General features: G+C 42.6%; 1 protein-coding gene and 1 long non-coding RNA gene across 2 annotated transcripts; one reads left to right on the top strand and one right to left on the bottom strand.

Annotated features, from left to right (window-relative positions):
* Window positions 1-112,916: 112,916 nt before the first annotated feature.
* LMX1A (LIM homeobox transcription factor 1 alpha) lies at window positions 112,917-267,156 on the bottom strand. Its single transcript, XM_007989701.3, has 8 exons — window positions 266,761-267,156; window positions 264,348-264,534; window positions 160,910-161,142; window positions 124,473-124,645; window positions 121,523-121,600; window positions 119,201-119,270; window positions 117,007-117,177; window positions 112,917-115,184 (listed from the first exon to the last, which is right to left on the bottom strand). The coding sequence occupies exons 1-8, from the start codon at window positions 266,834-266,836 to the stop codon at window positions 115,024-115,026; spliced, it is 1,149 nt and encodes a 382-aa protein (XP_007987892.1). The 5' UTR covers window positions 266,837-267,156; the 3' UTR covers window positions 112,917-115,023.
* LOC140710213 (uncharacterized) lies at window positions 126,800-129,904 on the top strand. Its single transcript, XR_012091148.1, has 3 exons — window positions 126,800-126,985; window positions 127,982-128,104; window positions 129,436-129,904. It is a non-coding gene; the product is annotated as an uncharacterized lncRNA (long non-coding RNA).
* Window positions 267,157-288,358: the final 21,202 nt, after the last annotated feature.

The following is a 288,358-nucleotide window of genomic DNA, read 5'->3' as shown; positions in this document are numbered from 1 at the left end:
AAGGCATGTCACATGCAGAAAGAGGTAACCTGTTCTGTATCACCATGAAATAAACTCATTTAAAAAAATATTCGGCGTGGTGGATCACACCTGTAATCCCAGCACTTTGGGAGTCCGAGGTGGGTGGATCACCTGAGGTCGAGAGTTGGAGACCACCCTGACCAACATGGAGAAACCCCGTCTCTACTAAAAATACAAAATTAGCCAGGCATAGTGATGCATGCCTGTAATCCCAGCTACTCAGGAGGTTGAGGCAAGAAAATCGCTTGAACCTGGGAGGAAGAGGTTGCAGTGAGCCGAGATCATGACATTGCACTCCTGCCTGGGCAGTAAGAGTGAAACTCCATCTCAAATAAATAAATAAATAAATAAATAAATCAGTTAATTAAATTAAAAATAAAAATTCCAAAAGAGAGGATGTGAAGGTTTGGTTAAAAATAAAACATAGCTCTTATTGCTCAGACATGGCAGTAAGGAGTTTTTTATTATTACATAGTTCCAAAGCGTTGTTCCTTTGTGATAAACAATCAAGGAAACCCTCAGGACTACATGGCGTTCTGTGTTCAGGATAACATCAGTACCAAAAGTGAAGCATTCTTCGTGAAAAGCTGATATGGTTTGGCTGCGTCCCCACCCAAATTGCATCCTGAACTGTAGCTCCCATAATGGGATGCAGTAGGTGGTAATTTAATCATGGGGGCGGGTCTTTCCCATGCTGTTCTTGTAATAGTGAATGCGTTTGAATACGTTTTACAAGATCTGATGGTTTTTTAAAGGGGAGTTCCCCTGCACATGCTCTCCTGCCTGCCACCATGTAAGATGCCACTTTCTCCTCCTTTGCCTTTGGCCATGATTGTGAGGCCTCCCTAGCCATGTGGAACTGTGAGTCAATTAAACCTGTTTCCTTTATAAATTACCCAGCCTTGGGTGTATCTTTATTAGCAGCATGATAACAGACTATACAGTAAATTGGTACCAGGAGTGGGCTGTTGTTGTAAAGATACTGAAAAACGTGGACACAATTTTGGAACTGTGTAAGCAGTCAGAGGTTGGAGCAGTTTGGAGGACCCAGAAGAAGACAGGTGAATGTGGAAAAGTTTGGAAATTCCTAGAAACTTGTTGAATGGCTTTGACCAAGATGCTGATAGTGATATGGATAATAAAGTCCAGGCTGAGGTGGTCTCAGATGGAGATGAGGAACTTGTTGGGAACTGGAATAAAGGTCACTATTGCTATGCAAAGAGACTGGTGACATTTGGCCCCTGCCCTAGAGGTCTGTGGAACTTTGAACTTGAGAGATATGATTTAGGGTATCTGGCAAAAGAAATTTCTAAATGGCAAAGTGTTCAAGAGATGGCAGAGCATAAAAGTTCAGAAAATTTGCAGTCTGACAATGTGATAGAAAGTAAAAACCCATTTTCTGAGGAGAAATTCAAGCCAACTGCATACATTTGCATAAGTAATGAGGAGCCAAATGTTAATCACCAAAACAATGAGAAAAATGTCTGTAGAGCATGTCAGAGGTCTCCATGGTAGCCCCTCCTATCACAGGCCCAGAGACCTAGGAGGAAAAAGTGGTTTTGTGAGCCAGGCCCAGTGTCCCCATGCTGTGTGCAGCCTAGGGACTTGGTGCTCTGTGTCCCTGCTGCTCCAGCCATGGCTGAAAGGGGCCAATGTAGAGCTCAGGCCATGGCTTCAGAGAGTGCAATCCTCAAGCCTTGACAACATCCACATGGTGTTGAGCCTGCTAGTGCACAAAAGTCAAGAATTGGGGTTTGGGAACCTCTGCCTAGATTTCAGAGCATGTATGGAAATGCCTAGATGTCCAGGCAGTTGTGCTACAGGAGTGGAGCCCTCATGGAGAACCTCTGCTAGGGCAATGTGGAAGGGAAATGTGGGGTCAGAGTTCCTACCTAGAGTCCCCACTGGGGCACTGCTTAATGGAGTTGTGAGAAGAGGGGTGCTATCTTCCACGCCCCAAAATGGTAGACCCACTGACAGCTTGCACCATGTGCCTGGAAAAGCCACAGACACTCAATACCAGCTCATGAAATCAGCCAAAAGGGTGGCTGTACCCTGCAAAGCCAAAGGGGCAGAGCTGCTCAAGACCATGGGAACCCACTTCTTGCATCAGTGTGACCTGGATGTGAGACATGGGGTCAAAGGAGATAATTTTGGAGCTTTAAGATTTGACTGCCTCACTGGATTTCAGACTTGTCCACAGGGCCTGTAGCTCCTTCATTTTAGCCAATTTCTCCCATTTCAAAAGGGTGTATTTTACCTAATGCCTATACCCCCATTTATCTAGAAAATAACTAAATTGCTTTTGATTTTACAGGCTCATAGGTGGAAGGGACTTGCCTTGTCTCAGAAGAGACTTTGGACTGTGAACTTTTGAGTTAATGCTGAAATGAGTTAAAACTTTGGGGGACTGTTAGGGAGGCATGATTGGTTTTGAAATGTGAGGACATGAGGTTTGGGAGGGGCTAGGGCAGAATGATATGGTTTGGCTGTGTCCTCATCCAAATCTCATCTTAAACTGTAGCTCCCATAATTCCCACATGTTGTGGGAAGTACCTGGTGGGAGGTAATTGAATCATGGGTGCAGGTCTTTCCCGTGCTATTCTCATGTTAGTGAAGAAGTCTCACAAGAGTCAATGGTTTTATAAAGGACAGTTCCCCTGCACATGCTGTTGTCTGCCACCATGTAAGATGTCACTTTGCTCGTCCTTTGCCTTCTGTCATGATTTTGAGGCCTCCCCAGTCATGTAGAACTGTGAGTCAATTAAAGTTCTTTCCTTTACAAATTACCCAGCCGTGGGTATGTCTTTATTAACACCATGAGAACAGACTAATACAGAAGCAATGCTTATGGAAATGTGTATCATCAGCTAATCAGCTCGTCAGCTCCTACTGGGCCCACACTAGTGGATTAGGGCTCTGACCCACCCAGTCCCAATCAGGCTCCTGTCCCTCTTGGCCCTTCCTATTTTACTGGAAACTATTCTCAGCCTTTGGAAGGCCCCATTAAAAACAAAATTTTGGAAATACTTCTTATAATAATCACTTTGCTTAACCACAGTTGCATTTGAGTTCATTTAGGGGCATCTATTCTAAATAAATCACCTAAAAATCACAATTTTTAAAAATACTTCATTTAAAGTTGTTTACTGTGGAGTGATGTCAGTAAGAGGAATAGGAGGAATAGGAGGTTATCCACTTAAATCTCTTGACAACAATGGGAAATCTGCACCCATCCGCAGACAAAAGTCTTCAGGAGCCTTAGGATTCAGGTAGAAAGTTGTGAATCCTTGGTAAAGCCTAAGACCTAAAAAGGCCATTTTGAGAGTGCAGACTAGCACCTAGGTGGCAGACCCACTAGTCATGCATTTGGGCTCAAACCAGAAGACAACCCCATTCCCCAAAAGATTTTGGTTACTGCCTCACTTGGTCTTGAGCCTGCAACCAAAGCCATCTTCCAAGAGGTACAGGAGAAATCAGGCACACTAGTCTCATCCACTTCCTACAATTGGTCCTAGAAGTGGACTTGAAAATTATCCTGTAACTTGTCTGAAACCCTCTCATCTGTTGTCCCAGCTGAATACTTCTTGCACAAGGGTCCAGAGGGAGATTGTCCCTGTTCCACAGCTTGGGAATTACCTGTATGTTTGAGCCTCCCTAACAGGCTTGCCAGCCTCTGTCCCACAGCAGATGCTGAGGGGCTCAGTTTCAGCTTTGGCCCCTCTTGCATCTGCAAGAAACAGCTAGGAGACACATACCTGCCTGGGCCACCAGGGTAGACTTACTGGCATCCATCCCTTCATGGATTTTGAAGGGGCCTAGTCCCAGCTCTAGCCCTTCTCACTGCAGTCAGGGAATTGTCTTGCCTCTGCAGGGAACTGCTGGAAGGCATGCCTGTCTAGGCCAACAGGTCATGCTTCTGGACTCAAGTCCCTAGCCAGCTTTCTTACACAGACTGGGTCCTGTCCATAAGTCTTCCCCAGGTCCATCCAGGCCAAGACACCATACCCACATAAGAACTCTCATGAGACTTACAATAAATTTGGCTTCAGGGGGCCCTGTAATGCTAGAATGTCTGCAATGGCCATGGGATTTCACAATAGTCAGTCTGCTTAGATATCAGGACAGACTCATTAAAGATGAATGGGCAGAGACCAACCCAGACTATGAATACCAGATTAATACATAATTATTTAATGTGCAGACATCAACATGCATCCACATCCATCAAGAACAATCAGGGATTCATAACCTTACCAAATGTACAGAATAAGCATTAGTGACAGATCCTAAAGAGAAGATGTGTGATCTGTAAGACAAGGAATTCAAATTAGCTGTGATAAGGAAGCTCAGCGAACTTCGATAAAATGCAAAGAAACAATATAGAAGTTTACCAGAGAAAATTTAACTAAGAGATTAAAATTTAAAAATCAAACAAAAAATTCAGAAGCTGAGAAATACAAAGAACAAAATGAAATATGCAATAGAGAACATCAACAGTAGAATTAATCAAGCAGAAGAAAGAATTAGTCAGCTCAAAGACATGTTATTTAAAAATACAGAGTCAGAGGCAATAAAAAGAACAGAAATGAAACTTCCAGTTCCAAAATGGTGCTGTAGATGCAAGCTGGCTCCACTGCCCCCCACAGAAAACCAAAAACAAATATAGAGCATTGAGATCATCACCAGCAATATCCCAGAACCCAAATATGAAGATGAGTCTGTTCTTATAGCCACAGAGAAGAAAAAAAAAAAAAAAGGAAACTCTGAAAATGGTGGCAGAATCAGATTTCCATATTCATGACACCCTTCCCCCAAATCTGTGGCACCAAGCACATAGAAAATTTCCCTCAACTCAGTTTCTACACTGGTAAAAATGAGGTCAAGGTGAACAACCAGCTTCCCTACTATCTTGAGTGCCCTAGCAGGAGATCCATCCCTGGCTGAATTCATGGGAAGCAACATAAATGCCTGAAAGGAGAAATATCTCTAAAGACAGCTACAGAAAAAAAGAGTAGGTGGGACTTTCATCCCCAGCCCTGGAAACTGCTCTGTAACTTGGCCAACAGAGATACGAATTCAGAGTGGCTGTTCAGCGGCATCACAATGTAGGAGGTGTTACATTTCACAGGTCCTCTGGGCACAAACCCCTAGTCCACCTTTCCACACTACTAGGATATCACCTTGGATACCCCATTCAGGATTGTGAGTTCTCTGATTAGTTGCTAGAGCTGAGGCAAACCTAGGCTTGAGGCATTATCTAGTGCCTCAAAGGAGGCAAGATCAAGAAAAAAAAATAAGAAATTGAACAGGTAAGCTATAGAAAATCTCTATGCAAATATACCCAACAAAAACCCAAAACAAGTTAGATGGAGAAGACTGTAATAAATAATGAATCATTTAATGCAAAGACAGACATACATTGACAGGAAATAACAGGAAACAGGAAATCATGACCTTCCCAAATGAACAAAGGAAGGAGTCAGTGTCTGACTGGTAGCAATATGTGAGCTCTCTGACCAAAAATTCAAAATAGCAGCTCTTTTTTTTTCTCTTCCAGATGCAGTCTCTCTCTGTCGCCCAGGCTGGAGTGTGGTGGTGTGATCTCGGCTCACTGCAAGCTCCACCTCCTGGGTTCACGCCATTCTCCTGCCTCAGCCTCCCGAGTAGCTGGGACTACAGGCGCTCCCTACCACGCCTGGCTAATTTTTTTTTTATTTTTTATTTTTAGTCCAGATGGGGTTTCACCGTGTTAGCCAGGATGGTCTCCATCTCCTGACCTCGTGATCCACCTGCCTCGGCCTCTCAAAGTGCTGGGATTACAGACGTGAGCCACCACGCCCGGTCAAAAACAGCAGTTTTAAGGAAATTCAGTGATCTCGAAGATAACAAAGAAAATCAATTCAGAAATTTATCAGAGAAATTTAACAAAGAGAATGAAATAATTCAAAAAAAATCAAATAGAAATCTTGAAACTGAGAAATATATTTGCTTAACTGAAAAATTTATTAGAGGCTTTCAACAGCAGAATGGAAAGAACAGTAAAAAAAAAAAAAAAAAAAATCCGTGAACTTGAAGACAGACTATTTGAAATTACACAGTCAGAAGAGAAAAAAGGAATGAAAAAGCATGAAGATCGCCTACAAGATATAGAAAATTACCACAAAAGACTAAGCCTAAGAATTGTTGGTGTTTAAAAGGGAATTGAGCAAGAGCAAGGAGACAGAAATCTTATTCAAATAAATAATAACACAAAACCTTCCAAAACTGGAGATAGACATAAATATACAGGCACAAAAAGGTCAGAGAATACCAAACAGATTTGACCCGAAAAACACTTCTTTGAGGCAGATCATAATCAGACTCTCAAATCAAGGACAAAAAAAAGCTCTAAGCAGGAAGAAAAAAGAAGCAACATGTCAAGGAACTCCAGTTCATCTGACAAGAGACTGTTCAACAAATATCAAATATGCCAGGAGAGAATGGAATGATGTTTTCAAACTGCTAAAAGTAATTGCTATCCAAGAATACTGAACCTAGCAAAGCTGTCCTTCAAATATGAAAGCAAGATAATCTTTCCAAAACAAGCAAAATGAGAAAATTTGCCACAACTAGACCCATCGTATGGGAAATGCTGAAAGGAACTCTTCAATCCAAAAGAAAAAACACTAATATGCAGGCTGGGCACAGTGGCTTATGCTTGTAATCCCAGCACGTTGTGAGGCTGATGTGGGCAGATCACCTGAGGTCAGGAGTTCAATACCAGCCTGCCCAACATGGTGAAACACTGTCTCTACTAAAATACAAAAATTCACCAGGTGTGGTGGTGCATGCCTGTAATCCCAGCTACAGGGGAGACTGAGGCATGAGAATCACTTGAACACAGGAGGCAGAGGTTGCATTGAGCTGAGATCAGGCCATTGCACTCCAGCCTGGGTGATAGAGCAAGACTGTGTCTCAAAAAACAAAGACAAAAACAACAAAAAAACCACACTAACATGCAAAAGGAAAACAAATTTTTTTGTGTGATCTAAGATAAGTGGTTATCTCTTTAAAATAGCTTGTTATATCTATACAACTTTTTTGTAAGCCTCAAGGTAACCACAATGCAAAAGCCTATAATTGATACACTAAAAACAAAAAGCAACAAGTTGAAACATACCACCAAAAAAAAATCACTTAACAACAAAGAAAGACACTAAGAAAGAGAGGAGTTATGAAACAACCTAAAAATGAGTAACAAAATGGCAGTAGAGAGACAACTAATCAATATTAACACAGAATATAAATGGACTGTATTCTCCAATTAAGAGACACAGAGTCGCAAACTGGATTAAACACACACACACACACACACACAGACATACACATACACACACACACACACACACACCAATTATATGCTGCCTATGAGAGACTCACTTCACCTGTAAAGATATGCATAGACCAAAAATGAGGGATGGCAAAAGATATTCCATGAAGATGGAAACCAAAAAGAGTAGAAGTAGCTCTACTTATAATATATAAAATAAACTTTAAGCCAAAAACTATAAAAAGAGACAAAGAAGTCCATTATATAATGATAACTTGGCCAACACAGCAATTTTATACATATATATTATATATATTATATATGTGTGTGTGTATATATATCCAACATTAAAGAACCTAAATATGTAAAGTAAATATTAATATACTTAAAGGGAGAGATAGGCTATACGACAATAAGAGTAGGGGACTTCAACCCCCTACTTTCAGCAATGGACAGATCCTCTAGGCAGAAAATCAACAATGAAACATGAGTTCAACTGTACTCTAGACCAAGTAGACCTAAAAGACATTTACAGAACATTCCATACAACAGCTGGAGGACACACATTCTTCTCAACAACACATGGAACATTCTCTACTACAGATCATGCATTAAACCACAAAACAAGTCTCAACAAAATTTTAAAAATTGAAATTATATCAAGTATATTTTTCAACCACAATAGAATAGAATTAGAAGTCTATAGCAGGAGAAACTTTGGAAAGTGTACAGATACATGGAAATTAAACAGCATGCTTCTGAACAACCAATGGGTCAATAAATAATTTTTTTAAAAATAAAACATTTCTTGAGACAAATGAATATGGAACTACAACACACCAAACCTATGGGATACAGGAAAAGCAGTTATAAGAGAGAAGTTTACAGCAATAAATGCCTACCTCAAAAAAAGGAGAAAGTTCTCAGGTAAACAATCTAATGTTGCATCTTAAGGAACCAGAAAAACAAGTACAAACTAAATCCAATATTAGAAAGAAATAGTAAATCAGAACACAAACAAAATAGAGACAAAATATAAAAGATCAACAAAATAAAGAGTTGATTTTTATTTTTTTATTTTTTTTGGTCCTGATATTTTAATTTTATTATTTATTATTTATTTTTATTTATTTATTTATTTATTTATTTATTTATTATTATTATTATACTTTAAGTTCCAGGGTACATGTGCATAACGTGCAGGTTTGTTACATATGTATACTTGTGCCGTGTTGGTGTGCTGCCCCATCAACTCGTCAGCACCCATCAACTCGTCATTTACAACCCAAATGTCCATCAGTGACAGACTGGATTAAGAAAATGTGGCACATATACACCATGGAATACTATGCAGCCATAAAAAAGGATGAGTTTGTGTCCTTTGTAGGGACATGGATGCAGCTGGAAACCATCATTCTTAACAAACTATCGCAAGAACAGAAAACCAAGCACCGCATGTTCTCACTCATAGGTGGGAACTGAACAATGAGATCACTTGGACTCGGGAAGGGGAACATCACACACCCGGGCCTATCATGGGGAGGGGGAAAGAGGGAGGGATTGCATTGGGAGTTATACCTGATGTAAAAGAGTTGATTTTTAAAAAAGACAAACAAAACAAACTTTCAGTTAGACTTAGGAAAAAAATAGAGATAACCCAAATAAATAATAACGGAGATAAAAAAAGGAGACATTGCTACTTATGCTACAGAAATATAAGGGATCATAAGAGACTATTATGAACAACTGTATACCAACAAGTTGGAAAACTTAGAAGAAATGGATAAATTCTTGGTCATACAATTTAACAATACCAAATTATAAAGAAATAGAAAATCTGAAAAGATCAATAATAAGTGAAGAAATTGAATCAGAAATAAAAAGTCTCCCATCAAGGAAAAGCCCAGGATCTGATGCCATCACTGCTGAATTCCACTAAACATTTAAAGAAGAACAAATATGAATTCTCCTCAAACTATTCCAAAAAACTGAAGGGGAGAGAAATTTCCTGAAATTATTCTTCCAGACCAGCACTACCCTAATTCCAACACCAGAGAAGGACACATCCAAAACCAAGCAAAACAAAACAAAACTATAGGTTAATATCCCTGATAAACATCCATGCAAAAATTCACAAAAATGCATTAGCAAACAGAATTCAACAGTACATTAAAAACATCATTGGCCAGGATCAAGTGAAATTTAATCCAGGGATGTAAGAGTAATTCAACATATATAAACAAATAGATGGAATTCGTCACATTAACAGAATCAAAAACAAAAGCCATATAATCATTTTAATAGATGTAGAGAAACATTCAATAAAATTCAATATCACCTTATGGTAAAAACTCCCAACAAATCATGAATGAATGTATCTCAACACAATAAAGACCTTATATGACAACCCCACACTTAAGACCATACTGAATGAGAAAACATTTAAAGCTCTTCTTCTAAGATCTGGAACAAGACAAAAATGCTCACTTTCACTACTTCTATTCAACATAGTACTGGAGGTCCTAACTCATGGATGTCCAATCTTTTGGCTTCCCTGAGCCACATTGGAAGAAGAAAAATTGTCTTGGGCTACACATAAAAAACACTAACAATAGCTGATGAGCTTTTAAAAATATCACCAAAAAAAGACTCATAATGTTTTAAGAAAGTTTATGAATTTGTGTTGGGCCATATTCAAAGCTGTCCTGGGCCACATCCAGCCCACGGACTGTGGGTTGGACAAGTGTATCCTAGTCAGAGCAATTAGGCAAAAGAAAAAAAGAACAGGCTTTCAAATTGTAAAGAAAAAGTCAAATTGTCCCTGTTTGAAGATGATATTATGTCATATACAGAAAACCCTAAAGACTCCACCAAAAACAACTATCAAAACTTATGAATAAATTCAGTAAAGATGCAGGATACAAAATCGATATTTAAAAAATCAATAGTATTTGTGTATGTTAATAGCAAACTATCCAAAAAAGAAAATCTCATTTACAGTAACTACCAAAAATGCCTAGGAAAAATTTTAACGAAAAAGGTGAAAGATCTATACAAGAAAAACTGTAAAACATTGATGAAAGAAATTGAAGAGGACACAAAAATATGGAAAACTATCCCATTTTCATGCATTAGAAGAATTAATACTGTTAAAATATCCATATTACCCAAAGCAATCTACAGATTCAATGCAATCTCTATAAAAAATATAAAAAATATTCCTTTGCAGAAATAGAAAAAAAAATCCTAAAATTCCTAGAACCACAAAAGACCCTAAATAGCCAAACTGATCTTAAGCAAAAAGAAAAAATGAAGCTGGAGGCATCACCTTATCTGACTTAAAATATATCACAAAGCTATAGTAACTTAAACTGCATGATACTGACATAAAAAAGAAACATAGACCATTGGAACAAAACAGAATCAAAAATAAATCCAAATATTTACATCCAACTGATTTTTGACAAAGGCACTAAATGCACGCATTGGGGAAAGGGCAGTCTTTTCAATAAATGATGCTGGTAAGACTGGATATCCACATGCAGAAGAGTGAAACTAGACCCCATCTCTAACCATACGCAAAAATCAGCTCAATATGGATTAAATACTTAAATTTAAGACCCAAAACTATGAAATTACTAGAAGAAAACATAGGGAAAAATGCTTAATGATATTGGTCTGGGTAAGAATTTTTTAATAAGACCTTAAAAGCCTATGTAACAAAAGCAAAAATAGACAAAATAGTCATCAAACTGCAAAGCCTCTGCATATCAAAATAAACAATCAGTAGAACAAAAAGACAACCTACAGAATGGGATAAAACTCTTGCCAAGTATGCATCTAACAAAAGGTTAAGATCTAAAATACTTAAATACTTTAAACAATTCAATAACAAAAAACAATAATAATACAAATAATTAAATTTTAAAAATGAGTGAAAGACTTGAACAGATATTTCTCAAAAGAAAACATACAAATGGCCAATAAGTATATGAAAAAATTCTCAGCATCACTAATCATCAGGTAAATCAAAACCACAGTGAGAGAGCACCTTGCATTAGTAAGAATGGCTATCATCAAAAAGGCAAAAAATAACAGATGCTGGCAATAATGTAGTAAGTATACACTGTTGGTGGGAATGTAAATTAGCACGGCCATTATAAACAATAGTATGAAGGTTTCTTAAAAAATAAAAATAGAGCTACCATATGATCCAGAAATCCTACTACTGGGCATATATCCCCAAAAATGAAATCAGTATGTTTGAAGAGAGATCTGCACTCCCACATTTGTTGTATCACTATTCATAATAGCCAAGATATAAAATCAAAGTGTCCATCAGTGGATGAATGGGTTTTAAAATGTATTATATGTGAACAATGGAATACTATTCAGCTATAAAAATGAATAAAATCTTGTCACTGATGACATGGATAAACCTGGAAAACATGTTATATTAAGTAAAATAAGCCAAGCACAAGACAAATACCACACTCATATGTGGAATCTAAAAAAAGTTGATTTCAGAGAAGTAGAGAGTAGAATAGTGGTTACCAGAAGTTGGGCAGGGGAGGGTGAAGAAGAGATGGGCAGAGGTTTGTCAATGGGTACAAAGCTACATTTGGATAAATAGAATAAGTTCTGGTGTTCTATTGCATAGTAGTGTGCATACAGTTAACAATAATGCATTGTATATTTCAAAATAGCTAGAAGAGAGAATTTTGAATGTTCTAACCACAAAGAAATAATAAATGTTTGATGTGATGGATATGCTAGTTATCCTGATACAATTATTGCACATTGTATACATATATCAAAACCTCATTCTGAGTCCCATAAATATGTACAATTATTATGTGTCAATTAAAAATAAAATAAAAAGTAAATACAGGTCTGCCTCATTATATTGCACTTTGCTATACAGCACTTTGCACTTCTGCACTTTTGCACTTTTTTATAAATTGAAAGTCTGTGGAAATCCTACCTTGACCAAGTCTTTCAGTACCATTTTTCCAACAGCATATGGTCACTTTGTTTCACATTTTGGTGATTCTTACAATATATCAAACATTTTCATTATTATTATAATCTGTCATTGTGATCTGTGACTGGTGATCTTTGATTTTACTACTGTAATTGTTTTGGTATGCTAAGAACCACTCCCATAGAAGACAGTAAACTTAATTGATAAATGTTATATGTGTTCTGACTGCGTTACTAACCTGCCCCTCCCGTCTCTTCCTTAAGCTTAAGCTTAGTGAGGAGAGCATGTCAAAAACTGAGACAAGACAACAGCCAAGTCTCTTACGACAAACAGCCAAGCTGCGAATGCAAAGAAAAAGTTATTGAAGGAAATTAAAAGTGCTACTCCAGTAAACACATGAACAATAATAAAGTGAAACAGGCTTATTGCTGATATGAAGAATGTTTTAATGGTCTGGATAGATAATTAAACGAGCCACAACTTTCCCTTAAGCCAAAGTCTATTCCATATTAAGACCCTAACTCTTTTTAATTCTATGAAGGCTGAGAGAAGTAAGGAAGCTGCAGAAGAAAGGTTTGAAATTCACAGAAATTGATTCATGAGGTTTAAGGAAAGAAGCTATCTCCATAACACAGAAGTCCAAAGTGAGGGGACAGGTGCTGATGTAGAAGCTGCAACAAGTTATCCAGAAAATCTAGCTAAGATAATTAATCAAGGTGGCTACATTCAACAACAATCTTCAGTGTAGACAAAATCACCTTGTATCAGAAGAAGATGCCGTCTAGGGCTTTCATAGCTAGAAAGAATTCAATGTCTGGCTTCAAAGCTTCCAAGGACAGGCTGACTCTCTTGTTGGGGGCTAATTAATGTACCTGGTAAACTGAAGTTGAAGCCAATGTTTATTTACCATTCAGAAAATCCTATGGCCCCTAAAAATTATGCTACATCTACTTTGTCTAACCTCTATCAATGGAACAAAGCCTGGATGACAGAACATCTGTTTACAGCATGGTTTACTGAATATTTTAATTCCATAATTGAGACCTACTGCTCAGGAAAAAAGGAGATTCCTTTCAAAATGTTATTGCTCATTGACAATGCACATGGTCACCCAAGAGCTCTGATGGAGATGTACAAAGAGATGAATGTCATTTCCATGCCTGGCAACACAACATCCATTTTGCAGTTCACAGTTAGCGTAATTTTGACTTTCAAATCTCATTAGTTAAGAAATACATTTTATAAGATGATAACTAACATGCATAGTGATTCCTCTGATGGATTTGGACAAAGTACATTGAAAACCAAAAGGCGTTCACTATTGTAGATTCCATCAAGAACACGCATGATTCATGGAGGAAGGTTAAAATACCAACATTAACAGAAGTTTGGAAAAACTTGATTTTAATCCTTATAGACGACTTTGAGGGGTTCAAGACTTAAGTAGAGGAAGTAACTGCAGATGTGTAGAAATAGCAAAAGAACTAGAAGTAGAAATGGAGTCTGAAGATGTGAGCGAATTACTGCCATCTCTTGATAAGACTTTAACAGATGAGGAGTTGCTGCTTGTGGATGAACAAAGAAAGTGGTCTCTTGAAATGGAATTTTTTATTGATAAAGATGTTTTAACATTGTTGAAATGACAATAAAGTATTTAGAATGTTCCACAAACTTATTGGATAAAGCAGCAGCAAAGCTTCAGAGGATTCACTTCAACTTTGAAAAAAAAATTCTACCGTGGGTAAAATGCTATCAAACAATGGTATGCTACAGATAAATCTTTTGTGTAAAAGAAAAGACAATTAATGCAGCAAGTTTCATTGTTGTCTTATTTTAGGAAATTCCCATAGCCACCTCAACCTTCAACAACATCACCCTGATCTGTCAACAGGCATCAACATCAAGGCGAGAGCCCCAACCAGCAAAAAGATTACAACTGAAGGCTCAGATGATTGTTAGCATTTTTAAGCAATATTTTAAAATTAAGGTATATACTTTTTAAAAAATATATATACTTTAAGCTCTAGGGTACATGAGCACAACGTGCAGGTTTGTTACATAGGTATACATGTGCCATGTTGGTTTGCTGCACCCATCAACTCGTCATTTACATTAGCTATTTCTCCTAATGCTATCCCTCCCCTATCCCCCACACTGCCCAAGAGGCCCTAGTGTGTGATGTTCGATGTTCCCCTCACTGTGTCCATGTGTTCTCATTGTTCAACTCTCACTTATGAGTGACAACATGTAGTGTTTGGTTTTCTGTCCTTGTGATATTTTGCTGAGAATGATGGTTTCCAGCTTCATCTATGTCCCTGCAAAGGACATGAACTCATCCTTTTTTTTATGGCTGCATAGTATTCCATGGGGGTATATGTGCCACATTTTCTTAATCCAGTCTTATTGATGGACATTTGGGTTGGTTCCAAGTCTTTGCTAGTGTGAATAGTGCCACGATAAACATATATGTGCATGTGTCTTTATGGTAGCATGATTTATAATCCTTTGGGTATATACTCAGTAATGGGATTTCTGGGTCAAATGGTATTTCTAGTTCTAGATCCTTGAGGAATTGCCACACTCTCTTCCACAATGGTTGAACTAATTTACACTCTCACCAGCAGTGTAAAAGTAATTCTATTTCTTCCCATCCTCTCCAGGATCTGTTTCTTGACTTTTTAATGATTGTCATTCTAACTGGTGTGAGATGATATCTCATTGTGGTTTTGATTTGCATTTCTTTGATGACCAGTGATGATGAACATTTTTTCATATGTCCATTGGCTGCATAAATGTCTTCTTTTGATAAGTGTCTGTTCAAATCCTTTGCCCACTTTTTGATGGGGTAGTTTTTTTTTTTTTTTTTTTTTTTTTCCCTTGCAAATTTGTTTAAGTTCTTTGTAGATTCTTGGTATTAGCCCTTTGTCATATGGATAGATTGCAAAGATTTTCTCCCATTCTGTAGGTTGCCTGTTCACTCTGATGATAGCTTCTTTTGTTGTGCAGAAGCCCTTTAGTTTAATTAGATCCCATTTGTATAGTTTGGCTTTTGTTGCCATTGTTTTTGGTGTTTTAATCATGAAGTCTTTGCCCATGCCTGTGTACTGAATGGTATTACCTAGGTTTTCTTCTAGGGTTTTTATGGTTTAGGTTTTACATTTAAGTCTTTAATCCATCTTTAATACATTTTTGTGTAAAGTGTAAGGAAGAGATCCAGTTTCAGCTTTCTACATATGGCTAGCCAGTTTTCCCAGCACCATTTATTAAATAGGGAATCCTTTCCCCATTGCTTATTTTTGTCAGTTTTGACAAAAATCAGATGGTTGTATATGCGTGGTGTTATTTCTGAGGCCTCTGTTCTGTTCCATTGGTCTATATATCTGTTTTGGTACCAGTACCATGCTGTTTTGGTTACTGTAGCCTTGTAGTAAAGTTTGAAGTCAGTTAGCATGATGTCTCCAGCTTTGCCCTTTCTGCTTAGGATTGTCTTGGTTATGTGGGCTCTTTTTTTGGTTCCATATGAACTTGAAAGTACTTTTGTCCAATTCTGTGAAGAAAGTCAGTGGTAACCTGATGGGGATAGCACTGAATCTATAAATTACCTTGGGCAGTATGGCCATTTTCACAATATTGATTCTTTCTATTCATGAGCATGGAATGTTCTTCCATTTGTTCGTGTCCTCCTTTATTTCATTGAGCAGTGATTTGTGTTTCTCCTTGAAGAGGTCTTTCACATCCCTTGTAAGTTTGATTCCTAGGTATTTTATTCTCTTTGTAGTAATTGTGAATGGGATTTCACTCATAATTTGGCTCTCTGTTTGTCTGTTCTTGGTGTATAGGAATGCTCATGATTTTTGCACATTGATTTTGTATCCTGAGACTTTGCTGAAGTTGCTTATCAGCTTAAGGAGATTTTGGGCTGAGACAATGGGGTTTTCTAAATATACAATCATGTTATCTTCAAACAGAGACAATTTAACTTCCTCTTTTCCTAGTTGAATACGCTTTATTTCTTTCTCTTGCCTGATTGCCCTGGCAAGAACTTCTAATATTATGTTTAATAGGAGTGGTGAGAGAGGGCATCCTTGCCTTCTGTCAGTTTTCAAAAGGAATGCTTCCAGTTTTTGCCCATTCAGTATGATACTGACTGTGGGTTTGTCATAAATTGCTCTTATTATTTTGAGATACGTTCCATCAATACCAGCATGAAAGGCTGTTGAATTTTGTCACAGGCCTTTTCTGCATCTATTGAGATAATCATGTGGTTTTTGTCTTGGGTTCTGTTTATGTGATGGATTACATTTATTGATTTGCATATGTTGAACCAGCCTTGCATCCCAAGGATGAAGTCAACTTGATTGTGGTGGATAAGTTGTTTCATGTGCTGGTGGATTCAGTTTGCCAGTATTTTATTGAGGATTTTCGCATTGATGTTCATCAGGGATATTGGCCTAAAATTCTCTTTTTTTCTTGTGTCTCTGCCAGGCTTTGGTATCAGGATGATGCTGGCCTCATAAAATGAGTTAGGAAGGATTCCCTCTTTTTCTATTGATTGGAATAGTTTCAGAAGGAATGGTACCAGCTCCTCTTTGTATCTCTGGTAGAATTCGGCTATGAATCCATCTGGTCCTGGTTTTGGTTGGTAGGATATTAATTTTTGCCTCAATTTCAGAATCTATTATCGGTCTGTTCACAGATTCAACTTCTTCCTGGTTTAGTCTTAGGAGGGTGTATGTGTCTAGAAATGTATCCATTTCTTCTAGATTTTCTAGTTTATTTGTGTAGAGGTGCTTATAATATTCTCTGATGGTAGTTTGTATTTCTGTGGGATCGGTGGTGATATCCCTTTTATTATTTTTTATTGTATCTATTTGATTCTTCTCTCTTTTCTTCTTTATTAGGCTGGCTAGCAGTCTATCAATTTTGCTGATCTTTTCAAAAACCCAGTTCCTGGATTCATTGATTTTTTGAAGGGTTTTTTGTCTCTCTATCTCCTTCAGTTCTGCTCTGATCTTAGTTATTTCTTGTCTTCTGTTAGCTTTTGAATTTGTTTGCTCTTGCTTCTCTAGTTCTTTTAATTGTGATGCTAGGGTGTCAATTTTAGATCTTTCCTGCTCTCTCTTGTGGGCATTTAGTGCTATAAATTTCCCTCTACACACTGCTTTAAATGTGTCCCAGAGATTCTGGTACGTTGTGTCTTTGTTCTCATTGGTTTCAAAGAACACCTTTATTTCTGCCATCATTTCATTATTTACCCAGTACTCATTCAGGAGCAGGTTGCTCAGTTTCCATGTAGTTGTGTGGTTTTGAGTTATTTCTTAGTACTGAGTTCTAATTGGATTGCACTGTGGTTTGAGAGACTGTTTGTTATGATTTCCATTCTTTTGCATTTGCTGAGGAGTGTTTTACTTCTAATTATATGGTCAATTTTAGAATAAGTGTGACGTGGTGCTGAGAAGAATGTATATTCTGTTGATTTGGGGTGGAGAGTTCTGTAGATGTCTATTAGGTCTGCTTGGTCCAGAGCTGAATTCAAGTCCTGGATAACCTTGTTAATTCTGTGTCTCGTTGATCTGTCTAATATTGACAGTGGGGTGTTAAAGTCTCCTATTATTATTGTGTGGGAGTCTAAGCCTCTTTGTAAGTCTCTAAGGACTTGCTTTATGAATCTGGGTGCTCCTGTATTGGGTGCGTATATATTTAGGATAGTTAGCTTTTCCTGATGAATTGATCCCTTTGCCATTATGTAATGGCCTTCTTTGTCTCTTTTGATCTTTGTTGGTTTAAAGTCTGCTTTATCAGAGACTAGCATTGCAACCTCTGCTTTTTTTTTTCTTTCCAGTTGCTTGGTAGATCTTCCTCCGTCCCTTTATTTTGAGCCTGTGTGTGTCTTTGCATGTGAGATGGGTCTCCTGAATACAGCACACTGTCTTGACTCTTTACCTAATTTGCCAGTCTGTGTCTTTTAATTGGAGCATTTAGCCCATTTACATTTAAGGTTAATATTGTTATGTGTGAATTTGATTCTGTCATGATGCTAGCTGGTTTTTTCACCCATTAATTGTTGGGTGAATTTCTTCATAGTGTTGATGGTCTTTACAATTTGGCATGTTTTTTGCAGTGGCTTTTACCGGTTGTTCCTTTCCATGTTTAGTGCTTCCTTCAGGAGCTCTTGTAAGGAAGGCCTACTGGTGACAAAATCTCTTAGCATTTGCTTGTCTGTAAAGGATTTTATTTCTTCTTCACTTATGAAGCTTAGTTTGACTGGATATGAAATTCTGGGTTGAAATTTCTTTTCTTTAAGAATGTTGAATATTGGCCTCCACTCTCTTTTGGCTTATAGGGTTCCTGCCGAGAGATCCACCGTTAGTCTGATGGGTTTCCCTTTGTGGGTGACCCGACCTTTCCCTCTGGCTGCCCTTAATATTTTTTCTTTCAATTCAACCTTGGCAAATCTGACAATTATGTGTCTTGGGGTTGCTTTTCTCGAGGAGTATCTTCATGGTGTTCTCTGTATTTCTTGAATTTGTATGTTGGCCTGCCTTGTTAGGTAGGGGAAGTTCTCCTGGATAATATCCTGAAGAGCGCTTTCTAACTTGGCTCCATTCTCCCCATCACTTTCAGGTTCACCAATCAAACATAGATTTGGTATTTTCACATAGTACCATATTTCTTGGATTCTTTGTTCATTTTGTTTTTACTCTTTTTTCTTTAACCTTATCTTCTCACTTTGTTTCATTAATTTGATCTTCAATCACTAATATTCTTTCTTCTGCCTGATCGAATGAGCTATTGAACCTTGTGTATGCTTCACGAAGTTCTCGTACTGTGGTTTTCAGCTCCATCAGGTCATTTAAGGACTTCTCTACATTGGTTATTCTAGTTAGCCATTTGTGTAACCTTTTTCCAAGGTTTTTAGCTTCCTTGTGATGGGTTAGAACACGCTACTTTAACTTGGAGAAGTCTGTTATTATCGACCTTCTGAAGCCTGCTTCTGTCAACTTGTCAAACGCATTCTCCATCTGGTTTTGTTCCTTTGCTTGCAAGGAGTTGTTTTCCTTTGGAGGAGAGGAAGCATTCTGGATTTTGGAATTTTCAGCCTTTCTGTTCTAGTTTCTCCCCATCTTCGTGGTTTTATCTACCTTTGGTCTTTGATGTCGGTGACCTACGGATGGGGTTTTGGTGTGGATGGTTTTTTTGTTGTTGTTGATGTTGATGCTATTCCTTTCTGTTTGTTAGTTTTCCTTCTAACAGACAGGCACCTCAGCTGCTGGTCTGTTGGAGTTTGCTGGAGGTCCACTCCAGACCCTCTTTGCCTGGGTATCACCAGAGGAGGCTGCAGAACAGCAAATATTGCTGCCTGATCCTTCCTCTGGAAGCTTCATGCCAGAGGGGCACCCACCTGTCTATGAGGTGTCTGTCGGCCCCTACTGGGAGGTGTCTCCCAGTCAAGCTACATGGAGATCAAGAACCCACTTGAGGAGGCAGTCTGTCTGTTATCAGAGCTCAGATGCCATGCTGGGATAATCACTGCTCTCTTCAGAGCTGTCAGGGAGGGACATTAAGTCTGCAGAAGCTGTCTGCTGCCTTTTGTTCAGATACGCCCTGCCCCAGAGGTGGAATCTAGACAGGCAGTAGGCCTTGCTAAGCTGCAGTGGGCTCTGCCCAGTTTGAGCTTCCCTGCAGCTTTGTTTACACTGTGAGCATAGAACTGCAGAGGCCCCTCCCCCTGCCAAGCTCCAGTGTCCCAGGTCGATCTCAGACTGCTGCACTAGCAGCAAGCAAGGCTCCATGGGCGTGGGACCCACTAAGCCAGGCACAGGAGGGGATCTCCTGGTCTGCTGGTTGTGAAGACTATTGGAAAAGCACAATATTTGAGCAGAAGTGTACCACTTCTCCAGGTATAGTCACTCACAGCTTCCCTTGGCTAGGAAAGGGAAATCCCCTGACCCCTTGTGCTTTGTGGGTGAGACAACGCTCTGGCTGCTTCAGCTCACCCTCCATGGCCTGCATCACTGTCCAACCAGTCGCAATGAGATGAACCAGGTTCCTCAGTTGGAAATGCAGAAATCACCCATCTTCTGCATCAATCTCACTGGGAGCTGTAGACCAGAGCTGTTCCTATTTGGCCATCTTGGAAGCAACTCCAACCAAGATTAACTTTTTATGGTGGGAGAAGAAGGGGAAAGGAAGGGGAGAGCTATGAGGGAAGAACCTGAAGTGACCCACGCCAAGGAAACAATTGACTTTTTAGATTGCTATTTTATTTTTTCTTAAATATTGAATAACACATAGTAATATTAGAATTTGGAAAGTATTTCTGAGAATTCAACTTTGTTGGGCCATAAACAAGTCATACACAATGCATACTTAGTATTCTAGAATGGAGAACCTCTGTGAAAGAGTGGAAAATTCTAGGGTCAATTGAAATTATTAACAGAATATGCTCACTTTAGAAAGCCCATTTTGATTATCTGAGTCTCCATAACAACACCAGTGACTTAGACTCAAGGAACATGGGCAAGAGAAAGGTATGTCTACTGCAATCATATGTCACTGAACCCAAGATACCTTAGATTATAAAATACGTCCCAATTTTAGAGATGCTAACATGTGAAAAAAAAATGCATCTTAAAATCAATGAAACAAGGGACTATAAATGTTACTTTTTACTGAGAGTTTATTCTGTATCAAGTATCTGATATATAGTCTTTTTAACATTCACCACATTTTACATGTGCTGCATTCTGGTATTTTTATTTTACACATTAGGATATTAAAGCACAGAGAAATTAAGGAACTTACCTAGCATGTCATATAGCGATTAAGTGCTGGGGCTAGGATTTCAACCAATAGCAATTTGACTTTATCCGTGATGCTATACTGATTCCAGAAATTTTGAAAATACTTTTCCTTAGGTGGAAATAAATAAAAAGTTGCAAATTGTGTGATGATCCTTTATAGATACCCAACTGTATAGCCTGGACCATTAGAGATAGCTCAAGATCACTATTTTGCAACCCCCAGGAACTAATGGATCCAGGCAATAATTATTGAAATAGAGATAACAAGACCTTATGTACCTAGGGGAAATACACAAGACCATCTCTTAATTAGCCTTAACAACAACAACAATATCAAAATCACATCTAAATTTGACCAATTGCCTAGATATGAGCATCCCTACTTTTCTAAGGAAATATACGAGATAGAGTAATATATTACCTAGCACCATGAGAATGAAGACAGAAAAACCTGGACCACAAGAGTATGTATAGGACAAACAGTGTGGTTTCTTCACAAACCAATTGCAAGGGGAAAAATAAGACACAGAGGAGGAACCTATTAAAAAAGATTTAAGAAATGTCAGTCAATCACAATGCATGAACTTTATTTGGATCCTGATTCAAAACAAATTATAAAAAATTATAAGATAATTAGAGAAATGTGAACACTAAATAGCTGATGATATTAAAAAATTATTGTTAACGTTTTAGGTTTGATAATGATATTACAGTTGTTTTTAAAATAGTCTGGTATTTAGAGGTAGTTACTAAAGTATTTGTATAAAAATAATATAATTTGTTTCAAAATAATCTTAGGGTATGGGTAGTGCAGGAAATAGCTGGGGTACAAAATAAAATAAGGTTGGTCATGAATTGATGGCCACATGGGACTTATAATACTATTCTTTTTATTTCTACACAGTATAATTTAAATTTTTTTGGCTACAGAGACCAGTTTTAAATTAAGTCACTTGAGTTGCCCTAGCAACTACTTTCAAAGTCCTCACTCTTCTCTAATTTCTATTGATCTTTGACTTCTCTTCTCCATCTAGTCTCTGTCACCTTAGAACTCCCACTCTTTAACACTGGTTACATATATCATTTTGCCTCTTTAATCTCAAGAACCTCTCAAATAGCCTACCCAGAGATTTTAAAGAGTTCCCTTGAGCTCCTGTAGAGAGATGATAAGTCCTATGGAACAGAAAACTGCCAACCTCACCATCTACCACACACATCAAGAGAATAACATGTCCATCCATGGGTTACCATGTTCAGCCTTCTCACCCAGAACCTGAGCTGGAATCAACCCGCCCCAATCTAGAAATGCTTAATGAATTGATCCTTACAACTAACCTAATTTGATCATCCCATGCTTACTCTGGAAGGGAGGCTCAGCCTAGAACAGGAGTTTACGATTTTTATTCCCACTGACCCCTGGCACGTGCTATAATCAACCTGGTGGGATTTTCTGTCGCTCAGACTAACCCCAGGCCCATACTTCGGCAGGTCGAATATTCTTAAAAAGCCATCATGGATATGTTCTTAGGAAGCTCCTTGTATCAGGTAAGATGGAATTCAGCTGTAAGCAGGGGCTCTCAACCGCAGCACTACTAACATTTTGGGCTGTGTTATTCTTTGTGGTGGAGGTTGTCCCGTGCATTGTTTAACAGTTTTCTTGGCTTCTGTTTACCGGATGCCAGTAGCACCTCTTCAGGTGTTACAACCAAAGGTGTCTCCAGGCATTGCTGTGTGTCTTCTGGGGTAGCTCCCTATTTTAAGCCAGTAACCTGTGAATTACAGAAAATCCAAAACAACTGTGGCTGCAAGAAGGCAGAAATTTATTTTTCCCTCATGTAAATGAAGTCCCAAAACAAGCAGTGTGCCTAGTATGGTGGCTCTAGGACCACCAGTGACTGGGATTCCTTCTTGTTGCCTCTCTATCAGTAACACACGATTTCCTCATTATGGCCCCAAACACTCTAGCTACAACTATAAAGCACAGCTTCCAGCACAGCAAGGAGAAACAGTGAAGAGCCAATGTCCTCTACCTTTAAAGACACTTCCCAGAAGTGACATAGCATGGGTATACTGTGCACCTGAATTAGTCATGTGGTCACACCCGACTACAAGGAAAGCTGAAAAAATGTGTTCTGCATTCTAGGTAGACATGAACCTGGCCAGAGGTTACCATGGAGGAAAGGAAAACCAGACGCTGGGAACTGCTAGTTGTCTCTGCAGCACTAAGACAAGCAGGAACCATGTCTGATTATCCACATAATCCCTCAGTTCCACCTGGCTGTACTGAAGTTGGGAGTATGAATGCATGGAGCCCCCTCCCCTTGCCACCATGGGTTCCACTTGGCCTTTGGCTGACTGTTGATCCACAGCTCCTTCTCTAACCGTCTGGCTCTACCTGCATCCTTTTAAAAATGCTTTCTCTCCTTTTTTATACCATTAACAAAAGTTCACTTTGAAAATATAGATAAAACCAAAGAAAAAAAATAAACATCACCCATATTCACACGAAGTTTAGATCATCGTTGTAAAGTTTCAGACTATATCTGTAATAAGACCGATTGTGTGTTGAGTGGCTACTAAGCACCATATATGATATGATCTCAAGTGTTTTACTTGCACCACCTGATTTAATTCTTATAATAATCCTGTCAGGACGGTTATTGAAGTACAGAAAAAGTAACCCTAGTCTGTACTTCCCCAACAATGCTAAAAAATGGCTAGGCCAGAAGTTGAAGACAGAAAAAGGACTCCAAAGTTCTTGCTGTTAATCCCTTCACTCCATTTTTATGTATCTACATTTATCTGTCTATTACATATGCACATACACATGCACAATGGGGTTATACTGTATTATTTTGCAAGCATTTTCTTTAAACATAACAATATATTATGAACATCTTTCCAAGTCTTTGTATTTTCTTTTCTTTTTATTTTTAGAGATGGTGTATGTTGTCCAGGCTGGTCTCGAACTCCTAGCCTCAAGCTATCCTCTGGCCTTGGCCTCCCAAAGTGCTGGGATTGCAGGTGTGAGCCACTGTACCTAATCTTTATATTTTCTTAAATATAGCTTGGCCTAGCGCTTGAGAGCCTGATTTTTGGAATCAAACAAATTGGGATTGGAGTTCCAGCTTAACTAGAGTCTCAGCAAGATGGCTAACTTTTCAAAGCTTTAGTTTTCTCATCTGTAAAATAGAGCCATAATATTAATTTATAATCATAAAGTCATTAGGAAGATTGCACTGATGTTAAAAAGTGACCCTGTGGATCATGATAATGGTTAATGTTTATTAAGTAGCTTCCAGGTGTCACCAAAAGCACTTCAACATACTAGCCATTATGATTTATCCATGAAGTCATTTTAAATGGCAAATGTCTTCTATTCTATGGAGAGTATCCTGTGCTCTAGTTTACAGTCCTATAACTTATGTCCATGATAAAAGTCAAGGACCTTCCTTAAGTCGTTGGGGTATACTAGATCCTAGATCCTTAAGGCTGCCAGGAAAGCTGCCAGTAATTTCCCTCAAACTCAAAGAGGTAACTGCAAAAATGTCAGTGGCTCACCAGATTAAAGTCCCTTGCAAGAAATGACCTGCCTGATGTGCCAGGTTTCCTTCTTTAGGCTGATGGCCTAATCATGCCTGTGCCCACCTTCAGCCAAGGATCAAATCTCAAGTAGTATCCTTACTGGCAAACAGGCAGATTTTGTGAATTTTCTCTCTTAAAAGTGACTGCTCACACTCTCTGCTATCTTTCAGGCAAAACTCAACTCCCATCCTTTTGGTCATTAACGTGAAGAAATCAGATATCTGAACTTGGCCTTTCCTCTTTTGTAAAGTGGCAACCTTGCCTTATAAGGAGAAAATGCATGAGGGAAAAGATGTAAATGACAGATATTTCGCCAGCTTTAGTGGCAGAGTGCAAGGAACCTTTGAAGGGAAGAGGAGGAATTTGCAAAGAGGAAAAGACCGGGGCTGCAAAAAGAGGAGGACTTTGCGAGGTAGGCAACTTGCCTAGCCTCACGCATTTGCCTGCGGGTCCTACCTACCCTGTGCTCTAGACTGTTTTATCAATTTATTTTGAAATTGCTCGAGAGGAGCTGCAGTTTTGTTTTTGACCACACGATGGAGCCTTTGCCTCTTAAATGGGAAACGTTTGTCCATCTTTCATGGAAAGCCAAAAGGTTAGGGAGGGAAGTCGTCAAGCATTCCATGATCCTTGCTGATCGCTGAGCAGAACCAGAGCTCCACGCTGCCCTCCACGAAGGAGCTGAAATTCGTTGTTTTTGCGTTGTTTTAATACCACCAACCACTAGCCTACCAGCTATTCATTCGTACTGGGTTTTGTTTCCTGGGATATTTTTCCATTCCTTTTTTTCAGATGAACTCCTCTATTTTTTTTTTTTTTTCCTATTTGATTCTAAATTTTAAAGTCTAATTAGGGGAAAAAAGATCTGTCAAAAGAGTCATTTGGAGATTTACTGAGAAACAAGTTGACTGACTGCCCTTTTAAGATTTTACCACGACTTCCTGTCTTTCTGCTCTCAGGAGCGTAAATGCTCTTCAGAACTACCCAGTAACAGAGACATCATGGTGCTTTCACTGACATACACAAACATGCTGCGTGATACACACACACACGCACACACACTTGCAGACACACGCACCTGCAGGCACACATGATCATTCACACACATGTGCATACAGTGCATTCATGTTCATGCTAACACACACGGAACCATACATTCTCTCGCACACACATGCTCATGGCTACACACACTTACACACTTACGCATATACCCACACTCACGCACCTACTCACACATGTGAACACACATGCATGGAATACTCACATCTGTGCTTACTCACCCACAGTCGATATCACACAAATACCCTTATACATACACTTTCACATACACATTCACACATTCACCCACACGTCCTGACCTTCACAGTATGCAAACACACACTCATCACATGCACACGCACACTCACTCACTTACACATACTCTTTCACACGCGGACACACTCTCAAATTCACCCACAGACTTACATGTACTTACATATAGATCTCGAGTAAGAAACTAGAAAGTTGTAAAACATTTTTCTGCTTCCCCAGTAGTACCTAGCACAGTGCTGAACATCAAGTAAAAGCAAAGAAACAAAAACAAAGCACTTGAGATAGCAGGAAGAAAACATTTAACTGACCAGCTCTTTTCTGGATAAATGTATTTTGCAAAAGCAAACATTGGTCCCTTTATTGCTCACCAAAATTTTAAGTTACAAATGTCACAAACTGGAATTTGTGGCATAGCATATATAAAAAAAAGAAGTATCAAAAGTCAAAATATAATGCACACAGGAATGGCTACTTCTCTAAGAAACATGTCCAAGCAAGGCAGGGTGTGACCAATACTTCAAGAGGAGCATAATCATTCCCATTTGACAAGGGAAGACATCAACACCTGGAGAAATTAAATGGCACTTGTCATTAAACTAAAACCTTCTAAGCAGGGAGAATGTCTAACCCATCCCACTTGGTATCTATAATATCAGCAAAATGAATGCCTGCCTGACTCCCTGTTTTCATCTTTCTCCTCCCGCTCTTCTCCCTCTCCCCCTCCCCTCCCTCTCCCCCTCCCTCCTTCTCCTCCTCCTCCTTCTTCTTCCTCCTCTACTTCTCCTCTTCCTCCTCCTCCTTCTTCTTCCTCCTCTTCTTCTCCTCTTCCTCCTCCTCCTCCTTCTTCCTCCTCTTCTTCTCCTCTTCCTCCTCCTCCTCCTTCCTCCTCTTCTTCTCCTCTTCCTCCTCCTCCTCCTCCTTCTTCTCCTCTTCTTCTTCCTTCTCCTCCTCCTCCTCCTCCTCCACCTTCTTCTCTTCTTCTGACAATGTCAGGGTAGTTATCTGTCAGGGCCAGATGCCAAAAAGCATTGCTCTCACACACACTAAGAGTTCGGGCTTAATGTCATAGGCATAAATCAGCCATGAGTCTTCATGTTGGAACAAACAATAACCTAAATCCAAGTGGAAGCATATAACCTGTTCCCAAACTGTGTTTCACATACCTTCAGGCAGCCTCACTTATATTTAGTTTTTGAGTGACCAGGGCGAGCTTTATCTGGAGGAAAGAAAGAGTTGTTGCCTAAGAATAAACTATACAGTGGTTGACCTGTTTCAGCTATTATTTCGAGCATGAATAGAATCAGAGTAGACTTTACCCAATATTTCCACAAAATCAGCAAAAGCAGTTGCCCACAAATAGGAGCACTTGTGTGCTTTGTGGCTAAGCTGGGGCTGGCATGCCTCTTCTTCACCTTCACCCCTTACCCTGTACGGTCTGCAGTGCAATTAACCGATATGAGCCTCTCTCCAGGGGGCCATGAGCTCCTTGAAGGTAAGGATCATGCCTTGTACATGAATCATTCCACACATATCTGTAAGTGCAAAGCTGGCTCCACACACTGTGCTAGGACCTGGAGTGATGGAGATGAGTAACACTGATAGGACCCCTGTGCTCACTCCATAGACAATGCCAGTTCAGTGTCTTGAGTGCTATGATTGGGAACACGCAGGGTGCAGCGGGGGTCACAGGGATGCCACCCACAGTGTACTCCAGACGGTTTCTTGGAGGCCATGAAGTCTAGGTCAAGCCTCAGTCAATTTTGAAAGATGTGTAAGCAGGCATTCTCCTTGGCATTTAGTCAGTGACTTCACCCCTTCCCTACACAGCTGGTGAAGCAACAACAGGATGAAGGGGATTTGCAGAGGCGGCAGGAGGAAATAGGTAAGCCAAGATTGAGAGCCACCTAGTTCCAGGCTCATTTCCACGCAAAGCCTTGAGCATCCCATTAGCTCTCCCCAAACGCCCACCCCAGAGAGAACTCCTTTGGTTGGCGCGCCTCCAATCCCCTGCTCTGTGTCCAGCTCGCTGGCTCCACCAACCTGTCCTACACGTAATGACTTAGGACTTTTAAAAAAGTTTCCTCCTTTTCCATCCTTCCTTTTAACCCCAACAGCTTCAGGGAAAACTTGCCAGAAACAAACTTGCCAGGCCAGCTTCGAGAGGGGGCGGCTGGTGGCCCTGTGCTTCCCAGCCGGCGGTTCTCTCCGCAGGTGCCCGGCCCCTGCTTCCGCGTGCGCCTCGCAGAGCGCAAAGCGCTGTCACGACTCGGTGGCCAAGGTGATTAATTAGCGGCGTGGCCGTGCGGGGGACGCGTGCTGGCCTCCACATCTGCCCCGTGCCAGCAGGGGTCAATATGCGGTGTCACTGCTTTCCCTCTCACTCCCTCCAAAGCCTAATTGGCTGTGACACGCGGGCCAGCTGTTGTGAGAGGTGGAGCGCGGCGGGCGTTTTCCAGGACGGAGGCTGCGGGCAGGTTGACGCGCCTGTGGAGAATGTGTGCTGCTTCCTGCCGGCGACCACGTCTTTGTTCCAAGGCTAGGGCAGGCTGGAGGATCTGGGTACTAGCATCCTGATTCTTTCTCCTGGCTTTCCTCCTGGTCACAGCCAGGAGGTTGGGTATGGAGGAAAGGGGAGAACTTTCAGGGGCACGTAAAGGGGCATCAGGTAGCGCTCCTGTCCCCCGAACAACGAGAAATCTCTCCCTCTCCCCAAATGAAATCGTTGTGCCCCTGTCGATACTGCTACTGTGGAATAAATTCGATCTCATGTCTTTCTGCTTAGGAAAATATGGGCTGGGGTTGGAAAGAGAAGACAGAGTGAGTGGGGTGATTTTGGAAGCTTGGGCATTGGGAGAGTAAGATGCCAGGGCTGAGAGGGGATCTGCACCTCCAGGAATTGGCTTGAGCATAGGAGGGAGAAAGAGTAGTGCTAGGAGCAGATACAGGCCTGGTATTGGTAAAATCGCAAAGAGTTTTTTCCCAGTGTGTGGGAGAAATACGATTTGAGAGGGAATACCCTTTTTACAAAATAGTCTTGCAAAGCTGTTTTAGAATATCTCCCTTCTCAGAACAGAAGTGTCCTGAAAACCACCCTGAGGGTAATATTCTAACAGAATGAGCCATGCGTCTCCGTGGATTGAGGAGAAAGCAAAAGGGAGGGGTCCTAACAATTACTGAGCCCCCACAGCATGCCAGGAAGGGTCCTAAGCACTGCTCTAATATTTGGAGAGGCGCAGATAGGCTCCTTGGTCTCTCCAGGTCCTGCCACTCCGGATTGACCTAGGTGGCCAGTCTGAATGATTGGTTCATTTGTTTAATGTAGTCCACAACTTTTATGGAACCCAGGGGCAGACACTGTGATAGGCACCAAGATGAGGAGCTGGAGGAGTCCACAGGTAAGGCTAGGGAGCAAAACAAGGCAACATGACAACCCAGGGTGGGAAGTGGATGGGAGCGTCAGGGAGGCTTCCTGGGAAGAACATCCTGAGCTGAGTCCTGAGGCTGAGCAGGCATTCATCAGGAATCAGTGGCAGAATTCGGGCATGGGGAGAGGCAAGCTTAGATGTGGGACAGGCACAGATTGTTAGTGCTGGGGGGCACCGTAGCAATCATCTGCTTCCCTCTGCTCAGTCTGGAACCCAGAGAAGGCCAAGAGCTGGGCAGATATGGGCATTTCTCCCCCTTAACTATTTGGACAAAACCTTAAGAGCACCTTCCTTTTAGAGAGCTGGAGGGCTGCTGGGGCCCACAAGTGAGAAGAGGGGATTAGAGAGGGTCTGGAGGTCCCTCAACCAGTAGGACAGTAATAACCTCATTAGGAGGGAGGGGGCTTTGTAGCACAGGTAGCATCAGTTACCACCAATGGCCCTGCAGCTGACTGCATGCTGTCAGCAGTTTGAGCAGCCCATAATTGCCTTTATCACAGAACCTCCTGCCTCACACCTCACTTCTCATTAGCCCCCTGCCGGGCTGCCACCCTGGCAGATGAGGAAGTGCTGTTGTGTCCTCAGTCCAGCTCCACCTCCTGGACCACCGTCCTGCTGCTCCCACCCCTCCCCTACCCAACCAAACAGTTGTCTTGTCCCCTCATTCTTGGTCCTCCAGCCCTTGAATCAGGGAGCTAGAGAGGAAACGGAGAAATTAGCTTCATCCTTGGCTCTCTTATGTGGAAACATTCTGATGTCCTTATTAAACATAAAAGCAACATTCTCCACTATGCTGTCCAACTATAGCAGCGGGCACTCCTTGACTCTTCGTTAAGTGTGGGCTCTTGCTCGCATCACTCAATCAACTCATGTTCGGACCATGCAGGATGGGCAAGGCACCTCGATAGAGAACAAGGGTGCTCCTTCAGACACTTGCAGTCTAACTGGGCGGGGTGATATCACAATGTATGAAGACAAATAATAGCACAGCAATGCAAGAAACATCTTGATGCTGAGTAAGTAGCTCGAGGCACAAGTAGAATGAATTTAAAGGAAATGAGGAGCTAGGGCTTGGCAAATACTTACCTGGCCCACCATATGCTATTGACGAGAGCTACAGGGACGAGTCTGGGTGTGTCCCCCTGACCTCAAGGAGGTCACAGCAGGGAGGTGAAGACTGAGTCCTGTGACATTTAAGGCAAAGTGCACAGTGGGAGCAGGGACATTGGGTGAGGGACAGACCGAGCATGCAGAGAGAGCTGGCAGAGAGGAGCAGGAGTGGTGGTTATGAGTGGAACAGGGTGGGACGGGGCTGTGACAGAGAGGACCTGCCGGGCGCTGCAGACCAGTATGGGCGCAGCACCTGCTCTAAGACGGTTTGGCATAATCTGCGGCCACTCCTTTCATTGTGCTGTTCTTTTCCCATGTACCATGAACAGCGGACTCCAACCTAGGGCTTTGTAGCACAGGCCCAGGCTGCTCAGGGCCTGAGGGGCTCACTGCTACTCCTCATCTCCTCTCTCCCTCCCATGTGGTGGGCACAGTGGGTTTCCTTCATTTTCTACATCAGTCTTGTAAAAAGTTTAAATTTCTCTGCATAATAGATTATCTTTCTCTTAATGTTTGTGGTCCACCTGTTTGTTTTTGGGATTTTTCACACAGAAAGATCCAGGAAGTTTTTTGGAAAGTTAAGGTAAAACAACCGATCACTGTCTAGTTTTAACTATGCATTATCAAGAAATGGGCTTTACTGATTTCCGATCAACTCACTCCTACTCACTCCTACCATTGATACCACTCCCAGAGCAGACTAAATTCTTGAGGTAATGAGCGAAGCAGTAGTTCTAGCATCAGACAGGCAAGTCTTCTTAATTCCTGCAGTTAGGATTCTCATAGCTTTCCTCTGGCTGCCAAGTGCAGAGCCCAGCATTCAGCAAATGTGCTGGTAAAATGGCACCACTTTCTCTGATCCCTCAAGGTCATCCAGTGGAGGTGTGAGGACGGCCAATTAAAGCTGAGTCAGGTGCAAGTTTGTGAGGGAAAAGGTGATAGCTGAGGCTCAGACAGAATTGAGATCTCTACCACCTGTTCAGCATCTCCACCTGCCATGCAGAGCTTTGCTGAGCTGCTGGAGACAGCAGTCTGTCTAGTCTGTCTTGGGACATCTTTTTCTTCACTTCAGTCTTGCTTGCCTCTGAGTTTGGTGTTTGGCTAGCTCTTATAGCCCTCAATGGCAACTTTTCCCAGAATGTGTTTAGTGGAAATCTAGACCCATGAGTCACTTGATTTAAAAATAAATAAATAAATAATAAAATGAATAGTTGGGAGATTTCTGGTTCTATCGTCCTATGTGTTTTGGAATTGTGACCTCTTGCACCCGCCTCTTGGGAATCCACTATGCACATTAGCCTATTCAAGGCTCTGAGAAGTCTTGCAGCTCAGAAAATCTGGTTTTATTTATTGTAGCTGCTTAAATTGATTTCATCACTGAGGCCCCATTTTTACGGAACAACTATTAGCATCTCATAGAACTTGGGTTTTGTAGAATACACTTTGGGTAGAAGTTGCTGGCCTGAAGGATCATCAATAATAGTTCAAGATATACTGATTTACCAGGCTACTCTTGGAAATGCAAAGCCTTCTGGACCCAAAGGAGTAATTCTTTCTTGATAACCAATAGTTAGGCAGATGGCAGCCCCACTCATATTTTTGAAATCATATCATGTGGCTGATCACCTACTCCATACAGTTAACCAACACAGAGAGCTTCAGAGGGGAGTTAAATAGAGGCACTGGGCTTCTCTTCAAAAATAGAAAGCCTGCCTTATTTTGTGACAGAGACAGAAAGTTGAAATTATCTACTCAAGTAAATTGATGATTTTCTCGACAATTTAGGAAAACAAAAATCCATATGCGCGCACACACACACACACAATGACAATCAAAGAAAGATGGGAAAGCCACCTTTATTTTAATCCAAATTTGCTGTCCAGCATATAACTGGTTAGCCAAAGCAAGCACTGTATATGGACACAAGGAGGTAATAAGTAGTTACGAAATAAACAGTGCCCATCATCTCTTTTCCATATCTTCTAAAAACAAAACAAAAAGTGAGGTCAAATTGCAATAAGAGATATTGTTTCATCCATTCTTTACTTTAACAAGCATTTATAAGGTGTCTACTACACTAAGAAGAAAGAGAGAATGTTTAGGTGAATAAGATATCAATCATGCCCTCAAGAAATTAGCAGGTTTGTAGGAGAATTACATGTAGACTCTGAAACTATAATCATAGAATCACTGGGCTTTAAACAGAAGCTTCTTAGAGGCCATACAATTTAAGCCATCGTGTTGACACATGAGAAAACAGAGGCTTAAGGAGACTGCTAAATGCATTTAAGGCCACACGCTGTCTCAGTCACAGGGCTGAAGCTTGCCTTGTCCTCCTGACTCCCACCAAGGCTCCTCCTCCTACTCCATGAAGAGTGTGATAGAGCCCCTAAGAATTGCAACCAAAGTGCTATGGAGGCTTACAGGAGAGGCCCTGAGAAAATAAGACATTTAGGCTGAATCTTTAGAAATATGTAAAATTTTGACAGGTCGGAGGCAGTACTGAGGATGCAAGTGCATTCCAAGAGGATGGAATAGCAAAAAAAAAGTTTAGAAATGAAGAAGTTCAGGGCAGATTTGGATTACAGAAAAACCGTTCAATTCTTGGTCAGATACTTGGTAGAAGGGAAACATCTTATAATGGAATTGACCCTGAAAGATTGGTAGAGCTAAAACCCTCGGCAGCCCAGTCAAACGAAGGACTAGATGAGGTCAGTATGCCATGGTTTGAGCTGTGTGCAGGAGCTGTGGAAGCTGTTGCATTATCAGGCCAAAGCAAGACATGCTGCAGAAGGATAAGGGCAGCTTAGCAGGGAACAGAGGGTGAGATGCTAGTGACTCAGGAGGCGCAGAAGAGGGAAATTGTTGGAGTGCTCAGAAGGAAGCATGTCTAGATGGTGAGTGACATTAATTCAGAGGACTTTTCTGGAGTCAGGAACAGGGGTGATGAAGTTTCCTCTCCACTAAAACTTTTAGTAGCAGGTTCAGTGTCATCAATTCATCTCTCCAAAGTGCTCTAGTTTTGTGCCTGGTAAGAACTGAAATTGAGGAGGGAGGTTTATGAACCCTCAACATGATTTAGCACTTGGGGTAATATAAACCTTGGGAAGAGAATTACCCTCCTGAAGCTTGGCATTATCAGACTATGCAATTAAAAGAAAACTGAGTATTGACCTCACTCTGACAGGGTGTCATCATAATAATGATTTCAGATTCCTTCTCTTTCATTCATATTCTTTCTTTTTAAATTAAGCAGATGCCCATGTATTCATATTTAATTACTGGGAAATTCTTCATCAAGGAAGACCTTGGTGCTCAAACCATGCTTGATCAGTATTTCCATTTGCTAGAGCTTTTTCTTGGCATCTTTTGCAATATTGTTTTGCCTAGCATTGGAGAGATCTATAAGTGGATTTTTCAAATACTCTTTCAAACTGATCACGGAAGTCACCTCATATTTGAATATAGGCAAATAATCTAAGTAAAATGTTTTGATACTTCCAAATATTCAGACACTTGTCATTGTAGAGTCAAGATACTCTACGATATAAGATACTCATATATTTTTACATAGCGAGTGATACAGATAGTCAATAGTATGATGACACAGGCTCAGAACTGGGTCACAGTTTAATTCTTTGGCAAGAAGAAACTCTGATTTGAGTATTCTCTGCAAATTCATTTTTGTGATTCTTGCCATTCCTGCACAATGCTCTTTCATACCAACACACACACTCTCTCCCAAAGAGGTCTTCATCTGAATGCCAGCAAGGCTGTGAAAACACCTCCAATCCCTGTGACCACAGGGTTTACTGCTGTTTCTGAGAGGGGAAGGAGAGCTGAAGGACCCAGCCTTATGTTCAAATCATAAAATCAATAAGCCCTTTCTAACAAATTAACAGGAAATGAAAGGAGGAGGAAAACAAAGAAGGAAAGAAAGAAAGGCAGAGACAAGGAGAAAAGAAGGAGAATGATTCAGGATAAACCCACTCTGTGCTGATACATGCTTTGCAAAATAACAGAGAAACACATAGAAGCCCGGCTGTGCATGTGTATAAAGAAATCACGTGTGTATATCACAGTAGTAATTAAAACCTCTCAGTCAGATGCTATAGAGAGATTAGTTGTCACATTGTATTAAAGGAATCCTTGCCTTATTCCCTAGAAGGGGACAGACTGCCTGCCGTCCTGTCATCTGTTCTTGTGCTAGAGTGACCCTCAGCCAAAATGCCTCGCTGACAGATTCTGTGCACAGAAGAAGCCCTTTGCAACTCGGGACTGTTCTACCACTAAATAAGATAAAAAATGGATCACGTCTACGTGCCCAGACACTCCAACCTTGTGTTCCAACGGTCAACCCAGTTGTCTTCAATGAAGACCGTAAATGCTATGTCAAAACTCTCACTTTCCAGTCTTGCTTTTCAGGAAGGCCAGTTGGGAAATTCAACAGGCAGCCAGGAAAGGGCGGGAGTAAAGTGTTGAAGCGGAAAAAACTTGGTCTGGAATTCAGGGGATAGTTTCTGGTCCTCAGCTCCACCAGGGAATATAAAATCTTAGCTGAGTACCTTGAGTTTCTCATCTATAAACTCATATAATAATATGATAATAATATAATAATGGGGAGATCACCTGGTTCCAAGTCAACCATAATTCTGTTATCCTAACCAAGTCGAACAGATGATACAGTCAATAAGTTGAATGAAGAGAAATGAGGTCTATGGATATTTTTTCCTTACCAAGTAACCTGTTGATTCAGTCAAATATTTTGTCAGCCTACTGAAAGGGAAAAAAAAAACTGGTTTTCTTTATCTGCCCATTTGTTCAGAACTTGAATCAATTCCTTGCCCTCCAAAAAATGTTGATGCAAATTGATTTGACAATGATGATGACCGTGAAGATTTTTTCTTCCTTTAAATTCAAACCTTTCTTTTAGGAGACCTTTGGATGTTAACTACACGATTGTAGAAAATGAACAGTTAAGTGGAATTGCTGAAATGTTAGGTTCACATGACACCACAAGTCTCCATCCACATGGTCCAGTATGAAAGGGGACTGGGCGATTCCGCAGTGACAGATTTGGCCTTGCCTGGTGCGTGTACTTCAGGGTGGGAAGCTGACTCTGATACCACTTATTAACCAAGGCCCATGGCTTTATTTACCCTCTGTGTTCTCACTACTGACTCACCATCTGTAAAAATGTGATGTGAGTTCCCCACAGTCCAAGGTTTGCTCATAAAACTTACGTGTTCAGACACTGGATCCCATCTGATGGTCTAGAGTTGACGAGACTCAATAGCAACAGATTACTATGAGACTGCTGATTGTTCCAAAACATCTGTTCTCCTTTTCTTCCCCAGAATTCAAGTTTTAGCTTGCTACCTAGCCGCTCAATATGGCCATCTGATTAGGTTCTGGCCAATGGAATGTGAGTAGGAGCTATGTGTGGCAGAGCACTCCTAAAAGGGCACTCCTAAAAGGATTGGGCATATGCCCCCCTGGTCCTTCTTAAAAAAATCTTCCCACTGCACTACGGGGTTAAGCACTGGAGAAAATACCTGCGTCCAGAAAGGAATAACACCTTTTAAAGGGATGGACTGCACCAGGCATGGTGGCTCATACCTGTAATCCCAGCACTTTGGGAGGCCGAGGCAGGTGGATCACTTGAGGTCAGGAGTTTGAGACCAGCCTGGCCAATATAGTGAAACCGGGTCTCTACTAAAAAAATACAAAAATTAGCCAGGCACAGTGGTGTGTTCCTGTAGTCCCAGCTACTCGGGAGGCTGAGACATGAGAATCGCTTGAGCCTGGGAGGCGGAGGTTGCGGTGAGCTGGGATTGAGCCATTGCACTCCAGCCAGGGCAGACAGAGTGAGATTCTGTCTCAAAAACAAAAAAAAAGAAGGAAAAAAAAAAAAAAGCAGAGTGCTCTTACCAGCCCTGAACAACGTAATTACCACTGGACTACTTTACGAGAGAAAAATAAATTTCTATCTAATTGAAGTCACTGTGTGTTGGGGTCTGTTTGTTACAGTAAGTTAGACTGTACTGTAACTAATACAATCAGACTGCCATGCTTGCACAAGATTGATGTATAAACCAAATGCCAATTTGTTTGTCATTCCCACCATTATACATTTCCCAAAACAAAAATGTTTAATTCCTTCCACAGGGCATTCTTTTCCTATTCAGGATCCAAGAACAAACTGCATTAGAAGCTCTTTTATCAGATACTGTTAGAATTGATGGTTGGTTGTTAACCTAGACAAATTAGTTAAGGTGAAGAATCATTTTAAAATGATACAAACACATACATATTAAACATGTTTATTTGAAAATATGTGGGAAACTTCCTGAAAATCTCTTGAAAGAGAGAGAGGAGTTGGGCTCTTTATCCTGCTGCGGAATGATTGGAGCTCTGGAAGCTATATTGGACCACAAGGATGACAGTCACTTTCCAGGGAGAGTGGAGCAGAAACTAGGAGGGAACATGAACCCTCTGCAACCTCATGGAACTGTCTGTGAGCCTGGACTTCTGTTCCATGATAGATACTGTGGGCATCAGTTTCTACATTTTATGGAAGGGATGGAGAGTATTGGTCAGTTCAGCACATTGTTCAAGGAGTAATCAATTAACAGTGTTTACAGAGAAATTAGATTCTGGAACAAGCACAAGTTTAGATTAAAGCAAATTATATAGCTCTGCATGATATATCATTCAAGTTACAGAAAGGCTTAATGAATATCTCTATCTTAGAGTATGTCTCTCTTGTGACCAGAATTTTTGTAACCACTGACTATATCATTTCATGTTCTCTCTGTTAGTACTGAAAACTGCTGACAAGTTTTTTAAATTTCTGATTGTTTTTAAAGTCACCATGAGCCCAAAGTATAATGTAAGACAAGTTACTATAAAATTGAATGACTTGCAGTTTAATTGGTCTTCATAGCTACAAATGGTTCTTTTATGTGCTAGCTATAATCATTTCCTTGGCTTCATTAGCAGGGTCCCAAAATTAGCTGAACTAAAATTACTGAAAGAAAATATGCCACCAACCATGCTTGGTTAAGGATAATACCAAGGAGGAGTTTATGTAGCTTACAAAGGTCAAATCAGAAGGGATTTGAAGTTCATTTACAGACCCCTGCATTGCTTCCTAAGGAAAATTCCACCTAAGCTATCCCGAAACATGATATAGAATCATCTTGAAAGACCTGCCATGGAAGTCAGCAAAATGATTAAATGGCTAAAATGAGCGCTTGCTCTGTATTATTCTTTAAAATGATTTAAAATAATATATGAAGCTGTAGTCATGGAAATAATGAAATAATTATAAAAAGATGAGCTCTACTATTCATTTGTTTATCCCTTTATATATTTAGCAGATGTTTATTGAAAGCCTCTGATTTACTGTCCTAAGGGCAGGGTATCTCAGCGCAACTAGCTGACCAACAGAGATGTACGTTCCCTTTCCATGGAATAGAGTTGTTCCCCTACCAGGACTACACATGCAAGCTCTTGTGCATCTCAGTGGCCAGTCTGGCTCATGTCATGTGACTGCAAGTGATGTGTGTTACTTCTAAGCCAAGACTGTTAATACCCATTATGCCTTCTCCACATTCTCTTTCCTTCTACAGTGACCTTCAAGACTCTGTTGAAGATGCTGACATCGCAAGATAGAAAGAACATGGGTCCCTCAGTCATCACTTGCTGCAAAACCTTCCCAAAGAATCAACCAACCAGGAATACCATATTGGATTTTGTATGAACAAGAAAAAATACATTTATTCTGTTAAGCCACTGAGTTTTGGGGTTGTTTTGCTACTGCATTTAACCTACTTTGATTAATACTAGATACATAGAATTGGGGATTATAAATTTCTCATTTATTGCAAGCAACTGATCCCATTATTATGATCTTATTCCATTGTAATGCAACTTTGTTAGAAAATATTGGGAATTTATGAAAACCTCCCTCTGAGTATCTTAAAAGCCTTCTTTATACAACAAAATCTCACGAAAGAATGAGAACAAACCCAAACTAATTGCATTTTGGCAAACATTTCACACATATATTTGCAAGTTAAAATCTCTATAGACAATTGCCTAGTTTACAGAATGGAATGTTGGAAAAGATTGCAAATGAGACCATCGGGTGGATGGACAGTTTTAGTAGGACTATTCTGCAAGGTCTGGAAAATTTACCACTGATCGTTTAACTGTCTATTTATTTTCTCCCACCCATGGCCCCCAGACCTTCAGATATGTGTGATTTATGAAAAGGATACAGTGTCAGGTGAGGTGCATGCAGAACCTGAAGCCGTGGACACCCAACACTCAAAGAATGAGGCTTGGGGTTTGGGTCTTCAGAGTGCCGAGTCATGACCTGCCTACCTCTCTATAGAGCTTCTGACCTGCTTTATCTGACCTAGACTCACAAGCTAGAAGATGAGAACAGCATGGACAGTAAAAGGCAAAATATTTATATGATCTGAAGAGAGACAGAGCATAAGATGAGAGCAGCATGGATTGACAACCGAAATAAAAACTTCACAAAACACTTACCATTACTATGTGCAATGCAGTCAAATATTTTCTAATTCCTTTTGTACAATACTGATTGAAAAGATAAACTCTTTTCACAACCCTCTAATAAATTAGAATTCTCAGTTAGAAAATTGTCTCATCTAAGCATGTGTTATCCGTTCCTTGTTAAAGTTCCATATCTACCGGTCCTCTCCTTAAATAAAACCTGTACTTAAGAAAGGACATGGTCTCAGTTAACTCTGTCATGTGGAGAACTGTAGTAAAATTATTGCCTTCACAAGGAACAGCTGAATTTTTATTGTTTCTTTTCTTTTCTTTTTTTCTTTTCTTTTTTATTTTTATTTTTTTGACAGAGTTTTGTTCTTGTTGCCCAGGCTAGAGTGTATTAGTGTGATCTCGGCTCATTGCAACCTCCACCTCCTGGGTTCAAGTGATTCTCCTGCCTTAGCCTTCTGAGGAGGGGGGATTACAGGCATGTGCCACCACACCTGGCTAATTTTGTATTTTTAGTAGAAATGGTGTTTCACCATGTTGGTCAGGCTAGTCTTGAACTCCTGACCTCAGGTGATCTGCCCTCCTCGGCCTCCCAAAGTGCTGAAATTACAGGCATGAACCACTGTGCCTGGCCTGAATTTTTATTCTTAAAGCTGAAATAAATCTCAGATTTTTTGTATTGCAATAGATGATTTAATAGGCCAGCTCATGAAGGTTAAAGTTCTCGGCATATCTGGTTACAGAGTTGGAGATTAGAACTCAGGTCTCATGGTATGGGAACATTTCCAGTTATTACTCTGCCACCTCTCTAAATGAGTGCCCATATCCTTTCATAATCAATTTTGAGATTAGTAAGATGGGAAGAAAGGATTTTGCAGAGGAATGGTATTGGGTGCCAGGAAACTCTCAAATTGTATTTATTTGTTTATTTATTAATCATCTATTTATTTTGATGATCCGATAAGATACTTCATTGACTAAAAAATTTATTCCTTCATATATTTCTATAGATTACATTTTATTGTGGCAAAACATATAATTTACTATCGTAAGCGTTTTAGGTATACAGTTCAGTGGTATTAAGTACATTCATATTGTGCAACCATCACCACTAGCCACCTCCAGAACTCTTTATCTTGCAAAACTGAAACTGTATACCCACTGAACAGTAACTCTCCATTCTTCCCTCCCATATCCCCTGACAACCACCCCTCTGCTCTCTTTCTCTACCTCAAGTTGTATTTTGGGGTTGTTTTTTACATCTAAACCACCCAGCAAGTAGACACGGAGTGGGCAGGTGGGATGACCGGCTAGCTCCACGTACAGACTCACAGCATACTGATTTTAAATGTCACCCCTTAGCTCGGCAGGTGGCGCTCTCTGACATCAGTTGACTCTGAGGCAGCTCATGGAATTAAGGGAACTGTACGTGCAAGTAAGCTGGAGCTGGTGTGGAAGGTAAGAAAGGGCAGGGAGAAGGTAAACACTGATTGGCGGCTCTGCACTCTGACTTCAGAAGCCACATCCCTGCAGACTGGCAGAGGCAGACAGTGTGACTGACAGCAATAAAGACAAAGCAGCTGGTGCCCCATTAATAATCACAGGCTCCAGGGAATTTGTCCCCCTGCAGATGAGGACAAACGGTGCAGGCTGTCATCAGGGTGTGCTGGGAACACCTTCAGTCACCCTGGAGGCAGGACTTCATGCCCCTCACCTTTTCAACTTGCTTTTCTAGGGGCCTGTGACATTTATTTCCTGACCTCAGGGTGACATCTCATAAAGGCAAAATTATCCTAACCCAGTACCTTCGAAGCTATCAGCATTAATCCATGTAACTCATTACAGTAAATGACAACAGCTATGATGGACAGAGCTGTAGGGGGATGTAGAGTTCTCATCTTGTCCCTGTCCAGTTTGTCCCAAACAAAATACATTTCTATTACACACTTAATCCCTCTTGTCAATGGTAGTCTCGTTTTAGACAGACAATTGAAACAACCTACAAAAGTCACACTACAAACCAGAGAGAACTATTGCCAACAGTAGTGAGGAAAGAGTGATAGCCATGAGCAATCAGCATTACTAGTGGTACTCATTAGAGGTACTTTCAAACCCTAATGAATTGCCAGCATGGATGGCCCTACCCAAGAAACCAGTGTTAAATATTCATAGAGATAACAACTTCTGCCTTAGTTTGGGGTATCAGCCTTAGTTTGGACTCCATACAAAGAAGAGACTCTGAAAGTAGCCAGTTCATAGACTTACCACTCCTTAGAAGTGTTGTGGAGTATGAACTGCCAAAGAATATACTTGTATATCTGGATGATATATACTAAAGACATTTCTATTTGAAGCCAGAAACTTTGGGCACGGTGGTGCACACCTGTAATCCAAACATTTTGGGAGACCAAGGCGGGAGGATTACTTGAGCCAAGGAGTCTGAGACTAGCCTGAGTAACATGATGAGACCATGTCTCTAAAATAAATAAATAACAATAAAATAAAAATTATATGAAGCCAGAACCTTTGGTTCACATTCAGGCTCCTCCTCTCACTAGCTGTTAAAATTGAATAAGATACAAGCTGGGCATGTTTTTGTTGTTGTTTGTAAAATGTATATAATACCAACTGTCTCTGCCTTCTTCATGGAACTGGAAGGATGAAATGAAATACTGTAAATAAAATCATCCTAGGCCATGCACGGTGGCTCATGCCTGTAATCCTAACACTTTGGGAGGCCAAGGCAGGCAGATTGCCTGAGCTCAGGAGTTTGAGACCAGCCTGGGCAATATGGTGAAATCTCAACTCTACTAGAATACAAAAAATTAGCCAAATGTGGCGGTGTGTGCCTGTAGTCCCAGCTACTCGGGAGGCTGAGGCAGGAGAATTGCTTGAACCTGGGATGCAGAGGTTGCAGTGAGCCGAGATCATGCCACTGCTCTCCAGCCTGGGCAACAGAGGGAGACTCTGTCTCCAAAAATAAAAAATAAAAAAATAAATAACCCTAACCACAAATAGTAAAGGCTACAGTGATCCCTGTGTAGAGGCACACGTGGGCACACACACACACACACACACGGAGAGATAGGTAAAGAATTTTTATTTATTTCATTATAAGAATTCTTCAGCAGTGCTTATGAGAACCTCTGTCTGTTCTTCTGCTCTGGGGATACTCGCCACAATTTTATGAAATGATGCAAGTTGCAGAAAATGTAGAGCCATTTGCAGGACTTCGATACATCTGAAATAGAGGATGTATAAGGTAACCACTTTGCAATGTGTGAGTTGAGGGAGAGGGTACATATGATACAAAGTTATACAGAAGGTTTTTCCTGACACATAGAATAGATGCTCTGAATCCCAGAGTTCAATGCAGACCTGGAATCGCACTTGCTAAACTACAACGAAAAATGTCATGTTCTTGCTTGTGATGCCAGTTTTGCTGGCCTGGGTGGTGAAGGCTGTGGAGTCTCTTCTTTCTCATGGGCTTCTGCATTCATGTCTTCTCACGTGCTTCTGGGCAACTGTGATGCTTACACAGGGAGGTGTTTACCAGATATCCGAAGTACGCTTTTTAAAGAGCAAAAAGTAAACCAGCCTAGATCATTTCAACCTGAAAGTTGAAAATAATGTGAGAACAAAGGATCTGTGAGCAAATTACATGGATCTGTGCACACACTTGTCCTCACACATAAAATATACATGTGCATGTATCTTCTGTGATGCCTTTATTTGGGTATATGCCTACTAATACTCCAAATCATGTATCTGTTCCGAATAGTACTTCCCACCACACATTGCTTGTTTTTCTATCTCTCCTACTGTAGGCAGAGTAGTAGGAGGGCCAGAACAATGTCTAATTAATCATTATATTTCCAACAGCTAACAAACTGCTTAGGTTAAGAACTATTAGTGAAATGAATGAAGGACGAATATGGCCACTCTCACCTCTCCCAAAAGAGACTTTTCTAAAGCATTAAAAACACAGTTATTTGTTTTTATGAGAAAATTGGATGAATTGCACAGGCAGTTTGAGCAATTTATTTTGGGGGCAGCTTTAAAAATAAGGGAGATACCTCAGATGATATAAGTGCCATCTTATTAGAAGGAAGCAACATGAATGAAATCCATGGACCGTCTCTGTCAGAATCAACAATGAGATTTTAGAAAATATAGATTCCTGGGCCCAAGACCTAGAGATTTCTGATTTAGTAGATCTTGGGGTGTGGTCCTGGCATTGGTAGTTTTAAAAAGTCCCATAAGTGATTCTAGCAGTTATTAGACTGAGGACCTTAGTCACCTTCAGGGCAAGTTCAGGCTGGGTCTGATTTGAAGATGAATCCTGCTTTGTCTAGATTCAAACCAGAAGAGCCTGCCTGGTGAGAACTCAGGATGAAATGAAGATATTGAGCAGTTGTCTACTTCTTCTGGTTTTAAATACTTGAGATTACAAAGCATGTTTAAGCTTCTGAAGACATCATGAGTTCAGTCTCTCGCCGAGGCTCTTGGTTGAGAAAACTCTCTTCAGAGCCTGGAGCAGATGCTGGGATGGAAGAAAAAATGATAGGATTAGAATTTAAGGTGAAATAAGTGAACGAATGAATGAGAAATAAAGGTCATAGGGAAATTTTAAAGAGGTTAAGGAGCAGATTTTTTTTTTTTTTTTTAGTTTGTTACAGGGAACAAATGAATAACTTATCTGGCACTTAAAGTGTTCCACATCCTAACGTTTTTCCACTGCACCCACTTAGGGAACAGGCTTATTCAAATGTTGCAAAGGAAGACGCTAAGGGATGGTGAGAAGTGACTTAATTTGCGAGCAAACCAAGTAATCTGCTCTTTTCAGTTGCCATTAAGTAATGGTTAGCAGAGAGGGAATCATCTAGACCAAGTTTTAGGCTAATTGGTTCTATATTTATGGTACGGACTCACCAACTTTAGTGAAATATAAGCATTCATTCAGTCAACGTTTATTGGACAATTACCTTGTGAAGATCTCTGCTAGGCAGTCTGGAGATTCAGATATGAATTTTACATGATCCCCGCCTGCCGTAGCCTACTCCATGAAATCAATGCCTTAGAGTTTTATACGTCTTTGGATATTACAAACTTCTTACATCATCTCCTTTCTCCTTTCCTGTATCCTCATTTACCCCTCTTCTTCCTTTACCACCATAACCATATATCTCTGTTCCAGCTACACTGTCTTACTATTCTTGAAACATACTAGAAATGTTCCTGCCTCTAGGCCTTAGCACTGCCTGTTCCCTGTGTTTTAAATGCTCCTCTCCAGATATCTGCATGCCTAACTCCCTCATCTCAAAGTTTTTGTTCAAATGTCACTTTCACAACGAGGCCTACCCTCATTAGTCTATTTAAAATTTCAACCTGCAATGCCCCACAGATATTGCTGATGCCCCTGGCTGTGCTGTTTTTTTCCCCCTTAGCTCTTATATCCTTCTAACATATTGCATAATTTATATATTTATTGTGTTTGCTGTTCATTATTTTCTGTTTCCTAGTAGAATATAAGTCCTTAAAGGTAGAGAGCCATTTCCACCTGGGAGAGGAAGACGTGGCTACGGAAGAGTAGACAGATGCAACATTGCTGGCTTTGTAGATGGAGGAAGGGAACCATGAGCCAAGAAATGTGGGCAGCCTCTAGATGCTGGAAAAGGCAGGAAAATGGCCTTCTAGGGCCACTAGAAGGATTGTAGCCTCTCTACACCTTCCTTTTAGTCCAAGGAGACCCTTATCAGCCTTCTGACCTACAGCACGGTGAAATAATAAATTTGTGCTGTTTAAGCCACTAAATTTGGAGTAAATTTTTAAATAGTAGTAATGGAAACTAATACAGGGTGGAAACCAATGTCCATGTAACTTTCCCCCATTGGCTCTAGATCTGCCTCTGGAGTAACCAAAACACATCTGCTTCCTTCTGCCCCGTGGCAGACATTCAACTATTTGAAAACACATTTCAAATCCTCTGTAAATCTTTAGCTTGCTAGCTAAATGTTGTTAGTGTTTTCTTATGTGACAGTTTTCAGACCTCTCATCATTATAACTATATTTTAGTTCTCACCCTTATCCAGAAGACACTAGTATCCTGAATTAACTCTAGAGTGTAATACAATGTAATACAAGGGAATTGGCCTCTAAAAATACTCTAGATTACCAAGATCTCTGCTAGAGCACAGCTCTCGCCACCAAGCCCACCACTGTGCTACGTGTTAACAGAACCCCACCTGGCTCTGCAGAGGCCTTATTGTGGGGCAGTGGAAAGAGCAGGGCTTTGGAATCAAACTGACCTGACTATGAACTCTGACATTTCCACTTCCTGGCTACATGATCTCAAGAAAATTAATTAGCTTTCTGTCTCTTGAACTCTAACTCATCTGAAAAAAAAATCCTTATAGGTTGTGGGAAAAAAACCCAAAATATTTGAAAATATTTTGCAGAAGGAAGGCATTCATTAAAATATTTTGATTTCTTTTTTCTGTAGTTCTCAACATTATGTTTTCATTCATGCAAATCACATTTGAACTAACTCTTCAGGCGATGATATTGCATCTCAGGCTCATATCAAGTTTACAATTGCCTAAAAGCCTTAGGTTTTTATTTGTTTGCTTGTTTGTTTAAGGGTATGCTCATCAAACCACCTTACCCTATTCTGTACTGAACAGTGAGTGAATTTATGGTATTTTTATCTTGTTAGGTTTAGTTTACTGACTGAGTCCTCCCATACCTTTGGGATTCTAATTTTTTCATTCAGCATATTAGTTAGCAGGGCCAGCTTCAAACCATGAATTTGTCAAATGCTTCATTAAATGCCTGTGATGCCTATTTTGGCATCACTTGCCCTTAATACATTCATGCTGGATCTGAGTCCAAGTGTTCACAAGCCAGCTTCTCAATGACCATGGATCTCAAGATTCCTCAGAAATTACTCAAGATATTTCCAGCCAGCGCATATGCAAGTTCTCTCCTACCCTGAAAGTAGATGGATCCACCCAGGAGACTTGCACACATATAGATCCCCTAGTTTCTCTTTCGTCACCTCTGCCTTTCTCCCGGGTTTAACTTATCTCCCATCAATGTTGATGCTAACCTTTACAGCTGAACAATCCTTCTCCGCAAATAAGCATAGAAGCAAAGCAAGTAATGGAGAGTTCTGTTTTCTCTCTGACTTGTTACCATTTCAATATTGACCTACAGCAGAACTCTTCTTTCACTGTTGTTGTTGTTGTTGTTTTCTTGCTCAAAACCTGTCTGTTGTCATCTGACACCTCTTGGTTTACTTGCAGATTGCCCCCTCCACTCTCAAAGTGGTCAGTGGCATGGTGCCTGTCCATCTTTGTTTATATTCACCTCTCTCCATGTCTTTGGCGTCTGAACTTGCAGACACATTTTCTGGAGACAACCTCGGTCTTTTGTTTATATTCTTTTCCTCTTTCCTACTATATTGGATTTTTTTTTTTGGGGGGGGAACTTCTGGATAAATGAGTCTCCCTTGGTCTTAGTCTGTGGAGTTTTTCCTACCTTTTCTCTAAACTTTTTTTCTGAGTGTTTTGAAATTATGTCTCTAAAATATAAGGGACATATCTAACTCTGCCCTATACTCTTGGGGACTATGAACAGTCAAGTGCTGAAAATATAGAGCTTGAAGAGTTGAGTTTGGTCCTAGCTCTTCAGACATGACATTGAACCGTCATTGCCCACTCCTCATCACTTAGAACAGCAATGGAATCTTCCCCTTTCCTGTAGAGGAAACGGAGGGTTCTCCTTAGCCCCAGAGGGAAGACAGGCCTTGGGGGGAGATGAGTGTGCCTAAAATCCAAATGGTGATGGCTCCTTTTATCTCTTGCAGAATTATTTTCCCTGAAGTCCAGAGAAATCTATTATCTGGTCAAAAACCATTGTCCCCCTCTTTCTCTTTTCTCCGTACTTCCCTATTCAGATGCCATCTGCAGCAGGACACTGAGGTGCAACAAAAACACTGTGGCTAAGATCCTTGGCTCTGGAGGCAGACAGACCTGAGTTTAAATCTCAGACTTTCTGAGCTTTAATTTTTCTCATTTATAAAATGTGATAATGATATAACCTGCCATGGAGTAGTATTGTGAGAATTGAATAAGAATTAAGTGAGATAAGGTTTGTAAACCACTCAACTCAGTGTCTAGGAACTAACAAATGCCAATTAATATCGGTTATTATTACTCACTGGAAATATCTCCCTTCAGTGTAAAGACCCAAGCTTGTATCTAGCCATTCAGTCTGCCTACAAGTCAACTCAGGCCACCATATGGTCCAGGCAAGCCACAATGGAGCATCCAATTATGAAGATTGAATGCTCTATCATGGATTTTTTTCTTCTCATTAATTTTTTGGATTTTTTAATTTTTTCTTTCAAATGCAGTTCTCTTTCAACATTGCCTACAATAAGCTTTAGTGCAGAGATTTGGGGGTGGGGGAGGCACATGGTAAAAAGGAAAAAGAAAAAAAAACCCAGGCAATTGCACACAGTCTTTCCCTGGAAAGCCCAGACTCTGGGGTGGTCAGGACACGTGACTGCCCTCCTCCACCCCTAGAGCTCCAGCTTTGATGGTCAATGCACAGATGGGGAGTCATTCTATTCCCCACATAAAAGAGCTGTCTGGGAGTGGGAGAATGGCTGGGGTTGTCTATACAGGTGTGTGTGTGTGTGTGTGTGTGTGTATGTACATATATATGTATACATATAATTGACTATATTTGAAAATCCTCTCTATGTATAAATATAAAACACTGGTATTCAAACATGACACCAATGGATAACTAAAGTGCCTGGCCTTTAAAGATTCTGGCCTGTGTGCATTTGCAGGAAAAGCTGTTCAACCTGAGTGCCCAGAATGAGGGAGGGGCACTGGGGAAGCAAAACAATGAGGATCCCCTCTGCGGGCAGGTGGTGGGAGGAAAGTGTGTGCTGGCCAAGCAGGGCCAACAAGAGCGTTCGGGCTGCCCAAGTCTTCTTGGTCCCAGGGCTGTCATTAATAGAAGCAAACAAAGAAAGGGACAGAGCACAAAGCGGCAGGTTCTATGGTTTATTTATAGAGATGGCTTCAGATGAAATCTGAGTCTATAAAACATGAAGGCCGGAGCCAACTTGGCTTTTCCATGGAGCTACCGTCAATATACTGGAAAAACTCAGTGAGCCAGGTATTTGGCTCCAATTTCCCAGTTGTCCCTGGGTAGTTTATTGTAGACCCCTGTAAAAAATACCTTCATTTAATCAGTTTACACAGAAACCAGGGAATGGTGAGGGGTGTTTTTGGTTTTTACATCTCAGCACAAGGATGGGTTTGAGAGAAGAAGAATACAGTGGAGGGGGACAGAAAACACAGCTTACCTTTGTCCATCTGTCAGAACTGGCACCCGGTTTTTGGCAATCTTTTGGGAGCCTCTTTGCCTGGGCTGGGTTGACTTGGCCCCGTCCGTTTAAGAATATTTGATTTGATTGCAGAGCAAAATGCTTTTGAAAAGCTGGGCTATTATCCCTGAAATAGAAAAATTAAAAAAATTTGAAAAGCACCTTTGAAGTCAGCTACCCAAATGAAACCTGTGACATCAGAGAGATGGCAGATAAATGGAGGGCAGAACAAGGCAGCCATTGACCGCGAGGCAGGCCAGGCTGATGCCACACTTTACACCCTACCAATATAAGTCAAAGATGAAAGATGCTCTGGGCAGCCCGCCTGACCCCTGGGCCTCTGTTATCTCCAGTTGATTGCACAGTGTTTTGCTCTGAACAATCCCTCACTGTCTACCTGGTGCAGGTGAATCTCAGCAGAACAGGGGCTTGGGTGGCTTGGCCAGGTTGTGGGAATGCCATGCATAGCACAGGGGGCCAGAGGAGGGCTTGCTCGCATGAAGTGCCGTCTTTATTACTTCTCTTATCCCTTGGACGCTGGGGACAGGGCTGCTAAGTGCAAATCAGGGGCAGCAAAAAAGCCCAGGGCATGTATGGTGACAGGCAGCCCTCTCTCCCGTTGGCAGACTATCAGAGACTGAAGACAAGCTCCAGCTGCCACTCTGCCCCCTGAATATTTCCATACAATGTACCAGAACCTTGGACAAACCTGGATCCCTTAATATACAACAACTCATTACTGGACAAATTTAACTGCTAAGGATAGTCTATATCAGTCGTTCTTAAACCTGAGTCTGCATCAGAAATACCACCTGGAGGACTTGCCAAAACCCAGATGGCTGCCTCCCCTATCCCCATGGCAGATTTAGCAAATGTGCATTTCAAACTATCTCCAGGTGATGCTGATGCTGCTGATCCATGGCCTGCACTTTGAGTGGTCTTTAAGGTAAATATCAGACTTACACTCAACCCCGCTGTTACAAAGGAGATTCGCTTGAGTTTAGTGGAGTACACTGGAGTCAGGGGCTATGCTAAGAGCCAGGTACAAAGATGAGTAGTGACAGACTGCAGTGAAACAACTCATTATAATCTAATCTCAGACAAAGTGAGACCAAATAAAGCCCAGTGGTATCAAATAAACCCCTATATTGAGTCATCTTTCCCAAGAAATGTTTGGGGAATAAGCAGGGTGTATATGTATTTTTTTTAAGAGGTAAACTTACCTTTTAGGTATCATCAAGAGTTGGTGAATACATAGTTTAGAAAGAAAATTTGGCAGAGAAATGGTTTACTCTGTTTATAAAAACGGTTTTAGGACAAAAGCAAAATGGCTCTGTACTTCTAGAAGACATGCTGCTGCAGGGTAATCCATGAAACTGAGAACAAGGGAATATGGTGAAGATGAAAGGACAGGGGAAAGAAGTGGAGTCATTGCCAATTGCACAAGTAGGTGACATCACCTCTGCCTTCAGAAAGCTTACAAGAGAAAAGAAAGAGCCAGGCACAGTGGCTCATGCCTGTAATCCCATCACTTTGGGAGGCAGAGGTGGGAGGATCGTTTGAACCCTGGAGTTTGAGACCAGGCTGGGCAACATGGTGAAACCTCTGGCTCTACCAAAAAAAGAAAAAAAAATAGCCGGGCATGGTGGTATGCACCTGTATTACCAGCTACTCAGGAGACTGAGATGGGAGAATTGCTTGAGCCTGGGAGGCAGAAGTTGCAGTGAGCCAAGATTGCACCACTGCACCCTAGACCCTGTTTGAGCAGCCAGACCCTGTTCAAAAAAAAAAAAAAAAAAAAAAAAAAGAGACAGAAAGACACTCTTAAGAAGTTATAGATCATTGACTAGCAATTTCAAAACCACTGTAAAAGATGCTAGAAGACATTAATGATTAAGTGCCATGTGAGTATGTCAGAGTAGGAAAGTAGGGCTGCAGAGGACAGGACAGTCTCTAAAGAGGACTGAGATGAAAACTCACAGTGAAAAATGGGTGGGGATTATATCGTTAGAGAGGAGAAGGGGGCACTGCAAACAAAAGAAAAAGAAAAAAGAAAAGGAGATGAGAATGTATGGAGATATCAATGAGGCAATACATAGTTTATCCTGGATGATCCAGAGTGTTCAAGTCACATAGAGCAAGTTGAGAACAGACTGAGCAACGCGTTAAGGCTGTCCTAAAGTACTTTGACATTATTCTCCAAATTGCAGGAAATCAACTATGCATTTTACTCATTCATTTAGCACATACTGTGGACCAAGAACAAGTATCAGCTGCGAGCTCAAAAATCCGTGAGATTAGTCCTTGCTCTTCAAGCTTTCACTGTCCCGTAGGGAAAGCCCCAGAGAATCAGATAATAACACAAATTAGGAAATTATGTGATGAAATTTGGAACAAGAAAAGTGGAGGCCAGAGGAAGCAGCAGTTGGCTGTCTGTAGAGGCACTAAGGAAAAACTCCACAAAGCTGAACTCCTTGAGCTGGGACTTGAAAAGGGGTGGATAGACTGAATGAAGGCTCTGTGCTGCACTCTGTGGTCATACAGGGCTGCCTCCCACTTCTTCCCTTTCTCAACCATCACGTGTCATGAATGAATGAAGGACTATGGAAAGAAGGAAGGCAGGAAAGGAGGGGGAATGGAAGCAGGGAAAGAAAAAGGAAGGTAAGGAGAAAAGGGGAGAAGGAGAGAAGAAAGAAGAGGAAGAGAAAGTATAGGCTATAGGAGGAGAGGAGGGTGGAAGGACATTCAGAAGAGGTAACAGAGAGCCCTGCAGAGCATTGTCGTGTGCACATGGATGGCAACCCTAGAAATGGCATATATGGAGTGTCCTACACTGCAGCTCTCAGGGAACAGCAGAAAGATATTCTTCCAGAAAAGGATAAAATTTTTAATCTTTTTTGAGTAGACTGTGTATGGCTGAATGTCTGCCTAGTTCATTGCTCAGGAATAAGTTTTTTCCCCTAGGCAAAGAAAGAGGAGGTGATTGGTCCTTGCTCTGACTTGAGGGGCTCTAAAAGTCCCTGCCTCTGTGCTGCCCCACCCTCCTAGGCTGGGATGCTGTGGTTGGCCTGACTTCACCATCTCATAACTGCCATCACTCCTGGGTCAGGAAACAAGCAGGGCTCACTGGCTCCAGGGGACCACAGGTAAGAGGTGCGTATGTCAGTTCAGAAGCTTTGTTGTCCATTCTCCAGAGCACGAGAGTCAGTTTTTATAAGGCAAAAGAGGAGATGCTTTAAAAGATGAGTCCCACAAGAAAATGTATCTTACTAGGAAAGCTAGCCTGGGATCACTCCAGAAATGAAAAAGAGGAAGGCTAATTTTTCAAAGCAACTAAAGTCTCAATGTTGAGTAAACAATTTATTTGGATAACTCATTTGAAAAAAAAAGTGTTCAACTTCTAGAAGATCAATTAATTCTATCCAAGGAGTGTTTACAGTTCAGAAGTAGATTTCAACTTTCTTTTGCCATAAATCTGTCTTTTGCCCTGAGATTTAACAGAGACTGGCCAAGTCAAGCATGGTGGCTCATGCCTATAATCCCAGCACTTTGGGAGGCTGAGGCAGGTGCATCATGAGATCAAGAGATCGAGACCATCCTGGCCAACATGGTGAAACCCCGTCTCTACTTAAAATACAAAACTTGGCCAGGCATGGTGGCGGACACCTGTAGTCCCAGCTACTCGGGAGGCTGAGGCAGGAGAATCACTTGAAATCTGGAAGCGAAGGTTGCAGTGAGCCGAGATCGCGCCGCTGCACTCCAGCCTGGTGGCAGAGCGAGACTCCATCTAAAAAAAGAGAGAGCGCGAGAGATTGACTAACTTGCCATGATCATCTTCCTTTCTTTTTCATATCTTTATTCTTTCCTTCCTTCTTTCTTTCCTTCCTTCCTCCCTCCCGTTCCTCCCTCCTTCCTCCTATTCCATTAAGCATCATTCTTCCATCTCTTACCACCAACTCCTCCCCCTGCCCCGGGTGGAATTCCACTAAGAGGATCTGTGCTGGCCTGGGACTCTGAATTAAGTGGGCTTGGGGGTTATGTGGCTTTAGCACCCACTATAAACAATTTTCCCTGTCAGTCAGTTTCTTCTTATTACAAGAAGGACCTCCAGTATGGCTCCTCCTGTGGTTGGATTCCAGGTCACTGCTGTGCCCTGTGTAATTTAGGAACCTCTTTGATTATACAGGTGAATAGCTCTACTTGTTTCTCCAGCAGATGTTTGGTTGAAGTCCCTTCCCTGTGATTATGACTTTCTTTGGTCGAAAGGAAAGTAACTTGAGAAAGCTGGGTCCAGGAATGAAGAACAGGGAGGCAGTCGCAAGATGAATTTTTGAACTCTCTGGACCACATTTTTGACTATACAATCCCTGAACCAACCTTATTATTAAGTATAATTACCAGCCCCAGGCACAAGCTACAGAGCCCCTACAGAGGTACTGTAGGTACCCCCAAGTTAAGCTACATTTTTTCATGCATGACCATCTTACCAATTGAGGAGTTATGAACCCCTAGGTAATCAATTGGGTCAAGTTGGCTCCAAATGCCAAAAGACATTGATAGGATACTGAGAAATGTAAAATATCCATCATTAGAACTTAAGAGATAAGTGTATCCAGGCCTCACTTAAAAACAATACAGATGTGTTTTAATGCAACATGTTTTTTCCTGAATATTGATTCTTGGAAAATAAAGCTTCTTCCCAATCGCCTGCATCAGCTCCAGACTGATTAATATGATGGTCCTCTCAGGAGGTGGGAATGGGTGTTGGTTTAAGGATAATTAGTCCCTATTTCATATAAACTATACTAATCAGATAAATTATTGGCAATAGATCCCTCTCATCTAATTGCATTAATAGAAAGCACCTGGAGGAGAGCCATGTCAAGGTCCAACAGCTCTGTGAGGTAGATATGATTCTCAATTCCACCTTTCAGGTAAGACAACCAAGATTTAAGAGAGATTGGCTAATTTGCCAAGATAATCTTCAGTTCTTATCTTCCTTCATTTCTTCCTCCTTTCTCTCCTTCCTTCCTTCCTTCCTTCCTTCCTTCCTTCCTTCCTTCCTTCCTCCCTCTCTCCCTCCCTCCCTTCCTTCCTTTCTTTGTTCTTTCCTTCCCTTCTTCCTCCTTTTCTTTATACACTATATGCAAGTCTCTATAAGCACAACAGAGAACAAACAAGACAGAAAGTCCTGGCCCCTATGGAGCTCACATTCCAGTGGCGGGTAAGACAATTTTCTCTACCTAACATGCTACCATAATGCCAGGTAATGAAGAGCTTTGTAAAATAATAATAAATGGGACAAAGTTAGAGAGTGGGGATGGTGGTAAAAGGGCTTTTATTTAATACAGATGCTCAGAGAAGGCCTCTCTAACAAGATGACATTTGAGGAGAGACTTGAATGAAAGACAGGAGAGACAAATGAAAAACGTGCTTGGCAAGTGTGAGGAAGACCAAGAAGGCCACTGTTACTGGAGAAAAGGACAGGAGAGAGAATGATAAGCGATGAGGTTGAAAAAGTAGCCAGGGCACATATGTATAGCGTCTTGGAAGCCACAGTAAATTTGGATTTTAAGTGTGATGAGAATGTATCAGTTGCTGGGGAAGGCTGTCAATGGACAATAGTGGAAGCAGTTGATGGGGGTAGGAGGGCAAGTTGGTGTTTTGAATAGAAAGCCATGCACTAGTCTATGCTTGGGCCAGGGTGGTAATGAGAAAGGTAGTGAAAATTGGGTGGATTCTTGTTATCTCTGAAGCTAGGACCATAGGATTTGTTTCAGGAGACGACGAAGTCTAGACTTTAACCCAGGCAAGTTGGCAACAGCCCCACGTACCCACCCTCTGGCCAACACACCAGACAGTAAGAAGGTTTTAGTCTCACTGCAGCCACCTACTCAGTCCTCCTTTTCCTATTACCCCTGTGCTCTCTGCTGCCACCTAGTGCCCATGTGCTGCCTCTAACTCTTCCCAGCCCTTGCCCTGAGTGGTGTGCCCATCAAATACTTAGGAAGAAAATGTCACTTCTCTGGGCCTCAGTTTCTTCATCTATGAATGTTAGGGCTGGGATACTTGCCCTCTAAAGCATTTTCAATTCTTACTTTCCATGGTCGTGATCTCTTCCCTATGATGTAGGCAGGAAAAAATGTTAAGATTATGGCTACCCTGTAGGAATGTATTTTTTAAATGTTGCCTTGGCAGTTCTTGAGCACCTTGCTCTAGTGCTCAGAAAGAATCAAGGTGCTCTAGAATCATTAGGTCTTGTTGCAAAGTTGAGATTAAACTAATTAACATTTTATAAAATCTAAAATTGAGTACCCTGAAAGATAGGTGGGTTATTCTCCAAAAGATTAAAGAATTCCTGTGTGACCTAGCAATTCCATTCCTAGGTATATATTCAAAAGAATTGAAAATAGGTACTCAAACAGACCTTGGTACACGAATGTTCACAGCAGTACTTTTCAGTGTAGCCGAAAGTTAGAACAATCCAAATGTTCACCAACAGATGAATGGATCAACAAAATGTGGTATGCCCATAAGATGAAATATTACTCTGCCATAAAAAGGAATGAAGTGTTGATAAATGCTACAATGTCGATGGACCTCAAAAACATTATGATAAATTAAAGAAGCCAGACTCACAAGCTGACATATTGTATGATTTTATTTATATGAACTCTCCAGAATAGATAACCCAAAGAGACAGAAAGCAGATTGGTGGTTGCCAGGGACTGAGTAAAGGGTGGAAATGGGAAGTGACTACTCGATAGCTACAGGGTTTCTTTGGGGTAATGAACATATTTTGGAACTTGATAGAGATGCTGGTTGCACAGCAATATGAAAGTATTAAACGCCACTAAAATGTACAACTTAAAATGGTTAATTATGTTATGTGGATTTCACCTCACTAAAAATGTTAATGTAAAGGTAAAAGTGTTAATTCACTTCCTTAGTCTCACTAGCCTCATTTCAAACGCTCAGTAGCTAGCGGCCAACATATTGGGCCCCACAGATGTGGAATATTTACATCATGGTAGAAAGTTCTCTTGGACAGCACTGATTTAGTTGGTCTCTGACACGACCGTGGGGAGGTTGCGGGAGTAGAGGAGGAATGAAGGCATTGGATCGCAGTTCACATCCGTCCCTGCGCTTCATGGAGGCTCCATGTGCACCATGGTATGTACGGTTCTCCCTCCCAGAGCGGGGAGCTTTCTCAGCGCTACTTTCCAACCAAATGCCCACCAGAGGGCACTCTCACACCCCAGAAAACAGAAAACGAAAAGGATGTCAGAGTGCAAGGACTCAACATTTTTAGCATCCAGAGCTAAAGTAGTGGTAATAGAAGTTCGTGGAAAGCAAACACTATATGACAAGTTCCATGTAAACTCTCCCACTCTGACTTGAGAAATTGTTCATTTTGTGGGGGGAAGCTTTCCTTCTTGGCTATATTGGGTCTCAGCCCAATGTAAATTTGATGAGTATGTAGAAAGGTTGCATGTGTACTAAATGCAAATGTACGAGCTAAAGGCTAGAATCCTGTGGCCCAGGGATGAAGTTGTCCATCCTTGCCCTGCAGCTTTGTTTGCTCCTCTTTTCCAAAGCTCTTGCTGACAGCTTGATGGCTGGTGGGCTGTGCTACCATCATGTAACCATGGAAAATTAAAACTCTACAAGCATTGAGTGTGGTAACACTCTAACTAAGGCAGCAAGCCTTTGCTTAAAATGAAATAAAAGAAAAATGTCTGCTTCCAGGGTAGGAAATATACATAAAGCATGATTTTAAAAAAACATTTGAAAATTATTATCTCTTCTGGTGAGCATTCTGGTGAGCCAGTGCGATCATTTATACTTCATTGTTTGAGTTTTTGCATGAATCTTCTCACAAAGCTCTTGTAATCAGAAAGTTAACCAGGATGATAGTTTGGCTCTGGCATTGCTGGCATTTTGCAAATCTAAATGTGAAAAACCAATCTGGCAGTTTTACACTTGAAGAATAACATTGTATAGAACTCAACTATTGCCTCTACCATTTGGCTCTTGCAACACTAAGACATTTTTCCTTCTCAGAATTTGGAAATGTTTTGGGTTAAAAAAATAAACTCACAGTTTTCTAGATCTGGAAGAGCTGTTTCTGCAAACTCTTCGCAACAGGGTATAAATGTAGCCTGCCATTCCAGTGATTGGATGGTTGGTCTCATGGGCAGAAACGGTGGGGGTTCCTCCTTCCCTTTCTTCTCTCCTCTCTCCCTTCCTACTCCTTCTCCCTGTATCTGAGATGGATTTATTAAATTGGGAGCTTTTTTTTTTTTCTGAGACAGGGTCTTGCTCTGTCGCCCAGGCTGGAGTGCAATGGCACGCTCTTGGCTCACTGCAACTTCTGCCTCCCGAGTTCAAGCGATTTTCCTGCCTCAGCCTCTTGAGTAGTTGCGATTACAGGCATGTGCTACCATGCCCCACTAATTTTTGTATTTTTGGTAGAGGGGTTCGCCATGTTGGCCAGGCTGGTCTCGAGTGCCTGACCTCAAGTGATCCACCTGTCTTGGCCTCCCACACTGCTGGGATTAAAGGTGTGAGCTGCTGCGCCCAGCCTGGAGCATTCTTTACTAATTCTCAGCTCTCTGGAAAAAGTGGACAAAACCAGGCTTTGGCCTTGGGTTAATATCTGACAGAGGTGTTACAAAGAGGGAAAATTACTAGCTGTTACTCAGCAGAGTATTTAGAAAGAAGATATCTTAATATTGTCCTTTTATCTAGTGTCTTATCATTGTTTGCAGGTATAAACATTTTATATTCACCTATTTTGTTGATATACATGCTTTTTAGGTTCCTGAAACCCAAAACCAAAATGCCATTTAAATCTCAAAGGACCATCACCTCCTCACTTTCCCTAGGTGACACTAAATATCTTCAGCTCTCAACAGTATTGCATAAAATCAGCAGCATCCAGACCAATAAGCTGAAATGTGATGGGAAGCAGGGAATCACTACCCAACTCATGCCCGTTGGCACAATTTTAATCTATGTTTTAAAACAAAATTTTCAAAAGAGAGAAAAACATATGCAGCATTTACCAAAGAATGTTTCACACACACGCACAAGAAAAAAACAATCTGAGAAGGATTGAGAGGAAAAGTGTACTCGGTGGTCAAATAAATTTGGAAAACACTAAGTGTTCACTTTTTCTCTTGGCCATTCACAATTTATATTAATATGGTAAAGGTCTTGAGAAGCTGCAGGTAGCAGAAGTTATTAATGCTCTACCCAGATCCTTGGAGATCTTTTACAGTTTTTTATGCTCACAACAAGCTTTGGCATTCTTCACAACTTTCTTCAGAGTATTGGCGGATGCACAGAAAGCCTAAAGTACCTGAGAATTCACAGTCCCTCCGGAGGCTCATGGTCAGTGACGACAATGATGGGCAGATGTTGGGAAGCCTAGCCCTTTGCCTTGAAGTAGAACAAACTCTATGAACTACTTCAAGCCCCCAGAGCTTCCTGGGCCTGAGTGTTCACCTGAAACGGCATCCAGTCTTCACTTCTCCCTTCCCTATCCTTTTTCCTACTTCACTGGCTGCTTTTGGGAGCACTTTTTTCATAAGTTCCTTGCCCATTCATCCTCACCTCAAGGTCTGCTTCTGGAGAACCTGACCCACCATGCTACAAGGAACCCCATTCAACTTTGTTTAACTCAGGGTTTTAGTCATGCATTCATTAAACGAGCTTTTACTGAGTTCCTATTGTGTGTCAGTGTGTCCTGAAAGTACTGGACCATGCATGGCTAATCATTAGCCGATTCATCCCACCAAGCGTGAATGGGTGAGTTTTCTCTTCCATGTAACACCTTTCAGATTTTGGGGAAACTAAAATGCCAAGGAATTCACTTTGGGAAATGCCGGCATACGGAATTAGATTGGGCACATGTAAGTCACACTCTCAAACCGTGTTGTACATTCCTCAAGGGAAAACTGTGGGGGGTGCCTTTCTTTGTATCCACATTATCATTGCTCAACCCTGACTTGCACCTTGAATCACATCTCATGTAGTTGTAATGGAACATGCCCTGGACATGGACTCAGAACCCTTGAGTTTTCATTCATCTTCAAGAAGTGAGGGGAAGCTGGAGGAGAGGCAACCTGGTGATTAAGATATGATGCTGGTAAATGTGGGAAGGCTAAAGTCAATTTTGTGGGAGAATACAGTTTTGGCCACCTGGCAATTTTGGAAAAGATTTACAAAAGAGTGTTGTGTAATAATTTCTCCCAAGAAGCTCAAAGTTCATCCCAGATGTGGTGTAATCCATCTCCAAACATCCCTATGAAGCAGAAAGCATTTCAGAAGCTCACAGTGTGATTTTTAAAGTCTGTTTTAATCAGTTCATATAACTTGGCAGTCAACACTTATGTTTGATGTCACATAGGAAAACTACCCAGGTGTTTTGAGGCTGGATTGACTGGGGAAAAACAATCTGAACGTGGAAGCGGAGTCAGGAGATATGCTTTCTGTCCCCACCTTTTCTCTGCCTGCCTTTCTCAACTGAGCACACTTCATAGAAGTCTGATGTGACAGGATTATAGCTAAACCAGGGTCTCTTAAAAACTAAGCTTGGTCAGGGAGAAGCCGCAGAGAGAGGCCTGCTGGCTGCTAAGGTAAGCACAGTGCACACAGTGCCTCTTAATGCCGCCTGAAGCCCAGTATCTGGACTCCATGCTTCATAAAGTAAGAAGGTTAGAAACAAAAAAACCTGTTCCTTATGCTTTTAAGAGAAAGGATTAAGAAAAATTGAATGATCAAATTGTAGGTAAGATGGTATACATGTGCATACCTGCATTCTGGTCATATCTTAAAAGGCTAAAAATGCCTGCCCTAGGTAAATGGAGGAGAGTAAAGACTGACAGCAGGTCTTTGGAGTTGGTGACCAGTTGGAGAACAGCTCCAGCAAAGTAGAAACCTAACTTCCAGGTTAAGGGGTGTGTAGTGGAGGTATGCAAGCCCCCAAGCAACTCCAAATAGGGTGATGTGTGATCAGAGTCAAATGAAGGACACAAACAATCAGAGGGTTAAGGATTCAGAACACGAAAGATGCTATAGAAATGGCAGGGCCATAACAATGTATCAAGAAACATTAAGGCTTACAATGGGCCTGGAGGTAAGTCTGAGGAGCTTGGTTACAGATTTTAAGAGTCTCATCCCAGGGAATTCCCTGCCTATTTACTCTGGAAAGAAGGTGCTCTGAATTTCTAATCTTGACTTTTCTAAGTGAAAACTCCTGGAAACTCTTCCAAGACCTGCACCTTAGACCAATCACCATGGTCTGCTGTTGACTTTCCTATTGTCTGATCTTTGGCCTCATTTGCTGTTCATCCCATATTATCTTTCACTTGCTCATGACCTCTCCTCAGTGGTGGACTTTTATTAGCTGCTAAGGGCTATTTTCCTGCTTCATAGATGGTACCTTCTCATTAAGTCCTTAAACAGTGGAAGGGGCAAGGCTTCTCTCTGGGTCTTCTTTTACAAGGGCACTAATTCCATTCATGAGAGTGGAGCCCTGATGACCGAATCACCTCCCAAAAGCCCTACCTTCTAATGCCGTCACCTTGGGAGGTAGGATTTCAACATATAAATTTTGGGCAAATATAAATACTCAGATCACAACAGCATGTGTGAGGGAGAAGAGACCTGAATCTATGTGTATAGTAATGTCTGGGCACTGACACTGGTATGACCACCTACCACAAGACAAATGTTAAATAGCACAACATCTATAATACTTTGCTAGAAGGCTATGCCACAGAAGGATATAATCCAGGATGAGTGCTGTGACAGAGCTGCAGTTACAGAGCACCCAAACATGATCACACTCTAATCATGACTTCAACACCTTACGGGTAGGGAGCACACACGCTGCAGAGGTCAGACGTATCTTAGTGTAATGGGGGAAGCTTTGCATTAAAAGTTAGGTAGCCTGGGTCCAAGTCCCGACCTTATTCCTTTTTAGTTCCGTAACTTTGAGAAAGGGACTTAAGGTGCCTAACCTTGGGTTTCCTGCAAAATTGAGACAATAAAATTCCTGCCTTGTTTACCTCAAAAGGCTATCATGGAAATTAAATGAGATGATGAATATCAAAGCATGTTGCATACTCTGAAATAGTTTACAAATGAAAGTTCTTGTAATATAATTGATATTTAATTCTTTCCAAAGCAGTGCAAGATGGGGTAAGAATAATGACCATCATAACAGTTAAATTTTTCTCTTTTATCATGATGTTTTTTGTCATTGAAACATCATTTCCAACTACAGAACAGTTATAAGAAAGTACAAAAAAATGCCCATGACATTTACATTTTTCTCTTTTATAATATCTTGATTTTTTATACATCATTTCAAACTATAGGAAAGTTATAAGAAAGTACAAAAATGCCCGTAACAGTTATATTTTTCTCTTTTATAGTATCTTTATATTTTTGTATATCATTTGTAACAGAAGAGTTTTAAGAAAGGGGAAAAAAAAAAAACCCTATAGGTTTGGGAGGCCGAGGAGGGTAGATCACTTGAGGTCAGGAGTTCGAGACCAGTCTGGCCAACATGGTGAAACCCCATCTCTACTAAAAATACAAAAATTAGCTGGGCATGGTGGCAGGTGCCTGTAATCCCAGATACTCGGAGGCTGGGGACTGAGGCAGGAGAATCGCTTGAACCCAAGAGGTGGAGGTGGCAGTGAGCCAAGATCACACCACTGCACTCCATACTGGGCGAAAGAGGGAGACTCTGTCTCAAAACAACAACAACAACAGCAGCAGCAACAAAAAGCCCATCAGTCTTTTATCTGGATGCATCACATCAATTAGTAATGATTTGCCCCATTTGCTTAATCATTTTCTCCCTTGCCCTCTCTCACTGTCTTGCTTTGATTGCATGTATCATGTCCCTTTATCCCTGAATACCTTGGTATATATTTCTCAAGAACAAGAATATTCTCCTCTATCCTCTCAGTACAATTATCAGAATCAGCAAATTTAACATGGATATAATGCTATAATTTAACCCACGGTCCATATTCGAATTTCGCCCCTTCTCTCGAACTGTCCTTTACAGCTATTTTTTCCATTCCAGGATCCAATCAACAATGATACACTTATTACCATGATTTTCTAAACCTCCTTTCACCTGAAACATTTCCTCAGCCTTTCTTTGTCCTTTATGATTTGGGCATTTCTGAGGAGGAAAGGCCGATTGTTTTGTAGAATGTTTCTTATTTGGGGATTGTATGGTGTTTCTTCATGACTAAAATCAGGTTGTGGAACCCGGGCAGAAATGCCACAGAAGAATGCTATGCCCTTCTCAGTGTGTAACAGCGGAGGCATGGCTTGTCGGGTTGTTTCGATACTGGTACAGGCAGCTCTGATCACTTCGTTAAGGTGATGTCCACCATGTTTCTCCACTGCAACGTAATTACTACTTTCCCCTTCGTAGTTAAATATTTGTGGGGAGAAACTTTAACATGATGTAAATATTCTGTTCTTCATAAAGCTCACACCCACTAATTTTAGTATTGATTGGTGATTCTTGGCTGAGTGAAGTCTAATGGTCACAAGTGGTAATTTGTTCACTCCATCCTTTCTTCTACTTTGTAAAGTTAGAATCATAAGGTGGAACTGTTGCTGCAGCCCCATTGATTTATGTATTTATTCATCTATTTAGTTATACCACCACAGACTCATGGATTCTTCTTTTACTCAATACATTTTAATCCATTACTATTATTGCATTTGCTTGGATTCTCAAACATCTCGGATTTGGCTAGTGGGCACCACTTCAATCTGGATCCTCATCATTTTGACACACTTCCATCATTTCTTTGTTAAGCACTTCCTTGCTTTCTGGCACAAAAAGCTGGTCCAGATTTATCTTGTACCTCCTCTGCCCTGTAATTCTCCATTTCTCCGAAGGACTCTAGTCAGGTTCTTTTTGTGCAGAATGGTTTTTAGAAGTCAGGATCTGGGCCTCCAGGCATGTTCATTGCTACTGGGGTATCACTGATTTTAGGCCCTCTCAGTGAACTGATATCATTTTAAAACATTTTCCAATAATGACTGATGAATATATAGATAAACTCATTGTCCCATAACAGCTCATACATTTTTAAACATAATACATACGTATCATGCTAAACATACATATTAAACCTAATATGCAAATAAAGAAAACATGAATTCGTACCGGTACTTCCATTCAAACCAATGTTACCAGTTTATTCTAGCCCTTCCTCTTGCCATATTTGGACCTCCCTTCTCTGACAGTGAAAAACCTGGCTCCCACCTACAACATACTCATTTGCCCAATGCTTGAACACACGCACAGAGTAGTTTCAGAGTTGCTCACCTATACCATTATGAAAAATAAACACTACTTAGCATTCCATATTTGTTTATAGCTCTTTTCTCTTTGGATTGGAGGCATATAGTGAAAATACTATGTTCAAAAGTTACTTTGATTAATTTTATTTCCTTCTTCAATATGACTGTTTTCATATGAAATGCAAATAGATCCAATTGTTTGTATTCAATTTTATGTTTTTTTCAGGATTTTTATTGATTTGAATTTTTTCAGTAGTAAAACATTAACATGCTTCCAAAAGTTAAGATTGTACAAAAAGGTATTTTTAAAGATGTATCCCTCTCCCCTATCTCAATTCCTTGCACCCCATTCCCACCATGCCCTGTAAATAACTGGTTTCACTACTTTTTGGTTTATCCTTCCTGTGGTTCTTTTGGCAAAAATAAGCAGATGCATGTATATTTCCTTATAATAGTTAGTATTGTAATTATTACTGGCTTACAGGAAAGGCGCAATCTGTACACACCACAGAAGTCAATAGGATCAGGTTCCATTTCTTCCTAACTCCGAGGAGCCTGTAGGGGTCAGCAGGGGACACAAAGCCGGCTCTCCAGAGCTGAGTGGATATTACAAGTTCACTGCAGCCTGAACCCACATCCATCAACTGGCTGCTAATCCTTCTTGACAGACATCCCAGAAGAAACTTGATGTGCTAACTAGTTCCAGAGTTTAACGAGTGTGAAAGCCAAGGTTTGTATTTTGGAGGCTGGAAGTAAAGTGATTTATGTCTGCATTTGACTGACCATGAGAAGTCACCAAGAAAGTGGCTGGACTCAGTTGCCTAAATGTTCTTTTTCCTCACAGGAAAAGCTTAACCTTTTAAGATTTCTTCATTTCTTCCCCATAAGTCTGTACTTAGGAGATCCAAGAGCCTCAAGCCTCAAGCCCTTCTTAAGATGCATTTGATATACCACCCCATGCAGGGTGACAATAGCAGGTCTGTCTGCCCGCCTGTCAGTGGGGCCTCTCAGTCCTGCAGGTGAAGAAAAAGGACGGTGGCTTCACCTGAGTGCACCTGTGCTCACCCGAGCAGAGTCAAGAATGTGAACAATTCAAGCATTCTCCAGCCTAGAAACTCAGCTGCGATGACTGAGAGAAGCTGGATGCGCTTTTCTCTTTAGGTATTTCTCCTTTGTCTTCATTACTTTCTTGGCAGAAGGGCGCAGTCAGTGCTGGATGGCAGACGGAAAGCCTCAGATGGCTGTCTTGGCTCAGGCAAGCAGGGCTATAGCAAAGGAGGCAGCTTCAGCTGTTCTGTACAGACGGGAGAAATACGAACCCACCTGGATATAAAGAAAACCCCACCCTAGACTCTGCCAAGTATGGAGAGGAATAGAGCTATCTCTTCCATTGCCAACTCTCAGTGTTTTCTTAAGTCCTTCATACCTTCCCACTTTAGTACACTCAGCTGAGAAGTGTAAAGAGATACTCACCCTTAGGGCTAAGAAAAGATAAATTCTCCTCCTCCTCATTCCAACTGAAATCCTCTTTAGGTTCACAGCAGCCCCCTTGTGCCCCATGAGGCAGAGAATTGGGAATAATGTGTTGATGGATGGTAACATATAGGCGGATACAATAATGTCCCACTACTGTGGTGCTTTTATAGGTTATTGAATTTGGAAGGGCCTTAGAGGTCACCTAACTGACCAGTCTTCTACCTCCCTAGCAATCCCTCTGCAATACCATTGACAGGTGGCCATTCAGTCTCTGTCTGAACACTTTCAGTGATATGGAACTCCACACTGTTGAATAGCAGACTCCTACTCATCCTTCAAGACCCTGATCAAATGTCATCTGCTCTGTGAAGCTTCTCCCAACTCAGCCAGGCAGATCAGTTACTCTGTAATTTGTGATCCCTCAGCACTTTACCCTCACTCCATCAAAACACATTATACTAGAATTTATCTTTTTCATCCATATCTGTCTCTCCCATTGGTCTCTGAGCATTTCAAGGAAGAGAGTCACATATTATTTTCTTTGTATCCTCAACTCTTACTATAATACCTGACACTTAGATGGTGTTCCAATAATGATTGTTGACTATGTAGATGAATGCATTCTCTTAAGACAGCTTACATCATATTTAAACAACTATAATTATTAGAAAATCCATCCTTACATCGAGCCTATGTCTTCTTTCCACACAGTGGTCTTTATTCCGCCATTAGACAAAGGGACAAAAGGACACATCACATATCCACTATGTGCTAGATAGACACTCTGCTTGACAAGTTTATAGCAAGTCCGCTTACACTTTCATTAACTATTCTCCCAATAGTTGCTGTCCTCATGATTCCCACAGACCTCTCCTGTGCAGGCTAACCCTCCATGGTCAGGCCAACAATTTCTCAGCCGAGGTGGTTTTAGGACTCTGGCTTTCCATTCACCCTGGTCTGGATGGGTTTATCATGAAGATCCTAAGGAAACCCGGAATCATGTGTTTAGTTCCACTTGCTGCCCTGGGAATGCAATGTCTGCTGGAATAGTCTATGACAGCTCCTCAGTCTCAGACAGGGCAGATACAAAGGCTTTGGGAAAAGGTGAGCACTTTCCCTAAGTGCCAGCCACAGCACCTCAGCAGGCCAATGTTTTCTGATCTCCCTTCAAGCCAATTTCAAGGGAAGCTTCTGTTCAGCATCCCAGCTTATGAAACACTAAACTTGAGAGCAAAGGGCCATATCCCACCCTCAGAAGATCATTGTCAGTAGTGGCTCATCCTTAGGCCCAGGTTTTCCTTTGTGGATCAATTAACAATACTTAACTTCTAGTCTTGCCTGGACCTATTATCTATTACAGTTTTAGTTATTTTCAAGTAGGACATTTCTCTGCAAATGCTGCTGCCAGGATATGCATATATCCATGTATTTTAGTTTGCCAGATCTCTTTCCTCTGGAGAACACCAAGAATACCAGGGGGAGGTGGAATGAGAGGGCGAACTGATACTGAAAGCAAAGGCACAGATGTCCAAGTCAAACTTCATCACCTGGAGCCAACCCCTCTCTTCACTCTTGCAAAAACACACCCATCCAGCCAAGTGCATTTCTTTCTTTCTTGCCACCTCTAAAGACAAATTTCTGATGATGATATATTTGATTTCAGTCACTGTCTTCACAGCTGAAAGTGTACTGCCCAGTAACTGCGTAACATTCTTTTCAAAGCCCAACGCAGCATTTCCTTCTCATCAGATATCCTATCAGGTTCTTGTTAGCTATAATGTCTTTCAAAACATCCCTGTCCATGTCAGCCTAACCTCAATGCCTTTCTATATGCGAAGTGACCACTTGTGCTTTGGGCCCACCCTGTGTCTTATAGAGGCTTCCATCCCAACAATTGATTGAAATTACTTACTTGTACAACTGTCTCCCACAAAACAGTCTATGACATTCTTGAGGGCAGGAACTTTACTTTGACTTTGGCTTTGTATTTGCAGGATCCAGTATAATCTCTGACATGTAGGATACACTCAGTCAGCACTGATAAACTCCTTTTAACAGTCCAAAAAATGGTGAGTCAATGTTTTTGACCTTATACCTCATGTCAGTGGCTTTGGAATTTGTAAAAAAAAAAAAAAAAAAAAAAAAAATCATCTGGAGAGCTTTTTAGAAATACGCACCACAGATCTGTTGACTCTATTGTATTGGTGGGACCTAGACACTTGCATTTGTAAATAAGTACCCCAGATGATTCTGATGTGGGTGTTCTTCATCACACGTTTTGATAAACAATGATTAACCTGCAGCCTTCTTCCTCACCATGTTCTGGGTTTAGGGTAACTTGCCATTTCATACCCCTGAGATTATTAGCCTGGTAGATGGGTCACACGTTGTAAATGTAATAGGTCTGCCTTTCAGCAAGGCATAAGAGAAAGTCTCTTATGGGGTAGACACAATTAAGTAAATTAATAAATGCTTAGACACTATCAGACAGGATAGGAAAGGCTATGCTGCAGTAACAATCAATCACAAAATCCGAGTGGCTTAATGTAACAAAAGTGTTCTTCTTACCCAATGAACTTGGCAGAGGACTTGGTTTATGTGTAGTCACTCAGAGAGCCAGGCTGGTAGAAGTTCCACTCAACGTTTGCTTCCAGTGTCCCACAGCAGGGAGGAAAGGATGTGGCAAGTCCTGCAATGGTCCCAAGACTTTGTCCTGGAAGTGATATATGCTCTCATTTCATTATGTAAAGCAAGTCCTGTGACCACACCCAAGGAGAGGATAGCACGAATGCTAATGAATAGCAGTAATGACTACCCAAATACTCACATCCAATATGAAACAGAGAAAGGTGTTAGCGAACCTGGCACAAAGTAGATGCTCTGATAAAAATATTTATCAGACAAATAAAATGAGAAAATGTGGCCCTCATGTTGGGAAACAACTGCCACTATCTTTCTGCTTGCAAGACTGGTTATATTGTGTTTTAATATATATTAAAATGTATGTTCTATGTTATTGAGTGGAGGAGCCATAGATTACAGAACAGCTGTTGGTATGTTTATGAACTCATTTAGAAAAAGTTATGGGTGTACACATACACACAAGGCATAGTTATATGTTACATAACAAGAATTAAGTGTCTGAAAAGGTGTTCCACCAAATGTTATTATTGGATTATTTCAATATGATGGGTTTTTAAGTAACTTTTAAAATTTTATTTTTCCTATGTTGTTTGACATACTGTCAGTAAGCATGATAATCAGAAACAAACAAATTCTTTTTTGAGAAAAGAATATATAAATCCTCATTGCAAGGGAATAAAGTAGGCAATACTAATAAAAATATGCATGGCAGAAAATGGAAATAATTAGTCAATGTTCTGAAATAAGAGCAAGTTTACAGGGTGACCTAAGATACAAAGCTGTCTATTGAGGAATATTCTTTGGAGTACATAGAGAAAAATCTGACATGTCCATCATAAAATAAATTGATGCTCCCAGAACAACATGGGCTTGTGAAAAGGACACAGGGGGCAGCTGGAAGAAGCTCCTCATAGCCCAATCTGGAATAATTTGAACATCACAATTAATAATGATAGTAACGGGTTATAACTCATTGCATACAATAAGAATCAGAGAAACTATTGGAGGCTCTTTCACCTTCAGCACTCACTAGTGATGTATTCATGGAGTAAGTTCTCAATCCTCACATTATTTGATTTATCAGCAGCATTCAACAGAGTAGATCCCACCCTCCTCTTTTAGGTATTTTTATTCTGACCTTCCAGAACAAAACACTCTCCTGGCTTTCCTTCCACCTCGTTGGCTCCTTTTTCTCAATCGCCTTTTCTGTTTCTTCCTCCTCTCCTCATACTCAACACTGGAGTCCCACCAGGATTTAGTCCTTGGTCCTCTACCTGCATTCTCTCCACTGGTGATCTCACATAGGCTCATTGCTTTAAATACCACTGATGCGTTGCTAACCCCCCAGTCTGTATCTATCACCCAAGCTGCGCTCCTGTGCAGCAGATTTGCATATCCAACTGGCTACATAACACCTGCAGTTGGACACCCAATGGACATTTCAAATCTAATATGTTCAAAAATGACCACTGGATCTTCCCCAAAAACCCACTTCACCCTCATCCTTCCCCCACTTTAATGAATGTCATCCTTCCAGTCACTGAAGCCAAAACCCTGGAGTCTTCCATGACTCCTCCCCTTCTTTCCTCATCCAGTCTTACAGGAGATTCTGCTGGTTTTGCCTTCAAATATATCCAGAAGCCAGCTATTGTATCATGTTCTTCATTGCTACCACCAGTTATTTCCTCTGCCTGGAATGCTCAGACAACCACAGGTCTAAATCCTTCACCTCTTTAAATTTTTGCTCAAAAGCCATCTTCTTTATAAGGTGTATCTGGACTACTTTGGTTAAAAATGCAATTCAGCCAGACACAGTGGTGCATGCCTGTAATCCCAGCTACTCAGGGAGCTGAGGTGGGAGGCTCACAGAAGCCCAGGAAATCCAAGATTTCCACCTGAATCAGCCCGATATGAGAGCCCACACTCATGACACCATACCCACTTTAACTCCAATCTGTGCAAACACTGCAAAGGTCATGATTTGTCTATGGACACAGAAGAATCAGCAAAAATTAGAACATTTCTTACCTGGTTTTATTTCTAAAAGAGTAGAAGAGGCTATCTAGAATTGCAGGAAAATAGACCTGTAGGAGTGTTTAGAGACCTTAAAAATAAGGAAATCAAGTACCACGTTCCATTATAGACGTTAATGGACTCGCTAAGTTGCATGGTTGGAACTAGACCTAACAGCTGGTTCAGAGCTATTTCCACCTCACCCACCTAAGCCAATGCTTCTTCACATCCTTGGTGTGCCTGTGCAGCCATGCTAGATTACCTCCTCTCAGCTCCCCTTTCCCTCAGGGCAAAGAGCACCAATCTTTTCAATTTTCTTCTAGGGCACTTATCCAAGCCTTTAATCATTTGCACAGACTCTTCTTAAATTTTTTTTAAATCTTTAGTCTCTGAAGCCCAACTATGAAGCAGTTTCATATAAAAGAGTGATTTTTGAATTAGGAAAGGAATAAACATGCATCTGCTAGTGGGCAGCTGTGATGAGGTAAGACAGCATGATCACTGCCTCCCCCAGGTCATCTTGCCTGGTAAGGGTCAGTGGGCATAAGGGCTGGGCCAGCCAGGGGGAGTGGGAGGAAAAATGAAATCTTAATTTCCAAAGAGCCTGGTGGAATAAAGCTGCCTGAAAAAAAAATGTGATCCTTACAAAGATAAGAAGGATAGAGATGATACAATAAAACTACTAACTTGCTGTAAAAACATTTGCCTACTCTGTTTTCTACCCAGTTTCCTCCTGACACGTATTCATAAGTGTTCCCCACCTTTGAATGTGCACTATACACAGAAATACACAATCAGCTGCTATTATTATCCTCATAACATGTTTCAACTCAAGGTATTTGAAAATTGTTCTCAATGCACTGCATTTAGCTGGCCATCCATTCTTGACTGACAGACACATTCACACACATTTGCCCACTATCCCTCCAGCCTTCCTCATCTCACCCCTGGTAGAAAACCACTTGATAATGAAGATGTGGAGTTTGGTTCAACTCTACACCTACACCAAAGAGAAATGGATACAACCATCCAATAGTTAGTAGAAAGGTCCCTGAACTAAAGATCATGAGATGCAAGCTTCATTTGCTCACGTCCTAAAATTTTGTGACCTCAAGCAATCATTCCACCTCCTCAAGTCTCACCTGCTTCTATTGTAAAATAAGGATGATAATAAAACTTTGCCTACCTGAGGGCAGGTGGCTAGGTCAAATAAGACGGTTTCATGAATCTCTCCTTGGTCCACAGTTCATTTACTTAGTCAAAAATATTTACCAAACTCCATATAGGTGCCAGGGATGTTGGGAAATGCATCAGTGAGCAATCCTGATGAAGCCCCATCTGCAAGGTAGGAGGCAGAGCACTAGAAGGAAAAGTGAAGTCAGGAAGGGGATAAAGAGCAATAAAGGGGAGGGATTGCTATTCTATATATATATATATATATATATATATACATACACATACTTTAAGTTCTAGGGTACACGTGCACAACATGCAGGTTTGATACATAGGTATATATGTGCCATGTTGGTTTGCTGCATCCATCAACTCATCATTTACATTAGGTATTTCTCCTAATGCTATTCCTCCCCCAGCCCCACAACCCCCAAAAGGCCCCAGTGTGTGATGTTCCCTTCATTGTGTCTATGTGTTCCCATTGTTCAGTTCCCACCTATGAGTGAGAACATGCAGTGTTTGATTTTCTGTCCCTGTGATAGTTTGCTGAGAATGACAGTTTCCAGCTTCATCCATGTCCCTGCAAAGGACATGAACCCATCCTTTTTTATGGCTGCATAGTATTCTGTGGTGTATGTGTGCCACATTTTCTTAATCCAGTCTTAGTGTTGGACATTTGGGTTGGTTCCAAGTCTTTGCTGTTGTGAATAGTGCCATAGTAAACATATATGTGCATGTGTCTTTATAGTAGCATGATTTATAATCCTTTGGGTATATACCCAGTAATGGGATGGCTGGGTCAAATGGTAATTCTAGTTCTAGATCCTTGAGGAATCGCCACACTGTCTTCCACAATGGTTGAATTAATTTACAATCCCACCAACAGTGTAAAAGCATTTCTATTTCTCCACATCCTCTCCAGCACCTGTTGTTTCCTGACTTTTCAATGATTGCCATACTAATTGGTGTAAGATGGTATCTCATTGCGGTTTTGATTTGCATTTCTCTAATGACCAGTGATCACAAGCATTTTTTCATGTGTCTGTTGGCTGCATAGATGTCTTCTTTTGAGACGTGTCTGTTCATATCATTTGCCCACTTTTTGATGGGGTTGTTTGTTTTTTTCTTGTAAATTTGTTTGAGTTCTTTGTAGATTCTGGATATTAGCCCTTTGTCATATGGGTAGATTGCAAAACTTTTCTCCCCTTCTGTAGGTTGCCTGTTCACTCTGATGGTAGTTTTTTTGCCGTGCAGAAGCTCTTTAGTTTAATTAGTTCCCATTGTCTATTTTGGCTGTTGTTGCCATTGCTTTTGGTGTTTTAGTCATGAAGTCATTGCCCGTGCCTGTGAACACAGCCTATGGGAGTGCTATTCTTAATAAAGTAGTCAGGAAAGGCCCCCCTGATATAAGTTCACTTGAACTATGTGGATACTTTGGAGAAAAGCATTCCAAGAAGTGGGTAGAACAAGTACATACTCTGAGTTTATGAACTCCACTCTGCACATTTTTAAAGAGACAAGAGAGGTCTCCCAAAATCCTGCTTCCTTTAGAAACACTAGCAGCTTGAGGGCCTGGCCAGCTGTGTTGCGGAAAAACCAAAAACTGAGAATTAGGGGAAAGGATAACTTGGTTTTTTTGCTCACCTCTTCCAGGATCAGCTGGAACGTAGCCACCAGTCTGTGGGCAGGGACTTTCCCAGAGCCCAGCTTCAAATGAGCCCTCTCTGTTCTAGCAAGTGTCTCATGAAGAGAGCCCTGGAGACTGCTCCACTATTCCCTTTCAGCTCCTTGGAGGACAACAACCCTTTTACAGCAACTCAGAAAACGTCCCACTAGTTACTCCCATCTTGGTCCTGGGACCACATTCATTTACTGTTGGGCAAATCTGAAGCTTGTGTCCCTAAGTGGCCTTAGCAGGCAGAGCACTTGGTGTGATTGGAAGGAAATAAGGAAATAACAAGCAGAAAAATCGTGCTCCAAAATGCCTTCACAGGCCTGCTTAGAGGAATGTCTACAATGTCCACGATGTCTCACTCTTTTAAAGTAAAACTGAAGTCCCATTCCATTTTTAAAAACGCAAACATGGTACTTTGATGATAACACATTAGAATGTTATCCTGCCTTTAACGCTTGTAGTGGGTTGAATCACAGCTCCTCCCAAAAGACGTCCACATCCTATCCCCAAAACCTGCACATGTGTGACAAGTGCTCTTGTAAGCGAGAAAAGAGGAAAATGCATGCACAGAGCCAAGGTCATGTGAAGATGGAGGCAGAGATTGGAGTAAAGCAATCACAAACCAAGGAGTGCCTGGAGCCACCAGAAGCTGGAAGAGGCAAGAAAAGATCCTTCCCTCGAACCTTCAGAGTCTCAGCCCCTGCCCACATCTCAATGTCAGAATGCTGCCTTCCACACGTGTGAGAGTTATATTTCTGTTGTAAGACACCGAGAGTGTGGCAATGTGTTACAGCAGCCCCAAGAAACTAATACAACACCTTCAAATTTGTTTATTATATTAGCCTCTGCTGCTTTCCTGGAACTCAAAGCTCTGGGGCCTGGTCCCCCTCATGTTTTACAGGGAAGGGAACAGGAGCAGGAGGAAATGTCTGACAGAGGGAGAGTGAAGAGTAAACCCAGGGAGCACACTGATGTGGCAGAGGGGCCACATTAGAACACCATGGGGGACAGGGGAATGTGGGCACTGGGGTGAGTAGGGCAAAGAGGAGAAGGAAAGGCTAGTGACAGGGCATTGGAGGGGTGATGATGGCCAACCCCAGGAACTGCACCCTGGCCTTGATATTCTCGTGGTTTTATGTCACTGCAGGTTCTAGCCCAGGGCTCAGAGAATCAGACTCCTTCCTGGAAAGGGTTCCAGGTCTCCCCAAAGGAGCAGCCAGTCCAACATAACCTCTGCAGAGAAGGCTCTGGGCTAATCAAAAAGGTGGATTAAAAGCTTTCTCAGGTTGCATTTCTCTGAAGTGCAAGCTTGAAGAACCATCTGACTTGTGCTCCAAGGCAAATTCGCTGCTGTTGGCTTCAGATGAAGAAGTCACAGGCAACCCCAACCTGGTTGAGAAGACAGTTTGCCTGTGATTTGTCACACAGAGAATGCTCCAGGGACCGGGAAGAAGTGTCTGAACTAGCAGGCTGGCGCACATCCAACTAGGAGTAGGAACACACACAAATCCCAGGCGGCTGACGGTTAAAATGTCTTGCCTGAATTCCCTTTTTTTTTTTTTTTTTTTTTTTTTGCCGAATTTGATGGCAGTGATCAAGCAGCCTCCTTGGGAAGCACCTTGAGGATACAGAGGGAAAGAAAGCTTCCTTTGGGGTTTCCAAAACACTCCCCTTTCATGCTTGTTTTCACCTAGTCATTGCCTCCCTCCTGGCCTCCGGCACCAGAGCCTGCATCCTGCCTGCCCCAGGTAACCGGAGCCCTGAGTATGCACAAAGCACCACTATACCAGAGCGATGTTATCAGGCAGGCTGGTCTGCTCCACATGGCAAGACAGCGGCTGAGCCAGGGTGGCCGAGCCCAAGCTGAAACAGGACTCCCATGCTGCCGAGTGAGGACAGAGTGGCCTTTGTGTGGGGCAAATCATATTTAGGTCCATTCCTTATTAACATTGCAGTCATCAGAGCATTTTCTTTCCCGACTTCCAGCTCCAAAACCCTGCATAGGATTGTGTAGGATGTGGTTCAGCCCTGGAGTTGACATTGGGTGGAAAGGACGGTGTGACTTTTCTCAGCTTCAATTTTTGGGGTCCATCAGAACACTGAGTGCACAGTCATATATGATGAGCAGCAAGCCTTGTGGCCAGACCACAAAACTTGACAGGAAGCTTGATATAGACTAGAAAAGATCTGGTCATCATAGAGAGAAATCATATCTTTTACAGGAGAGAGAGCCGTTTTGGGAGCCATATAACCCTGGATATATATTTGTACCCTACCATAAACCTGCTGTGTGCCTTTGGGCAAGTCTCTTGACATCTCTGAGCTTCAGTGTTCTCATCTGTAAAATGCAGACAATAGTGCCTACTTGCTAGTGTTGACATGATGATTACAGACAGTAAATGCAGACAAATGAGCACATGGTAGATGCTCAAAAAAATAGTAGCTTTAGTATTAAATGGATTTTCTGTGCCCTCTTCTACCATCAAACTATTGGAATACATCTCAGTAGCCCTATCACATAGGTGAATATACATCTTAAGGTCTTAATAATGTACAGTATAGAATTTGGCCCAAATCAGAAGAAAATCAGCAAATAAACCGATAAGGGTATTCAAAGCCAGACATGTAATACCATAGCCCTTTTAATGATACTAAACCACACCCACGTTTTATGAGCAGCACTACATGTAGAAAGAATACTGCTGCACAAAAGCACGAGAATTTGCTCTTTGAGGTTTCCAATCTCTCACTGGCAACTCCATTGATGGCCCACATTGATTGTGCCCCTCCTTAGGCAAGGTCTGGTAGGGGGGCCTGAAGATGCAACCATTAGGGAACTCAGTTTGGCATGGAGTCAAATAAAGCAGGACAGCAAACTGGCAAAGAGTTCAGCTGGGGAGAATAGACAGCCCCTGTCAATCCTTGCTTGTCACACTCACCAGCTGTGTGATTTGGGGCATGTCATGTTGCCCCTCTAGACCTCAGAGCAAATAGCAAAGCACCTCTCTCACGAGTAGATGCAGTAATGCAAATGGTCTGGAACATAGAGCTCAGGAAATATTTGCTGAACTAGTGACTTGCTGTTGAGAAGTTAAGGTTGGGAAGAAGAAACAGATCAATGAAGGACATAATTGGAGGCAGGAGACGTTTTGTAGCACCCTCTGATCAAGCTGGGTAGGCAGGAGGCAGAAGGCTCCCCCAGATACCTTCCGTGCACTTTGGAGAGGAAGATGAGGCCAGGTCAAAGTCTGAATAAGTAGTGAAGGCACATTACACTGAAGAAAAGGCAATGGAAAGGAGGTGACATGTGTGTATTGCCTGGTATATTCAGGCCAGTGCTAGGGGCTTTACCTATGCTATGGTGTTTAAGTCTTACAACAACCCTATTAACCCTCTTAAACCCATATGGAAAATTGGGAAAACTGAATTGCAGAGATATTAAGCAATACTAACAATTATTGAACATGTATCATGTGCTCTATTGACGATTTTATAATCATTATTTCTTTTAAAGAGCCTAATGGCCCAATAAGTGAGATATTTCCATAAAAATCTAACATAAAGCACATTTAATAACCTGCCTTGGATTTTTCAGTTGATAAAGGAAGAGCCAAGATCCAAAACCAGAGACCATCTGGCAGCAAACGCCAGGTGCTGCAAATCTCTCACCGCGCACTATCCATGAAACCAGTGGTTCTCAATATTTGATGTGCCTCAGAATTACTGCTTGAGCGTTTTGGAATCTCAGATGATCAGATCTATCAGACCTCCTCTAGCACTTACCACATCAGAGCCTCAGTGGTCTGGGCTCCAGTTAGTGTGTTTTGTGAATGTTTCACAGGGCATTTTGCACTTGACAAGTATGGAGAATCACTTCACAAACCGTGAGGAGTTTTTGTGCACTCTGGTTTTCTCATGCTCTGCTGTTGCCGGGCACATTCTGAGGAAAATAGTTCCCACACCTGTGGCCAGGGCAGACTTGCTTTGTCAAGCCCGGAGGCCACCTGGTAAGCATGGGAACTAGCCTAACTCTGGGAGAGGTCGGCTGGGCATCCTAAGCAGCTCACTGCTCCTTTTGTCTTAAGTGTTACTTTCCTTGAAGAAATAACATAGCAAGAAGCAGATGGGGGTTGGGAGGAATCATCCATGACTATTTTTATATGTTCTTCTACAACTTTGCATATTTGTTATTTGATTAAATAACAATATTGTTATTTAGTCAAAATCCTAGGGCAGATATTCCTTTATTCCATTGTTATCACAAGGTATGAATAGTTTCCTGTATTTTAATTTTTCCAGGTCTTTTCATAAGCTTTATAATTCTATGTTTGCACTTGTAAAATATCCCTCTCAGTGGAAAGGCCATAATGTAGTTAACCTTTTTCTCTATTGTTGGGCATGTGGGCTGTTCCTAATTTTTTAGCATTATGGATAATATTGATGTAAATAGCTACCCAGGCAATTTCAATTCTTTTCTTCCTTCCTTTATTTGTCTCTTTCTACCGACCATCGACAACATCTACTTAACATCCACTATCAGCAGGTTCTACGCTAGACACTGGGTAAAAATCTGAAAAGGACCCAGCCCTAGCCTTAAAGAAGTTTATTGTCTGGGCCGGGTGCGATGGCTCACACCTGTAATCCCAGCACTCTGGGAGGCCGAGGCAGGCGGATCACTTGAGGTCAGGAGTTTGAGACCAGCCTGCCCAACATGGTGAAACCCCGACTCTGCTAAAAAAAAAAAAAAAAAAAAAAAAAAAAAATTACAAAAAGTAGCCAGGCGTGGTTGCACAGGCCCGTAGTCCCAGCTACTCAGGAGGCTGACGCAGAAGGATCGCCTGAACCCAGGAGGTGGAGATTGCAGTGAGCCGAGAGCATGCCACTGCACTTCAGCCTTGGCAACAGAGCAAGACTCCATCTCAATTAAAAAAAAATATTATTGTCTAGAGGAAAATAGAGAAAGCAAGAAAATTTTGAAAGTACTTATATTAAAACACAATGAGTCCACTAAAAGATATTTGGTGAAACAAGGAGAGCTGGACAAGAAGGTCAGCACTAACCATTCCGCCTGGGGTGTTGATGGTAACTGGGGCAGGGACAACTTCCCAAAGGAGGGAGCTTTGCAGCCAGGTCCTGGGAGAGCCTATGACAAGGGAAAGTGGACTGAGTGATGGACTCAGATGAGCCTTTAGGCCACCTTTCCCACTCATGTTAGAAGTGATCCTCCTACTGGCAAAGATTGTAGGCCAACAGTTCCAAGTTCTCCGTGAGAAGAGCCTCCGTGTTCCCTTCGCATCACACCTGAACAGAGACTCACCCACCATCTCCTATGGCTGGGTTGAGCCCTTATGGCTGTTTGGATCCCCTTCTTGCTGTGAAGGATCCATGTATGCTTCTATAAAACTTTCTCATGGCTAAAATTCCCTGGGACGTAGCTGGTTAGGACACTTAGAGAATTTCATCCTGCATTAAAGCCCAGCTCAAATCACACCTCCTCAGTCAAACCTTCTTCAACCCCAGCAGACTGTAATAACCCAATGTCTGCACAGTACACGTGGCCAGAGGAGACCCTGGTTGTCTGAGATTCAGTTTATTCACTTTAGAGGAGGTAGAGTTTTTAAAGGGGCTTTTTAAAAGAAAGACAAAATTATAGTACAGATGTGACAGAAAAGGAAATATTTACTTAGAACAAAAGAAAAAGATATTATGAAAATTTAAAAGCTGGCAAGTACAATAAACATCAGATAACTCAGAAAAAATGTGTTTTTATGAATTAACTGCCTAAAACACTTTTTGTATTTTTCTCTACAAAATCATGTACACAAAAAAACATTTTAGCTACATACTATTTTGTGTGCATACATAGTATTTTAACATTTTCTGCCAAAGATAATAAAAATATAATTTATTCTTTCTTTTAGCTTGGTAAGTTAAAATTTGTTTGTTACCATTGAAACTTGGGATGCATAAAATATGTAAACACACACAGATTTATTTCATTTTGTATGACAGCTGCAGGTTTTTCTCTACAAACACAGATATGAAGAATTCTAATGAATTCTCTCTCATGTAATTCCCGTTACACATATCCACATACACACGCACATTCTACATAAGAATGTTTAGTGGGTGTGCATGTTTATATTGCACAATTCTGTATTAAGTATTTTCCTGGCCTGGAAGAAAGTTCCATTTAGATTAAACAAAATCCTCCACATACAATTTGATGTTTGAATGAATTTTCCAAAGACTAGCTTCTGGTTCCATTTATTTCAAATCGTGTTTGTTCTCATGACCTATATACTTAGACATAACATGACCTGTGGCCCTGCTGCATCTTTGTTCCACCCGTGAATTGGAATTCTAGTGGTAGATGTATTCCTGGAAGCCATTTCTGTACCAGCTTGGCTAGCAGTAGCTTAACTATACAAAGAAATTACTGTGAAAAAACACAAATCCCAAAGTAAGTGTAATCCCAGCTCAACTGCCCCTTTAGCAAGTCTCAGAATTGTTCTCAGCTCTTCCAGCACTACTTAGTACCAGGGGAAATGGGATGCAGAGAGGGTCATCGTGGAAAGAAAGTGTCTTCACTGGTTGCTATTTAAATATCTTACTAATGAAAATTGTACAAAATTCCATGCCCACATGAACACATTGCGAGGATCTATCCAAAGGTCGTTAAAATGGAAATAAGTGTCCTGAGATTTAAGCTTCATTGTAACTCTGCTTCTTTATCTTTTTTGGTTGCCCTATTAGATTGTTATTTGCCATTATCCTGCACGGATGTCCCGTCTTTACCGCTTACTATCTATATGATTTGAGTCAAGTCTGTTAAGCTTGCTGAGTTTCTGTTTGAAAATCCGTAACGTGGGAGTAAAATGAGAATGCCGTATCTGTTCCTGGGGCTTTTGGGAGAATGGTGAGAGGTAATGGAAGGTTCTCAGAAGTCAGCAGATAGTCCCCATGCCCATGGTGGATTTGGTGCTGACACAGTGGTGGAGGTTATCCTTCATATGTTCATTGGTTATGACATGGGGACAAGGAATTGAACTGACCTTGGATTTCTCTTAGTCTTGTAGCAAATTTTTAGCAATGCTTATGAGGTGCTTTGTGGTCTGGCCCTGCCTACTTCTTTTAGTCTTGCCTCATCTCTCAACACCCCTACCCCATTCTCCAATACAACCTTTTCCGTTCTAATTACCAAGACATGTGGAATTTCTCCACCATGCAACCTTTCTCTGGCCTCTGAGTTTTTCACATGCTGGTCCTTCTGTCTAGAAGACTTGTATCCCAACACTCCTCCCTTTGCTGATAGTCCTGCAGGATGCAGCTCAGCTGACACTTCCTCCAGGAATTTATGTCTGATGCCCTAGTCTGTACAAGGTGCCCTGCCCCCACAGCCATGTGTCTGCACTGCCTCCTGCTCTTCCTTTTATCACTGCACTTAACGCACTGGATTGTAATTGCCTGTTCACTCATCTGTCTCCCCACCACTAGCCTGTGGGCTCCTTCTGGACTCACAGTACTTAGTACACTGACTGGCAAACACTAGTGTTCAATAACTATTTGACAATTAATACATTCACTGAAAACAGAAAAAGGTCAACTCTCCAGTCCCTTGGTGGTATCTAGAAGAGGCAGCATAAAGGTGGGAAGCCTCTGGGATTGATCTTTAGGCTGTTGGCTAGCTCGAGAGAGGCAAACTTTCTCCTATCAGATGACAGAGGGTGAAATACTCCCTGCCTGAAGGCACCTCTTCAAGAGGCATGAAGACCATTTGCTGAAGTCATTGACCCCAGACCTCAAAGGGCTTGCAGAGGTTGCTGGACTGAATGAAGGAAACTTGTACAGGTCAGGGAGCCTTCCCTGATAACACAGGTCTCCCTGGCTGCCAGGTGACCAGCCACATAAAGGAGTCACAGGTGGCTGTAAGAGGGGTGGAGTTCACTCAGTGGCTAACCCTGGGGCTACTCGGATCAGGAAGAATGACTCTGCACAGGAAGTCTTTCTGTACAGGGGCACAGTAATAGAAGTGAAGGGGAAAAATGGGTCATTAATCAGAAGACAATAGCCTGAGATCAGCCTTCTTTCAACCTCGGAAAACATCTCTAAGGTTCAGAATATGCCCACAAATCAACCTGTCCCATGGAAAAGTGTCTAACCTGTGACTAGATAATGTCCCATTCTCCTCTGCAGTAAGTATAACCAAAGCTGGAAGTTTCTTAGATCTTAGAATTTTTTTTTTTTTTTTGACAGAGTCTTGCTATGTCACCCAGGCTGGAGTGTAGTGGCATGATCTCAGCTCACTGCAACCTCCGCCTCTCGAGTTCAAGTGATTCTCCTGCCTCAGCCTCCCGAGTACCTGGGATTACAGGGGCCCACCACCATGCCCGGCTAATTTTTGTGTTTTTAGTAGAGAAGGGGTTTCACCATGTTGATCAGGCTGGTCTCGAACTCCTGACCTTAAGCAATCCACCTGCCTTGGCCTCCCAGAGTGCTGGGATTATAGGCGTGAGCCACCGTGTCTGGTGGGATATTATTTTTTTTCCTTGAGCGGCAATAGGGAGGCAACTTTACCCACACCTAATTGTCCATTGTGGTCTGAAATTCCACAATTACACATGCATTCCTTCGGCTTAGTATTTTTTTTTCCTATTAGAAGGCAAACATACCTGGCAGCCTGTGCGTTGGACCATATCAGCCGTTTTCACTGTGTATCAGTTTACATAATTCTCTCCTAGCCTCAGTATTTCTTATCTGAGTTGTGGAGTTAAGAGTACTCTGAAGAGAATTTCAAGTCCCAAAATCAACGTCACCTCCTTCTCAGTTTTTCTAAGTGCTTTTCACCCTGCCTCAACTGGTATCCATTTTAAATATCAGCAATCCTGATATTCTTCACCATGGATCCTTCTTTATTTTTTTTCTTTCTCTGCATTTTCTACCTTTCTCCCTCCATTATTTCTCTTCTTTCTTTCAATTTCTTCTGTTTCTCTTTTTATCCCATCAATCCGAAGCCTGAGGGAGTATCCACATGTATGTTGATGGACATTCTTTAACACAGATGCAGTGTGGTATATGAGAGGCAGCACAAAGCCTTCAACGCCAGAAAGGTCTGGCTTTAAATATTGCTTCTATTGTTTAGGAGCCGTGTGACTTTGGATAAGTCACTAGTCTTATTTTTCTCCTTTGGAAATGGGGAATAAACTATATTAAGCCAGCAGGACTTCCTGTGCGAAGGTTGCAGGGAGCTGTGAAGATTAAATACTTCACCAATGTGTTTGGTTTCTGCTAACCCTTTCTCCTTCCCTTTCCATCTCCATCTGGGCCTGGCAGCAGCATCCAGTGAGCCCCATGAGCATTGTTTAGCTCTGTGGAGTGGAGACAATTAATCTCTCTCACAGGCTTGTCTTATTCTTTGTCCTTTTTAGTTTTTCCTGGCTTTAACTTTCTCCTCATAATTGTGTTCTCAATTAAGTTGCAGTGAGTCTGCAACATGGTAGCCTGATCTTGAAAATACAGATGGTGTTTCCCATCAATTTGCCAAAGTTAAATGGAAATCCTGAAACTTTAGAGCAATGCTTCCGAAAAGTGTGATATTCAGCTTAGCTGCATGAGAATCTCTAGAAGTGTTAAAACTGCAGATGCCGGGGCCTTGTCTCAGAGCTCCTAAACAGGATCTCTGGGAACACGGCCTGGAATCTACATGTTTGCCAAGCACTCCAGGTGATTCTCACATACTCCGAGGCTTGAGATCTATTGCTCTACAGGTTAAGCTTAGGACCTAAACTGACTATTGAAAGAAAGGATAGGAATGTTCAGCCTTTATTGACCATTCATAGCAGTAGAATGACCTCTCTTCATTGGCCATCGAGACCTCAGGAAATGACTTGCCTGAATGCTCATAGCTGATTAGTGGTAAAGACAGAAAGAAACCCAGGTTGGAAGCTTCTAGGTCCAGCTCTCTCTCAACTGCCCTCGAACCTTCACTCCAAAGAGTTCCTATCACCTAACAAAGCACTCACCAGAGTCCTATAATCTGCAGGCAGAAGAGTAAAATAAATGTGTGTGTGTGTGTGTGTGTGTGTGACAGAGACAGAGAGATTGCCCTCTCTTCCTTCCTGTGTCCATTACATTTTCCCTTATTTTCAAATTCATCATTGAGCTTAGATGCCTGATATGTTTTTTTTTTTTAAATTCCTGACAATACAGCTTCAAGTGAGTATAATCATAATTAAATTCCATTACAGGGAAGGAATTTAGATGACTAATGGCATTATTTTTTAATCCTGAGATTTGATCTATATGTCCATTTAGGTATCTTTTATGCTTCCTTATAGTTAGGAACTGTTCTATCAAGTTTCATGCTTCCACTTGATAAAAGATTTTTGGACCAAGGTACTCATTTAAAACATTAGCTATTATCTGACACAGAAATGAATTTAATGATGCTTCAGGAAGAGTGTAGCTAAAAGAGCGGTGGTCTGAACATCAGCAGATTTGAGGTTCCAGCCCAAAGAATGAGCTGTGGAACCCTGGGTGAATGACTTACCCTCCCCAGGCTTCAGTTTACTCATTGAAACAATAATATAAAGAAATGTGAGTGTTTCTCAGGCTGCAGAGCCATGTTCCGTGATGTGTTCATTGAGGGCAAATGCTGCAGTTACATCACATCCAGAGCGTCTTGACACATACTCTTATAATAAAGGCTCTGAGCGGTTCTAAAGTCAAGAATCAAGTGTAATTTCTCACAATACAGCTTTCCCCAAGCCCCTTTCACTTTCCATTCAAAAAGTATTTATTGAGTACCTACTTTGTACCAGGCACTGTTTCAGGAGTCAGGATTCAGCAGGCAACAAAACGTAGAAATCTCTTCCTGGAAGGAATTTACATCTAACTGGGGGAGACATACACAAGCAAAATAAAAAATTAAAATATATAGCATGTTAAATGATGAAAAAGTTTGTGAAATACAATTAATTAGGGAAGAATATTGGGCTAAAAGAAAGAGATGAGTGACTAATATTCTTTAAGAATAATTCTTATGAATATCTCTGGACCTGACATTGGGCAAAAATACGACCTGGGAAATCATGTACTAGAATGTGTCTAAAAGACTGTCTATTCCTAAAAGCATCTGCTTCCCTGTGAGTGATCACACCAGGGATCTTGCTGGTAAGCAGGGAGGTAGAGTTTGTCTTTGGCATCAAAACTGGTCATGTAGTCAAATCACTCCCATAATGTCACAAACTAGTATAATTCAGTCCACTCATCCTTTGTTTGCCTCGTGCTAAGGTAGATGCTATTAGGAGACACTATAGTAGAAACCATTGCCCTTGTCCCGAGCAGCTGAGGGTCTTGCTGGATAAAATGACTGAGAAGATAATTCTTGATCAATGTATTCAGTGCAGTGGATGCAGTGAAATCTATTAGAGAATCATGAGGTTCATCATCTAGTGCCCTTCATCCCTAGTAGATGACTTTGCATTGTCACTACCAAACTGGGCCTCAGTTTGCTAGACTTCAAATATACATGGTAGCCTATGACCTCCAAACTTGCTTGTATTGGTGAAATGTTATGTTATCTCTTTGTAAGAGAGAGATTTATTCATTCACTTAACAAACATCTATTGAACTCCCAGTGGTATTTGACCCTGGAGCCAAGATAAATAATCCAAAAATCCTTTTCTGAAAAAAAACTTTTCATTTGGCTCCCATTTGGCTAATGTTTACTGAGCATTTACTATTTGCAAAGAACTAGTCTGAATGCTTTTTATATATAATCACAACCCTTTTATGAGCTGTATTCTAGGAGGCAGAATGACTCCTACAAGATGAGCCTCAGTGACTTTCACCTTTGTATAATATCTGTTGAATGTGGATGGAACCTGTGAATTTTAATGAGATATCACCCTGTGGTTATGTTACATTCACTGGCAAAAGGGATTTTGCAGATGTAATCAAGGTCCCCCTAAACAGTTGGCCTTAAGAAAGAGAGATTATTTTGGGTGAGCCTGATCTATTCAGATGAGACCCTAAAAAGGACTGGGCTCTTCCAGAAAAGACTCACAGCATGAGAGAGATTGGATGGAAGGAGATTCTCCATGGCTGGCTTTGAAGATGGAGAGGACCACACAGTGAGGGATGGTGAACAGCATCAAGGAGCTGAGAGCAACTCCTGGCCAGCAGCCAGTAGTCAGGCAAGGACCTCAGCCCTAGAGCCTCAAGGACTCAAACTCTGCCAACAACCTGAATGATCCTGGATGCAAGTTGTTCCTTAGTAATGCCTCCAGGTGAGAACACCCCCTGGCTGACACCGTGATTGCAGCCTTGTGAGACCCTGAGCAGAGAACCCAGTCAAAACATGCCTAGGTTTCTGACTTGCAGAACTAGGAACTAATAAATGGGTATTGTGTAAGCTTGTGGTGATTTGTTGCACAGCAAGAGAAAACTAGTATCCTCATTGTGTGGACTGGAAAACAGGAATAGGGAGGCAAAGAACTTGAGCAAGATCATATAGCCAGCAAATGCCAGGATCAGGTTTATGAACCTGTCCGGGTTGGTTCCAGAGCCTGTGCTGTTACATCAGCTCTGCCCTTCAGCAGGGAATTGCGTCAGTAATCAAATGTCCGCAGTACAGTTTACCAACTGCAATAACTAACATTGATGGTTTTAAAAAAAGTCGTCTGGGTGCTGTGGCTCACACCTGTAATCCCAGCATTTTGGGAGGCCAAGGTGGGCAGATCACTTGAGGTCAGGAGTTCAACACCAGTCTGGCTAACATGATGAAACTCCATCTCTAAAAACAAAAACAAAAATAAAACAAAAAAAAATGGAGCAATCAATTCTATCAGGGGAATAAATAGGTACTGTCCTTCGCAGAGAGCCCATAGTCAAGCATTTTACAAACTGGTTGTTAAACTGTTGGCAGCTTGACATAGGTAGGAATATTTACCTTGTGAAAAGTGGCAAATGCTACAAATCAGGTTTTGTTGTTTTTGTTTTTGTTTTTGTTTTTGTTTTAAATGAGAGAGAAGATTTGCCAGCATACCACTGGCCCTAATGATTCTTCAGGTAAAGTATATGAAGGTTAACATAGATCAAATATTGTTAGAATTCTGAGAAAAGAAAGATCATTGTGCGACTGGGTCAGTGCAGAACAGCATCATGAAATATAACAGAGTGTGGGAAGAGCCTTTCAAATGCACATTTGTAAAGTGGCCCAGAGGTGGGGAGGAATGTCATGTGTGTGAGCACCTGGAACAGAGGGTCATGCTGGGCACATCATTCTCCATCATGAGATGCTGGCACAGTACCGTGTCAGGACAGCAGAGCATGCTCTGCATAGGAGGAGTTTGGATGGATCCCAGCAACATACCAGATGGGATGGGGGATGGGACACTCACAACTGTCCATCAAGTGTGACCCAGAGGCCCAGGGCACAGTATACTGGAATGGGAAGGTGGGGATCGGGGCCCCATCAGAAAAGAAGAGTGCTAATATGAACCCAGCTTGAAACCAAGTTCGTATCAGCTGGTACTGAACTGGGTGTAGTTACTCAAGGAACAGATGCTTTAACTGGACAATGGAGGCAAGAACTGCCTGAAAGAGTTTGGGTTAGTTTCTGTTCTGAGCCTACTAATGAAAAAAATACAAATTTATCAACATTTAGTTGCATACCATTTCTCAAAGCTCCATTATACAGTGTCAAAACAACTGGTTGAAGTGAAAACATTTAAACCTTTTGCCCAGGTGTGTTGTGCACTGGGTACAATGAAAGTATGTACTGGTATTTTTTGGTGTGCTCTACTGGGCACCCCTTTTGCACTTTTTCATATCCTCTTGGCCTAATGGCTGCAAGAGGTAGTTGACAGTTTTACACAGGTATGACCGACAATCCCACACCTCAGACCTTCATTACTCATCCCTTACCCCTGGCCTTTGCTGTTGACACTGTGGCTTGGACCACCTCAGAAACATACCTGGAACCCTCAGCTGCACAACCCTGAAATGCAAGGGAATTAATACCCCTGTGAGGCAAGACTTTAAGCACTGGTAGACAGGAGTGGTGGGTAAATGCTTCCCCTTTACAACCCTGTGGGTGGTCTTGAGATCCATTTCATGAGGCTTCTCAGCAAGTCTGGTGGACTCCAGCAGTCACCTGTGCTGGGAGCCAGCTCACTCCTCCCATGCTCTGTTCTGCCTCACTCTTGCTCCCTGAAAACTTTCTCATCTCAGTTCCACTTTCTGGGGAACCCACGGTGGGACATGTACTAACTGGTCAAAGGTCAGACCTTAATGACCAATTACCTGCTAGGAACAGTGGTTGCCAAGATGAGAAAGTCTTAGAAGACTTTCTGGGTGAAAAGCTAAATGTAGCAGGTCATTTCTGATCCTCAGATTTTTCCATTCCTCCAACCCATGCCTGTTTGATAAAATTTGAAAAACATGCAGCACACTCACAATAGTGTGCAAGGGATAAACTTCCAAGGTTTTGTGGATTAGATTAACCCAGATATGCATATTGTTTTGGTGAATATAAGAAATGTCTTCTTTGGGGCATACTGGTAACCATGTGCTGAGAGCTGTGGCACCAATATCATTAGAAAGAGAGAAATTGTTACATTATCAATAACTATTCGAAATCTCTGACATTATGCATCTAAATCTAAGAATTACCTGTTTATTTTGGATTCCATTCTATGAGTAATCCATTTTCTTCACTGCTTCAAAAGTGTGCACATTTAAAGTTTAATAACTGCTTTCTTGAAGGGTGCTTTTTATGTTCCCTACCCTATTCTAAGTGCTCTATATGCATGATTCACAACTCCGAGGTAGGTATAGTATTTTTATTATTACCCCTTCCACATATAAGAAATCTGAGGCCCAGAGACATAAAGTAACTTCCTAGAGGCCACACAGCCCAGTAACACTATAAATAAAGCTGAAAGTTAGAACCAGCTGGGGCTGATTCCATAGCCCTTACTCTTAATCCAGTTAACACACTAACTCATGGTTTGATACTGTCATGTTTAGATAAGAAACTAAAAGACTGTGCAGATATGTGGTGGATTGGGAATGCAAAGAAACATCAATGAATAGAGCCTTCTCAGAATTGGATGGACATGATGCCCAATTAATAATTGAAAGTGAGAAAGAAAATCACAGTGCTTCAGTGTTTGATACCCAGATGCTTGATGAACTTTTCATTGAATTCACATTAATCAGTTTGACTTTTTTTTGTTTCTTATTGATTGAACCATCTAAGCTGTATTGATACCAGTCAATGTAGCCTAAAAAATGCATTAAATGATCTAAAAAGTTCATTTATGAATGCTCATAACCAACCTTTTGGCATTTTAACCAACTATTTGTCTTAAATAGGTTGCAGGCATAGACCAGTCACTATGTATAATTTGTCTCAGTTTTCTGTCTAAGCTACTCTAAAATGATTAGTTAATGACAAGAGCAACATAGAACTGAGGAAAAGGGTCCATCATCTTGTGCCTAAATCACATAAATTTCTGCTAGCCTGCTTTTAGAAATTACTATTTTTTTCTTCTTTGAGAAAGACAACATTTAGAATCTTGGTTTCCCAAGCAAATCATGTTCTAATTCTGCAACTGTACTGAAATACCTAGGACCATGGGTATGTAACAAGGTCAAAAGTCAGACATTGAGTCTTTATGAAAAATCAGTATCTTTCCTGTTGTAAGAGTAGGATAACTAAGGATTGCCTAATCTTTTCTTTAAAAAATCTGCCCAAAGAGCTAAAACCCAAAAACCTGTCATTTTCCTTAGTTCTGAGCACCAGCAACATTTGAGCACTGAGGATATCATATCACGGCTCTGATGGGGGAAGAGGCCCCTGGCTGTAATCTTGTTTGCTTTCTATAGCATAAAAGAATGGGACCTGGACTCAGCTACAACATTCTTGACTTGATTGTATGACAACAAATAGACCAACTTAACCTCTCTAAGCATCGCTTGAGGCATTAAGGGGACGGAATGAGATGATATTTGTGGAATCTGTGCAAAAGAGAGATTTCAAGATATACACCCGTGCCCAGCAGAGGATAACACACTATGGTACACAGACTTAATAATGGTCCCAAAGATACCCATGCCCTAACACCTGGAACCTGCGAATGTTACATCATACGGCAAAAGGGACTTTGATTAAGTTAAGGTTCTTGAGATGGGAAGATTATCCTGTATCATCCAGGTGGGTCCTAAAGACAATCATGAGTGTTCTCATAGGACGGAGCAAAAGGCGATTTAACTACAGAAGTAGGAGATGTAACAACGGAAGTGAGGGACTGCAGTGATGTGATGAGCCAAAGAAGCCCAAGGAATGTCAGTAGCCTCCAGAAGGTGGAATGAGGTAAGAAGCAGGCTCTCCCCTGGAGCCTCTGGAAGGAACCATCCCTGTTGACACCTTGATGTTAGCCCTAAGAGACTCATTTCAGACTTCTGACTTCCAGAACTGCAAGAGAACAAACATTTTAAGCCACTAAATTTGTGGTTGTCTTTGACAGCAATGACAAAAGTGACTAAGTTTGAGATTTCATTTCCTGTTTCTGTTTTCATTTTCCTATCTGCCTGCTAAAATGGGATACTCCATTCTCATGTCCTTCTAAATAAGCATCTCATGCCATGCTTCAAAGCAAACCTTCTTGTATTAGTCCGTCTTCACACTGCTATAAAGAACTGCCCAAGACTGGGTAACTTATAAACGAAAGAGGTTTAATTGACTCAGTTCAACACAGGGAAGCCTCATGAAACTGACAATCATGGCAGAAGGCAAAGGAGATGCAAGGCACCTTCTTTGCAAGGTGGCAGGAAGGAGAACTACCAGACAAAGAGGGAAAAGCCCCTTATAAGACCATCGGATCTCATGAGCACTCACTCACTATCGTAAGAACAGCATGGGAGAACCACCCTCATGATTCAATTACTTCCACCTGATCTCCCCCTTGACATGTGGGGATTATGGGGATTATAATTCAAGGTGAGATTTGGGTGGAGATACAAAGCCTAACCATATCACTTCTCCTTGGATATTGTATTGTTTTTCTGAAGAAAGTCATAATTTCACTTAGCACTAACAGTGAATACAAGAATCCAGTCAAATTTCTCTTAGTCAAAAGAAATTCACAACAAGAGTAAAGAGAAAAAACAGTGAAAAAGAATCCTCCAATTCTACCTGTAATACAGTTAGCTGGCCAAACAACCAACCAATTACTCACCTGTTGGTCAACATGTTTGAGCAGTTGGTATATGTGTAGCAGTCACTGTGCAAGCCAATAAAAGGTACACAACTTTTCTGAAGAAGGAACCATGTGGATATGCATGACTTAGTAAAAAAACAGTGAAAAAATGTCTTGCCTCTAACCAATCATGTGATTTTGGGCAAGTTGCAGCCTCTCTGGGTCTTGGTTGTCTCTTCTCTCAAAAGCAGAAGTTACACTGTACATGATGTTTATGCTTTTGAAGTGTCTTTCTTACTATGTAAACCTCCCTGAATAGCCACAACAACACTATAAACAATATTGTTATTTCCATTTCATAGGTGAGGAACCAAGCCTGAAATTGCTTCATCTGCCAAAGTCAGTACTGGTCTGGGTACTGACTTCATGCTTCTCCCACCACATCACAGCACATTATGCCACCCAGTCTCCAAGGTCCACTCACCTCTGTGGCTCTCCCTGCAACTGTCCAAACTGTTTGTTCCCTCTGCCTAGAATGCACTTCCCCAACCTAAGCTTGTTGAAGTTCATCATTAAAGATCCAGTTTAAATACCATCCTCTCGATTGAAATAATTTTTCCTCTGTGCCTTCTCATAGAAACTTGCTTGAATAGTACTTTTATAGTACGTGTTTAAGCCTATTTTGTAAAGAAATATTATGCCTGTGTTTAACTTCCCAACCAGTCTATGAGATGAACAGACAATTCTCCTTGTTTCCTCCCAGCACCAAGTATAGTAGGTCCCACACAGTGTATGCTCATTTTCCACTGAATTAAATGTACAGCTTTGGAACTAGGAGTTAGAGTGCCTGATTTCTAGACCACCAAGTGGCATGACCGCTTATGTGGTGTTATGCTGTTCAGTGCATTCGTGGACTTTGCCAATCCCTCCTTTGACCCTAAGGCCCACATGCTATTGATCTCCTTTGGAGAGGTAGAGGGGTGTGTGTGTGTGTGTGTGTGTGTGTGTGCGCGCGCGCGCGCACGCGCGTGTCCACATGTGTATGAGATGAACAGGTCAGGGGAGAGTCAAGGACACGATATGGAAAATGGGACTATATATACTTATGGGAATGTAAGAGAATATCTAATTAAAGACTTATTTCTGTAATACTCCAATTGTGAAACTAAAAACTTGTTCTTTTTTCTCTAAATGAGTGGTTTTTACAGGGCGAATGTGGTCTCCCTGGACATGAGTGAAATAAAAGCAGGCTTTCTAGCTTCTCACCACTCTAGCCATAGTACCACACACATGGACAGTGGAGAGAAGTGAGAGGTAGGCACGTGTCTTTCCAATAGCTAGAAGATCCCAAGAAACTGGTATATATCTTCCAGTCAAATAAGAAACCCCACGGGGGACTCCAGGTGACATAACAGTAAGGATTAAGTGCATGTCTTATTACCAAGATTTTCCCTCTGGGGACCATGGGGCTCCTTCTTTTGTTGGGACCACTGGATATACTGACAACTCTTATTAATAGTGGGCAGAGCACATCCATTTCTTACAGTGTAGTATACTAGGTAACTCAGACAACCTCCCTGAAAATAATCAAAAAATGGTAGGCAGCTTTTTAAAAAAATCTTGAGATTCTTTCAAGAACATACAGGAAAGTAAGGATGTCCCAGAAGTCTAAACCTGAGCGGTAAATGGGAAGACAGACAAGCAAAGCCCTGAAGCTGGTATTCTCTCTGACAGTATTTGCCTAAGCCAGGTAATTGCAAGTTTTAGATTTCATACTTCATAGGACAGGCAAGCAGGAGAAAGACTAGAAAGTGTGCACATTGATGAGACTAACAGAAGACTCTAAATAAAACTGGAACCCCAAAGGGTTATAGCCTCAGTGAAGAATGAATTAGAAATCTCCCCACCTAGGAAGAGGAAGAAAAGTAATGATTTCAAACTTGGGAGGTGGGTAAAGGAAAAATGCTCCCCTAAAAATTCATAACCATTAGCCAGCTCTCAAAAGTGTCTGAAGTCCAAATTCATTATTATCAGACTTGTCTGAAAAGTCCTAAGTCAAAAATTTAGTTATAAAATGATCCCACGTTGGTAGCGTACCCTGTCACTTGGCAGAAGATTATTCATATCCTCTCTAAAGGTACCCATCTTTAACCCAGGCATAAACTAATTCCCACAGATATATTCTAAGGAGGATCAACTTGGAGTAAGTTTTAAAAAAAAAGTGGCAAAATAGTACAAGAAAACAAGGTACTATGAGTGAGAGCCAGTAGAAACAACAACAGATCAATCAGATTTGTTAAGGCTTCAGTGCTAGAATTATCAGTCACAGGTTATAAAATAAGTATGCTAAATCTGTTTTAAAAATAAAAGTAAGAATTAAAAATGTGAATAAGGAGTAAGAGACTATCAAAACTACCAAGCAAACTTGAAAAAGAGTGAAATAGAATTTCTAGAAATAACATAAAATTGAAAAATTTTAACGGCTTTCATTTCCAGCAGTATGGTGGATTACATACCTGAACTAACCCTCCCATCAACTATAATTCAAAATGAAATGTTAAACTTTTCAATTCTCCTAAATGCATCCATGAGCTGGTAAAAATGTAAAGAAAAGTCAGATCAATATCTAAGTGAAGGAGTGAGCCCAGAATGGTAAGTGGAGACCAACGCAGTTTTGTGAACATGAGCATCAGTTTTCTCAGTTTTTAGGAATTGAGAAACAGTTACACCTTAGGTATTCTAACAGAAGACCTCTGCGTAGAGTGAGGACCCCAGAGAACCACATATTTAACATGAACTAAAATCAATTGTATCAAACTCTGTATTTGCATGGAGGTGGGGGCAATTATCTCCACTAAACATCAGAGCTCAAGCACATGTTCATACTTTGAACCATTTGGATGGTTCAAAAAACCTCAAGTCCAGAACCCAAAATTGTCCCAAGTTGGCACAGGCAAATGCAAATCCACTCCAGAGAAACCCATCTCCATCCTAGGCATTGAATTTTCAAAGATAAGATGCCAAAGAAGAAAGAGCTTTCAGTTAAAAATTATTAAATTAGCATGGAAGCTTGCGCCATGAGTGAAATCCTGCAAAAATAGCAGGCAGAAAAACAAAACTTGCAAATACATTACAAATTAGAATTACCATATGAGAATAAGAAATGAGTAACAAAATTTCAGTAATAGAAACCTGAAAACCCAAGAACAAAAATTGAAAAATAAATTAAGTAGAACTCCTAGATGTCAAAAATAATCCCAAATGGATTTTAGATTTAAATATGAAGGAAAACCTATTTTTATAAACTCAGGGTAGTAAAAAAGTTACTTAAACAGTTACAAAAAGTGTCAACCATAAAAAGATACATTTATATTAAAATTAAGAAATCTTCTGTTCCTTAAATAGAATTAAGAAAGTGAAAAGAAAAGCACAAAATGAGAAAAGATACTTGCAGAATATATAAATAGACAAAGGATTATACCCAGAATAGTTACTATACTACACATATCAATACAAAATAATAGAAAAGACGAATGAAAAACTTGCCCAGGCACTTCACAGAAGAAATAAGAATGGTTGACACGCATATGAAAATTATGTGAATACAAGAACCCAGTCGAGTTTCTATTAGTCAAAAGAAATTCACAACAGGAGTAAAGAGAAAAGACAGTGAAGAAGAATCCTCAAATTCTGCCTATAATAAAGCTAGCTGGCCAAACAACCAACCAATTACTCACCTGTTGGTCAACATGTGTGAGCAGTTGGTATATGTGTAGCAGTCACTGTGCAAGCCAATAAAAGGTACACAACTTTTCTGAAGAAGGAACCATGTGGGTATGCACGACTTACTACAAAGACAGTGAAAAAATGTCTTGCCTCTAACCAATCACATGGTTTTGGGCAAGTTGCAGCCTTTCTGGGTCTTGGTTCTCTCTTCTCTCAAAAGTAGAAGTTACACCGTAGATGATGTTTATACTTTATGAAGTGTCTTTCTTACTATGTGAACCTCCCTGAATACCCACAACACTATAAACAATATTGTTATTTCTGTTTCATAGCTGAGGAGTCAAGCCCAAAGTTGCCTCATCTGCCAAAGTCAGTACTGGTCCGGTTACTGACTTCATGCAATCACATTGCAATCAGAGACATGAAACTTAAAATCACAAGAAATGCTTTCACTATTAGCCAATAGTAAATAAAAACAGCATACTGAATAAGATAAATATAAATTGTAAAATGTAAATGTAAATGGCATGTGATATGGTTTGGCTCTGTGTCCCCACCCAAATCTCATCTTGTAGCTCCCATAATTCCCACATGTTGTGGGAGGGACCTGGTGGGAGATGATTGAATTACGGTGGTTGGGTCTTTCCCATGTGTTCTTGTAATAGTGAATTAAGTCTCATGAGATCTGACAGTATTATGTGGGGAAGTTTTCGCAGGGGATGCACAAGCTCTTTTTGCCTGCCACCATCCACATGAGATGTGACTTGCTCCTCCTTGACTTCCATTATAATTGTGAGGCCTCCCCAGCCATATGGAACTGTGAGTCCAATTAAATCTCTTTCTTTTGTAAATTGCCCAATCTCAGGTATGTCTTTATCAGCAGTGTGAAAACAGACAAATGCAAAAAACTGGTACCAGTAGAGTAGGGTGTTGCTGAAAAGACACCCAAAAATGTGGAAGCAACTACGGAACTGGGTAACAGACAGAGGCTGGAAAAGTTTGCAGGGCTCAGAAGAAGACAGGAAAATGTGGGAAAGTTTGGAACTTCCTAGAAACTTGTTGAATGGCTTTGACAAAATTGCTGATAGTGATATGAACAATAAGGTCCAGGCTGAGGTGGTCTTAGATGGAGATGAGGAATTTTTTGGGAACTGGAGCAAAGGTGACTCTTGCTATGTTTTAACAAAAAGACTGGCAGCATTGTGCCCCTGCCCTAGATATTTGTGGAACTTTGAACTTGAGAGAGATGATTTAAGGTATCTGGTGGAAGAAATTTCTACACAGCAAAGCATTCAAGAGGTGACCTGTGTGCTGTTAAAAGTTTTCAGTTTTAAAAAGGAAACAGAGCATAAAAGTTTGGAAAATTTGCAGCCTGACTTTGTGATAGAAAATAATATCCCATTTTCTGAGGAGAAATTCAAGCCAGGTGCAGAAATTTGCATAAATAACAAGGAGTCAAATGTTCATCCCCAAGATCATGTGGAAACTATCTTCAGGGCATGTCAGAGGTCTTCATGACAGTCTGTTCCATCACAGGCCAGGAGGCCTAAGAGGAAAAAATGTTTTCATGGGCCGGGCCCATGGTTCCCATGCTGTGTGCAGCCTAAGGACTTGGTTCCCTGCGTCCCAGCTGCTCCAGCCGTGACTCAAAGGGGCCAAGGTACAGCTTGGGCTTTGCTTCAGTGGGTGGGTGCCCCATGCCTTAGCAACTTCCACCTGGTGTTGAGCCTGCAGGTGCACAGAAATCAAGAATTGAGGTTTGGGAACCTCCGCCTACATTTCAGAGGATGTATGGAAATGTCTGGATGTCCAGGCAAAAGTTTGCTGCAGAAGCAGTGCCCTTATGGAGAACCTTTGCTAGGGCAGTGTGGAAAGGAAATGTGGGGTCAGTGCCTCCACACAGAGTCCCTACGTGGGTACTGCCTAGTGGAGCTGTGAGAAAAGGGCCACCATCCTCCAGACCCCAAAATGGTAGATCCATCAACAGCTTGCACCATGCACTTGGAAAAGCCCAGACACTCAACACCAGTCCATGAAAGCAACTGGGAGGGAGTCTGTGCCCTGAAAAGCCACAAGGGCAGAGCTGCCCAAGACCATGGGAACCCGCCTCTTGCATCAGCATGACCCAGACATGAGACATGGAGTCAAAGGAGATCATTTTGGAACTTGAAGGTTTGATTGCCCTGCTGGATTTTGTACTTGTAAGGGGCCTGTAACCTCTTTGTTTTGGCCAATTTCTCCCATTTGGAATGGGTGTACCCCCATTGTATCTAGGAAGTAATTAACCTGCTTTTGATTTTATAGGCTCATAGGCAGAATGGACTTCCTTGTCTCAGATAAGACTTTGGACTTGGACCTTTGGGTTTATGCTGAAATGAGTTGAAACTTTGAGGGACTCTTGGGAAGGCATGATTGGTTTTGAAATATGAAGATATGAGATTTGGGAGGGGCCAGGGCAGAATAACATGATTTGACTCTGTGTCCAAACCATATCTCATCTTATAGCTCCCATAATTCCTGCATTGTGGAGAGGACCTGATGGGAGATGACTGAAATATGGGGGCTGATCTTTCCCATGTGTTCTTGTAATAGTAAGTAAGTCTCATGAGATCTGACAATATCATAAGGGGGAGTTTCCCTGCACAAGCTCTCTTTGCCTGCCACCACCCACATCAGATGTGACTTGCTCCACCTTGCCTTCCATCATGATTGTGAGGTCTCCCCAGCCATGTGGAACTGTGAGTGCAATTAAACCTCCTTCTTTTGTAAATTGCCCAGTCTTGAGTATGTCATTATCAGTAGCATGAAAAGAGACTAATACAGCATGTATAGCCACATTGGAAAATATTTTCACATTAGTAAAGTTGAAAATACATATTTTCTATGACTTTGCAATTTCATTTGCATATACTTAAGAGTTTCAAAGTCTTTGGGCTTCACCCGCAGTAAAAACATTTAAAAAAATACATTGTACACTGGGACCGAGAACATGTGTACATTCGCACATGTACTCACTGAGATATGCACTATAGGCACACCATGCAACTGTAAGAGGGACTGTTCACATTGCAGCCACAGCCCTGAAATGTATGTGATATGAAGAGTGAGGGGTGTGTGTGTGTGTGTGTGTGTGTGTACGCACACATGTGAGTGTGGGTATGTTCATAAAGAGATCTAAATATAACTCTAACAAAGGTTTCAGAAAACAGCTCTTGCACTTTAAAAATATGTATTCTTTCTATGTGAGGCATATTCCAATACATTCAAATTTATTTAAATCCATTTTTTAAAATGCTAATCAGGAAGTGACCCATCGTCCACAGTTTGCAAAATGCTCTCACATATGTGCACCAGGAAACATACAAAAATGTTCATGGCAACCTTACTTCATAATAGCCCTGAATCAGAAACAAGCTAAATGTCCATCAGTAGAATGAATAAAAATAGTATGGTCTATTTTTATAGTGCAAAACTCTTCAGCAGTGGAAATGAATAAACTACAGCTACATGTGACTATAGGGATGAAACTCAGGAAGACAAATGCTGAGTGAAAAAAGTCTTAAAAGAATACATATGTAAAATATATACATACAGTATAGTATCATGTTATCTATGATGAATTATTTTTAATATTTAAAGTAAGTTCTAAATGTGATAACATGGCCTGTGCTTAATTTAAAGCCTACTCCCCTCAACTAATTTAGGTCACAAGGAGGTCACTAAGTGGAGATAGTTCTGTGTACACAGCTGTAGATGCATGAGGAACTAGGATTGACAAAAGAAATTTTCTAGTGGTTCCCTCCAATACGAAGAACTTCTGCAAGGTAAACTCCACTACAGGGATGTAGCCTTTCTCCCTATTATATCTTCAGAGTCTACAATGCCTGGCACTTAACATATACTAGAAGGAAGGAAGGAAGGAAGGAAGGAAGGAAGGAAGGAAGGAAGGAAGGAAGGAAGGAAGGAAGGAAGGAAGGAAGGAAGGAAGGGTGGGAGGGAGGGAGGGAGGTCGGTCGATTACGTCCACAGTGTTTACATATTTGAAGCTTTTAAATCCCTATTGCGTAGTCTGCAGAGTCGTAAGTCCTGTGAGTGAGTAAAGGCTCCAAGCATTATAACCTTGAGCAAGTCAACTAAGTGCTGGAAATCTGTTTTCTTGGAATCTAAAGGGGAACATGCCCTATATCAATATGGCAGTGAGGTTCAAGTGCAACAACGCTTGGAAAATGGTTGGTCACCTGTTAAAGTTTTATGCAAATATTGTTTCCCAAATATTTTGGCTCCAAGGTCTTAGACCTTCTTGTAAACAAGTTTCTGGATCATTGACCTCCAGAGGGCCCTGGGGCTGTAAACCCCTCCCACTCCTGCTGGCGATTGCCTGAAACCCCTCAAATGGCAGACAGTCTTTCTCCTGCAATCAGAGATAAGGATACAGAAAGGGTGTTGACAATAAGCTTCACCTGCCTCATGGAGCAGCACAGGTCCTGTGTTGCTGAATGGGTGTGAATGAAGACTGTGATGAGATGAAGATGACCTGCTTACTCAGGGGGCACAGCCGGGTCAGGAATGAAATTGAGAGGTCAAGAAATTGAGAGGGCCCCAGGGGCTAGAGGGCGGGCTGGAATCCAAACCTATTTTTCACCTTAGGAGAAAGGCCTTCCCCTGTGCCACTCACTCAGTCATATCCCGCTCCCCTTACTCCCTACCTTCTCATCAGTTCCCCGCTCCCCACTCCCAGTCTAAAAGGTTGGAGGTTTAGGAATCCTGTCCAATCTGAGCCTTGCTGCACCCAGCAGGCAAGTGGACCACTAGGACAGAGGGACAGAAGAGCCATGCCCATGTCTCAAGTCTTTCCAGCCATGTATCAGAGCCCAGGTCAGAAGAATTTGGGCAGCTCTTCCACGGCCATACCTGCAGGAGAAGCCCACTTGCCGCCAACGGGCCTGCCTGCCATCAACTCCTGAGCAGAGCCTCTGCTGGGAGTTCTAGCACCAACATCCTTCCCTCTACCGCCTAGCACCTGTCCCAGGCCAGCACACGTGCTTCACACCCAAAGGGCCAGGAGTTAGGACACTGCCGAGAGGCTTCTAGGTCAGTGAGACTCAGGTTGCAGAGTGAGTGGCAGCAGCAACAACAGCTGTAGCCAAAAGTCCCCAGGAGTGTGGGATTTAGAGCCATTTGGAGGGTAGAGTCAGTATTGGCCAAACTGAAGGGTCAAAGAGAGGCAATGGTGAGAGATAACAGTAGCAATGATAAAATAATAAGAACCCCATATTACTGTACGATTATATGTGCCAGGTTCTTTACATGCATGGCGTCCTTAATTATTTCAACTGCCTTAGGTGTAGGGACTGATATTATGCCCATTCTACAGAGGCACAAGGAGTTTCACACAGATAATGAGGTACAGAGCTAATCTTACGAACTTGTGGTACCTGACTCCAGAACCCACTGTCCTAACCATTCTTCTCATCTGCCCATTGAGAATAGAAATCTGTTTCTGTGGTTGGGTTTCTGACTTGAGTCCACAGGGCATGTTATAAAGCCAAGGCCACAGCAGCACCAGAATAGTCGGACAGAGTCCTCGAGGATTAGCAGATATTAGTGCTTGTAAGTGCTTGTTGCTGGCTGGGAGCTGGGCATATAAAAGTGAACTAGACAGACCCAGCCCACCCCCTGCCTGCCCAGATAGCCTATGGTATAGCCTGGTGGGAGCTCTGAAAGCCTCTAAGAAGGGTAGAGGCCCCAGACATGGAAGGAGGCTCAGCAGACTTCTTGGAGGAAGTATTACCTAATCTGAAATGTGAAGGATGAGTAAATTAGTCAGGGGAGTGTGCGTGCGTGTGTGTGTGTGTGTGTGTGTGTACATGGGAAGGTAGGGGAGGGGTGAAAGGCGAATAATCTATGCAAATGTCTAGAGGCAGGAGACAGTCTGGCAGGCTGGAGGAAGTGGTGATCTAGGGACTGGAACTTGGAGTGCCAAGGGAAGTGGAGGAAATGGGAAAAGAGAAGCCTTAGCTATTTAAAGCTGGCAGCAGCATTATAAAATTTGCCTTCAGAATGTTCATTGTGGCTTCAGGGTGCACATGAAAACAGAACAGCTTTACCCACTGATCGCCTTGCAGTGGAGGACAGGCAAAAAACACTGTTATTATGAATGCAGGGTAGGGCTTCAAAGGAAGGCCTAGAGAAGGCTCGCAGAGCCTCCTCCTGTACTGACTGACTCATGAAGGCCCTGTAAGCATGCCCCCCAAGGAAACCAGGCATTGTGGCTAGAGGCTTACAGGGCAAGAACCCATGTCTTGCCTTATACTGACCCATGTGCCCCCTAACAGAGGAATCCATGTGGCACACAGGCAGGCACCATGTGGCAGGTCTGACCTAGCCAGGAAGCAAACCCAGGGCAAGTAGCAGCAGAGCTCACCATGTCTTCTGGGGAATACTGCAACCCATCCTTCTGCCTCTGGTCTGTCCTCCTCCAGTCAATCCTCCCCATTGCTGCTGGAGACATCTGGTAAAGATCTGCATAATAGTCTTCAAAGCAGCAACTGGCAAACTTCTGGAGGTTTAAGCGTGATTTAAGACAGTAACACCAAGCTGTGCCTTGTGTCCTTGCATTCTTCACTTTCCACACATTCTTGTTAAAAAAAGTAATCATTTTTACTTAAGAATGCAATAGACGAACCACTAAAAAAAGATTTGTTTTTTTAAATCGCAACCTTAAGAACACGTCTTTTTAATATTTAGCATGTTGACATGAGCAGCATGCACAAAGCACAGAAGTGTGTCAGTTGTGTTCATGCACTTGTATGATTGCTTGAGTGGAGAGAGCTGACTCGCTGTACTTTTCATGGAACACCATTTTTATGTGAAAAAAAAAACTGAGCAACTGTGGTCATGCAGACTTACATAGTTTGTAGACATTTTCTCAAAAATGAGAAAAGTGAGCCTCTTGTTTCAAGAAAAAAAAAAGACCATTTTTGTTATTAGTGATAAAACTTAAGCATTCAAAAAAAAAATTAGAATTTTGGAAGCTTGTATTTGCCTATGAGCATGACAACTCCCCAGTACTAAAAGACTTTTCTGGTGAGCTCAATGGTGACATTAACAGATTTTTAAAAAAATATGATATAACCAATGTGTCATCAATTGGGAAGATCCACCTAACGGTGAACAGTATTTCCAAAAGACCAATGAATAACGTTACAAAAATCAAGCATGGATGAAGAGACCAAAGTGCAAAATTGACCAGTGGATTTTAAAAATAGAACTTAATTTTTTAGGACAGTTTTAGATTTAGAGAAAAATGTGTAAAGATAATACAAAGAGTTCCGACATAACCAACATCCAATTTCCTTACATATTTTATTAGTATGATACATTTGTTACTATTAATAAACCAATATTGATATATTATTATTACCTGAAGCTCGTATTTTATTCAGGTTTCCTTGGTTTTCACCTAATTTCCTCTTTCTGCTCCAGGACCTCTTCTAGGATACAATGTTACCTCTACTTATCACATCTCTTTAGGTTCCTGTCAGTCTCACAATTTCTCAGGCTTTCCTTGTTTTGATGACCTTGACAGTTTTGAGGGGTACTGGTCAGGTATTTTGCAGAAAGTCCCTTAATTTGGATTTTTCTGATTTTTTCTTGTGATTAGATGGGTTATGATATTGGGGATGAAGACCATATAGGTAAAGTGTCATTTTCATTACATCATATCAAGGCTACATACTATCCACGACTGCTGATGTTGACCTCCATCACCTGGCTGAGGTAGTGTTTGTTAGGCTTATCCACTGTGAAGTTACTTTTTCCTCCCTTTTTGTGGTGTACTCTTTGGAAGGAAGTCACTACTACAGCTCACATTTAAGGAGTGGGAAGTTAGGCTCCGCCTACTTGAAGGTGCAGTATGCATATAAATTATTTGGAATTCACACAGAAGATTTATTTTATCTCTCCTATTTATTAATATAATCATTCATTTACATCAATGTGGATTTATGGATATTTTATATTTTAGGCTCTAAGTCAATACTACCTTATTAATTGTATTGCTTAAGTTGTTCGAGCTTTGACAGCTCTTTCAGTTGATTCCTGTGCCCCTGCCTTTGACATATCCACATCGTTGTGAGTTGTGGGGGTGGTGTTTGAACACCTCCTTACTTTCTGGACAACTAGATGCTCCAGGTTTGTCTTGTATATTTCAGGCTCCATTCCCACAAGAATCAGCATTTCTCCCAGGAGCCCCAGTCTCTTTTACATTAGAGACTGATATTAGAAACCAAGATTTAGGAAAGGGGCACTGATGTACTTTAATGTAACAGAGAACATCATTTCACATTCAAATAAATTTTAAGAAACTACAACTTTTCAGTTTGGGGTGTAATATGAAAGAATGATATCCACATAACCTTAAAAAGTGGCTACTAAAATACTACTCCCTACACATACATGTTGTTGCATGTGTATGAAACCAGATTTAACATACCACAGCAGACTGACTGCTGCAGACTGAGAATCTGGCTGTCTTCTACTGAACGAGACATTAAGAAGGTGTGCAAGCATCGAAAACAAATGGAAGTCTAAATTATTTTTTGTTTTAGACAATATAGTTATTTCTTTTAAAATGTGGGATTTATGCCAACCTATAATGAGGTTTTTTTTTTGTTATTTTAAATTGATAAATAAATGTTTTTAAATGTTCTTTGTTTAAATTTCTAAAATGGTAAATCCCAATAGATGCAATGTACATAAAAAGTTCTTTGTGGTCATCAATAATTTTTGAAAGAGTAAGTGGATCTGAGACAAACAGGTTTGAGAGCCACTGGCCTAGCCACACCAGACTCATTGTTGTCTCTCTACACCCTCTCACCTTTCTGGAACCCTTGTCTATCTATAGGATGCCGATGCTTAAGTCTAGAACGCTCTTCCTTTCCTTGTCCCCAGGCCAACTTCCTCTTACCTCCCAAGACACGGCTCAAACGTCTTCTGTGAAGAATGACCTGACTCCCCAGATTTAAGTTTACCCTCACCTGTAATCCCATACTTCTTTCTACAAATTTCTGTTCTGAATACATGTCTTGTAGTGCTTGTAATTATCTGTTCATCTATCTGTATCTTTTTCTCTCTTGAACAAGAGTAAGGACTTGGCTGCTTCATCATTCTACTCTGGCGCAGGGTGCAATGCCAGGCATATATTTGTTGCTCAGGGTACATGTGTTGAAGGAGTAAATAGACAGCTGATCCAGGGACACTCATCCTTTCCAGAGACTGACCAGGCCACTAGGCTGGCCTTATATCTGACTGAATGTTTCTGTTTCCCCTCCTTTACAGGAGCAAAAGTCAGGCGTTTACCTCTTGGACATTTAGTATCATTCAGTAAATATTGTTCAAATGTCTACTACATGTCAGGCACTGTGCTAGGCGCTGGGGGAAAGATGATCATGTGGATGGTACGGTCCAGCATGAAATAACTAGTCACTTTTATGTTTGCCCCTAACCTGCCTTCTGTAGTTAAGAACATCCAGAATCAGTTCATATAGAGCAGTCAGTTGCATCTAAATTTAGCCCTAATCCTGGGACATAAATAGGACAATGCAAATGCAATTATCCAGTGAATTCAGAGAGTGTAGACAGCTACTGTAGGTAATGAAATGTGGGAAATATTTTATGCAGGCTAGTGGTCAGATTTACCCATATTCAACAACTCTTTACCATGATTCTTCTTGAATAATGATGCACAAACTTGACCAAGTCCTTGTTCTCTCACTCTTTTAGCATTTTCTTGTTGGCAGGTATGAGAGTAAAAGGAGAGAAAGAAGAAACGTGAGAGATGATGCAAGAAAGAGAATTCAATTTATGGTACACTTGGCCAGTAAAAGGGAGTTAAATGCTAATAAATTTTAGTTGCAATTGAGCCATCTGATCAGATATTTCAAGCTAAAACTACAACAACTTCCTTTTGGCCACTGACCCAGTGTTTGAAATTATGTGTCCCAGGCTAGGTGAAGTGGCTCATGCCTGTAATCCCAGCACTTTGGGAGACTGAGGTGGGTGGACCACCTGAGGTCAGGAGTTTAAGACAAGCCTGACCAACATGGTGAAATCCTGTTTCTACTAAAAATACAAAAAATTAGCTGGACGTGGTGGCACATGCTTGTAATCCCAGCTACTTGGGAGGCTGAGGCAGGAGAATTGCTTGAACCCAGGAGGCAGAGGTTACAGTGAGCCGAAATTGTGCTATTGCACTCCAGCCTGGTCAACAAGAGTGAAACTCCGCATCTCAAAAAAAAAAAAAAAAAAAAAAAAAAAAAAAAAAAAAGAAACAAATTCTGTGTCCCAAATTGTCTAAATGTGTACAGTCTAACATAGTAGCCACTACCTAAATGTGGCTAGTAGGATATGTTGAAAAACAGTTTAAGGGATATATTGGGTTTAATAATAAATATTATTAAAATTAATATTCATTTCTTTTTATCTTTTTCACACGACTATTGGAAAATTATAAATTACATTGGTGACTGACATCATATTCCTGTTGGATACTGTGGATCCAGCCTCAGCTCGCCATCTTCCATTCAGTTTAGCAGAGTTCTGGTTCCAGTCAGCCCTCTTCTCTATTATCCTGTTCACTTGGCCAAAAACTTCACCATTTAACTGCAAGCCACAGGTCCTCTGCCTGCTTTTGCAAAGCAAGGTAATTAATGTAAGATCACTCGGAGCAAGTTCTTTCCCTCTCCTGATAACATCACGTGGAACTCCTCACCTAAAAGGCAATCTCCAAGCAAATCTCAGGCTGGTTATCAGGCAACATCTGAGGACAAAGAAGAGGTTGTTGATGGACTGTTCCAATTCTTTCAGGAAGGTCAATCCCAATCCATCTGTTCTCCTCTCCTCACCCTCCCGCACCTGAGCAGACTCATTCTCCCTGCAAACCTTTTCACAAAGAAGACCCCTCATCTCTGAGTCTCCCCTGCCTCCTACTCATTAGCAGCTCTGGAATAATGGCAGGCCTGGAGTGGCCTCCTTAGAGAACTCGCTCTGGGGAACTCCCCTCGCCAGGCTGAATCCGGGCACATGCCCGACATCCCATAGGGCTGGTTCACACCCACTTCTGTGTTGTGTTTGTATTTGTGAAAGGAGGACAGGATGTGGCAGGATGTACTCAGTATTCCCTCATTATTTTTCTGTTATACAAGGGAAAGACACAGATAGTTAACATTTATTATTTACTACAAAGAAAACAAGGCTTAGAAAGATTTAGTAACGTGTCCGAATTTATATTATGTTTAAGGAACAGAACCAGGATTGGAATGCAAAGTGCTAGCTCCACGTTTTATGTAGCTAATAGCTAGAGTAGCACCTACTGGATAGAAGAAAAGGGACTTTTTGAGTTGTGTTTGCTTTTTTGCCATGGTCTGTTTACATTTTTTTTATTGATATATTTGCACATTTTTATGGGGAATGTGTGGTGTGTTGTAACATGCATAGAATGCGTGTGTGTAGGGGAATGAAGAGAGGTTGGGTAATGGGTACAAACACATCCAGTTAGTTAGAAGGAGTAAGTTCCAATGTCCAATGACAGAGTAAAGTGACTACAGTTAACAACAATGTACTGTGTATTTCAAAGTAGCTAGAATTGTTTGGCACTGCCGTGTTCCCAGTTACTCAGGTTCAAAATGTCGTTAGCTCTCCCCCTCTCTACTTCCCTTGTCTGATCAGTGATCAAGTCCTGTGACTTTTGCTGCTGAATGATTCCTGAAATGAATACCCTTTTATCCCCATTCCCATTCCCATTCCTGTTGCTCTCCACCAGGGCATTGCTTTGCATCCAGTGTGACTATAATATTTGCCACCACATTCCAGGCAGCTACTGATTTTGCACTTCTATTCTTCATACCAATCTGGCTAGCAGGCATCTTTATGCACATTCACTGATAAGGAAACAATTAGAAAGGGAAAGAAAGTGTGGCACTCAGTGGCAGAATTATACCTTAAGTGTGCACTCTTCCCATGCTAGTTTCCCATCTCAATATCATGAGAAAAGAAATAACTGAAACCATTTTTAAGTTGTGTTGGTTTATCCGTTGGCCAAGTTCTGATGAAAGGTGAAAATTGTAATCCAAAAAAATGTAATCCAAAGTGGCACAGTGGAGAAGGGGGATTAGGAGTGACTTTGTGGGTTTGAAACCTAGTTGTTGCAAATATTTGACTGCTGGAGGTTGTAGTATCCAGTTGGCTGACATGTTGGAACCTAGACTTGCTGGGATTTATACTTAAGTCTCTGTTATACTACTGACTGTATTTTGTTTTGTATTTGTTTGTCTTATAGAGATTGTTAGTCTTATATATTTTGTTAAATGTATATTTAATAATATGCCTTATCTCCTTGCTAATCTCTAAGCTTTCTGAGGCTAGAAGCTGTGTCTTTGTCTTTATCGCATCTTATAGTAGTGCCTACTTCTGGCAGACGCTCAATAAAGATTTGTTGAATTGAATAATTTCTGATGCCCAGTGGGTGAAGTCCAATCTGTTAGGGAGGCCTCTGCCATCCTTCCCAATCAATACAGCCCTAATTTCATAGCCTCATGCCTGTCATTTCTCAACCCCTCCTCCTCATTCTTCCAGTGTTCCGGTCACAGGGGCTGTCTTCCCCATAAACAGTGTGTTTTGCTTATACTCTAATGATTTCCTCTTTCTGGATTGTCCTACTCCACCTTGCATTCCTAGCATTCTCATCTTTCCAGGCCCAGGTTAAATATCACTTCCACCATGATTTTATTCCTAACCCCTTTCCCCTCTGTGCCTCTTTGGGATTCTGCATATACTTTCATTAAAAGCCCAATTCTAACAATTCATTTACAAATATTTTCTCCCCAGCTAGAATGATACTTTGTAAGGTAATTTTCAGAACCTAGGGTGACAGGCAAATGTATAGCCTCTAAAATATTATTTTATCATAGGAGAATTAAATAGAGACAAATGAGTGATGATCAAGATATAGAAAAAAAAGTTTTGATCAGAAATATAATGAAGAAAAGCTGTTTCCCTGTTAAAAAAGGGATTCCTGACTTGATCAGAGGAAGAAGGAGAAACGATGAGAACCTACTCAGGCTTCCTGCTAAGGCTGTCAGAAGACTCAAGAGAAATGATTTCACAGCATGCCCAGGTTTGCAGCAGGACCACAGCAGTTATGCACAAGGACATTGATGGCATTGACTATGGTGAAAGTACCTCAAGGTGATGGCAGAGAGTCAGTAACTGATGAGTCCCTTTCTCTAACTCCACCACCACCTTGGCCTTACCCAAGACCCAAAACTGTAAGTGGCCATGAGGTTGGAGAGGCAAACCCAACCTTGATGAAACTGGACACTAGGTTGCCATATAGAAAATAATTATTTTTTACAAAGCTGTTTCAAAACTAAATTATACTCATAGTGACTGGCGCAGAGATAGTTCTTAAAAAGCTTGTCTTGAATACTGAGTGGACGAATGAATGAATACAGATCGGCCATACAAGTGCAGAACATTTTATGGTGTGCCTAAAGAGCATTCAGTTGTTGGAATTTTAGAAAACAATGCATAACATAAATGCCTTTCCTTCCCAGATTGCAACTAACTGGTAAATACCCAAAGAAATTGGCCAAATTTGGATTTTTTTAAAAATCGGCTTTATTGGTATATCTAAGGGATGAAGCTTAAATCTGTAGCCACAGTCAGGATCCCTAATGCAATCCCTTTGAATGGAATTCTCCCTCAGATTATGTTTCTGCCTCAGTAATCTTCCACATGTATGAACCAAGAACACCCATATGCTGAGTCCAGGTCACAGTAAAACACCAATTACCCATAGGCCCCACAGGACTGAGCCAGGCATGCTTAGCTTCTTCTCCCCAACCATCCATCAGATACTTCATCCTCTTCCCATGAGGAGACGCCAGTTAGGCGTGAGGCGAAAGACCAGGAGTGTTTCTCTAGCAGAACTCATACTGAGTCATGACCTTAGAAGAGTGAAGACTCCTCTCTAAAGTCAATACCCAGCTGGTCATTGGCATGATGTATGACTTGCAACAAATTCAATCCACTTGGCTTCCCAAATACCTTAATCCTCTCCTGATACAATCAAATTGGTCCTCTCCTCAGGCGTGTCTGTCGTTCAAGGTGGAATGGGGTAGGTCGGGTGCTATGGTGTCTCTAAGTTCTTGTTCCTACTTCAGAATAAGAGTAATATTTCAGGCTCTCGTTTCTGCTTTCTCCCCCAGATTATATCAGATGGTTGGAAGAAGCATTCTTCTTATTATAAGAGATGAAAAGAACATTTGAGTCTCCTTAACTCCCATCTCTCCTGGATCCCAGCACACATAACCATTCTCAGACTTTGTTCAAATTATAACACAGAGCCGAAGTTAAGGGAAAATAACTGGCCAGCCAAGGGATTGTGACTTCTAGCCAAACCACCTTGTAAATATGTGTTTGTGTACATACATATGTGTATGCAGGCATATGTGTGCATACAAGCACATGTATACGTATGTGTATATGAATATCATGATCTTTAAACTTGCACTGGTGGCTAGAACTGGGGTGTGTAGGAAACAATGTATAGAATTGCCTGTTCATTCTCCTTTAGGAGGCTGAGTAATTTAATGAAATTCCTCATTGGATGAGGATGCCCAAATAGGGAGACAGAGAAGTTTGTTGAGATGGAGTGGGCAAGGACACAAACTACCTTGATCTCCCTCTCTTTAAGCGACGAGAGGACCCAGCTGTAAGGTCTGTGCTTTTTAGATCGTCTGTGTATTCTAAAGTCACAAGACAATCATTCCATCCTCTATCTGCCTTGCCTCAGTTAATTCCCTTTACCCAAGAATATATTGTCTGAACTTTTCAGTGTTAACTTAGTAGCGTAAGGAAACAAAATGGGCTTAGAGTTCTTCCAAACTGGGTTGGTCTTTGTGTATCAGTTAAGATTAGGTTTGGTTATGAGTCAAAGAAACACAAATAACTGTAACTTAAAACAAAAAATAAGTTTCTCTCTCATATACAGCTGTTTCTCAGTATCTGTAGGAGACTGGTTCCAGGACTCTCTGAGGTTACCAAAATCCATGTATGCTTGATTCCCTTATATAAAATATTATAGTATTTGCATATAACCTCTGTACATCCTCTTGTATACTTTAAATCATCTCTAAATTACTTATAATACCTAACACAATGTAAATGCTATACAGATAGTTGTTATACTATATTGTTTAAAGAACAAGGACAAGAAAAAAGTCTGTCCATGCTCAGTACAGACACATTTTTTTCTAAATATTTTCAATCTGTGATTGTTGTAATCCATGAATGTGGAACCCATGGATAAGACAGGCAGACTGTATATGTAAAACAGAATACAGGACTGGAATGGCAACTTGGCTCCCAGAAGTTCTCAGGAATCCAGGCTTCTTTCTACATTGTTTCACCATGTGTGGCCTCCATTCACGAGATCAACTCATGGCCTGACACAGTTGCTCCGGCTCCAGCCATCACATCTGCACTCCACCCAGGAAGACAGAAGTGACACAGAAGAGGAAAAGAAGAACACTTGACAGCTGTTTTTTAAGGAAGGTACCTAAAAGGTGCCATATGATACTTTTGCTTCTGCCAGCTAAAAATAGAGGGTCTTATTTTAGAGGAGAATAGATTATGAGGAATGACTAGCAGCCTCAGCTGCACCTTGAAACACATTACCTTTTATCTATATTAGGAAATTACTGGTAACATGCTCCTGTCACCAACACCTTCATCATCATCTTCACTCACTGACTCAAATTCCACCATTAGTCAACCCACCACTCCAACCAGAATGGTCTCTGTATACTCACTCATAAATATGCCTCGCAACCTTTCCTCCATACTTTTACCTACACTGGTCCTATTGTTTGGAATGCCCTCCCTCCCCTTCTCTACCTAAATTCTACTCACCTTTGAAGGCTCAGTTCAAGCCCCACCTTCTTGGAAAAGCCTCCTCTTCCCTTCCTTTGTCCCAATAAGAGCTCTCTTTTCTGAACTCCCATAGTTCACATTATCTACACTAGTCATCTGACTCTTGGCATACATAGACATATGTGTTTAGCTCACATGCATGTCTTTCACCTTCAACTAGATTGTAAGCTCCTTGGAGGCAGGAAAACTATCATGACTTCTTTGCACCTTTCAGAGTACCTAGGCATACACAAGTTCCTAAAACTTCTATGTACCTAGCCACTTGGAAGTCAGGGTTGGGGGAATTAGCATAAGATTCATGAGCCAAGAGAAATGAATCAGAAACTCAGCTCTGACCCTAACTAGGTCTGTAACCCTGGGCAAGAAACTTAAGTTCTCTGAGTTTCAGATTTCTCATGTATAAAATACAAGAAGACCTGCGTAACCTAATCCAAACGGCTGTGTTAAGGAATACACACACACACACACACACACACACACACCCGCTTGGCATAAGACAAACACCACACAAATAGTATGTCTGTAGTTTCTGTCCAAGTTTTTTTTGTTGTTGTTTTGTTTTGTTTTGTTTTACTGTAAGCAATAGAAGCCAACAGCTCTTGCTAACTTGAGCAAAATCGTCTTTATTGTAATAGCAGAGCAGATTGCTCACAGAATCAAAGCGTGTCTGGAGTCCAGACCAGTCTTGGAAACAGATGGGGTGCAGGGCAGCTCTGGGGTCCAGGGGGCAAGAACTGTTTGACCAGATTGTCAGGTGCACTGCCAGAAATGAACTACCTCCAAGTTTCCAATGTTGTGCTATTCCATGAGATTCACATTCTGGGAGAGACTGGTTGGCCAACCTTTGGGTATATGCTCCCACTTCTTGGTTACAGCAGACCAGATCACCTTCATAGTCCCACAAGGACTACCTGCGCACAATGGAGGAAGGTCAACTCCCCAAAGGAAATCAGAGTGATGTTATCAAAAGTAGGGTGAATGGATGCTGGGTGGCCAGAAAGCAGTAAATACCCACTACAGGGCTTAATAAACATGTGTTGATTGAGTGACAGTGGCCCATTCCTTTAATTCTGAAGACATTTTGCACTATAAGATAGTATAAGTGATTTCTTTAGACCTTATCAGTGAACACCTTGGAGAGCATCAGTTTATCAGATTCTTTCCACCAATGGCAATTAGAACAAGATCTTACAGAAAAGGGAAACAGAATTACTCCCTGATGGAGGGAGGGCACTGGGAGAGAGAAATAAAATCTCAGCTCTGTCACCACTTGCTCAGAGAAATCTTTTCTGACCTTCCTAGGTCAAGCCTCCCTCCATTCTACTTTCTTACAGCTCTATGCCTTCTCCTTTGTGAATAATACAGTGCAAGTTAAATCTGAGTTTTCAATTAATGGACATTTCTCCCGTAAGTTGTAAACTCTATGAGGGCAGGGCCAATGTCTTTCTGCTCACTTCTGTGTTTCTGTTACATATTCCAGAGCCTGGCATATTCTAAATGCTTAGGAAATATTTATTGAATGGATGACATGAGTGAAGAAATGAATAAGTTCTAAAGGGGCCAGAAAAATTAGGTCAGCTGCACAAGTATCTAGAGTAGGTCCTTCCAACCACAAATCAGGAGCAGGCGCCATCTTTCCCTTCTCAGGCACATGGAGTGGCAGGAAAGAGGTTAAAAGTAGGGCAGATTAACCAATGCACCATCCACCAGGGGCTGGGCCATGCTGCACTCTTCCCCAGAACCCTCCCCTGGAGATGGTGCCCATAAGATGGTGGCAGCAGTCATCCACAGCTGCTGGGAGAGGAAATAAGTTATTCACACTCTGATCTGGGGCATCCCTTCCTTGTTGTGGGCATCTACCCAAGTAGGAGTATTGCTTATGCAGATGCTATGCTCCCCACGTGGCTAATCTGCATGTGTCTCCTGGGACAAAATAATAACAAGCCCTTCCATTTGTATGGCACTTCAAAGTTTATAGAGTTCTGTCCTAATTCTTTTCCTTTTTTTTTCTTTTTTTTTTTTTTTTGGTATGCAGCAACCAACGTATAAGACAGGCAAGTGTCATTGTGATTTTATAGATGAAAAAATGAAGGCTCAGCATCTTGTTAAGGTTATACATCTAGGAAACTTCAAAGCCAGGTAATCTCGTCATCATCCATGTGTAGAAGGCATATACTTTCAGCATAAAAAAATCTCAAGGCCTTCTTTTGAGCCCTAACGATAGCTCTCAACTTGTCACTGAACATAATATTGAAACATGCCAAATAAAGGGATTCAGGGAAACAGTGAAGTTATGATTCAGTTTTAATTCTTGAAGGTACAGTTTTATTCTTGTTAAGTCATATTATTAATAGGTTTCATCCTAGTTTAAATTGATTTAGATGGAGAAAGAAAAGAGAGTGAAAGAGATAGATAGACAAACTTAGATTTCATTTGCAATTCAGTTAAATTTTATTTTGTCTTTGAGTTTGGAACTGACAAATTAACTCCATTTTCTTCCCATTTTTGATTCATTTTAGGTGAACTCAATTTTCTTGAGAGACAGCCTAGGCACAGGTCCTTTGAGGTGTGAAGGCTCAACCTGTGGATCCAGGCTCTCCACTCTGAGCCTAGCCCAAAGGCCTTCCCCATCATGCAGGTCATGAAAAGCAGGTGACAATAGGTGGCTGGGGGAATTTCCTAGGACCTGACTGCTCCTCCTTGGGGGTTAGAGTTCTGAATGTGTTGTCATAATTGGAATTTTATCTGCATGCTTTAAAACAAAACAGCAGACACTCCCCCACAATTCTGTCTCAGGCTCTGGAAGACACGCTGAGATTTGAGGAGGTGAGGTGATGGTGAGAAGTGATGCCTTCTGAGTTCAGGTGAACCAGGATGTGTTCTTCCTTTTCCTCAAATAGGGTCTGAGACTCCCAGCAGCCTTTCATCAATGACCAAACTCCAAGAGCAGGTCTGGCCCGTGGTGCAGCAGCTAACACTCATCTGGTCCTTACTATACTCCCAGCACAGGGCTAAGTGCTTCACACATATTATCTCACCTGTGCTCACAAACCCCCCTGAGGTAGAAACAAGTACCATCCCTGAGGAATCAACTCAGCAAAGTGAAGGAACCTGCCCAGGACCACATAGCTAGTAAGTCCAGGAGCTGGGACTTCAATCTAGACTCATCCACTTCCAGTGGGAAGGGGAAAAGATGAATGGAGATAACTGATCCCCAGTGAAAGCTGGGAAGCCAGGAGCAGAGCCCTCACTGTGCATGAAAGAGAGGTGTGCTTCTAACCCAAACTCCTTCCCAGGTCTTTTACGTGAGTAAAAATATAAATTTCTATTGTGTTTGAGCTATTATAATGTTTAGAGGTTTCTTTGTTGCAGCAGGTAGCATTAGTCCAAGTAGTCCATATAGGCACCTAACCCAGCCTTGTAGGCTTGAGAAGGCCAAGTATGCTGATTCTGAAGGTCAGGTCGTTGCTCACTAGGCAAATATGAGGGGTAAAGGGCTTGTGCCTAGGCTTTCCCAGGAAGCTGGAGTTAGGAACTAAGGTCAGCCCAGTGGAGGCCGGTCTGAGATAAGGCCTCCTCAGTGGGCTCCTCCTGTCAACCTGGCCTTATAATACACATCTATCTCCTTCCAGGCCCTCAGCAAGAGGAAGAGCCAGCTTCTAACATATGGTGAGTGAGCCAGAGGTGGGGGTTGCAAGCTTTGAACAATTGCAAGTGGGGGAGAAAATAGACAAAAAACAATCCCCCCCTGTGAGTATGTCTCCTGGTCTTACATCCATGCTGCTTCCTGACTTCTTTTCTCCATAGTCCTATTTGCCCACCATATATCATATTGAAAATTGTTGATAACTTTGGGAGACTCTGACAGGGAGCCACTGTCTGCTGCCTGGCTCTCCCATCCTGGCTGGGCATCTGCCTTCAGTCCTGCAGGAGAAATCCTTCTCCTGCCCCGTCACTCTGTTCTGATTTCCAAGCAAGTGTTCCCTCATCACATGTCGCAAACTGCTCTGCCCTGAGGGAACTTGATGGTGGTGATGGAAAGCTCCCACTGCCTCCTTCTGTGGGGTCAAGACTGGGGTCTTTGTCCATCTTGGCAAGAAGTTGAAGACCCTTTTCTCCTTATGTTTTGCTGTAGTCATCCTTTCCATTCATTCAAAGCTTTGCCATAAGCTCATCCCCATGGCTTTGTAGACAAAACTCCCATGCCCCCCTGGTTCCCCACCCACCGTCCAATCCCTGAATAAACAACAGCTCATTTGTAAGAGATTTTTAATTTCATCTTGGTATGCCATTAAGGAGTGGAATAAGGATCTCTATTCATTTTCACTCACATAGTATCTGCTACATTCTCCAACTGGTCTTTACCACAGAAACCTGTGGGGCCATACAGCATCTGCATAATTTTCACTCATCAGACTGATTTGGGTTTCTTGGTGGTTTGCATAAATTATAAACAAGAGCACAAAAAATCACACGACATAGACTCTACCATAAGGGGACATGTTCCCTCTGGCCTTGCCAGAGTGATAGGGACGTGTCTCTGTGTTCAAGTCTCCAATGATGTCCCCAGAAGTGAGGCCAAGCCTGTCCTGGCCCCTCCCGGATAGGTCCACAGTGACCCTCTGTCTTCCCCACCAACTCATTCTGGTTTCCCAGGAGGCTTCCTAGCACAGAACGATCCCATCCTAGCACCACAACTGGAGACCAGGGTGTGGAACTGTCTCCATGTACAATGGCTGCTGGGTCTTCTGTGCTGAGGATCAGAAGAGTGAATTGGAAGGAAGAGCCAAGGGTTTCCACCGGACCCTTCTGCCTCTATGAGCTCCATGAGGTTCTTTAGAAACAGACCCTCTAAAACAAGGGGCCCCAAACTTTTTCTGTAAGGGCCAGACAATACAGATAGCAAATATTTCAGGCTTTCCAGGCCACAGACAGCCTGTTATATATTCTTCTTCTCCTTTTTTTTTAAATGACCTCAAAAAAAAAAAAGTAAAAACCATTCTTGGCTGGCAAGCCATAGAAAGCAGGCCTGCAGGCAGCAGTTTGCCCACCCTGCTCTAGAACACCACCAGGCCCTCTTCTATCCCCTCAGCCTTCACCTCCTCCCCACTCCGGGACTCTGGGATCCCTCTGAGCTGCTCTGAGCTGGTGTCTCCTCCAGCACAGGCTTTGCAGAGGGACCTCAGCGGGCAAAACTGCCCTCGGGAGTTCAGGAGCCCTCCTGCTCTGCAACCCTATGTACTCTCCTTTGCCAAGTGAGTGGCCTGGTTGTATCTTAAACAAGTATCAGATATTAGTCTCAGCCCTGCTCATGTGTCCTGGGAATGAATTAAGCCTTGGTGTTTCCCAGTGAGGTAGGTACATACTATTAGCCTCATCCACACTTGCAGATGCTGAAGCTCAAGAGCTGAACCAACCTTCCGAGCACTGCCCAACAACCACTTGTCAGAATTTAAAAGAAAGCCCAGGAGTCTGGGCTTCACATTTTCTCAGAACATGATCAGGGATTATTCTGTCCCACCCCTGCCCAGTGATTCAACCCCAAAGAGAGCAAGAATGCAAGAGAGAACACCGTCAGCCACACGGAATTGCTTTCCAGACCTGAAAGACACTCTGCAAACAGAATGAACCCAAGCATTCAAAACTATGGGGCTAGGTGGAGCAGCCCTCTCTGCCCTGCTGACAAGTCTCGTCAAACTAAAAATAAAGTTTATAAAAGTAAATTATCTCATTTTATAACTTAAGTGCATCAAGCATTTCCTTAAATATAGTTCACACTGAAAATAAAGTTACTTTTGCTGTACAGTTGGTGTCTGTTATAATTAGGAATAAACTTTGAGGGTAAAATATGAAAGGTTACACACTCACACACACATCTATCTGTCTGTCCTTCTGTCTATGGATGAGTAGTTGGATAGACATATGCACCTCTTGACAAGAGCTTCCCCGACATGGTGGGAAGTTGTTAGGAGTCCCTAAGTATCTAGTTTGCATGAGAATGTCTATATTAAAAGTCCCTGTCCTTAATGATAAACACGTCTTCATATCTAACGCTAAGACTCTTATTAGAAACATTAAACTATGCAATCCATAATGTATTCAGTCTTTGGAAATGCTGAGCTACACCATATCATTATACAACAGCATCCCCAACAAAACTCCCTCCCCAACCCACGTCTTCCCTGGCCTCCCTGTCCCAAAGCCAGTGGCCCCTCACAGAATATGGTTGTTCCATATGGGAGCCTAGTCACAGGACTCTAGGGGAAGACTCAAGAGGTGAAGTAAGAATTCTGCATGGAGTACAGGTGGTCAATGGGGTTTCCCACTCTGGACTGCAGAGGCCCAGCTTCTGAGGTTGCTAGGAAACAGTCACCCAGGTTACTGAGGGAGGTGTCGTCGCTATCCAGGTCGTGGAAAAGGGGCTCAGCACCTGAAATGGAGAGGAAACACTGGCATGAGGGTCTGGAAGAGGTGACTCATTTCAGTGTCAGGATATTCAGCTGAATTCAACAAGTGTTGCCTGAGCACACGCCCCATGTGAAACTTTCTACAAAAAGTCTATATTCTCTTTAGGCAGCTCATGTCCAAAGTGCAACAAGTGAAAACAATCTAAACCAGGACATGACAAAGTGCTAAATTGAGTGCAGGATAAGCAAATGTCACGGCGTCTAGACAGGGAGTGTGGGGAGTAGGCAGGACATGTCACCAGAGGCTGGAGAGACAGGGCAGAGCTCCCACAGGACTTGGGCCTAAAAAATGATGCTTGAAGAAGGGATGGTAAAACCAACAAAAAAACAAAACCAAAAAAAAAGCTCTTTGAGTGAGGTTAATGAAAACTCCTGTGATAACATTTATTCTTTCAAACACCAAGGGTCTACTAGCTATCAGGTGTTACCCCAAATTTGTAATGGAAAGGAAGGTTAGGTGCCTACCTTCAACTAATTTACACCTTTCATAGGGAAGCCAGTAGGGCACACAGTGGAACAGCTGAGAAATCACTGCAACCAGGACGTGGAGGCAAAGAATGTTCTGCCTCCACTTCAGGTAAATAAGAGAGGTGAAAACTGGAGTTTATACAACTTGTCATGGGGCTTTAAATACTCATTTTATTAAAGGAATCATCACAGGGATACTTTAAGTAATACAACCTCTGACACTGAAAAGAATTCGCAAAAAAATGTAGTTGCCCTGTTTTCCCACAGCGGTGGAGTAAAGAATGGTACAGATGTGACCTGTGCCTTCTAAGGAAGCCAAGAGGGTGGCTATCACTGAACATTCAATGAATGGGGTCGGCCAGTGAAGGGCTTACCAAGGGCCAAATCTTAATAAATGTTTGCTGAATGTGTGATATGGTAAGGTAGGGGTGATTTTAACAACAGACTTTTTAAAAATAAAAGGCAAGAAATGAGTTGTTTAACAAAATCTGTGATCTGTGGCATGAATCTCTGATACTAATATTTTGAAGGCTTGCTGCATAAAATTATTTTTTAACTGTCAGTGTAATTTATCAGATTACACAGTATAGACCAATGCATTACATACACCACTAACCTTCTCTGTATAAAAATGTAATGCCCTATATTTGGTTGAGGTTTAAGTTAAGCCTTCACTCCAAAGCTCACCCAGCCCCCTACTCTGGGTCCTCAGGCCCCCAGTTTTTGTCCATTAGCTTAAGCAGAAAGCTGGGCAAGTGGGAGAGGCTCAGCTATCCATATATGCAGCATTTAAATCAATGCTTCTTTGGGTGGGGTGGGTATAAGGGAGATACTTTTCACTTTACAAGTCAGTTTATGTTTCAGTAGTTAAATTAGAACACCTATTAGTATCCATAGTAGGATAGTCCAGATAGAAAATTTGTCTTCTGTGCTTTTTATATCTTTTCTTACTTTAGGCAAATGTTTGCTTAATTAAGGCCTTCCGTAGCACTGATACTGCTGACATCTGGCATGAAAGCGCAAGACTTGCAGAATTCAATGACAACAAACAGGTCTACAAGGAGAGCACAACTTCCTATTAAAAACCAACAAACAAGAAGCTTTGAAAACAAGATAAATGGAAGGGTCACTAATGAATATGCATGAAGGTCTTTCTCCTGTAGCCATTGGTTAGGCGATTCTAGCAGTATTTTGTAGGGCACATTATTCTGCTTTGGAGCTTCGGTGAACATCTGGGAACTGCGTAGATGTGTTTAGGAGGGAATGAGAAACCCATACAAGATATGAGAGGGCCCGGGGGGCTTGAGTCCCTCTTACCATAAGGGTGCATGTGGTCTCCAGGCATCTGGGGTGGGGTGAGACCCTGTCGGAAGGGATCTGAGCTGTAGACACTCTGCTCGATGGCCAGGAGCTGCTGTGGGGTGGGCAGAGCCGTGTAGGGGTTCATGATTCCTTCCATCCCAGCACTCCCACCACCATTTGTCTGAGCTGTGGAACAAAGAAGCAGCCAGGTCATTCTCAATGTGCAGCCTGACATGTGACTTCCCTGGGTCCTGATTCCCTCATTTATAAAATAAAATGGGATGAGGTGACATCAGTGGTTCCAGTCTTTGTCCTACCAGAGGCCATCAGGAATCACTTTGGAGGATAGGAATAGGGTAGGGGCTGGGATGTTGAACTTTGAGAACATCCTTGAAATATATCATTTCAACAAAAGGTTGTGATGCTAGCCACATGTTTGGCAGTCACCAGAATAGATGTATCTAAAGATCTTTCTATGATAAACCAGTATGAGCCCATCAGTCAAGTGAGAGTTGTGACCTGTTGACCTCATGGGGCTGATGAGAAGATTCCATAGGACTGTGTGTGCTTTGGAATTATAGCTTGCTATGCTTGTAGATAGAATTTTATAAGAAAAGCAGGATTCACTTCCTGCCTCCACATCTTGCTGAGGTTCTCTGAACATGGGAAGAACAGATATTACTTCCCACCAGCTTCTGCTTTCTTAAGTCTACCTTTGGAGCTTCCTTTAGAATTATGTAAACTAAGTCCCAAGCCATATGAGTTTGTGTTCTCACAATGCTTTGATGCATTCTTCTCCATTTGAACTGCACAGGGGTCCTGTGAGGTAGGACTAGCAGGCATTAGGGCCCTACCCTAGGGATGCACACAGCCTGAGGAACAAGGCAAAGTTGCTCCCACAAAAAGAGCCTTAGGGATGGAGCTGAGGGAAGAATTCAGATCTAACCAGCTTGCTGCTCCACCCTTCCCCACACCCATGCCCTGTTTTATTTCTTCTCTCCCTAACATCTACCTTGTTGTTAACACACTGTTTAGTCTAGAAGGTAAGAAACTAAGGGAACTCTTGGCTGCAAGAGTCAAATTCTGGATTAAGCCTAGACCTGATGCCAAGCACAGGGCAGGGTCCATATGAGGATAAGAGGCTGTGCTGAGGGGCCTGAGAACTAGGATCACATTCCACAGACTTCAAAGTGTGGTCCACAGACTAGCAGCAATGGCACCACCGAAAAGCTTGTTAAAGAGGCATAATCTTGTGGCCCACCCAGACCTTCCTTATGAATTGGAATCTGCACTTTACCAAAATCCCAGGTGATTTATGTGCATATTAAAATGTAAGAAGCCCTGTTTTAAGGTACAAACCATTCAAGGAATTCTGGATAGCTGAGTTGGGGGGTGAGGGGCATAGCCTTTAAGAATGACATTGTTCTAATATAGTATTTCTTGTTTTTTTTTTTCTTTTAACTTCTATGAAGTCTCCCACAGTCTGTACCTCTTCATATCACTAATCCTCATATCACTCTGACTTTTTTAAAAGTACACCTGGGTAGAGATGAGAAGGCAGCATGGCCTGTGGAACACAGTGTTCCAGTTCCAGCCCCCTCCCTTACTGATCTAGGGCCACATTCAATCTTGCAGAGCCTTTGTTTGCTCATCTGTGAGATGGGGATAATAACAACTTCTCCACTCACCTCCAGGAGTGGGTGTTGGAAAAGTCAAGTCAGCATGTATGAGAACACCAATCTATAAAAATAAAACTGTTCAACAAAGGAGGGCATTGTTATTTTACTATCATTATTTTTACTACTTTACATTATTTTGGAAAGAGGCAAGTCACCGAGGCATCTTCTATTAAATCAATTAGCCTGGAAGGAGAACTAAGCAAGATGAGAAACTGAACGTATCTGTGACTCTGCAAGTAGTCCTGACATTCTCCCTGACACTGTGGTGGGATCCAGGCCTGGACGCTGTGGATAAGGTCAGTGCCATCCCCAATCAGCAGTTCTAAGTGTGCGTGCAGTTCAGGCGTCCTCAACCCTCTCACAAGTTCCTCATGGCTCAGTCCTCCCTTGAAGGCCTTATCTCTCCAGCGGGTATGGTCTAGGCTTCACTGAGTCCAGATATGTCATCCAAAGAGCTGGGTAGTGGGAGGCCTCTGGTAGGAACAGCCTGGATTCCAGCCAGAACTGCCTGGGAGGAGGCACCAGCTTACCAGAGCTCAGCCTCTGGGTGTTTTGCTGATCTTGCTGCTGCTGCTGCTGTCGCCTGGCCAGCTTCTTCATCTGATAAGGAGAGGACCACAGGATTAGAAGTCAGGTGACCTGCAGCATGTTCACATGGTAAGGTGGGGGCCTGGAAGCGACGCCTTCCCTGGGAGAGGGCTTGTTGGCAAAGCTCTAGCTCTTACTTAGGAAAGGAGCCGCAGTGGCCAGCCCCGTGTGCTAGAAGCATTGCAGCTGAGAGCTCTTCTACTCCGCAGCAGTACAAAGACAGCTGACTGGGAAGCAGGGGTGCAGCTTGTCTTAGCAGGAACAGGGATTTTCCCTCAGCAAACAAAACTTGCTGCTTGTGGTGTGACCATTTTACATTAGGTAATAAGTGTGTGACTGTGAAATTTGCAGCCCAGCCTAGACGTATGGAACAAGAGGATACTGACAGGTTGTGATTTAGGATCAACCCAGAGGCTGTTCCTTTCCCCCTCCCTGTCTACTGGCCCTTAAGTTTGAGATAAGCCTACCCAGACATTCATGCCTCTTCCAAGGTACCCTGCTAACATGCAAGCTTCCCTGAAGGAATATTTTAACTCAATGTTTCTCAAACTGTGTTCCATAGAGCATTAGGGTTCCATGAGATGTTGACATATACTTTGAGCGTGTGTATGTGTCTGTGTGTAGGAAACACTAGATTTTTCTAAACATTTTCTCTATTGCAAGATTTTTCAGACTTTTAAATGGGCCCCTGTGCTTTATGAATCCATAGACTATAGGGCCTCTGCAACTTATTGCACCATGGAGTCTTTCTTTGGTGGAATAACACATCAATAGCCCTGTTCTGAGGATGTCATTTAGGGAAATACTACCTTAACCAATCATGATCAAATAAAGAGATAACCTGTGATACTGTAAAGTATATATTTGGTTGTCGACCCTGTTTTTTGGCATACGATTCCTAAAATTTTTGGACTCTCCAAAGCGATGCCTATTTGAATGTTAATGACTGACCGCTGTCAGCCGCTAGGTAGCTTCAGAGTGGAGGCTGATAATCAGAAAGACCCGGGTGTGATTAGATGGTTGGAGCATTCAGCCCCACCTCCAAATCTCTGTGGAAAAGGGATGGGCTGAAAGTTAAATTGACCATCAATGGCCAGTGATTTAATTAATCATGCCTACATAATGAAACCTCCATAAAACCCCAAAAGGATGGGGATCGAGAGCTTCCAGACAGCTGAATACATGGAGATTCCTGGAGATTGGACAGGGAGGGCATGGAAGCTTCACACCCTTCTCCCATTTCTCGCCATATGCATCACTTCATTTGCATCCATTGTAATATCCTTAATAATGAAGCAGTAAATATAAGTAAGTATTTCCCTGAGTTCTGTGAGATGCTCTAGCAAATTAATCAAACCCAAGGAGTGGGGTCACGGGAATCCCAATTTATAGCTAGCTGATCCGAAGCACAGGTAAAACAACCTGGAGTTTGCAATTGGCATTTGAAGGGGAGGGCAGTCTTGTGGGACCGAACCCTCAACCTGTGAAGTCTGACACTATTTCCAGGTAGAGAGTGTCAGAATTAGAGGACACCCAGTTGGTATCCACTGCACAATTGATTGCTTGCTTGGCGTATGGAGCATATCTGCACATATTTTGTCACAGAAGCATTCTGCACTGATTGTTGTAGTGTAAGAGCAGAGGAAATATAGAGTTTGTTTTTTCCTCATATCATCCACTAAAGATCAGGGCTCTTGAGAAACAGTCCACAGGATACATGTATTTTTAGAGATAGGAAGATGAGTGAGTAAAAGGTCTAAAACTAAAACCATGATGAGGGAATATAGAGCTTCATTGGATCCAGAGGACAGTATGATGGCTTGGGCCTATATTAGTGAGGGCTGGGCCCTGGGAGAAGTAAGAAAAGGCACTCATTCTACCCTGTCATAACATTGTCTTGGACCAGTCATATGCATGCTACTTTTAAAACAACTCTGGTATTTGCATTAAATAAATATGAATTAAGGAACATGCTTTTACCAAAAGACACAGAAAGACATTTATTCATACAGATGGCTGGCCAAATTCACAGTCATGGCCACTAGGAAAATACAAGCAATTTCACTAAAATGAATGCCTTCTCTCTCCCCTTCTGCAGGGCTGCTGTGGCCAAAATAACTATTGATAACAGAATTTTTGAATCAAGAGAACTACTCTATCCAATGAGCTAAGGTGAGAAAATCTGGCAGCAAGTACAATGTTCTACTGTGATTATTTCAGGAAACCAGCAACACGGGGACAGATAAAAGTAAGAAAAAGGTTACCTTCGCTCTCTGGTTCTGGAACCACACCTGGACAACACGAACACTCAGTCCTGTCTCTGCAGCCAGAGTTTCTCTCACCTTGGAAAAATTGAATATGAGAAATGTAGGCACATTGGCATCTCAGGGTAGGAGGTAGAACGTCTTTTATATAATACATGAGGAGGCCAAAAGACTGTATCCGCTCTAGGAGCTGGATAGTTTTTAATGTTGAGCATAAACACAAACACGAGAACATTGCTTCCCTTCAGGTAGAGAGAAAGTCCTTCACCAGGTAAAGAAACAAAAGAATAATTATTAATTTACATGTGCATTCCCAAGAGGCGTTTCTGGATTTCTCTTGCTCTGGAAATTAGGCCTTCAAGTGGTTTAGACATTAGTCTATTGTTGTGCTTTAGCTATAAGCCATGCATATGCATTGACCTACTTCAGGAGATCTGAGAGTGAAAATCACTTTGGAAAAACAAATGGCTCTCTCTTGCTCTCCTCTCTTGCCTAAATTCATTGACCTTAAATTTTGTTTTTTTCCCTCATGTCTCTATGTAACTTTGGGTGTTTCACAAATATCCATATTGACTGCTACCCCGAGTGAGCCCTGCCCAAAGAGAATAAGATGAGAGCCATCTAGAATCCGGCAGAGCCAGGTAGACAACTCTGAGGCCAGCATGTGTGCCAGGGCTGTGGCGGAGACAGCACAACTGGGATCCAGATAATAAAGAGATACATGGAAACATCTGCCCACCATACAGGCACACAGTGAGGTCTGGCAAGGTGTCGAGAAGAGAAAGGGCAAGAAGCACAGATTTTCAGAGGGGACCTGAGAGACACTGCCCTCTCTTGATTAGATCCTGGGGAGGAGATGGGATTGAAAGAGCTCCTTGAATAAATGTGTGAGTAGAGCAAACTGAGGCCTTGAGAAATACTTCCCCTTTATCATGCCACTTGGGGCAAGGCTTAGAAGTGGAATGATTAGAACAGGTTTTTGCAGCACATCCTTCTGCTAAGCCAACTAAAATAGGAGTGTACTCAGGGGCCCACCTCCACCTGCTGAAACCGTATCCATTTCTCAGAGGCCCAGCTCAAAAGCCACCTGTTCCACAAAGCCTTGCCTGATTGCCTAGACCAAAGTGACCTTTCCCTTCCCTTGCTTCCTGGCTTCCCCTCTGTTATGGTCCTCAGAGCCCCCTCTCTGGTGTTACAGTAATGTGTACACGCATCTCCTTCTTGCTGGTTACCTGGAAGCTGCCCGGGACAAGGACCCAGCACAAAGCCATACATGGGCTGGGAGTTTAGTATACACGGAAGAAGTAAATAAGTGAGGAAGATTATAATTTGTCCTGGTGCAAGCCCAATTTGGGGGCATTTCACTTTCTACCATACCTCTCTCGGAGCATAAGGAGCTGAAAGGGCAGAAAAAGTGAGTCTGCAACTGAATCTTTGCGAAGGTCAGAAGTTGTGATAGGCTAGATTATTGCTCAATAAATATCTATCCTTCCCTCCCCTGCTCTGTGGTGGGTGTGTGCTTCACCACTGCACCTATGCTGGGCTAAGCCCATGCCTTGCTTTGGCCTGTAGGAGGTGATGTGTCTGATATCCAGCAAGAGGTTTTCGATGGGCTTCCCACTTTGACTTGGCCTCTTGCCTCCTGCCATCCTCATGAGAACAACATGCCCAGGAGAGGGCTGCTCTTTCAGCCTGGACCCTCCAATGACAGACAGGTGGAGCAGGCTGGAACCTGCACCCCACTGGGCCACAGCCAATGCACAGTCCAAGAAGGGAAAATAGATGTTTGTTGGGAGCCATGACGACTTTTTGTTTGTTTGTTTGTTTTATCACAGACAAAGCTGACTCATACAGAAAAGGATGCAGGAAAAATAATGCTAACATTTTTTCAAAATATATTTCCTTTTTGAATTTCAGTAAAGAATACCCTGTTTTCTTTATTTTTATCATGTAAAAGATAGTACTCAGTATATGACAGGCAGTCGATAAACAATAAGTACTCAATAAATGGGCGCTGCTATTTATGGCAGAAACTGCTAATTGTCCGTAATATCTATTCTTTCTTCCTCCTATGAGTAATTGAATCACTAAGTTTAGCAAGGCTCTTGGTCACCCAGACAGACTCATTTCCCAACTTTTCCTGCAGGAAGTGTGGCCACAGGACTACATTTTGGCCAAAACATATGAGGAGAAATGATTTGAGCAACATATGAGAAGAAATGATTTTAAGGATACATCCTTAAAAAGCAGGGTGCTTGCCCTCCATTTGCTCTTTCTCTACCTGGTGACCAGAAACATGGTGACAACTGGAGCAGTCGCATGAACCCAGAAGATGGATAACAGAGCCACCCATGAGCCTTGCCTTGCTCACCTCTGGACTGGGACAGAAGAGAATAAACTGCTGTCTCATTAAACCACTGTATTTTTTTACATGAATGTTCATAGCAGTCCTATTTGAAACAGTCCCAAACTAGATACAACCCCAAACACCCATCAACAGGTACATGGACAAACCAACCATGGCACACCTCTGTAGTGGAATGCTGAAATAGGAATGAATCAATCCCCAAATCACCACACCAAGTGGAAAAAGTCGGACTCAAAAAAGAGTACATACTGCAAGCCACTGTGTTGTTATAGTCTCTGTTTTACAGCATCTGGGTCTACACCACAATGGGCACCTATCATTATTACTGTTCCCATTGTGCTCCATGAAATGAAAGGTGGAGTTGGTGTGCATGCCTGAAAGCTTGGGGAGAGTCTATCACATCCTGGCCACAGCTTAGTGATCTCTGGAGTCTCCAACACGGCTTGAGCCACCTGTGCAGGCTCTGTCTAAACAGCCTTCCTCACCACTCTGACTCCCAATGTCCACTGAGATCCCAGAGGGGTCTGAGTGCACACAGAGAAGTAGGGCCCAGCTCCTTTTCCTCCCTGCTCCCTCCTATACCTTCCTGCAGGGCTTGGAGGATACTTCAAATGAGGCCTTGAATGCTCGCCTCTGTTGAGTTGTCAAGATGGTTCTCGGACGTTTGGGGCGCTTATGGTCCTTGCCTTCCTCAGCAGTTCCTTTCCCTGCCCCGTGGGCTGACTTGCAAAGGCTTTCTTCATCATCACTTTTACCTAAAAGAAGCAAAAGACAATGTTGTCAGTCCCTGAAAGCCAGTTCCTGGAGCTGTATGTTATTCCATAGCAAGTCCTCCAGGACCACATTTCCAGGATGCCTTTATGTATGAGAGCAATAACCTATGTGGTATTGATTTGAAAGTTTCCAGGAAGAGGCTAAGAAAAATACTTCTAAAACCCAGAGACAGGTAGCAGAAAGTCCACCATTACACCTCAGGCTTTATCACAGCATCATATCCTGGCTCCACATTTACTAGCTGTGTGGCCTTGGGCAATGATATGGTTTGGCTCTGGGTCCCCAGAGTTGTCATCGCCACGTGTTGAGGGAGGGACATAGTGGGAGGTGATTGGATCATGGGGGCGCTTTCCCCTATGCTGATCTTGTGATAGTGAGTAAGTTCTCACACGATCTGATGGTTTAAAAGTGTGTGGCTTCTTTTGCACTCTTTCTCTCCTGCTTTGCCATGGTAAGACATGCCTTCTTCCCCTTCACTTTCTGCCATGATTGAAAGTTCCCTGAGGCTTCCCCAGCCATGCAGAACTGTGAGTCAATTAAGTTTTTTTTCTTTATAAATTACCCAGTCTCAGGTACGTCTTTATGGCAGTGTGCAAATGGACTAATACAGGCAAGTTACTTAACTCTCTACAACTAAACGTACTCTTCTGCAAAATAGTGATATATACGAGAATCTACTTCATTGGGGTTGCTGTGAGGATTAAATGAGTTTATACTAATACGGTACTGAGTGCCCTAAATGCCAATGAGCCTTGACATATAATAAGTGCTCAATGAGTGTTGATGATTAATATTATTTCTTAGACATCATTTTTCAAGACTAGACCTAGAGACTATGTCTGAAACTCTAGTTACTGCCAAGTGGTAGAAAATACTACTATTAAAAAGGCCATAGAGAAAAGCATTAGATCATCTGCCAGTACAGGTAATTCAGAACAGACAGATAACACTGATAACTAGTCAACATTGCTTTTCTGTAAAGTAAGTAACTCTCTAGTGTTAAAGTAATTGTCTAACTATTTGAAATACTTCAACTCTATAAGCGGTGAACAACACGAGGGTTAACTCTGAAGGGAAATAAAACCTCTAGTATATGTCACTTTTTTTTCCAAGCTACCTCTTACATTCCACAGACATCACACTCCTGAGAAAGTGCTTCTAGGGTCTGGGACATACCTGTGTAAGAGAGACTTCTTTTTACTTTTGGCATTAAAAGCCGTAGGCAGGCCAGGTGTGGTGGCTCTTGCCTATAAACCTAACACTTTGGGAGGCCGGGGTGGGTGGATTGCCTGAGCTCAGGAGTTTGAGACCAGCCTGGGCAAAGCTCTGTCTCTACTAAAAATACAAAAAATTAGCTGGATGTGGTGGCGGGCGCCTGTAATCCCAGCTACTTGGGAGGCTGATCCAGGAGAATCGCTTGAATCCGGGAGGCGGAGGTTGCAGCGAGCCAAGATCACGCCACTGTACTCCAGCCTGGGTGACAGAGCAAGACTGTCTCTGAAACAAAATAATAATAATAAAAGCCATAGGCAATTCTATGCCCAAATGATCTAACAAGAACCTAATTTTTCTCTGGGTTCTCACAGAGCTCAACTACCCTCTTTTCTCCAGTGAACATCTTTGCCTCAATGGCTTTCCCCTGTGCCAGTCCCTTCTGGCCACTTCAAGAAAGCAAAGATGAAAGGACCCACTGTGTGTGAGCTACACATCCTTTCTCTTTCCTCCTGCCCTCCTCTGTGAGGGGTGCTCATGGGCATATGCTGTTTTAGTGTAGATATTAGCCAAGTTCTCATTTTTGGCTCTGCCAGATCCAAAAAACTTATTTAATCTGAAAGGACAGTGGCTGCTTCTTTCCATGAACATTTGAACAAACAAGGTTGAACATGAAAGGAACACTAAATTGTGAGTTCCTTGAGGACACGGCCCTTTCAACATAATTGAAAAGTGACTGATACAGGCAGACCTAGGTTTCCATCCCAGTTCTGACCCCATGCTGTATAAGTATGGCCCTGTGCAAGTTATGTCATGTTCCTGAGCCTTGGTTTCCATATCTACATAGCGACAACAATAATCCCACACAGTGGGTGTCACAGAAGTAGGGTTGTTGTGTGTAAAGCAACTAACACAGTCCTGGCACCCAGGCAGCCCTTAATAGACGGTATGAAAAGGGTGTCTTTTCCTTCTGCCTCACCACTCTCAATAGTACAAATAAAAGCCACCACAAGATTAAAGAAGAAAGTTAAAGCAAGAATCCTCATGACAAGGGGTGGCTACTCTGGCATCTTAAAGTCTGAGGTTGCTGTTTTCCAGGGGGTGATGTGGTAAGCTGATCTCAGATATAATCTTGGTGTGATTATAAAATCTTTCTAGAAGGTTTTCAGAATGGCAAGGAAAAGACAAGCACTTAAGAACTAAGAGCCTCAGGAAAATAAGAAGATCCCACAAGAGGATAAAAGGTAGAAAAAAGAAAGCTACTGACTGCACAGATTTGCCCTTGCTAGACCCTACTGATCCTACTGCTCAGAGGCACCCCAAACTTTGGTGTTTAGTGAGGCCAGCAATTCTCTCTGGTGGTGGACTCCCAGGGGTAAAAACGATGCTCCTCTAGCATTAGTGATGACTTCAGTGACATTTCTGAGGAAATGGAGCTAATGCCCCAGCCCAGGGATCATGCAGATCTCCTTCAAGGTAGGCAAGAAAAGAAGCTGAGTCTGCAGGCCGGGTTCACAAAAGAGAGTTGGGAAATCCCCAGTATAGAATATATTTTAAAATGCAATTGAATTGTCTCCAGAAACCTCATGCCTCATACCAGTCTTTTCAATAAAACAGTGCTTGCATTGATCCTTTTACAGTCATTCCACACGTAGTTTGATGCAAATGTATGTTGATAAGCTGGATAACATAACTAATGAAAACGTAAAGTCTAAACTAATGACAATGGTTCATTTATATTGATACCATCCAGGACAGCAATGTGACATGGTATCTACAATGGTGTCTTTAGCGTTATATAAACTCAGGCTGAAATTCTAGCTCTGCCAGTTACTGTGTTTGATTCTGAACACGTTATCAAGACTCAATTTTCTCATCAGAGAAAGTAACAGTGTTGTTGGAATTACATGGGATGATATATGTAAAGGATTTAGCACCATTCAGAAATAATTGGCATTTAATAAATAATAATCATCATTATTATTTCAGCATAAAAGACATATTCTTAGTTCTGACATATGTTGTCAGTTAATTACAGTCTCAGATCAGTGGCAAGTCTCAGTTAAGGTTTTACACTACAGGTGTTCAATTCTCTCTCTTTGCAGCTATGACCCTAGCCAACATGTAGAGCTGGTTTTGTGGACTCTGCCTGCGTGCCTGTGAGAAGGGAGAGCAACAGAGGGAGGGGGAGTTGGAGTTGGTTGAAGAAGGAAGGTGCAATTTCTGAAGTTTGTTCAGAGCCCCAGAGGCAGGATGGCTAAGGGGTCCTCCTTACTGCTGTTGCTGTACTCAGCCTTGCCTGGGACATATGTACATCCCCAAAGAACTGCTGTGCCATTGTGAACCAACAGAGAAGAGAGGGGAAGAGAACACCTCCTAGGTTAGCCATTGGGGTCTATTTTTGGGGGACGTGGTGAGCACCACAGGTGGCTGCTCCTTCCCTCTCTCCACATCCCCGCAAGAAAAGAGAAAAACATATATGTTTTCAAAACGAGAAGAGAAGGGGAAAGGTGAGAAGGATTGGTTCCAGGACCCCTGCATATACTCAGGTGCATACTCAAACCTGTGCATACACAAGTCCCACAGTTGGTCCTGCCTAACCTGGCTATAGGAAAGGTGGGTCTCCCACAGTGCATATATGCGGGTTTCACAGCCCTTGAATACTGTCTGCATTTGGTCAAAAAAAGAAAAATACACATATAAGTGGACCTGCACAGTTCAAACCCATGTTGCTCAGGGTTAACGGTAGCAGCAGTAGTGGTGGTTTGTCTCTGGAGTGTTTCTCTTGCTTTTGTGGTGCATTTTCTTTCTTTGAGTCCTCCTTCCTGTTATTTGATATCTCTTCTGTCCCTTTACACCTTCCATTTTGCTTTCTAAGAAGCACTTCATGCTCTAGACCAGGAGTCTACAGACATTTCCTGAAAATGCCAGAGAGTAAATATTTTAGTCTTTGCATGCCTCACAGTCTCTGTTGCAACTACTCAACTCTGCAATTATAGCACAGAAACAACCACAGACAATATGAATGGGCACGGCTGTGTTCCAACAAAACTGTATTTCAAAAACAGGCATCAGGCCAGATTTGGCCTGCATACTGTAGTTTGCTAACCCCTGCCCTAGACCTCTCCTGACCTCTTGTTCTCCATCAAAACTTACACATCCTGTGTCCTGTTCTTCCAGCTCTGACTCTGGAGTCAGGAAGCACTGCTCATGGTTAGCATGGTTTGATGTGTTCTCTCCCACAATCAATAACATATATGCATTTAATAAGAAATGCCACTACCCAACAGTCACCAATGTGGAATTTGGGGCATCCTGGCACATCTGAGCCAGAGAGATTCTGAAGATAGAGGAACACAGGAAGCTTTTGGCACCTCTCAAAGTACAGACAGATGCCACAACCCAGCCGCCAACAGGAATCTGGACCCTTGTTAACCATCACCCAGCTTCCATCTACTGTGTTGTAAATATTATGGGTATAATGGTGCCTTTTGACTCTCCTGGGGAGTTTCCAAGCTGCTCTTGGGGTACTCACTGAGGCTTTTGTTTTCTCTTTCAGCAGGGGCAGACCTGCCTGACTCGGATCTCAGTTTCTCCATGAAAATATGCAGTGCCTAAAATTTACACTGATCAATTTGTTCACGAGAAAGGACATTTCTAAAAGAGCCAGGAGATTGCCCCCAGAACCAAGAGGAGTACTGGAGAGCAGAAGATGAAGAAAAACCTTTAAACAGCAGAGCAGTGAAGTGGAGGGAGAGGCGGCCCCTCTCCTTTGCCAGAGACTCCCACTCCCAGATGCAGGCCAGAGCGATCCCTCATAATTTAAGCTGACACCCCTCAGCGGAGATGAAAGGAACACCACTCGCTGCTCTCCAACAACAAATGTCAGCATCCCTGGAGGCCATTTAGACACAAACGCAGCATAAATCTGACTCCTAGTGGGGAAGTCCAGAGATTAAGTCTCCACGCACAGCCTACCAGAGTGAAATGAATTTGCTTGGCACAAAGTTTGAACATGTTTCTCAGGGCCTTTCTTTCCCCTTTCTTTAAAAAAAAAAAAATCTGGAATGGTTCAGGGCTGTTTTTTCCCCCTTGCTGTTCCTCCCACTCGTTTATGACATAAGCAATGGCAGATGAAAGACCCAGCCATGGTTTATGGCTCAGAGACGGAGCTGTACTACCTGTGGGGCCTCAGAGATTCATTTCAGGTTGTTGGAAAAATCCCAACGGCCCATAAACAGGGCAAGAGATATCTGAGTTTGGCCTAGGAGGCGAGGGTGAGGGAGGGGATGACAGACCTTCATGCTAGGGCAGGGAGAGGCAGGAACGGGCCTCAGATGCTTCCCCAGTGATGAGCCTCATAAATGTCTTTTAGACAGGGGGAGTAGAGGAAGGGTCTGGGATTTGTTGTGAGTGGAGGGAGGAGGGAAAGAAGGGAGGAATTTATGAAGACAGGATATATAGGAAGCGATTCAGTCCCTGACCTGCACTATAGGACTAGAATTCCATTCTCCCTGAGAATAGCAGCGGTCAGCTCTCAATGCAATGAACTCAAAGCAGCATTTAAAATCCAAGAGGCAAAAAGTGCAGTTCTCTAGAAAAGCAAAGTCCATGTAGCTACTGTTTTGAAACTGTCTGACACATCGTTCTTCAAGGAAGTTTCAACTCAGACCAAAAACAATTTCTGGTAAAAGATTTGACTTGGAGCTCTTTCATTTAGTCTTACACTCAGTAAGCATTTATTACCGGCTCATGTGTGGAGCACTGCACAGGGACAATCCTAGGATCCAGGGATGATGAAGATTCAGCCTCTAGTCTCACAGAGATATGTGATTAGTAGAGGAGAAAGACCCAGCACCAAAATAATAACTGCACAGAGTAGTTAAGAGAGGGGACTAGGGAAAGGTTCACAGTGCAGGTGTCATCTGAGCTGAAAACGAATGACACAAATGGTGACCAGCAGTTGCCAGGGGGAAAAGGGGAGACAGGGCACTTTATGCCAAGGGCACAAAATACCTAGTGACATGGAAATAAGACATTGACCTGGAATGGAGGCTCCTCAAATATGAATGTTCCTGGCATTCCACTACACGTTCAACACTGTTCTGACCACTGTGAGGGGATAAAGAAGAAGAACCCCTTGCTCTTAAGGAACATAAAACTGAGTTAGAGTGAGTTGGCATGTAAAATATAATAAAGTATATAAAAGTGTATGTGGTTAAGTTTTTCAGGCATAGTAAAAACTGGAGGAAAAAAAGTGTGAGCATTTAGAAAAGAGGAGTATCAATTAGCCAGAGAAGTTAACGAATGAAGAAGGCTTCCAGGTAAGGAAGGAGAGGATTTAGAAAGCCCAATGGGAGGAAGGAGGTGTTACAAAGGACAGGAAGGAAAGAGAGAAGGTGTGTGCAGAGACGAGTGTGGGCCCTATGGGGCCTCAGGCAGCCTTTCATGGCATGGAAGGTCTTATTGGAACACTCCACCTAACCGAGGAATAAACATAGCCTCAAAGAGGTGCAGGAACCAGTCTCAACAGACACAGGGCATAGGTGGCAGGGTCAGGTGTCATGCAAGGTTTGTCTACTTCCAAGACGAGGCCCAGAGGCACCCCTGCAGGGAGAAAAGGAACAGGCTGTTTAGCCAGCATATCAGACACAGTAAGCAACTGACAGTCACCTCTACATGCCCCGGGCCAAGTGTGCTGAAAATCAAATGCTTTGTCTCCCATTAATTACTAATAACCACTAAAGATTACTCTTCCTATGGGAAGGTATGTGGAGTGGTGGAAAGTAACTTTGGCTGTAAAATAGGAGACCTCCTAGTCCCAATTTTGCTACTAAGCTGTGTGACCTTGGATAAAATTCCTCATGTCTCTGAGATGCAATTTCTACATCTATGAGATGAATTAAAAATTCCTTATGTTTACCTAATACTTGACATGGCATCACTTTATAATTGCATTGTTTCACTGTTTCTACCATAACCCTATGAGGCAGGAAATGCCTTGTTATCAGTTTTTTACAGATGAGCAAACTGAGGCCCAAGAAGAAAGTAAGGTGATCTTTTGCCCAAGGACACACAGCTGGGATGCTCTTTCTTCAACCCCTATCTCTCCCTGCCTTCTTGACTTGCCTCACGGGTTGTTGTAAAGATCCAAGGATATGTGGTGCTTGCAAAATATCAGGTGCTGTCTAACTACAGGCAGCATTATTGTTATTAAAGAGTGAGGAAAGAAAGAAGGTTTTCTGGAGGGGGTGAAAAGTTGACCCTGAGCTCCTGCTGGAAAAACCATTCTTTTCAGTACAAAAGGGGCAGAGTTTATTTTAAATTCCCATATCTCCCCAGGCCCTCCCGTCTCCCCCACTACACCCCCCAACTATCCTGCCCTGCCACTGCAATCCCCACCAGGGCGAATGCAAGGAAAATCTCCAAGCACAGTGCACTAAGCACTCCAGGAGCAGAGCAGACAGAAACCAAGCTGCATGCCGGAGTCAGGCCGTAGGTAAAGTGTCCCAAGAAAGACACCTTTGTTCAAAGATGTCCACTGCAGATGGGGGTTTCTGTGCCAGGCAGGGGGAGGGGCCGGGCAGGTCAGAGGCAGGGCATTCCAGCTCAGACGTCCAGGCAGGCCCCAAAGGGGAGCTGTGTGTCTCCACTCTGAGTGCTGGCAGCCGGCCACAGCCTGGATGCCTCTCCCTTTGCTTTCCTCAGCTGGCTGGTGCTCATGAAGGGAGACCTTGTGCTTGGGAGGTATTCAGGAAAACAGGATAGTATTGGGACTGATTGGTAGAATTACTGTGGATTTGCATCAGTTTCAGGACTTTTCGCATTTGGATAGATCTTAAGCTAACACCTACCTTAGCTCAGTCTCCCCTCTACACACACACACACACACACACACACACACACACACACACAAACACAAACGCGCGCGCTCTCTCTCTCCATCATTCCCTCTCTGAATTTTTCCATCTCTTTCTCTCTCCTATCTAATAAAAACATGGCCACATGTAGTCCAAACTGATAAGCATGGGTGTATACTGCATGTACCTACACATAGATTTGTCAGACACTGCAAATACTGGCAACTGAAATATCAGAAGATTCCTCCCCACCAACATCACTGTATTCAAATCAAGCCTGGGTAAATATACTAACTGAAACCATAACTTGTTTTGTTTTGATTTGGCAGGCCTCCAGGAAGGAGACTGTAGAGCTCATAACAAGTTGATTCAGATGTTTGGGGCTCAGAGCTCAGTCTAGATAAAGCTCATTAATCCAGCTTCCCTATGGTTCACTAGGCTTGGAGTATTATGTGCATGACATTGTATTAGGTTCAAATGAATAAGGTTTGAGTGTGTTTGTCCTAATTTGGGAAGTAACTTAAGTGGATCGAATACCATCTCTCTTTGGAGTAGTCCAATTTTCTATATTAATTACTAGTCTTTTGAAGGATAAATTATCTGAGAAAATTAAATTGTTTCTAGGCAAGGGTTGGAAGACAAAGGATTAATTATCTCTCCAAATTGAAAAAGCCCAAACAACAATCCTGTAAGTGGCTAGGAAGGTGGGTAAGTTGACTAACACTCAAAATGTTCTCATTGCAAAAGTGAGTCCTCGTTTGTCAAATTTACTGTGGTCTTAAACATAGAGAGAGGTTGCCTGAATGACCACAGCTGATCAGACTGCTTGAGCCCTTTGCTGAGAGACTGTGGTTCCTGAACAGGCCCTATGTTGGTTTGGAGAGGAAAGCAGAGACCCATACCCAGCCGGATCTATGCCTTCAGACTCCAGTCCATTCCATAAACCACTGACAGGCTATCTGAAAGAGCAAGGTAAAACAGGGTCAGATACCTAACCTTTGTTCTTACCTCCACTACTCACCAACTGTGTGACCTAAGGCAAATGACCTTAACTTGCCTAGGACTGGGAGGAGGTTTGGGAGGAAATGGAGATTCACTGCTAAGGAATACAGAGTTTCTTTTGGTGGTGGGGTAGGGGGTGATGAAAAATGCTCTAAAATTGACTGTGATGGTTGTACAACTCCAAATACACTAAACACTACTAAATTGTACACTTCAAGAAAAAAAAAAAAATGACCGAACCTCTCTAAGCCCTACTTTTCTATTTGTAAAATCAGAAGAATAAAGACCTGTCAAGCCACCCTGATAGGACTGTTATGAACACAATACAGATACAGCAGATAAATGCACTTTGAAAAAAGTTGTAATAAAAGTATAAGATATTTCAAATATTTTTATTATGACTCTTGGCTGTTCATGAACTTACCACATGTCCCTACTGGCTAAGAAACTCAAATTCCTCATATGGAAAATTCCATCATTCAACAACTCCAGCTTCAGTGTGCCTACTATGTGTAGCCACTCTTTTAGACCCAGAATAAGGAGGAATGGACAAGATCAAGACAGCCTCTGCCTTAGAAGATGGTGAGTAAAGAAAAACAGAAAAGAAAACAGAGCAATGGGATAAAGAATGACTGAGAGAGTAAGAAAGAAAGAACTTCTTAAGTTCACAGTTCTGTGATAACAGGGAGGTCCAAATCTATCTGCTCCTTGCAGTCTCCCTCAGCTCCTGTCCATGGTAATTTCTTCCCTTTCTAAATACCCAGAACACGTGTTTGTCTATCTCAAATACTTTACTCAAGCATATTCAAACAAGGAGACAATTTTGTATGTTGTCTTACATTATTCTCCAACCATTTTAGTGGACAACAGTATCATAAGTTCTAAGTATAAACTTTTTTAAAACAACTAGTGTACTACACCAATATAAAGATTCTGTTTTGGCCTACTTCTGGAGGCACTATAACAGAGTGATTAAGAGAGACGCTTTGGACTCAAATATTTTGCTCTGTCATTTACTAGCTAGTGGTCTTGGCCAATGATATGGTTTGGATCTGTGTCCCACCCAAATCTCATGTTGAACTGTAATCCTCAATGTTGAAGGCAGGGCCTGGTAGGAAGTGATTGGATCATGGGGGCAGTTTCTCATGGTTTAACACCATCCCCCTTGGTGTTGTCATGATGATAGTGAGTCCTTATGAGATCAGGTTGCTTAAATGTGTGTGGCACCTCTTTCCTCTTTCTCTTGCTTCTGCTCCACCATGTAAGATGCCTGGATCCCCATTCACCTTCCTCTATGATTGCAAGTTTCCTGAGACTTCCCCAGAAGCCAAGCAGATGTCTCCATGCTTCCTGTACAGCCTCTAGAACCATAAGCCAATCAAAACTCTTTTCTTTGTAAATTTCAGTCTCCAGTATGTCTTTATAGCCACGCAAGAACAGACTAATACAGCAAAAGTTCCCTCTGCATTAAGTCTAGGCAGCCCCATCTATAAAACGGGATTGTTGAAAGCCCTTACCCAACAAGATAGTTACAGGAACTGAAGGGGGAACAGTGTTTATGGTACCTAGTCAATTGTAAGAAATTAACAAATGCTGGCTAATTTTCATCAGCATTTTAAGTTTGTGTATCTTCTATATAATTAGAATAAGCTTCCAGAAAACAGAGGTCAAGTCTGAATCATCTTTGTATCCTCCACAACACAACAACATACTGAGTACTTGGGAGATTAATAATTAGCTGTTGAATATCTTGTATTTCAGTTAATACAGAAGGAACAGAAATAAGCCAAAGGTCACACTGGCAATGCATTGCACAAACAAATGCACTGTAGAGTTCTGCCTTTCCATTTTTTTCACAAATCAATTCACCAGTGCCAACCAGTAACTTTCAGTCGCTATAGAAATTATTAGCTACCTCCATAGTTAGGGTTCACCTGGGATGAAATTTATTTCCTTTGAACTACAATCTTAATCTCTTTCACATTGATATTGATGCTACCAACGGTCCACCTTCTCATTAGTACCCATCCAGTTATGTTTCAATAGGAAGACAGGAGAGCAGGTCATGAAAAAGAGAAATCCCAAATTATGCTAATTAGGGATAGAGAGGAGGGAGACTGAAGAAAATAAAATGCAAACAGGGCAGAGAAGGTGAACAGCACTGTGGAGCACATAAAATCGGCAATTTGTCATTCAGCCAGTCCTCATGTGACTGCAACACATAGTCTCCAAGGATAGCTTAGGGGAAGGAGGGGAGCACTTGGTCAGGAGGCCCTCAGCCCTGGCAGACTGGGCTGCTTCACAGCTGAGAAATCTTGGACAGACCTTCCCATAGCCATGCTTCGTCATGGGTGGGAATACAAGATTAAGTGAGGAAAGCATAAATATTGTTTGCAAGGAAAGCTTGCTCTAGACTGCTATAAACTGATCATAATTGTATGCAGTGAACTCCACTACAACCATTCAGAAATTATTTATGGTTATTTCCTTTAGGTGAAATTGAGTGTCTCAAGACTATCTTAATGTTGATGAAATCATTGCTGACAGTACCATCACAAACACTTTGTGTAATTAGTTAGCCTTGAATTTCTAACACTAAAAACTCTTCAATACTGTCATTACTTATAAAAGACAGAGTTTATTGTTGAAATAGGGGTTAGAGGAAAAACACTGTTACTCTGAAGCTAAGACCGCTGTAATTACAGTCTGGACTCTAGGGCCATGGTTTTCAAAACGAGCATGTCCCTGAATCACCTGGTGGGCTGGTGAAAACACCAGTTGCTGATACAGTGGGTCTGGGATGGGGTCCACGACTTTCTCTTTCTACCCATTTCCCAGGTGATGCTGCTGCTGCTGCTGCTGCTGGTCCAGGAACCACACCTTTAGAATCACAGATCCAGAATGTTTCTCCCTCTCTCTTTCCCCACTCCTACACTCCCACCCCTGCAGGCACACACAAGAAGGTTGGGTAAGAGCTTCTGAAGAGATGTGAGCAAACACAGCACATTCTTACTTTCAGTCAACAGAGTCTTCATGCCTTTTCAACTATTTCAACCAGCTCTTGAGAGTGATTCCTGCTAGTTTCGATAATTGTGGGAGAATGGAAATTTTTTTACAACCATCTTTTCCTCTTTAAAAATAATGGTATGACTGGAGGAAAAAGTGAGGATGAGTATAAGGTAACCTAAGATGGGCAGGCACAGGACTGGTCCTTGTTGTGCATCACTGGGAAGTACACCACCAAGCACAAGGTCAGGCCTCTCTCCTCTCTATCAGTGTGATAGCTGTTAAGCACCAGAGCCATGGACAGCTAAGTGGGTAAGCAGGCAGTGAGCCCCGGAATCTGCATCACGATTCGTCTCTCCTTTACCTTCATGCTCAAGGTGCTGTCTTCCACCTCTATTCCCTATCATCTATTCCTGGACTGAGGCAAAGTGCTGAACAGCCCTTCTGTTTGCAAGACTGGTGAATTCAAAGTCATGCATCTCTCACAAAGCACAAATGTCATCCAATGTGTGGGCTTAGCTCAGTGTCCTAGATCAAGTCTTTCAATGAGTCCTCCCTCACAGTCAGCTGTTTCACCTCCATCAGTGCCAGTGAGAGCTAGAGCAAGAGATTATCAGGAAGCATGGCAAACGAGAAAAAACTTGCCATTGTGGATGCAGCTGAGCTTCAGGAATCATAGGTGGCTGATGAGCTATGACAGCAGCTGGTAAAGAGGTGCTGAGCTTAACCTTGCTGTCAGGTTCTAAGTTAACATTGCTTCTTTTTGTATCAAATGCCTTGATCTATATAATGGATGTGCATCTGAGAAGTTGTACATAGACCAAACTTCTGTAAGGTCGAATTTTATTTTCCCAGTGAAGGAGTTCTTAGTTACATAGATGCTTTATCTTCAGGGATAAATATTTTTTAGTATGCAGAGGATCCTCATACTTCCATCATCACGTATTCATCTAAACATATTTGTTGTGCAAAGTGCTTAATATACATCTGTGAACAAGGCAGAGTCCCTGTCTTCACCACAGTCTGGTAGAGGAGAAGAAAGATTAACAGGTCTTTACAAGACAAGCTAAGAAGTATTTTGGTAAAGTATAAGATACTGAAGGAATACAGTGGAGGGGCATCTAATGTGGTCTCAGGGGATCAGGGCAGGCTTCCTCAAGAAGGCTTGCAGAAAGAGAATGGATTTAAATTTAAATAAATTTAAAATAAAGGACAAAGAAAAATATTCTAGCACAAGAGAGCAGACAGGAGCATGGACAGTGAAGGAGGGGTTAGCAGAGCTGACAAAGCAGAGACTTGTGTTTCAGTTTTTAAGACACAGAGCCAGCCAGGCATGGTGGCTCACGCCTACAATCCCAGCACTTTGGGAGGCTGAGGTGGGTTGATTGCTTGAGCTCAAGAGTTTAAGACCAGCCTAGGCAACATGGTGAAACCCCATCTCTACTAAAAACAATACAAAAATTAGCTGGGTATGTTGGCACACACCTGTAATCCCAGCTACTTGGGTGGCTAAGGCAGGAGAATCACCTGAACCCAGGAAGTGGAGGCTGCAGTGAGCCAAGATTGAGCCACTGCACTCCAGCCTGGGCAACAGAGTAAGGCCCTGTCTCAACAATACATACATACATACATACATACATACATTCATACATACAATGCAGAGCCAACAAAGGGAAATTGTTAAGAGCGGTCTAGAGCTTTGAGTCAAAGAAACCCGGAATTCAATGCTGGCTCTTTTGGGAAAAAATTACTTATTTCCCCCAAATTTCAGCTTCTTGTACTGAGCACCACAGTATCCATTCAAGAAATTCAAATTATTAATATTTTTCATCACAACTAAGTAATATTATATACCCTATGCAAAAGGGTCTTATTAATATGAGCAATGACCAAAAAGTCTTGGTTTTAGTTTTTTTAAAACAAAAGGAAGGAAATTGAAAAATAAAACTCTAGTCACTAGCTAGGGAGATAGTCACACAAGCAGATAATTACAATATCATCTGAAGAGATTCCTTCATTCACGCATTTGGCAAACATTTACTTACTTCACATAATGTTGTAGTGACTGTCGTTCTAGGTTCTGGGAATACAGTAGTGAATATAACAGACAGGACCTCTTACTCTTGTGGAACTTGCCTTTATTTGGAGAAGGTATATTAAAGAAGTAAAGCATGATCTATGTCATTTTAGAATCTAAATAAAATGTAAACAGGGAAGAGTGATAAGCATAGATTGAAAACAGTGACTGATGGATAAGTCAGTAGTGACGGATGTTACTTTGGAGAGAACAGTGCTATAGTTCAGACAGCACCTGCTGCAGCTCCTCCATGGTGCCAGCTCATACCTAACAGGCCCACTGCAGCTCCCGCTTCTGCCAGATGCCTGCAGCAGTTACATCATTTCCTCACTCTGTCCCTCAGCTTGCAGGTAGTAGCAGCTTTCTTTTGTTGCTAATTTGTAGATTGTCTCCCCTGGTCTGTTTGCATCTCAACAACCTCATCAGCCATCTAATCACTTCTCTGTATTAAACTCTTTCTGCTCTAAAAGTCAACAGTTGTGTCTTCTCTCCAGGCTGGCCCCTGGATGATTTAGTTCTTCAGGGTGTCAAAGGATTTCACAGGTTGGGCAACAGTCTCTTCACTTGCCAGGTAAGCACCTCCACACACTTGATTTCACTAGCCATATTGAAAACTAAGTTAGCTCAAATCATCTTCTCACTTCCTTTACTATCTTCCTTGGACCTGGCTTTGTAAGGCTTATCCTAGAGTAGCAGTTAGGTAATGAGACATGGCAAACATTCACCCCAGGATTTAGACTTTAGGTCCAGAATTCACTGGAAATTAGTACTAAAGTTCTACAAGCAGTCAGCACCATGGCCAGATCCAAGAGGCCACAGGCAAAAACCAGAGGCCAGAAAGGACTTTAAAGGAAACTTACTCCAGAGACCAAAGAGAGGAACTGGATACTTTATTATCTTTGCTTGTAGAGCCACTCTTCAATTTGTGTCCACTATCTGTACTTCTGTGTCATATATAGACCAAACAATTAAAGAGACAGGTTTTTCCACATGTTGCATCACCTCCAGGAATAGTTAAAATAGAAACGATCTCTGCAGCCTATCCTGAAAGTGATCTATCAGATTTCATCAAATATCAGCTGCCTTTAATTTATAAAATATGTCATTATTTTGTGGACCACCAAAAAAGGAAAAAAAAAATGTGGCCATTTAAACTTTGATACAATGCTTTCTCACCATATCAACTGTGAATCAGATCTCAATTTTGGACACATTAAAACACAACCCAAGAAAAGTGTCTTAGAACATGACACACAGCATCACCTCTGCTTAAGGTATTCAAGTCCTCTTAACCAGAGAAACTGCTTAAGGGACTGCTCATCTAGTAAACCCCAAGATTCAGGACCTTGGGGAGAGCATGCACTTACGGAAGCTAGAGATGGCCCCCGCTGTCATTTCTATTATTAGTCCCAACTCCTTCACATGTTCCCAACTATCTCTTTGGCCATGTTTATGATCCCAAATGAGGCAGCACAAGAGCCGCGCAGTGGGTGGGAGGAAGCCTGATACTAAACCTGCTTCTACCAGTTACTACAACATGGCCTTGAACAAGGCACTTAACCTCAATTTTCTCAGCTATGAAATGAGGGAGTTGTGATAAATGATGTCTTAGATTCCTTTCAACACAATCATCTATGTTTACAAATGAAAGGAGAAAATATTAACAAATCTGCTGTGTGGTTATGATCACTGAACTGAACACTGGTTCTCAATCAGGAGTAATTTTTTTTTTTTTTTTTTGGTCTCTCAGGGATATGTGTAAATGTATGAGGGCTCTTTTCTTCTGGTTGTTAGTGGAGGGAGGCCATAGATGCAATACAGCAACTTGCCTCACCAAAAATGCCAATAATACTTAAATTGCGAAATGCAGACTAAGACTGTTATGGACTGAAGGTTTGTGTGCCCCTGAAATTCATAGGTTGAAATCCTAAGCTCTAATGTGATTGTTTTAAAAGGTTAGGCTTTTGGAGGTAATTAGGTCATAACGGGGGAACCCTCGTGAATGCTTTCAGTGACCTTTTAAAGGAACTCCAGAGATCATTCTTATTCTCTTTTTGCCACTTGAGGATACAAGGAAAAGTCAGCAATCTGCAACCCAGAAGAGGGTTCTCTCCAGAACCCAACAATGTTTGGACTCTGACATCAAACTTTCAGCGACAAGAACTCTGAGAAATAAATTTCTGTTGTTTATAAACCACCCGGTTTATGGCATTTTGTTATTGCAGCCTGAGCAGACAAAACAGGAATCTTCTGAGAAGGTGTTTATGATGATGAACAGAAACATATCTCTCAGTTTGTGTTCTTTTTGCATAAAGATTTCTGTCTAATATAATTTTATTATAGTAGTTTAACATGGATAGCTCTACGAGCTGTCACTTAGGCAATGCCCAAGGAAACTCCCCAGTTTGCTATCTAGATGGTAATCTGTGTCTTAATATTCTCCTATGAACATCTCAAGTTTCATTTTTCCTGGTGGCAGGAACAGCCCTACATATTGGACAATAACTTCATCTCTGGGCTGAGGTAAGTGGAACCAACAGGTTTCCACTGCCATGCCACATTGCTCACAAATCGCTACATGAATGTGGATGTCTGACTTAACCTCCAGCTGCCCCTTGCTGCAATATGCTGCAAAACAGCACAGGGTCTGAGAATAAAGAAACTTGGAGAGCATCTAGACCAATAATTTCACATTCACATTTCCTCAGATAGGAAACTGAGTCACAGATAGGGAAAGGAGCTTATCCAAGATCATATGCCTACTTAATAGTCCCCAAATCTAGGATTCAAGGCTCTTGGCTCAGGTCCAGTGCTCCTTCCCCATTCCAAGTGTCTGTCACAGGTGGCAAGAGGAGAAAGTCCCAGCAGTTCCGATTCAGTGTCCTGCGGAGCAGACTGGAAAACTCTTGCCCACTGCCCAGGGAATGGGGTGTGATCACTAACCCCATGCACTCAACTCAGAAGGTGGAGCACTAATACTCTGAACATTTGTTGATAAAAAAAATTTCCTAAAGTAAATTATTCCACCTTCCTAGTTCACTAACTAGACCTTGTAGAAACAATTAGTCTTTTTTTAGTGATGGTTCTCAATCTTTTGATGAGTCATGAGAAGCACTGTCTTAACAAAGCAATTGCTTTATACAGCTGCACATGTAGAAAGTATAAGACACTGGGCTGATTAGGACTACCTCTGGAAAATACTTCTTCGAAGGTGTTGTTTAAAATAAATCTTAGAAATTGGCTCAGTTTCTTTTTTTATTATTTTTATTTTTGGAGACAGGGTCGCAACTCTATCACCCAGGCTGGAGTGCAGTGGTGCCATCATAGCTCATGGCAGCCTCGAACTCCTACACTCAACCATCCTACACCCTCAGCCTCCTGAGTAGCTAAGACTAATTAGCCTGCATGCACCACCATGCCAGGCTAATTTTATTTTTTGTAGAGAGAGGGTCTCACTTTGTTGCCCAGGTTGGTCTGGAACTCTTGGCTTCAAGTGACCTTCCAGCCTCAGCCACCCAAAGAGCTGGGATTGCAGATGTGAGCCAATACACTCAACTTTATTTTCTGATTAATTCTTTCTTTGTACTAGAAGAGAGTTTTAAATTATGTATTCTGCTTAATTGAGAACTCTAGTTAACGTGGTACCCATGAACCTGTGTTTGGTGCAAAATTATAGTCGTTGTTATTTTATCTGACTAATTCTTTCTGTCCTATGTAAACTGATTTAACAGACTTTTATTTTTACCTGTTCTAAATAATCTAAATTCTAAAGCTTATAATTTGAGTATTCTAACATTTAAAACACTCACAGGCAAGTTTATCTCAACTTTTTGGAATTTAATGATTACAAATCTGCTATTCCTGGGAATTTGCCTGCACGGACTATCCAAATGCATTGAGAGCACACAGGGACTGAAACCAGTGTGTCTTATGCACCTGGCAAGGTACTCTTGAGAGCATTCTATCAGACAAGAAAAGGGAAAACTCTTTTTCTGCTTTCCCACAAGGACATGCCATGGTCCTTGGGTATACCCAAGGTCAAAGAAAGTGAAGTACCGGGTTGGGGATTAGCTCTGTGAAACCAGCCTCAAGGTCCACAGAGTAGGGAAGGCTGGGGATACATCCCTGTGATGGAACAGCAAAGGGCTCCAGACTAGGGTATGGAGAAGCTCTGGGGAACCTTGCCATTTTGAAGGAGATCTGCATCCCTGTCCTGAGTCCTTTCCTTTGGAGGTTACTGCGTCTGGGCTTGAAGACCCAGAGTTCATCAAAGAGAGGGAGGCATTTTCCATTCCTTTTCTCAAACTTTGCAAAAGTACCAGAAAATGCCAGTGCATGGTTTTACCAGCCTCTAAAAGGGAAAACCAAGGCTCAATGGATCTCCCTTACATGTAATATGGAGTAGGCATACAGCATTCTGGAGAGCCATGAGATACTAGGCAAAGAGGGAAGTAGAGGAAGGTGAACACTTCCATATTTTTTTTTAAGAGGAAGAGACTTCTGGCATCATTACCTGGTCTGCTTTCAGGAAAGCACACTTATGTGAAGATGAGGAGCTTCTCATGTTGTAGCTGGTCATTTAAGAAGAAAATAAAAATTCAATATAAACTGACTACCTCATACACACAGAACCAAACCAATTCTTGGGGAAAGTGATAGAACTAATGTCACATTCCCTTTGGCACATTCCACTTGGCAGATATTTTGTCTGGAGTCCTTTGTCCCTCCTTCAAGAACCAAAATTCCCTCTGGTCACACCCCAGCTGTTAGATTAGGAAAAGCTAGCTGTGACTCCTTTCATCACTGTCAAGCAGCCTAATGTGTAGCTTCCCAACCATATGAAAAGGGCACTTTGGTGAGTCAGGAAGATGTCCTTGGAGTGTCTCCACTTCTTGGATTTCCTCACTCTCCTTAGATGGTGTAGGAATAGGATGTTGAACGGACCAGCAGAAGTATCAATACTTATGTAAAATAATGAATTCCCTTTATTGCACCCTTACTTTGTTCCCAACAATCCCCACCACAAACACTTCATACATACATATATATGTATATATATATATAGTCCCTTCCAAGCCTCATAAGTTTGTTTTCCCAAAGCCATGAAGACTCAGACAATTGCATCCATGGAGACACTGGTTTAAAACTACCCAGTTTTGGCTGGGCACGGTGGCTCATGCCTATAATCCAAGCACTATGGAAGGCTAAGGTGAATGGATTCCTTGAGCCTTGGAGTTCAAGACCAGTCTGGGCAACACAGGGAGACCCAGCATCTAAAAATTTTAAAAATTAGCCAGACATGGTGGTACACAACTGTGGTGCCAGCTATTCAGGAGTATGAGGTAGGAGAATCACATGAGCCCAAGAGGTTGAGACTGCAGAGAGAAGTGATTGTGCCACTGCACTCTAGCCTGGGTGACAGAGCAAGAACGTCTCAAAAAAAAAAAAAGAAAAAGAAAAACTACCCAGTTTTAAACCCTCAGCTTCTCTGTGATTCCCAAATCCACATCGGACCTCCGCTTTAAATCCCAGATCTATGCGTTCAACTGCCCACCAAATGTCCACAGTCACATGGTCCAAAAAAAAACCTTCAAAGTCAGCATGTCCCACCTGAATTTTATCTAGATCCCTGGTTCTTTTCTGAACATTCTATCTCTTCTTTTAACAAGACTATTCATAACATTTAGAACTCTCAATCATCCTCAACTTCAACCACCCTTCCTGTATTTCACAGTCATTTAGGTTCTAGAATTTAAGCTCCCTGATGGGCAGGTGCTTTGCCTGTTTTGTTCATCGTTTTGCCCACAGCACGTAGAATGATGCCCGACACATTAGTAGGGATTCGCTAAGTATTGAAGGCATAAATGAATGAATAAATTCTCTGAAACCCCTCTCTAAGGTCTGCCTTGGTTCAAACCTTCATCTCTCACTTGGAACACTGCAATAGTCTCCTGACCAACTTCCCTGCCTGCAATGTTATCCCAACTCCAATCCATCCTCGCTACTTCTCTTTTGAAAAAACAGAATAACATCACAATCCTGTTTACAAACTTCTGATCTGACTTCCCACAACCATCAGAGTATATTCAAATAAGATACACAAAATCCTTCACATTTTGGCATTAATCTTACTGCTCACCCACAGCAGGATCTCAGTGCTCCAGAGCAATCCTACAATTCAGTCCTTCCTCTCATGCCTGGATACAACCCTACTCTGCAACTCAGTACAGGCTAAGTTGCATTTTCTAACAACATACTCATTTTCATTTCATTGCCTGCGAATTACCTACTCTGCCAGGTCCTAGTTACAGTTTCATACCCATTGTGAAGCCTTTTCCAAATAGTCCCAAGTACTTTGCCCGAATACACATATACGCACCCCAAGAGGAATGATAGCACCAGTCTCTATGATCTCATAGCACTTTATATCTCTACTATAATATTAATGTATATTTTATTTTATTATAATTATTTTGTTATAGGAGTTTCTTATCCCCTGAGGAATCTGAGGGTCTGGAAAAGAGAGGTGGTTTCCATTCCTCTTGTAATCACTAGTATCTAACCCAGAGTCTGACAGATATAGACAGGCTTTCAAAATGTTTGCTGAACTGGCCTCAATTTAATTTAGTTAACATCAATCAGAGAGCAACGAATAAACAAACAGCCATGGACTTAGTGAGACTAATTCTCTGAGGTCTTCACCGCCAAGGCCAAACTAAAAACTAAAGTAATTACTTGGGTAGATGATTCATGAAAGAAGGAAAACCATTTGCATTTGAATGATCTGGTGAGGATTTTCTGCTTATTGATGTTTCTGGAATTTTTCAGATAATGGCTTCAATTCTTTGATTCTTTCATGGTATAGAGAGTAGGCCAGAAAGTTAATCTAACAATCACTCTCCCATCTGAAACCAGGCAACTTTCAACCAGTCCTGTTGAACAGCAAACATCCATAGAAACCAAGTTTTTTGAATGTCATAATGTGGAGGTCGAAGGGCCTGCAATGTTCAGATTCAGCACTCTAAAGAGCTCCTAAAGAATGCCAGGAGGTGTTCAGCTGCTTTCCTGATATTTAAATCACCTTGCATCTGGCCACCATTTATTTATGCCCTTAGATTTCTGAAGGTTGGGGTATGAAGGACAGACAGAGCGTAGGGGGCGATGCAGTCGATAGTATCTGTAGCACAGTACCCAGAAGACGCGGGAGCAAAGACCAAACCAGGAGTCAGCTCAGCCCAAAGGAAAGCAGAGTTCAGGTAGCGACGGTGTCTTGTGCGTTTCTTCCCTAGTGCACGTGCGTGCGATGACGGCTGGAGGCACAAGCGAAAGAGGGAAGGCAATCTCGGTCTCCAAAAAATCCAGGCGACTCTCCCTTTCAGCACAAGCGCTCACACGTGCGCCCACGCGGACACACACAAACTCACACACACTCACACTCACATACAAATAAATCCCCAGCACCTGCCTCGGAAAGCCCTCTCTCGCAGGCTGGCCCGAAGGCGCGGCTCCGCCAGCGGAGAGCCGTTGGATTTACCGTGGCATTACTTTTAATTAACTCTGCGGCGCGGCGCGGGGAGCGCAGGGTGGGCCCTAATCCCGGGCCCGCCTGACGTCACCTGGGAACGCGCGGCGGCGCGGGGCGGCGCGGACCCGGGACGACCTCGCCGCGACCCGGCCGCGCCTCCGCCGGCGCGGGGCTTTGCTCCGCGGGAATTAAAGGAAGGAGAAATGTTAGTACACTTTTAATTGGAAACCGAGTTCTTCTTTCAGAGCGGCTTGTTTACTCAGGATTGGGCATTAGAACTCAGGGGAGGCTCTAATTGAAGTGACGGCTTTGGAGATTATGGGGAACATATGGCCCTACCGCCGGGCTCTTTATCTGCATTTTCTCATAAAACTGCCGTCCGTGTGTGTTTCTGCGCCTGGCCTCTTGCATTTCTAAGGGGCCTTTGAAGAGAGGGCCGAATGCGCGCGGGGGCTTCAGGCACTTTGCGCTCCGCGGCGGGTCCCGCAGCCCGGCCCGAGCCGGCCCGAAGCTTCGCTCCGGACTAGACTGGCACCGACGCCGCCCCCAGCCTGAGCGCTGAGAGGGAAAACGAGAGCTAGAAAGGAAAGAAATCGGACTGGTGACTGCCTGGCAGGGGTGTAATTCAAACTGTTGTGAGCAGCCGGCAGGAGGGAGTTGCCAAGGTAACGGGAGATTCCCACCCGCCGCCCTTTCGCTAAGGCCCAGGAGAGGGAAGCCTCAGCGTGCTGGGTTGGGGCCAAGCCCGCGCACATAGGATACTGGGAACACGAGTGTCTTGGGACAGAATTACATTTCTTTTTCCCTATCATAAATCAATCAAAGAAATATCAATCGTACAGGCTTGCAGACTCCACGACCAATCACCACACTGTGGGTTCTCTCACCCCCACCCCTGCCAGATTCTCGCCATATCTAGAGATGCCGGGTCAAATACAGGGCACATCGTTAAATTTGCATTTCCAATAAACAATAATTTTTGTATTGCATGGGACACATTTATACAAAAATATTATTCATTGTTTATTCTTACACATGGATTTGTGTTTGCTGCCTCTCACAACCCTAATTACACCTGCTCACTCTAAGCAAAACACTGCTTTCTCTTTTAACTCCAGAGTCTGTGGCCTAGCACCAAGGTTCTGCAACTGAAAGAATGGCTGATTAAGGTATCTCAACTCCATCCCTCTGAGCTTCACCTTCTCCTGGGGCAACGGCTCTCAAGCCTGCTGCACATTAACTCACTTAGAAAGCTTACAAAAAAAAAAAAAAAATCCCAGGCTGCACCCCAGACCATTAAATCGGAAGGTCCATTCCATAGGAGTTCAAAGATTTTTTTGGTTTTTTTTTTGTTGTTTTTGTTTTTGTTTTTTTTTAATACATAAGTAGAACAAGTCTTATAGGGTAAATACTTTGAAGGGAAACTCAAGAATATAATATTGTTTATCCATTTATTCAGTTATTGATGGTTTCCTTCTACAAGAGTGTAGGCTGTGTGAGAGCAGAGATATCATCCCAGCACCTACCACAGGACTGCTACATACTCTGTACTCAAAAGTATTTGCTTGCTAGTCAAACTGCATACACTTCTCTGTGTTCCACATCCCAAACCTAATCCTTGCCCCATGTAAATGCTCAGCAAATTCCTATGGATGGAACAGATGCTGAGTTAGTTCAGTCTTTCCCACCTTCACTGATTCCTAAGAAGGAATGCTTGTACACTGTCTTATTTATTTATTTATTTATTTTTTGAGACACAGCCTCGCTCCGTTGCCCAGGCTGGAGTGCAGTGGCACAATCTCGGCTCACTACAACTTCCGCCTCCAGGTTCACACCATTCTCCTGCCTCAGCCTCCCAAGTAGCTGGGACTACAGGCGCTCTCCACCATGCCCGGCTAATTTTTTTTGTGTATTTTTTTAGTAGAGATGGGGTTTCACTGTGTTAGCCAGGATGGTCTCGATCTCCTGGCCTCATGATCCGCCCTCCTTAGCCTCCCAAGGACACTCTATCTTGAATACCGTCTGGGTCCACTGATCCCACCTAGCACACCCATACCACACAATATGCAAATCCCTGATCAGAATCACAAAAACAGAAACAAAACAAAAACAAAACAAAAAAACCCAAGCGTGCCTCCAGGTACCAGCGTGCAAACCTGGAATTGGACCACTAAGAATCCAGATGGTTCTAAAGTTCCCTAGTTTTCAATATACTTTTACAGCACCAAATAGCAGAGTACCTAGTTTGCCACCAATCCTTAGTAAACTGGACTTTGAGGGTTTTCCTTGGTCACAGAAACCAGGAAACAGGGAAATACTGAAGGTGATTCTTCCATTTGCTCAGTAAACTGTCTAAAGCATCTTCAGATCCAACTTGAAACCTCTTGATGGAAATCTAAAGTTAGTAGGCTTGGCTGGAATGTCAGTGCAAGAAAACCAGTGTCTTCCCTGCACCTCCTCCCCGATCTTTATTACACAATAGAAAGTGAGTCCCTGGTCATTCAGCTCAGATATGAAAGACTGAAGTCATGGGTTGGCTCTGCATGTCCAGAGACTGCACTCCTAAAATTTTCTAGTCATACTGCCCCATCATTGTACCCAAAGAGGACCCAATGTAAAGGTGGATAGAAGCACATTGTCATCATTGCCACTAGAAAAACAAAATCGAGTTCATTTCTCTGAAAAGTACAATTGTAAAAGATGGTAGGACATTACAGGTCAGCTTGTAGAAGAAGCACGTTAGAAGAAGTTTTGATATGTACCAATTTACTTCACTGTCGTGCTTTTATTCATTTAACTGATAGCAGCTGTGGTTTGCACAGCTGATACCTCTCATCTGGACAAAAAGTCAACTGATTTTTCCTGCTACTATCAAATAAGCCACAGGAGCAGAAGAACCAGAAGTTTGTTGAATAATTATAAACATAAAACAAAAAAACAGTAATAGTACCTTACGTGCACTTTTAAAGTACTTCCTTATTCACATAGCACATTGTCTTTAGATCCTTCAAAGCCTCCTATTGCCTTAGAAGAGGTACCCATGAGATGTACAGTGATAGTGATTAGTGATTAGGGAGGAACTGGAGGTTAAAAAACAAGGTGAACTTGTGACTGATTTTGAAAGGGAGTGTAAACTCAATTCAAATCACCTTGTTTCCACTGCTTTAATTATATATGAAAAGGTCCTTCAGTTGGGGTCTCTAAGGTAGTAAGTCCTACTGAGTACCTGGAGCACTGCCATAGCCAGCCAGGAAGAGCTGTCAGTGAAACATGAGAACAAAACATAAGGTTCATTTTCCTATACACATACATTTTAAACGACTAAGCAACACAGCATAGTGTTTAATGATGCAGGTGCTGGAGCTAGACTGCATGTGAATTCTGGTTCTTTCCATCGTTAGCTGTAGGACTGTAAGCAAATTACTAACTTTTCCATGTTCATCTTCCTCCTCTGTAGAATGGGAATGATAACATTGCCTTCCTCATCAATTTGGTGTGCTGAGTAATTCATGTAAAATTAGTTAATTCATGTAAAGTGCATAATTTAAAGTAATGCTTTGTGCACAGTAAGAGCTCAATAATTGTTGACATCATTATCATCATCATCATGCAAAAATCACAATGATCAGTTGCCCATTTGGCCAATTTTATTTTTTACAGAGGTGGAACAGGAGAAATGAATGCACACAGATACACACTATTGCTGATTAAATATGCTATGAAGCAACTGCACTAATATTAACTTATGATTTTATTATTCATTTTAATCAAAATTATTGTGTGAACACATTTTCAAAAATAAAGTACAGTCAGACAATGCATTGTCTGAACCTGTATATTGCCTGTAACTTTTTAAGCACTAAAGATAAACTTTACCCAACTCATAATTATAGCAAGGACCAAACCCCTCTGTTTCAGTATCAAGTGTCCTGACTTGGTAATTGGTAGAATTAAGTTCTTATTCTGGCTTATCCCTGACTCAAGTATCCTGTGTCTTTATTTCTCCCTCTACTTTATGAAGACAAAACAAATACACTAGAAGACAAAAGTTCAGCACCGAAAAGAAATGCTTAGCCTCAAACTAAGAGCAACAAACAATTCTGGTAGTGAATTTTATGGCAGTGATACTGTGTAAGAGACAAATCTGTTGATTTTGAAAACAACCTGAAAGGCTCAGGCAGTTCTAAGTGCTTCTTGCCCATCATCCAGAGATGCCAGATTAATAAATCAGAAAATGTTCATGAAGACCTTTGTACTAGTCATGATATAAATATGTGTACTCTTGATGTCTCCTTAATAACAATAATAAAAATAGACAACAGTTATTACATGTTTACTGTACTCAGGCCACTTCACCAAGCCTTTGGGCCCAGAGATGATATCGTTTGTGCCTTCTGTCTTATTCACAGCACCTGGCACAGTAAATATCATTAAGATATATTTATTGGCTTGACATTTAAGGAATTTATACCAATTCCAAAACCTGAAAATAGGTTTGCAAGTAACTGTGATTTGAAGCAGTGTTTTTCAGACTTCTGGTTATGACCCATGAGTAGCTTATGAAATTACTACAGTGGGCTAAAAATAGAATTTAAAATAAATGGAATAGAAAATATCAGCACATAGGGCAAGCAGCAAGTCAGTCTAAGTGTTGAAACTTATATGCTCACATATAAATGTGTATACTAGCTTATGATAAAAAATGTATTTTTTACTTAGCTGTAGTTAAGATTTTCTGAAAAGTGCTACCATAGAGTATTTTGAAAACATGGCTCTAGAGGAAAATATAAAATATGATTTAAATATGTTTCTTCACAAATATGTTTAGCAGAGTACTTTTAAATACCTACTCAAGATTTTTTTTTTTCTTTTTAAAGTGGCTCACTCTTCTGCTTCTTAAAAAGAAGAATGGCTAGATTGATCTCCAAGCTATGTCCCTTTTCCCATCTGCCAGCTCCTTTCTATCACAAAGCTGGCCCCTGTTCCCCTGACATTAAGATGTTGGCTTTGAGATGTTTTCCTCAATTGTGCTGCTCAGCATTCACTATTCCTCTGCCGTTCTTTGTCTGCAACTAAAACATAGCATTTAGCACAGAGTCTGACAGAGTGTGGGTGTCTGTAAGAAATATTTGTTGAATTAAAGGTTGGTCAGGTGGCCGCCTGGAAGGACATAAATAGATTATGGCATGTAACAGAGTAATGCTAGCAGGCCTACTTAGGAATGGAGTAACTCTGGCTCAGCTGTACACTGCATTCATTAACTGTCAGGTTCAATGTCCTGTCTGGACTCAAAGACTCCAGTTGCAAGAGAAAAGTCAAGTCCACTCCAAAAGCAACTCATTCAAAGATGGGAGACATACCATCACCCTCAGACCAAGAGGCACAGACAGCTCCACCCCTAGAATAACTGTATGCCAGGAAGTGTAATGTTTAGGAATAAGGAAGCACTTAGGTATTTAAAACAGCTCAAATAATGACCAGTGTACGCATCAGTTTTCTGGTCTATTAAAGAAAGGTAGCTACATTTGATAAATCCTTCCCATTCTTGCTTGAGATTTCTATTAAATCTCAGAAATAACTTCAAGACTGTTTTTCCCCCAGTCTTCCGCATTCTTTCCAGGATGCAACAACACTAGCTAGCTAGGATGTTCAAAAACCAGAAAGTGCCTCTGAGACACATAGGCCCTGTGGTATGAATCAGCCCATCTTTACTTTATGCACCCTAGCCACCCAAAATGACAGGCCCTATCTGTACCACCTTGAGGTTCCCAAGGTATGCTATCCATAAGTGCCTAAAACCAAAGAGCAAAGACGGAAGAGGAGATACTTGCAAATGATGGATCTTTGGTGAAATAAGCTTATGACCCATGAGCCATCCATAACTACACTAGCTCCCACACTAGGAGATAATAATGGTAACTGTCATTTATTGGACATTGATCAAGTTTCAAGCCCTTGATTTTCATTACCTCTTTTTGTTCTACAGCAACCCACAAAGGCTGTATTGTAACCCCCTATTTACTGGTTAGGAAATAGAGTCCTGGAGAGGAGAAGTGACTAGCTCAAAGTCACACTGCTTGTGAGTGTAGGGAAAGCATCAAAGACCTGTCTAGCTTTAGATCCCATGCACTACGATATGGAGGATGAGACTTCTTCATAACTCCTGCTGGCCTTTTCTATCTTTCATTGTAAAATTCAGGACCGTGAACTGACAAGGATAATCCCAGAGAAGAGTCAGGCACTTTCCAGAATTTGTGAGTTAACTGCTGCTCCTCTAGTCTAATTTATTGGAGAACAAGAAGATTTCCAAGACAGGGTGGATGAAATACTTTTGAAATGAATTGGAAAAAAACAAAAACAAAACAGTTCCAAGGTTGTAGAAGGAAATTAAGACAAATGTCTAAATACCTGCAGTGGAGAGCATGACTCAGAATAGGAGAAAGAGACATATTACACAATGAGAGTGGCAAGCGAGGCATTTGGATCTTCCAAATCAAAACATCCTATATCCCACGGAAAATTAGGAGGAAGAAGGATTCACAGACTCCAGCAGATGTGAGGAATCTTCTTTTTGGCTTCAGCAAGAAGAAAAGTTACACTGGAAGTTGATGCTTCTTTGCCAAGGACATCAGAGGCCAATATGAATAGGACAAAGTGAATTTATTCACACGATAAGCAAACATTTACTGAGTGCCTATTGCATGCCAGGCACCATGCTAGGGCCAGATGAATGCAGAACACAAGGAGTGAAGCAGTATAAGCCTCACAGAGCAGTTCAGATTGCCCAATAAATGGAGGCCATGGAACTGCTGCATTAATCCAAAACATAAAGCATTCTTTGCAGAAAGGGGCCCTCATGACTGGGACTTCGCAACCAGGCTTCCTCTGGGAAAATCCCTGTACAAAAGCAGAGCACCTAAAAGAGCCCTGCCTTAGCCAAGGAATAAATCCTAGGCATAATCTAAAATGCAAACGGGTCTTCAGGAAGAAAAAATTTTCAATGGTAAATAAAAAAGCAAAAAAAAAAAAAAAAAAAATAGCATTTGGATCCCATGGTGAAAGACACTAAAAGGAAATAAAGATATTGTTTGAGATAGCAAAAATGAAATTCTGACTCAACATTTTTCAGTGATTCCAAAAATGAAGAAAAAAGGAAAGCAATTTAACAAAAACTAATTGGATCCCAGCACTTTGGGAGGCTGAGGCGGATGGATCATGAGGTCAGGAGATCGAGACCATCCTGGCTAACACGGTGAAACCCTGTCTCTACTAAAAATACAAAAAAAAAAAAAAAAATTAGGCAGGCATGGTGGTGGGCACCTGTAGTCCCAGCTACTCGGGAGGCTGAGGCAGGGGAATGGCATGAACCCGGGAGGTGGAGCTTGTAGTGAGCCGAAATCACGCCACTGCACTTCAGCCTGGACAACAGAGCAAGACTCCATCTCAATTAAAACAAACAAACAAACAAAAAACATAAAACAACTAATTGCAGCGTGATGTACTGGATTCAATTCTGGAATGGATAAAGACATTAATGAAAAAAATTTCATGAAATGGAATAATGCCTATAATTTAGTTGAGTGTTATACCAATGTTAATTTCTTAGTTTTGATAAGTGTACCATGGTTATGTAAAATGTTAGCATTACAGGAAGCTGAATGAAGGGTATATGGAAACTTCTGTCCTATTTTGCAACTGTTTTGTAAATTTAAAAAACGTCTTTATTTTTAAAAGTTTTTAAAAACTGCTTCACAGGACACTCTCAGGTGACTTCTGATTTTAAAAGAAAACGTAAAGATAAGAGGGGTAGATAAGTAAGAAATGCAACATGGACCAGCCAGAAGCCATGGTTACCCACAGCCAGGCCCCAAGCCCCTGCCTCCACCCCCAGGTCAAAAAAGCTAATGAAATCACGGGCTACATCAACAGAACATAATATCTATGACAGACAGTAATAACACTGTGTGCTGGTTCAAACCACATAAGGAAAACCGTATCCCCTTCTTGGTTGTACCTCTGAAAAAGATCGTAGATGGAAAACAGAAAGTTTGTAATGAGGGCTAGTTAGAATAATGAGGAAGAACTAGAAAGGAAAAGACAAAACTTAGAAAATATCTTAGCTCTCAGGGAGCATTTCTGTCTTGAACTTGAAGGGCTGCCCCATGTAGAGGAAACACTTACTTTGTGAGTTCCCGAAAGCACAGCCAAGACCATGGTTTGAATTTACATACGGAGATTGATGTTGGAATTCAATGTAACAATTCTGACAACTTACCCTCAGAATTGAAGTCAAGGGCCACTGTGATATTGTGGAATATATATTTGGTCTTCATCCAGTTTCTTGGCAAAAAGCTACTAAAATCCTTGAACACTCCATAGTGATAAGATTATCTTTTGTAGGCTAATGGTAACTGGGAGCCCCTAGGTTATTTCAGGATGGGGGCTGGTCACTGGAAAGACCAAGGCATGATTAGAAGGTTGGGACTTTCAGCCGCAGCCCCTAACCCCTAATCCTTCACCTCTGGGGAGGGGAGAGGGGCTGAAGGTTAAGCTGATCACCAGTGGGTAATGATGTAATCAATCATTGCCTATGTAACAAAACCTCCACAAAAACTCGGAAGGACAAAGTTAGGAAACTTCTGGATAGCTTGAAATGTGGAGGTTCCTGGAGGGGTGCATCCAGAGACAGCATGGAAGCTCTGCACCCCTTCCCCCATACCTTCCCCTATGAATTTCTTCACCTGTCTGTTCATCTGTATCGTTTAAAATATCCTTTGTGGTAAATGAGTAAAAGTAAGTAAAGTGTGAGCTACTCTAGAAAATTTAGTGAACCTGAAGATGAGGTCCTAGGATCCCCAATTTATAGCCAGTGAGTTAGAAATATAGCTGACAACCTACTACTTGTGATTGATTGGCCTCTTAAGTGGTGTGGGGCCTGGCAGTCTTGTGGGATCAAGCTCTTAACCTATGGGATCTGATGTTACCTCTAGGTAGACAGCGTCAGAATTAAATTGAATTAAGGGATACCCAGCTGGTGTCCACTGGAGAATTGCTTGCTATATGGGGAAAACCCCTACACGGCTGGTGTCAGAAGTGTTATGTGGAGTGGAGAGTAGAGAGGAGAAAAAGCAGTTTGGTATTTTTCCCCTCTATCTCTTCAACTCCCCATGATAGGAAGTGCTCAAGTAGAGGCTGGATAAGTATCTGATGTGAACTTGGACTGGATAAACTCCAAAGTGCCTGCCAATCTCAAGAGCCCGTGATTCTCTGGTGAAGGAGAAAACCACTTCTAGAGACTTATATAGAAGTTTGTAAATGTTGAGGGGTCTCTCCTGGAGACCTTGGGCATCCAAGTTGCCCAGTGTCAAAAAAAAAAAAAATCATCTGACTCTGGCTACAAATTCCATTCATCTGCCTGGGAGGCTGCTTCAAGGCCATCAGGAAAGCAGGGACCAGGACAAAAAGGCTTGCTCACACCAGAAAAGGGCACACAGCAGTTGCAGGTGTCCTGAGTTTGGTATCCCATCATGCTTTTGTGTAAGATCAGTCAGCATCACAGAACTATACATTTAAAACATAATAATAATTCCAACTTCTGTTTTAGATGCAGGGCATACATGTGCAGGTTTTTTACATGGGTATACTGCATGATGCTGAGGTATGGGGTACAAGTGATCTGATCACCCAAGTAATAAGCACAGTACCCAAGAGTTAGTTTTTCAACCTTTGCCCCCCTCCCTCCTTCCTCCCTCTAGAATCCTAGATGTAAGCCACCCTAGAGGTCATTGATACAGTCTTCCACCAACTGTAACTAAAATGTTAAGGGACAACCAGTTTATTTCCCATAAAGGCAATCCAGTCTGATCCTTTGTCAGACACAGTTCTACCCTATGTTGAACCAAAATCTGTCATTTCTTCCCCGACATGGGTCAGCAACCTTAGGAGTAACTCTCACATGTTGCTTGGCCTTATTTTTACTTAATACACCGAGTCTCTTTAATTATTTATGATTTAACAAGCTAATTACTCTCCTCAAGTTTCTCTCTGGTTAGTCAATGACCTCCTCAAATGTATCATTTAAAATTAGCCCACATATTCTAAATGTGCTCTGACCAGGGCAAAAAAAAAAAAATACTGAAACTATAGTTACACATTAGGGACACTGTAGTTCTATTAATGCAGCATATGTCTTTTTGGCTCCTGTTGGGTTTATTGCCAACTATAACCCCACGTGGAATTCGCTCAAAACAGGCACCATTTCATACAATTACAATTGAATTTTGGGAGACGATGGTTAGATTTCATCTTGCTGTCTTTGTGCAGTTCTGCTAGCTTGTCAAAATCTTTTTGAACATTGAGAGTATCCACTGCCACACCAGCCTTCCTTGCCAGGTTTGTGTCATCTGTAAACCAAATAAACCTGCCTTCTGTGTCCTCATCCAAGTCATTGATAAAAAGGTTAAAGATATTAGATCAATCATTCACTGAACAAACACTTATCAAACACCTATAATATATATGTATGGTACTCAAGACAGAAACTAGAGGAGGAACTGTATTTGTACTGGGGCAGATCCTAAAGTTGTCTGCTTTCTGTTAACAATGATGTGGACTTCATTCCATGAAGATTTAATTCAACTAATTAGGTACTTCTTGATCGCTTACTCTTCTCTTGACATCATACTAAGCTTTGTTAAAGGAACAAAGGAACCAAAAGCTACAACCCTGTTCTCTAGAAGTTTGTCCTCTCAGTAAAGAGGCAAGCTTTGGCACACAAAAAAATTTATGATACAAGACAAGCAGCATTGATATAATTGACAAAATGAGTAGTCCAGGTAAGATATTTGATTCTGGTTGAGACTTTAATGTCACTTCATTTAAAACTACAAAAATAATTACAGGTTTTTAGAGTTGAAAGGGATAACAGAGGTCTTCTAGAACTACCCTCCCCTCCCACCTCATCAATATTACTTTCAATGAATGGGGAGTGCTGTCTCTTGAGTAGTTTTACTCTTTGTTAGATCTAATAATTAGAATGACATACTAGCATTTCCTGTGTTAAATCAAAAATTACTTCCCTGTACCTTTCTATCTACGGTGTAAACACTCAATAATTTTGTTGAATAATTAAATGAATGAATTATAATTCTGTTCTCTGAAACTGGAAAAAATAGGTCTGATCGAATCATTTGAAGACAATTATGTCCTTATTCAGTCTTGACTTCTCTATCCTAAACATACACAATTCCTTCATTTGATATGCTTTTGAGACCTCCCCATCCCCACATCATTCTTGTCATTCATATTCTGACTCTGTGCCTGGCATAATACAAGCACTCAAGATATGTGTACTGAATGAATAAACCGGAAAGCTCCAATATGTCAATATCAGCCTCAAAGAGAAATTTCCATAACTGAATGTATTGCTGAAAATGTGATCAGAAAGTGAATCTGTTGCAGTTCCCTGGTACTGAGCATTATAATTTTATTAATCTGTAAATGTTGCTTAGATCAGATAAGCTTTTGCTATTGCCTTTTTTTTTTTTTTTTTTTTTTTTGCAGAGGTAGGGGTGTGGAGCCAATCCACTAAGGCCTCTTATTGATTTTGTAGTGAAGTAAAATCTGTAAACCGTTGACACAGGGACTACTGAATAACTTAGTGATTAAGCCTCCAAACAAATGTTTATCAGGAAAGGCTAGACCGCAGCATTTATTTCTATGTGAGAAAGCATATCATATGGCTTTCTATGTGAGAAACCCATATCAAATGAAGGGATTATGTATGTTTAGGATAGAGAAGTCAAGACTGAATAAGGACATAATTGTTGTCTTCAAATGATTCGATCAGACCTATTTTTTCCAGTTTCAGAGAACAGAATTATAATTCATTCATTTAATTATTCAACAAAATTATTGAGTGTTTACACCGTAGATAGAAAGGTACAGGGAAGTAATTTTTGATTTAACACAGGAAATGCTAGTATGTCATTCTAATTATTAGATCTAACAAAGAGTAAAACTACTCAAGAGATAGCACTCCCCATTCATTCAAAGTAATATTGATGAGGTAGGAGGGGAGGGTAGTACACATCTTTCTATGGTCATGCTGGTATTCTGATCACCGTAACACCTAAGCCCTTGGGAAATTAGAAATTCTACAGGATTCTAGGGAGGAAGTCTAAGAGGGTGGACACAGCAAGATACCTGGAGGAAAATGACAGGATAAGTTGACCTTTTAATACCAAGTGGTATACCCATTAGAATGGGCCCAACTGCCCCTGAAGAAGATACTCCATAAGTTGGTGCCAGTGTTCCTGGCAAGGAGAAATTTCCCTTAAATCGAAATAATAAATCCAGGAAAACCTAAGGCCAATAACACCAGTAGAAGTTGGGGCTTTCCTGATGTCAGCTTTCTTAAGGCTGCAAGCAAGGCCAGGCAAGAACCAAAGAGAGCAGAACACGGCTGCTACAAAGATGCTAACACTGTCTAGTGGATGTCAAGCACCCTCATTTATTGAACGCCAGGCTTTTTATATGCATTCTGTCTCATTCTCCAACAATAAACCTGTTAGTAGGTGTGATCATCACCATTTTATAGCTGTGGAGATTGAGGCTTAGAGAGGTTCCAAAATTTGCCCAAAGTCACAGAGATATAGTGATAAAACCTGGCTAAGGCACCCCATCTGTCTGTCTCCAAAGCTTCTGCACTTAAGCACCATGCCATGATGCTTTTTTCTTTTCTTTCTTTCTTTTTTTTTTTTTTTTTGAGACGGAGTCTTGCTCTGTTGCCCAGGCTGGAGTGCAGTGGCCGGATCTCAGCTCACTGCAAGCTCCGCCTCCCAGGTTTACGCCATTCTGCCTCAGCCTCCTGAGTAGCTGGGACTACAGGCGCCCGCCACCTCGCGTGGCTAGTATTTTTTTTTGTATTTTTTAGTAGAGACGGGGTTTCACCATGTTAGCCAGAATGGTCTCGATCTCCTGACCTCGTGATCCGCCCGTCTCGGCCTCCCAAAGTGCTGGGATTACAGGTTTGAGCCACCGCGCCCAGCCTGATGCTTTTTTCTTATGTGTTTATTCACTCTTTAACAAAGAGTTTATCAGGCACCCTCAGTGCTCCATGCCTGTGCTAGGCCTGGGAATACAGTGGTAAATAAGACACACACTGTCCTTCACAGAGTTTATCACTCTGAAAAGAATAAGAAACAACCAAACATGTAACTACAATGAAGTAAATATCCCAGTAGCAGAAGTTAAAGGTAAACTCACCCAGCATGAGGGATTACGAGACCTTCCCGATAAAGTTGCCTTTAGAGGGAAGCTTAAAGGATAAGCTAGCAGGACCAAAGAGAGAGGGAAAGAGGCAGAGAAGGAATAGACTTTTAAGATTTGAGAGTGGGTGAGACACACTGACAGGTGCTAGGGCCTAGTAAGGCTGGAGTGAAGGGTGGGAGTGATCAGAACCTCCCAAACAGGCCAAAGAGATGGATAGAGTGAGGTTACAAGGGGCTTGGAAATGGACTGGAATTGGCAATGGCAAGAACTAGTAAGGTCACATAGATGTTACCTAATTGGATCTCACAGATTCCTATGGATAAGAGGAATGCTGGAGCTGTGTGGACCAACACTCCAAAAAGGCATTTCATGTTGAATGTAGTCAGTGTTAATTTGATGTAATTTGTCTGGCCTTGTGAAGCCTGCCCTGTAAAATCTTTGAACCTCTCCTGTCTTCTCTCTTTCGCCAACCCTCAAGGCAATAAGAGGGAGGGTCAAGTGGCTGATGAGGAGAAAGAACAAAATCATTCTAGTGCCTTTCTTTATGTGACCTGCCAAGCCTTAGATAGATTCCATCTTTCCCACTTGACAAATGAGGAAACAAAAGCTTAGGATTGTGGTAGACTGAATTATTGCTTCCAATCCATCATTCTCTTTAAAAGTATTATGTATCTATACCTGGGCAGGGGTTTGTGGTGCATGGAGTGTATTTCTTCTCCTCTTGACTTTGGATTTGATATTGCCATTTGCTTTGGCCAATGGAATATTAGCAGACATGATGTGTGCAGAAGCTTGAAATGTGCTCTGTGGTTGGGCATGCCTTCTTGCACTTTTACCACTCTCTGAAGATCATGCCCTGCAGCTGCTGCTCCTCAAACCTGGATCCTGGAATGAATGGCACAGAGTATTCCTAAACCTTGTCTACAGCCTGGAGCTAAGCTCAGCTGAGATCAGCAGACTCCAGCTAACTGGAAGCCTGAAGCAAAGTCCAGTTAACTCCAGTTAACCCAGACACGTGTGTGTGTGTGTGTGTGTGTGTGTGTGTGAAGTGTTTATGGTTGTATGCCATGGAATTTGAGGGTAATTTGTTATGCACCATTGTCATGGTAATCGCTGACTGATGAGAGATTACTCTGAGCCTACAAAGAAAGTTCCTGGAATACACAGAACTGCCTTGCCACGGAGCTAGGCTGCCCTGGAGGCTGGCCCTCTAGGGAAGAAACAATGCAGACAGCCACCCAACTCCATTCTACCCACCCCACCGCAGCCCTGCCCGCCGCCTGGCACTCACCTGAGTCTGAGGCTGCTGGGCTCACCAGGCTGAGCAGCTCTCGCTCCTTCTCATAGTCCCCTTTGCAGAGCAGCTGCCCCTCCTTCAGAACAAACTCGTCACCCTTCTGAAGCTGTCGCTCGCAGACACAGCAGCAGAAGCAGCTCAGGTGGTATACACTCTTCTGGGCCCGCATAACAAACTCATTGGGAGCGATGGCCTCGAAGCAGCCCCCACATTTAACAGCAAACAGCCTGGCAGCAGGAAGAAAGGAAGTACATGCACCATGAGTAAAATCTGGCTTGGTCCTGGGTCTCACCTGAAGTCAACAGCAAAAGGAGTTTCAAGAACTGGGATATGAATGTTAGAATGGAATGTACTTTAAATCCAGGTTATTTATTCCCTATGGGTCTCCCCTGAAGTCAACAGCAAAAGGAACTTCAAGAACTAGGATATGAATGTTAGAATGAAATGTATTTTAAATCCAGGTTATTTATTCCTTAAGGAGATTGAATTGAAGCATGCAGTTGAGTCACTCAAAGGCTGAAGAAGGGTGTCTGACTGGATAAAGGAAATGTGGTACATATACACCATGAAATACTATGCAGCCATAAAAAGGAACAAGACCATGTCCTTTTCAGGGACATGATTGGAGCTGGAAGCCATTATCCTCAGCAAACCATTGCAGGAAAAGAAAACCAAATACCGCATGTTCTCACTTATAAGTGGGAGCTGAACAGTGAGAACACATGGATACAGGGAGGGGAAAACACACTCTGGGGCCTGTCAGGGGATGGGGTGGGGGGAGGGAGAGCATTAGGAAAAACAGCTAATGCATACTGGGCTTAATACCGAGGTGATGGGCTGATAAATGCAGCAAACCATCATGGCACATATTTATCTATGTAACAAACCTGCACATGTACCCCAGACCCTAAAATAAAATTAAAGATTAAAAAAAAAAGAAGAGTATCCGAGTTAATGCCCAGAATGTATTTGCTGTGGTTCATGACACAGTGCTTTCAAAGGTTAGTCTACAGACTGGCACCAGGCAGGCTGTTCAGAATCCCTAGGGAAGCTTATTATTTAAATTATTTCAATCAGCAGTAACAATAACAAAATTGTCCAGGCCCACTCCTGTGAGAGTGTAAAAGGATGTGCCCCAGAATGTGAATTCTTAACAAGCTCTTGAGATGTGTAAGAGCTTAGATGTGTAATCCAGTTTTTGAAAAATGGCATCCCAACTTCCCAGCCTGATATTCAATAGATTCAGCCTATCTCTCAAGACTTAACTCTTCTTTCATTTATTTTCAACAAAACAGTTAGAGTATCTACTATATATGCCAAGCCAAAAGCCGTCAGTGCTAGTGATGTGAAGATGAATAAAGGAAAATCCCCCTCAGAATTGAGTTCAGGCCAATGGAAGAGACAGACATATCCAAATAATTCAAGTAGAGGGCTGTGGGAGTACAGAGCGGGAAATAACTAACCTGCAGGGAGTGAGTGGGGGGTGCATTTAGTATGTATTCAATAAATCTAAATCAAACAAAAGACAGGAAGGAAGGCAGGCTGGCAGGCACAAAGGGGTGGGGGGAGGGACATTCCCAGGGGAGGGAACAGCCTGTGTAAAGGCCTGGAGCCATGAACAGGCAAGGATGCCCAGGTTGTAGGGTGCACTCCACCAAGTTAGAGGCAGGTACCTCCAAGAAGGTGGCAGGTGAGGTTAAGTCATGACTCAATCACACAGTAGGGAGCTGGACATCATCTGACCAGCAATCGGGAGTATTGAATGGCTTTTTTTTTTTTTTTTTTTTTTTTGAGACAGCGTCTTGCTTTGTCACCCAAGCTGGAGTGCAGTGGCGTGATCTCGGCTCACTGCAATGTCCGCCTCTTGGGTTCAAGCGATTCTCCTGCCTCAGCCTCCTGAGTAGCTGGGATTACAGGCGCACACCACCACGCCCAGCTAATTTTTGTATTTTTAGTAGAGATGGGGTTTCACCATGTTGGTCAGTCTGGTCTTGAACTCCTGACCTCAAGTGGTGCTCCCACCTCGGCCTCCCAAAGTGCTGGGATTACAGGCATGAGCCACCTCACTAGGCTTGAATGGTTTTTTAACATGGTAATATCCAAGTTCTGGAAAAGGAGCTCCTGGCTATATGAAAAGTGGAAAAGAAACAGAGGTAGCGAGATGAGTGAGCGGCTGAGGAATTATCAGGGTCAGGACTCATGCAGCAGAGGTAAGACAGAAAGAAGGGGGCAGAGCCTACAGCTGGGAGATAGGAAAGCATGGGGCATGGCTCCCAGGCTCCTAGTGGTCAGAGCTGGCAGGTAACGATAATGCAAAGACTCCAATATACAAAATTACTCATTTCCTACCTCTGGGACTGTTTATGTCATTTCCCCGTCCTAGAAATGATGTTTTCCTGTTTAATTTATCTGAACTCAAACCACCCTGCAGGACACAGCAGCTTCCATCTTCTTGAATCCTGCCCTGATCTGTGGCCCCCAGCCTGAAGTGACTGCCCCTCCTTTGAATGATGATACCAGGAACTATCTCTGTGGGTCATTCCACAGTTCTCCAGAGATGTCTCAGAACTACAATATGAAAAGTGGTGGGCACTGGAGGCCTGTGCTCTGCTGCCAGCTCTACACATAACCCTGCAAAATCTTGGGCAGGTTGTTTAGCCTGCCCCTTCATATCTCCTTTTATCTGTCTGTTGTTAAGATGTTAGGCCAGTCTCCTCCAGCTACAAAAATTCTACCAGCAATTGCTGGCTCAAAATATTATCTTACTCTTGCCTTATTATTTTACTTTTCCCATGTTTATAACTTATCTTGTCAACAACTCCTATTTTAAGAACAAGGCCTATGGAATATTTATATACACTCACATATGGTGGGTGCTCAATAAAAGTTGATTTTATTTGACTCGTGGATCTAATTTGTTCACCCTTTCTGAAATAACATAATATATATAAACAGCCTAGCATATGAGCTGACACATAATAGATATCCAATAAAGATGCCTCTCTTCTCTTCCTTGTCGCTCCAGAGAAATAACAATTCAGGGTAACCTATGAGAAAACTAAAATTTGAAGCAGATCCCTCTGTTTCCTTTTTCTTTTTTAAATTGCTTGATGATAACATAATTGCATTTGTCAAAACTTTGGCATAAGCACAGAGACAATATACCCTAAGAATATCTCTGGGATTCATTCACTATAACATTCATTTTACTATTTCCAAAATAAAGAGTTTTTTTTTTCTTTTTTAAAGTAATAGCAAAATAGAGGGGAAAATACTTTCAAAAACGCTCTGTTTATCCCCACATGCCAGAGGGGTCAGTAGATATGGAAAGGTCAGATGGTGTACAGGAGAGAATGTCAAGGGGGCACAGAATGGCCAGAGAGAGCAGATAAAACTCCACACCACTCTCCTCTTTATAAAGCTAGATATGAGCTGACTCAGAGCCTATCCAGGGAGCTGAGGCCACCGTGCTCTGCTGATGAGCCCCACCCTGGCAGGAGCTAAGAAAACATGAACAACTGAAGAGCATTTCATATAGGCAGGCCAACTACCATGATGGCCTAAGCGTTGCCAATTCATTCACTCAAAATCTCATTCATGTACTCATTCAATCATTTATTCATTTCATTCATTCTTTCATTCATTCAGAAGCATCCACTATGCACCCGGCAATATACCACACTCTGTGTCTTTACAGGGAGAGGAGGAAAAGAAACCACCATCCAAACAGCATTCATGTACATAAACAAGTACATACTGAGTGTCTGTTATGTGGTAGGCATTGTTGTAGGCACAAAAGGATACAAGACAGACAAATCCTTGACCTCATGTAGCACACATTCTAGTGGGAGAGACAGTAAACAAACACATAAATGAATAGATAAATCATGTCTAACCTTACGGATTTACCTTTAGGGAACAGAATATAAGAACAATATAAAGCAATGTCCCATGAATATAAAATAGAATGGCATAAAGCTATCGTATATGTAATTATAATATTTAATCACCTCCCAACTCTAAATTGTGCTGGTTTATGATTCTAAGTCAATACATGTGCACTGTGTATTTACCTTGGAAGCTTCCTGGAAGAAGGCAAGAGTTTTGAGGGTGGAATGAAGGGGAAGTTAAGGAGAAGTTCCCAGGGAGGCATTACTCACAGGTTGACACAAAAAAGAGGGCCATTCAAATTCTTTGAGTGAAGGAAGGCAAGGCTTGGAAAAGATGATGAAGCCACCTCTCAGGAAACAGCCTCCTGGGACAGAGGCCAGGCTGCAGGATTGGAAGTGCATGTGCTATCTTACTTTCAACAAAGGCCTTGAAGCACCACACCAGTCCTCCCTGCCCTTGGCCATCAGAAGCACCTCAGAATAACCTATCTCGATATGCCTCTCCTCTGCCTCTCAGTTTCAGCAAGGAAGTGAAACTGGGGGACAGTCCAAGGGGTTGGAATGGCTCGTTTATCACTAACAGTTATGGTAGAGCCTGGAACTCCAGGTTCCAACTGCCCTTCCCCTGCCCTCTTACCCAGTGCAGTTTTTCTCTCTATATCTAAACCTCTGGCACATCAGCCCTTTGACTATTTGCCTTGACTCCCTCTCCCCTATGCTGGATACTGTCATTGGGCAGAAAATCCACCCATTTCATCCCTGGGCCCCAAGTCCCCGGTTGCTGTTTGCCAACCTGAGCAAACTAATCAATGCTTTTCCAGGAGCTGGTCAAAGGCCCTTTGTCCCCAAGCCCTCCTTCTCCTCCCCTTCCCCTGGAATTAACTGTTAAACAGACTCAAGGCAAATGCTCCCAGGGAGTCAACAAGCACTTGAGAAGCTGCAACAGCAGGTGGTAGCATCTGTGCTTGTCTAACTTCCACCCCGCTAATCTCCTCCTCTTTTTCTTGCCTTCTTAATTTCATCCCCCACTCCAAAAATTTCCCCCAAGCTGGAGAAGGGAGGGTTGGAGTGAGCTCAACAAAGAAAGCCCACCATGTTGACTCAGGAGTGGCTAGAGGAAGTGGCAGGAGTTGTCTGGGCTCAAATCCTGAAATGGTCATGGTCACTGGGGATTATAGACCAGGAAGAGCAGGGCAGTCCTGTTTTTTTCTTCTCTCCTTCTGTTTTTCCCTCCCTTTCTGGGTTCAAACCAGATCAACCTCGCCTTACTACCTTGACTCCTATTACCTTCACTAACCCCAGAACAATTCAAGGAGAAAAGGTGCCTGTGGTCCACCACCTGTGTGCCAGATGTGTACGCAGCTGTACGGCTACCGCTGTGGACCCAGCTGCCGACTGTACACCTCCCACAAGTTGTTTTCTCTAAGGCTCAGACAAGCAGAGAAAAGGGTTTGTTCAGAAGTCCAGGTCATAATTAAAACACAGCTTGTCTCTTCCTAATGCTCTGGATGGCATCCCCCATGGTTACTTCCCCCACTGAATGCTAATGAGACCTCACTGTGGGTTCATAGCCTGGCAGCCTGGCTGTGCCCTGGCCAGCTGGACAAGGCTTCCAGAGATGTCCAGCTCATCAAGGCATACATAACACCACCCAGCTTTCCTTGATGTTATAAATTGTCCTGCCCCTGAAGGCTCTTCAATTGATTCCTTATCTCTTCTTTGCATTTAATTCCCTCACCTGTAAAATGGGAATAACAGTATCTACCTCTTGGAAAAGCATCCAGTGCAGTACTTGTTGCAGAGACTAAGCACTCAGTGCTGTTCTTCCTCTATTGATCACTCTCTGTGGGGAAGGCTCTGGGGATGCCGTGATAAATAAGGCTGTCCCTCTCCTTAGGGAGTTCACATTCTCTGGAAGGCAGCAGACTCTAAATATATGACCTCAGTAGGATGTGTTTGGGATATGCAGAGAGAAATAGCTGGGAATAGCACAAAGGAGAGACCTTCACTTAGCTTAAACTAAAGGTCACAGAATCTTTTGTCTTATACTTTCTCTTCTTTTCCTCTTTCTCCCTGTACCTCCTCTCACTCTCCCTTTTCCACTCACTCTGCCAAGCGGGAAAATAGAGGTTGGCCGATATGCTATTCAATGCCTTGCTGACATCTCTTCTTGTATAGCTGCAAGCTATAAGATGCATAACTTTCAGTTTTGGTGAGAGAGCCTGGGTTCTTAGGCTCTGCCACTTCCAGGCAGCATGACTGGGAGAACACCACTTCATCACTTGCTGCCTCAGTTTTCTTTGATGTAAAAGGTAATAATGATGTCTTCATTTCTGGACTAATGAGGATTAAATGTACATGGAGTACTTTGTGACCTATAAGGTGTAGCACAATTTTTTTGTGCCTTTATCATTTGACCCTTGTGGATTTTTCTTTCTTGCCTCAAACATGGTTGTTACTTAAGAATTTTGTGAGTTCTGGTCGGGTGCGGTGGCTCACGCCTGTAATCCCAGCACTTTGGGAGGCCAAGGCAGGCAGATCACCTGAGGTTGGGAGGTCGAGACCAGCGTGGCCAACATGATGAAACCCCGTCTCTACTAAAAATACAAAATTAGCCAGGCATGGTGGTTCACGCCTGTAATCCCAGCTACTCAGGAGGCTGAGGCAGGAGAATCTCTTGAACCCGGGAGGCGGAGGTTGCGGTGAGCTGAGATCACACCATTGCATTCCAGCCTGGGCAACAAGAGAGAAAGAGCAAAACTCCGTCTCAAAAAAAAAAAAGAGTTAAAGAGTTCCATTCTAAGAGAACACTTCTTCCACAGCATGAGCCCTTCCACTGACTCCTCCCTGCTTTGACATGTGCATGACTGCATCTCCAGAGCATAGTGCTGACCCAGAAGATGAACCAAGGAGACACACTGCTCACGGTGCAGGCAGAACATGCTCCTTACACCAAGCCATGGGCCTCTCACCCTCTCTCCAACATGGGCCAAGATCATCAAACTGAAGCAGTGTTTCTTGTAACCAAACTCAGTCATCCGCCGGGCGCGGTGGCTCAAGCCTGTAATCCCAGCACTTTGGGAGGCCGAGATGGGCGGATCACGAGGTCAGGAGATCGAGACCATCCTGGCTAACACGGTGAAACCCCGTCTCTACTAAAAAAATACAAAAAACTAGCCGGGCGAGGTGGCGGGCGCCTGTAGTCCCAGCTACTCTGGAGGCTGAGGCGGGAGAATGGCGTAAACCCAGGAGGCGGAGCTTGCAGTGAGCAGGGATCACGCCACTGCACTCCAGCCTGGGCGACAGAGTGAGACTCCGTCTCAAAAAAAAAAAAAAAAAAAAAAAAAAAAAAAAAACTCAGTCATCCTGCCCTAGGTGAGGTGTCGGGGAAAGAACACAGGACTTGGAATGAGAAATCTGGGCTCAAAAGTGCTGTCTTTTCCAAGATGCCTCAGAAAAGCCACCATCTTTCCCTGAATCTTGGTTATCTTATCATCCATTTCTCAATGGAAATGTTCTGTTCTAGATCAGAGTTGTCTAGAACTTAGAGGCTGAGGAGGAAGGATGACTCTGTTTCCTAGGTCTCCACACACTTTCAACCAGAGAAACCCACTTCGTTCACATCTAAATTCAGGTCTCCAGATAATGTTTTAACATGCCACTGCCTTGCTATGGCAATTCTTGAACAAAATCTTCTCCAGAAACATATCATTCAAATATATATAAATATAAAACAGCTAAAGCCAAAAGACATGATATCTATTCTATTAATACAAGAGTATCACTGGAAGACAACATTTTGCTCCTAAGGCACATTGGAAACCCACTAGGCTGGATAATTTCTTACTCCCATTTTTATATTTCAAGTTTTTATTACAGGAGTTGAGAAGCCTCCTCTGTAACCAAGGAGACAAGAAGGTTTCAAAAGCAGACATGAAGGGTTGATGCCTGAGAAACTACTAGCAGACAAGTCTATGACAATCAACAAAGAAGCACCGAACTTCGGGATGCAAAGCACACTCCTGTACTGCAGACATTAGTCTCCACACAAGATGACAACCAACCGAGACACTCTAGGGACTCCTGGATTTCGATGCCTGTTGTGTAATCTTAGGAAAATCACCCTACCATTCTGAACACCTGTGTCTTCATTGTTAGAATATATTTCAACTCCAAAAATCATATTTCTGCAAAGGAAGGGGGCTTGTGGAGGACAGGAAAAAAAGAATTACTCTTTATTGAATACCCACTCAGTGCTAGAAAGTGTGATATTCTTTTTATCCATTATCTAACTAAATTTGTGGGATAGGGGTAAATAGAACCATTTTATGAACTCAAAGAGAATCTGACCATATTTCAGTTCTCTCCGTAAGAGAGAGACACTCTGGGATGGTGAACACAGGGGTCCTGTTTTGTATTTCTCTCCCACATGCTCTTTAGCACTGTCTTCATAGGAGAAACATGTAGAAAGATCAAGCAGTTAAGATGGCAGCCTCAGCTCATGAGAGAGTCACAAGACAGGCCCATGGTTTTGTAGAAGGTCCTGAGACTCCACTGCAGACATGTAGGTAGGTGAAAGGCAGGAGTTAAAAAAGAAAGTTGATCCCTTGAGGCTACTCAGCTCGTGGACCCCAAAATACCCAAAGGGATTTCTGAAAGAGGCCTACCCTCTATGGGTGTGGGTTAGGAACAAATAGTGTGTGGGGACACTCTGACCCAACACCACCAGCCAAGAGTCTACTGTGACTCCAAAGAGATTGGGAAACAGGACAAATCTTGCTGGAACCCTATTCCCTGGGGAGCCTGGTAAGTCGGGTCATTCTTTTCAAGATATAGGCAGAAATGTAGCCAATGGGGACAAGGTTGGACCCAGGAAAACCTGAGGAAATCCACCCAGAAAGAGGCTAAGATCTTCATTAACCTCATCCCAAAGTCCTGCAGACCTTAAAGAGAGCTTCTTAAAGCCTCCATACCATAGACAAACAAGTAGAAGGATGGAGGACAAAGCAAATCCATGAAAAACCCTGATGCCAGTTTGAGCCAACTGTAGCGTACTGCGTTTGCCCCACCAAAATAAGAAATCACAGCCATCTGTAGCTTTGGACAGTAGTCTACTACAGATCAGCTGTCTTTCTCCAGGCACCACCGATATGAGTTTTGATAAGATATATGAACCTTCTGGTTTAGAAAGTAAGAGAGGGTTTGGGGCTCTTTAACAAGGCAGGAATCTGTGTATCATTCAGTTTCCACCTCTCCACCAGGGGGCAGCATAGCAGCATTCATTCAGTGCCATGTTGACTTGGTAACTGAGGTCATCCAGGCAGACACAGGGATTGGCCATAAGCCAAAACTGTCTGCTGGAAAATCTGCTGCTGGGAGTCTGGGAGACCATGTGGCTAAACTGAAGGAGAGATGGTGAGAGAAGAGTATTCAAAAGTATTGAGAACCAAAAGCATGGCTTGTGGCCTTAGAAGTAGTGACACAAGCAACCTTGTCAGCTGGCTCAAGGTCTCTGTCCTTGAGGCTGAGCCAACAACACCACAATAAGCAACTGAGCACATGGTCCTGGGGCGGTGGGAAAGTCTGCATGGACAATAGAGTGGCAGGATCTTCTATAGGAGACAGTCTCAAGACTCTGCAGTGGTGAGAAAATGGGAAACAATAAGTGGCTGGCAGAGCCAATCAGGGTCTCTGTCTGCCTGCAGCTCCTGGGGAGCTATAAGGAGGACCATACAATGGGATGAACGAGTGGGAGCGAGAACTGCTAAGTATGATGTCTGCACGTCCCAGAGGCTCCGGGAGGCACTGATCTCACCAAGAAGGGCAGGGTAATGCACATGGTTTTTCATCTATCACAAATGTTGCTGGCAATGGGTGGTTTCTACCTTGAAATGGTAGACTAACTGCTTTTCTTGTTCTCACAAAGTGTCCATTCCAGACTCAGCAAGACATTGTGGGAAGAGGACAGCTTTTGACATCTGATAAAACCTGGATTCAAACCTTGATTAAGAACTTGATCAAGTTACAAACTGTCTTGGAGCCTCAGCTTCTTTATCTCTAAAAATGAGATCATAACAACCTTATAAGATATTTTGGAGATTAAGTAAAATAGTGTATTTTAAGTATCTGACACATACTAGTTGCTCTCGATAAGTGGTACTCATTAACTGCCTTTATTAAAATCAGTTTACCATATCTGCCCATGTAAATATTTATGTAAGATAATTTATTTCAAGACAGTCAACTGAGCCAAAAACAAAACTTTACATGTATCTCAAGGCTCTGTCCCTCATTATTATACCAAATAAAATCAAACTTCAACCAGCCTTTCATATATTACTGGAGAAGACACCAACAAACAAATATGAAAGACCAAACACTTGAGAGGAAACTGAGGGTACATCTCATTCAGGCAGATATGGCTATGGTCTACCCTAACCCAAGGTCAATATTGACACCAGCCACGAGTGTTGACCCACACACAAATTCATTGCCTAACACCCAGCATATGTTCAGGAAGTTGTCAGCTCCATGTTTAGCCAACCAGAGCCAATAGTTGCTATTTGGTTAATGCTGACATTATCTGGCAAATATTTGAAACAGACCCTTTCCCCACATCATTTTGGTTCTCAGATGACTGCTTCTTACAGAGGCTGCTGACTATTGTGTGGACATGTATTGAGACATCCCTATCCTTGCCTTGCTTCCCTGGCTATCTGACTTCCTGTTCACCAAGAGACCAGTCAACCTCTTTCCTCATATTACAAATTGAAAGAAACCAAGGCCAATAAAGAGGCAATAATCTACCCCAGACCACAAAGAAAGCTATGATTGCTGAGAGGACCAGACAGAGCTTGAGACTTAGTCAATGATCAGGAAACTAAAGAGATTATAACATGGCCCAGTGAGAGATGAAAAGGTACTCCTCCAGGCTCTTAAGCAGTGTTCTGAACAACTAAATGAGGAGACAATGTCAGACAAGATGAATGAGTGCGCTGTGTGTGGGACAGTGAGTCTCTCCCACTCAGAAGCTTTCTTTTCCTCCCCTCTTCTTCTTTGTTGAAACCTGAAAAGTATCTATGAGTCAAGCCCTAGGACAAAAGATTGTGGTGAAAGTGTGTATTTCAATAACTCAAGCCAAGGTGGCACAACTTATAGACTTTGCATATTGTCACACAGACAGGCACAAATGGCAAGAAACATAAAACAGACATATGGAAAATATATGTTTTCCTTTTAGGGAGTTAAGGTTTGGTTTCCTTTGAAAATGTCAGTTTTCCTTTCCCTTCATCCTCATTAGCCTCCTGGGACACTCTTAAACATATCCAGCAAACAACGGAGCAGGACAAATGAGGTATTTTTAGCTGATATTCTGGGCACAGATTCCTATTGTTCCACAATTTTTGGCTTGGCTGGATGGCACGTGGCCAATACAATGTACACTCTTGCAAAGAATGTATGTTTCCTGGGCTGTGTGTGTGTATGCGTGTGTGTGTGTATGTGTGTGATAATAGGAAGGACAAGGGTTTTACTGACGGTGTTTTGATGGGAAAGATTCTGGGATACTAACAGGGGGCCACATCAAACTCTCCATGAATCCTGTTTGCTTTGGTCAACATCACTTTTCACTTATTATTACCATTGTGCTATATGTCCAAAAAAAAATTTTTTAAAGCCATAGTGTCACAACTGAAGAGCTCCTAGAATCAACTGTTTCCAGCAGTACTATATTAGGAACTAAATGTATTCTGAAAACAAATGATTACGTTCCCAAATCATCTGGTGCACTGCCTAGCATATAACAATGTTCAAAACACTGACAGTTATGATGATCTTCCTCCTACTTATACATGACTCCTGTTCTCAAGGGTCACCCAGTCTTGTAGGGGAGACAAACAAGAAAAGAAAAGCATCCACTGACAATCTGAGTAAAAATCTCCCTGTGGCATAAAAACCACAGGGAGCTGCTATGAGGCTTTCCCTTTCTAACTGATGGGTGGAAAATATATCTGGATTATTTGAATTTTCAGAATGCCTTTAGTTCTACGATCTCAAAGCACATGCAATCTTGTATAAACATCTTAGCTCTGAAATAATTGAAAAGGGGGTCAGATTCTATGATCTTATTCAATTACGCTCATTTTTCAGAGGACAAAACTGGCATAACAGCAGAATGTGGCACATTAAGCACACTCCAAAATCCAGCAGTAATGGAGCCTGTGTACAGAAGCTCGGGGTCCTGAAACCCCAAAGCAGCCTCTTTATCACAGAACTATGTTGTCTTCCTTTCATGTTAGACTTCAGGTGTCTTGAGAACTCTACGGAAGTTTCAATAAAGTCTGATCCAGTGGAAGTGACATAGTTCTTGTTTCTTGATTTTTTTTTTTTTTTTTTTTTTTTTAGACAGAGTCTTGCTCTGTCGCCTGGGTTAGAGTGCAGTGGCCAGATCTCAGCTCACTGTAAGTTCTGCCTTCCGGGTTTACGCCATTCTCCTGCCTCAGCCTCCCAAGTAGCTGGAACTACAGGCGCCCACCACCTCGCCTGGCTAGTTTGTGTTTTTTTGTTTTTTTTTGTTTTTTTTTTGTATTTTTAAGTAGAGATGGGGTTTCACCATGTTAGCCAGGATGGTCTCGATCTCCTGACCTCGTAATCCACCCATCTCGGCCTCCCAAAGTGCTGGGATTACAGGCTTGAGCCACCATGCCAGGTCTGTTTCTTGATTTTTAAAAATGTTTGTATCCTTCAATTTTTTAACCCTTTTTATTCTTCAACCCTCTCCCTATCCTTCCATTTCAACTCTCCTTCCACCCACTAAAAACTGGAAGGCACCATACCCTTTATGATGGCTACTCTCAAAGAGATAAGAAAGTAACAGGTGTTGGGTGTAGAGAAATTGGAACTCTTGTGCATTGTCAGTGGAAATGTAAAATGGTGCAGTGTTGTGGAATATAGTATGGAGGTTCCTCAAAAAATTAAAAATAGAATTACCATGTGATCTAGCAATCCACTTCTGCATATATAGCCAAAATGATTGAAAACAAGGACTCAAGGAGATGTTTGTATGCCCAAGTTCACAGCAGCATTATGCACAGTAGCCAAGAGGTGAAAGCAGCTCAGGTGTCACTGACAGATGAACAGATAAACAAAATGTGGTATACGCCTACAATGAAATATTATTCAGCCTTAAAAAGGAAGAAAATTCTAACATACACTACGACATAATGAGGATATTATGATAAGTGAAATAAGACATTTGCAAAAGACAAATACAGTATGATGGTACTTAGGAAGTTCCTAGAGTAGTCAAATTCAGTGAGATGAAAGTAGAACAGTTGCTTCCAGGAAAAGAAAATGAAGAGGTACTATTTAATGAGCATAGAGTTTTAGTTTGCAAGATAAAAAGATGTATGTGGATAGAGAGTGGTGATAGTAGCACAACAGTATGAATGTACTTAATGCCACTGAACTGTACACTTAATAATGGTTGAGATGATAAATTTCATGTTAGGCGTATTTTATCATACTTTTTTAAAAATAAAAAAATGATTTTTTTTAACTGAAAGACACAATCATTATTTATGCTCTACCTTCTCTAACCAAAATATAGGTGATTATGTTCCCAAGTGAAACTCTCACCAGTCTCCCTTGCAGTTAGGGGTAGCCATGTGAGGTAGTACATGGATTCTATTGGTGAGAAAAGCTCTAGAAAATCTACTGTTTTCTCAATAAAATGAGACAATCTCAGCTGGTGCATACATTTTCCTCTTTACCCTTTACCCTTTTTTTCTGCCTGGAATTAAAATGCAATACTTAGAGATAAAACAGCTATCTTGGGACTAAGAGAATGAAAGCTACCTGTTAAGAATGCAGAGAAAGAAGAAAGAAGCCTGAATTCTTGAAAATTTCCTTGAGCAGTTACACCTTCGTCGGACTTCCTACTTCTTGACTCCCTCTTAGTGAGAAAAATTAAAGCTCTCTTTGATTAAATTAGTCAAGACAGAATTATATGATGCCAAAAGCAGTCCTGCTCTAATCTCTTCATATTGACTTGCTAAAGGGATATCCTCTTCCCACCTGATGTCTTGAATGTCCTACACTGCTATCTAGGGCTAACTCTTCCACTTAAGTGCTAAAGTTTGTCACTTCATGCTTACTCAAAAACTACATCATATATTCTTCCTCTTTGCAAATATGTTTTACAATTTTTTTTCTTGTTTCTCCCATTTTGGAAAAAAATACCCTTCTCTTGATTCCATTTCCTCTACCAGCTACCTTTTCATTTATCTGATGACCTTTGTAGAAAAAAAAATTGTTTAAATTACTTCTATTTACTATCTCCAGTTCCTCTCTTTTTAGACGAATCCAATCAGGTACTTATCCCACCCTTTCTAACAAAACTGTCTTGAAAAGGTCACTAATGCCCTCCATAGTGTTTAGTCCTCACCATACTAAGCCCGTCAGCAGGCTTGGATATCATCAGTCATTTGACTTTCAGGACTGCTCACTCCTGATTTTCCTCCCACCTCACTGGTCACTCCTGCTTTGTTCTCCCTTACCAGTTTCTCTTCATCTCCCTGACCATGAAATGTTTAGTTTTCTTTATCTACACTCACTCCCCTTATTGACCTGAGCCAGTCCCATTACTTTAAATATCATACATTTGCTAAATGATTTTGACATTTCTATCTCCACCCCAGCTTGCTCTTTTAAATCAAACTTGTATACCCAACTACCTACTCAACATCTTCACTTGGATTTCTAATCACAGTATCAAATGTAACAAAACCAAAATAAAATTCCTGATCTTTTCCCACCCACCTCACCCTGGCTCAAATCTGCTCCAACTACAACCTCTCCATTTCCATTGATGGATGGTACCTACATCTTACCTGTTGCTCAAGACAAACATTGTGGACTCATTCTTGACTTCTTTATCCTCCACATCTCATATCCAATGTGCCAACAAGCAATTTCTGCTCCATCCTCAAAGAATAGCCAGGATAGTCATTTCTCGTTATCTCACAGCTCCCACTATAGTCCTGCCTCCACCATATCTTCCCTGGGTTACCTCCTCAATGGACCATTTGCTTCCTCTTGTCACCTGCTATGCTGATCTTCAGCACAGCACTCAGGGTTATCCTACTACCTAAATCAGATCATGTCCCTCATCTGCGATCTAGCAATCTATTTCATTCCCATTTTCCAGATAAGAAAACAAAGACTTAGGAAGGTTTAAATAATTTGCTCAATTTTACACAGCTAGTATTTGGGGGTGTCAGGATTTAAATCAAGACTGCCATTATATCACTGCCTAACTTAGCTTTGGGGGTTGTCCTCATCAAATGGTAGGATGGTATTTTGCAAATTAAAAACTCTGTGTGACTACAAGGTAATACTACCACCATTATCAACACAAGCTCCTGATATGGTAGTGCTGAATGAAGAAGGTTATCAATTATATTGAAATATTTTACCTAGAAAGGAAAGGCAAGAGTTTCCCCTCCAATACTTGAAAGAAAACCCAGACTGAGATCAACAATCCCGGATGAGTCTAACCCAGGAGAGGATCAACTTTGTGACTTATGCTGAAACAAGCAAGGAGGGACTGGGTAAAAATAGAAAACCCAGGAGGAATGGTGGCAGCCTGCACACAGCCCCCACCAACACCCCAACCACAAAACTCATATGCAAGTCTGCAATATAATTTTCATCTTGGATGCCTTTCATATGGCTCTGCTCCCCATACCCAGCTCCATTCAGAAGATAAAAGAAGAGGGATAGACATGAGTAGCTAAAGAACCACAAAAATCTCTGTGAAACAGGATTCTTGGTTTAAAATCACAGTGACAAGTTATGTGTACAGACATGCATAAAGCATGCATATGCTCACACACACGCACGCGCGCACACACACACACACATACATGCTGCCTTAGACTAGCGATCCACACAGCATGCTACAGCCAGAAGTTTGGGGAGGAATTTTTAATGATAGCCCCTCCCAACCATGGAAATAAATAATGACAAGTTAGGGTGTCCTCAACCAGAGGAAGTCTTCAAGAGAGCACGACCTTTGAGGGATGTCTGCATTTTGCTGCGGCAGTGCACTCTCAGATCTTATAAGGTGAAACTAAACGGAATGCTGATATAGGAAAAGCAGGTCTAGTGCGGTGGCTCATGCCTACAATCCCAGCACTTTAGGAGGCTGAAGCAGGAGGATCGCTTGAACCCAAGAGATTGAGACCAGCCTGGGCAACTTGGGGAGACCCCGTCTCAATAAAAAAAATTTAAAAATTAGCCAGGTGTGGTCATGTGTGCCTGTAGTCCCAGCTACTTGAGAAGCTGAGGTGGGAGGATTACTTGAGCCCAGGAGGTCGAGGCTGCAGTGAGCCATGTTCAAGCCACTCTACTCCAGCTTGGGAGACAGAGCAATACTCTGTCTCGAAATAAAAAAGGAAGCCCAAGTGCGGTGGCTCACGCCTGTAATCCCAGCACTTTGGGAGGCCAAAGCAGGCAGATCACAAAGTCAGGAGATCGAGACCATCCTGGCTAACACGGTGAAACTCCGTCTACTTCTTGACTCCCTCTAAAAATACAAAAAAATTAGCTGAGCGTGTTGGTGGGCGCCTGTAGTCCCAGCTACTCAGGAGGCTGAGGCAGGAGAATGGCGGGAACCCGGGGGGTGGAGCTTGCAGTGAGTCGAGATCGTGCCACTGCACTCAAGCCTGGGTGACAGTGTGAGACTCCATCTCAAAAAAAAAAAAAAAAAAGGAAAAGAAGCCCCAGGAGTCCACCCCTTCCTTGCTTGGGACCTTCAGGTTCCAAGTTACAATTGCAAAAATAGGAAGTTGCAGACCTGTTCCTCCAAGTCAAAAGATAAGGCCAGAGGCGTCTCTTGCTGGTTCCAAGAGAAATACCTGCCTCTATCATTCAGTGACTGGCAGATTACCTAGAGCCAGGCACAAGGGCAGGGAGCCTTTTGTCTTTTGGCAAAGGAAGAGGAAGAGGAGTTCCTGTGGAGTTCCCTTTCAAAAGGCTTGTAGACACTGCCCCAGTCATCCAGGAAGAAGAGACTTCTCTGTCACTCAAACACGAGTGCCTCTCTGAGCCCTGCACGTCTTTCCACTGTGAACAGGGAGCCATACACACTGGCATCAACCTCCATTGCACTGTACCAACGAGAGCTACCCTGGAAAAAAACCTAGTCATTGTTATTGTCGTTGAAATGTATTGTTATCTAGACTTCAGTCATGGGCTGAATCCCTCCAAGAACAGGTCAGTACCTTACCTCCATGAAGAAAAATATTCCTTTCCCAAACTGCATGAGATGGGCAGAGAGAAAAAGCGTAGGCAAAACCCATACAACAGCTTCACCAACCAGGAAACAACTTAAAGCTCATGACCAACTAATTTATAGGCACAACTGGGAGAAATATGACTTTCATAGCACCTCCCACAAAGGGACACAAAGATCCTTATAATTAGTAAATAGTGAAAAAGGTAATTGGGGAACCTAAATGATTGATTATTTAAGGAAGGGGTTTTATTCATATAAACAACAAATGTTTATTGGGCGCCCATGATTCTAGCTGCTAATATTGAGGTACTACTCCAGGTTCTAGGAATATAACAGTAAACACACTAGGGGAAAATCCTTGACCTTGGAGTTTACATTTGATAGAAAACAAATAGGTACCAACGAAATGTCAGATGAGTGCAATGGATGAAAATGAAGGAGTAAAGGAGGATGAGAAGTGCCAGGTCTGTGGGAGTTATAATTTTCCCTGGATAACTGATGTTAAAGCAAAGATCTGAAGGAGCTGATAAGGAATTAGCCTTACCAATATCTGTGGGAAGAGCGTTCTAGGCAGAGAAAACAGCAGGAACAGAAGCCCTGAGGTAGAAGTAGGACCAGCATTTTGGACAAATAGTAGAGTGCAGTGTGGCTGTGGCAAAGATGGGGCAAAGAAAAGAGAGGTAAGAGCTGAGATTAGAGAACTCACAAGGGAAAGGCTGGATCGGTCAGAGAAACCTTGTAGATCACAGGGAGGACTTCAACTTTTCCTCTGGAAACCAGGGGAGGGCATTTTGCAAATAAATGACATGCTGGATGAACTAATTATCTTTCCTTCTCTCTCTCTTTCTTTCTTTCTCTCTCCTTCTTTCTTTCTTTCTCTCTCTTTCTTTCTCTCTCTCTCTCTCTTTCTTTCTCTTTTCCTTCCTTCCTTCATTTATTGAGGTGAAATTCATAGATTTCAAAGGGAACAATTCTATGATATTCAGTACATTCACGATGTAATACAACTACCACCTCTGTCTAGTTCCAAAACATTTCCATCATTTCCACATAAAACACTTTTTCCATTGAGCAGTTTCCCCCCATTTTCCCTGTCGTCAAATGTGGGCCACTACCAATCAGTTCTGTCTCTACTGATATACCTGATCTGGATATTTTATATACGTTTAATCATATAATATGTGGCCTTTTGTGCCTATCTTCTTTCACCTAGCATAATGTTTTCTAGGTTCATTGCATTCAGCAGCATATATCGAGGTACATGTGTTCAGTAGCATGTGTCAATACTTCATTTTTTATGGCTAAATAATATTCCATTGTATGATAGACCACATTTTGTTTATCCAATCAATCATCCATTCATGCACACTTGTGTTGTTTCCACCTTTTGTAGTGAATAGTGCTGCTATGAACCTGTGTGCATATGTAGTTATCTGAATGCCTGTTTTCAATTCTTTCATCCTACACCTAGGATGAAGTTTTAATGGAATCACTATCACTGCTGTGTTGAGAGATACTTGTGGGGAGGATAAGAACAGAAGGAAGAAAGCCAGTGAGAAAGCTATTGAAATACTCCAGGTAAGAGATGACAGAGACTGAAAAGAGACTAGGGAGAAAACAGGAAAGTGAAGTGGAAATGAATTGAAGTGAATATTTCAAGGGAACAGGAATAATGAAACCCACCAAAGGTTGCTGACAGATCAAGTGAGATGATGACTGAGCACTGGCAATGGAAATCAGTACTGGGGAGGTCAGTGAAGGGGACATGGCTAGGGAGAAAGCCTCAGTGGAATAAGAGGACATGGTGACCCAGAGTAAACATCCCTTTCAAAGAGTTTTACTAAAGAACACAGAGAAATTGAGTGACAGACAGAGGGGGATCTAGGGTCAAAAGATTGTTTTTAATGGGAGTAATTATAGAATGTTTGCTGATAAGAATAATTTTGTACTAGAGAAGTCTTAAGGATGTAGGAGGGAAGTGGGGGAGGAGTACTGGAGTGACATTCCACAAGTAAATGAGAGGGAGATCAGAGGGGAGCTAGGGCACTTGTGGAGTGAGTGTTGGCCTTAATTTAGAGCAAGTAAAGACTCCTAGATGCTCTAGGCAGAATTCTGGGAAACTCATATTGGAAAGAGCCTAAAGTCTGGACCACTCTGGATTATTTGATCTAATAACAAGGGAAGCCAAGTTTAAGCCAAAATATTGCATAAACGAAAGCACTCATATTTGACTGTATAATATACTAAATAATTTTGCTATGCCACATATTTACTCTTCTCATGATGTTTTGGGGCCAGTGTTAAAGCAAAGTTCATGAATGGTGAAGCAGATGACTCAGGAGTGAGCACACTGACTAGATAAACTAAGCCCTGCACCTCAAACCACATGCATGATGTTGAGGCCTTAGGAATGGCATTGAGAGATGCTGTTACCAAGATCACTAGTAAATATTCCCACCTCTAATGCCAATACGTACACATAGTAAGTAAGATGGAGGTATGTTTACAATATCTTTTTCTAGTATTTAAGGGCAGCTATGGTATAGCAGAAAGAGCACTGAAAGGTCTGGATTCGAGGTCCCACTTTACCACTTATTAGCTGTGTGACCTTAGTCAAGGTAATTAACTTCTCTGAGCCTGAATTTCTTCAACTGTAAAATGGGCTTAGTGGCACCCATGCACCAGTCAACAGCAGCAAATGAGGAGATATCTCTAAAAGCTGTTTCTAAAGTAGTACATGGTTATCCAGATAGTCAGGCTTTAACTGTCTAGATGTGCTTCACATTGTTATGAAAATTGTTGAAAGCCATTGCAAAGACCATATGACAGGCAACATAAAAATCTTCAAAAGCGGAGCTATACTTTCTATGCACTGGAAACAAAGCCAAGGAATAGGACAGAGCATGTGGCCTCTTCTAGAGTCCAGACTCATTACTTCATCCCTGGCTAGGCCTCCAAAGGCCCACCAAGAGCTACCCAGAGATGGATTTCCTGTTTCACCACTTACTCCCATCACTTCACCAAGCACATTTCAGTCCCTTGGAGGCTCTGGGACAAAAGAGGGTGAGATAATGAGTTTAGACTCTCAATTTGGAGACTACCACCAGAGGGTGTTATCTCTCCCAGGGCAGACAGCAGGGCTGCTTAGAATATCCTGCTGAGAATCAGTTTTCCTAAGGTTTGTTTGCACAGAGCCTGCATTTCCATCCTCATCATAGACACTGCAGATCAGAGTTCAGCAAACTAATAGAATAAATGCAGGAATTGCCCCTGCACCAAAAGATACCAGAATTTCAACTGCACTATACACCTCCCCTGGTGTCCCTTTAGATCAACCCTGTCCAATAGAACTTCTTGCGATGATGAAAATGTCTTAGTTCAACCATTGTGGAAGACAGTGTGGAGATTCTTCAAAGTCTTAGAACCAGAAATACCATTTGACCCAGCAACTCCATTACTGGGTATATACCCAAAGGAATATAAATAATCCTATTATAAAGATACATGCATGCCTATGTTCATTGCAGCACTATTCACAATAGCAAAGACATGGAATCAACCCAATGCCCATCAATGGTAGATTGGATTAAAAAATGTGGTACATATACACCATGGAATACAACGCAGCCATTAAAAGGAATGAGATCATGTCCTTTGTAGGGACATGGATGAAGCTGGAAGCCATTATTCTCAGCAAATTGATGCAGGAACAGAAAACCAAACACTGCATGTTCTCACTTACAAGTGGGAGCTGAACAATGAGAACACATGGACACAGGGAGGGGAACAACACTTACTGGGGCCTATGGGAGGACAGTCAGTGAGGGAGAATATTAGGGAAAAGAGTTAATGAATGCTGGGCTTAATACCCAGGTGATGGGTTGATAGGTGCAGCAAACCACCATTGCACACGTTTACCTATGTAACAAACCTGCACATCCTGCACATGTACTCCAGAACTTTAAAATATATATATGAAGAAAAAGAAAGAAAATGTCCTCTATCTGTGCTATCCACACATGGCAGCAATAAGCCAAGTTTATATGCCCCTGAAGAAAAAGTACTAAGATGCCGTAAAGTAAGGCCAAAGTAGGAAAGTGAAGACTTTGGTGCATTCTTATAGACAGGCTTATCCTGCCCCCAGCTACCTTGCATGGCTCTGTCCTCTCCACCAGCCTAAATCCTTCCCAGCCCTCAAGAGTCAGCTCAAGGCTCACACCCCCCAGAAGATCATCTGTGGCTGTCCAATTCTGTGTCTCATGTGGGTACACTGAAAACAAAGGCTAGAGAAATTTGGAGACACGGGAAACTCCTGTGGGGGCAATCAAGGAAGTATTCTAAAGGGAAATGATAACTTAAATGGGAGCCTTAAATAATAAGAATCTGAGCAGGCCAACTTGTATGTTCAGACAAGCCAGGTGGAGACCCTAGAGTGAGCAAGGGTGTAGAGGCCAAAAGCCACTCAGGATGTGTCAAACAGTTAGAAAATGAACCAGCTTGACTGATACCTCTTTGGCAGAGGGGAGTATCAGGATGTTTTAGAAAATTCTCATTTCCTGCCAGATTTGAGGTTGGTTTGAGTGGGGTGGAGGAGGGCCTTGAGTGCTGACTTCAGTCTCTATTTTATAGGAAATGGGGAATCTTAACACATTTTTTAGCATAAGGATAACTTGAGCAAAGAACGCTGTGGGAAAAATACTCTGTTAGGGCCAGCACACAGGACAGATGGGAAAGAATCCTGGAAAAGTGTGGACCACTGGGATCCTGTATCCCAATGCCTTTCATTTCTCAGGAATGACTTCTCCCTTTCTGATGGTTTCAAGCATCACAGTGACAATTTCCTTTTCCAACAGTGGAGCCGCACTGCAACAGACACGGTTGGCGACCTTCCCAACAGCCATTTCCCTCCCAATCACCACTTTCTAGCCTGCAAAGAGAACCCTGACTTTGTTAGGTAGCAATATTTCCCACCCCAGGGATAAGTCCTAATTTATCCTAACCAGCCCAACCCATCTCTTTCACCTTTGCCAGTGCTAGCCTTGGGGAAGACATGTGGTCCAGCTATGGCCAAAGAGAAATAAGGGCAAGTCTGCTAAGAAAGAATTTTTTCCTCTGTGAGTAAGAAGCAAACAATGAAGAATCCCCGGGTCCTGGACCTTTCCTTCACACTTTGGACCCTGTCCTATGAGGATGAGAAGCCATCATGCAGGTATTAGGTGGCAAACTGGACAATGATACCAACATCCCAAAGATAGAGGGTAGGAATTTAGAGAGAGGCTGGATCCCTGATGACACTGTTGAACTGCCAAACCAACACAGTATCACATACCTCCAAACTTCAGGTTTAGTAAAAATAGTTCTCCTATTGGTTTAAGCCTCTGTTCATTTAGTTTTGTGTTAGTTGAAGCCCAAAACCTACTAAACTCATATAGTTCACCTGGGATTTGGCCACAGAGCTGATCTGTGATTCCTATTCCTAGAGCTAATCAAAGTACATGGATCCTGCAGGACTTCCCTGCAGTTGAGGGTGCAGTGGACCAACAGCACAGGTCTTGGGCAGTGGCCAAGACTGAGAAGCAACAGTCACCAAGGCTAGAGGCTGCTGATCCCCATCATAATAGGAAGAGAGCTACACTCTTCCCTTACTGCTGGGCAGGTAGAAACACCTGGGAGAAGGAGGATGTGCCAAGCCAGAGGAAAGGCTCAGGGCCCCAGCTGACTCATCTAGGACCATACTGCCCACCAAGGGGCTTGGTGCTCCAAACTGGGAAGAAAGATCCCTGCCATCAGCTAGGCCCAGGGCATGACAAGCTGGATGCATTCCCTGCCAGATCCTCACTGCCTATCGTACTTTACGAACACAGAAACAAATTCCACCATATGTTAAAGTTAATTGCAAACATTTGCTGCTGAAGAGAGCTCCATTTCTTAAGAGCCCACAGAGATCTGGTTACACTGGTGGTTGAAGCATCAACCACCCTCATTCACTCATTGAAAGCAACAGGGCAAAGTAAGGGCGGCAACCAAGTGGTGCAAGAGACCCTCACTACTTCCTTCCCTGCTTTCCCCTTCAGTCTGTTTCCACCTCGACTGGGTCCAAACAAGGGCACATTCCAGGCCCAAGGGTGTGCACCCCTCTATCAACACAGAACGACGACCATAGTGGAGATTTGGGAGGATCAGGGCTGTGGGGGCAGGGAGAGATGATGTCAGGAAAGTGTGGAAGGAAGAGGATGAACTGAAGTCTGCTGGCTGCATTTCATTGGCCGGCGAGTGCTGAAATAAGAGCCACAGAGAAACCCAGTAGCTCCAGAATACCCAGAGCAGTCAGAGTGGTTTGCTACGGGTCTGCATAAGGTCTATGAGCAATAGTTATTGATGGTGTGGTTTAGTGAGGGTAAACCTGGGGCTAACAAGGCCCTCAGCTTAGAATGCAGCCTGGAGAAGTCCCCAGACAACACAGATAGCTGAGAGGAAGGAAGGACTTAGATCTCCATGAACATTCTACCATGGACCACAGAGAGGCATTAATAAGCACATCCCTGGCAGCATGAAAGGGAAGTAGGAGCCTGTGCATTGCCTCCACATTCCATATCCCCATCTGTCCCAGGAGAAGCATTCACAGTTTGAATTTGCACCAATCCAGCTGGAGATATGAACTGGGAGGAGCTCTAAGTGCTCTCTTGGCTCAGGTAAGAGCACTACTGGGACATCTCCAGAGTAATTCCTTGAACTGCTCTTTGGGCAAGTGCAGATGTGTTGTGTCTGGCTGACAGAGAACTCTTTCTGAGCAACCACTTGGAGAAGGAATATCTGATGCCAGCATAGTCACTGAATGACCTGTCATGACTTGGGACTCATACTCCAAGCTCTTCCAAGAAGTGACTAGCATTGTGTGGTCTGCAGAAGGAGGCTCACTTGGCCATCTTCTCAAGCAACCCAATATCCCTCAGTAGGCACCTCCTAACGGCAAGTCCCAAGACACACAGTCTGCATCCATACAAAGCCCATTCACACAGCCAATTCACACAGGCAACTCGAAGGAGAAAACAATCTGTCAAGAAAGTCAGGTGAACCAACTAGGAACCCCTTGGAGCCTGTCCACTGAGACCTCACTTTCCCATCTGGGCTCCTGTATATTGAGCACTTATCTTGTTTTGTCTCCTTAAATATGAATGTTGCCCCCCCTCCACTGAACACAATTCAGAATTTTATTATATGTCATCTTATTTGTAATAAACAAATATTTATGAAGCATCCACTGTATCAAGTTCCCCCATGCTATGGGTATCACAAAAACATATATTGTCCTTACCAAGATAAATCTAACATTTAGCTGGAGTTGCAAAGCATTTACATGAAAAAAACTAAGTGACAATACAAGATTTAGGTGAGAGTTCAAGATGACGGTGCAAGAGGACATTTAATGAAGGCCAACTACAAATCAGGCACCCGTGGGAGGGCATACAGGACCATGGGGAGCTGACACAAGTAGTGCCCAGTGAGGACAAGAGATGTGGCCATCATCATGCTCACCAAACCCTACATGCCCAAGACATTCCTCAAGCTGCTAGACTACATCATTCATTCCTCACAGCCATCCTTTGAGTCAAACACAATTGTCATCCCTGCTTTACAGATTAGGAAATTGGGTATGCAGAGGTTGCATGATCATATAATCTCATCTTAGCTTGACCATAATGCATCTGTCCTGGGTCCTGGGCAGTGCACACCTGCCTGGGTTTCTGGAAAGACTTCTTCTCTCTTCTCTACCTTTCAGGTCCAATTATGGCCTTCCTTGGCCACCCCTGCCCATTGCCAATACCTCTACACACATATGTATTTGCACTTTCATCTTTGTATTCAAGGAATATTCTACACATCTACTCTGGTTTATGTTACGACATTTATAAATATTGTTTATATTTGCCATCCTCACTACATTGTGTCTCTAGAGGAACCCATTCATTTTTGTACCCCCAGAACATAGTATAGTACTTAGTATACAGTAGGTACTTAATAAATGTTGGCCATATTGATTTAGATTGGAATGAATTGAACTAATTTGGGGTTTTGGTTTTTGGGCATAGAAGCCAGGACTTATTGCTGATTCTGAGAGCTAAGGAATGACCAAACAGCCCTTAGCTAATCCACCTTCCCAGCACTGGCCTCCAGGAGTGAGTATTTACTGCAGAAATCAGAAGTGGCAGTGGGACTGATGGATGGCCACCACCATCATAAAAAGCTGTGGGATGCAGTCTCCAGCCTCAGCCTCAGGGCTGCTATGTCCCTTGAAACTTTATGGCATCATTACCATGGTGGTCACGGATGTCACGTGCCATGAAGGTAAAACATGAAATTTCCCTAGAGGTGAAACACTGGTGGGAACCCATTCACAGGCAACCCTGAGCTACTTAACCTCTCTGAGCCTCAGTTTCCCCATCTGTAAAATGGAAATAATAATACTTACCTCATAAGGTAGTTGAGAGGATTAAATACAATAAAGCCCAGTGACTGACACATAGTAGGCGCTCAACAATTGGTAGTAATTCCCATTTTCTCACTTGTTTGAGGGAATATGAGTTCTAGCATGATTTTATTTTGCCAGGGTGAATTTTTTTTTGGTCTTATTTTAATTTTTAATTTAAACACAGGATTCATAGGTTCATAGGAGCTCTGGAGTTAATGACAAAAGGAACCCTATGGTTTCCAGTAAATGAGGCTTCCCATTGATCAAACACAGCCAGACTGACATCTGAAATTGCCCCTGAAGTGCACAGAACTCAACTCTTCCCAACTTCACAGCACCCAACAGCCCCGAGTCCTAGGCTGGAGCCTCTATCAAGCAAGTAATTTGCTTCTGGGTCCCTCCAGGCACTTGTTTGACTTTGCTGATTAATATATTAATGGCAGTTATTCATTAGCAAGTGTGAACAACACCCCCCAATAAGCAGCAGTCTGGGCTTTGTTGGAGAGCCCACTACAACTGCTCATTCGCATTTGTGGGAAACATCCCAACAAAAATACCAAAGGCTATCACACTAAATCCGACTGGGGTGACAGAGGTTTACATACTTCCAGGTAACTTCTAGTCATCTCCCAAAATTCATATACCCTTCTTTCCCATATACCCCTACTGGGTCCCCCTCAACTACCCTCTGTTGCCCCCCATCATATCCAGTTCCTTGGCAAAACCCCCTTCCTTCTTTTCTACAGCAAATCCATTCATCAAACATGAAGTAATCCTTCTCCATGGAAGAAGAGCTGCTGAATCACTCTTGGGATGGGAAGGGGGCTGGTGGAGGGGAGGAGGCAGATGCAAGGGGAGAAAAAAGTATAGGGATGAAAATGTGTAGCATACAGGAAAGACAACTGGGAGGACTCTGCTCTCATGCCTCTGGTTTCTAGAGCTTTTATGGCACTGGGGCGTGTGTGTGTGTGTGTGTGTGTGTGTGTGTGTGTCTTCCTCCCTGTGAGTTTGAACACCAGCCAACTCAGAGAATGAGAGCAGACTGGGGCTAGGCAAGGAGACGGCCACAACTGTGTTTGGGAATGTCGCTGAGTTTTCACAAAGGAAAACTGGAGTGTGAGTGATGGGACGCACACATCCGAGAGGCTGGCAGGAGGAAGAGGGGGAGGGGCCCGAGATGTCATGAAGAAAGGAAAAATCAAGTGTGCCCCTTCAGAGGGCATCATCCCTGGCTACAATCCTGAGAATACATTTTCTGATTCTTCTTGCCAAACTTCAACTCCTGGATCACCGCATATTTTGGCAAAGCCTCTCTACCTTTTCCTGCTCATTGACCAATCAATTGATTGATAGAGAGGTCTTGAACGCTGAGACAAGCTCCTCCTTGTCTGACACTGACAGCCTGCTGGGATTTTAAAAACAGACCCCTGAGGATGAAGAGCTCTTTAAACATAAAAAGATTCCAGCTGAGGCAGCCGTCTCTCCACCCTCACCCTTCCTATCTTTGGCAAAGCCCGGGCAGAAACATGTAGCTGTAGGTCCCAGACAGAATCAGTACATGCAACCCTGACGATTGATAGCAATTCTCATTTCCAGCCTCAGGAGAATGAACAGCCAGTGGCCCTACAACCGTACGCTCCAAGCCAGGGTGAACACAGTACTCAAAGATTGAGGTTATAATCCCCCTGTCCTGACTGGGCCACTAAAGTCACGTTGGACAGTGCTATACTACATGATGCAGCACTTGTAAAGAAAAGCAAAAAAAAAAAAAAAAAAAAAATTGTGTAAATGTGGCTGATGTTAATCTTTCTTGGAAGAAGTAAACTCAGACCTGAAGAGAGGAGTTGGGGGAAAAAAGCATACACTTAGGAAGTTAAGAAGGAGGATAGCATTAGTAAGATAACGCATGCGAACACACTTTATGAGGTGCATAGGAACTCTGTACATGTAATTGGATATTGTTATCATGATTGCTGATAACTCCAACTTACAGGAGGGGAAACAGGGCTTTGAACAGTAACGAGATACAGAGAGGTAAAGGGAGGAACTCACCTGAGCCCAAGATTTGGGCTCTGAAGACTGCCATCAGCCAAATGTAGGGCATGCCACAATCGTGTCAATAACTATTAGCAGCTTCAAGAGAGGGAACAATTGAGCAGTAGAAGCTACATGCAGGGTGCAAGAGCACAACAGCTCTGGGGACTTCCATTTGACTATTTGCCACAGGAATGGTGAGTGCCCAAGAAATGAATTTGCATAGGTTTGTTGGTGAAAGGTGCACGTAAGGAGGGTACAGCAAGGTTACTGGGCTAGTGGGACTGCAAATGCAGGGTGAGCCAGAGTAGGAAGACACTGGCCATAGAAGGTGGGGGGTCAGAAAGGCTCTGTGGGTGGCATGTCCACTCGATGAAGTTGTCTTGGCATCGTCCCACCTCCTCACTCTCCGCCAGGGCTCACTACCGGGAGCGCCAGCTTCCAGAAGACATCTCTGCCAAATCCCCCCCCTTGGGAAGGGGCATTCCAGGGCTGTGCAGGAATCTGGGAGACTGTTCAGGGGTCACAGAGTATTCCAATATCACTCACTGGGGCTTCCCTCATTTGACACTCTCTCTCTCCATGGGCAAATGTATGTTAGTGTCAGAGACAGATTTATCCTGAGTTGTCACTACACCATATAAATCAGGGAAAGCACCTGACTGCCAGGAAAACCCAAGTCTGCCTTTGCTCTACCAGCCCTCTCTGGGCTTCAGATTCCTGGAATCCCCTGCTCCGTCAGGGCTGGCCACAGGCAGGTCTGATCCTTCTGTTGAAAGTAGTCCAGCCTCAACCCCTACAGCTCCACATAGCACCTAAAATGCCTGCTGCTAAAATAGCAGAGAAGGGAAGGTGGGGATCTGGTGTCATTTGGGGCAAGAAGAATGAGGCTTCTTTCGTTTTGCTGGGTGACATAAATGAAGAAACAAAGTGGAGTTCTTATCTAGGGGACTCTATGGTTGAGCATCAGGGGGGTCTATGGACCCCCAGAAATTATATGGCTTTATGTGTTTTTATGTGAACTTCTGAGAATAACTATAGTTGTAACAGCCAATACTGTGTGCTAGTTGCTATTCTAAGAGCTTAATACATATCAGCTAATTTAATCCTTGGATAGGAGATATAAATTGTTTTTAACCTCTATTTTAAAAGGAGGAAATGGAGGTACCAAGAGCTAATAAGTGGTAGAGCCAGCATTCAAACGCAGGCCACTTGACTCCAGAGCTCCTGCTCATAACCACCTTGATGTCCTGTCCCAGTTTACTTCATATTCTCAGAGAGGTCCATGACCTCACAAACTTGAACTGTCATGAAGACATCTTGCTACCAACATCTAGTGCATGGCTATGACTTACTCATCTTTGTACACTGAAAGTCAAGAGCTGTGTCTGGCACATGCTCCCGTAGCTCAGCAGCTACTCCAGGAAAAAAATGAAGAGCTTCCAGAATCTAAGCTCCCTCTTTGACCGCTTTCCTCTTTCTTTTGGAGTAACCTCTTTCTCACATTCTCTCACTACTTGGCACTGAGTACATGCTGCCAAGTTCCTAATCAAACACTGGATTTTCACTGCCACAGGTTTTTTTATTTCCTTCCTGCCTGCTGCATTCTCTCTTCTCTCTTCCCCATCCTCCCTCTTACCTGCAGTCTTTCTGAACCTCACTTGCTCTATAAACCCCGGGGACAGCCCACAACCACCTTCTTCAGGCCTACCTCCTAGTTTGAGTGGCAGTTGTACAGGAGGTGGCAGGACTGAAATTCAGCACACCTTCTCCTCCAGGGGACTGCAAGGCCTCAGGCACAGCACAACAAAAGCCTACTTCTCACCCAGAGAAAACTCACCTGCCAGGAAGCCACTCAGAGGTTGACAGGGTGGAATTGGAGCATTAACCCTGCACTCAGTGCTGCTGAGGTCCCAGAAGGCTGAGAGAAGGTACAGGGAAGGACCCCGCAAGGGCCAGGGGCTGAGGGTCAGACTTGTTATACAACACCCTGAGGGAACCTCAGCCCAGGAGGACACCAGGCAAGAGCTGCTCTGCATCAAAGAAGGTAGGCTTCTCTCTGTTCATGGGGACATTTTCTGGAATTTTGGAGGAGTCCAAAATTTGAAGTTAAACTTCTACTGCCAGCTATATATAGCCTGTGAGCATTCAATACATTTTCCCTCATCAATGAGTTCCAGAATAGAATTATGAGCCTTTTCACTTTGGATTGCAAACTTACAAAACCTGTCCAATAAAGTCTGACATCTGTTATCCTTTGCAGGGGCGCCTGTGGTTGTGAGAAATAAGTGGATGGAGACTTCATCCAGTGGGAAGAGGCCTCGTCCCCAATAAGTGCCTCTGCGGTCAGCAAGCATAGGCCTCAAGTTTGTTTCCTGTTCCAGGTGATCTTGGAAGAAGCACCAGAGTGCCCAGTTCAGCACCCTCTTTGCAATAATGCTCAGAGTTAGTCATTTCCAGGACTAAAATTCATTGTATTAATTTTCCCTCTTACAGTCTTTTCTAACACAAGGGAACCTGAGAGAAGATCCAAGAGAGAAACTGGCATTAATTCCATCTACAATGCCATCTGCCCTCAAGAGAGAAGGCTGGTGCTAATGTTTGACTCTGTCCTCTCTGTCTGGGAAGCTCAGCTTCCTTATGCCTCAGTTTCCCCTTCAGTTAAATGGGGCTGATGCTGCCTGTCCAGAACAACATTATTCATTTGAGTATATCTAGGGCTACAGAAGTGGCATAGGGCAAACTTATCCTGCTATTAGTGACTCGATAATAATAAAAATAATTTGTATTATTGGTTCCGACAAATGGCCACCATTTGGGCTTATGTGGCAGTGTCTCTCCACATCAATAAACATATCAACTGCCCCAAAGATTCTCAAGTGGGGATTTTTGGGGGAGGGCTTGAGTGAGTCGTTTACATGACCCTTTTCCATCTCGTGGTCCCCCTCTCCCTAGGGCGGGCAAGTGCTCGTTTTACTGCCTGGCAACCAGACTGGGACTAAGCTTGCTAAAATATGAGTGTTTTTTTGGCTGGAGTACCAGAGAGCCTGCAGTCCTACGGAGAGAGAAAAATTGAACACACCAGGCCGTGGCTCCAGAAAGGGGAAGAATTAGGCTTCACACCGAGCAGGCTGAACCATGGCATTCTTTAGATAATGCTTAACAAACCCCCAAACAAAGGCAGCCAACTTAGCTGCATGTTCGTAAAATGTATTCTCAGCAGATTCGGGCTTATTGAAGCACTGACTTGCTTTGCAGCCAGGGTCCCCATCCTAAGCTTCCCGTTTTTCCGTGCTGCTCCCCTTGTCTAAATTCCTACAGATTCTGCCAATCAGAATTCCTCACCTCGGGCTCAGGGAGGCTTGGCAACCAAGGTAAATGGTGGTGCTTTTAAATTTGATCCTAACCCTTAAAAACAACTGTCTCCCACCCCAAAGTACCCCACCCTGATGAGCCATCATCTGAAGCCAGCCCTCTTCCGTGGGCTGAGGACTGACTTCTTAAAGATGAAGGGGAGCGTTCAGGGATTCACCTCTATGTCTCACCATTGTGACACTTCTCATATTTATTCAATGTTGTATTAGACGGTTTATTCCTACAGTCCCAACAACTCAACTTGAGGAATTTTCTTTGGCTTTGCGACCATCACTGTTATTTTTTAAACAATAGTTATCATTAGTGCTATTAGTATTCATGCACCCATACAGAAAGCCAGCTTGATAAACTAGTAGGCAAGCATTTGTGGTTTCGTCTGGTTTTCTATTGCATAAGGTGTAAGACTAGGTAGAAGTGGCAAAATTATGGAAGCAGACTTATATATCTGGGGCCAAACACAAACAGTACTGAACTTTATTATTACTCAATGCAGCTTCCACTCTTTTTTTACCACCCCACCCCCACTGCATGGTATCCCAGTGATCCCTTACTCAAATTCCCCAGGATCTGTGCATTGGATGGGGCCTTTGTAACAGTCAGTGGGGGCAGAAACTTAAGATCTAGAGACCAGATTATGATCCTGATGGATACACTATTTACAAATTTATTGAGATCAACTCATTTTCTGCAGAAGGTGGCACCACCCCACCCCAGAACATAGAGAAGTAGTCTGGTGGCTGGAGTCCCACTGACACTCCTTGCTAACTCTGTGACCTCAAGCAAGATTCTGTGTTAGGAACCTTCTCCCCTATAAAATGAGAAAAACAATTTCTCTCATTCAGGAGTGAATAGGAAAAGGAATAGAAGGCACTTTTAGTGTCTCTGAGGAAAAAAAGCAGAAATGCAAGACATTAAGCTTTCTGAAAAATTTCCAGGACTATTTAGTTCTTGAATTTCCTACATGTGACCACCTTAAATCTTTGTCTCCCACTGAAAAGTATCAGCTGAGCTGGTATACCCAGCTCTAAAGCACAGACCAGGGCTTCCATCGGGATTAGGAGCAAAGTCTCCTTGGACCTGTGACCTAAATGTTCTTCAGTTCAGGTCTGGTAGATTTAAGTGGTGATCACTGCAAACATGGAGGCCAGGAAACACACTGAGCATGGAGTTTAGCGATAAAGTCCAGCTCCAACCCCAGGAGACCGAAGAGACTCCAGGATTTCTGGAGGTGAAGATGAGGGAGCTTGCACTGGAGGAAAGGTTTCAGGCTGACCATAGGCAGAGAGGAAAGCAGGTTTTATGAATGATGGCTGCAACTGTATGCGGGAGATCAATGTGTGCATTTATGTGTAAACAGCGACTGTTTGCTAAAGACTGCCCACTTAGCCAACTGTACACACAGGCAATAGTGTGTTTGTGTGTGTGTGTGTGTGTGAAGCCACAATGCACTGTCCTTTCAAAATGAAGCTATATAGCTTAGCATATTGCTAAATGTCCAGAAAGTTACCTGTTGACTGGCCAGCAATTCTGATGACTTTTAGATTATCCATATGATTTTTCCCCAGAGATGGCAAGGAGTTTTCACTGGTAAATCAATTTCTTACTTAGCTCTCTTGTGATCAATGACCCCCAGTTGTGAAATGGCCAACTGTGGTTAGGAGCACAGATAGCTCAGACAACAGGGAGAAGGAAATACATTGGCACGTGCCAGCCGTCAGACTGCAGACTTGCTACTCTGCTTCCTGTTGGGCACTGACCCCTGGGCCCCAGGCTTGTGTTTCTTCCTTCTCCACACTCTCTGCCCAGGTCATCCATTCAGCCTCATGGTTTTCAATACTACCTATAGCCTGATAAATCCCAAATCTCCATCTCTAGTCACTCTTCTAAATTCCAAACTCATGCTATCCAATTGCCTCTTCGACATCGCCACCTGGATATATAGTCACCCCTCAGCATTCTCAAGGGTTTGGCTCCAGAAGCCCCTCAGACACCAAAACTCTCAGGTGCTTAAGTCCCTGATATAAAATGTAGTATGTGCATGTAACCTATGCACACCCTTCTGTATACTTTAATTCTTCTCTAGGTTACTTATAATACCTAATACAACATAAATGCTGTGTCAATAGTTGTTATACAATATTGCTTTAAAATTTGTATTATTTTTATTGTATTGTTATTTTCTAAAAATATTTTTAACCCATGGTTGGTTGAATCTATGGATGCAGAACCTGCGGCTCTGGAACCCTCAGCTATGGAGGCCAACTTTATGACACATATATAAGTTTCACATGGCCACGCAGAACCCTTTGCTATGCCTCCATCCATGCTTCCACTCATTCACATGGCAGTTAGTAGGGTCTCCATCTACCTAGGAGTCATCTTTGGTTCCTGTCTACCCCTCACCCCACTTCTAAGTCTTCAACCAGCCCTGCTAGGCCTCCAAATCATGTACAGAGTTCCTGCACTTCTCACTATCTCCACTGCCACCTCCATCCCTTGCCTTCATAAACTGGCACAAGGGAGTCAGAGTAATCTTTTTAAAATGTAAATCATCAGTCCTCAGTGTAAAGCTTTCCAGTGGTTTCCTAATGGATTCAGAAGAAAAACCCAAACCTCTACTCTGACTTACAAAACATATTCCAGTTTGATTCTCACCATTGTCTCCAACCCCAAGTCACACACACTCTTTCATTCAGCTCCAGCGCACCGATTTCTTTCCATGGCTCAACTACAGTCATAAGCTGAATAAAGACTTTGGTCAACGACAGACTATGTAGACAATGGTGGACCCATGAAATTATTATACCGTATTTTTACTGTCCTTTTTCTATGTTTAGATATGCTTAGATACACAAATACTTACCATAGTGTTAAAACTGCCTACAGTGTTCAGTACAGTCACATCCTGTACAGGTTTGTAACCTAGAAGCAATAGGTCTACCATACAGCCTAAATGTGTAGTAGCAGGTTACACCATCTAGGTTTGAGTAAGTACAATCTGTGATGTTCACATGACAGAATCTCCTAACAACAGATCTCTCAGAATGAATCCCAATCATTAAGTAACACATGACTGTATGTCAAGCTCGTTTTCAACATAAAGCTTTTCACTGGTCAAATGTTCTGCCTCCTCTTCTTTCTCCTCCTCTTCCTCTTTCTCTTCTTCGTCCCCACACTCATCTTCATCCCCCACGTGAATGGCTCCTGACATTCAGTTCTTAGCTCAAAAGGGTCTTCCTTGACCACACAAATTAACGTAGCCATCTGGTCACTTTACCACATGCCCTGCATAGCACTGCTTTTCTCATTTGCTTGTTTATTCCTGGTTGTTTCCTCCAACTCCAGTGTAACTTCATAAGTAGAGAAACTATGCCTGAATGGCTAAAACAGAGCCTGGCACGTAGCAGGTTCTCAAAACATTTTTCAAATGTATAGTCTTCTAACCAATCAAATGTACACAAACACAAACATTTAGTTTTTAACACATTAGGTGGGTTGTCGTCATTACTCTCATTGTCCACAATATGCCATGTATCACAAGCCTATGCTTACTTTATCTCTAATGCCCCTTTGTTGCCAGGAGGCAGAAGAAAGAAATTGCTGAATACTCATGGCCTGACTGGCAGGAGGTAAAGATACAAACTCATTCCCCCTCACCCCAACCTTCATCATTACAATCTATCTCTATGGTCCACTCTGAATCAGGTATTTAAGAAACAGTGTTGAGGTCAAAGGACATAAATGTGAATCCAGGCCTCGGCCCCTAATTGCACAGGGGATGCCAAACAAGCCACATCTCCTCTCTCACCTGTGCTCTTTCTTATTTTCAAGATGACTATAATATCAGCCCTGTCCACCTGACAGGGCTGTTATGAGGAACAAGTAAGTGTATGAAAGCACTTTGCACATTGTAAAGCGTGAGCTGTAAATGTATGGATTAACAGTGTTGAGATAGGTGGAATTTTCCAAGACTGCAAAATCTACCTAATTATTGATTTCATTTGATACTACCTGATTACCTTGGCTCCATGTGTGTTTGAGGTTAGAATAGGAACTGACGAAGGACAGCTAAAGAAAAATTTTAAAGAACACATCCTAACAACAAACAGTGAATGTTCATTCTGGGAGTCAAAGCTAATATTAAGAGTGAGTGAGCAGGCAGGCTGTGGAGGTCAGAGTTAATTACAGCTAGCGGCATTTTACACCGTGCCTACCCAGACCCCCTCCGCTGGGAACAACCACAGTCTAAATCTGAGCCAGCTGATATTAGTGAGCAGTGATTAGAATATGCCCACAGGGCCTTTTAAACTTTCCTCCTCTAGTTAAAGCATTTGTTTTCAGCAAGATTTATAGGCTCGTCTGCTGAGCGCAAGCAGGTTTGCCAACACGGAAGTCCTTCAGCTTACAAAGCATTGGCCGACCAGCACCCGCCGTAGCACCCTCGTGGGAAGAAAAGCGCCTCCATCTGGGTGTTCTTTCCCACCAGAAAGAGCACATGGAGAGATGGCAGGAGATTTTCGGGTTTCTGACCAGCCTGCAATAGCTGCCAGAACCAAGAGCCACAGCCAGAGGAAAATCACATATAGTTGTTGCCTTTAGGAGAGCCAGAGTGCTTCAGTCTCTCTATCTGTGAAATGGGTTGACCTTGCCTGGCTATGACAGATGGGAAGTGATTGGTGTTTGGAGGAATGTCAATTTATACCTTAGCCACACATCCACAGTGCTGTTCTTAAAAAGATTACATGTTTAGTTTCCCTGATTTTAAATATTAATATGCAAGAGGCATAAGGATCTCCCAGCCTGGATGCAAGGATCCAGTGAAGAAAATAAAATAATCCTCACCTCTGCTTCATAGTTTTGGCCTACAGCACACCCAGAAGGAAATCCTTAGGTGGAGAGAGTTCTGCAGGAATTCTAGACTCCACTTCCCCATCCATGCAGCTTAAGTGTGAGCCCTATAGGATGAGTTTCAGCTATAAAATGAGATGGTTCAATCAAACTGTGTTTGAAAATCCTTCCAGTTCTAAACACAATGATTCTATATGTCTTACTGTTCCTTCCCATGATACCCACAAAATCAGAGCCCGTTCTGCAAAGTAATCAGTGACAACTCAGAGACGCTGCACACCTTTTCTGTTCTGAGAGCTGTTCTGTGTCTCTGTGTTGTCTTGCAGTAAAGTCCTCTTGTACAGAAAACAAGAGAAGCCTTCAATCTCCAAGGTGTACACATGCTTATGGGCTTCCTCGGGAAGATTTTCACAGAGACTGAGGACCAGCTGTTCACCATCTCCACTGAGGAACAAACCAAAAGGAATGGGCTCAGCCTGATGGACTGCTGCTTAGGCTAGAAGTAGGGAAGCATTCTCAGCCAGGATGGGTTGTTAAACATAGCAACGGGTTACTAAGGAAAGCGTGTAAGCTTCTTTTCCAAATGCCTTTATTGGCCCAGTGGACCCCTCTCTATCTGTGGTGGCTCAGTTGTCTGGGTATGGATGTGGGGAGGAAGGACAGGGGCTATGAGACATTCTTCTTTTGCCAGCCATGTGACACTGCTCCCTGGTGTTGATCAGAGATATAGACTAGTTAATTAAGAAAATTATAGCTCCTCGTTTTAGCCAGTAAAGAAAACACAGTCCAAGGCTTATCCAGACTCACAGGCTAAAATCCAAGGGAAGGCAAGACCCCTGAGCGGCTGCTGTACAGGGGAAGTGGAATTGGCATGAGAGCCCCTGTCCAGAGTTCAGGGGCCTGGGTTGACTCTTACTTCCACTGCTTTCACAATCTCTGTGTGAATGAATAACCTGCTACTTAAAACCCCTGAATCTTAATCTCCTCCTCGTCAAATAGGCTCAATAATTCCAATCTTGAAGGCTTCTTGTGTCTGATAATTTATGTAAATAGAGTATGTGGGCACTCAATAAATGTCAGCTTCCTTTACTTCCTGGTAGACTCTGGATCTGTGCAGGAAGTGCCCTGATAGACTGCAGAAATCCCACTTGAAAGACAGGAGCCAGGGAAGAGACAGGATGGGTCTGACATGCCAGTTTGTTTGATGGACCATGTATTAGCCTAAATTACTCCAATTCTGACAATATCTGGACAACAAAAGACCACAGGTTTCAGAACCAGAATCTGAGGTTCTGGCACTTGGCTTTGCCTTGGGAAAGTTACTTTAGTGCTCTGTGCCTCAGTTTCCCCTGACTTGGTAAACATAAAATGAGAGCATCCAGAGTCAAAGGGAGAGTGCCCACCAAGTACCAGACACTGAACTCTGCATATTCCATTTCTGTACATTAATCCTCACAAGAATACTGTAGGGTTATTGCTATTAAGTGATTTTACAGATGAAGAAACTGAGGTTCAAAAAAGCAAATTACCTGAGATCATATTGATTATGTTTGACCAGGATTCAAACCCAGCCTACTCAGCTCTGAAAACAAGCCCCTTTCCAATTTTAAAGACCTCACAGAGGTGTTCTGAGCATTTACAAGACTGTATCTGGAAATAATTAGAAAAAAGTAAATGATAATGTTACCCTATCAGTGACGTTTGGTGCTAAAAGAGAACAATTTTTGAGTACCACGGAGTCCAAGGTGAATCCAGCTTAATTCATCCATCTCTCTGCCCCCTCTCATCACCCAGTCAGATTAAAATACAGAGAGTAAATACAATGGGAATTAATATTAATAATATGTTAATAGAAAGAATAAATCAAAAGAGTCCCCTATTATGCTTGATAATAGGAAACACAGGAGCTTCAAAGCAAACTGCTAATTATCTGCACTACCTTCTACCCCACTGGCTACCCAGTTGCCCCAAGTAGCAGAGAATGGGCTTCCTTCTATAAAATCCAATTCAATCATCATACTCTGATCCAATTCAATCATCATACTCTGAAGATGGTTCGGGGGCAGAATATGACCAGTGACTTTAGAAATCCTCTTCACACGTGACACAGTCCATTTCTCCAAAGGAATAAAAAAACTGAACTCTCTCTCCCTCTATTCCTGGTAGGTAAATTGGAGCTCGGACTACACCTCTCCTAAAAGAAAGAAGCCCAGATTCAAGAAGTAATTTGCCAAAAGGGAGGCGGTGACAAGACTGGGCTGGAATTGGGCCCTCAGGGTGAGTTACAACTGTGAATTCTTTTGTTCCTTTGTGTCCCAGAGCACTGGTATGCTCCAGTTATTCATCTGGGAAGGGTGAAGGTGGGTCCCTCTGCCCAGGTCTCCCAGCCGAAACATTCCAGGATTCACTCAACTCCCAGGCAACACCTCCTACAAGGGCCATACCAGCCCTGTGAGCCATGTTTAACACAGAGTTTTATTGAGGAATACTCTAACTCAGCAAATTTACTTCAAAAATCTATTAGGGGAAAATTATTCATGTTCCAAGATGGATCTTGGCTTTGCTAAAAAAATAAAAAATAAAAAATTAAAAAATTAAAAACAGACTGACGTACTATATGCCTTATATTTCTCTAAAGGCTCTTTTATTTCAAAATTCTGATTTATAGACAATTTCCCAGGAATGCTGCTATTGTGTAAATCAAGGTCCACTTGTCCTGAGAGTGAGCTTCCCAGCCAGGGTGCCTTGTTTGGTTGCATAGATGTAGAGCCAGATTGCGTTATTCATTAACTTCCTGTATGAAAACCGAATAATAAAACTGAAGTGTGTTAAACAAATCCAGATGAGGGGGTTTAAATCACCTCCAAGTCACTAGGCTGAAAACCGCTGTCATTTCTCCTGGAACAAATATTCTCTACCTTGCTCTAGCACCACATTATTAAATGGAGATAACAATATTTATGCCCTTCCCAGGGGGTAACAGGGACGGACAGCTCTCCTGGGTTGGGCCTGCTTGGATGAGGAAGTGACAAGCAGTGGGGAAACAGGTAGGTGGCCCCTGGAGTCTACTTCCAGCCCTGTGATTCCAAAACATGCACAGAGATTAGGGGCAGAAAGGTGTCTCGGGATGAGAAAGTGTGGTCTGGAAGAGGCAGGAATGTGTCTGTGACTAGCTATGGGAGTCAAACCCATCACCCCTTTGTAACAACCACTTAGCTCTTATTTCTCTCCAGGGATTTATGTGTGAGCGAACAGCAGGCAGCTGTCTCCTCGGCCACGGCTGCCACCGGGAACTACAAGGCAACGTGAAGCCTGCGCTAGAAAAACACCTCCTGGGCCGGTCCTGCAAGCAGCCAAGATGCGGTTAAAGATTCCGATTCTGATGGGATCCCATGTCTCCTAGGTTACAGCTGAGGACTGTGTTTTCCTTTATTACAACAGAAAATGTGTGTTCCCCAGGGACTGTTCAAACATCTGTATGAGGTATACCGTGTGTGTGTGCGTGTGTATGCGTGTTTGCGCGCCTGTGCTCACACACACGCTCAGGCAGTAGCTATCATAACCTGGCTCTTCAAATAACCCTCTCCAGATAGTTAAAATTCATGGTGCCTTATTGCTGTTCCAGCAGCCAGTCTGCTACAGATGTGCGGTGGTGCAGTTGCGTTTGAAGCAAACAGTCTCAGAAGTCTAATTAAAATAGAGGAAGCGATCTCCTCCTCAAATTTCCTTTAGATTTAACTCCATAAAAATCACTAGGTAATATCCAATTGGCAGAGTGAATCATCAGAGCTGGCAGCTGGGCCAAGCAGGCAGAGCAAACAGACTTCTGGCCCCCGCTGGGGGTGTCTTACAAAACACCCACACCAGAGACTCCAGCCTCCTTGCCCTGTGCCTTCATCTAATCTTTTGTGGTCACATTTATGAAGCTATGATTATATGTCCATCTGGAGTTGGGAGGGGGTAAGGGTATTGTTGATTCACCTTAAAATCCACTGACCCAAAGTCACTGAAATGTGTGCTCAAGTGCTTTTCTCTGATTATTGATAAAAAAAAAAAAAAAAAAGAGAGAGAGAGAGAGAGCAAGCGAGCGAGAGAGAGAGAGCCAGTTGCCTGGATATTCACACAAGCAAAATGGCACTGCAGATCTAGTTATCCCAAAGGGAGATCCTTCGTTTGCTGATATAAGCATTCTAGCATGTGTTTGGAATCATTTGTGACCCAAGTCTAGCCCAAGAGTCAGATGCAAAATGCCCCAGGAACTGGTTTGGGATGAGTTTTAACTCCCTCTGAAGAAATGTTGCCAAGGCTCCCCGGTCTCAAATCTTCTCCCATAATAAGTTTAAAGTAATTCAGTATGTAAAATGTTAATGTTTCCAGTGTCCAAAATCTCAGGGCTGACAATGAATTTACCTGAATAGTCATTAGGTGCACACAATCACACATCACTGCTGAGGGCAGGAACTGCCATGTAGCACAAGACGCTCTGGATATGGAGTCAGAGGGCTGAGTCTGGGTGGAGGATTGGCTGCTCCAAGAGAGCTAATTTTTCCCAGGGCTCATTATTCATCTGGGAAACGATGGCACCCACTCTGCCTGCCTCAGACAGCTGTTGTGGGGTTAGATCTGATAGGAGTACTTTGCAAACTCTAAAGCCTCCGGTGTGCATTTAAGCTCTCAGCATTCATACTGAGGATCAGCCAGCTTCTATGACATAGTCTGGTCTAGGCAGTTTTCAACCCTGGCTGGTGAACTTCTGAAACAATAGTGAAGCACAGGCCCATCCTTAGGGAGTCTGATTTCATTATGCGGTTGGGCTAGTAGAAAGGAAACTGAGGTAGGTGACAGACTTGGGCCTCCCTTTCAGTAAACATACACTGCGCATTTGGACCTGAGACATGAAGTCCTCAGTTTATGTATCAGTTAAATGGACATCATAATGTCTACGTCTGGCTCCCGTATTCATTTTATTGATGTTTACTGACCATCTACTATACTTATTTCTTATGGTCAGTGTAACAAATTACCTGACAATTGGTGGTTTAAAACAACAGAAATTTGTTCTCTCACAGTTCTAGAACCCAGAAGTCCAAAATCCTTTTCACTAGACTGAAACAAAGGTATCAGCAGAGCCATGCTCCCTCTAGAGGCTCAAGGGAAGATTCTGTTCCTTGCTGCTTCTGGCTTCTGGCGGCTGCCAATGCCAACATTCCTTGGCTTATGGCCACATCACACCCATCTCTGCCTGTCTTCACATTGCCTTCGTGTGTGTGTGTGTGTGTGTGTGTGTGTGTGTATAAAATGTCTCTATTTATAAAAACCCTTACGATAGTATTTTGGGCCCACCCAGACAAACCAGGATTATGCCCTCATCTCAAGACCCTTAATTTAATCACATCTATAAGATCTTTTGGACCTGATGTCTTTGGGGGACATTTTCAGTTTACTATGCCTTTTATGGATCAGACATTGTGCTAAATGCTGAGAACATAGCAGATAGCAAGACCCTATTGTACTCTGAAGGAATGAAGGATTATTAAAGATCATAGATCCTTAGATTTGGAAAAGACATTAGAACTGTGATTCTCAGAGTGTAGTCTCTGGACCGCCAACATCACCGGAGAATTTGTTGGAAAGGTAAATTCTTGCCCCCTACCCACCTTCTGACTCAGAAGCTCAATGGTGGAACCCAGCAGTCTGTGTTTTAACAAGCCTTCCAGGTGATTCTGATGCATGCTAATGTTTGAGAAACACTGGTCTAGCGGGAATGAAGTTTTTTATTTTAGTGTTCTTTCCCCAGCATCTCTGCTAAATTATATCCAGCTTTGGCTTAAATACTACCAATTTTATATACCTGCCTACTGCATTGCTTACAGTTAAAATGGTTTAAAATGGTTTAAAATTACTAACATAAGATCTAAGATTATTACCATTAACCCTACAAGCACCAAACGTCACCAGTATTCTCCACCTTAGCAACAGTTTCAATTTGCACAGCCCCATGCTTGAGTAATTAAGCAGCTAATGATGAAATGCCAACTTCTGGTCTATAGCACTGTCCTGGGCACAGAAAGGAATACAAAAGGATATAACACAGAGATTCTGGTTTTAAGGATGTGATGATAATGGAGAAATCCATCAAAGGCATGTGAAGCACTGATGGAAAGTAGCAGCAGATACCTGTCCCTGGCTTAGAGATGAAGAGGAGAGTTCAAAGTCCGGGCTTGCCTCTTTCCATCAGACTGAAGTTGCCATGTTCCAGCTGACTGAATTTGGGCCCATCATTTTACATCTCTGTGACTCAGTTTCTTCATCCAGAAAATGAGGCAAATAAACTGAAGCATGTCTAATCATCTATGACTCTGAGTACAGCCAGAAGTGCTACCAGAAAATAATGATAATGCCTAATACAGAATGACTTGGGGCAAGTACTGTTTTAAAACTTTATGATTCATTTATTCTTCATTTCAACCCTGAGAGGTTCTGGCATCATTTCCATTTTAAAGATGGGAAACTGAGGCACAGAAAAATTTTAAATTACTTTCTTAAGATCATACAGCTAACAAGTAGCAAAGCTGGGATTTGAACCTGTACCCTTAACAATATACTATATGCCTACTCACCATGGACTAAGGCAAGCAGGGATGCATCAGGAATGCAGTCTAACCTACTTCTGGCTTTAAAAGACTGCCACAGTGAACCAACTGTAAAAAGCAGAATTTGGAATCGTGTTCCAATAGGACGCTAGAGTTTTTCTTTTTTTAACAAGTGGGTAAAAATAAGTGTGGCTACTGGGAACATGTCTTTCACAGTAGCTCAAGACTCATAGTTACCTATTCAGATAACATTTGTTTTTATTTTTAAAGCTCTGAGAACCACACAGATAAAAGCTGGAAGCAAAGCTCAGGAAAGTGAGTCAGAAGTGGAAGGAGTTGTTATATATCAAAAGGCAGTGAGGGAAAGAAAAGATATGAGAGACATATGAAGTGGCTATAAGGCTCATATGGAGAAGAGCGCGTGGCCTCCAACCAGGAGGGTCACCTGTACGGCAGGATTATTCAGACTGTGGCATCAGTCTGTGCACCCATCAGCTAACAGGCCTAACTGGTTTGTACATTAAAATGCCTGAGGATGAAAATTATTTCACTTTATTTCCTCCAAGCAGACAGCATTCATTTGCTCATTCTCTGAAATTTTATGCTATATGTTGGAACTCAGAGATGAACCAGACCCAGAGAATTGAAACAGATAAACAAATACAACCCAGGGCCATAGATTTTCCACTCCAGTCTCTTGTTTTGGGCTTTACCCACTTGTCATATTCATTGTCTTCATAAAAAAACTTACTGGGGGCCAGGCACGGTAGCTCACGCCTGTAATCCAAGCACTTTGGGAGGCCAAGGCGGGTAAATCTTGAGGTCAGGAGATCGAGACCATCCTGGCAAACACAGTGAAACCATGTCCCTACTAAAAATACAAAACTTAGCCGGGTGTGATGGTGCACACCTGCAATCCCAGCTACACAAGAGGCTGAGGCAGGAGAATCGCTTGAACCCAGGAGGAGGAGGTTGCAGTGAGCCAAGATTGCGCCATTGCACTCCAGCCTGGTGACAGAGAGATTCTATTTAAAAAAAAAAAAAAAAAAAAACTTACTGGGTTACAGCTGTATGCAAGACACTAGACCAGATGTCCTCAGGGAAGCAAGGGCTTAATAAGACCCAGTTCGCTGAGTGTTCCTTCTATTTGAGTTTTATTTTTCACGGGCCATATAGACAGTGCACAGTTAACTAACATTGGACAAATATGTAAACGTTTAAAATAGCACTTTCACAAATAATATTTGGTCCTCAAAACAACCATCTGAACCAAGTAGTAGTAACATCCCTGTGAGCAAGTCACTACTCTTACCTCAGTTTTCTCATCTGTAGAATAGGAGAACTGGGCCACAAGATTATCAAGACATTTTCCAGCTCTGTAAGGCTGTGATTCTCAGCATTTGAACTAAAACTCAGAGAGCAAAAGATACCTGAGAACATTACACCTAATAATGATAGTTCATAATTGTTAAACATGTTCTGTGTTATAGTCCATTCAGGCTGATACAGCAAAATGTCATAGACCAGGCAACTTAGAAACAACAGACATTTATTTCTCACAATTCTGGAGGCTGGAAAGTCCAAGATCAAGGCAGATTCAGTGTCTGGTCAGGGCCCATTTTCTGGACAGGGCTTTTTTGCTGTCTCTACACAGAATGGAAGGGATGACCAACCTCCCTCAGGCCTCTTTTATAAGGGCTCTAATCCCATTCAAAAGGGCTGAGGCCTCATGATGTAATCACCTCCCAAAGCCTCTACCTCCTAATATCGTCATGTTGGAGGTTAGGATTTCAGCATGTGAATTTGGGAGGACATAAACATTCAGGCCATAGCATTCCATATGCTGGATATTAAGGAAAGTACCATACATTAATTTTCTCACTTATCTTCATTATAGCCCTATGGAAGAGATGGGCACTATGTTTAGGTCCCTGTTCTACAAATGAGGGAACTGAAACACAGAGAGCTTACACACCTTGTGCAAGGTAACACAGTTGATCAGTAGGGACTAAGGTGGAACCAAAATCGCATCTGATCCTAGCAACTGCATTTCTAACCACCACACTGTCTGGTCAGCCCTGCACGGGAAGTGATCATGCCGACCTGGGACACAAACCTAGATACTGCAGTTACAAGCCCAGGCTCCTTCAGCTGAACCACTCACGCACAGTATTTTCAAGTGGCTGTGACTCCAGCGGTTGCACTAACTCAACCATGCTTGATGATAAATTACAAGCAAAGTGCCAGAACAGCCAGTAATAGGTTGATAATAAATTCCAAAAGAGGTCATGCCCAGAGTGAGCCATAGTTGGACAGTTGGGCCAGGACACAGAGAAACAAGAACACTTAGCTCCTGCTGGTGGTAGTATAAACTGCCCTAGCCCCTCTGGGATGACAATCTGGCAAAATCATCAGAAACCTCAAAAACATATAAATCATTTAAACCTGGAAGTTTCTCTTCTAAGAATTGAGGTTAAACAATTATTGCCTAAGTTTGTTTATTTTTGACCCTTTAGCAGTTAAGCCTTTGAGTATCTGATAAAAGCCACGGTCCTTCTCATAAAAATTACATGCGGGCCAGGCACAGTGGCTCACACCTGTAATCCCAGCACTTTGGGAGGCCAAGGCAGGCAGATCACTTGAGGTCAGGAATTCGAGAACAGCCTGGCCAACATGGTGAAACCCCATCTCTACTAAAAATACAAAAATTAGCCGGATGTGGTGGCACATGCTTATAATCCCAGCTACATGGGAGGCTGAGGCAGGAGAATCCCTTGAACCTGGGAGACGGAGGTTGCAGTGAGCTGAGATCACACCAGTGCACACCAGCCTGAGTGACAGAGCAAGACTCCATCTCAAAAGAAAAAAAAAAATCACACACACATAACATTTGCATGCAAATATAGAGGATGCATCAATGTTGCTCAGAAGCTCATCTGTAAGTTTCAGCTATAAATACCTAAAAAGAAATCATTGATGTTCAACATCTGTATAATATGGTATAAGACTTCAATTTAATATTACGCAGGGTTTAAACTGATGTTGGAAATGTGAAAGAACTTTTAATGACATGGGAAAGTGTTCATGGGAATTGTTAAATGAAGAAGCAGATTATAACATAAGATGTATAAGATAATCCCCACTAACATATGTGGGCAGGAAAAAAGAAAAAAAATCATGGGAGGCTAAGTACCAAAACATTAACAGTGATTATTTATAGACTGTAAGATGACAAGTAATTTTTGTTTGTTCTTTATTATTTTTTCGTAAGTTCCAAATTTGCTGTAATAAATAGGTAGCCCTATTATAATCAGATATAAATATTTTTAAAGAGAAATGACCTAATGACATCACTTTGACAAACTTGAAGATTCATTTTTTCCCAACTCCCAGATGTAAGATCCCAGTCTTCCCAAGGAAAGGGTATCTGTGTCAAGGCCACCTAACAGAAATCAAAGTGCATGATCAGTGGATGCTGGTACATTCCACGTACTTGTGTGTAGAAGTGGAGATACTTTTCTCCCCTTTTAGGAGATAGGGTGAAACAATAGGTATTAAACCCATAAGCAGAAAGGTGAGATTGTCCCTGCTGTTTAAGGAGAGGATTCTCCCAAGTGCCAGGTCTCAGTCACATGCCCAGGAGAAAACTACCTCCCAGAGGCAGACAGGAAAAGAACCAGGATAAACATAAAGTTCATGTTGCTGTTAGAAGCAAATGGAACAGATGGGCCTGGAATCTACACACCAGGTCTGGGGTGCCATCCCGGACTACAGGAGGAGATATTGCATATTTATTCTTCTCTCGCTCTAAATATTTCTTTGGCCAGAAAAGGTTTGTTGGAAACAGTTGTAACCTTTAGAGAACTGATTAAAGACCTGGTTAGCAATCCCGCTCAAAACATATACATAAATAGAAACTGATGCACCAATCAAACTAGCTATATTTCCCAACATATCTCCCCTCCTTCGTCCATCACACTCTGTCCATCCCTACATTTCAAAAGACATGGTGAAACGCTGAGCACCAAACGTACATGTTTCTCAAAGTACAAGTCTCAGGTACAGCAAAATCTTCCTACAAAAGAAGGGGCCCGGCTTGAGTTTGAACAACAAAGAGAAATTAATCCATTGAGGAAAAGTGAGAAGGGTGTTTCAACCAGGGGGAGCACACATGCAAGGCACAGAGACACATACTACAGTGTGAAGAGTGAGGCAGGGAATGGCAGGGAAGCAGGCCCCACAGGGCACGCTACAGTGAACCTTCTCAAAGGAGAGGCACCATCATACCCTGCAAAGTGTTCTGTGTGCTCAATTGCATGTGGCTCAGTGGAGAAGGGCCTGCTCTTAGAAAGTCAGTTAAGGTATCACATTGACTGTGTAACCTTTTTCAATGTCCCCATTCAGAATTAACTGCTCCTTCCCCTTGCTCCCTCAGACACTCTCTTCATACCTCTAGTGCAGTATAAATAGCAGATGCCTGGGCCCCACCCAAGGTTCCTATATCAGACCTCATAAAATGGGATCCAGGCCTCTGCCCCTTTCCCTCTCACACCTGCTGTTTCTTGTTGTGAATGAGTAGATATCTCAGGGTGAACAATGCTTCCTGAACTGGCTAATGTTGCAAGCAATGTATCTTTATGTTTTTGTTTTAAAGAATGCATATTTCCTTTCCATCATTGTATTACAAGAAAGGCTTGGGGTTTAATTTTGCTTGATTTAGCAAGAAGGTGGACCCACATTTAGCAAAAGTGTTAGCCAAAGGACTTCTGCATTTGCAACAAGCTCCTTGGGTGAGTTAGATGTACAGGAAGGTTCACAAACTCCTAACAGGTGTCCTGGTCTGAGTGCAATCACAGTTCATTTTCTGTGTGTCTGTCTCCCCCATCAGACTGTGAAGCAAGTAGATGTCTTAGACATCTGTAGAGCTCAGTTTCTAGCACAGTGCTTGGAACACACTAGGTCCTAAACGAATGAGCATGTGAAACTCCCTGTCTCTACCTCTATTCACTCAAACCTTTGCCACTTCTGCCCCTGTGTTCACCCAGGTGCTGGACATCTCTTTCCTTCAGAAATTAAAATAAAGGCTGTCTACCCTAGCAGCACATGAGAATAACCCGGTGAGCTTTTAAAAAGTCAGATGCTCAGGCCACATTACTAGAAATCCTGGTGTAACTGACCCAGGCAGGGGCTTGGCATTAGTATTTTCTAAAGCTTCTAAAGGAAGGAATATTGTATCCTTTATCTCAGATGGCAAACATGGGGCTGAAAACAACCCTGGAAGTCTGGACTCTTAGTGGAAGCTGAAACAGTCTAAAACAAAGTCTCTAGATGTCCTCAATTTGTACTTAAGAAGCGGAACACTCAACACTGAAAAGCGAGATGGCAAGCAAAGGTCTTATACTGCCTCCACACTCTGGATGGAGACAGTGGGGATCAGGATGGGATAGTGGCTAGAGTCTGGTAGAAATAGAAAGGGGTTCCCAAGAGACTCCAGACCCCAACATCGAGCTTTTATTGTTACTTCCAGGTCTGTGTCCCAAATGACCCTTTCTGAGACCCTCCACGACCAGCCTCCAGGGAAGCCTGTGACCCAGGGAGAAGAAGGCTCACTCTACTGAGCCACTGCCAAGCTTTGGAGTCAGTGTAACTGAGCCCCATCATCGGCATCAGTGCTTCATAGCTGTGGGAACCCAGGCAAGTCATTCAGCCTCTCAGATTCCTCACCTATAAAATAAAAATAACAAAACCCAGTCCACTGCATCAAACCATGAGGCTTCAATGTGACAACGCATGTCAAATGTCTGTTGCATTAAAAGTTAATTCTTGTTTCCTAAGCCAGGAAAGCAGATATGTAGCATAAAGACAATGCAAGATGTTCTTCGAAGAAGTAACCTTACAGGACTTGAAAGAAATAAACTTGAGATAAGAGTTGAAACCTAAAATGTACCAGAGGGGCATCTCCTTGGGTGCAAGTATCCAAGCTCAGGACTGATTCTCCTTCCATTCATTAGGGCCCGCCAGCGCCTCAGTGCAGGTGTGCTTCCCTCTGACCAGACTGGTTTTTATGCAGCTATTTGGGGAGATGAGAGCTGATTTACTGCCGGTGAGAAACTCCGTCACTTGAAGGCTGAAATGACTCTGGGGGCTCAAGAGCAACTTTTCAGCTGAAAGGCTTGTGGACCATCAGGGTGAAAGTACAGCCTGGGGCTGAGGCAGCCATCAGGGACAAAGGGAGGAATTCAGCACAATTGGCCACACAGTTCTAAATGGTGAGAAGGACGTGCTGCTACGGACGCAGGCAGTCGGGAGGTCCAGGTGCAAGAACACACAATTAACGAGGCCGAAAGGGCTGGGAATGACATTTTACCTGCCATTCTGGATTTTGACAGCTGACCCCTGGCCAGGGCCGAGGCAGCTGGCCCATGTGAAATGCTGCCATACCATCTGAGGTCATCTCTTGTCACAGTGTTCCAAAAGAAACCAAGGTGGCATTTTCTGTTATGAACCCACACAAGGTGTAACTTAAAAGGAGCCTCCAAAGCCTACAGAAAGGACTGTAACTTTTAGAAACAACCAAAATAACCAATAATTCTAAATTTAGCAAATTACCCTATAGAACATTGGACAGCCACTAACGATAATGAGTGAAAGACTGCAGAATTACAGAAAGTGCTTATTTTATAAGGCAGCATATTAAAATGATACAAACAGTATGATTTCAGCTATACAAAGTGTCTGCATGTGAGACGAGATCAAATACTGAGCATGTATTATATACTGAGTTGTCTTCAATCATAATTTTATTTAACCCTACAACAGCTCCAAGAGATATTTTTATTATTCCCATTTTGTAGATGATAAAAATGAAACTCAGAGAGGCTGAATAACTTGTCCAAGGGTAGTATGTTTCAGACCCATGACTTTAACAAAGTCAGCATCCTTCTGGTATATCTCAGCCCCAGATGCCCCATTCTTCCTCTTCTCTTCAGTATCTGCTCTCCGACAAGAATGCTGTAATGGACATTTACACATCAGTATAAATTTAAGCCATTACTTGTCTCTGGGTGTTTAAGAGTAAAATGAAAAGGGAAGTTCCCTTTTTAATGAATCTGAGGCTTCAATAAGCAGCTAAAGGAGTCCAGCGCCCCTCCATTCTTGTAGCCAGTCCTAGCTGGATGGCTGTTTGGGAATCAGGAAAGCAGGGAACCTAAGTTCTCTATTTCCTGCCTAGACACTGGCCATGAGGCCATGCTCTCTATCCTGGAAAGCCCTTAATACCATAGGATGGAAGGTATTTTCTGCCTGAAAGATATCATTATTGAACAAAAGGGGAGGGAAAACAGAAAAAGGGCATCAAAGCCTAAACAAATAACATCAGCATGAAATCTTTAATGAATGGCTCATCCAATGCGATCTACTGAAATCCAGAAGGTTTAGTAAAAGATGCCTTAAACCCAGTTTATACTGCAAATCGACCATGAAGAAAAGTCAACACCAAGTTAATCCCATTTAATAATTCAGTTTCGGGATGTTAAAACATATTTCTCTCTTGGAGTTTCAGCATGTATGTCTGATAACAGGGCAACCAAGAAGCACACTCAAAAAAAGAGAGCAGTATTTTTTTAGTAACTATACTGTACTATTAGCGACTTGCAAGAGGTGGCAGTTAGTTCTTCCTGACCCCTTACTTTATCTCCCAAATCCCTTCTTTTCTCCCTGACCTCCCCTGAGAGAGGGAAATTTTAAGCCTGGCTTTGGAGCCTAGCCTTGACCCAGTGTGACTGTGGGGTCACTGTTTCTGACACCTAGGCCTGGCTGCTCAAGAATCTTGGGTGGGATAAGAGCTATTGGGTCAGGAGACTCTTCCTCAGACCCTTTTGGGAAGAGTCAGTATCATGGTGCTTCTGATCTCACTGGACACCTTGCAGAGCATGCCCCCAGCGGGTGGTCCCAGGCCAACTCCTTCACCTGTCCAATCCTCAGAACCCCTACAACTCTCAGCTGACATCCTGAGCATTCACCAAATCATCTTGAGCTTGGAGCTGACCAGAGCCTGCCATCAATTAAAATATGCTCACAACCTTAGGCCTGATGTGTGACCTGTTTACTTAACTTCCCACTTAACTTTCTGGAAAGGGCTTTCTCATCTCTAATGTTCACTTGGATTGGGGCAGCTTCCAAGACTTTCCTCAACAGAGTTGCTCAGACTCTCAAGAAAATGCCTAACTCATCCTTCTTTCCCATCAAAACCTTGAGCTGACCCAAGTTAAGGGCTCTTCTTTCTCCCAAGCCTCCCTTACTTTTACTATAGAGAAAACTCTAGAGTGAAAGTGGTTCTCATCAGCTGTGCTCAGAAGAGCAGCACTTTATGCATACATCAAGCAGAAGGACCAACGGTCAAGTCATAACTGACCACAAAACAGCCTCAGCTCCTCCCTGAGACTCCCTGCTTCCCTGCTCCCCATAACAGCTCCCTGGATGCTTTGGCAGTGCTTGCAACTGCACAGAAGAGAAATTAAAAGCAAATTTGCATCACCTTTGCTCACTGCTAGAGCGCTCAGTTTTAATTTGCATTTTATTTGCAGAGCACTTGCATATAATATTGTAGAAATGCCGAGAACTCTCCCTTCCCCCTTTTCACCCTGCCTGCTTCTCCTCATTCATGATTCCCAGGATGCCTGTGAACCCAGGTATATTACAGAGGGACTTAGCACACTGGGGAGCTAAAGTAGAGAAACTCCAGGTTGCATCTAAGGGCTAGAGGATCTGAGGGGCAGGCGTTTGACAGCAGTAGGCTCAATCTGTAATGAAATGGAGCCCAGATATCTACTTTCCTTATTTATGAAATCATAGGAAAATTCTCCTCACTGCCCACTGTGCAAATATGCATGATGCTGACACAAAACCACCAACTCTCAGGACCGGCTTAACACAATTCCAAACCTGGTGAGAACCCGTGGGGCAGCTACACTGTGCCATCTGTGGAAACCCCTGATGGTCATTTTAATATCCCTTCCCCTTTAACACGTGAACTTTCCACTGCTCTGGTTCTATTGGGTGTTACACCCACCTGCCTCTCGTCCCACCTGGCACCTATATGGTTGAATACCTGACTCCAAAGCCCCCCACCCCTGCACAACATTTGACTTACACCAAAACTAGCCTGAGTCCAAGATTATACTCCCGACAACACACACACACACACACACACACACTTACTTCTCTGCCAGTATAATACTATAACACATTATGATTTCCGTAAGACCTAACGTTTACTACCATCACACACACAGAGGACAAAGAGGTGGGAAATGCACTGCATCATGCCAAGCTAACGTTCCTGCTTACTCAATGCCCATTCCAAGAAGTGCCCTTCTCCCTGTTTACCCAGACAGGCAGCTTCCAATTTGAGGAAATTCGGTGTTAAAAAAACAAACAAACAAAAAGGTGAGAATGCTCTGCTAAATATGGTCCTCCAGTGTCAAAAATGACAGCCAGTTCCAAGATGTACTTTTAAAAGAAAACAAAATCAAGCAATGAGGATAGTGAACACAGAAACAAAACAAAACAAAACAAGAACAAGAATAAAAAGAATGAAAGAACAGATTAAACTGGTTCTTTTCTTTTTCTTTTGTTTTAAACTGTTGCCAAGTTATTTATCCCTGGAAAGCCACTTACTTTTTCAAGGTGAAGTATTTCCTTGTGAGATGACTTATTTCACTTGGTTCCACTTAAGTTTATAGCTATTGGTTGGGGGTGGGGGGAATATCAACTCATAGAATGCTGCAGTACAAAGGGATCTTCAAAACATCATTCACCTTCTCATTTTACAGAGGAAGAAACTGCAAGGCCTGAATTTCGCTCAACTACAGCTAAGTGACTTCCCCAAGTTCACACAGACAGACACTCAAAACAGCAGAGACAATAAGAAACTGAGTCTCCCAAACCCCCTTTTCTGCTTTCCCTCCCTCTGTACTAGTGAAAGAAGAGAATGAGGTTGGGCGCGGTGGCTCACACCTATAATCTCAGAACATTAGGAGACCAAGGTGGGGGTGGATCACCTGAGGTCAAGAGTTCGAGACCAGCCTCGCCAACATGGCAAAACCCCCATCTCCACTAAAAATACAAAAATTAGCCAGGCATCGTGGTGCATGCGTGTAATCCCAGCTACTCAGGTGGCTGAGGCAGGAGAATTGCTTGAACCCAGGAGGTGGAGGTTGCAGTGAGCCAAGGTCATACCATTGCACTCCAGCCTGGGCAACAAAGCGAGACTCCATCAAAAAAAAAAAAAAGGAAGAAAAAGAAAGAAAAGAAAAGAAACGAAAAGAAAGAAGAAAAGAAAGCAGACAATGTTCTGAGATGTGGCTGGTGATGCTGACATTGCTTCTGTTCAAAATCTTCCCCCTCACTCATTCACTACCTTTTGCAATGACAATCCATGTCCTTGCCCTCAGTTTCCACTTCTATCCATCAAAAACATCTGTGCCTAAACAATAACTTTTACTTCACCTGGCCATAATGAAGATGTACCACAGCAGTACCACTGAATTTTTGTACTGATGTACACAGCAGTACCACTGAATTTTTGGTAAGGTCATTTTTATTGCTGTCTAATTGCTCAATGATCCTAGGACAATCATCCTTATGTTTCCTCCTCCTTAGAGAAAAGTGCCAGGGCTAGGTTTTTCTCTCTAGGTGCATGAGGAGGCTACCAGTTGCTAGAAATGTAGCCTCCTGTAACTCAGCATAGTTGATTTTCCTCCTAGCTTCTAGGAAGCTCAGAACTAGGTTTCACGTGCTCAACTGAAATGATCCCCTTAGCCTATGTTGTTTGGAACACTTCTTGCTCCACACTACTCCCTTCATTACTTTGCTGTTATTCTTTCATTCTTTTTATAATCATCGTATTATCTTTGTCTTCACTGTAAATTGCTTCAAATCTTCTTTGGAAGGGTAGAGTATAAATAATCGTAATGAAACTCTCAAGACTTTTCAAGCTTTGAAGAGAAAGACAATGTATAATTTTCGTGCATCTTGGTCCAAAACTCGGAATGTTGAGCTAGTGAGAACACTCCCTTTGTGCCAAAATTACCACACAAAACAGAGAACTCCAAGATGCTCCTGAACCTTAAGGTAAATCTGGGACCAGCTCCCTGTGCTTCCACTGTTCCATAGCCCACGGTGTTTCTGCTGCATTTATCCACAAAAGTGATCATCTCCTTTATGGCTCACAAGTGGCATCTTACTTCTTCCCAATGTGCTGGGGGCTGGGAATGCTTCGTGGTTGGCTGACCTTGTACCCACTCTGGTGCTTTGGGTTGTTCATTGATCCTCGTCAAAATTTACAAAAGCACAAGACAGATGAGAAGGGGGAAGCACATTCCTCAGCTGGAAGAGTGGCCAAGTAACCACAAACTGCTGGCCCTCCTGGGATTGTGCTGGTCACGGACTTGGCTTCAGCAGCCCAATGACTTGTTCCTCCAGACATCGCCTACGCCTGCAGTCAGTTATTCTTCACTCAGACCACCAGCCCTCTGGGTCCCAGGGAGGCAAAGCATGATGGGAAGTAGGCGGGTACTGGACAGAAATGTAAGGGGCCAAGGTAAGACCAGGAAGGAAGCCACTTCCCCCAGAGTCAGCCCCCTGCTGGATTCTAAGACCCCTTTGCTCTAACAATTATCTTTCTAAACAGCCTCAGTCCAAGCTGTGGAGGCTGGGGTGGACTTTAAAGCAGTAGGAACAGAGCATAAAGCTTTCCATACCTTCCACACAGATATTATGTCTGGTATATGGGTGGGATTACCCCAGGCCAGAGATTGTTGTTTTCTTAAATTGCAAAGTTTACACACCCTCCATCTAAGGTGCACAAACCCTGGGCCTGAGAAGGGAAAGGGTCACAGTGGTCACTACATTACACATTGGTTTAATCCTCAGTTCTACTGGTTCTACTGATCCTTAGTTCTGGAGGTGATCAGAACTGAGGTGGTGAAGCCAGGCTCCACTCTTTACTAATAGGGTAACCCTAGGAAAGTTACTTAACCTCTCCAGGCCTCAGTTTCCTCATCTATAAAGTGAGAACAATAATGGAGCCCATCTCATGGGATCAGAAAGCCCATGGTATGTGCCTGGCTTAAGGCAAGTGTCATACAAACTTTAGCCTCTCCCGCCCCAAAAATATCTTGTCCTCCAAGATTTTAGTCCAGTCTCAGAAAGAAAAAGGAACTCAATAACCATGAGAGTTAGTTCAGCCTTCTCTCAATTATTTATAGAAACAACACATTTCCTGTTTGGGGACCATGTCACCCAAGATATGCCACTTCTAAACTTGGTCTTCAGGAGCATGCAGGACTGCTTTGGATATACAGTGAAAGATGAAAACCAGTTACGATTGGGTCTGCTCATTTCTACTTATTTCTACTCCCTTGACCCAGATAATTAAGAATTAACTGCACATGGTTAATGCTCTTATATAAACACAATGCAAATCTTACCATGTCATTCCCCTGCTTCAAGCTTTTCAAAGATCCCTAAACCCAATTCCCTTCCACGATATCCAAGGACCCCCATGATCTGACCCTCGTTGCCCTTCCCTGCCTCATCACCTGCTAGTCCCTGTCTGGACCTTCATAATCCATCAATGTTGAACTTCTTTTTTTCTCATTGGTGCCCGGCATCCTCTTCCTTGTCTGGTGCCTTTACCCAGATTGTCTCATCAGCCTGGAAAACGTCCCCTCTCCTCGTCTGCCAAATCTGCTCAGGCATCATGTCCTTCTGGACACCTGTCATGCACCTTCCCCTACCACTTGCCCCACAGCAGGCTGGGTGCATCTACCTCATGCGCCAGTTATAACCTGCACATTGTTTCATCACTACACTTACCACTCTGCATTATAAGGATCTCTATTCCTTGTCTCTTGGGCCCTCTAGAGAGTGCCCACCCACCGCCCCGAGATCAAGGAGTGTGTCTGTCTCTTTTGCATGTGTGTGTCTATGTGTCTCATGTGCCCAGCACATAGTAGGTGCTCGTGAAAGGAAACACAGAAAGGAAGGTGAGAGACATGTGCAGTTGGACTGGTCAACAGATAGCTAAATAGCACACTGCCCAGGTAATGGGGTCGATGGACTCATCGACACATATTGCCACCCAGCAGTGGCAGGATCCTGGAGAAAGGGCCCCTCCACTAGCAATTTATGACTGAGCAAAGGGGAGAGGAAAGAGAGATGAAGGGAGACAAATTTATGACATATAACACTATCTGGGATGGAATGTTCTAGAAAGCAAGCATGAGAGGGAACAAAGACATCAAGCAGAGAATCTTGAAGCTTAAGTATGAAAGGACCCCGTAGGCCAAATATCACATCTTAAAATAAACCTCTCCACTCAGGGCTAAAGCAACAAGAGGGGCTAAGTATTGTGAAGCAGAGGAGTCCCTACAACCACAGTCTTTCCTGACACAGCTCCTGGGTAGAGCTTAGCCAACTGCACATTCCACAGTAGAAACGTCAAATTGGATATCCATCAGTTGCTCCAAAGAAACACAGAGATACAGAAATCTGACCCAAGTACTGGCAGTATCTAACTTGAATCTGGCTTCTTTTTATCTTTATTATTGGTCTCACTCAGGGGCATACAGACCACATTCACAGTTAAGTATCAAGACTCCAGAGTTAGGGCCAACGAGATATGATATGGTGAGTGAGCCAAGGAGTGAACAACCAAAAGCCATAGCACATGGAAAACCAGCACAGCCCTGGTCCTGACATTCTGCACACACCTTCAGGGAATTTCCATCCATAGGAGCCCAGACCACAGGTGGAAGGACCAAGGACAAGTACAATGCGTTACTAGCATGAATGTCATTTGTGAAAACTATGTCCCAAATGTGCATACAGAAAAAGCCAGCTTTCTCATTGCCCAGCTCCTGCCTGGACCTGTATCCCTAAGCTCTCCCCACACGAAATTCATACCCACCCATCCTCCAACCTTCTTCCTCCCACCTGTTCATCTAGTCTCCAGAGCTCAGGTTAATGGAAATTGTAGATGTATAACCTTTTTGATATTTTAGATTATCACTTAATAGCACTTAATAGATAGTCACTCTCCTCTTGCCCCTCCCTTTTGATATAAATTTCCCTCTTCCACTTAGGTTAGGCTTCACCATATGACTTGTTTGGGCAGTGGAATGTGAGTAAATGTGAGTGTGTGGTTTGGCTTCTGTCATTCTCCATGAGAACACATCTAAGTGGCTCCTGATCCAAAGAGAATGTGGAACAATACCTGGACCCCTTCTGAAGCCTGGGTAAGTCCAGGTGACCCACAGCCTGAAACAAAGTTCCCCTGCCCACCCAGAGACCAAAGAGTGAGAATAAACGCTTGGCTTTTTAAAGTCTGTAGTTCTAGGATGCTTTGTTATGCAACATTCCTGTAGCTATAGCTAACCCATACACTCTTAGAAAAGCTCAACTTGATTGCTAGCTTGCTCTTTCTCTATCTTCCTGTGTAACACAGTGATGGCTCCTTCCCAAATGCAGTCAGCACAGGATGGGCTCTGAATATCCCCAACAGCCTGTTGGTGGCTCTCACACCACAATATATCCAAAATACACAGTGCCCGGTACCTCCCAGAGATGAGATGGCTAGTGGTTTGGCTGCCTCTGCCTGACTTCCCACCATCAGCAGGATTTCCACTCCAGTCCTTGTTGGAAGCTGTGTGTGCCATACCACCCTCCTCCGCCTCCCTCTGCCCAGGCAGCACACAGAGTGAAGCGGTCAGCAGGAGAGGGGCTCAGCCTGAGCTGTTGGCAGCAACTCTCCCCATGTCCTCTCGGGCAGAAGACAGATGCTGCGTCTGTGCATATGGGCAGTGGTAATGAGAATTCCCTGTGGCTTCATGCAAGGGAATCAGGCAGTGCAGGCAAAGCAGGCCAAACTTCCCTTCTTGTTCCAGAAATGACAGTGAAACAAATGGCAGGAAACTCTTTGTGCTGACCAACACAGGAAGGATTGCCAGGGCACAGCTCTGGAAGTGGGAAGAAAGTGAGAGGAAAGATAAAGGGAGCAAGAGACAAAGACAGGGGGAGTGCAAATATAACTTTAGTGTGAATCACTCTATATTACATCGTTGGCCTTCACAGTTCTGTCCCTCAAACCTTACCACATCCTGTTCCAGAAAGGCTTAAAACTTATGAATATTTGCTATCCAGAAAACATGGTTGATGACATTCCACAAGCATTCTAGATAGCCAAGGTGCCAGATAGATGGAAAAAAAATGAGCCAGTTTGAGTAAGCCCAAGGCCACAGTACAACTTGGGGTAGTTCTTAGTTGCAAATGGGCCTGTGCCTGTGCCACAGGCAGAATGAAAAAGAGCATCTGGATCCCCTCCCCAAGGTTATGCTATGCCCAGAAGGGATTCTGGGAGGTGTGCAGTGCATACATGCTATACATATGTGCTGAGATTCTAGTAGATTCACCCCCATAACCTCCAACCCTCAATACCCTTACAACAGATCCATCTGAGCTTGCAACTAACCCCTACCCACCTCAGCTGGTCCTGGCATTCTGCACATACCTCCAGGAAATTTACATCCATAGGATCCTGGACCACAGGTAGAAGGACCAAAGAGAAGTACAATGAGTTATTAGCATGACCGTCATCTGACCATCTGTATTTAGACTGGCATTTGGACTCAGAATTTAAATGAAAAATAGTTCCTGAACAACAACACATTTTAAATTTTAACTTTATTTTTAAAAAGACTGTGTGAAGGCCACTAACCATGACTACAAATGCTCCTCCCCCTTCCTCCTTGGTTCCATAAATGTTGAGTCACAGAACAACTTCAGAAGGTCAAGCAGCCAGAGAAGGGCTTCTGCAACCTGCTTGACAACATAAGAAGAAAAAAGGAAGGGAAGGAATCACACATTAAAGAAATAGTTTTGAGGAAAAAATCAGTCAGTATTTTCATAAGGAAATTATTAGTCCAAGTCTGAAAGAGATACACTGATGTATTCAACGTATCCACAGGACAGGAGGCTGGTCCCCGGACCACTGGGGAATACTCACTGGATGCCAAGGAACCATAGTTAGCCCTCTGAGAACCAGATGCCAGGGAGGAGAGCCGAGAACACCTTCCGTACAAGCTTGGTGGCCAAGTCACACCAGTCTTACTCAGGTTACTCAAATGCAAATGCAAATGGTAAGAATTGCAGCAAGAAACAGAATCATTCTGAATTCAATAAGACTCTATATAAATTTTAGATACAATGTGTATGTCATTCCGTGATTCTGCAAAGTGTCTGCTAAGAACAGAAGAAAGCAAAGTCCCTACGGTAAAACAACAGGAAAGACATTGAATCTCTTTAATATAATTTTTTTAAAACAATACTGAGCACTTGGTGATTCACGCTTTCTCAAAGTTGTACCATTTAGTCCTCACAAAGATTCTATGCAACAGACATTATAATTCCCAATTTGCAGGTAAGAAAATTGAGGCTCTGAAAGATTAAGTGACTTGATTGGTCCCCTGGACTTGTGACCTTTTATTCCCTTGCACTACATTCCACAGCTTGGGTCTATGTGAGTGTAATGAGGGACTTTTCCTCTGCCTATTAATTTAGAGACAGAATCTGTGCCAGTGCATCCACTCAGTCTGCCTCAGAAGACGCTTGAGAAGTCATGTGTCATCTGGAGGGGTGATCCGCTCATCTTGAAAGCACATCCCAAGTTAGCCAGTGGGACCTGACACAACCCTGGATTATTGGTCCTTCCCCCTCTGTTTTGATGACCTGAATATTATTATAGATGATGCTAACAAAGGCTCATGGGTGTCTCGTATTCTATCTCCAGTCCCCTTTGGAAAGAAGAGATGCTTATGGAAAACCTCCCTTTCCGTCCTGAGTCAAGACATTCCTTGGGTGATTGGAGGGGAGCCCCCTCCCCGCCCTGCCGCCATTTGGAAGTGATTACCACCGAGATACCCTGACAGAGTGAATGATGCCGAGGGCTCGCTCCTGGATGCTGAGCGAAGAGCTTGCTGCACGCTCCCCACCCCCAGCCCTTGGCACACGCTGCTACGGAGAGCTTGGAATCCCACTTGGATGCTGATTTCCAAGGCTTGCTTTCCATTTTCTGATACATGGGATCAACTTTAATAACAAAAACCTGGCAGGGAAGGCACCTCTGCCTAGCAAGAGCCCCCAGTGGCAAAACTGAGGAAGTCCTGGTGGGGGGCTGGAGGGCAGACTGTCAGCTCATTTGTTACCCTCCACCAGAGATGCAAGGGCACCCTGTGACCTTCCCCTAGGCCTTCTGCCTCAAAGCCAACAACAGCAGCAACTGTCTACATAGTGGCTTCTTCTTCTTTTCCTTGAGGAAGCCCCTCCCACCATCTCCAGCCAAGATCCACCCAATCCTTCCTGTAGGTTCAGCTTGTGCTATAGATTATTGGGGTAATTTGTACTCCCCACATGGCTCTCAGCAGCCTCTCCAAAAAGGAATGCAGAAACCACTGGGACCAGACATTGCTGGATGCTCAAGAAGACCAGTGAACCACTTACCTTCCCCATGACCTTTGTGTCTGGAACTGAAAGCTTGTTGGTAAGCTGGTCTTGGCAAGCCAAATCACAGCATTGCAACCTCTACTACAGTCACCACATTGTAAGGTGCCAGAGAGAGGATGTATTCCATCCCACGGCCTTCACGAGAAAAAATAAAAATGAGAAAAATGCTCATCCACTTACCCTGAACAATCATGTCCTCAAAGCTATCTCATTAGATATTCACAACCATCTTATGGCACAAATATTCTCCTCATTTTACAGATGAACAAAAGCCTCAGCTTTGTTGTCCCATGCCCTCCTGCCAATAAGTGGCAGTCACAATTTGAATCCCAGTATTATAACTAAAGGGCATAGCTCTCTGCTTCATTTCACAGAGTTTCAGGCTCTCTGAATTCTTGTCCACCACAGTGGCTTAATAGTTTCATAAAGGTAGGGACATTTGACATCCCAACAAAATTCTTCCCAGCTCTATGCAGTATGAATTTAAATTCTTCATTAGTGATGAGTGACAGTGATACTTCCTCTCTAACCCAGATTTGGTCTCTTTCCACCTTCCTAACTTTCTGTACCTTCCCTCCAAACTCTTACCAGGCAGGAAGATTTGACAGGCTTCCAATGATGAAATAAATGAACAGGGTAAGGTGATAAAAAAGCACCTTCTTTGCCTGTTTTGTGTTCTTAATAGAAACTCATCAGGTATAGTATTACAAACTCAAAGCTGCCACTATCAAAAGCCACAGGTCACTGAAGATAGAACAGTAAGTAAAAGTGAGTTATCATGCATAGCTAGCCATCATTATACCCCCTGACAAAACTAGAAGCCAAGCCAATCTGGCTGGCTGTGCAGTATGAGCAACCAACAGAAGGCTCATGCATCCAGTGGGGTGGAGATGCAGATGTTGCCCAGGCACTGTTATTCTCCCCATTTCCTTCTCCACACTCCTGTATTTTGGGCATTGCTTCATGTTAGTGAATGATCCTAGTTTATTTGAGGTGTGGGTACTGAGGGCTGCTGGAAAGTAATTACCACTGAAATGTCGAACCACAAGTGAGGAGAGCTCAACTCTGCTTTTATTTGCATTGCTCAGGCATTTGCAACACAGAAGGAATGCGATGCGGACAAAGATTTGAGAAAGTATATTGTATTTGATTATGATTCCCCTAAAAATCTTGGATACATGTGATCATCCACAGGACAATGAAAGAACTTTATATACAAAAGTTACCATTATGACAATATTTCCCATAATGTCCCCTAAATCTAAGAGTCTATTTCTATTTTGACTTTCTCACTTCTTTTAGTTCTAGCATTCAAGAAGTTTAAGACTTATCTGGAATCTCATCCACAGATGTAATGGAATCCCAAGAACTAAGTATTTCAATCAACAGGATTTACATTTTTTCTTCTGCCAGGGCCCCTTGCTCTTCCCTAGAAATGCCTGACTGGAATTGGAGTGGTCAGAATAAACTGCAGTATTCATCAGAGATTTTCAAAATGATGGGCCCAAAGGGTTGAAGTGATAAATACTTTATTGGAAGTTCCTAATTATATGAAAAATGATCTCCCATCTATAAAAAGAATCTCAGGCCCAGTCATCCTCGGACCACATTCCCAGCTTCATGTGGGTTTGTGTGACAAGAAGCCTCCTCTCAACTGGATTCTGAAATCATCAGAAGTTCCCAAGCCCATTCTATCTCCACTGAAGGGATAACACAACAGGAGCAGATAACCCCTCAGAACCGCAGGCTGTCAACTGTGGAGGCCCAGCCCACTGGCTGGCTCTTAACACCCTCATGCCCCTGAAGCTACTGCATGGACATGCCTGAAGATAGGCATACCACACCAAGGGCCACACACTCCAAACTTTGAAGACCAACAGCCTCTTTCCCAGAATTGTCATCAAAGGTTAAGGGATGCCACCCTGAGTTGGGCAAGCTCTAAACTGTAGACCCAGCTTTGAGAGACAAAGGCCTGGGTTTGCTTGCCCCAGAGGCTCCTGGAAAAGCAAGCTCTTCAGGCTTCCCCTGCACAAAGGCATTCAAGATCTTTGAGGGACGATGGGGCCAATTTTTACTATAAGGCCCAATTCCCTCAGAGCATTTCAGAGGGCACTGGTGTGTGATGTGCCCTTCATGATGGCTGAGAGCTCCTCAAAAGCCTTCAGTCTTAACTTGCAGCTTTGCAATGACCCAAAACAGAACTCCTTGTGCCACCCTGGCCATTCTAGCAGATGGTCCTGAGCTACCCACTCTGCCTCTAGAGGAGCAAGAGGCAACCATGTACTGTTATATCCTCATTTTCTTTATTCAACTCTGACAAATGATAATTGCTTCTTATTTTAATGGTTTGGATGTTTTCCTTTGTTTTCAAATGCCTGGACTCTATTTTAGCAGTTCTAAAAAAGTACTGGAATTTCTCCCTTATTATTATTCTAATGGGTTTTGAGGTTGAAAACCAGGGCCATGAGGACAAGGAAGAGTTATTGCTGTATATTAGATTAGCAAAAGAGCGGTATGGTATGATAGGCACAGTACAGCTGGGAAATCAGGAGCTTATGAGCTCTAAGTCCAGCTCTGGCCCTATTTGCTGTTGCTCTGAGAAAATTTCATTGTGCTGCTACTTTTAGTTTTTTTCATACATAAAACAAGTATGCTTATCCAAATTAAAGACATCTATTTATAAATTATTTGACTCTCTTCCCACCAAGAACTGGGACCATTTCACCCACCATGAGTCTAGATGGGCTGTATGACAGTGGAAGTCACACCGTGCCAGTTTCCCAGCCCAGGTTTTAAAATACTGGTAAGTTCCACTTCCTGTCTCTCGGATCATTCATACTTGGAATCCAGCCACTATGCTGTAAGGAAGCCCAGGCAACTCTATGTAGAGGCTCAAATGGAAAGGAAATAAGATCCCCAAGCCAACATCCCCAGCCAAGCTCCCAGGCAAGAGCCAGGACCAACTTAACGGCCACATGTGTGAGCCATCCTGGAAACAGATCTTCCATCCCCAGCTGGTCCACCCACAGCAGACACCGTACCAAACAGCAACAAACCATCCTTGCTGAGCCCTACCCTACTGCAGATTAATTAGCAAAGTAAATGGTGGTTGTTATTTCCAGTTGCTAACTTTTGGCTTGGTTTGTTATGTGCCAATGAATGATAGGGATTTATATTTGGACTTCGATGGAAGAAAATGGAACGGAACCAAATATAAAGGAATTATCCTTTTCAATTATACCTCTCTAGCTCACACAAAGAGACTGAATATCAGAGGGAAAAAAAAGTCCTCTGAAGAAGTGGCATTCTTGTCTAATGGCCTTATATCCTCATCATTGACTGAGGGTTAGTCATGCTCAACTTATGCCAATCAGAAACAATCTAGAGTCCACAGGTAAGTTCATCCCAGCAGGATCAGCATAATTTATGGGACCCAGTGTCGAAGTGAAAATGCAGGGTTCCATGTTGAAAAATTAAGAATTACATATAAAAGTATAAATAATTTCAAGAGGGAACAGCAGATGATTAAACCAAGAGCTGCCCTTCATCCCAGCTTAACGGCCTAGCTGATCTGATCCATATCATAGAAACACATATCCTAAACCCTAGACACCCATCTCCTCCACTCCTTACCTGATATTTCATTTAGAAGAAGCATTCTGTTATTTCATTTAGAACAAGGCAAAATCTGCCTTATGTCATGAACCATTCTTTAAAATGATCAACCAACTTCTTCATATGTAGTCACACATACCTTCTTCTTCTTTTTTTTTTTTTTTTTTTTTTGTTGTTGTTGTTGTTGTTATTGGGGTCAGGGTTGGGTAATAGAGAAGAGTTTTTTAAAGGTGTGGGCAGGGCTTAAGGAAAGCAACAAAAAATGGTATGGAATCCCAGGCTGGAAACTTCAGGGAGCTATTGCCAGCCCTAGGCCTGAAGGGAGCAGTTACCAGAACCCATGAACAAGCTGGGGGAATAAATTCCCAGCTCATTTCCCTTCTGCCTTCAGCTCTTCTGCCAGGGCCTCTTGCTGGTCAAACCAAGAGAAGCCAGAGGACAGATGAGTTCACTGAGGCAGGCATGCAAGCCAGTCTCATAGGAGTATACATGAAAGCTAAGGTATTTTTAAGAAAACTGGAAAAGCCCTCTTCAGAAAATCTCAACATTTTCTCACTTATCCCTGCAGATAACAACAACAACAACAAAAACAGCATTGCAGGAGGAACCCCTTGGCTGACATTTCCCAAACTGCTTTCAGAAATCATGGCTGAGCTAGGTAGCTAAGGTAATGAAGGCACTGAGTGGTTATGCTAGAGATGGCAGGGGCAGCCCTCACCCCACAGCAATGGAAAGGAGTGTTAACAACAAACAGAGAGAGGCAACCAAGCCAACTCCCTAAGCAAATATCTCCACAAGCTCACACCTCCTTGAGAAATAACTGCTGTCTCAGTCATTTGTATGGAACATGCCTGAGGGTGGCAGCAGGTGGGGGTGGGGGGAGGGGAGTAGCCTGAGGACAGTTACCACAAGTGCAACATCTGAGCTCCAGAACAAAGCAGAGAGCACGGCAAAGGGGCCTAAGAACATCCCACTATCCTCCTGGAACCAACCTCTATGAATGCAGCATCCCAGATGCTTCAAAAAGGACTCAAGCAACTTCGCTTTTACATTTGCATCTTAAGTGCAGGGTGCCCCCAGGTCAGTAGCATTTTTGCAAGTCACCCTTTTCTGCCTTTAAGATCTGACAGGAAACAGGGTGCAGTAGCTCTAATGTGAGATCAGTCCCCTTTCTAGTTGGTCCCCCATCTTATTGACCTTTTTCCTTCTTTAGGTCTTAGCTTTTTCTTTCTTCATTTTGTTTCTTCTAGTTTTTTCTCTACCTTTTCAAAACTGTAATTTCTTCCAATATCTTTTTTTTTTTTTAATTAACTCTCATTCTGTAGATCCCATCTCTTTTCTCTTTTTTTAGTCTCTCAGGGCTTGAACCAAGAGAGAACACAGATGTTCATGGTCTCCACACCCACAAGATTTCTAGGGTACAGCATCTTCTCCCTTTAAGCAAAACTGGCAGTTTCTGTTTTCTACAGTAGCCAGCATGTTGTCTTTACTCATACTAAGCACCCAATAATTGTTAGAATTATCTGAGTAATGAGGGCCTAACTATAGTGGTGGATGGATTCCACTTGGCATCAGTTGGAGCACAGCAATCACAGGCAGCCCCACTTCATCCCAGGCAGAAGCCCTGAACACCAACACCCCAGAGGCTCCTGCTGGACTGGTGACCTAGTTCCTTCTCCTGCTTCCCAGCCCCTAGGTTAGGTTACTGATCCGATACCTACACAAGACAGGACAGTCTGGAGTTGCACTGTTTGTCTCTCTTGACATGTTCAGCAAGGCACGTCTTATCAATTAATTCTCTCATTAGGGCTGTTCTCTATCTTCATCTTTCCCTTTCATTCTGTTCTCTACCCCTCCCTGTTTAGTGAAAGTCTTTCTAGTAAATCACAACTTTTATGTTTATGAAGGGGATGTCCCCACAATCCATATCTACAACTCCCCTCTGGCCACTCCCTCCTTTGGGTTGATTCCAGCCACCTTCCTAAACTCCTCTCTCCCAACATTCACACTAACCAAAGAATATTCAGGAAAAGCCCTACTTCCTTTCATCTCTACCCATTCCAACCTTGGTTTAAAGCCCCCCAGGCCCAGGACATCAGCAGAGGAACTTCAGAAATCTTAACTATAGCTTTGTACTTTGAATACTGGCTTTGAAGTATGTGCTAACAGCTGTAATTGGCATTATAGAAGAAGGTTAGAATAAATTACTTGTAGCTAAGGAGCCAGCAAAGTGGAAATTATCCAAGTCATCTTGTATTTGGTCCTTAATCCAACACTATAAAACTAAATCCTTGTCACCCTGACTCCTTGTTAGGCTGAAGTACAACACAGCGTTCCACAATCCCACACTGTGTCTGACAGCCTTGAGATCTGGCACCCTCTACCCCCAGGAAAAACCTCAAAACCATCAAGGAGGCACCATGTGGTTTCAGAGAGTCCCATCCACTCCTGACACACGTGATGCACCAAATACTCTGCCTCTCTCCTAGAACCTTGACTTCAGCAGCTAAGAGTCGATCCTCATAAGGGTGCTGCCTGCAAAAACATTCAAGGAGCACCTCTCTCAGCAGTATTGATTTTAAATTAGGGGTTCTGAAAATTGGAAATCTTAAACACCCAAAGGGCTTCTTCTCTCTGGTAGTATTTCAGATCCTGTCATGGGAGGTAGATGTGCACTGGTCAAGTAAGGACCTACTGGACATCTCTCATAACAGAGTGCCAGAGTCAAGGTCAGGCGATGGGTGCATAGACAACCCCTCACCCACAGTATGTCCATGGGACATGGTGTGCAGGGGACATTTTATTTTCTGACAGAAGGAGGAAGGTTTTTCTTTCTTGGTTGGGTAGCTGCCTTGGTGACATTCTGTCTTGTGTATGTGCAGCGTTTGCATGTGTACGTTGCATGAGACAGAGTGCACACAGGCATGAAGGAGAGACAGGTGGACACTGGGCAGCATCTGTCCCCTTCCCAGCCCCATGAGCACATGCTGAGACCTTACCACGGGGAGATGGGGAGGGCAAAGTGGAGAGGCCTGGGAGCACAGCGTTGCTGCTTCAAGGCCCACAGATACAGCATAACGCCCAGCTGCCTATGGAATCAGTACCATGGTCACTTTGAGGGCTGGAGGTCCTGGGGGCACTGATACCACCTGCCTCTTGGTCCCTACACTAGCAACTTCATGGTGGGCACCCTTGGCAGTAGGGCCTATGACTCCCTCAAGCTGCTTCACAGGCAGAGAATACCGCAGGGAGGCGTTGGGCAGGAAAAACTGGGGCTTCCAGGCTGGTAGAGACACACACACAAGTACTTGGTGGGGGAGGTGGCTGGAGCCAGAGGAGAAATCTTTAAGGTTAACATGCCCTCATTTTCATCCACATGCAGGCGGTTTCCCAGGGGCATCTGAATTACACACAGGAGGCTGGCCATGGAGGCAGATGTACTTGTACTTTTACAGCACAAGAGAAAAATGGCAAATGAGGAGGAGTTGGAGAGAAACCCAGCAGCCCTGTTGCGGCAACACCCCCCGACCTGGATCCCACAGGGCACTCGGACCCGGGCAAAGCTGCCTCCCTAAACAGGATGGAGGCTTCCCTTCTTTTTGAGACACGTACATTTCTGATCAGGATCCGGTTCAATGAGAATGAGTTTAGAAAACCTAGAAGGAAAAAGAAAACACTCCAAAAAAAAAATAGCCTGATAGGATTATTTACGGAATTGATACTTGTAAATGGCTTGAGAAGAAAGTGAACTCTCCTTCATATGTTTCTGAACCCCCTCCATCATCACCACAATATCCAGCATGTGCATCATACACAGTGAGCCCTCAGCCCATGTTCATTACTCTGCTTATCTGAGGGGTGCTCTGAATTTGTGGAACCCACTCAGAACAAGGAGAGTAGAGAGGTGAAACCCCAATAGTTCCAAGTCTAATTTATTTTTAATCCCATAGAAATGCAACTATCCATAGATACAATTAATACACATGCTCCAACAATTCCAACTACGGGGTACATGGGAAACACCTGAATATTTTTACAGGGAAAGTTATAAAGGAGGCAGCAGGATGAATAAATTGCATTCTGGATTTACCCTTCTCTTTGTATTAGTTAGGATCTTGGACTTCAGAATAAGGCGAAATTGAAATGTACATATTAATACAAAATAACTACAGTATTAAAAAGTAGAGGCACAGAGCATGCATGCACACCAAGCATTTCAGATGTGTCAGCCTGGGCTCTCACCACAAGGGGAAAAAATAAAGCCATTCTGGGAACCACTGGGACACGGGTCCAGCCCCTAAATGTGAAGCCTGATAATAAAAGAGGACAAAATCCTTCTGAGTGGGGCTCCAGGCCCAGATGATTTCTGCAAACTATTATCTAATTTGATTCCCCTCATTGCATTACAGGGGGATTTAAAACACATCACCTCCAGTTGAAATGGGTTCTGGTAAATTTCTTGAGAGCTCTCGCGGATCTCACGTCATCCTCTGGGTTCAGGGTCAACGCTACATTAATGACCCACCATTTATCCACTGTGTAATTCATTCCCTGGCAACCTATTTTATTTATGCTGTATAAATTCAGGAAGCAATTAATAGTTGCCACAAAAGCAACATGATTCAGGGTGCTTTTCTAAACAAAACTTCAGAGCACGGCACTTCTCATGCCCCAAGGCAGGGAAGGAAAGCAAAGCTGACTGAGGAAAAGCACTGAATCACTTCGCTACACGTTCTGTCTTCCTTCTGCCCCTGGTTGGAGAGAGGCTGGGGCAACTTTCTGACTTTTTCTCTTAGCACTTTCTTTTCCCCTTTTATAAAGAAATAATTCCTGTTGCTGACAGCTGTCCATGTTACCTTTTTTGGTATCCTGTTTACCTTACAGTTCTATTCAGGCAAAAGTAATTTAATAATAACACCATAAAAATCATGAGGAAAGAGCAGTTTACTAATTAACCAAAAACAAATTATCCTAATGCAAAAAAGAAATGAAAATCAGAGTCCTTCCAGGATTTGACTTTATCTGCACTCCACAAGCATGCTCCCAGGTAGCTGAGACAGATATCAGCCAAAGGACGGAAAGGTGACTTGTGCATGCTGGCAGAGGGTCAAAAGAGAAGTCAGAATTCAAACAAAATCTGCTGGCTTCAGGTTCAGAGAATTTGTTAAGGCATTATATAATTTTTTTTTTTTTCTCTGAGGACTCCAAGCCATTTGCTTGTAAGCTGTGGTAGATGCTGTGGATTCGTTAACTCAGCTCACATCCTCAGGCCCCTCCTCCCAGACAATTTTACTGTTAAGAGCTGCCCATTTGACTCAATGAGATGTAAGTGAAAGCCTCTGGGTGGCTTCCAAGACAGCTTTTTAAAGGAGACAAGACCCAGCTAGTGTGATTCTTTGGCCTTTTACCCTTCACCTTTGGCCCTACACTCTTCTTGCCCGGAATGTGATTACAAAACTGCAGCTGTATAGTCTTCCTGTAGCCCTGAGAATAAAGACCTATGCGCTAAAGAGATGGAAAGGAAAAAAAATAGAAAGGGCCTGGATTGCCGATGGCATCGATGAGCCACCATGCCATCTCTGTACTGCCTATCCTCAGATGTCTTGTAACATGGAAGAAACAAACTTCCCTCCTGGTTAAGCCTGGGTTAATTATGTTTTCTGTTATCTGAAGCTGAAAGTATTTCAGCTGAGATCTCTTCTCTCTCTCTCTCTCTTTCTCTCTCTCTCTCTCTCTCATACACACACACACACACATCAACTTCTTAGTAGGAACTAGACATTCCTTAACATGATAAAGAATGGCAATCTTAAACATACAGCCAACATTATACTTTAATCAGTTGAAAGACATTCATTTTCCTTTAAATCCAGGAGAGAGACAAGAATGCTCCATATTACCTCCACTATTTAAATACTTAAGAAGTTCTGTCTTAAAAAACAGATAAACACGTAGAGATACAACTGTTGGAAAGAAAAAGATAAAATAGTTATGATTTGCAAATGAATAAAACCAAGAGAATAAAGGAAAGGCTTACAATAGATTAGTAAAGTATAGAGACACAAGACAGTATATAAAAACTAAAAACATTTCTATGTTGCTAGTAACAAACAAAATTTAAAATAGAGAAATCAAACCTTTAAAATATGCTTTCTGCTATAATCCTCCCTCCAGTAATCTAAGAAAATAATCCAAGATATAATAAAATACATATTATCAGGAAGGCCATCTAAGTGTTAGTAACATCATAAATAGAACAAATAATTCTATGACTTGAGTTTCATAACATTAAAACCATACTCTCAAAGACTAATGACATGGGAAAACATTAACAATATAATGTTAAATGAAAATAGATGGTTATAAGACTGTACATATCATGTGAATAGGCAAAAGGCAGACAGACTGGCAGACACACAAAAACACACATAAATAGTGGGGGAGGGGAAAATACTAGAAAGAAATACACCAAAATACTAAGAAAGTAATCTGTAAATAGCGGGATCATAGATTATTTTCATTTCTTTATATTTTTAATATTTTCCAAATGTTCTCTACTAAGCATTTACTTACCTTGCAATTCAGTGTCTCTGACCATTACAACATGGTAACTCTCAACAACATGGGCCACCCGCTTTTTCGGGGTTATAGTTCTGCGTAACAACCACTGAGATAGTACAACCTCTACCTCCACCTAGATTTTTTTTATTTATAGGGTAGTATGGAACATTTGTTTTCTCCCTAGTACAGAAGTAAAAATGCTTCTTTTATAAACGCTGGAAACTTCTTTACAAATACTTAAGAAAACTGGAATAGAGAGTTGAGATCTTTTGATAAGATCTGTTCATGTCCTTTGTCCTTTGGTTTTCTACCTGCTGACATTAAGTTAAAAGGCAGTACTACTGATAACTATCTCATAACCTGGACTATTCAACTTAAGAAGTGCTAAATACAGTGAGGATGGCTAACACCCACACCGTAGAGAGCGTGCCACAAAGAAGTCAATGTATTTGGTTTGCTGAGGTCTTGAGCCCACCCCAATGTGATTGTTAGCTAAGACACTAAGCACAAATTAAATGTAGAGACTGAAATGTGTTTTTCCCCTAAAAATTAAGAGTCAGGATGGGAGTCTTGAAGGATATTCTGCAAGGCAGAAGGAAGAATGAGAGAAAAGAAGAGACTGTGTGTGCATTAAGCTTTGGTCACTGGTCATAAGGGTCTTCTCAAGGGCAGAGCACCAGTACTCTAGTAGGGGGCTCCACAGAGTCATCTCAAACCTAAAAGAGACATTCATACATTCAGCAGAAACTCCAGAGGCATCCCTAAGATCAAATGTGTACCCTGTGAAATATTAATATTTGCCTGGTCTTGCTCATCGCATATCTTTCTAAATAGGATTGTCATCACAAGTAACCCAGCTTGTCTGGGATGCTAGGAGTATTGCCTAGAGATAAGGCCATCCATCTAAAAGGGAAACCAGTAATTTTAGCTGCCTCAATAGTAATTCCACGGGATAAGTCAGATACATTGTAAGAAAAGATAAAGGTAGAAAACAATGACAAAATGCTATGTAGTATTACACAAAAGCTAAACATTATGTCCATACTAAAACTTCTACATAAATGTTTATAGTAGCATTACTCATAGTAGCCAAAAAAAGTTAAAACAACCCAAGTATCTATCAACAGCAGAATGATAAATAAAATGTGGTACATCCATACAATCAAATATTACTTATCCATTAAAACGAATGCAGTACTGATACATGCTACACATGGATGAACCCTAAAAACATTATGCTAAGTAAAAGAAGTCAAATACAAAAGACCCCATGCTGTATGATTTCATTTATGTGAAATGTCCACAATAGGCAAATCCACAGAAACAGAAAGTAGACTAATGGTTGCCAAGAGCTAAGGAGTTATGGATAGGTAGTTACTGGTAATGAATACAGAGTTTCTTTGGAGGGTGATGACAATGCTTTAAAATGATAGTGAAAATAGGGGTGATAATTGCACAACTCCGTGAACATACTAAAAAACCACTGAGTTGTACAATTCACTTCAAAAGAGTGAATTTTATGGCATGTCAATTATATCTCAATAAAACTACTACTAAAAAAAATATATATGTTTTGATTCCTCTCCCCTCTGCAATAGCTTTCTTGTTTTTCTCCCAGTTTTTCTGTTTCACTCTAAACATAACTGCTAGAATAATCTTCCTAATACTTCCACCAAATAATTTCTATGGTCAAGAACCCACCATGCCTTACCTCACACCATATAAAACATCAACACAAAATGAACTAAAGACCTAATTGTAAGGACAAAAACTATAAAACCCTTACCAAAAAATATAGGGATAAATTTTTATGACTCGGCAATAGCTTCTTGGATATAACAACAAAAGCACAATCAACAAAAGAAAAAATAAATCATTTGACTTTACCAAAATTGAAAACTTTTGTGCATCAAAAGACACAATCAAGAAAATGAAAAGACAACCCACAGAATAGAAGAAAATATTTGCAAATCATATAACATATAAAGGTCTAGTATCTAGGATATATAAAGAGTGCAACCCGCCAAATGGGAGAAAATATTTGCAAATCAGATATAAGAGTCTGATATCCAGAATATATAAAGAGTGCTAAATAATTCAACAACAAAAAGACAAACACAACTTTAAAATGGGCAAAGGACTTGAATAGACACTTTTCCAAAAATAGCATACAAATGGCTAATAAACGTATGAAAAGATGCTCAACATCATTAGTCTTTAGGGAAATGCAAATCAAAACCAGAATGAGATACCATTTATACCTACTAGGATGGCCATAATACAAAAATGAAAAATAATGAGTGTTGGCGAGGATACGGAGAAATTGGAACCTTCATATATTGCTGGTGGGAAGAAAAATGGTACAGCTGCTGTGGAAAACAGTTTGACAGTTCCTCAAAAAGTTAAACATAGAATTGCCATGTGACCAAGCAATTCCACACCTACACACGGGCCCAAGAGAACTGAAAATAGGTGTTCAAACAAAGCTTGTACAAAATGTTCATAGCAGCGTTGATTCATAACAGTCAAAAGGCGGAAACAATCCAAATTTCTACCAAATGAATGATATACAAAATGTGGTGTATTTATACAGTGGAATATTACTTATCCATAAAAAGTAACGTAGTACTGATACATGCTCCAGCATGGATGAACCTCAGAAAGCTTATGCTAAGTGAGAGAAGCCGGACATAAAAGGCCACATATTGTATGATTTATTTTATATGAAATATCCAGAATAGGCAAATTTATAAAGATAGAAAACCAAGTAGGGGCTGAGGTAAAGGAAGAAAAGGGTCTGTCTGCTTAATGGGCACAGAGTTTCTTTCAGGGATGATAGGAATATTCTGGAATTAGATAGTGGTGATGGTTGTACAAAATTGTGAATGTACTAAAAGCCACTGAATTATACTCTTTACAGTGGCTAAAATGGTGAATTTTATGTTATGTGACTTTTATCTCAACAAACAGAAAAAAATAACCCACCATGGTTCCTTAACACCTAGATTTTGAAAACACTTCTTCAATTATTCCTATCCTTGTCTTTTCTAACTTTTCCATTCATTTTTAATCATGTCCTAATTCAGTACACCAATGCTGTGCCCCTTAGATCAGAACACAATTTGCTGATTCCAAACTCTATTTCCTCAAATGTTATTCTCTTCACCTGGAACACCTCCCTTACTTCCCTACCATGGAAAAAATCTCAGAATCAAAAGGGCCAGAATGTAATTCCAGATCACTACTTACTGTCTTACCTTGAGTAACTCAACTTCTCCAGGCCTCGTTTCTTTACATGTAAAATGAGTAGTCAAAATTCAATTAACAAATATATGTATCAAAATGTTGCTTTGCTCCAGAGTAATATTATCTGCCCAGCCCACTACATAGGTCAGTTAACCATACAAAATATATGGAAATGCTTCATGAATTATAAAGCACCAAATCTATGTAAGGTCATAATATAATCTATGCCACTCTTTCCCAAGCTTCAGGAATTTTCATATCACAAAAGCGGTGTATGCCAAGTCTCACCACCATAAAATTATAACTTAACATTTGTAATCAACTCACTGATTTTACTTAAACAGATTCATTTTAAAATAGAAACTTTATACCACTGCCATGACATTATTGGTTTCATGTTATAATTTTTCTATACATGTTAAAAATAAGAACACTACCGTAACAATATAAAATGTATAGCTAGACGTAAAGTCACCTTCGAGCAGCACACATGGTAAATACTGATCACTGCAAACTGCCTTTTTAAATATCTGAATCCAAATTTTCCTACTCTAGAAAACCTTCCCCTCCCTTGATCTACTTTTCATCCCATTTTAGGACTTATTTGCTCCTTCATGATAAGTCCTTGTGTGTTTAATTTATACCCCATCACTTTTGTGTGTTTTGATTTCACTGTTAATACTTTCACATCTGTGCTTTTTCTCCTGTACTAGATTGTAAAATACCAAAGGCAAAGACCTTGACTTGTTTCTTTTGGTTCCTCCCATAGGCCCAACTACAGCACAAAAACATTTACTGAACAGACAAAAGTTTGACTGGATGTTAAGCGTCTACTAAATGCTTGTAGTTAACCTATCATCTCATTTCTAAAGATATAGCAAAATTAACCCACATCACTTCCTACTCTATATGTAGCTGTACTAATAGCCTAATACAGATAGCAGTCCATGAGAAAGGTGAAAATAAGACTCCTGCATGGCACACTGTGGAATGGACGTTGAATAAGTGAGATGATTACTTAGCAGCACCTGCTTTCTCAGACAGACCACCTGCAGAAGGTGAGGAGCACAGACTAGTCAGCATAAGACTAACACCCATCTAGGGCTGAACATTCAAGTTGTGAGCAGCTGAACTCAGGGCTCTGGTCAAAGCCTCCTTCTACCAGCCCAAGAGCAGTGCTAGGCTGATGAGGAGCTCAGTTCTCAACTTGCTACTCTCCTAATTAGAAGTAAATCTCTGTAATACAGGAGAGCCTTTGAGTGTCCACAGTGCATTTTGGCCACGAGTCTCAAAGCACTGACAAAAGAAACTGTGAGTGAAATTACTGATTGAATACATCGAGACCCAGAGCAATCCTTGTGTCAATGTTGACAGACCAGCTCTTTATCATCCAGCTCCAGGAGGGCAAACGTAAAGCAAAACCACCGGAGATATAGGGAGAAAAGGAATATTTGCAACTACAGGACCATGGAGTCTTGGATTAATAAAATAATAAATATTAATAACAACATGAATTGTTTTAAATCCTAAAGGTGTATAGCTCTTTACAGTCTACAGAGTGTTACTCAAATTTCATTATCCCATATGATCTTTATACCAGCCTTATCAGAGAAATAATTTGCCCATTTTTACAAATGAAGAAACTCAGGTTCAAAGGGCATCTTAAGCCCAGGTTTTCTGACTCCAAATACAGTGCTCTTTTGATCTCAGTGTCATTTAGTTAAGCCAGCTTTCTTCTTTGTGCTGAAACATGGTAAGTAAATGTTTAATGTAAGAAGAATTCTTGAGTGCCTTCTATACCAATGTTATAACAAAGATTCACCCCAAGTTTAAAGCACTGTTACAAAGTCTTCCTTATGTGAGCTAAACATCTCTCCAGGGAGCCCCTGCCACTCCTAAGCCCCCAGATGACCACCACATTATCATCTCTAAAATCCTCCAAAGACTACTGCACAGCCCCTAAAACAAACCTAAGCAAACTCTATCTACTAGATTCTTACTCCCAATATCATGATACCGGTCTCAAAACAAGATCCTGCTCCTCATCATAATTCTCATTAAAAGATCTCTATCTGGCGTCCCCAAACCTGTAAAATCAGTTTGTTCCCCTTACTTACTCTTGGATTATCTGTACTAGTGAATAACTGCAGAAACAGAACTATAAATTCTAATGAAACCATTCTATTGTTTTTATTTTTTCTTTTGTGTATTCTGTACCAATGATAACTAGATGTGGATAGTATAATTCCTTTCCTTCATTGTTTAATTTAGATCACTATTAATATATATACACACACACATATATATACTTATGTGTGTGTATACATTCTTTCCAACTCTGCCTTTTCACAAGCTATCCAGTGCCCCCAAGATGAAGATTATCTGTGACAGCCCCACAGTCCTTGGATAAGAGAGAACAGAGCATCCTCTTCTCAGTTAATTACCATTTCTTGCCTGTGCATTTGATTTCAATAAAGTCTCTCTAATTACTTCAAATATCACCGTGTCTCCCCCCTCCCCTCTCTCCTGTGCCCCTCTTTCTCTTTGAGAGCCTGAGACTGATGAACTCAAACACCAGCAAGCCTCAGGCATATGCTGTGACGAGCAAAGACTTCTCAAAGTTAATAAGCCAGGAGAGTTAATAAACCAGACTTCCCAAAGTTAATAAACCTGGAAAACACAATTATCACTACTTTTACTATTATTAAAATATTGCCATTATGATTGTTGTTGTTATTCTCAGCCTCATCTGCAGCTACCCTAAGACCCTCCCCCGTGCCTGCCTGCCTCCCCTTCCTTCCCCCATCCTCACCAGTGGCAGTAATATTGTGTGAGTAATCCCAGAGGGGCTCCCCGGCACTGCCCTGTTGGAGGAAGCAATATTGGAGCTCGTGCAGCCCCTGGTCCCTTCAGGCCCAGCTCTGCCCTTTTATATTACACACTGTTCAGTCAAATCCATCACCGGCCTCCCAGATCTTTCCAATAGGCGTGAGAAGGCTGGGTGGAAATGATGATTAAAGAAGCTAGAGATGGGGAGGAGGGGAAGGGGATAGATGAGATAGGAGAGAAGATATTTGGGTTTTGGACATGCCTGAGCTGTCACTGAGTCCGATTTCCATATGATGGCTTCTGAGGATCAGTACTTCCCTGCACCCTCTAGGCAAGGTATGATTCTCTCAGGATCCACTAGGAATGTCTGCAAATCAGGGTAATATTAACTGCAACTGCTTGGCAGACTCTCCGCAAATGTGCTCCTCTCTTTCCTGCTTTCTTTGCCTTTGGAGGAATCACTCATCAATGGAGATGGTATTCTTTCAGAATTGGTCAATGGTATTAAACAAGTGGGGAAAGGATCACAGGGCAGCAGGGCCTTACATTTTATCTAGGCCAACTTCTCATTTCTTTCATCAAGAAACTGAAGACCAACAAAGTCAAGTGTGCCTGGGCCAGCTGGTTAAGAGGAGATTCTAGACTGGCCCCCTGGCCTGTTGATCTCCAGCACACCTTCCTTTTGCAAGTGGCTGCATCCTTTTCTTCCCCAGCTCTTCCTAGGCCCTCTTCATCCTGTTTCCTGTCAAACTCAACATTTCCCCCAAACTTGCTCAGTTCCATGCAGTTCCTATTTCAGTGACTTGTATCACTATGCCCCAGTGATCCCCAACTAGGAGAGATTCTTGATGTCTAGAGATATCCTTGATTGTTACAACTGCAATCACCACTGACATCAAGTGGGTAGAGCCAGAGATGCTACTAAACACCCTACAATGTACAGGGCAGCCCTCCCCACCAAGACACACACACAGAACAAAGAATCATATGGCTTAAAATGGCAATAGTACTGACACAGAGAAACCCTACTATACCCACCATGGCTCAACAACTCAATTACCTTGAAATGTTCTTATTGGGCAGCTAAAAACATGCATCTAGAGACTAGGGTAGAGATGGATTTGGTAGGTTTGAGATCTAGAAGTCACCCTCTTGGGATGCCAGCTGAAACTGGGAGAGTGGACAAGTTCATTGGTTGGAAGAAGGTAGGCAAAAGAGATATAAGGAGAGGACTGTGGGAAAGGATCACAGAGGGACCAAAAGGAGGAAGCAGCAGTACTCCAAGGAGAGAAGAAATCCAAGTGCAACCCAAACAATGGGCTAACTCTGCCTTTGCAATACAACCAAGTACAGGCCCAAGCTATGTTTCAAAGGACTACTGCAGTAGATAGGGACACCCAGAAAAAGCCCCAGGTCACCCTGATCCCAACAAAGCCAAGCCTGACTTAGAGAAAGAGCCACTGAAGATGGCCTTCTGAGTGTGCAGAACCACCAGAAGGCAAGGTCAGAACTGCTGCCAAATCCTGGAGCTGAGTCTTGAACTCCAGATCCTATCCCAGAACCCATCCAGAAAGGACACAGACACAAGGGCAGCCATTCCTCCACTGCTCTGAACAACCAGTGCTTAGGAATCCCCTCCCCACTGACAGCCTCAGGTTTCTCACCCCACAGGACTCCACCACCAGGGAATGAAGCTGAAGCTGGACTATAGGAGCCATTCGGGTCTGGACACACTGCCCAAGCAAGAAGGGAGGAACGCCCACACTGATCACAGCCCAAATCCAGTCCCTCTTCAACAAGGTAGCTGCTGCCAGCAGGAAGCTTCAGAAGGAGTCAAGTGTAATTAAAAGCTGTGAAAGCAGCATTGTCTCCATTGTAAATCCTTCTCACTAAGAGGCCTTTACCAGGGAATTCTCAAAGATGGAGAAAGGGCAAAGCTGAGACAGCCACCACATCGACTTAAAGAGTCCAGCAAGGAACTCTAATGGAAAAATATTTCTATCTAATATAGAAACGAGGAAGTTGCATGACTTCACTCTGCTTCTAGGGTTGAGACTAGGGGGAAAAGGAAGAACAATGAGAGTGGAAGGAGAGATAAGGAGGAGAGCATATGGCACAAGCCGGGAGAAAGAAAATTGCATTAACAAAAACACCAACCTGCACCCTTTTTTAGTCCTTTCTCACTGTTTCAAACAGAAACCTGTGGATTATGGTCAGTTGCCCACAGGCAAAGTATCTGTTCCATGATCTGTGTTGAGGTCATAGTGTTCACTCATCTAGATTTTAGATCCAGTAACAACCTGTTAGCATGTGACATAAAGATGTACATCTGTTGCTAGGCACGAGACTGTCCCATAGTGCCATGTCCACCATGTGGAAAGTTAACAAGCGGGTACAAGTGAGCCTGATACAAGCCCTGCAGTCTGGAAGCAAGCTTTCTGTTATACCTTTGCAGCACTCCCAACTACCTGCAACTCTGCCCCAGTATCTGGCCAGAAACCCAACGAAGACTGAACTATGTGATCCACCCAACAGGGCCATATTTACAATGCACCTGTGCCCTTGATGGCTGGCATCCTGCTGGAGGCACAGCAGCATGAGTGAGACCCAGGGAGGTGGACCAACGGAGAGATTCGGCCCCATCCAACCCAGTCATATTCACAGAGGCACAACTAGAATAAAACATGAAGCAGACCTTAATTCTCCAGTGAGTTCTAGGTTTCCTCCCACATAACAAAGGCAAAGGCACGTCCTATTCACATCTTACTTCTTTGTGTTTCTTGTCTTATCTTAGGATCTTATCCCACGTGGAAAGAACATGGCTTCCAGAAATAATCTCAGCTCACAGTGCAATTGTCAGGAAAAATAATGCAATTTATCTCTCTGGGGTAGAAATCTCAAAATACAAAATGATGCTCATTATGGTATCAATGTGCATCAGGGCCTACCTCCCCTATGGCAAAAGAGAGCCTTGAGCTGAGAATTGGAGAGGTCTCTGTATTCGTTCATTTTCACACTGCTAGAAAGAACTTCCCCAAGATTGGGTAATTTATTTTTTTAAAAAGAGGTTTAATTGACTCACAGTTCTGCATGGCTGGGGAGGCCTCAGAAAAATTACAACCATGGCAGAAAGGGAAACAGGTATGTCTTACATGGTGGCAGGTGAGAGAAAGAGAGCGTGTGTAAGAGGAACTGTCAAACACTTATAAAACCATCAGCTCTTGTGAGAACTCACTCACTATCATGAGAACAGCATGGGGAAACCACTCCCATGATCCACTCCCACCAGGTCTCGCCCTCGACATGTGGGGACTATGGGGATTACAATTCAAAATGAGATTTGGGTGGGGACAAGGAGCCAAACCGTATCAGTCTCCCACACAGAGGAGATGTGCAAACACACTGCTTGATCTCCAAGCAAGACAGGGCCTCTCTGTCCCCAAAACATGTCAGCAAACCAAAGGCCACTCAGTGAAGGGCAACCAGCATGACATAGTCTAGAAGGCTAATTCTTGCTGGAGTAAAGGGAGTAAAATTGAACATTCCCACTAAATGGGAAAAGAGAACAGAACAATGTAGTTGAAGGCAGAAGGCAGTAAGTGCTCACATGCAATCTCCCCACCCCTGCCACTGTAAAAAAAAGCCTTACAGTGATATGGGTGAATAAGGGGTTAAAAAAAATCAGAGGAAACAGAAAATTTTGGTGGAGTCTGACAGAAGAGGCTGTTATTAGTAAAACCTATCAGACTGTCCACTCACTCACCTCTCAAAAAATCAAAAACTGTGGAAGTATAAAATAATTTATAGAGCTATAGCACATCAAACAATCAAAAATGTTATTGTTAGGCAAATCACTATCTCCAAGACTGACACATTGTTTGAGTATGTTTATGGGCTATCTGTGTGGCCCAGCTGGGAATCAGGGTTCCAGTGCTGGCTCTGCTGCTCATTAGCAATGTGACTTCCTTATATGTGAAATGAGAAGACTGAATTTATCCTACTGTTAACAACAACTAACATGGGGCAATTAGTCTGTACCAGAAATAACTCTAAGTGTTTTATATAATTGCACTTATTTCATCTTCCCAACAATATTGTAAGGCAGTTATTATTATTCTCTTTTTACAAATAAATAAACTAAGGCATAAGAAGTTAATAACAAGGTTACATAAGTGGCTGAGTCAAGATGTGAGGCCAGGCATGGTGGCTCATGCCTGTAATCCCAGCACTTTGGGAGGCAAAGGCTGAAGGTTCACTTGAGCCCAGGAGTTCAACACCAGCCTGGGTAACATAGAGAGATCCTACAAAAAAATTTTGTAGGTCCTTACAAAACATTTAAAAGTTAGCTGGGCACGATGGCACATGCCTGTAGTCACAGCTACTTGGGAGGCTCAGGTGGGAGGATTGGTTGAACCCAGGAGGTTGAGGCTGCAGTGAGCCAAGATCATGCCACTGCACTCCAGCTTAGGCAGCAGAGCAAGACCCTGTCTCAAAAATAAACAAATAAAAAATAAAAATCTGAAACAAGTTTCCTCTTCCAGTAAAGGCTGAGTAGCTCCTATGAGACCAGCCTCCCCCAGATAATTATAAACTGTAGACAACATATAGGAAACAATTATGTGAAGATAGCAGACAATGGACCAAAAGTAGGCAGATATTGAAAGGGAGTCACCACATGGAAGAAGGGACTGGAACTTGATTTTCCCGTTCTTACAGCCTTTTGTCTTACAGGGTAACTAAGAAACTCAGATGGAAAACTCATAGTTTTACTGACTAGAAGAACCAGAGGACCGAATCTGGGGTAAACACAGAAGTTAGAAAGTGAGGGAATAAACCTGGAAAGACACAGAGAGGAGGAGTTCCAAATTCTATACATAAGCTTTATCCAAATGTCCAGCTGAGCCCTGACCTACACACACATTCCAAGTAGCCCAATTCAGGATCAAAGAACTGAACTGAGATTCCCTGTAGATTATTTCCCTAGAGCTCACCACAGGGAAGAGCTTGCAGTTTGAGTTCAGCCAAGTTAACTGCCTACTGGAAATTTTCAAAAATAAGATATAAATACTATTTGAATGAACATAACAATTCAGGTTATTGATAATGTGTCATGTCCAGGATACAATTTAAAATTATTAACATGACCCATACTCAAGAGGAAGGATAATCAACAGAGGCCAACCCTCAAGTGACCCAGATGCTGGAACTAGCTGACAAGGATTTTAAAGCATCTATTAAAACTATGCTCAACGATGTGAAGAAAAATATGCTCAAAAAAGGAAATGATAGGAAATATCAGAGAAATACAAACTATAAAAAATCAAATGAAAATTCGAAAGCAATACTGTCCAATAGAAGTTTCTGCAATGATGGAAAAGATTTGTATCTTTGCTGTTCCATCAGTGTCATTAGTCACGTGTAGTTATTGAGCACTGGCAATGTGGCATGTAACTAAAGAAATCTTTTTAATTCATTTAAATTTAAATGAGCAAATGTTGCTAGTGGCTACTAGGCTGTGGAATTCTAGAACTAAAAAGTACAATATCTGAAGTAAAAAATTCACCAGAATAGCTTAACAGCAGATTGGAATTGACAAAAAAAATTTATGAACTTAAAGATAGACAAATAGAAGTTATCTAATCTAAAGAACACAAGGTGGGGCCAGGCCCGGTGCCTCACACCTGTAATCCCGGCACTTTGGGAGGCCAAGGTGGGTGAATCCCTTGAGCCCAGGAGTTCGAGATCACCCTGGGCAACACGGCAAAACCCTGTGTCTACTAAAAATACAAAAATTAGCCAGGCATGGTGGCAGGTGCCTGTAATCCTAGATACTCAGGAGGCTGAGGCATGAGAATTGCTTGAACCCAGGAGGTGGAAGTTGCAGTGAGCCAAAACTGTGCCATTGCACTCCAGCCTGGGCAACAGAGTGAGACTTGGTCTCAAAAAAATAAAATAAAATAAAGACAAATAAGTAAATAAAGAACACGGGGGGAAAAGACTGACAACTATAGCAAAAGAAATAGAGGAAGAGAGTAAACGGATGTATATAGTTTCAAGGCTCTTACATGTTATGTACAATATTAACTCTAAGTATACTGTGAAATTTAAGGAGGTATATTGTAATCCTGGGAACAACCACTAAAAAATTAACAACAATGTGAAGAGATATAGGTTAAAAACAATAAGTAAATTAAAATAAAATTCTTTAAAAATTCCATAAACGAAAAGAAGACTTGAAAGGAACACGGAACAAGCAACAGAGTGCATAAATAGAAAGTAACTAGCAAAATGGCAGACTTGGCTCTGACTGTATCAATAATTACATTAAATGTTAATGAATGAACAAGACACTTGAATTAAAAGAAAGAGATAAAATGTCAGAATGGATTAAAAAAAACAAGACTCAGCTATCTACTGTCTACAGAAAATATACTTTAAGAAAACAAAGATTAAGAATAAGGCAATCTGTTTCCTATTTTTAACTATTACACTATATATAATATATGAACTACTTTCCATTTCTAAAGTCCAACGATTCCACCTGTATATGAGTATATGCATATATGTATATACACACACACAGGTATATAATGTATAAATATTTTATGCTCAGAATACAATTACAATAATTAATGGTCAAATTAATGTGCACCCAAACCCAGAAGAAATTGTGGAAAAGAAAATGTATCAAGCAAAAACATCCACCGTTGCTTATTTTGTTTCTCAACATTCATTCTATCAAGTAATAAGATGGAGTTTTGGGGTAATTGTATCTAGAAAAATCACTTCGCTTACTCTTAGACAGCGACTTAAGCCTATCTTCTTAGCAACAGAACTGCCTCAGAGCTATTTGCATTTAAATTTTCATGGAAAGGGTTGGCATAACCTTTCCACATAGCGTGGTGACTGAACAGACAGCATCTCCAGGGCTTTGTCTTACACACAAAGCAGCTGTGACACAGTGCAAAGAGCACCGGACTTGCCACTAGAAAACCTGAGCCTCACTCCCACCTATGCCTCTTTTAGAAACCATGCAGCATTGGAACCATCACTTAGCCTCTTGGAGCCTCAATTTCTTTATCTCCAATGAAATTATGGTGATAATTACATGATACAGTGTCTGATTTCCTAGACTCGCTAGGCCTTTATTCTTACCTCTTTGCCTGGACTGCCTTCCTTCTTTTTGTTTTGTTTTGATTTGTTTTGAGACAGAGTTTCACTCTTGTTGCCCAGAAATGGCGCAATCTCGGCTCACCGCAACCTCTGCCTCTTGGGTTCAAGTGATTCTCCTGCCTCGGCCTCCCGAGTAGCTGGGATTACAGGCATGCGCCACCACGCCTGGCTAATTTTTTGTATTTTTAGTAGAGACGGGGTTTCACCGTGTTAGCCAGGATGGTCTCCATCTCCCGACCTCAGGTGATCCACCTGCCTCAGCCTCCCAAAATGCTGAGATTACGAGCGTGAGCCACCATGCCGGGCCCCCTTTTCTTCTCAATATTTGCTTTTTATCCTTCAAGGATTCACTCAAGGCCACTTTTCTCATGGTGATACTCCAAGTTTTGAACAGCATCAATCTCCCCCTTTTAAATACAAATTTAAAATTTTTAAAAATTTCCCGTTGCATTCACTGTCTCTTCTGCACAGTTTTTCTCTAAATGATAAAAATCACTTGTTCTCTGCATGTTTTGTTTTTATACACCTTCACCATCCAAAACATTTTATAGTTCTTGAAGCCCAAGAACATCATTTATACACACACACAAGCATACACACAAACACGCACGCATACACAATGAAAACACCAGGCTCAATAATAATGATGACGTCCCTGGATCTTGGGCTCCTTGTTCTAAAAAGAAGCAGTTACATTAGGTGTTTTCTAATATCCCCTGTAGGGATTGTCTATGACTCTTAAATATTAATAAGAACTCATAGCTGTATGGCTTTCTACAGATTTGAAGCACCTTTGCATAGAATGTCTCATATGACAACCACCTGTGACATAAATTGATTAGTATCTCCCTTATAGAAGTGAATAAATTCAAGCTAAGGAAAATTAAACACAGTGACTGGCAAAGACATAGGTGAAGGGTAGCCTAATGACTGATAAACGGACCCACATAGACAGAGCTGGGTCAAGACACACAAAACGGCTGCACCACTAAATCCAAGATTGAGATAGTATGAATCATTTACATGAGACTGCCGACTGACCCACAGACAACATGAATAAAGCAATGAATGGATTCCTGGATAGCAATCAACTAACCAGCTTGCAATTCAGTTGAAAAGGCACAAGGAAAAATGAGTAGACACAGAATATTCTAGCAATACAATCACAGCTGTCTCCAATTCCATAATGATGATGATGATCATGATGAGTTAAGTTTTAACTCATCATCAAATTCGTAACAGTAAGTTTTAAATTACTTACATTCATCATCTCATTTAAAACCCAAAACATTCTTTTGAGGTTGGTAACTAACTTTAAATGGGAAGAAACTGAGGCATAGAGATATCAAATACCCATCCAAGGTCACACAACTAATAAATGACAAGTTTCAAACCAGGTCTGACTCTCACATACCCTGACATTATTTCCAAAGTAAGCATACATAATCACATGACTAATTATGAGGAAGGTAAATACTGTGCCACGTTGCTTAAATTAAATTCTTTTTATGATGATGTTGTCCTGACCATGAAAGGAATTGAGAGGAACCTCACTCTTCTTTACACCCAGCAAGTCTATAACTGAAGAGGCGTTAGTGCAACAAGCTAAGGGAAGAGATCTCTTTCAGGGGCCCAAGACCAGTCTCTTGATCTCCTGAGAGAAAGGCAGAAGCCCTCCAGGAATGCCCAGTCTCTGGCCACTGTGCCTGGGAGCTATAGACCACTTCAGTCAGTCTCAGGAGGTCTAGAGTCACCCTTCAAGGGTGGCAGGGGAGGAAATTCTGTCCTAGAGTATTCCCTGATGGAGTAATTCTTCCCACAAGTCCTGAATTTTTTTTACCTTGATTTGTATTGCTGAAACACCACCCCTTTGTTAAGAGGTTTGCTGTAGGTTCAAATTTGGAAGAAAATATTTCTCTGTAAATTAGTTTGGGTTCTGAAATGGAAAGACAGAACATAGGATTACAAATTAGGAATAACTTGTATTATTTACTTAAAATATGACCTTCCTCTCTTTTAAACTTTCAATATTCACTGCCCACAGTTTTGCATGGTATCTTCAAAGTGAATCTTGAAAGGGTTGAGAGAAAACTGTACATGATTTTCTTAAAAAATAAAAATTTGAAGACTTTGAACTCTTATAAAAGCAAAAATACATAATGTATGCATAAATTAATAATTGTTATAGACACATTTGATAATTTCAGTGTATTTTCATTCACTAAATTAATATTAACAAATGGATTAATTAGGGAGCATTTTGTGGTCTCGTTTATAAAGGATGATCAATAATTCAATAAATCTTGTCATTATGCATACCTTCTGAGAGAGAGTGGGCCTCTCTTAAATACAGTATGAGACACGTAAAATTCACACATATTTGTGAAATTCAAGTGCATTATTTCCCTCCTGACAGCTATAATCAAGTCAGTGGAACACAGTTCGACATTCGATTACCAACAAATGATCACAATTAGCAAAGAAAGGTAAACATAAGCCTCCTTAATAAATTGCTAATTATTTTTCAGCTTGGGATTAATGTACCAAATAAATACTGGATGACTACAGTTTAAGTTCATCAGTCAGTTTGTATAAACCAACAAGGGTAAGTATATTTTATCTTCTACTTGAAGCTCCTGATCTTAAACCAAGTATTTCTTGTTCTTGATTTTTTTTCTTGAATCTGATGTATGTTTTTACTTTATGAGGCAATCTGTCAGCTTTTACATCCTTTTATAATATCAGGTATATCCACTGAGAATTCTTAGAAAAAGTAATGCTGAGGTTTAAAGGTAATGAAAGAAACAAGCCACTAGTATGAGAATAAAATTGCCCACGTGAGCCTACTCTGCAATTGGTTGGTATTGCTAAACATTACCAAGTAAATTATTAGTATAATTAACTCCCATTTATCAAGAATCTTTACTAAATTCTTTATAGCATACATATATTTAATCCCTAAAATGTATGTAAAGAGCTAGCGCCTGCCTTTTAGAAATAAGAGATTCCCTAGGTGTTAACAGAGCTGGGATTTGAACCCATGTCCCTGTTGTCGGGGGTGGGGTGGGGTTTGGGGTTGAGGGTTCTCTACATATCTTCCTGTCCTTCTTTCTCACAATGTTATTTCCTTGTTAGAATGTGCCTAATACTTAATACTTTTCCTTCCTTCCAGATCACTAACTTTTAATCATTTCAGGATCACAGGACATTTTCAAGATCTACTCAAATCTAGGGGCCCTGTTCCCCAGAAACAGACACAAACAGACACAACGAGAGCCCGCAAATATCAACATCACTGGATTTTTCACTTGCTTGCCTCCTTTACACTTCCCCTTTCTTTTTGGCCTCTGAAGATGTTTTTAAAGAATAAAGTAATGGTGCTAAGAAGCAGAATACTATCTTGTCCACATCCAAGAAAAGCCTTGCTCTACCCCTACTCCATAAGCCTCTTTAACAAATTTGCTAATTATTTACCTCTACTGCAAGCCCTCTACCTACACCGTTGCATTGCCATCTCAGTACAGGTCATCACCACACACCCAGCTCAGGGGGAATATCTTGGAATCATCCTTCTGTCTTCACTTTCATTTACTCTCACATTCAATTAGTCCAGCCCTTCCTTAACGACCTAATGCCTATCCTATTCCAGGCATCAGACTTGTGAACAAAATGATAGTCCTTGCATTCATGGAGATTACAATCTGATGGGGAGAACAAACAATATATTTAAATACTAAAGGAAGAAACTACAGCATATTCTGGAAGATAATTAATGGTCTGGGAAAAGAGAAACTATGCAGAAATTATGGGAAGATGGGGAGAGTAGGAGTGGGTTGAAATATTAAATAGGTGGTCAGAGTAGGAGAATATGGACATTTAGTACACACATGAGGGAGGAGTCAAACTTGTGGATATCTGGAGAAAGATATTTTGCTTATTTTCTTTCTTTCCATCTAAAATATAATCACTGCTGTAGTCCAAGTAACTGTAACAATGCCTCATACATAGTAGTTGCTCAATAAGTATTGGTAGACAAAATAAATGAATGAATTAAAATTTATCTTTCAAGTTGAAACTGAGGGTTAAGGCCACAATTCTAAATCTTACTCTAAACATAACAGTATCTTTAATTAAATGATAATTTCAGAGCATAGAGAAAAGAAACTGAGTCACAATGGATTCACCTTTTGAAGGGAAGATTGAAAAGCAGCTATGCATGAAAAATGATAATAATCTGAACTCCAACTCTAAAACAACCAAATAGAAATGGGTTTTAGAAAACAAAGAAAAAAATAGTAGATCCTATACCAAAACGGGCTTTAAAATTAGAAATGATCCTTGAAATCTGGGACTTCTCCATGCTAAGTGACTCACTAATAAGGCTGTCATGAGGTGCATTGTCTCTTGCCATTGAGACTTAGTAAGACAGATGCCACTAATCCAGAAGTGCCATCTTCACCCCTGACTACATTCCCTACTGCAGAGCTGCATTTCCAGAGCACTCACTGTGTACTGATGTCCTTGGATTTTAAAATAGCTTGCTTGTGGCTGGTTAGCTCTGTTATTTACTTCTTGGTGCTCCTGAGTCTAAGGATATGGATTGGGTCCCCAAAGACACCAAGAGGAGTTAACTCAGTTTCAGTTGGCCAGAAGCTACAGCTTTGAACTTGCCCACTGACCCCACATAGGCATATCCTCAATTGTGCTAGTGGACAGAGTGTGTCTGTGTGTGTGTGTGTGTGTGTTTCTGTGTGTGTGTGTTACTACCCCAAAAACAGCAACTCAAAGTACATGTTCCATGTTTAAGAAGGTTGCCAACAGCCATTGAGGACTGATTCACCCCTTATGCACAATTTAACATCAAACCAAGGTCTGGGACACATCTTTTTCCATTAGCGTCTCTTAAAAATACTATTCAATTCTAAGAAAGAATAAGTACTATCTGGACAGATGCCACACTAATTGGAAGGCTACCAGAAAGACATATTCTCCCTCCGTTTTGTCCCCAGAAATTAGCACAATCTGGTAAAAGTCAGGAATATGAGCTCCCTGGATTCCACAGCATGCGACTTTACTGATGGTGGGCCTTACCACATTACAGGTAATGTGAGCTTCAGAACCTTCTCTCTCTTTGATTAGCCAGTAATGTCAGGGCAAAGCTGAAATTGCTTCATCATAACAGTTTGACCTCCACAATACTGCACATCATTAAATTTTTAAGGGAGTTCATTGGGAAAGTCCTTTAATCCTTTAATAATTGAGTTGGGGTAAAGGGGCCAGTGATGGAGAGCATTTACCTGAGCTGATATTAACTAGGTCTGCCTACTAATGGCTTTCCAACAATCCCACTGTGTCCATGTTGCCATTTAAAAGAGTGCATTTCATTTGGCCCTTGCTCTTTAACTGTCAACAGGGAAATTGAAAAATAATACATCATTAAGTATTGCAATTTGTATTACAGTTCTCTACCCAAGTCTCCCTTCTAGCTCTATTGAGCTCAGTCCAAACTAAGGTCTAACAACCAGTTGACAAGTAGAAAAATCCATTCCATGAATTAGTTGGATGTCTATGATATCAAATAACCCGTCACTAATATATTTTCCACTGAATTTGCTGGCCACAGAAGCAGAGCCATTGGAAAATACTTGGCTTCCTTGGTAGCACCAAGTTCAGTTTAATTCCCTTCTAAGCTCAGAGGTCTGGCCCCTTATGACCTTGTCACTGTTTCTTTTCTATGGTTATATGGATATGACAGCCCTAGACCTAGGGAAGTATTCCCACCTGACCACACACTGTTCTCCCTCTCCCTGTCAAAACAATTAATTCTCCACCATTGCACACATCAGGCAGTTTGTGAGCATGTTCCACACCTCAGAGAGCTCAAGGTAAAGGCACTGCAATAAATGGGATCATCTCAAAGAGGTTAAATGATTTGCCCAGGCCCAGCCAGCCAAAGCAGAGGCAAAGACAGAATTAAAGCTCAAAGATTCTGAAAACCCACTGTTTTCCACTAGTCGCCCTACTCTCCAGTCTGGGGAAGTAAACGTATTAACCAACCAAGTGGATAATGCTACAAAACAGCAATAGCTGGGTACAGGCTGTGTCACTACAGTCTGGTAAACAAGGAAGATGGTACCCACACCCTGAACTCTCTTGTTTTGAGAGTCCTCCTAAGCATCACAGAAAGCAAAAGCTCTTCAACTGACAGGCATGCACATAGGCACAGCTGACTGGTTCCCAGCCTGGGGAGGCTTGTAGACCCATCTTGGGGAATTGGCCATGTGGTGGTATACTTCGGACAACATGCAATAGAGCTCTGCATGGATCAGGAGCAAACACAAAAAGAGGTCAGGCAGGTGAGCTTTCCACTGAGATGAATGGTATCTGAAGAAGAAGGAAATAGGTGGGAGCCTCGCTCTACTGCCATTCCCAGGCCCATCACCCAGGAACGCATTGCCAAAGCAGCTCTGTGAGAAGCTCTCACCTACTGAGTGGCCTTGAGGAGTGATGGAAAGCAGACCCACCACTGCCAGCCCCTGTACTGCAGTGATCAGTTCTAACCAATCCACAGGGAAATGCACAAAAGAACAAAGGGAAGGAGTGGTTGGAAAGGAGCAAATCAGGGGCAGAACCTGTGCCCCAGATGTGTCCCTGACCCTTCCCCAGGTTTCTCCTCTATCAAATGGATGCCCACTCTCCCTCCCGGATCTTCAACTTCCTTCCTTCCCTGGCTAAATTCACCTTAGCCATCAAGCAGGCTCAAAACTACCTCATCCTAAGCATCTTCCCTTCATTCTAGTGCTATCTTTTCCCCCCATCTTTTTTTCACTACTCATCTTCTTGAAAGAATGGCCACATCACTCCCCCTATTTCTTCAACTTCTTTTTACTATATAGCTTTTATATGGTATAAAATGCTGTCCTGTACCCTCTATGCCTCTAGCAAACCTAATTTGTTTGGTTTTTTGGGACAGGATTTTGCTCTGTTGCCCAAGCTGGAGTGCAGTGGTGATGGTTCACTGCAGCCTGGAACTCCTGAGCTCTAGCCATCCTCCCACCTCAGCCTCCCAAGCAAGTGGGACCACAGACACGTGCCACCATACCTGGCTAATGTTTTGCCCAAGCTGGTCTCAAACTCCTGGACTCAAGTGATCCACCGACCTCAGCCTCCCAAAGTGCTGGGATTACAGGCACGAGCCATTGTACCTGGCCAAAACTACTCTTAATAAGGGCGAACAGGAAGCCCTACTTCTTGAAATTCCCTACTACTGCCCTGCCTTCCAGAACTCCACTCATTCCAATGTTCTCCCCTGCCTCTGTGTCATCTCATTACAGAATCTCCCAAAGCTCTTTGAATTCTGGTGTTCCCCACAGAGTGAACCTTGGCTCTCTTTTCACGTAGTACACCCTTGGGCATTCTTCTCTCCTCATATTTATATGACAATGTATCCCAAAGTCTTGTGCCCTGGCTAGTTTCCAGATCTTCTTTCACAGTTGCCTCCTGGACATCAGCACCTGACTGTCCCACCAGTAACTTAGCATAGCATGTTCACAGTTATTCTCATTGTCCACTTCTGCCGGTCTCCTGCTCACTTCTTAAATTCCCTCTATCAGGTACTGACATGACAGTCCACCTTGTCCCTTCTGGATCATCTTCAAATCTTCTCTCTTTATCATCCCTTTCCTCAGTCAAAAGTCATGACGTTCAAATTATCCTATGTCAGGAATGTTTTCCAGGTCATGTTTGTCCTCTTCATTCCCAATGTCTCACGTTAATTCATATCCTTATTATCTCTTGTCTAGACTATAGCAACAGCTATCCAAGTGGTCTCTGCCAGTCTCTACCCAGGCTCCTACCAGTGCCGCTGTTTGCCACCAGAACTACCTTTCCAGAAAATAAATATGGCCACAATATTTCATGCTTAGAAATCCCTGCTGGCTGCCTACTAACCACAGTATGAAACGAACGTTCTTTGCATGTTACACAAACACTCCTAGCCACTTGGCATGATTTTGCAGTCCACAACCAGCCATACCCTAAATGCACTTGATGTTGTGGCACCACCATGTCCACGACCAGTGACCACAGTGACTAGCACACTTCCTTTTCAGGACTTCATCCATTTGCACATGTTTCTTCCTCCACTTGGATTCTACCATCCTCTCCCCTTTCCTACATTCCCACTCGTCCTCCAAGAGCCAGTTAACATGTCACCTTTTCCATGAAGCTTTTTAAACAACCCCAAGCAAGTCATGTCATTAATTTATCTATTCAACTAACATGTATTTGCTGAATACTGTGTAAGATTATGAAGATGCAGGGATTATAAAACAAAACAAAAACAAGAAGTGTCTTCATTCATAGAGCTTATGGTCTAGTGACACAGACAATAAACCAAATATATGTGTGTGTGGATATATATATACATTTCAATTTGTAATAAGTGCCTTGAAGATGATGAATAGCACATGGTAATACAGAACCAAGGAATTTAGATAAGCTGGTTCTCTATCCCTGTGGCCAGCCTTTCTTAAAATAATGTTACTCTTTTTTTCAAGCACCTGCTTAATTTACATGTCTAAATAGTCTCTGCTAGACCTTTAGTATATCAGTGATTTGTTTTATTCATTTTTACATACCGGACACATACAGGAATTTAATACTGATGTTTGATGATTAAATGAATGAATGAGTGATTTAATTAATGAACCAACTGTTTATAAGTGTCTAACTCTAAATTAGAAAATTCCACATGCAACTAGGTAAAGTACATTCCAGTTGCTCATATGTTACCTGAAATCTCCAGTTCATTAAATATCAGTTTACACATATTAAATTCAGACACATATTTCACCTCTCCAAAATGGACTAGAACTAGTTGTAGGAGAATAAAATTTCAGCAATGGTGAGAGAAATAATACAATACAAGAATACTCCTTAAAAACTGGGATTCCATTATCACTTTTTGATACAGCCAGGCCAAGTAACAAACAAGAGGGATGTCAACAGTTCTGGAAATCAGCCTCCAGTGGGGGCACAGTGGGATCTTTTCTAGCTAAGGCTGAGGTTTGTTTGAAAATACAACACAGTTCAGAAGAAAACTTGGAAAGGGGTTATGCAAGGAATGGATGGACAGCTGCCGGCTGGTCCCGATGGAAGTTATGCTGGAAGCTCCGGATATGATATTCAACAGTTCTGCTGCCAAATGTGCAGACAAGCTCCCAGGACAAAAGTCACCAATAGCAAACCCTGGGAGCTGGAGAGAAAGAAAATGGATTCCGCCTGCCTTTTTGTCCTTCTTCTGGGGGCTGGGGGGAAGAACAGCTATGCTATATGCTACAGGGGCAATAGAGATCAATGTGGATGATGTGGGATAGGAAAGGATGGGCAAGGGCAGCTTTGTGTGTGAAGGAGTTTGACAAACAAGAGCAATGATCGTACGTGAGCTGATTTCTCATACACACATAGAGGCAATCCCCAAATCCTAAAAACTTCCTTTAAAACCACAGAATACTATAAACAGCTGACCATCGGGAGGCTGCCTGAAAGCTCAAGTATCTAGCAGGTGGGGACTTGTTTTCCAAGAGCTGGTTCAACAGGACAAACTGAGAATTGTGATCTCACTGGGGTGTGAACACCAGAATTCAAGCAGCAGATGGTGTGATTTAGTGGAAAGGCCATTGGAAAAGGAGTTAGAGGCTGGGGACAGCATCCCAGTTTCCTCTTCCCCAAGGAGTTGAGTTACTTCCCCAACAGCGGGACCTTGGGCAAGTTGTTAACTTCCCTGAGCCTTTATCTCCTCAGCTATAAAGCATAAGAGGAGAAAACCGAAAACTTCTCCTTACCTAACTTTTAAAACTGTTGTGAGGATCAATAGAGATAATATATGTGAAGGTTCTTTGAAAATTGAGAAGGATACATTTTTTCAACGAATCATTTTACAGCATTTTCTGTGAGCCAAGCATTGATCGGCATGCATTTCAAATATTAAACAAAAGTGAACCTTTGAGGTTGGTACTGTTATTATCCCTGTTTTAGAGAGAAGAAATGGGCACAGAGCAAGTAAGACCCTTGCCCGTGGTAACACAGCTAAGGAACAGCAGGACAAAGATTTGATCCCAGATGCTCTGGCTCCTAAGTCTATGCTCTTAACAACTACACTGTTTTGGCTTATCATACACAGCTTCTAAAACTATGTATAAGCTTTTACTCATGTATAAATAATAATAATAACACCCAATCCTGTAGAGTACTATACACTTTACCAAAAGGCCTTTCAGGTTCATTATCTTCTTTAATTTTCTTAATAACCTTATGAGGTCATTATTCTTACATTCTGTTGTATAGATGAGAAAACCATTGCTTGGACACCTGTTGACAGTAGGACATGTGTTTCAAATTATTTTTTCAGTAATGGAGAGAGATATGCAGTGCCCAAACCACTCATACCCACCTGTCTATCCCCTTCCATCTATGAATACGGGTTTTTTGAAACGGAAGATCCCAACCAAAGACAAAGCATAAAGAAAATAAAACCCAGAATAAAAAAGTGGGTGCATAATACTGACCAGCCATTCATATAGATAAACAGGGAAGCCTCCTACAAAGTGTTATTTGCACAAAATTATGTCTTCCACTAGTGGTTCCAGTCTAGAGCCTAAAATTCTACCCTAACATAGTCATTCCTTTGACTGAACACCCTTCCAGTTAAAAAGTATCTTCAGAAGAATAGAACATTATCTTGTCCATCCCAATGTGAATTATTTCATAACATTCTCCCAATTTGACAGCTAACTAAGAGCCAACTCTAGCCAGCACACAAAGCAATATGAAACATAAAAGGTCACAAGATGGGTTCAGGGCATGAGACAAGCAAGAAGGCACAGCCAAGCTGAGATTCTGAAAATGAGGCTTAGAAAAATAAGTGAATCCAGAAATTCAAGGTGCACAGAGCTCCAGGGGAAAGAGGTGTGCAATCAAAACTCCAGCCGAAAAGAGGAAGAGAGGGGTCTCCCGGGATGTTCTTCCCTTCTGGATTTCCAGAGTCTATCTCATGGCACTGCCAACTGGTTTTCATCCCTGAAGAGCTATGCCTGCATCCCTGTGAAGATGGTGGCTGTCATTACCGGAGAACACATGCACAGCAGGAATTCCTGCCACAATGTGAGGAGGAGCAAGAGGAGAAAGAGTGAGGGGGTAGCCAATAGCAGGGGAGGAAACTCTAGATGGTTATGTTTAAAAGGATTTGTTCCACTGTCAAAACCAGAAAGCTCTCCCCAATAGCCAGCTTTAGAGAAGGGAGCCTGCAATGACAGAGAGGAGGCGGGATGTTATTAAGAAAGCTCTTTGGAAAGGAGGCTGAAATAAGGGAAGAAATATTAGGCAAAAGGCAGGCATGTCCATAAAAATCCACCTGTGGACTGTGATGGACCAGGAATGTCTGGGCGATGCACAGAAACCAGGCTCTAGTGTTTCTCAAAGGCTCCTAAAGCCACCCTGATTCTTTAGGACAAGGACAGCTCTTTAAATCCAGGCCACCAGAGCACTTGCCCATTCCTGATTCTCTCCAGTGACTGGGATAGGACCTAATGACTGCCAAGCTTGTGAAACTGCAAAACTGCAAAAACTCACACTTTCTCCTCTCAACTGCCCATTCCCTTTTCAGGGCCCCATGCTCAGGAGAGACATCCATCTATCCCCGCCCTGGAGCTGGGGGCCCCAGGCCAAGCTGGCATCAGCTCCCACTCAGGCTCAGGCTGTCGGGTGCTCAAACAAAGACATATTCGGACCCTCCTGCAGAGACAGGGGGCCTATTTCTGGGCCCAGAGGGAGCTGGCCTTAATCTGTTGCACAATGAATGACAACAATGTTAAGAATGAAAATATGGTTTGGGGGGATAGTCCCCAGGAGCCCAACATTTTGGTATTTAAAGGAACTTTAATGAGCTTAAGAGGCTAATCTGGAGTTCAGGAGGGGGTGTTTTGTTTTGTTTCGAAAAGTCCTTTTAAAGATTCCTGAGGCTTGATAGGGAGGAGGCAACAGAATTGTGAGTCAAGGCGTGGCTCCTGTGCAACTGAAGGGGCGGGATGGAATTAGAGAGGAAGCTGCTCCAAAGAGCTCCTCTCATCGCAGCAGTAGAACCTGGTGCTCAAGAGATGAAGGATGTTTCTTTCCAGGCTGGAGAAGTGTGATGTTCAAAGAAGTAGCCAAGAGTTGAGAATAAGTGACGTGTTTACATCCTACCGAATGCCAGGCTTCTGGCCAAATGACTCTCCTGGTTTATTGGTGACAGCATCAGACTCAGGCACTTGGCACCTCTCTCACCCACCAAAACACACCCACCTGTAGTAGCAGGACATAATCCAGCACCCACTAAGGTACCAGGCACGGTCAGAAAGGTTTTTAGAGGCCCTTAAATGGTTACCCAAAGAGTAATGGTCATGAGGTCATGCATACTTGAGAGTTATGCCACTCACCATCTATTTGCCTGAGCCTCACCTAACTGAATGGCCACGTGACTGTTATTTTGTGTATCTAAAAGGCTAATTAGACCAGGTACAGTAGCTCATGCCTATAATCCCAGCAGTCTGGGAGGCTAAGGTGGGAGGATCGCTTTGAGGCCAATAGTTCGAGACCAGCCTGAGCAACATAGCAAGACTCTGTCTCTACTAAATAAATAAATGGCTAATTCGAAAATCAAAAGAACACTAACAGTCCACAAAAATGGTTTGGGCAAAAACTGAGGCAGCTGATGAAATGGAGTTTAAGCAACATCTGATGGGTGGTTGCAAGAGTCAAGTTAATTGAATTCTATAGGGTATAAGGGAGGGAGAAGGGGACAGAGGCAGATGTGAAGTCCAGATACAGCATGTGGTCCATTCCTAGCAACGGTGGACACTTAAGATATTTTTAATACAGATGGAGTTCAATCGGACCTGTAGGATAAGGCAGTCCAATCCACAGTGGCCAGATAGCTCTCAGAGATAGATAGCTCTATCTATCACTCTATTATACAACGATAATAATAAAACACAGATCGATCTATTGGTGCGAGGATACACTGGAGGCCCAGAGAGTCAGAAAGGCCAGACATGTTTGCTGTTATCCAAAAATAGGATTCCCAAACTGGAATCTTGAAAGGCTGGAAGAGATCAAACTCTTTCATGTGACTTCAGTTAGAGGACTAGGAAAAGCACAGTCCACTTTGTATTTTTAGTTGTTATGACATTATGGTGCAATAATGGGGAATCTGGCAATCGTTTCATTAAATTCTAGCTAATCTGTGCATGGCAGCAAGGCGACAAGCTCTACAGATGACTTGGTTGCCTTGGTTCACCACTGTAAAGAACAGCACAGGGGTAGGCTTTCAAAATCCTTTTTTAACTACCCAGATGGGGCTATTTGTGATGGGACTAAGTATACCCACAGGGTAGGAAACCGATGTAGGGCTACAGTTTTCTTCCTTACACCATGTCTTCACTAATACTTCAGGGTTTCTACTGCATTCCAGTTGCATCTGCTGTCTAATGCCAAAAGAAACTTAATCCCTATCCTAAGTCTCATTTTATTTATTTTCAGTAGTGTGAAAACAAACATGTAGCAAGATTACAGTGTTTACACCTCCTTTTTAGCCGATATAGCTCTAATCCTCCCGTTAATTAACACCAGGGCCATAGCAATTTTAATTTCATCTTGGTTAAAAATATAGACAGATAATTGTGCTTTACTAAAATAACAATTTGACATTTGGGGGGTATTCACTTCATTTTAGCAAGACGGTTGGACAGATTTTATTTAAGATATGACAAGGAGACACAAAGCTGCAGTCGACATTGGTCAATGATAACGTAACCAATGTCAGTTATGAAAAAATGACTAAAACACTTCCTATCATGCTAGTCAAAGGAGACTAAGGAGAAAATGTTGATCCTATGGGGTACCAAACCAGAGTCTCCCTCTCTTTCAGAAAACAGGCCCTTCTAAGGGGGCCCAAAGGGGAAAAAGGCATCTTTTCTTTGTCCTCTGCGGTATTTGCTCCAGAACCTTTTCTACACTTTGCTGTTAAAATTACCAACTTCCTCAAACCAAATCTGAAAAGGCAGCGACTGTCTAATGTTCCTAAGAGACTTCTTGAAGAAAAACATATAGAATATTCCTAAGAGGAAGCCTCAGCCATGCTGGACATAGGGCTGAGCCCTCCCACGTAGGAGCCTTTCTGCTTCTCTGCAGAGGGTAGGAGAGACACACCTCACCCCATCCAGCCCCCAACCCTCTAGCTCACCCTCCAAGTGGCTCATATGGGAACTTCTCTCTGAAGATACGAAAGAGCATTTACAAATTCACGTCAGAAAAATGTTTATGAAAAAGAAAGAAAGAAAATTGAAAAACACTGACGTAGAGCTAAGGTTTCAGAGTTAGAGCAGAAATTATTTTTAAATCTTTCTCTTGTGGATGTGATTGTGCTTTTTTCCTCATAATTCATTTTCCAGTGTTGTATATCTGTACTTAATAACCAAGATCATAACATTCAGTATTGGTTATTTTGAACTTCATAAAATCCAACAATGACATTTTGTAAAATGCATTTATTCTAAGATGCTTTAGTAAATTTCTGATCGTATCATGAGTACTTTAAACCTTCGTCTACTTTCTCCCCTCTAAACACTATGACCTAAATAATTACTTTGACTATAAAAGAAAAAATAGCTGATAATGAAATAATTGGAATTGTTCTCATTAGAGAAACAGCTCCTGCCCACTATCTCCAAAAACCTTCCCAGAATTAAAAAGCAATAATGAAGAGGCTTCCCTGAAATTAGTGGTCTTTCGATTAATACAAATGTTATAAATATGAAAAATGAAAAAGCAAGAGAACAATGAACAATCAGGAAAGTTACTGGCATGAAAATCTGAATATCAAAAGCTATTTCCTAGCCAGGTAGGTGTAATATGTAAAACTAGACTGAATAAATAACTTTTAAAAATGTGTTCCATTTATGTAAGGATCAAAAGAATCCCATAAGCCTACTGTAAAAAGGAATGTTCATATCTAGTATTTTAATTCCCAGAATACTATCAATATCTACTCCTGCTATCTAATTTTATTTCAAAATTTTAAGTCTTAGATTCCAAGAAAGTCTTTCCCAGGGACCAATACATATAAAAAGAGAAAACACCTCTGAGCAAGGAATGTTTCCAATCACCCTCTAAAATTAAAAAGGGAGAAAAAGAGAGAGAGATTAAGTGCCTGCACAAACACAACCACAGCCCATGGATGGTGCTTACGCCGAGTTAAGCCCCCTACAATTTAACACAGACATCAGTTTATTGCCTAGCTATGTTTGATTTTTATATTCCTGAAATTTTATTGTGCCAGGAGTGGGGCCAACAAAAGATAAAGTAAAGCAAAAATGTAACAATTGCCTCTGTCATTCCATCTGCCGGTCCCTTTCATGAGTAACTGCATGCCCAATTTTGATCTCCAAGTAATGTCACAGTAATAAAACTAAACTAACTCCTCCTCACACACACACACTTCCTCGACTACCTTGATAAAATGCAGAATTAGTTCATTACTGATGCTAATAGATATCATTACCTAAGTCTTTTTCACCGCGAAGCTGCCAATCAGAGGGTCCAAAGAAAGATGCAGAGAAAGCTCTAAGTGTGACAGCCACTTTCCCCTTTTTCAGTCCCTTTCTTTGGAAAATTGGTCTGCTCCAAAAGAAAGGGAAGAAAACATCCACTGGCTCTTTGAGGAAAGGTTTCCCAAGGCCTGTGATTTGCTGACATGCAGGGAGTTATGATGTTGTGAGAACAGCCCTGATGACAGCAATACTATCCCACACTGCTCCTAGGATGTCCAGAGCAATCCAAGGGATCATGATAAACTTCATATGTGAGGGCAGAGGGCCCCGCCTGACCCACAGAGCCAGGCACATGAAAGAAACAATAAAAACTTGATTTAACTGTGGGATCCCTTCCAGAGGGCTTAATTATCTATTGTATTACCACATTCCCGTTATTCAGCAGTCTCTTCTGTCTCAGACTGAAGTCCAACTGCAGTATTTGTTTGGAACAAATTCAGGGAAAACTCCAAACTAACCAGATCATAGAGGACTCAGTTAAATAGGGAACAACAGCTATATAAATAGAAGTCCCCTAGGCTGGAAAATATTTTGGTTGTCTGCTAAGTTTCAGGAACGTTGAAGACAGTTGAATCCACTTTCAAAACATCTACACCTATGTTATCCTCATGTTTCATATGACATGGTACAGATTCATCAATTGTATAAATGTTGTCATCCCACCAAATTAGCTATTTTTCCATGTTGACATGTCATAACAAAGATAGCCTTCAGTTCTTAATTTCTATACATTAGTAAATCAGTGTTCCACACTCTTGCCTTAAATGCTTATTTTCTGGGAGTAATCAGAAGATAAATTATTCCTAATGGCATCGCAGTATATGAGAAAAATACTTAATAAAACATCCTGAAGTCTTCCGATGAATAGTTGCGTGTGGAAGACATCACTGTCAATACTACTTTTTTAATTGGAAAAACTTGGTGTTTGACATTGTGAAGGTGTAACAACTAGTTGAGAGAATGAAATTTTAACTTTTTAACTGGTTGCCTAACACCATAAACAGACAGCTAAGAATTCAAATGCAAAACTGCCCAACAGCAAGAAATTCACATACAGATGGCTAAGATAAATGTGATAAACTTGCTTTGTTAACATTATGCCTATGATTGACACTGAAAACTGTGCATTCGCTATATATTCTTTCATTTAAATGTGTAGAAACAGCATTTGAATTTCATGAAATTTGGAAACCAAGGCGCTGCCTGCATATTCATTTTTTATTAAGTGCTCCCTAACTTACCATCAACATTGTCTTACCACTTAACTTTCACCTCATTTTCTTCCCATTTACTTTGTTTGGCCTCAAATTTTTCAAAGATCCACCAAAAAAAAAAAAAAAAAAAAAAGGCAAAGCTATTTTTACAATTGTATTTTTTAAAGAGGAAAAATGTTCTTTGTAAGTGCTTCAGGACTATTGCCTAAAACTGAGTTGTGTTCCCTCTGGATGCTCTTTGTAAGTGCTTCAGGACTATTGCCTAAAACTGAGTTGTGTTCCCTCTGGAGGATAAATATCTGGCTATTCCCGATAGTTTCTGTGCAATATCTAGTCCTATACTCTAAATGGAAGAAGGCTTTGATAAATACTTGATGGCAAGGACAACACAGATGGAAAAAGTGTTGAGCTATAAGCCTCCTGAAGGCAGGCTCTGAGACTTTTTCTCATTGTCCTCTCCTCATCTAGCCTAGCGTCTTGCATATAGAAGCTCCATAAAAGCTTACTGAATACAGAAGTTTGTCCTGAGCCTAATTTTTTTACAGAACAAACAAATAAAAATCCCTCTCCTTTTTCTCCTACAGATACCACCATGCAGACTAAGACCATTAAGATTAGCAAATATATTAAAACCCTATTTTATTGGAAAAAGAATATAATTGGAACGGAGGATAGAGAAGAGAAAAAAGGAATTTTTAAAAAGGAATAAGTTAACCTAACAAGCAATTGATGGGCTAAGCACAGGCTAGTACTGCTATGATGCCATGAGCTAAAGAGGACAAAAAACTCAATTTTAGAAATCTATGGTTCCAAAAATATTTTTAAAATAAAATTAAAATCCTTCACTGAAATGTCAGCACCTCTCTGAACAATGTAGCTCACATCCCTCTGTAAAATCTTCTTGCTTCTGGCTAACAGCTGGCAAGTTGATCCCTGCAATTTTCCCTTTGCAGAAATAGCTTTGTGAGGAGAGAACTGACCCTCCTGGGCTAATAAGCCCAAACCGCGCCAAACCTGGAGGGCTGAAATGGAAGGGACATTGTTGTGTTAAGTACTTTACAACAACTGTTTCTTCTCCTCTTGACACAGCCTGACTTCCTTAAAGAAGATTTGACTGGCCAGACAGCTGTGTTGACCCTTAAGCCTTCTTTGATTCGTGATTTTTTTTTTAACAAACAGAATAGAAATTCACAATCCAAATCCTTTCCTAAGCCCCAATACTTGTGAATTTGCCAGTGTTGTGCCTGAAGGATGTGGACATTTCAGTAATCTATAAGCAGAAAGTTAAAGATTGGGTCTACACAATACCAAAACTTTCGATGAAAAGCGAGAGAGAAAAAAGCGAGCAATCAGCCAGAAGCTTTATTCAAAGGTGATACTTGAAGTTGTGTGGGCTAAATCTATTTAACTACCTAAAAATTACACTTTTCACTCAGACACCATGTCAATAAACAGACAACCAAGAATAGAGACAGGCATATCTTCTTTCAAAAATGTTATCCATAATGATCACTTCATAGGTCGTCATAAGGAGTTTTCACTTTTTATATATTTCTGTATTGTCCAATTCTTCCAAAATCGAGCACACATTTCTTTTAGTTCTGAAAAAAACTAAGCTTTTCAAAACGACAAAAAAAAAAAAATGCCTAGTACTCTCTCCACATGGGGGTAAAATTCGAGCATTTTAGGGCAAAAAGGCAGAGTGGCAGAAACAATTTTTTTGTGTGGTCACAGGGTCTAATCACTTTGTCAAGTTTTTAAACTTGCATAACCCCAGACAACAGGAAAAGAAAATACTTCTATTTATTCTCAGTGCTTTTTGTTATACAGAGACTTCTCCTGCTCAGCCCCTCTCATTGTGTTTTTAATAACATGATAGAATTGCTTTTCACGCACGCTAACCTTCCTTTGATTATCTTCATGTAATGCTGTTCCTTTCATTCACCAGTGACAAATGCAGAATTTTGCGCGTGCACGCGCGCGTCCACACAGTCAACCTACACCAGTCCTAATGCACAAAAAAAGAGATCTCTGGATCAGCCACTTTTCTTCAATCATCTCCAAAGCCCTGCAAAGCCAATACCCTTATTAATTAAACATTTCGCAAGGAAAAACCGTTCCCTCTCCTTACACCTCCTAAGCTCCTACCGGCACGCCCGGAGAGAATAAGGAAGTTCTCTGCCTCCCACTTTCTGGCCTCATCCAGGCTTTGGTGTTATAAAAATCTAGTTTCGAAATATCCACTTTCTTAAATGCCCGCCTCCCAGTTCTCCTCTAAACATACCAGAACGTTCGTGTGGACAGGAGGGAACTGAACCTGCTCCGTGGCAGAAGAGCATACCCACACCTGAACTAGGGTGGAGGCACAGGTTGAAGGAGAGGGCTTCAGTTCAGGCCCCAACTACTGTCCTAAAAGCCCCTGCATCAGAAGGTTCTGGAGAAAACCAGGAAGGCGACAGTGAAAGGGCGAACGGGCTGTGCGCCTAGTTCCGAATGGCAGCAGCGCCATTTCCGAGCCCAAACTATCCGGACTCCAGCGAACAAACCCGAGCGGGAAACGCGCACAGGGCACAGGGGACAGAAGCTGTGGGGTCAATACAGCCTCACCGCACGGCACAGGCGCGAAGCCGGCGCGGACACCTGGGTAACATGGCTTGAGAACCAGCAAGGAGACACGGGGTCACTGGCAACCCGCAGGGCACCCCGTTAAAAAGTGGAGACCAAGCTCGGGGGAGACCAAGCTTGAGGGATTCCAAGGCTAACAAAGAGTGGCCTCCGGGAATGGCCGAGTCAGAGAAAGGGGCCTGGGAGGACTAGAAAGTAGGCGAGCAGACCGTGGAGGAAAGCCGTCGCGCGCACTTCTGCGGGCCTCGGGCCACTGTGGCGCGCACCCGCGCGGATCTCTGCCCTACCACCTTCCCGTGAGAGGCAATGTACACGACTGGGCTGAAGGGAATTTCTGCTCGCTGGGCGTGCCTCTTGGGCCTTCCAGAACAGGAGTAGGGTAAAGGAGGACAAAGTCCTCGACGCACACTGATGCCAGTGCGTGGGGAGCGCTGCGGGGGCGCGGCTACTTACTTCTCGTAGTCATACTTGCAGTAGAGCTTCTTGTCCCGGTAGAAGCAGGTGGTCTCCAGGGGCTCTTTGCAGGAGGCGCACTGCACACACTGCTCATGCCAGAAGCTGTCGTTGAGCCGCAGCAGAAACCTGTCCAAGATGACCCGCTGACAGCCCTCGCAGACAGACTTGGGGCTCACCGCTCTGCCTGTAGCCGCAACAGACGTTCGCGGGTGAGCAGCCCGGGCAGGTCGACCATGCCAAACCTGGCCGGGACCCGCTCCTGATCCCTTCACACTCACGGATTCCCCCAGCGCCCCCCAACCCAGGGAGTCTCTGCTAATCAACCAAGCTGAGACTTGGAAAAAATCAAACCAAGTGGCGTTTCTAACAACCGGAGACTATGTGAGAAGGTTTAATTCCTAGCGGGGGAGGGTACAGAAATCAGTAACTGGCCTTTAATTAACAAACATACCCAGGTATGCTCGCAAACGTGTGCACATCCTGTAAGATTAAATTACATACAAATTTGTGCTCTCAGGTTTATTACGTCGTAATTAATTATTAAATCACTATGCCTGTCTCTGACTGTTTTAAAAACTGAGAATGCATAAGAACAATTTGGATTTTTCTTTGTTAAAACGCAGAGTTCTGTTCTATTTTTTGAGGGGAAATAAAATTTTCTCTTTTCTTCCTAAAAAGTCCTGGCGGTACAGAAAAATATCGTCTCACTCCATAGCAAACCTAATATTATTCAAACCGATGAACCCCAAACCGCTGCGTCTTGACTGGCATGCAAATTGCACATGAGTTTTTCATAACTAAGAAGCGTCAAAACAGAGGGAGGGAAAAAATTAGCGGAAGAAGCAAGCCGTAGAGTGTCCCGGCCGGGATTCCCGATGCCAGGCGCGTTCGGCAGCAGTGCTTGAGGGCGAAACGGGCCTCAAAGCGACTCAGCGGAGGCAGGGAATCCACTCTTCGCTACCCCTTGGACTTTTTGTGTTTTATTCCTTTAGTTTGTGGGGGGCGGAGAGGTGGTTCAGGTGGCGACACTTGGCCACCTTTATTGGCACTTTTCACAGCTATTGAAAGAAGGCCTTGTCCCCCAGTAACAACACTCATGCGCTTGTTCCCCAGTACCAACACTCCTGCGCTCCCCATTTCCCGGCTGCACTCTCTGTCCACTCTCCCCTTTTGAGAGGCCAGGCCACCGGCTCGGGAGCTGGACCTGCCGCTTCGGGGAGCGGACGCGGAAGGTTAGGAGAAGCAGCGAGATAGACCTCAATTTTACAATTCTATTTTCTTTCGGTAGGGTCTCGGCGTCCTGGGCCACGACCTGGGCGTTGAGACCGCACGTGGGCCGGACGGAGGGCACAGAGCAAAAAAGCGACGCCCGCTGTATACATAAATCCGCACCCGCTACCCGCCCGGGTACTGCCTGCTCTGGCCTCCGCTCTCTTCCGAGGCTGGGCAAGTCCAAAAGTTCCCGAAAGGGGGGTTCAAAGAGGGGCGCTCAGTGCACGTGATTTCGTTTCATCTGGGGTGTTGGAGGTGGGGAGATTCCTCTCTGGATTTGGTTTCTCCAGCAGAACTGTCTCATCCTCCACATTCATGCCGCTCTAGCGGTTCCGAGTGAAAGAGTCAAGAAGTTTAAAGGACAGAACGAAAAAATCCCTCCTGCTAAAAATACAATAAAATAAAATAAAACTCAGGATTCCCAAACTTGAAAAGCTCCGAGGGCGGAGTGGGTGGGGAAGCCGTAACCAGAATCTCTGGCTTCAGCTCTGCGAGACCCGTGTGTGGACACTCTTCCGGGGTCCTTGACTCGCTGCTCCTACTCTGTAGCTGCAAAGGAGTTGTGAGGGGGGACCCACAGGACCCGGCATCCAGCTCCAGTTAATTAACGCGGAGGCTAGGGCCCCGCCGCGCGGTCTAATCCCCGCGCTGAGCTGCCTACCGGCCCGGAAAAGTCTCTCTCGGCCGTGCCTATGGCTGAAATTGTGGCTGGAGTTGGTGGGGGAGAGAAGCCGCCTCGAACTTGGGCGCTCCAGGCCTCGGGTCTCGGATGCTATTGCCTCTAGGCCGTGAGAAGAGGGCGGCATTTATGAGACGTCGATCAGCTCCGAGATTAAAAATCCAGCCCTGGGTGTTTTTAATCACTTGCCACTCAGACGCCTGCGAACAAGCTCGCCCGCCCCTCGCGACTTTGGGGAATTCGGTGCCCGGTGCGTGAGGCCTGGGGCGGCTTGTTGGATTTATTTGGATAGGGACGACCCACAAGGACTGACGGACAGATAGTGATGGGGCTCAGTTTAGTGCATGAAGAGGGGCGCTAGCTCCCCTACCGCGGACCAGGTCCCAAAGAGCGGGGCTCCAGACCTCAGGGCCAGGCGGGAAAGAGAGTGCGCCCAGGACGCACGGCCTGAACACTCACCCAGCAGCGAGGAGAAGGAGGCCGAGGTGTCGATCGCGCTTTGGAAGTTCTCCTCCATCTTTAGGCCGTCCAGCATGTTCGGGCCGGGCCGGGAGGACCTGTAGAGGAGAAGAAACGATGCGTCTGACGTCCGTGTCCGCTGGGACTCGGCGCCCGCAGCCACCGCACTCCTGGGAAAGAACCGAGGGAGTGTCCAGGGCGACCAGAATCAGCCAGGAGGAGAGAGTCCAGCCAAGAGAATGTAGGGTGGGAGGAGAGATCAGTCACTGCGAACTGCTCTGACTGATCTGATTTCACTTGAAGTCAACACGTTATGTACTTAGGCCTCCGCCCCCCAACTGCGTTTCTCCTTCTCCTGCCCCCCGCCCCCATCCCCACATCCATCCCTTGCCCCAGGTTTTCCATCCCGAATCCGACTCCGCCCCAACCTATACGAAGGTGGGCCCTCGGGACGTCTCTGCAGGAACTCAGCTACTGGGGTATGATGGGTATATAAAGAGTGGGTTCCCTCCCTCGCGCGACGGGGTCCAGGCACGCGGGACGATGGGGTTTGCAATCCCGCGTCCCAGCCGCCGCGTTGCGGCCCTCACCTGCCCCAGGTCGAGAAGGGGCACAGTAAGGGACCCGGAGAGCGTCCAGCCCGCTTCTGGACTCCTGGCGCTACACTCTGCTGGGGGGCGCGCGGGAGCCGGTGTGCGGGACGCGCAGGGAGGTCCTCCCGCCAGTCGCCCAGTGCGGAGAATGTCTGCAGAAGCAAAGGAGTCGCCTCGGGGAGGAGCCCCGGCTGGCCCGGCTCAGTCTTGGATGCATTTCAAATCAACTTTCAGAAACACGCCCGCCCGAGCGACAGCCTAGGCACGGGTAGCCTTACTTACCTGGTAGGCGAGCTCTCTCCCAGTGACTGGAGCAGAGAGAAGTTGCGGAGCGCTGCTGGAAGCTTCGGCCCGGGAAGGCGTCGCCCCCGAGACTGCAGCCGCAGGAGCCGCCCTCGGCTCCGGAGCGCCGGGGAGGGAGCCGGAGCGAATGCCGGCCCCTGGCTCTGCTCCTCGGCGCGCCGGAGCAGGGCCGGGACGTGGTCGCCAGCTGCTGGCCTTCCCGGGACGTCCTACCAGCCCTCGTCGCTCCTCTGCAGGAGGAGAGGGCCGGTTGCTTCTCCGAGGCTAGGAGGGAAGGCAGAGGCCCAGGGTCCTGGGTGCGAGTCGGCCCTGCTTCGCCGGGGCGGATCCTGCCGCTTCTGACAGGGGCCGCGGCGCTGCGTGCGCGTCGGAGGAGAGGGGGTGGGGTGCGCTGGGCGGGGGGCTGGCAGCGCGTCCCGTGGCGGGGCTGTGGTGCTCCCTTTCCCAGCCTAGCGGTGCGGCCACCACACGGCTGCGGCCCTCTGCGCCCCTCCGCCTCTGGGAGCTCTCGGACACGCAAAGTTTCCTCCCCTCCACGTGTAACTGTTACCTCGGGGCTCTCTGGCCCGGTCGCCCCCCAATGCCCCTCACCCCAACTGGGCCTTTGAGGAGATGTCGGCGCCTCCTGGACCGCGGTGCGGCCTCAAGGATTCCCCCGCCGCTCTCCAACTGCTGCAATAAAAGCGCTGCAATCCTTACCCGGGCCCCGGGAAGCACTGAGAAGCTGTTTAGCGCCGGTGCTTGTGGACCCAGCAGCTCTGAGCTCCTCAAACCCCTTATCACCCGAGGGCTCTCGCCAGTTCCCAACTTCCTTTAAGCTCGAACCGTATTCACTGATGGGGTATACAGAGGCCATGGGACCCACGGTCTAAGAATCACGCTCTTGGGAGACACTAGGTGGGATCTGCCCCCCAAGATGATGAACCTGCAATGACACTCTACAGGAAATCAAGTAAGGGGACATTGTTAGGGGAACAAAGTCTCTGTGGGGAAATGTGAAATATCTGCACCTCCTAACTTTAATTTACAGTAACAGACCTTTAGCCCCCTTCAGAGCAGGAATAAGGCCTTATCCGTCTGTGTATCCCAGGAGGTAAGCATGTTGTGTGGCCCAGGTGGATGCTCAATAAATAAATCACAATGCTGGCTAGCGTTTATCATTTATTTTGTGCCAGCTTTGTTACATAGTCACCTCATTTAATCTTTACAACAACCCCCATGAAGCGGAGACAATTGTTGTCCCAGTCTTACAGTTGAGGGAAATGTAAGGGAATGCATGGAATCTGAGTCCCATCATCTGAATATCATGGGAAGGTTCAGTTCAATTCAGTGGGATTCTCTGGGGCGCCTTCAGTTCCTAAACTGAACTGAACTGAGATGAAATTGGCAGGCCGTTTGACATGGTGAACTCAAGCAGAGGAGATGCCACATAGCCAGGGTTTTTCTATTACCTCCTCCAAAGACAGAGGCACTTCTTTATTTTTAAATAAAAAGTGCTGGCAGCAACTTGCTCTAATGTGCTTAGGAGCAGCGACCCCATTCGCCATTCTAAGTGCTTTCTGCCGGCAGGCACAAGCCAAACACTGAATATGACTCCAGACGAACGAGGGGAAATGGCAAAGAGACTAATGCGATATATTTGAATGCTGCTTTACACTTTTCAGGCATTTTCACATACACGATTTTGCTTGATCTTTACAGCAAACCTGTGAAGTAGGCAGAACAGTTTTATCCATTGTTTCAGATGAATATTTGGAGCTTAGCATGGCTGGGAGATTTCCCTGATGTTGCCCAGATGGCTAGTGGCATGTCTCCTAACACCTGACCTCTGTCCTTTCTGTCACCCAGGTATAGCAGGGTGTAAAAAAAAAAAAATACAAACTACAAGTATTATTAGGATAATATGTGAAATAGAAGTTAAGCAAGAAAAAAATGGAGTAGGGCAGATACAACCATAAGGAATATTTTTATTTAAATACTCGGCAGAGTTTGGGTTTCACTAAAAGTCTTGAATATATGAAATTTGTTTTAACTAGTGGTAAGACTGTTCCTCTTAGTGAATATCCTGAAAGTGGATAGATTGTCATTTGACCTGAAACCCAAATCGTTCAAACAATTCTTACATCCACCCACAAGGCAGCTTGATTAGTGTAGATCACACAGGTTTTTTGTGAGAACGTCTCCCCAGCCATGGGGCACTTCAGGATGGGGACTGCGCCTCAAAGTCACATCATAAGTCATATCACTTTTAGTGCAGACCCAGACACATATAATTGGCGAACAAATGCCCTTTACTTGGCTGAGGAATGAGTAGAGCTCTCACTACAGTCAGGAGGCACTGCAGTGAAGGGTCAGGAATCAAAGGACCTCAGTTCCATTCCCAGCTTTGCCACTGAATTGGTCTGAGCCATCAGTTCACCTCTTGAGATGTCAATACCTCTCTGGAATGAAGGGTCTACATTATGTGGTTGGTCAGGCCCTCACAGTCTAAAGTCTGTGAAATCAGACTGGCTTTGGCCAGTGGGGTAGGCAATAGAACCAACATATCCTTACGAGGTGCTGAACAGTGGTTGCCTAGGTGTAGTCTTGGCTGATGTATTTAAGTGATGTGTCTAAACCAATAAAGATGAAACATATTTATCTGGAGCTTTCTCTTTTGTGATTTATTTGCCCTCTTTCAATGAAGTGAATGTCATGGATCCCACTCCTACCCCAGGATTGTTTCGGTTTGGCCTTCGTCAACTCAGTGACATGGATGGGTGGGACGACCACAGGTCGATCATTCTGACCCCTTTATGAAAGATCCTCCTGACTGTGCCTCGTGTTTTTCCTTGCGGTTTAAACTCAAACACTTTTATTTTACCTTGTAAATGAAAGAAGATGCCACAGAGCCACTGCCCAGAAGCCATTTATGAAGAATCAGCCATCTTCTCCCTTTTATCAAAAAGAAGTACTCTGATAATTCATAGGAATGAGGTGAATAGGCTTCAGAGGGGACCCGAAAGATTACACGTTTAGAGTTGGAAATGATTTTAAAGCTCATGTGGTCCAACCATTTAGTTTGTAATGGATCAAAATTCATTTCTCTAAAGTTTTCGCCCTCTGTTCCATTGATTCCTCAGGGCTAGCCATTCAGGAAGTCAAAACCTGCCTCTAAAACTTTCAGTTGTAGGCAGAGCTGGCCTCCCTCTCCTGCCCACTCTTTGAATCTGATCCAGTTTTTCTGTCTCTTATAAATGATGGCACTCATGCCTGCTGTGACTTTCCAGTGATAGTGTGTTCAGGGTGTTTCTCAAGCAATATAACACCCATTAAAGTGCCACATTTTCTTTCTTTTTTTTTGGATGGAGTCTCTCTGTGTCGCCCAGGCTGAAGTGCAGTGGCGCGATCACGACTCACTGCAAGCTCTGCCTCCCGGTTTCACGCCATTCTCCTGCCTCAGCCTCCCGAGTAGCTGGGACCACAGGCACTCGCCACCATGCCCAGCTAATTTTTTGTCTTTTTAGTAGAGACAGGGTTTCACTGTGTTCGCCAGGATGCTCTCTATCTCCTGCCCTCTTGATGCACCCGCCTCAGCCTCCCAAAGTGCTGGAATTACAGGCGTGAGCCACCCCATCCAGCCTTGTGTGAGCATTTTCAATGACTGCTGTTGACTCACATTAACAAAACCTCCTCAGTCCTTTTCCACATGGTCTGCTAGCAGGGCCCGTCTCTGCCATATCGCATTTGTATAACTGATCCAAGTGTGAAATGTATCCCTGCTAAGAGATAGGTAGCTGTTGTCTCAGAAATCTTGCAACTTCAAGCAGATCCCAAGAGATCCAGGAACTATGTCTTAAGCCTAGTGCTTTGTTTTGAGAGGGAAATATGTGGCCCTTGCCAAGTTGGTCTGGAAGCGCCATCATTGGAGGAAGACAGGCCGGGACCAATGAATGGGTGTATCTGTGGGTCCCAGCGGGCATGTGAGACCTTGGAACTTGGAGATACTTCTCCAAGTAGGAGGTTTTCTAGATCCTGTTCCAATTCTGTCATCTGTCTTCAGTCCAATAGCAATTTGTAGAAGATGAGGGTGGGATGTGCAGAATAGCTATGGAGCTACCCCTTCTATGGCAGAAAACAGAGAAGCAAAAATATCAGATGCATGAGTCTTTGTGGCTGAGATTTGGGGAGAGGAGTGACGACAGAGGAGTCAGAGACCAAAGCTTGGTGAGAGGGAAGAAGAAAGGGAAGAGGGCCGGACGCGGTGGCTCACACCTGTAATCCCAGCACTTTGGGAGGCCGAGGCAGGTGGATCACAGGGTCAGGAGATCAAGATGAGGCCATCCTGGCTAACACGATGAAACTCCTTCTCTGTTAAAAATACAAAAAATTAGCCGGGCATGGTGGCGGGCACCTGTAGTCCCAGCTACTCAGGAGGCTGAGGCAGGAGAATGGCATGAACCCAGGAGGCAGAACTTGCAGTGAGCTGAGATCGCGCCACTGCACTCCAGCCTGGGCGACAGAGCGAAACTGTCTCAAAAAAAAAAAAAAAGAAAAGAAAAAGAAAAAAGAAAGGGAGGAGGACGGACATCGTGCTATAGAGTGGAGATGACAGGAACACATTTTTTTACTTTCCTTTTCTTGCTCTCATTTCTGTGTTTTATTAAGGGAAACACAAAGGAAAAATTGTGTTATTTGTTAAAAAATGTCAAAGTGCGTTTCAAGCAAGAGGAAAAGAGGCAGGAACATTCCCGCCTAGAATGGCAATATTCTAACGAGGACAGCCAAAGACTGGCTCATGGTTGCAGGGACACACTTGAACTACACACTACCCTTACCTGGATTATTTTCATGTGAATCCCCCATTCCTGTGTTGACACTCAGATCTCTCAACAGAGCTAGAGGACCAGGTGGCTCTCACTTTCTAGGGTGAAAGGGACATCCCAAACCAGCCGCTGGAATAGGAGGAAAGTCCGACAATGCAAATGTGGATATTGTTCCCTAAGCATAAGGCTGGCAAAGGCTCCCTCCAGCCTGGCAAAGATGGCCCTAGGCAAGGAGGAGACTTGTCCAGGCTAACAAGAGTACCATTGAAAGCAGCACATTCTTTGTACCTTGCAGTAGAATTATCTACATGCCCACTTTATCTTCCTGCTGTCCCATGAGCTCCTTAAGAAAAGGTTCCATGTCAGACTCCCCTGTGATTCTCCTCAACGTGGCACGATGTTTCGCATACCGTAGAGACCCCGTGAATATTTGTTGACTAAGTACCAATGCCCTGAAGTCATAGTCTACTTCATGCCATAACTCAGCAGGCTGGAATAAGCATGAGTGGGCTTTGGAAACAGACAGGCCTGAGTTCAAATCCCAGCGCTGACATTAGTAAGCCATTTAATCTTAAATGATTCAACCTCTCCATGTTTCAGTTTCCTTATTGGTACAAGAAGAGGAATGATATTCCCCCGGAGTTATTGTGAGAGTTAATAGGGACAGTGGCTGTGAAACATCTAATAATTTGACCAACTTCATGTTCAGACTCTGTAAGTCTCCTCTACCATCCCTCCGAATGAGTGCATATAGTTTCTGAAGGGAAATCACCCTGCCTTTGCCCTGTTCTTATGAGTAGACAGGAACCATGCCAGCATTCAGGCAGGGTCCCTGTGCCTAGTCACAGCAGTTATCACGGTGTAACTGAGGGGTTTCTGTGCCTGGGATAGGCTGTCCTCTGTGGCTGGGCTCATGGCATTACAGGGCAGTTAAGAAGACGGTCCCTGGGGTCAGACAGACCTGGGATTGGTTGTTGACACTGCCACTGATGATGGCCTTGGACAAGTTCTTTAATCTCTCCAAGCTTCCATTTCTTCATTTGGTAAACTGAGGAAACTCTTGAGCTGTTTTTCTGTGTGTTTATATAAAATAATAAATACAAAATACCTAGCACAATGCTAGGAACATCATAAGGATTCAGTGAATTGTAGCTGCTATTGTGATCATTGTCACCATTATTAGACAATAAGCAGCTCTAGGACCATGTTTTATTTACATCTGTGGTACCCAGCACTTGAACATAGGTGTCCAGAGAATGTAACTTGAATTAACCTAAACCGAACCGAACTGAAGAGAGTCCCTGGTGCTTAGTGAGGCTAGTGTAGTGTTTGGCTCTTGGTTCCACCCACACTTGAGATGGCATTTCTCCTGGAGCAATCCCATGTATTCCCTAACAAGTCCCCAGATTGCAGGCTTCCTGCATGAGGCCCTCACTCATGGGCTCTGGCAAACCCTATTTTTGACATCTATGTGTGATACTTCACACCAAATACCAGAAACCTGGACATAATGGGGGGAGGGTGGGGCATGAAAAATGAACTCCCCCAGACATCAAAACAGGGAGAGATCTGTGAAAAGGTGAGGTCTGTTAGCTACTGGGCCTGGTTCATGTGCCACCACATCTCAGTTATCACGCGATGAATGTACGGATGAATTTGGCAGATGTCCTTGGGGACAATGCACAGCAAGCAGCTGGGAGCCTGGCTGAAGCCTTTTGCATCATTGGGGTGTCCCTGTGCTGGCTACAACAGCTAGGAACAGGCCCCACAGGCAGACAATGCCTAGGGCAGAGGCAGCTGGCCTGAATTAGCACTGTGTTGAAACAGGTGCAGAGGCCATCTCTATCAAGCCAGTAGCAAGACTCCAGCTTCCTACAGGCATTTTCAGGAAGGGACTCTACCTGTGTCTTCACCCACCAAGGGCATTAAACCACAATGGGACTGAGAATGCCCCTGCCCTTGAATGTACATCCATCCTCATTCTTCTGATGGATATGCCCTGTTTATTCCATTGTTAATTTATTTATATAATATATCTCTCCTAGTTTCTAAACAGGATTTGAGGTGACATACAAATACTACCAATAGTGAAAATAATTTTTTAAATTAAAATTATATACTGGGAGCAGAAAAGCAAATCTCTCCCCCACCCAAATAATAATGTGGGGATAAATATTTGAATTGTGATAGAATGTTAAATGTTACTCTGTGTTTACAAGATGAAACAGAGAAAAGTAAAGCTTTACAAAATTGTTACGATCTGATCAAATTGTGTTTCCAACAATATTTATATGTCTAGCTGGCTTTAGGACAGAGTCTGTAATGAAAGAACATATGTAACTCACGACAATGGAGATCAGACCTGTGACCTCATGAACCGTGTTTGAAAATTTTTACTTTTGTCTATTGACGGTATCTCACCTCTTGTGAAAAGAATTACAGCAAATGTAAAAGAAATGATATATACAACAAGTTAATAAGATAGAACTACAAAACCAGGAAGAGAGAAAACAGATAATATTAAATATAAGAGTTAACAGTTGTCTCATTGAGGGTAGCAACTATGATAACATGGTTCAATCTAACATAGTTCTAAGTACGTACTTGGCACTTGTTATGTGTGAACATTCGAGCAAATGAATACCGTGAATGAGAGTCCAATTTGCCTTTGAGTTTCCTGGTGGCTAGGGCAAAAAGAGAAATAATCACCTTACAGATATGTTTGCACCTGGATTAGAGTGGTAACTGTGGATTTGTTTGATTAAACAGAAAAGAAAATGCACCGTTAATCCTCATACCTCTAGATTTTAGTGCCCAAGGAGGCAAACAGTGAATCTTTCCACCCCACTCCTCCGCATAGTGCCTTGCATAAAATAAATATTCATTGCATGAATATATTAATAAGGTCATTAAAATAAAGGTTTTTTTTGATGCATCTAAGACATGATTCCATTTCCTCCTTTCCTATCCCCAATCCTTTTTTAACCTTAAAGTTCAGAGAGGAAAAAAAAAATTGTCAGGAAGGTACCGAAGGCGAAGGTATTCCAGGTAGATGACATGGCTTCAGCAAAGGTATCCGGGGAGAAAGTCAAGGTAAGTTAGAGAATCTCTGTGCACAGAAGCAAATGGGGCAATGCAGGCGGTTTGAATACTGGACTTTAAGTTTCTGACTCCACAGGCCATAGAGAGTCTTCAAAAGTTTGGGATTGGAGGAGTAAAATAATCAGGAGTTTGGTCTACATTTATTAATTCTGGTATCAGTGTGGCTGATGAATTCAAAGAAAGGAGAAGATGGAGGTAGAGCAGATAAACTTAGTTACTCTAGTGTAAGTGAGAAATGTAAGGCCTGGCCCAGGGCAGGGAAATGACATTGAGGGAGATGAATATGAGAGCAATATCGGAAATCAAGTCATAAAGTTCAGCATCTGCTTAGTTGTGAAGTGGGGAAAAATGAAGGGGAAAAGGCATCAGAGAGTGTTGGGGAACAGTGTGGCAGTAATAGAAATAGGAAATCCAGGAGGAAAGCAGCAGGATGGGGTACAAGAAGAAGTTTGGTGACTTTTCAAAATGTTTTCCCATCCATTATCTCATTGATTTCATATGCAAGCAGAGTGAGATCCACCCTGAGTGTCAGCTGAAAACTGCTCTGCCCCTGTTTAGAGCTGCCAAGTTTCAATGAGCAAACCTATGCCTTGATGCTTCTGGTAGTACCAGGACACCCACTGGCAGGTGCCCTGCCCTCTCCAGGCAACCCCAAACCTTCACCAGGGCTCAGTCACCCCATCCTGGCTCTGAGCCAGCAGCAGCTAAAAGCTGGGTAGTGCAAACACTACGGCCTGCCATGCTTGCCAGGAACATGGATGGGTGTGCCCCGGAGTTCAGCCAGAGTCTCCCAGAACATCTGGGCAGGGTGGGGAGGGAGGAGCACAGCCATTGGAGTTTCTTTAGCGTCTCATCTTTCTTCCCGCTGGGTAGCAGGCTCTGACTCACTTCCAGGCACAGGGAAGTGGTTTCACCCCAGGCTGCAACTTCTCCCCTGAGCAATGGGGCAGATAATATTTCTCACCTCCTTAGGACAGCAGGAAGTTAATGAGAGGGCTCTGCATGCTGCTGGCTGAGCCTCAGTTGGATGGCACGAGCGATTGCATAAAGAGAAGAAACACTGACCTAGTTATAAAAAGTCAGTCCTGGACGGGACTCCAGCGCAGAGCTGGTCTAGCCTCTCACCTCGCAGATGAGGGGCCTCCAGTCTGTAGCCACGACCACTCCCAGCTGTCATCTGTTGGTTTTCAGACATATATGTTGGGGCCTCTGATGGATCCTTATATCCCAAGGAAAATCCAAATTTCTCTGCACAAGCTGGTCCCACCCAACATTTCCAGCTTTCTCTCCCTCACTCCTCTTCTCTCTTCCCTCCTCCTCACTCGACTCCAGGCGTTCACAACTCTGCATTACCCCCAACACACACACACACTGTGACTCAGACACTCCCCATGCATTTTTCCTGGCACAGACCTGTGCTCTGCTACCCGGTCGGCAGTGTCCTCAGGCAGGAGTCCCCTTCCCTTTCTTCTCTGCCCTGTTGAAAACCCACCTCTTAAGCCCTCAGACAAGTAATTAGCACCTCCTCACCCTGGCAGGCTGTTTGGCATTTATCACAAGGCATCACCAGTTTTCCTTTAGATACCTGCCTCCTTCACTAGAAAACACACAGATGTGCAGCTTAGAGAGCTTAGTGTCCTCAGAGCCTCCCAGAGTCAGGCCCTGGTGACAGATGTGGGAAATGAAGAAGGAAAAATGCAGATTATAGTAGGGTTTACTAAGGGTGCAAAAAAAGGGGTGCAGCGAAGTCTCCCTCCAGCCCCTGCTCTCTGCCCAGCTCTCCCTGATATATAACATGCCAGGTAGCAGGTCATTAGGCATCTTTCCAGTTTCTTTAAGCATATCCCCCAAAAAACACAACATAAATATAGATCCTTTACTTCCCACTTTGAAACCCAAAACATAACTTTTTTTTTACAGAGGCCCTTTAAAATCTTTCAAGTTTCTCATGTTCTTCCTCCCTCTATTCAAATCTTCAGCCCATAGGTTTAACTATCCATGAAACAAGTAATACCACACATTTAATGTAAGTCACAGTACAGGTGCATCTTGCCTTTAAAAATGATTGAGTTCCTGGGAAATCATGTAAAATCACATTTATATTAAAGTAGTCACATTTCCAGTGCATTGAAAGGGCATGTTGTTTAAAGATATTTAGGAGTGAAGCTTCTTATCGATGAGGAAATGGTATACTCTGCTACTCCCCAAACTGTTGATTCGGTTCGGATTTGCTAACACCTCGTTTTTTTTTAGAACCCAGTAACATAAATTTAAATAAGAGCAGGTTTCTCTGTCTAGTGAGAAAAAGGGTAAAATTTAGAGCCAGAGTTCCTCCCACAGAAACCCCCTCAAACCTGAAACACAGGGAACTGATAGCCCTGGTTGACCCCACTTTTTCATCTATGGAGCCAGATTCCGTGGACACATATGCAGCTTCCTGAGGATTGGCAAGGTAGTGAGAAGCTGCTTTCATGATTTCAGCTTGCAGTGGCACCATCTAATGATTTTAAAGAATTTTTTTTTAGAGACAGTCTCACTCTGTTGCCCAGGCTGGAGTGCAGTGTCATGATCATGGTTCACTATAACCTCCAGCTCCTGAGCTCAAGTGACCCTCCCACCTCAGCCTCCCAAGAAGCTGGGACTACAAGCATGTGCCACCATTTCCGGTTAATTTTTTAAATTTTTTGTAGAGACACAGTCTTGCTATGTTGCCCAGGCTCGTCCAAACTACTGGCCTCAAGCGATCCTCCCACCTCAGCCTCCCAAAACTCTGAGAGTACAGGCATAAGCCACCATACTGGCTGGCCACCTAATGACTTTAACTGTTCAAGATTGTAAATCAGGGGTCCATCAACTACAACCATGAGCCAAACCCAACCCATTGCTTGTTTTTTGCACAGCCTGCAAACTAAGAATTTTTACATTTTTAAGTGACTTTTAAGATTAAAAGAAAAACATTTTGTGACATGTGAAAATAATATGAACAATTTACATTTCAGTATTCATTATAAAGTTTTGTTAGGACACATTCATGCTCCTTCGTTTAGTGACTGCCTATGACTGCTCTCACCCTACAGCAACACAGTCGAATAGTTGGAATTGCAAAGTCAAAAGCCTAAAATATTTACTATCTGACCCTTCACAGAAAAAACTTGCCAAAGCCTGTTTTAAAAGATACCATAAGACCCAGAGTAGATGTCCAGATGAAACAGATGCATCTCTTTCAGCTTTAGGTGTCTGTACCTGGCCAAATAGGATCGCAGTGGTGAGACTTTTGTTCCTCTTGAAGAAAAGCATGGCCACCATGAACCAATGCTGAGAGATTTCTCATCTGCATCAGACCGTCAAGCTAACCTTTCTCAGCTACTCATTCTTCGAGTTCAAGATGGGCAGGTGTAGTGGGCCAGCCAACCACCTCTGCAAGCTGCAAGTCCCATTACCCTCCTGCAGAACCATAGGTGTCCACAAGAGGGCAGCAGATCTCCTGTTTGCAGTTCTCTGGTGGCCTTCCCAGCTTTGGAGGGCGGTCAGCCCATCTGAGCGCTTTGCTAGCTGAGCCTCCATAGAACTTTCTCTAGCTAGATGCTCAGGAATGGGGCCATCTTACTCTGCAGAAACCTATATAAGGTTTCTGGTCCCCGGCAGATAGTCCAACATCTTGGTAGCTTATCGTCAAATCTGTTATTCTTGAAGTGTCAGGAATTTTTTAAAAAGAAAGGAAAAGAAATTCTAGTTTCATTCTCTTCTTGCCGACTCCCAAGTCCTCTTTTGCTATATTCCAGCCCAGCACACTGCCCCAGTTTTTCAGCGGTTGTGTCTCAGCTCTAACCCCATCTTCTCTATCCTGCCTTGCAATGCTGAAGCCGGGACCCTGCAAACCCCCTCTGTGCTTTGCCAGGTGGCTCATGGTAGGCTCCACTAGGTTAGGGTGGAGGAAGGAGGCATTTCCTTCCTAGAAGTTTGCTTAGTTGGGCTTGCTTACTTCTACCTGTTGTTCTGAGCGACACCTAGAAATGCATCTTCATCCCAGTAGTAGCATCCCCCTGACAGTAGCCGAAGCCAGCTAGCATCTTCCCCAACTCATGCGGAGCTAGCTCCACCATGCCCACCTCAAAGACACTCACACCAGCTGCCTGTGCTCCGTCCTCAGAGGTCTGGGCCCTGAGTCCACTGGGCATCTCCTCCAAGGCTCTAATTTTTATCATTCCAACTTCTTCCTTCCCCCCTGACTCCACTCTGCCCTAACAGCCCTATTGGTGGTAGGCCCTTTGCAACTGCTCCATTTATGGTAACCTAGTGTTCTCTTCCTGCATTTTCAGTTATGCCTAGTTATCTATTCCTTATATTACATTTTCTCTAATCAAGCAACTGGGGATGGCTTTTGCTTCCTAACTGAACTCTGACTGATAGATACTTTTTGTCAGGTCTAAACCTAATGAGAGATTTAATTGTGATCATTGGGTCACAGATCCTCCAAAAGTCCACCTGAAAAATTAAGTCTACAAATGCCCACTGTGCATCTACATGTGAAAAGCACTGGTTTGAAGCTCGAAATGGGTACTGCTGATCAACTCGGGTCCCCTACTCCTGACCCCTACTCCAAAGTTCTAACCCTGGTTCTTTGCCTTGTCCTGCAAGGCAGCTCCATGACTGGTGCTTTGGAATGGTAAAGAATGCAGGCCAACTGGCTGCCTCCCTCCCCAACATGTGTTCTTGCTTGTTCCTCTGGCCGACTGTCACCTAGTCCCCCTAGTCCCACCATCCAGACAAAAGAACGCAGAAAAATAGAATTATAATACCTCCTGCCCCACAATGGCCTGGGGAGACAGTCAAACTCATAGATCTTATTGAAGGGAAGACAGCCCTCATTCTCAAGCATGATTCTTTCTAGACAGCACCTTACCTGAGGAGAGAAGAAAGACGCCACCTTGGGCACAGAGAAGCGGGCACAGAACTCATCTCTGCGACAGCTTAGCTTGACTAAAAATGCCCAGCAGCAGATTTGGATCTGCACAAGGGAAAGAGCGGGACAAGAGGGCAAGCAGGGGATGAAGAGGGAGAAAAGGAGGCCGACGTGTCTCTGCTAAAAACAAAGCTGGACTTTTTGCAGACTAGCAACTCCTTTCAAAGCCCTCTCTTCAGGAGCCACTGAAATGACAAATCGTGCTGGTTATAGCATTTAAAAAACAGAACCTCCTCAACCATCATCTCTGGAAAATACAGACTCAACCAAATTATCTGGGATTCCTTTAAATGAAACTTTGCCCCTCCTTTCCCACAATGCCCCCACCAAGGCTCCAGTGGCACTGGGACATTGCTGTGAACTTGAGCGCACCCTGCTGGCAAGTGGCTGCAAAGACACAAGGGCCGTCTTCCCTGCCACATCCTCATGCCACATGTGTGCACAGCAGCTTTGAACTTGAAAGTCGTTTTACCCAAATTGTTGTTCTCTTTTCACACTTTTGTAGCGTTAAACAGACTTCAGCATCCTCATCTCCATCTTCTTTCTGGTTTTTCTATCCAGTTCTCCCTGTGGCCCCTGCCCTGCTGGACCTCACCACAGTGCCCTTTTTGTTTTAAGACTATCTGCCTAACCCAACCAAGCTTTGGCTCCTCAAACTACCACAAGCAGCTCTTGGATCATGGATGGAAGTGATTGCATTTATTGGAGGGGTGGGAGTTGAGGCAGGGATGGGCAAGAGGAAGAGATTCTCTCCTAATCCTCAGGCTTTCTGGATATGGAGGCCTAGAATCAGAGAAGCAACCATAGGGAATTGGGCACAGAAATTACATTGAGAAAACCATCCCAGACCCATTCTTCCAGCTGACCTCAGGCTAGGAAAGCCTTGGACCAGAATAGCTAACTGGTCAACCCCTTCCACCTCTTCTGGGGGCTGTGGACTATGGCTCTGGAGAGGTGTGTGCCTGGGTAAACACAGCCCACCCATATCCCAATTAGGTATGGATTCCTTTCTCAAGAATTTACTTCATTTCCTAATGAACATTAAGAATTCAAATTCTTTGATTTAATCCCTGATATGGTTTGGATCTGTTTCCCCAACCAAATCTCATGTCGAACTGTAATCCCTAATGTTGGAGGTAGGGCCTGGAAGGAGGTGATTGGATCGTGGGGATAGACCTCTCATGAATGGTTTAGTGCCATCCCCTTCATACTGTTCTTGCAATAGTGAGCGAGGTCACATGAAACCTAGTCATTTAAAAGTGTGTGGCATCTCCTCCTGCCCCTCTCTCTCTTGCTCCTGCTCTAGCCATGTGAAGTGCTTGCTCCTCCTTCACCTTCTGCCATGATTATAAGCTTCCTGAAGCCTCCCCAGAAGCTGAGCAGATGCCGGCATCATGCTTCCTGTACAGCCTGCAGAACTATGAGTCAATTAAGCTTCTTTTCCTTATAAATTGCCCAGTCTCAGGTATTTCTTTATAGCAACTCAAGAACAGACTAATCAAGTCCCCTCTCAATAAATTTTGAGGAGATGCAAATAGTTCTCAAGCACCCCTCTCCACTTGAGCTGTCAAGTGCACAGTGCCGGTGTATGAGGAGCCCAGATCAAGGCCAGGTGGACCCAGCTGGGGTTGAGAGGGCAGGAATTACTCTAGGGGCTTACCTCCCCCAGCTTCTGTTCCAGTGTCCACTAACAAGGTGATCTCTTGGAGACCTGGGTAGAAGACAAGAGCCTTCCTTTCAGACTGCCCTATTTCCAGGATGGCAGATAGAAGGCCTTCATGCCACCCCAACCCCAACACACACACACACACACACACACACACACACACACGCTCCCGTCGAAGATCAACTCATTGATCACAGCAGTGAGCTGAGATGCAGTTCAAATTCCTGCTCCACAGTGAACACAAAATAGCCACATCAAATCAGAATTAGCCAGACTTCTGGCTAGTTCTGGCCTATTTTAAAGTCAGGATCTTCAAAACACAAATATGTGATTAATCGTCATCTGGAATATTCACTAATCCAAATCTGAGCTCAAAATCAGCTCTGCTGTGACCTTGTAAAAATCTCAAGTTCCTCTCCATCTCCTCTTTTTTATAAATTTGGGTATCTATGCTCCTTTGGTGTGTTCTTGAACATGGTCCCACCTCAGTGCCTTTGCACTTCTTCCCTTCAGCCTGTTCCCTCTTCCCCCGGCTGCCTCCATGCCTCCTGCCTTCACTTGAGGTCTCATTCAATTACTACCTGATCAGAGAAAGTGCTCCTGGACCTCTCTAGATAAGCCCATACCCTCCACCTCCATCTCCACACTGTCTTCTTACCTTGTGTTTTCTTCATAGCATTAATCGCCCTCAAACCTATTATTTGGTTATCAAAGAGTTGATTTTCTGTTTCCCTCGCTAGAAAATAAGGTCCGTGAGAGCCTCATCTTGTGGTCTGCTTGTTGCTGTTTCCACAATGCCCACAGTAGGCCATCAATAAATGCATGCTTAATGGACGAATGAATATGTGGGTAAATAAACAAAGGAAGAAGTTCGTAAAGGGGAAAATTTTTGCCTCACTCTCCAGGGGAACCACCTACCCTCCGCATGGAGTGACTTGTAACAGAGGCAAAATACAAAAAGTGGACAACCTTCAAGTGAGGTCTTCCTCACACAGCATTCCTATGTACCTCGAGCAAAGTTTATAGTAATAATTTAACTGTAAATGCAAACATCCCTATTCCCTTTTGCTGATGGAAACACAAAAATGTACAATATATACAAACATACAAAACATACATCCTCAACACATAAAATGCCTCACTAATTCAGGCTAATTGGACATAAGGCAAAAGTAAATTGCTGGAAAGTCCAGACTATTAAATTTCATAATAGAATACACTTTTATTACTTTCAAATGCAGGGCACCCTCCTTATTCAACACTCAGACACTTAATATATCTCTAATTCAATTCAACTGCCAAGAAAAGCCACAAATCCAGAAATAATCAAGAAGTCCTTCAGGCATCAGCAGCAATGAAAGTAGCCAAAAATAGCCCCAAAAGGGAAATCTGCTGAGATTCAGTTATTTCGCTAACCAAAAGAAACTGCTACTCTCATTGACTGTTCAATGCCTATACAAGTAAAACTTTGCCAGCACCCAAGTCAAAAAAAAGAAGAAACAGATACAATAATAACAATAATAATAACATTAACAACTAATATTTATTGAACACTTAGTACATGACCCTATTCCAATTGCTTTACATGTGTTACTTACATAATCTATATAACAACCATATCAGGTATGTGCTATTATTGTCCCCATTTTATAGGTGATGACACAGAGGTATGGAGAATACAATAATGAAGGCAGAAATAAAAACAAAGAACAAGAAACAATTGGGTAGACAGCAATGGCCTATGGCCAGAGAGGTAGAAGTTACAACTTAGATTGGAAATATGCTGTCAATCAAAGGAGATGATGATGGAGAACAGAAGTGCCCAAGAGGGAAGACAAGTCAAACGCACCAATTATAGAAAGCCCAATGCAGGCGTATTCAGTGCTGGGACTCCTCTGTGACTCTATGGTACCACTGTTCTGTTGGTCCGTTCGATAACTGGGGAGTCCCTAAGTCAGCCTTCCCCCATAAAACCTCCACAGTGATTACGAAGACTACAGAGTACTCAATTTCTCTGAATTGTCATGAACCAGGTATCCAGAATATGACTTGCCTAGAATTCCTAGTCCAGATGTGTTGACAACTCAAGTTATTGTAGGACTGGGCTAAATTTTTGGATTATTATAACTGGCCCATTTATTTTTTGCAAAGAATAACTTTAAAATACCTTGAATGTTACTTGGCCTCAAGTAGTTTAAGCAGTCTCCCCATAACTTTGTTCTCACTGGTCGCTTGCAGTATTTTCTTTTTTCAGTGCGAATATGGATTTCAAGTTGGAATATTTTTGTATGATCACCAGGTCTGATCTTGTAGGTGTGCATATTTCTCTTTCAAATCTGGACCATCCACAATCCTTTGACAATAGCTGCTATCTGGTGTGCAAGCAGGAACTACACATGAAGGTGAGTTTCTCCACTTCTCTGGGGTCACCAGGAGCAGGGGTGGCCTGGTAATTTGGATGTTGAGGGCCAGACAAGTGGTCCTTTTCCACTCACATGTGAAATCTGTCAGCTCTCAACCTGGAATTGTAAGCAGAACAAGTGAAACTTCCTAGGTTGCCGCAGCTCTTTCCAAGCTGTTCCTGCAGAGCAGGATGGGATGCACAGGCTGTGTTTCCTGGGAGACGTCCCAAACAGCCTCTGAAAGAACCCCTCTTAGCCCACCCCATGTCCGGTCCACAGTGTGTTGAACACTCCTACCTGAGACTGATATTTTTTCTCCGGGTTTCATTGAGTAATTTGTAAGGCAGCTCTCAGGAATTATTTCCATTCCCAAATCCATCTCAGTTGTTCCTCTAACTGATGGTGCGGCCCCAAACTACCTCACAGAAGCCAAGCCTCTCACTCACACATGCCACAGGTCCCAGCAGCACTTCTGCCTGGAGCCAGACCCCAAGCCTAAAATATACCATGAGGTCTTGGAGGACACATTTCCGTAGTAAGAATGTATCTCTAACTGCTCCATGAGCCCAGCTCAGCCTCATCTGTTTCATAGGGTGCTGGAGGGACTCCCCTCTCCAATCACATGCCAGGACTTCCGGGGTGTCATCTACCATGTCTGTCCCCAGCAGAGCTAATTCCGGGCGTGGATGTTCAAAGTCTTCATTACACCGTGATGCCCATATGCACCTAAATGTGGGAACTGACATTTTCCTGACATTTGTGTTCACTTTTCAAGTGCCAGCGCCGTTAAGAAACAGACTCCGTGCACCTGTTTTTCCTGGGCGGGGGACCTAGCAGAGACCAGAGAATCAACCTTGCTCCCCGGAGGGCTGCTGCCTCCACAGGGACACCCAAATTATTCCAACCTCCAAAAGGCAAAGCTAAATGAAGTCTTGTATTCAGCCTTTGTTTAAAGATCACGTTCATGAGGTTTTGCATCATTCCAATACTTTTGCATATTATGTAATTCACACAAAGTGAACAATGGTTAAACTTTCAGGACTAGAACTTAGAGTAAATTTTTCCCTTCCATTTACTTTTCTGTGAACACATTTTTTAACACCCTTACATTACCATTAGAAAGCAGAACATCTTTCTTTAATAAAAAGAAACATAGAGATTTTGGTTTTGACAGGAACTGATTCCCTGTGTGTTTTAAAGTTTAAAAATATTTAATGGCTTATTCCAAGTTTGTGTTGTTTAAAAGATGATATTTACATTTAGCAAATTGACTGACTTACTCTAAAGATCCACCCGATTCAGCTTTGATCCACCCGATTCAGCTTTGTGCCTGTCTGTCACCAGACTTGTCCACCTGGGAGGGAGGAGTGGCCTCATCTCTCCCCTTCCTGGCTGTCAGTCACCAGCAAGGCCCAAGCACACAGACCTCAGACTTGGCATGGTCCCTTCACTAAGCTCCCTGTGGGAGATGTTATAAGTTGCTATGTTTCTTTACCTTGAGAGATGCACAAAGGCCAGACACGGTAGTGTTGGTTTTGTAGGTGAGAAAACCCAGCTACTGGGAGTTCAATCCCAGTGGATTTCCCAGTTACTTGAACTACTGACAGCAGGTTTCATGTTTGGTCTTTTAAGGCTGATCCCCTGGGCTGAAATCATCTGATAGACTTTCTAAACTGCTTTTAGAGTCGTCATGGGTAACTTCCATTAGCCCTCTGGGAGGGGAATTAAAAACATATTTTAAAAATTCTCACAAGTTAATCACGTTCCAAAATGAAGTCACCCAAATCGATCTCAAGATAAGCTTGACAACAATTAGAGCTTGTTTCCTTTCGAGTCATTTGCACTAGGAAAAATCTCACCTTTATAGTACTTAAGGAAATTGATGGGACCCTGCAGCCATCCTGTGTGTTTTGGGGAAAGAAGAAAGGAAAGTCAGCCACTGAGGTAAAAGACCCTCTTGCCCCATCCACCTACAACCATTCTGGGCTGCTCTGTCTATGGGGTAGCCATTCTTTATTCTTTTACTTTCCTAATAAACTTACTTTCACCAAAAAATAAGTAAATTAATAAAATAAAACCACTCTGACTTCCACACTGCCCTCCACCTCCACTGTAATTACTGGCCACGCCCACCAGGCCATTCAGTGATCAACGGTCTCTGGTACTTTCTGTGGCCCCAGTGGTGCTGACCAATGCACTGGGTGCCAGACTGCTTAGTGCCAGCAACCTTGGCCAAGGAGGGCAGAAATGTAAGGTCTGTGCAATGGATGCTTCCAGGTAGACACAGGTGTGGTGGCAGCACAGGACAATTCCTCTAAGTAAGACGTAACCTGGTGCTTTCCGATCATTCCAAAGTGGCATCGAAGGAGGCCCTCAAAGAAAGTGGTCATGGTGTCCTTGAAACGTGACTCTGCCTGTGGCCCCTCGTCTTATATCCACATTTACTTGGTATTAATGCCTCATTTTTCATCTATCCTGTATGTCTATAATGAGCTAAATTTTATAAGTCTGTTAGGCAAGGATTTCTCATTTTGGAGGCTTTTTAAAAATCGTGTAGTGTATGTCATTGCTTCTTAAAACATAAAACGTTTTCTTTTTGTAGGTTCATAATACTGCACAAATAATTGGTGGAAAACACCATCATAAAACATTTTAGGACATGAGCATACAAGACCATTGTCAGGATGAGTCAGTACAGTATTACAAGGAAGAAGATCGCCAGTTAGATTCCTTATATTTACCTTAAAGGCCGTGCTTGAGCACACTAACACTAACAATTAATAACATTAAATACAATTGCTGAATAAATGAGTGTTTCCGCATTTGAGTTGAACAACAGACCAATAAGTGGGGTGGGGCCTGTCTGTCACCTTTGACCGTCAAAGACCCTGAGCCTGGCTAACTCGTTGCGCCGCCCGGACCGCAGGCTGCCTGGGCCAGGGACGCGCGGAGGGGCCCCCGCAGAGGGCGGGCTAAGCTGGGCAGAGCTCTCGGGGGCGCCCCGCGCCCAGCCCCGCCGGCTCCCGCTCGCCCCGAGCACGCGGCGTTAGCTAATCTTCTCAGGGACTGCCGAGGCCCTTTCTCCGCCAAACCGCAGGGAGGGACGGCCCGAGAAGGGAGGGGGCTGGGAACGGTTTGTTGTTGCTTTTTCTGAATTAAAAGAAAACAGGGACGAGAGCAAGGAAGAGAGCGAAGTTCAAGGGAGAATCTGGCAAGTCACCTTGGGCAGCCCCTGGACCGCCGCCAGAGCTCTCTTGGAGAGGGTGAGGCCGCCGAGCGTGTGATGAGCGCCTAGTGAGTATATTCACTGTGCATGATAGATGACTGGCCTGGAATCCTTCCACACCACAAATTTGTTCCTCTGCACACCCAGGCAACCAAAAAGCCAAAAGAAATGGGGGATTGGGGAGGGGGCTCTCTAACTTCAGTTTCTCCCGGCTGCTGGCACCCGCAGCCCCCGAAGCTCTTAGCCCCGCCCCCCATTGTCTTTGACTCTGCTGCGTCCTTGGCCTCCTTTGGCCCCCGCCTCGTCCTGGAAGCAGAGCTGCGAGTTTCCCTTTTCTCTCAATGTGCGCACTCGCAGCCCCGGTCCAAGCCCATCCTCTCCAGGCAGGGATTAGTGCGAGCGTCCGTTGGCTGGAACGAGCGAGGACAACCTCTCTACCTCCCTGCCTCCCTACTTCCCTGCCTTCAGCACCGTCCCCTCTGCGGCTCCCCTGACGCAGCCATCCACAGCACAGCTGCCAGAATCGCCTTTCCGTTCC

This window comes from Chlorocebus sabaeus, chromosome 25 (genome assembly GCF_047675955.1).
Source record: "Chlorocebus sabaeus isolate Y175 chromosome 25, mChlSab1.0.hap1, whole genome shotgun sequence".
In the NCBI taxonomy this organism is placed as follows: domain Eukaryota; kingdom Metazoa; phylum Chordata; class Mammalia; order Primates; family Cercopithecidae; genus Chlorocebus; species Chlorocebus sabaeus.
This window is presented reverse-complemented; position numbering and strand designations above follow the sequence as displayed.

What these genes read in the sequence shown, in the direction of transcription:
- LMX1A (XM_007989701.3), bottom strand. Translation starts at nt 266,836, where the DNA reads ATGCTGGACGGCCTAAAGATGGAGGAGAACTTCCAAAGCGCGATCGAC. An exon ending in TGCAAGTATGACTACGAGAA is followed by an intron (nt 161,143 to 264,347) that starts GTAAGTAGCCGC and finishes TCCTGCTGCCAG; the next exon opens with GCTGTTTGCTGTTAAATGTG. An exon ending in CCCAGCAGCCTCAGACTCAG is followed by an intron (nt 124,646 to 160,909) that starts GTGAGTGCCAGG and finishes TGCTTCTTTTAG; the next exon opens with GTAAAAGTGATGATGAAGAA.